Source organism: Epinephelus lanceolatus, chromosome 23 (genome assembly GCF_041903045.1).
Source record: "Epinephelus lanceolatus isolate andai-2023 chromosome 23, ASM4190304v1, whole genome shotgun sequence".
NCBI lineage: Eukaryota > Metazoa > Chordata > Actinopteri > Perciformes > Serranidae > Epinephelus > Epinephelus lanceolatus.
The window spans coordinates 6,558,304-6,846,661 of record NC_135756.1 but is presented as its reverse complement, the minus strand read 5'-3'; the positions used below and the strand labels follow the sequence as shown (position 1 = coordinate 6,846,661).

The following is a 288,358-nucleotide window of genomic DNA, read 5'->3' as shown; positions in this document are numbered from 1 at the left end:
TTGTTCACAGGAGGAAGCCTTTTACAGCGACGATGAGGACGACTCCTGCTGAGCAGAAAGAAGTGGCTGTTTTGAGACACAAGGAACAAAATCACACTCAGGAAACACTGTATTCTGCCACGCCAGTTTACACGCACGTCAAACCCAGACCTGACGACCGTTAACATATTTGCATGCTTTAGAAAAAAATACGAAAATATGTAATCATGTCAGTCTGGGTTTTTATCTTCATGAATAATGTTATTGTTCAAGTCTTTGTTTTGGAACAATTCTTTTAGAAGTCTTATGTCAGGTTCATACTACTAGATGTCAGCCTGATTGTAGCCTGGCGCGGTGTCGACATGGATCGTGAACGACGGCGAATGTCGTACAGGATAATCCATCGTTTCATCACGTGTAGTGTGTCATAGTAGACGACATCCGACACCATGATGTCCCGACAGAGACTCCAGCATGTTTCATTTTCTTTTTGTAAATGTAGCTTCTGCCATCTGGTGGCGCTTTTATGTTACTACAATAACAGTTCAGCTGACGCATTAACAGACAGTGATCACACCCGACATTAAAAACGACCAGGGACGACTGGTCTGTGACGTCTGTCGGTAAAGTCACGGCAATGACTTCACAGTCTCCTAATGTGACATAGTGACTGTCGGTAAATGTCGTGTAGTGTGAACCAGGCATTATGAGGACCGTGAACCGAAGAGGAAACTATCTTCATGTCACTGATAACTGTTAAATGTGATTTAATAATATGTAGTTTTCTTCTCAGGGACATGCAGGTGACCTGTAGCAATATTTAATCAGCATTAATATTTGTTCCTGGAGCTTGGTGGACAAAATCTGTATTGTATATTTTCGTAAGACAAATGTATTATCTTTCAGCACTCGCACTTTTTTATGAAAATGAATTTATATGTTTGCGAGGGATGCGCCAAGTTGCTTAGCTGTAATTGTTGCTGGTGTTTTCTGCATTTCAATTTTTTTTTTTACTTTTTTCAAAAGATGCCAAAGAAACCTTGTCTGTGCCGCCTGAATGTTTTAATTTAGCTACAAATGAATGCTAATGTGACTCAGAAATAAACTGTATTTGTTATTTAATCTCAGTTGATATCAAGTGGTCCTTGCTCAGTGATGTATTTAATTTTTTTCTAAATGTTTGTCGGTACAGCAATAAAATAATTAAAGGGCATTTTATATCACTATATATTACTGTATTTATGTCACAAGAAGTATATGACACATTTTAGTACAAGGTGGCCATGTATGTGGGGAAACTATGCAATACACTTACCTAAATTGTATGGTGCATGTATAAAATGACCTTAATAAAAGAACTTTACGTAATTTTAATGCACATGTCCCTCATTTTCCAGACCTAGTTGTGCTCAATAAAATATGTTTGTGTGACAACATCACCTCCCTGTGTTTAAATGAGGGAACTGCACTTTGTACTGCCAACAGATCCCAGGCAAATATTCTATCATTTATTTTCTTTATCGATTTTCTTTATTTTTTACCGAATTTCCCAGCGTTTCCCAAAGTGATAAATTCTTATATTAGATTTTGATTAATTCGGCATATTAATATAATTGGTAATAGCATTTTCTTTAATTTAAAATCAACTTTGAGCTTTGGTTTACCGTTTACAGGAAGTTAGTTCATGGGTATTCTGCGTAGAGACAACACCATAATAAAAGTTGAAAACTTAATTATATGATGGCTTATAACGGATGTTATTTATGCCGAATCAAAGAGGGGGATCTCCTTAATTCAGAGAGTTATTTAAATCAAGTTTGCTAACTGATCACGCGTCCTGAAATCCAATCATCTTTAAATTAGCATTTTTTTAAAACGGAGTTTGGCGCGCACTCTTTCTTAGCGCGTGCCGCTCAGCTTGCTCTGTTGTGTGATGTCTCGCGGTGAAATGAGATCCAACCCGTCCCCGTGCACACCTCGGACTGCCTCAACCTGCTTACCCACAACAAACCCGAGCGCCAGGAGGACTCGGCTCATCAGTCGGTGTCATCAATGACGTCTCACCTGTCGGTCACTCTTCAACAGGCTGCACCTCCACTTGTGCGTAATGTTTAACGCCGTTCACCAGGGTCGCAAATACGTCCCCACGCGCTCGTCGGTCACGGATGACTCTCCATTACCCGTGCGGACTGTTCTCATCAACAAATCCCCCGGGACGCTGAGCGAGGCAGCGGAGGCTACTTGGCCGTCGCCGGGCGCTAAGATGCGGATCTCTAAAGCCAGCAAGGGCGCGGTGGTGGTGCGGGCGGTCCGGAGGCACCCTCCGTCTCCTCAGCCGGCCAGACTGGAGAGCCTGGAGGCGGCGTGGAGTGAGAGAGCGCACCCGGAGGGGAAATCACCGGAGATTTCACCGAGCCATGACGGGAGAGACAGCGAGCCAGGAGCTGTCGGGAACGGGATGGAGGGTCACGGAGGAGGACCACCGCGGGCCAGGAGGAGGGGGTTCAGACCCCCCGATGTGAGGACCATCTTCTCCCCCGGAGAGAGGGACCCCAGGGTGAAACAGGAGTCCGGGGAGGGACACACCTTCGAGCCTGGAGGCGGGAACACCTGGTGTGATGTGTGCTGCAGCTACATCTTCCAGCATGGTCTCACCTGTGCAGGTGAGTCTGAGATGAGGAGCCCCTTCAGAGCATGACTCATCAAACTATCATTCATAACCATTAAAGGGTGTGTAGTTCAGCTTATATGGAAATTTAGTATTTACTTGACAAATTTAATACTGAAATCCAACCAAACATTATTTTTTCTCTTTCTAAAAAATCATTCAAAGACTTTTTATTTTTCTATTTCTTTTTTATGACTTGCAATTTTTAAATTTTATAATATTAAAATCAGTTGCAACACAAGGTCTACGTCGTGCTCCCCACCCATAACCAAGAGGGGTCACCCCACCTATAGAGTGGATCACACATCATGAACACACTATACACTTTATTAACCACAGACACATGACACAGCACAATACATACACTTCTGTAAATAAGCCAGAAGAGATATGTATCTGAAGAAAATTGGAAAAGAAGAAATAATAAATGAATAAATTAATTAATCAATAGATAAATAAATAAATAAAAGTTAAATAAATAAAAAAGGATAAATAAATAAATATATAAATAAATAAAAATAAATAAATAAAAATAAATAAAATAGATAGATAAATGGATAAATACACAAATAAATTAAAAATATAGATAAATAAATGAATGAAAATAAAATAAATAAAAATAAATGAAATACATAGATAAACAAATAAAAAATAAAATAAATAAAAAATGAAAATAAAATGAATAAAAATAAATAAATTAGATAGACAGATTAATAAATACACAAATAAATTGAAAATATCGATAAATAAATGAATGAAAATAAGATAAACAAATGAAATAAATAGATAGATAAACAAATAAATAAAACTAAATAAAGAAATGAAAACTAAATAAAAAAATAAAAATAAACAAAATAGATAGATAGAAAGATGATAGATAAAAATAAATAAATAAATGAAAAGTAAATAAATCAAAATAAATGATTTAGATAGAAAGATGGATAAATATACAAATAGATAAAAATGAACAATGTCGCTCACTGGGTATTTTCTCTTTTTGGGATCATCCTCTGTAAACCCTAGAGATGGTTGTGCTGAAAATCCCAGTAAATACTCAGACCAGCCCGTCTGGCACCAACAACCATGCCACGTTCAAAGTCACTTAATCACCTTTCTTCATCATTCTGATGTTCAGTTTGAACTTCAGCAGGTCGTCTCCACCACGTCTACATGACTAAGTGAATTTAGTTTTCTGCTGAAAATCTTTTTGATTTCGCACCTACACAAAGTATGTCCAGAAACAACTTCACGGTGTAGTGGTGAGCATTGTTTCCTCACAGCAAGAGGGTTCCTGGTTCAAATCCAGGAGGGAGTTTGCGCATTCTCCTTGTGTCAGTGTGGGTTTCCTCCTGGTACTCCGGCTTCCTCCCACAGTCCAAAGACATACAGGTTACTTGGTGACTCTAACTTGTCCATAGGCGTGAATGGTTGTCTGTCTCTATAGCCCCTTTTACACTGCCAGATTTTCCGTGATTGTTAGGCCGTTTTGCCGACAAGCTGTGAGCGTTTAGACACACAGAGCCGGATTGGCAAGTTGATCCGAGGCGCCCAATTTTCCGCCTCGTAGGGTAGACATATTGGCGGAACCTTTTTTGGTTTAAGAACGAGGCGCCCTTCCGCCACAGGGGGGGCTGTTGATGACTTGTGGGAGGAGCTGTTGATGACGCCACACGTGTGACCCACTGGTGGTGGACTAACAGGAACCAGCAGGAATGAGCAGCTAGTAGCAAGAGGGAAACACAAACCTGACAGACACTGTAAAGATGAGCAACTGGGGAGACAAGGAGTTGCGCGCCCTCCTTGTCCTCGCAAATGAAGAGGCCATTAACCTTCAAATAATGGGAAGGGTGAGGAACAGGCCAACTTACGAGAGAATCGCCGAGGGACTGACCAGCCGCGGCTTCCCTCCCACGTCACTGTTTTCATCACACGCTGAGCTACACATTTTATTACTTGCTCACGCCCCCCATTGCTAAAACTACTGCCAATGCTGAAAGAAGACTGATTGGGCTTTCCTGCAAATTTGCGCAATTCCCGTTTCAAAGGGGCTTACGTGTCAGCCCTGTGATAGTCTGGTGACCTGTCCAGGGTGAACCCCGCCTCTCGCCCAGTGTCAGCTGGGATAGGCTCCAGCCCGCCTGCGACCCCTAACAGGATAAGTGGTTACGGAAAATAAATAAATGAATGAACTCCAAAAAGCTGTAAAGTAAAGGGAGGAAAGATAGAACTAGAAACCACAGGACGAGGTTTACGCTGGATTATGACGTCCTGGAGGAGAAACAAAGTCATTAGTAGTTTGTTTAGGAACTCAGACCTGACCAGTGAATAACTCTGCTTGATATAACTGGAATTTTATTTTCAACATTCATTGATTGAGGATTCTAAAGAGGAAATGCAGCAGGTGTGGTTGAACAAACATTTAGAGATGTTATGTTTGACTAAACGGGATCTGTTTCGATGTAAGAATGGGAAAAGTGAAGGAAACAGTTCTTATCAAAGTGGCAACGTCACTTTTAGGTATTCCTCTGTGACATGCACTGAGAGCACACGTCTGAATGCTGTGGATGACATGAGTAGGCAGGGCTCTGAAACACAGCTCAGCAGCTGGAATGCAGTCGGTATGCAGACGGACTGGTTCAGATGTAAAAGGAAACGAGCCTCAGCGTCTCCTCGAGTACAAACTGGACCTCCCTCTGTGTCCACTTCTGTCTGACGAACAATAGAAAGAGGAAACGCAGAAAATGACTCTCCTTCCTCATGTGCCGAGGCTGCCGGGTGCGTTTGTTGGTGTTGTGATGGAAATGAGACTCAAAGGGTTTTGAATATTCAAAGAGCTGTTTGTGAACCTTCATTTACTGAATCTTTTTTTTAATTTCCTCCTTTTCTTTACACGCCCTGTCATGTAGCTTTAATCAGTGGTGTAGTGCACTTAAATCACACATCAGATCTTGATGAACAAATTATGCAAGTTGAAAGTCTTTACTGACGTACATCGTATAATTTGTGGAGAACAAAATGATGTAACAACAGTGAGTGGAAGCCAAAATCATCAACCCACTGAGGTGAGGGCTGGATTCAAAATCACACCAAATATCAAAGTAAGGAATTGAAATCACAGGCTGATCCAACTCCTGACGATGTCTGAGCATGTTTCTAATGAGTCGGCAGATGGTGTCCTGGGGGATCTCCTCCCAGACCTGGATCAGGGTATGAGTAAGCTCCTGGACCCAGGGCCAACTACACCAGGAGGAACCCAGGGCCAACTATACCAGGAGGAACCCAGGGCCCACTGCACCAGGAGGAACCCAGGGCCCACTGCACCAGGAGGAACCCAGGGCCCACTGCACCAGGAGGAACCCAGGGCCAACTACACCAGGAGGAACCCAGGGCCCACTGCACCAGGAGGAACCCAGGGCCAACTACACCAGGAGGAACCCAGGGCCCGCTGCACCAGGAGGAACCCAAGGCCAACTACACCAGGAGGAACCCAGGGCCCGCCGCACCTGGAGGAACCCAGGGCCAACTACACCAGGAGGAACCCAGGGCCAACTGCACCAGGAGGAACCCAGGGCCAACTACACCAGGAGGAACCCAGGGCCCGCCGCACCTGGAGGAACCCAGGGCCAACTGCACCAGGAGGAACCCAGGGCCAACTGCACCAGGAGGAACCCAGGGCCAACTACACCAGGAGGAACCCAGGGCCAACTGCACCAGGAGGAACCCAAGGCCAACTACACCAGGAGGAACCCAGGGCCAACTACACCAGGAGGAACCCAGGGCCAACTGCACCAGGAGGAACCCAAGGCCAACTACACCAGGAGGAACGCAGGGCCCGCTGCCCCAGGAGGAACCCGGGGCAAACTGCCCCAGGAGGAACCCGGGGCAAACTGCACCAGGAGGAACCCAGGGCCTGCTGCACCAGGAGGAACCCAGGGCCAACTACACCAGGAGGAACCCAGGGCCAACTGCACCAGGAGGAACCCAAGGCCAACTACACCAGGAGGAACGCAGGGCCTGCTGCCCCAGGAGGAACCCGGGGCAAACTGCCCCAGGAGGAACCCGGGGCAAACTGCACCAGGAGGAACCCAAGGCCAACTACACCAGGAGGAACGCAGGGCCAACTACACCAGGAGGAACCCAGGGCCAACTGCACCAGGAGGAACCCAGGGCCAACTGCACCAGGAGGAACCCAGGGCCCACTGCACCAGGAGGAACACAGGGCCCACTGCACCAGGAGGAACCTGGGGCAAACTGCACCAGGAGGAACCCAGGGCCTGCTGCACCAGGAGAAACCCAGGGCCAACTGCACCAGGAGGAACCCAAAGACTCTTCCTAGTTGTTTTGTGTCTCTTTATAGTCGTTTTTTGTCTCTTCATATTTGTTTTGCCTATTTTTGTAGATATTTGCAGTCTCTTTGTGTCGTTTATGGTCTTCATGTGTCTCTTTGTAGTCGTTATGCATCTTTTTTGTAATCATTTTGTGTCTCTGGGGTGATTTTTTTTGTTTGTTTTTTTTGGTCATTTTGTGTCTTATTCTGAACATTTAGTGTCTCTTTCTAGTTGTTTTGTGTCTCTTTATAGTCGTTTTTTGTCTCTTCATATTTGTTTTGCCTATTTCTGTAGATATTTGCAGTCTCTTTGCATCATCTATGGTCTTGTTGTTTCTCTTTGTAGTCATTGTGCATCTTTTTTGTAGTCATTTTGTGTCTCTTTGTGGTTGTTTTTCCCATTTTTGTAGTTATTTTTAGTCTCTTTGTTGTTCCTTTGCATTCTTTTTTGTCTTTTTTGTCTCACTGTGGTCATTTTGAGTCCCTTGGTTGCAACATAATTTGCGCCATAACAAACTGACTGAACCAGATTTGATTTTAAGAACAATATGAACTTTATTTGCTGTAAAATTTTAGCTTACAACACACAAAATCATGAAGCAACAACGCAACACAAGTCATACAGAAAATATGAAACAGTAAAACAAGGCTGACACAGACACTAAACAAAGTGTGCTTGCGCCCTTTTAGCCTTTTAACCTCGTTGTGTTTACAGACAATATTCCTGCACAATGAGCTCTGTGTTTCCCGTCAGTTTTACGAGCACAGCTGATGGACTTCATGTGTATATATATTAAGTGTGTGCAGCTGATCTTTCTGCTCATGTAAAATGTATTTGATTGCCACTCAGGAAGCCTGTTAAAGGCCCATTACTCCATTTGAATGTCCTTAACAAAAGGACAAAAATAATGTTTTAGATTAAAAACAAACTTGTAGAGTTAAGACAAGTCATCGCTAACGTCCTGTAGCTCTCTGCAGGGGACTGCTGCTGACTAGTTCAGCTATTAACACATAAAACAGTCACTTATAAGTCAGTGGAGGAACAGCTGTTCACTTATTTCTTTTAAACATTAATTGATGGTGCTGCAGGCAGGCTGAACTGACCCACTTCACATTATAAAGACTGTGTTCATGTTTCACTTTAAGTTTCATGATTTTGTTGAAATTCATTTATTTAAGTGAGTCAGTAGACAAAAAATAACAATGAAAAGCCAAACTGATCTTCAAGGCTGAATGATATAGACTTGGGAAAGTTAAAAATATCTGACAACAGTATATTAAAAAAAAAAACAAAACAAAAAAAAAACCTCAACCTAGACAAACATGAAGGAGGCAAACTTAAAGACCTTCTGTGCACTCACTATGAGAATCTGTGGGCAGATTATGGGACAATGGGCCCCTGGGTACAGATATGCAAAGGGCCCCATCACCTCTCCTACATAGACACACAGACTTAGTGGAGGTTTTGTGTCTTTTTGTAGCTGTTGTGCATGTCTTTGTGGTTGTTTTGTGTGTCTTTAATGTAATTTAATGCCTTTTTTGGTCATTTTGTGTCACTTTCTATTTGTTTGTGTCTCTTTGTTGTCATTTTGTAGTTGTTTTGTATCTCTTCATAATCATTTTGTGTCTTTTTTGAAACATTGTGTGTATCCTTGTCGTCATTTTGTCTCTATCTAGTTGTTTTTTGTCTCTTTGTAGTTGTTTGCCTATGTATGTAGATATTTTGATTTTCTTTGCAGTTTCCATGCAGCATTTATGGTCATTTTGTGTCTCCTTGTAGTCATGTCTCGTCTCTTTGTAGTCATTTTGCGTCTCTTTGTGGTAATTTTGTGTTTCCTGATAGTCATGTCTTTTTGTAGTCATTTTGTGTCTCCTTGTGGTCATGTCTTGTCTCTTTGTAGTCAGTTTGTGTCTCCTTGTAGTCATTTCTGGTCTCTTTGTAGTCAGTTTGTGTCTCCTTGTAGTCATGTCTTGTCTCTTTGTAGTCATTTTGTGTCTCCTTGTAGTCATGCTGTGTCCCTTTGTAGTCATTATGTGTCTCCTTGTGGTAATTTTGTGTCTCTTTGTAGTCATGTCTCGTCTCTTTGTAGTCATTTTGCGTCTCTTTGTGGTAATTTTGTGTTTCCTGATAGTCATGTCTTTTTGTAGTCATTTTGTGTCTCCTTGTAGTCATGTCTTGTCTCTTTGTAGTCAGTTTGTGTCTCCTTGTAGTCATTTCTTGTCTCTTTGTAGTCAGTTTGTGTCTCCTTATAGTCATTTCTTGTCTCTTTGTAGTCATTTTGTGTCTCCTTGTAGTCATGCTGTGTCCCTTTGTAGTCATTATGTGTCTCCTTGTGGTAATTTTGTGTCTCTTTGTAGTCATTTCTTGTCTCTTTGTAGTCATTTTGTGTCTCCTTGTAGTCACGTCCTGTCTCTTTGTGGTCATTTTGTGTTTCCTGGTAGTCATGTCTTGTGTCTTTGTAGTCATTTTGTGTCTCTTTGTAGTCATCATGTGTCTACTTGGGGTAATTTTGTGTCTCCTTGTAGTCATGTCTTGTGTCTTTGTAGTCATTTTGTGTCTCTTTGTAGTTATTTTGTGTCTCCTTGTGGTAATTTTGGTGTCTCCTTGTAGTCATGTCCTGTCTCTTTGTAGTCACTTTGTGTCTACTTGTGGTAATTTTGTGTCTCCCTCTAGTAATGTCTTGTCTCTTTGTAGTCATTTTGTGTCTCCTTTTGGTGTTTTCTGTCTCCTTGTAGTCATGTCTCATCTCTTTGTAGTCATTTTGCATCTCTTTGTGGTAATTTTGTGTTTCCTGGTAGTCATGTCTTGTCTTTTTGTAGCCATTTTGTGTCTCCTTGTAGTCATGCCTTGTCTCCTTGTAGTCATTTTGTGTCTCTTTGTAGTCATTATGTGTCTCCTTGTGGTAATTTTGTGTTTCCTTGTAGTCATGTCTTGTCTTTTTGTAGTCATTTTGTGTCTCCTTGTAGTCATGTCTTGTCTCTTTGTCGTCATTTTGTGTCTACTTGTAGTCATTTTGTGTCTCCTTGTAGTCATTTCTTGTCTCTTTGTAGTCATTTTGTGTCTCCTTGTAGTCATGTCTTGTCTCTTTGTAGTCATGTCTTGTCTTTTTGTAGTCATTTTGTGTCTCCTTGTAGTCACGTCCTGTCTCTTTGTAGTCATATTGTTCCTCTTTGTAGTCATTTTGTGTCTCTTTGTGGTAATGTTGTGTCTCCTTGTAGTCATTGTATATCTTTTTCTAAACATTTTGTGGCTCTTTGTGGTAATTTTTGTCTCATTGTAGTCATGTCTTGTCTCTTTGTAGTCATTTTGTGGCTCCTTGTAGTAACTTTGTGTGTTTTTTTTTTTTAAAAACGTTGTGTGTTTCCTTGTAGTCACTTTGTGTCTCTCTCTAGTCTTTTTTGTCTCTTTGTAGTTGTTGGCCTATTTTTGGAGATATTTTGAATTTCTTTGCAGTTTTTTTGCATCATTTTTGTGTCTCTCTGTAGTCGTCATGCATCTTTTTTTGTGGTCATTTTCTGTCTCTTTGTGGTTGTTTTGCCCATTTTTGTAGTTGTTTTAAGTCTCTTTGTAGCTCCTTTGCATCTTTTCTGTCTTTTTTTGTCTCTCTGTGGTCATTTTGAGTCTCTTGGTTGCTATCATATAGATTTAGGATTTTACAAGTGAAGGCCAGGGGGTACCTTGACATGCTGCCGAGTAGGGCCATTCAGTAATCCATCTATGCTTGTATTAAAGTCTTACTTAAATTTAGTTGTTACTTGAAGAACAAGACGACCAGGATATGTGCTTGTACTTGCATTGGGACATTTTACAGTTGTTTTCGGTGGTCTCTGGTGGACAAACCTGTGTAGTGGAGACACTCCTCAGACATAATATTTTATTACCTGCTGACTTATATGCCGATACCGACAGATCTCTTTGGCTAGCTAAAATCAGCTGATAATATTCGCTATGCTACTGATCGTCTTATTCTGTGAGTTTCTGTGTGTAATCACTTCACATGTTTAGATGCATTTGGTGAATAGGGATTTCTCCTCAGGATGGAAACACAATCACAGTGTATTATAGTGGTGGAGGAAGTATTCAGATCTTTTACTTCAGTGAAAGTACCAATACCACACTGTAAACATAGTCCATTACAGGTAAAAGTCCTGCTAGGATCTAAGTTTAAAAGTTAAAAAGTAAAAGACAAAAAAATAGAATAAAAGTAAAAGTATGCAAAGCAGAAAAACATCTCCTGTGACCATTATACTATTGTTTATTATATTAATATATTATTAGTACTTGTGCATTAATGTAAAGCAGAACTGGCAGATGGAGCTCTTTTTTTTATTTGGCCACATCTTTTGATTATTGAATTCAGGTGTTTCAATCAGACCAGTTGCCACAGGTGTATAAAATCAAGCACCTAGCCATGTAGTCTCAATCTGCAAACATTTGTGACACAAAATGGGTCGTTCTGAAGAATGTGAATCAGAAAGTGGCATTAGAAGAAAATGAGTACAAGTAAAAAGTATAAGTACATCCAGTTTTACAGAGGTACGGAACTTGAGTGAATATATTGACTTACATCCCGGCACTGATCTGGATACTGATACTGGAGAAAACCCAGCTGTTCCTCACAGTGAATTAATGCATGTGCGTCTCAAAGTGGGTCAGATGAGGCTGGATAAGGACACTTCCTGGACTCTGTCCCTGTCTTCCTGTGGGTCTGTCGCCCTCTCATCTCTTTGTGTCGTCCTTGTCCAGATGAAGTAACAGAAACCTGCCACAGAGATCAGGACGTCTTTGTCTGACAGGGTTTAATGTTGCAACAGATACACTCAGTGTGTGTGTGTTCATTAGTCATGGGTAGGTAGAGAGCGTTTAAGTGTGTCTAATAGCTCCGTGGTTCTGCTGGTTTCCATCTGTTCTCTGTTCCTGTCACATTATAGAGCAGAACAATAAGCACTTATCCATCTGCCTATGGATCTGTTCTTTAATATTAAATGACCCCACGACCTTTACTCAGCACAAATTTGGGTCTGCGCAGTGTGTATGATGCTATAATGTTCATTATGCAAAGGACTGCTATGAAGAGATGGATGATAGGTAGACACAAATATACACTCACCAGCCACTTTATTAGGTACACCTTACTAGTACCAGGTTGGAACCGCTTTTCCTAGTGCAAACCTAGGGTGGGAGAGCCCTTCTGTGTGGAGTTTGCATGTTCTCCCTGTGTTAACCTGCATGTCCAAAGACATGCAGGTTAACTGGTAACTCTACCCTGCCTCTCGCGACCCCTAACAGGATAAGCAGATAGGTAAAATGAAATGAACTGCCTCAGTTCTTTATAGAGCGTTGTTCCTGTGGGCTACAGCAACACTAAACCCCTGAGCTTGCCTGAGAAGGACTAAATGCACAAAGCTGCTATTTGTAAATATCCCATGGAGAGAGACTCTCACTGCAGCCTGTTCTATTTTGTTCTGAAAATGTCGGCGTGCAGCCTCGTTCTGTGGACGATAGACGAGGTGCAGACTGATAAAGGAGGAAATACAGTGAGTGCTGGACGGAGCAGTGAGTGACAACAACCCGCCCACATTTAAGAGGACTGTTTGTGGTGGAAACACTTGGGTCTACAGTACAGGCCAAAAGTTTGGACACACCTTCTCATTCAATGCGTTTTCTTTATTTTCATGACTATTTACATTGTAGATTCTCACTGAAGGCATCAAAACTATGAATGAACACATGTGGAGTTATGTACTTAACAAAAAAAGGTGAAATAACTGAAAACATGTTTTATATTCTAGTTTCTTCAAAATAGCCACCCTTTGCTCTGATTACTGCTTTGCACACTCTTGGCATTCTCTCCATGAGCTTCAAGAGGTAGTCACCTGAAATGGTTTTCCAACAGTCTTGAAGGAGTTCCCAGAGGTGTTTAGCACTTGTTGGCCCCTTTGCCTTCACTCTGCGGTCCAGCTCACCCCAAACCATCTCGATTGGGTTCAGGTCCGGTGACTGTGGAGGCCAGGTCATCTGCCGCAGCACTCCATCACTCTCCTTCTTGGTCAAATAGCCCTTACACAGCCTGGAGGTGTGTTTGGGGTCATTGTCCTGTTGAAAAATAAATGATCGTCCAACTAAACGCAAACCGGATGGGATGGCATGTCGCTGCAGGATGCTGTGGTAGCCATGCTGGTTCAGTGTGCCTTCAATTTTGAATAAATCCCCAACAGTGTCACCAGCAAAACACCCCCACACCATCACACCTCCTCCTCCATGCTTCACAGTGGGAACCAGGCATGTGGAATCCATCCGTTCACCTTTTCTGCGTCTCACAAAGACACGGCGGTTGGAACCAAAGATCTCAAATTTGGACTCATCAGACCAAAGCACAGATTTCCACTGGTCTAATGTCCATTCCTTGTGTTTCTTGGCCCAAACAAATCTCTTCTGCTTGTTGCCTCTCCTTAGCAGTGGTTTCCTAGCAGCTATTTGACCATGAAGGCCTGATTGGCGCAGTCTCCTCTTAACAGTTGTTCTAGAGATGGGTCTGCTGCTAGAACTCTGTGTGGCATTCATCTGGTCTCTGATCTGAGCTGCTGTTAACTTGCCATTTCTGAGGCTGGTGACTCGGATGAACTTATCCTCAGAAGCAGAGGTGACTCTTGGTCTTCCTTTCCTGGGTCGGTCCTCATGTGTGCCAGTTTCGTTGTAGCGCTTGATGGTTTTTGCGACTCCACTTGGGGACACATTTAAAGTTTTTGCAATTTTCCGGACTGACTGACCTTCATTTCTTAAAGTAATGACGGTCACTGGTTTTTCTTTAGTTAGCTGATTGGTTCTTGCCATAATATGAATTTTAACAGTTGTCCAATAGGGCTGTCGGCTGTGTATTAACCTGACTTCTGCACAACACAACTGATGGTCCCAACCCCATTGATAAAGCAAGAAATTCCACTAATTAACCCTGATAAGGCACACCTGTGAAGTGGAAACCATTTCAGGTGACTACCTCTTGAAGCTCATGGAGAGAATGCCAAGAGTGTGCAAAGCAGTAATCAGAGCAAAGGGTGGCTATTTTGAAGAAAGTAGAATATAAAACATGTTTTCAGTTATTTCACCTTTTTTTGTTAAGTACATAACTCCACATGTGTTCATTCATAGTTTTGATGCCTTCAGTGAGAATCTACAATGTAAATAGTCATGAAAATAAAGAAAACGCATTGAATGAGAAGGTGTGTCCAAACTTTTGGCCTGTACTGTAGGTACCATGTCCAGGTACCTAGGTCCTAGGTACCATGAAGGGTTACTGTTGGTTCCACATGTACCATACTGAAAGTGTTGGGTGGAAACAGTGCCTTATGGCCGGTATACACTGTGCGATTTTGTGCTGTCCCAGACGAAATATGACCATCGTGGGAGAAACGTGGCGATATCTTTGGTCATGGCTCTAAAATGGTGGTCTTGCGTCGCGCTGTGAGACAGGTTCAAGGACGGCCATTGTCAACGTCAATTTAGGATGACTATCACACAGTGTGACAGCTGCTACGACCTATGGCTACTAATCAACCAATAGGAATGCAGCACGAAATGACGCAATGGTCACCGCAACACAGGCGCTAAACCCAAACAAATGATCGCTTGCCATGGAGGTCAAACGAACAAAAAACTCCCAGAAAGAGGAAAGTTCAGTGGAGCTGTGGCAGCAGAAGCCGCCTCGTGACCGCGAGAAAAAAGATGCTGCATGGAAGGAAACTGCGGAGGAACTGCAACTTCCAGGTGAGCAAGCTACCTGTGGTGGCGGAGATGGAAGACGGACGCCGATGCGGTGCACGCTGATGACGTTGCATATTGACATATGTCGTAACCTGCGATTCAGTAGTGAACGGCCATAATACAATCTCCACACATCAAACTTGACATCATACCAAAGTTTATTAGATCCACATCTCACAGTGTGTCATGCAATGGTCTTATAAGATTGCTAAAATCGCACAGTGTATAGAGGGCGTAAGAGAATGGGTTGTTTTGACCCAGTGTTAGTGTATTTTTACATTATTTACCCAAAGCCTATCCCAGCTGACACTGGGTGAGAGGCAGGGTTCACCCTGGACAGGTCACCAGACTATCACAGGGCTGACACATAGAGACAGACAACCATTCACACTCACATTCACACCTACGGACAATTTAGAGTCACCAATTAACCTGCATGTCTTTGGACTGTGGGAGGAAGCTGGAGCACCTGGAGGAAACCCACGCTGACACAGGGAGAACATGCAAACTCTGCACAGAAGGGCTCCCTCACCCAGAGTTCAAACCAGGAACCCTCTTGCTGTGAGGCGACAATGCTAACCACTGCACCACTGTGCCGAATTTGTATTTGTCTTATTAATAATTTATATAATCGATACTTGAAACTGTGTGACGATACAATATTGCCACACAAAGAACAACCCAATGTGTACTCAGAAAATTTAACCTAAACCAGATCAATTTAAACCCAGCTGATGTTTAGTGTGTGCATATAAACAGAGAGTTTATTACGCTCCAATCTAGAAATCCATCGGTAAAAAAACCCCAAAAAAAAAACAGTTTTTTCTTCCTTTACCTCTGGAGGCACAGCCCAGAGTTTTTCGACTAACGGAAGTTCAGGGGCCTAGAAAACCAGCAGAGTTTAGCTATATATCACATTTTTCACGTCACTATATCACCGTGTAGACTAATCTGATGTTTGTTAAGTCTATAAACACAATGATTGAACAAACGTTACTATTTCTGTGTGCACGTTTTGTAAATAACAATAATAACATCGTAGATTAGCTGGGCTAACCGTTGCTGTTAACGCTGCTGTTAACGTTAGCCATTAGCAGTGTCTGTAATAACCACAGACTGTATAAAAATAAGGTAATAACTCAATAAACTTTGCATGACTAAAATATTTTTTCCAGCGGATATCTTAGTTACAACATGATTGAGCTAGCAAAGCAGTTTTGTGTTGCTATGTGTGGTATTTATTCAGTTATGGGAAATCACGATGTCTAGAAAGCATCAGTGGCTGCAGCTGACAGGGACAGTTAGCAAAGCTTTCCTTAATTTTTTAAAGTTGAACCAGTGGATTATTTTCTAGAGTGGACAGAGGACGGAGGCTCATTTTGAACCACTGTGTCAAATAATGAAGCAGCCTACAGTGTGTGTGTGTGTGTGTGTGTGTGTGTGTGTGTGTGTGTGTGTGTGTGTGTCATCAGCTGCCACAGATGATTATATCTTGTCTCTTTTGGAGCCAAACTGTGACAGCGACTGAACAAACAGGGGCCAGCAGGCAGACGGGGGTCAGAGTGTGTGTGAGGGGAGGGACCAGATCAGACCTGAGCACAGACAGAGACACATCATGGGGGACAGTCAAGGATGATTTGGGATTTACATGGACTTATCTCTGGATTTAAATCAAACATCTGGACCAGTGTGTATGTGTGTGTGTGTGTGTGTGTGTGTGTGTGTGTGAGCAGAATGGGCTTTGCCAAAAACTTTGGCAAAACTTTGAGGAGAGTGTCGGGATTTTTCTACCGCTTTCCAAAAGTGATGCGACGCTCCGGACGACTGGAAGTCAGTGTGTTGTGGAGGAGCTCCGGTGAGTCCTGAGAGTGTGGCAGATTAGAGCGAATTTTCCCTTTATTCGTTTCACTTTCTGTGCGTGGAAACTAAGAGACCAAGAGACGAGGCTGTGTAGCGTAAACTGAGCTGAACTCGAACAGAAAATATCACATGTAGAGACGGAATATTAAAACCACAAATGAAAAACAGGTTTAAAGCAGGGCTGTCAATCGATTCAAATATTTAACCGCGATTAATCTCAAATTAATCGCACGTTTTTTTTTGGTAACTCAAATCACATCAACAGTAAATGCAAATAACTTTGGTCCTGTTGAGAGAACCTTTTGGCTTTGACGCTGAACTTTACATCAGTAAGGTGCCTTTCTTTATCCATGTCTGCTCACGGAGGTTTGTCTCTGCTCGCCATCCACAGTGTTACTGCTGCATCGCTTCCTGATTTTCCAAACTACGGGGTGGGCCGAGGGTCATACTTTCACAACATATGTGGCGTTAACGAGAATTTGCTTTAACTTGTTATTAACATGTTCACTTTGACTTTAACCCTTGTTAAAACGGAACTTCTGCTTTAATAGATTTTATGAAAATGAGAATGCACACAAAACCTGCAGTTGTATTCAGGGTCTAAAGTGTCGCATGCATTGTGTCTGCAGCTATTTAGTAAGTGCGTTATATTGGCTGTGACGACTGTACCGTGTGTGTGTGTGTGTGTGTGTGTGTGTGTGTGTGTAATATGATAACTCTTTTTATTCTCACCAGCTTGAGTTCCATCACATGATAAAACACCTGAAGGCGTGTTTGAACGTGTAGAAACAAAACGACAAAAGAAAGAATAAAATAAAGAAACAGAAAAGAACAGATGGCGGCTGTATTCAGCAAACACCTGTCTACATACACACACACACACACACGCACACACACCTGTCAATGGCTCCTCACTACTGTACAGGCATTTGCAGCCAATAATCTCTGCTGTATTTACAAAAAAGCATGATAAATAATGGTAGCAACAACATATAAACGATATTGATAAAACATCGCATAATCTATCAGTTATTTTCTCAAATGATCGATTAGTTATCTGATCTATAAAATGTCAGAAAATGGTGCAAACTGTCAAGCAGTGTTTCCCAAAGCCCAAGATGTCACCTCAAATGTCTTGTTGTGTCCACAACCCAAAGGTAATCAGTTAACGGTCATAGAGGAGAAAAGAAACAGGAAAATATTCACATTTAAGAAGCTGGAATCTCCGAATTTTACTTTATTTTCTGATTAATCAGGGCGGCCTGCTGTGCAACATGGGCACAACCTGTTACTATTCCTTGCCTTTATTTTCTTATTCTTAATCTTCATCTTCCATATACATTTCGCCACAAAACTCGTCCTGCCGTGTTGCCAACACATTGGCAAAAAATACATGCTATGACTTTTCTGAGAGATTCACCAAGCAGTTTTTACGAAATTCGCAAACAAATGTTAAATTTCCCATTCAAAGTGATTGGAGATTGTCAAGAAATCAACGTATAATCACTCCTCAGGCCACACCAAATCGCCATACTTGGATGTAGAAAAATGATTCAAACTTTAAACATCTCACAAGACTCTGGACTTTACTGGACTAAGCCGGCATTTTGATATCTAGTGTGGTTTTTAAGTAATCACAGTTTACATTTTCTGATGTTTTTCAGACCTTTTTTCGTTGTCACTACCCAAGCGCCTGATTTTGACATGGATCTGTTACTCAAACTGGCACTTCCTGTCATCATAAGTCATTCATCTAGAACAACACATTTTCCTCATGTTGACAGACTGCACGGTTTTAAACTTTTTTACCTCAGATATCCTGCCCACTCTTTTTTCTTTGAGCCAAACTCTGAATCCCTGCTACCTTTCGTGGTCCTCGGCATTAGCTGATTTGACCTTTGACCTCTGGGCGGGATGGTGGGACGGAGTGTGTGTTTCAGCAGGTGATTGTGAGAGGAGCTGAAGGCTCATTGTGCTTCTCTGTGCACACACAGACCTGATGAGAGAGCCTGCGCTGAGAAAAAAAAAAAGTTTCACACACAGGGGAAAAAAGCTATTGAGTTCAGTTTGTGATTTCTGACCTTTGACCTCTGCTGAGTTTCACAATAAGAGCCTGGGACTGGGACTGGTGCTGTACCCCCTCTTGTACGGATAGTTTCATACACGAAACAAATTAGTTAAATGCAGAAAACTAGATATTATTGCAAGGTGATTCTTATGATTTAATCTTTATACACACTGCTGATAATTTACCTAAAGATCTGGTAACTTAAAGAGATTATGGATATTTTAAATAAAGATATTAATAAGATTTTTAAGAAATTTCTATATTTGATGACTGATTTATCGCTAATTTCATATCAATCGCTTTATTAAGTTTCATACATTTACCTGTGAATCACATCACTGACAATCAAAACACATAAAGTGGCCCCCTCCTCAAAACCTTGGAGACTCTTTCTACATTTATAGTCCAGCAGCTGTATGTACTGTGTTCCATGATTCTTGCCTCTACAGTGAAAGCATAGGAGGTTAAAGAGTTTGTGTGTCGGACTGATTGAGTCTGATCGATTGTTGGCGTCTGGAAAAAGCTTTTATCCCTGAGACAGCAGAGAGCGAGAGGGAGGGAGAGGACGGGGGAGACAGAGAGGAAGAACAGAGGGAAATGAAGGAGAGGAAAGCAGCAGAAAGAAGGGATGAAACAGAGCACTTATTTTATTGATGGAAACATTACTTATGTTATCAGAGCCATGACGCAGTGTTCATGTAACAGAAGAAAAACCTGCACGTTTGAGCATCAGATGGGTCCACTTTAATCTAAGTCAAAGTACTAATGCGGGATTTATACTTCTGTGTTGAATCGACGCTGTACCCTACGCTTTAGTCTGCTAGCACCTGCCCAGAAATGTAACTACACGTCACAGTGACGCAGACCTCCTGTCCATTTCTGTAAGCTGAAACCATTTCCCTCAGTGGAAACAAAGTTTTTATTTACTTTAATTTCACAGATAAGAAACAATAAATTATGTAGACAATAAAGCCTCCACAAAAATAGCATTTTAAGTCTTGGTCGTGATTTATCCTGGCTTCATATGAGCAGAGGAAATCTCTGCTTGTTGCTAGGCTAATTTATACAATGTAAAATGCCATAGGCTTGTGCTAATAATGTTAGCATGTTGTATTTGTTTGGAAAACATGTTTAGTATAAGACAGTTGTTTTGTCAGTGAATCTTGTGAACTGTAATGGAGCCGAATTTTGTAACGTTACCTTTGTTAAATGTTGCTGTTGTCCCTGGCTTCATATGAGTAGAGGAAAAGTCCACTAGCTGCTAGGCTAATTTATACAATGTAAAATGCCGTAGGCTTGTGCTAATAACGTTAGCATGTTGTATTTGTTTGGAAAACATATTTAGTATAAGACAGTTGTTTTGTCAGTGAACCTTGTGAGTTGTAATGGAGCCGAATTTTGTAACGTTACCTTTGTTAAATGTTGCTGTTGTCCCTGGCTTCATATGAGTAGAGGAAAAGTCTGCTAGCTGCTAGGCTAATTTATACAATGTAAAATGCCATAGGCTTGTGCTAATAACATTAGCATGTTGTATTTGTTTGGAAAACATGTTTAGTATAAGACAGCTGTTTTGTCAGTGAACCTTGTGAGCTGTAATGGAGCTGAATTTTGAAACGTTACCTTTGTTAAATGTTGCTGTTGTTCCTGGCTTCATATGAGTAGAGAAAAAGTCTGCTAGCTGCTAGGCTAATTTATACAATGTAAAATGCCATAGGCTTGTGCTAAAAACATTAGCGTGTTGTATTTGTGGGGAAAATGTGTCCAGATAAAGACAAGTGTTTGTCTGTGAATGCTGCGAGTTATAGTGAAGCTGATTTGTGTACTTGTGTTTGAAATTGTCTCTATTAAGCCATGTTTAATGTGTGTTTAATGTGTGTTTAATGTGTGTTTTGAATCAACTAAACTTTACAGCACTTCACAGAAACCTCCGCTGCCAACTAGTGTTTTGGAGGTGTAACTGCAGAGTGACACAGACACACCACCGCACAAGTATAAATGCTCACAACGACATAGGCCATGTGTGTAGGCTATGGCGTAGGGTCTGACACACAACATCATTATGCAGAATGGCTGCTGTCAGAGTTTCATATTATGATGATGCATTGAACAGCTACAACATTAAAATGGTGGCAGTGGAGTTTATTTTCTTTATGGAAATAGATGGATGGATAAATGGATGGATGGATGTTTACACTGATGGGCTGATGGATGGATAAGTCTCTTCCGCTCTTCCTCTGCGGATCAACCTTATAGTCAAAAGGATGATGTGGTGAATGGATGAATGGAGGCAGAGTCACAGCAGGAAAATGGGGAGACACAGCAGTCATAACAAGCTACGTAAGAGAGCAAAGAGAAACAGAGCGGAGAGGAGAAAGAGAGAGTGACTGTGGATGACTGAGTCAGCAGTCCTACATCCACCAGCAGCAGCAGCGCCACCACCACCACCACCACCACCACCCCCACCCCTCCTCTCTGCCTGTCTGTGTGTCCATCACACTGTGGCCTCCATTTGACTGTTAAATCACCAACTCAGCACAACAACACACAGACAGGGAAACAGAGAGAGCGGCAGCTCAACGCAAATCAGCATCTGAAGTGATAGGGTCTGAGCGTAGAGCAGAACACGACCGAGACACACTGAGAAAGACTGCAGGGAGAGAAGAGAGAGTGTATGTGTGATTTACTCCTGTGTGTGTGTGTTTGTGTGTGTGTGTGTGGAGGATGTATGTAAGATGAAGATGGGATATGGGAGCAGCCATGTGCAAACTGTCGGATAAAGTCGGACAGCACGTGAAAAAGAGGTCGCCAGGTAGGGAACACGCTCTCTTCATTGTTTCGGTTCTTCGTGGTTCTGCTGGATTCTGGCCGATCCTGAAGGTTCAGTGTGTGTGCATGTGTGTGTGTGGACGAGTAAGTATTACTCACATTGTGGGGACCTAAATTACATAGTGAACTTGTGGGGACTCGCCTTACTTTTAGGGACAAAGCACAAGTCACCATGACATAAATGATTACATTTTCGGCTGAAGACTTCAATTTTAGTTTTTAACCTAGTTCTTTGTTTCTGCTGATTCATGTATTTATTTATTTATCTCAAAATCTAACTTCTGATTTTATTATCGTTTTGTGTGAAGGGAGACTCGCAATTAGAAATTTCATTAAACCATTGACTTTTTAATGTGCATATGACAATAAAACTTCTTGAATCTTGACTCTAATGTAATGTCCTCTGAAGTGATAGAAACATGACTGTGTGTGTGTGTCTGGAGAAAAACTTAAGTGGAGTTATTTACTACTTTTTTTTACAGAGACAATGGTCACATTTGAAGTCTTACTTAGGTCAAATCCTGAGTGACCTTGTTCTGAAAAATTTCCCTCCTTCATATTTTGCTCATGTCAGATTTTGCATGTCGTTGGTTTTCATTTCCAAACGGGAACTCTGGCCACACCTGACGTTCAGTCGATATCAGAGGATTATTTGCATATACGTTACAGACACATTCATGTTTCCATGCACACCTGCACTTATCTTACAATTTTACTTCACACAGGTAACCTTAAGATAAACCTTTTCCTGCCTTTCCTTTACTTATTTTATAATCAGTGAATCAATTAATGACTCCATGAATTCATGTCATGTCTCTGCAGGTTGTAAGTACGCGTGTCACGCTGCCTGTCGGGACCGAGTGTCACTGGACTGTCATGCTGCAGCTTCACCTGTCAGTCAGGACCAGCTCAACAACAACACACCGCCACATGTGAGTACACACAATACACTGTGTGTGTGCGCGTGTGTGTGCGTGTTTGTTTCTTTTCTATGTTGTATGAAGAACCAGGGTTAGATGTTCAACTTTATTTAGATTAAGTGTTGTTTGCATCTGACTAGTGGGTCACAGGTCCTAAAGTGGTTTGCGTGTCCATTCTGAATGGACCACAAGTGACTCACAAACTTGTCAAGTTTGAAAAAACGCACTTTATTTATAAGGACAGTGAATTTCCGGCACAGAGTTTTTCACTTGAAGTGCCATTTCCTGCTTTGAAGCGAATAACAGACAGCGACTTGACAGAGACAGCAAACTAGCTCGACAACATCTCCAAACGCATGAATGACGCTGAATGTATTAAACTGTGTGGACCTTGAACTAATGACTAAGGAGAAATGTGGACCCTGGGGCTGGACTTCTTAATTAGTCTCTGAACACGACTATACAGTGAAGTCTGATGGAAGCTCCCAGTTTTCCAATCAAAATATTACATTGAATACTTGAATGTATACTTTTCATAACTCTCTGATATCATCATCGTGGCTTTGAGAGGAGACATTTAGTGTCTCATGGTGCTCTAAATCAGAGATGGGAGTAAATCAAGCACGTGCAAGTCCCAAGTTACTGTGGTGAGAATCACACAAGTGGAGTCCCTGCTATGACTCAAGCAAGTCACAAGTCAAATCGCATTAAATCCTGATGATCTACCTCAGATTCCACTTTTTTACAATCCACTCAATCCAAAACATATCATATTACCTACACCTATACATACATACAATGCCACCTTTGTGTACAAGTCAAACATAAGTCAAAATCTAACATAATTCACAGATATCAACATTTGTTGAATTCTGACTTCTTCAGATTCTACTTTTAAATCAGCTAAAAGCATTAACTGTTGCAGCCTGCTTACACCTCATACATCTTACTGTTTGACATTTAGTGGCAATAACAAGCCGTCGAAGTCACCGACTGTAGGCTATATAAAGATGGACGACACATCTCCACTTCCTCCCACTTTACAAAAATGAATCCTAAATATTCCAGATACAGCAGCTGTCATGTTGACATCATTTGGAGCCAGAGTCTGCACAGTCGTCATCTCCACGGGCTCGAGTTCCCTCCCAAACACCCATCTGACCAATTGGTAGCACATCGCTTGGCACAAGGAGCGGTCAATCATGACGCCACACCCCCTTTTTATAGCAGCAAAACATTTGAACAAACAGCAGTGTGATAAGAACTACCCAAAATGACAGAAACCATCTTTGGGAAAAAATTATTTGAAGTGTACTTTCAGTTCATGTCCCACCTGCTAACATGGAGGGGGCGAGGTTTTGACCTATACCAGCCACCAGGGGTCGATCTGATGTTTTGGTTTCATTTCTTGGGAGCTGTTATGTTGTTTGTATTTGTATCTTTATTATACAGTCTATGTTCTAAATTAAAACAAGCAGGGCTCTGAAATCATCGTCAAAACTAGACATTAGTTTAGTAGCTAATGTCTGACCAGCCAATAAGCTAATGTGTTAGCTAAAAGACATGCTTGTGTTCTTTTCTTTGTAGGTTTTGTAGTGACGGGTGAAGCTGGATGTTGTGTTTGTCTAGTCACTGATTTTTGAGCTGCAGACCTTACTTATCGCTCTCCTCTTACTATCGTCATTGACAACATAATCCTTGAATCTCAAATTTTATTATCTTTGGACTAGCCTCCTCCATGATAGCCGCCTCGTGCGTTAGCCTCTGCTGGTTTGCCGTGCCGTAGTAGGTTGCCAGGTTTGCAGGCATTGCACTGGAATCACTTAAATATGTTTCGAAAACAAAATGTAAATTCTCAGTAATCTGAAAAATGCAAATACTTAATAAAAACTGAAGTCATTTTCAGTTAACTGTCTCAAGTCATGAATACCAAGTCAAAGTCAAGTTGAAAAATTCATCAGTGTTAGTCAAGCAAGTACCAAGTCCACAAACTTGCGACTTGAGTGTGACTGGAGTCCCCCATCTCTGCTCAAAATACTGTCTTCGAGCCTTTTAAACCCCCATAAACATCTGAGTGATAGTCGTATTTAAACAGTATTTGACCATAGGGTCCATTTAGGAGTTGAGCTTTCAGTGATATCACATGATCTTCCTTGACAGATGGAGTCGATGCTCAAACTTCCACTTTAAGGACTTCTCATCCATGTTGGCTATGCATTGAGATTAACATTTAATTATAGAGCTTGGCATCTGATGTTGAAAAGATCAACTATACCTATATAGGCCTATATACATTAACAGTGAATAATTTTGCAAAATCACTTCTTTTGGGTCAGTATCAACCTTTGTATTTTGCTGTATTATGAGATGTGATATTTATGGTTGACCCAGGTTCAGGATCACTTTAAATCTCACACTCACCATTTATATTTTTGACAACTCAGGCAAGCTTTGTTGTAGTACAGTGCATCACCACAAGAGCACACTGTTGTCAAACGCTTTGCCTGCTGATGAAGTCTGTGGTTTTGCTTTTATCCCTCCTTGGCCAGCAGTTCAGGCTGTGTGCAGCCAAAATTATTAGAATAACTGTGAAGCATTCTCTGTGTCATCTTCACAATAATGTCCACCGCACATGAACTGGGCTTTTCCTGCAGCACATATATAAAACAGTGAGCAAAACACTTTTAACACACACACTTTTCTAAAACTCATTTTAAGCAAAAAGATTTGTTTCTTTCAGCTTTTCAGTTGCTGAAGTTTGTTGCTTTGACATGTGATAGTAAATGAATCATTTTTGGGTTTTAAACAGCTGATTCAAGGAAACCACAAACGATTAATCAAGAAAATAATCAGCAGATTAAATGATGATGAAATGTGTGATGAATGTGACATGATGAGATGACGATATGAGTCTGAACATATGTTTTAATGTGTTTTTAAATTCCATTGTGCTGCGTTCAAATGTTGGACCCCAAGTCGGTGCGCACGCCCATAATGCATCACTCACCAGGAATGGTAGTGTGTGTGTGATTCCTAGAAGACAGCTGGGTGTGTAGGAGGTCTGGTTCATGTTAGAGTGTTTGTACAATCCACACTAGACTGTATTATAATATTACACAACTTTATCTCTCTACCGTGTGTGTGTGAGCATTCTAGTGCAGCCATCCAGAGTAATTTCACTTACAGGAAACAGTCACATTATGTGTTACACACTTACACGCATTTTAATCATGATACTTGTGAGTTTTTTGTTTTAAAAAATGTATTACTTTTCACCTAAACACACACCTCCTGCTCTGATATCACTCTGCTAGCTACTTTGATCCATGCACCAACAGTCAGATGTGGTTTTATGTAGCGGACAGGGTTTGCTAGTTGCCCCAAATCACATTTGATTACATATGTTTATGTATACAAGTTTAAGATGATTCAACAAACATATAAACAGTTTCACGAGAAGAGAAAACAGAGGGAATTTGAATTTTACATGTAGGCCTAATAAATGAAGAGCTATGCTAACACAGGGACACAGGATTAAAACTTGGAAAATATATATTTTTTATTTCAGTCTTTACCTTATGACTGAAACCTTAAAAGAACAATTCGACATTTTGGGAAAAACACCTAAGAAACATATTTTTGTGTGTGTAAACACAGAGATATCATTGGTTCAGGTTGTGTTTAGCCTAGCTTAGCACAAAGACTGGAATCAGAGGGAAACTGCTAGCGGTCAAATTGAAACAATACTCCCTCCTTTAGCTCCGCAGATTACTTAATTACACAGTATCTCTAATATTGTCTCTGATTAGGAACGTTAATGTTACCACTATTCAGTTAGCATTTGCATTGTTAGCATTATTAACTGTGCTTTTTTAGCACAGGTAGCAGCATCAGCATGGCAAGAGGTGCTAACATCAATGCTAATGAGGGTTTGCAGCTCAATATTAAGCTGCTTACTCGCAGGGTTAGCCGAGGGGGAGAGCAGGGGGTCGGTGCACTGTTTCAGCAGCACCGCCATCCCGTCACCATGGCTTGAGATGGCATTTCTAGTGGTAGCGTCACTAGCTAGCTTCTGCCAGACCCGGCTGGTGCTCAGTGTAGAGCGGTTAGCTAAACAGTGTAGACCAGAGGGTGGGCACCATGTTTCCACATGTTAACACAGCTAGCCGACAGTCTGTCAGCAAAGCCAACAGACAATAAAATAAAAGGCAGATGTTTACATAACGCAACATTAAATTTAACTACTTCTAAATGGACAGCGCTTTGACATGGCTTACTGAGTCAATGGAGCGCTGGATTAAACGGGAAGAACATCTTGTATTTCACTTGATTTTGTGGGTTTGTTGTTTGTTAATTAAATTGTTAGTTAACGGTTAATGGTTGTTGGGCTAACTAAAGCAAATTAGCATTAGGCCTTGCTAGCATTAGCAAGCAATTAGGCCAAACTGACCTCCCTTTTTCTAATTTGTGGTTTTGGGGTCAAAGCCAGAGCAATGACACTTTGTTCAGTTTCTTTTAAGCTGTTGCTGATATTTTAAGGGTTGAAACTACCAAAATTGTGCCAATATTCATTCTCATTTTGAAAGAATTGCCACTTAAACTGCACTCACTTCATCTTGGGACATTACAACTTTCCACAGAAATGAACTTTGTATGATAACGCCTGCACCTCATAGATTTGGACACGTATTTGGCATGTTACTGACAATAAAGATAAGGTCCAGGGGTTATTAAATTATTTGGATTCATCCTTTGGTTTTGTGGAAATCTGGCCAGCTGTTTTTGAAATGCTTTGTCATTGAATCACCAAAATCACTGGGAATCACCCTTGGCAGATAAAAAAAATATCCAAACTATTTTATTTAGTTTCATGATTAGTTGTTGGAATATTCTGCTCAGGACCTTAATTTTTACACAGATGGAAAATTGACAGACCACAGATTTTGGTTTACCCCAATCAATATGAGTTTTTGTCATGTTAAGCAGTTGCTGTTTCACTTTGTGGGGATGTTTCTCTGGCCGTGCGTTACCATCTCACATTTCTTCAACCCAAACTGAAATACTACGACTGTGGCCCCCCTCACCATGCCAACTTTTACCCCCCAGTGTTTACATCTCATCTGCCAGTACGACCAGTTTTAATATTTCCAGTCGTCACTGAGTGCAGATGGGGTTTGTCTCCAGCGCTCGTCAACACTGGTGTGGTTTTGTAGCTCAGCACATTTCAAACCAGTGCTGATCACACACTCACACACACACACACACACTGACAGTGCTGAGTAGTGCTGAGTACAGTGCTGTGGGGTTTCAGGTCGTGTCAGTTATTTCAGAAAAAGACATTTTTGGTGTGTTTGCAGCTGGATGGGGTCAGAGTGTGTGTGTGTGTGTGTGCAGATGTTTCTGAAGGACATGTGGGCAGAGAACTGTCGAGTCTTCCCACGGACATGTCAGTATGTCTGTCTGTTTGCATATAGGCTACTGTATAGATGTTTGTAGACTATATATGTTCACAAAGGAAAAATGTCAACACCTTCACTTTTCAAATAAAATAAATTAAAAAGATTAACACAGACTGGCATGTTTTGGCACTTTAAAGACTTACGTAATACTCTTTGTACTGGCATTGGCACTCATGTAACAGATGCTGCAGAAGCCAAAAACTATTTTTCCCATGGGTATTATTTCAAAGTGTTTATGGTTTTGGTGAAATATTCCTGTTCTTTTCCATTTGGCTGGAATATTCATTTATTTATTGTTTCCCATCAGCTTCTTTCTGCAGACGTTTTTACACTGTTTCTGCCTCTGTGTCTCTGCTCAATGAGAAAGCGCTGACGCATCTGAAAGGGCGACTCTGTCTCTGTACAGTTCTCACTGTATTTGTGTCTGTCTGTGGTCTGTGGTGGAGAAGCCATCTCGAAACTGGATGTCAGAGATAATAACATGATCTGCAGCCTTAAGACAGTCATAAGCTCTCATGTGTTTCTGAGAAAGTGATGGATTTTTCCTGGAGTGTGTGTGTCTGTGTGATTGTGCATTTCTGTATGCGTTAAGGTCAGATTTGATCAATACTTTGGTGAACTAACGACGTTTCAATCAGCCTCATCTGTAGGCTACTTTGTGTTTGCCGCTATTTAGCAACTTGTAGCGTGCTAACAAGCTAAACCAAGACGGGAAGGATTGTAAACTTTATACATACTGAACATCAGCATGTTGTCATTGTGAGCATGTTAGCATGCTATTGTTAGCATTTAGCACAAAGCACTTATAGGGGAACACCACCCAAATTAGGAATTCCAATGTTATTTCCACAGACAAGGACAACACATGTCAACGTTTGGTCATGGGCTTCCCACGCTGAGAGTTGACGCACAAGGTACCCTGGGTGCGTTGGTTGTTTCATGAAGTCTTTGAAGTGTTTCTGTGAAATTGACTTTTAATACGTGTTCTTATAGTGGTTTGGATGTGAGTCAGTGAATCACTGAGTTGTTGGTTTTGCTGTGGATCCACTGTGTCTATAGACATGTTGGGTGGAGTTTAGTTCTTCATGCTTTAAGTAACTTCACAGAATCAGGAGTGCTCTCTTTGGTACATGGGTGCTAACTGATTTACACACACACACACACACACACACACGTGTGTCAGATATCATAGTGACAGTGATCTCACAGGGCAGTCAGCCAAAGCGTGGAGGTATTTACTCTGCTAGAATGTAATACTAGTGCAGGGAAGTCCTCCAGTGAGTGTGACTGTGTTTGTGTTGGCGACCAGGAGAAATAGGTTAGTAGGTACCAAGCATGGATGTATAAATGGAACTGGACACAGCGTTGGAGGCGGGGCCCCGTTCATTCCTATGAAATTAGTTCAGTGGCTCATGAAGCCAAATATAGCTGGATTTCCACGGGATGAAAGTACCCCGATCTTCCGCATCATTGAGCCCATAAAGCAAGTGCACTAGAGACTTCCGCCAGCCAAGTGGCTACCTGGTTTAGCCCTTCGCTTACTTGAATGGGGATCAAATTAATCGTGCAGCTTCTAGATTTTAGGAATGTTATCGGTACGAATGGATCAAACCCTGATAGTTAAATGAGTCATTTCATGGGGCTGTGACGCTCAAAAAATCCACTGATTCACAGAAATCTCTTTCCTAATGTAATTCGAGGGAAGTCTTTTGGGCCCAATGGCGTCACATAACGGAACCAAAAGTTGTAATTCCACTGTTTGGCTACTCTGTAAAATTGGCTGCAAAGCCCTGTGCTGGTACCAAGGGGTTATCTAAAGCCCCGTTTCTACGAAACACTTTAGGTATGGTACCTTTAGATCCAAAAGTAACCCTTCAGACATGGTACCTAGACCCTAGTAGGCCCGTTTCCACCGCAGGAACTTCGGAGTAATTTTACAGGGCTGGGGCCGTTGGTGCGTGTCTCCACCGCAGGAACCACCCCCGAGGGACAGAGTTCCGGAACTTTTACAGGGGCTAAACAAGTCCCCCACAGGTAATCAGAACGGCCCCGAAAGACTCCTGGCTGGGGCTTGGGGATTACCTAGTGCTGATTGGATATACTCAAGGAGGGATGTGACAACAACAGAAAGCAACAAAATAGCCGGCATTTTTAAAACTCAGCAGACGAGGGTTAGCTCGTTCATATAGCTTCCGCCGCCATGTAAAAAAACTCACTAAATGGCCCGTGAAAAAAATATTTTTTCCAGCGGATATCTTAGTTACAACATGATTGAGCTAGTAAAGCAGTTTTGTGTTGCTATGTGTGGTATTTATTCAGTTATGGGAAATGATGATGTCTAGAAAGCATCAGTGGCTGCTGCTGACAGGGACAGCTAACAGCAGCAAAGCTAACATCAGGATGTCATCTCTTAAAAGCCTCCCGTTGTCGGATACGACATGAAACTACTCCAGTTAGCTCAGTCATGTTGTAACTAAGACATCCGCTGGCAAAATTTTTTTTTTTCACGGGCCATTTAATGAGTTATTACAGACACCGCTAATGGCTAACAGCTAATGGCGTCCCTTCGTCTCCCCGGTAAATGGTCATGCAACGATTACGTCACATCCAGAGCCCATAACTTTACAGGAACCTTCCTCGTACTCCGCTCTCTCAGTGGAGACACGGCGGTTGAGAGGGCCGAGTGAGAGGACGTTCCTGTAGTAGTTCCTGCCCCCCAAATAGTACCAGGAACTTCTTCAGTGGAAACGGGCCTAGGGTTTCCACCACAAACAGTCCTCTTAAATGTGGGCGGGGTTGTTGTCACTCTCTGCTCCGTCCAGTTTATCGTCCACAGAACGAGGCTGCATGCCGACATTTTCAGATCAAAATAGAACAGGCTGCAGTGAGAATCTCTCTCCGTGGGATATTTAAAAATAGAGGGTTTGTGCAGTTAGTCCTTCTTAGGCAAGCTCAGGGGTTTAGTGTTGCTTTAGCCCACAGGAACGACGCTCCACGACAAGTTTTTTTCTCCAAATGAGGATTAAAATATATGCAGTTCACATAATCCGGTCAAAATTAATATATAAACACTTGAAGATCCACTCGTTACCAAAAGTGTATGTCATATAAAAACTAAAGTGATGGTCAAAGTTGTCACAGTGAAATTTAAGGTGTGTTGATTGATTCACATCATCAACTCACGCATTGAGTAACATTACAAGTTAACGTTCCACCTTAAAAGTTGCCGTTAGTCGGCCCAGTGAATGAAGTTATTTTTTCTCAGACTCCAGCTGCTGTGAGAGGCAGCAAAACATCCTTTCATTTTATAGTTACAGTTTACTAATAAAACTCTCCACAGTATGAACAGTGGTTACATGAGCCTCAAAACCAGACACAACTCAGCCCTGAGCAGAGTGACCGTCCTCTACTGACCAATCAGACTGCAGTGTTCACAGCTCCACCTTTTAGTACCAGATCTGTGTGCTAGGTACCCCAACAGAGGGGGGACCAAACATGGGGACGGTACGGAACGGTTCCATTGGTACCATCCACAACTTTTCACAGTGGAAATAGAAAAAAAGCGAACTGAACTGAACCGCACTGCTCGGTGGAAACGGGGCTTAAGGGGCTGAAAATTGAGCCAGTGTCTAAGTGCCTTGAACCTGCATTGCTTCTAATGGCCAGCAGGGGGCAACTCCATTGGTTGAAAGATGTCAGATTGTACAGAAGTCTTTAAGAAAATGTCCCTACTTCTCACTTGATTTATTACCTACAAGTCACTACCACGGTGACCTGTCAGTCAGGATAGAGGCATAGGCATGTGTATCCTCTGCAGCTCCACCTTCTTGTCCAAACTTATGGCTCCAAAGACCCAAGAAAGCGACGATGTAAATGTCAAACTCGAGGCCTCAAAACTTCACTCCACAAATCAATGGGTGACATCACAGTAGCTACGTCCACTTCTTTATACTGTCTATGTATGACACCAAGAAATAAACAATCACTTACCATCAGCCTCTCATTTACCCTAACTGTGTAACAGGCTGTATATTTTGTCTGTACCAAATGTATTGAATTAGCTGCATTATGAATCTTTTACTGGCCCTTAAATAAAGCACAATGCATAAGTTCCAGTACATAATTTTCTTAATGTCATACAATCATGCTTAGAACAGCTACAACATCCTTTCACTGAACACCAGAGACAGACACATTTGAAGTTTGACATGAATCTGGGCCGTCAGACCTTGTTAGTGTCAGTACAGAGACAAATCTCAGAGTCTTTATTTAACTACAGTACTGACTGACCAATATAATCAGCAGTTCAATCAGCTGGCCTGAAACATGGACACAAGAATGCTTGGACTCTGTCTTCTTTAATTTGTGTTCTGTAGATCAGATCATTCTTGTGTCAAGTATTATAGGTCATCATGAAACTTTAAAAAAAACATTGTTTTTTAATTAAGAACTAAATTCATCCCTACAGGTATAAGTCTAGTCGTGTTTTTATACCTTTGACATTTTCTTTGAACAGCAGAAGTCTTGATTTACATCAGTGATTTACATGCTCTCACTTTAGCATGTTATATTTGTTTGGCAAATGTGTTTAGTATAAGACAGTTGTTTTGTCAGTGAACCTTGTGAGTTGTAATAGAGCTGAATTTTGTAATGTTACTTTTATTAAATGTTGCTGTTGTCCCTGGCTTCATATGAGAAGAGGAAAAGTCCGCTAGCTGCTAGGCTAATTTATACAATGTAAAATGCCATAGGCTTGTGCTAATAACGTTAGCATGTTGTATTTGTTTGGAAAATGTGTTTAGTATAAGACAGTTGTTTTGTCAGTGAACCTTGTGAGTTGTAATGGAGCCAGATTTTGTAACGTTACTTTTGTTAAATGTTGCTGTTGTCCCTGGCTTCATATGGGAAGAGGAAAAGTCTGCTAGCTGCTAGGCTAATTTATACAATGTAAAATGCCATAGGCTTGTGCTAATAACTTTAGCATGTTGTATTTATGGGGAAAATGTGTCCAGATAAAGACAAGTGTTTGTGAATGCTGCGAGTTATAGTGAAGCTGATTTGTGTACTTGTGTTTGAAATTGTCTCTATTAAGCCATGTTTAATGTGTGTTTAATGTGTGTTTTGAATCAACTCAACTTTACAGCACTTCACAGAAACCCCACTGCCGCCAACTAGTGACTAGACTACATGCGTAGGCTACAGCGTGGGGTCTGCAGCACAAGTATAAATCCCCCTTAAGGCAGAATAGGGTGGGTCGTGCCGTCACTAACCTAAGAAACTCGTTTCCCTCTTGCTGTACGACGACTTTCTCGCTCTTTATACTATATCAGTTACTCTCAGCGTCAACTATTGCCATGGTTGGGTTTACACTGGATTTAGCTGAAAGCCCAGTGCATCTCATGAAGAAATCAAAGGATAACACACACTAAAAAGGTGTGATCAAATGTTGGTATTTGACGACCTGGGGATGAGAACGGACTGAGCCCTTTAAGAGACCCAAAGTGCTCAAAGTATACAGTATTTAGCAAGAAAAAAAGCAAAGAAATGTGCCTAATTATGTGCCATAGAAATGTTCTTTGTCTTTCCTTAGTCCTGTAATTACCCTGTGACGCCTCAAGGTTGATCTGGAAATGCTTTCGGGGTCATTTATGATGTTTTAGTTTTGAGATCAGATAAAAAAAAAAAGTCACTTTTGGTCACATAAACATTAAAGTGTTAAAGATTTTGACATTATTATCCCCATTACAGGGGATAATACACCTTTGATGTGATTTTTTAGTTTCCCCTACTTTGATTTTGTTCTATAAAACATTTGAAAATAACAGTTTTGTTACCTGATCAATCAGTTAATAAACGTTTTCTGAACTGTGACCTGAAGAGAGGAGGACGCTGCTCTGAGGGAATCTGACTCCAGGAAATAACAGTAGAAACACTACATTATGAATTACTACAGAGTAATGAGTTATTAATGAGCTGGACATTATGTCTATATAACTACGACCTGAGCCCCTGTACAGTCAGTACGAGTCAGAGTTCGTCCTCCTCTCCTCTCATGTGATTGGTGCGGCTCAAGGGAGCGGTGGTGAATGATTGACGGAGAATAACTGCTCATGGGGTCCACCACTTCCTGTCTGCTGGGAAAGACAAACACAGGCGGAGGGAGAGGAGAGAAAACAAAGAGGACAGAGGGAGGCAGAGTAAATATGGAGTCTGGATAGAGAGGAATGTTTTCTCTTCAGCTCTGATGGAGACTCATTAACACCAGCGGGTCAGATGACTCACATCAGTCAGTCAGAGTCAGTTGTGGATAGGAACTAAGCACATTTACTCAAGTACGGCACTTAGAGGGAACATAGTCTGCTCACCTTCAGGTTCATACCTATTATTCCTGTCTTCTACTAGAACATGTTTACATGCTGGAATTCATTCTTTCATTATCCGTAACAGCTTATCCTGGAGTCTATCCCAGCTGACATTAGGTTAAAGGCAGGGTACACCCTGGACAGGTCGCTAAAATATCACACGGCTAACACATAAGCTGTGCCTCAATTGAGGGGCTGCAGCCTTTGAAGGACACGGCCTTCTCGGTCGACGTCAGCCGCGTCCTTTTGAAGAACGCATCAGCCAAACCGAACGGTCTCCGAAATGGGACGTTCTGGTTTGTGGAGGATTTCCTGGTTGCGTCACCAGTTGTTCTCACCTCGAGTCGTTGGCGTTCCTTTCCGCTAGCAACCAGCTGTGCTTGACGAAAGAAGGAGTAAGCAAGTAAAGTTAGTTTGCCCAAAATCATGGACCCAGAGATTGTCATTATGTATGTATAAATATATTATTCATTTATTTAAATTTAATACTTGAGGAGCTGATTCACCGCTGGAGACGCCGCCATTTGATATATTTCATGGCTAATGCAGGACTATCCATTCATCCATCCATTTTCATCCGCTTATCCGAGGCCGGGTCACGGGGGCAGCACACCAAGCAAAGCACCCCAGACGTCCCTCTCCCCAGCAACACTTTCCAACTCCTTCTGGGGGACCCCAAGATGTTCCCAGGCCAGATGAGATATGTAATCCCTCCAGCGTGTTCTGGGTCTGCCCCGGGGCCTCCTACCAGTGGGACGTGCCCCGAACACCTCTTCTGGGACAGCCCAGAATCACACAGTGTACACCAGGATTTAGAGAGGCATTGTTTTAAGAAGGAAAGTAACAGAAGTCTGAATTAATGGCGATCGATAATTTGCAAATGTTGCTTTTAATGAGGGTTTTTACGATTTACTGAAACTCAGTAGGGAGAGCAGAGTGAGGTGTTTAAAAGTCAGAAAAGTAAATTTAAATAAAGAAGGAATGTTAATGTGTTTTCCCTCTGAGGTTTTATGGTCACTCATTAACAGCTATTGGCTTGGTTAGAGCCAGGGTGGGGTAGCACTATGGTAAATACACACTCACAAACACACTCATACAAGAACGCACAGCAGGAAGGAAAACTGTTGTAAAACTTGAGAAAACATATTCCAGTGTGGGAACATTTTTCTCTTCCTTGTTCATTCTCCTCTTCCATTCATGCCTGCTCTCTTTTCATTGCTTTGTCTTCTTTGTGTCTTGTCAACCTTCAAGAAATTCGGCTTTTCTTTATCGTGTGGCAACAATTTGAAGTCTCAGTTAATGGTTTCACTTTGTGCTCTGTGTTCATGATTCAGGTCTGTTATGTCACCTGTCACTAGGCAGAGGGTTGGGCTGATCGGGGTGTTTGAAGGCTGATTTATGGGTTATTTTAAAACGTCTCAAAAGCGGTGATCAGGGCTTATGTAAGTTTCAGACGTTTATATGAACGTTGAAACATGGGGGTATGAACTGGATCCATCAAACCACCCAACAAGACCAAATCAGGACCCCATTCTTTAAACGTGGCTTAACTAATTCAGACTAACATGCTGTTATCAGGCTAAAATAATCCTGTTAATGTGTTAAGGCCCTGACACAGGCCGTAGGTCAAAGTCAGGCCGTCCGTGAGCGTCTGTCGCCCTTGTTTTTGCTGTGTGTCCCGCACTGTTGGCACTTCGGCGTCGGCGGCTTTTTGACTGATTGAGCATGTTGAATCGGTGGCGGAGCTTGTCGGTGAGAGAGATCACTTTAATTGGCTGTTCAGGTTTTATTCCCTCGCCCCTGTAGCGAGTGAATCTGCCTGTAGTGAAACCGGGGCTAACCGGTGCTTCCTCCTCAGGCTCCACTTCACTCAGCTGCCCACAGATCCGCTGCTTCTTCCCACTTTAACCTGAATAACAAACCAGGTCTAGCTGTGAGGCTAGCGGAGCATTAGCCGCAGCATGACCGGAGGGAAGCACAGCCAGTTAGCCTCCGCTAGCTTCCCAGCTAGCCCCGGCTCTCCTGTTGGATCCAACCGGAGCACCGAGCCCTGGTTTGTTATTCAGGTTAAAGTGGGAAGTAGCAGCGGGTTTAGCGGGCAGCTGAGTGAAGTGGAGCCTGCGGAGGAAACACCGGAACCGTCTGGATGTAATAGTCCGTGGAGGTGCTGCGGTGCTCGGCTGCACAGATAGGAAACCCCTCGGCTGACAGGATGTACCACTTTGTCACTCCGCTACTTTGTTTATATCATGCATTCCTCGGACTTCCGGCTTCCCTTTTTGCGTTATTTCTTCTCACGCAGGCGCAGAACGTACGTGCTACTTGGCCATCGGATGTAGTCTTTGTAGTGTGTTCAATGCAACTGACACAGGACAACATGAGGCGACATGAGGCGACGTAGACGATGCAACAGTTGGCTTTCGTTGCCGCTAGTTCTTTGATGTCGGTTTGGTGTGTCAGCACCTTTACGCGAACGGTTACATCAGTCGGAGGCCTCCACGTAGGGGAGACAGACAGGACAGGAGAAAACTCCGACCAATCATTGCATTTGTCCGAATGCAATGATTGGTCTGAGTTTTCTTAGAACCATATGAGAATGAAGACATCAGCTTATTAATAGCATTTTAACCTAAACAAAGAAAAGTGTAAAATTTCCAGAAAGGTAGGTGTTGCTTTAACTGTCAGTAACCTGAAATGTTGCAGGTTTGGGTTTAAGGACTTGTCGCAATGATCACAGTTGTGGATGGATTTTAAACTGGTTTCAAGGAACAAAAAAAATCCAGACTGTTGCGGGACAAACTGACCGGCAGTGAACGTTTTGTGATAGATTGAAGAAATGTTGAGATTCTAGGGGCATGAATTCTATCTCCAAATGTAGTTCAGTGATGCAGAATAGCTGCATATGAACATGATGTTTGCACTGCTCAGATTTTTCTCTATCAGCTGATACATAGCTGTAAATGACTAGTTTTTCAGTTCTTAGAAAGTTTATTCTGGGGAGGTTTTCTCTGCACAGATTTACTAACAGTAATTCCTGGACAGAGAGAGTCAGTGTTAGCTCTCTGTCTCCTGGTGATAAACAGCAGTGAAGTGGTTTAACAGGAACTCCTCTCTTTAAGCATTTACCCTTCACTTGTTCATTTGTGTGTGTTACATAACATAAATAAACAGATGTTCTACATCAGTTTCTAAACACGTACACAAGTACGAGATGTTGTGGCACCAAAATGTACACACACAGATTTATTGCCACTACTCTAAATAAAAGTCATAGTTCATACAGAAGCTTAAGTCTTTGTTTCTTAAGAAAACTAATCTAATTTGTGGTTTTAGCGAGTTATAAACTAAAATATCAGTCAGCGCTAGGCTAGCTGTTTCCCCCATTATCCCAGTCTTTATGCTAAGCTAAGCTAACAATCTCCTGTCTGTATAATTTCATATTTAACAGACAATATATCTTGTTTGTTTAATCCCTACAAAAACTGAAGTGTAAAAGGGATCATTTGTCATTTTAGGGAGTTATAAACCACAGTATCAGAGCTAGGCTAGCTGTTTCCTCCATTGTCCCAGTCTTTATGCTAAGCTAAGCTAAGCTAAGCTAACAATCTCCTGACTGTAGGTTTCATGTTTAACAGACAACAACGAGAGTGGTATCAATCTTGTCATCGAACTCTTTGCAAAAAAGAAATATGCGTATTTTCCAACTAATGTTGAGCTAATATTCAGCCATTTAAAGGGCCAGTGTGTAAAATGGGTTGAAAACAGTGACATCAGTGGTCAAATTCTAGATTGCAGGGCTCACTCGCTCACCCCTCCCGTCGGGTAAATGACGGCGGCCTCATAGGGACAAAAAGCCTTGCGCACGAGTTTTTCAGGAGTAGGTCTATCTAGCGACGAGGTGAATATTTATTTAGAAATCTGAACCATGTTACCATATTGTAATGAATCCCTCACGAGCAGGAGACCAGAGGAGCGTTCGGGAAAAAGGCCAGTTTATTTGAGCACTCCACAAACTCCAGTAACACTCCAGGGGGTAAAAGACTCCGTCCCAAACTCTGACTCTTCTAGCGTAACACACACACTTCATACACACATACTCGTTTACAATACCAAGCGGGTAACCCCTCCCCTCTCTGCTCCACCAATCTCCAGCCCGCACACTGACTGACAGCGTAGCCGGTAAACAGAGCTCAGCTGTTTATTTAGCCTAGCAATATCTCCGGACTATAGTAGCTGCAATGGACGACTTTGAACACGATTTTGAAGAGTTTCTTGTAGCGGACACAGACCCAGAGACATACTTGTTTGAGCCGGAGCACACAGGTGAGGAACTGCATGTGTTTGATGCTGAGCGGTCGAGAAGAAAGGCTGAATGCACAGAATGGGATTCGGTGCTACAATCGTTGGGGAGATATATCATCAGGAGGAAAAGCGCAGCAGAGAGTGCATCACAAGGAGTGAAGTTGATTCTTCTTTTCCTCGCAGATGACGGTTCGGGTTCATTCTCTCCTGTTGCGTGGTAAGTGTGGTCCATTCGCAAACTTTATAACTAAAAAGCTTTTCACTACTCTCTATCGACGAACTACTAACACTCTGCTGTTTCCTCCTCCTTCTTCCTTCCTTCCGCTGTCTTCGTTGGTTTATTTATACACGCGAAACGCGTTCTCTGGCTGGCTGGATTGTCCGCTCGGGCTGCCGTACATACATGGCGGTGCAAGATGGCGACCTCTCTAAAGCAAGGCCCTTGCTATATATATATATATAAAAGCATAATTATAAGGCTATGAAAACCAAACAAATTTTATTTTATAGCGATTATACACTTATATAAACATATTAATGGGTAGAATATTCAGATTCAGATTCAGATTGACAATAAACCATGCCAAATATTACACACTGGCCCTTTAAGGGTTGGAAAATACTTAGAATGCTATAGAAATATTTTTTTTCACTGGTTTTGATTCAGTATTATTTAAATGCAAGAAAAATACTCATAATTTTGTTCTCAACTCTTTATTAAAGCTGTTAGAATAGCATTTAGACATAGACAAGAATCAGTTCATGTTTGGTTCAGTCTTTTGAGGCACTCTTGTTCAAAGCACGCAACCTCCAACGTCTCCCATGTTACTGCTCACTGACCATTAAAGACAATGTTGATACTTTATAAATAATCCTGCATTTGAGTTTCTCGATATCCCTCAACCGTCTCCTCACTATCAAACATCTCTTTTCTTACTGTCCTTCCTGTAAACAAACTCTATTTATCACCATCTGCTTATCGTCTGTCTCTTCCTCCTCCTCGTGCATCTTCCCTTTCCTCCAGTCTTCTAATCAGCAGCCTATTGTGTTAACGCAAACACAAACAGGGTGGTGGCTCACCTGCCAAACATGGAGGAGGAAAAAATAAAACTTGTTGAGATAAAACATGTTTACATAAAGACAAATGTCAGTTTAATGGCAGATGGAAAGACGCACGAACAAAGTCACTGAATCAGTCAAAATTTTGAATTACATTCACTTTGTATTTTAAGACACTTCAGTCCACTTACAACAGGTGCATTAAACCTGAGCTAGATACCATCAACAAATGTCCTTCAAGTGCATCCAACAGGTACTTTACACTTTGTTTAAATAAAATATTATGGGCTTTATTTAACTTTGTCTCATCTTCAGTTTCAAACAAACAACATTTTACTTTCTGTGATGTTAAATTTAAAGGATGAGGCAAATATTGGTCAAGTTCACAAAACTATTTTAAAGCTGCACCAATCATTCATTCATATATTCATTTATTTTCAACTGCTTTTCCGAGACACAGGGGCAGCAGGCCAAACAAAGCACCCCAGACGTCCCTCTCCCCAGCAACACTTTCCAGCTCCTCCTGGGGGACCCCAAGGTGTTCCCAGGCCAGATGAGATATGTAATCCCTGCAGTGTGTTCTGGGTCTGCCCCGGGGCCTCCTACCAGTGGGACGTGCCTGGGACACCTCTAACAGGAGGCGCCCAGGAGGATCCTGATCAGATGCCCGAACCACCTCAACTCACCCTTTCCGACATGAAGGAGCAGCGGCTCTACTCCGAGCTCCCTCCAGATGCTCCTCACCCTATCTCTAAGGCTGAGACCAGCCACCCCACAGAGGAAACTCATTTCGGCTGCTTGTATCTGCGATCTCATTCTTTCGGTCACCTCCCAGAGCTCATGACCGTAGGTGAGGATTGGGACGTAGATGAACCAGTAAATCAAAAGCTTTGCCCTCTGGCTCAGCTCCCTCTTCACCCTGACAGTCCCGCATGGCGCCTGCATCACTGCAGATGACCAGCAGGCAGAAGCTCCGGAGATGGATCCGCGGTTGGCTGTATCGGCTTGAATTCAGCCAGCGCAAACCCCCCCAGCGGCAGGTTTTACGACGAGTTGTTGGCCAGCGGTAGTGCCGGGTCTAACCTGTGTAACAGAAGGAACAGATGTTTGCTGATTTGGTGGGGAGTCGGGGCTGTTCAGTCCTCCAGAGCTGCTGCCTGCTGTCTTCGCGGTGAGGTTGTCTGTAGCATCGGGGAGTGAGGCAGAGGACAAATTGTTATACGAGGTTCTAGCTAGTGTTAGCTACATAACGTCACCTTAATGCTGCAGCTTTGAGCCTTTGGATTAGCAGAAGGCTAAACTATTAGCTACATTTGCACTCCACCTCTGAGACGCTTTGCTGATATTGACACCAGTTTTATTTTGTTGATTATCAGACTGTCTTTTATATAAGTGCTTCTGTTTCTGGGTTGCTTTGCAGTGTAGGCAGTTGCCAATGCAGGGATAGTAACTTTCTCTGTAGGATTTTCCACCACTGAATCAGGTTTTCAACATCTGAAGGGACGTGCTAGCACATCTGCATTTGTAAAGCAGCCAGTAGGACCGCCCTCTACCTAAAATGACCTGTGATTGGCCGAAGTCTCCTGACACGGACTAGATTTTCTAAAGCTAGCCAGAAGTCTAGTTTTCTCTCAGTCCACTTAAATTACAACAGGCTCAAAGTCTATAGCCCCGAGCCTCGGCGAATGTTGGGCTGTTTTGCCGGCAAGCTGCGAGCGTTTAGACACACAGAGGCGGATTGGCGAGTTGATCCGAGGTGCCCAACTTTCCGCCTCATAGGGTAGACATATTGGCGGAAGCCTTTAAGTTTAAACAGACCAAGGCGGCCTTCTGCAACGGGAGGGGCTGTTGAAGACTTGCGGGAGGAGCTGTTGATGACGCCACACGTGCGACCCACTCGCGGTGGATAAACAGGAAACAGCTGATAGCAGGAATTAGCGAGCAGCTAGTAGCAAGAGGGAAACACAAACCTGACAGACACTGTAAAGATGAGCAACTGGGGAGACAAGGAATTGCGCGCCCTCCTTGCCCTCGCAAACGAAGAGGCCATTAAGCGTCAGATGATGGGGACGGTGAAGAACGGACAGACTTACGAGAGAATCGCCGTCTGACTACCGCCGCCTGACTACCACCGCCTGACTAGCTGCGGCTTCCCTCCCATGTCACCGTTTACGTCACAAGCTGAGCTACACGTTTTGTTACTTGCTCACGCCCCCCATTGCCCCGAAAAGGTGCATTCTGTATAAACAAAAGTAGGTAGGCGGCAATTTTCCGCCCTTCCCGATTTTGTTTTTATACTGCCAATGCTGAAAGAACACTGATTGGGCTTTCCTGCAAATTTGCACAATTCCTAATCTAAAAAGGGCTTATGATGGGATTCTCGCTCAATGACACAAAAATAAAACTGCCTATCCCAGCTTTAATGCTGCTTTGACTTTCAGACAAGATCCCAGCACTCGCTAAATAAATGTGAATATGTTCGCAAAATAACGGTTACATTTTTTAGATTTCTTTTTTTACTTAAGTAGCACAGCTACAAAAACATGGTGTCTTTTTGTTTAAATTATTCATTATTAACAAAATACACACAGAATATGTTATGTTGTCAAACTGTGCAAAAACTTCAAAAGCACTAAGAAAGAAAATGGTGTTCAAGAGGAAAAATGTTCCAAAGTGGCGAGAAAATCACAAAAACACATGTCAAACTCAGACAGATTGCGAAGAGAAGCACAGTTTATAAGAACAAGGAGTAACATCAGACAACCACAAAGATTTATGACCTCAGAACCACACTGACATTAATCTGAAACATGAAAGTCTGGTGAGAGCTTCACATCATTGTATTTTTAGCCAAACTGTCATTTACAGCTGTTTTCCAAGACCAGCACTCACAATAGTGTCACAAAACCTGCAGCCTCCAGCTACAGAAACATTTAATGAGATCTTTTCGTAATTTCATCCCTCCCCTACGCTGTAAAAACAGACTCCAGGAGACAAAGAGATTGAAAAGCAGTAAGAGAGATGAATTATATCAGCCAGAATAACAGTGTAATCTTTGTGGATTGTGAAGGATTAACTCCTCGGTCAGATGCAGGTCTGACAGACAAAAGCTCCCCCATCATCAGCTGCTTGTTGCAGAAACAAGACACCAGCCGACAGCTTAGAGACCAAACCACAGACGAGCCCCATTGATTTCCTTCATTTTTTGGCTCCTAACATGTCCCGACATGGCCAGCAGTGGAGCTAACACATTTTATAGTGGAGTTACAGCCAGCTGAGCCCCGCGTCGTCTCTGAGGAGTCTTTGTGTTACATTTATGCTTGACTGGTTTATGACTCAGATCATTTTTGTCCTCTCACTTTAAAAAAAACATGATTAATTATGGAAAGTGACTGAAATAATTCAAACATAGTGGCCTCAAGAAAAACAAGCATATGTCTCTGTCACCGCATTCTTTATGATGCCCTTATATTCATCAGTGGATATAAGTGTCTCTGATTTTAGATCTTTTTGAAGATTCTTCCACGCCCATGGTGCAGAGTAGGAAAATGCAGTTTCCCCCAAATATGTTAAAACCTGGGGTACATTAAAACTACCAGAGCTGACACACAGAAGGGAGCAGAGGTTGAATGGAAGTTTGCCCAATATTGCTTTATAGATAAAAAATATACCAGTGCTGTTGTCTGCGAGTGGTCAGTGACGTCCAACCCACCAAATCATAAAGAATGCAGTGATGGGTAAGGGATTTAAGCAGACCTCCTGTCTATTTCTGTAAGCTGACACCATTTCCCTCAGTAGAAACAAAGCTTTTATTTACTTTAATTTCACAGATAAGAAACAATAAATTGTGAAGACAATAAAGCCTCCTCTAAAATAGCATTTTAAGTCTTGTGTGTGATTTATCCTGGCTTCATATGAGCAGAGGAAATCTCTGCTAGCTGCTAGGCTAATTTATACAATGTAAAATGCCATAGGCTTGTGCTAATAATGTTAGCATGTTGTGTTTGTTTGGAAAACATGTTTAGTATAAGACAGTTGTTTTGTCAGTGAACCTTGTGAGTTGTAACCGAGCCGAATGTTGTAACGTTACCTTTGTTAAATGTTGCTGTTGTCCCTGGCTTCATATGAGTAGAGGAAAAGTCTGCTAGCTGCTAGGCTAATTTATACAATGTAAAATGCCATAGGCTTGTGCTAATAATGTTAGCATGTTGTATTTGTTTGGAAAATGTGTCCAGATAAAGACAAGTGTTTGTCTGTGAATGCTGCGAGTTATAGTGAAGCTGATTTGTGTACTTGTGTTTGAAATTGTCTCTATTAAGCCATGTTTAATGTGTGTTTAATGTGTGTTTTGAATCAACTAAACTTTACAGCATTTCAAAGAAACCTCACCGCCAACTAGTGTTTTTGAGGTGTAACTGCAGAGTGAAACAGACACACCACCGCACAAGTATAAATGCTCACAGCAGCGTATATATGGAGCCAGTCTAAACACCAATGGCGTCATTCTATAGTCATTACATGGTGCAATCAACATTTACTTCACAACCCCTCAGGAATGACAGCAACAGGTGCTGGCGTCAATGAGCTGCTGTATTGGATTTAAAGTCAGGGCAGGTCTCTGACATCAGGCCGTGTTTCATGTTTCCTCTGAGATGATTCTGAGGGTAAAAGTTATCGACATGACCCTGTAAACCTGCTTCTAAGAGCTGACCTCTTGTATTCATGCTCCAATGGGAAAGTACCCAAGAATATCTGCCAGGGTTAACAGCTGTATGTGAGCATTTTTATAGCACAGATTTCTTTATTCACTCTACAACATGAGAGTGGTGTTTTTCACACTCACCCACTGGAGGTTGTTTTTCAAAATGTCAGCTCGGTGTGAATTAAACATGGGAAAGGATGTGTTTTCAAATGTGTCTGCAGGTCTGTGGCCACGTTTATGAAAGCTCATCACAAAATAGAACCTAGTTAAATTCTGTGCACATGTGCAGGAGTTAAACTGAACTCTGTAAAGCAAATTTGAGGTAATTTTTTTGCTTAGTTTGTGGGAGGTTCAAAGGAAACAGATCTGTATCAGGGTGGGACGCTACAGAGGACTGTGTGTGTGTGTGAGTGTGTGTGTGTGTGTGTGTGTGTGTGTACAGTCTATGTTTATTTGCTCTTATCTTGGATCCTGTCCTTATCCAGGCGGACAATCTCAGCCTCAGATACCGACCGGCCGGGCTGAAACCTCACTGTAAATGACACACATTCACCATTCATACGGAGCAGAGACACATTGACTTCACTGTCAGACATATGAAATATGCTGATATGCCGTCGGCTGAATGCACGCTGACAGACCTCACATTGAAACAACAGACAGAGCAGGTGTATAACGAAAACATAATCTTTTATTTCAATTATAAAACTACTAAAATCCTCCAGTTGAAAATCCTCGGTAACATTGAACAAAAACCTTGTAAGCTACTGCAGGGCTACAGAATTAGCTTGCTAACTAAGGAGGCTATGCTAACGTAAGCTTGCCAATAGGCTAAAATATTGTTCATTGACATTAAGAGTAAGGATAATGTCATTTTGCAGTTGCAGTTACCTGTAGAGGACAAATTTTCCTTCGTTTTTATTACCCTATTCAAAACTTTCATCTTTATCCTGCATAATTTTTGATTCAGGGACATGACTGCTACACTGATACAACCTAGCCTGAATTAAAAATTACCCAGAATCAGCATGATGATGGTGATAGTCCTGGATAAACCTCACCAAATCTATCCAGGATCAACATTTTGTGTGTGATTTATCCTGGCTTCATATGAGCAGAGGAAATCTCCGCTACTTGCCAGGCTAATTTATACAATGTAAAATGCCATAGGCTTGTGCTAATAACGTTAGCATGTTGTATTTGTTTGGAAAACGTGTTTAGTATAAGACAGTTGTTTTGTCAGTGAACCTTGTGAGCTGTAATGGAGCCGAATTTTGTAACATTACCTTTGTTAAATGTTGCTGTTGTCCGTGGCTTCATATGAGTAGAGGAAAAGTCTGCTAGCTGCTAGGCTAATTTATCAGAATCAGAAATACTTTGATTCCCGAGGGGAAATTATTTATGTTACAGGTGCTCCTTGCAAGAGAGGAAAGATACGTGAAAATATAAGAAATTTAAACAATAGTATTTACAAATATATAGTTAAATAAACAGGAATTATTAACAAACATAAACAGAAATAAATTGTAAGTTGAACAAGATTATTTATACAAACAGAATATATACAGTCAGGGTGAAATGGGGTTATTGCGCAAGTTACATCGGATTATTGCAGTGTGTGTGAAAAAGTCTCAGGGCCACTCAGAGGTAGGAGTTGTACAGTTTGATGGCCACAGGCAGGAATGATTTCCTGTGGCGCTCAGTGGTACATCTTCGTGGTATGAGTCTCCCACTGAAAGTACTCTTGTGCCTGACCAGCACATGGTGGGGTGGGTGTGAGACATTGTCCAAGATAGTTCGTAGCTTAGACAGCATCCTCCTCTCTGACACCACCATCAGAGAGTCACACTCCGTTCCCACAACGTCACTGGCCTTGCGGTTCAGTTTGTTGAGTCTGTTGGTGTCCGCCACCCTCAGCTTGCTGCCCCAGCACACAACAGCATAGAGGATAGCACTGGCCACCACAGACTCATAGAAGATCCTGAGCATAGTCCGGCAGATGTTGAAGGACCTCAGTCGCCTCAGAAAATAGAGACGGCTCTGGCCCTTCCTGTAGAGAGCGTTAGTGTTCTTAACCCAGTCCAGTTTATTGTCAATGTGTACCCCCAGGTACTTATAGTCCTCTACAATGTCCACACTGACCCCCTGGATGGAAACAGGGGTCACCGGTGTCTTGGTCCTCCTCAGATCCACAGCCAGTTCCTTTGTCTTTGCCACGTTGAGCTGCAGATGGTTCTGCTCACACCATGTGACAAAGTTATCCACAACAGCCCTGTACTCATCCTCATCACCCTTGGTGATACAGCCAACTATAGCAGAGTCATCAGAAAACTTCTGAAGATGGCAGGTCTCAGTGCAATAGCTGAAGTCCGTGGTGTAGAGGGTGAAGAGGAAGGGAGAGAGGACAGTCCCCTGCGGGGCCCCGGTATTGCTGACCACTCTGTCTGACACACAGCGTTGCAAGCGCACATACTGTGGTCTGCCAGTCAAGTAGTCTACAATCCAGGACACCAGGGGGGCATCCACCTGCATTGCTGTCAGCTTGTCACCCAGTAGAGCTGGACGTATGGTGTTGAACGCACTAGAGAAGTCAAAAAACATGACCCTCACATTGCTCGCCAGCTTATCCAAATGGGCGTAGACACAGTTGATGGCGTCCTCAACTCCAAGTCGGGGCTGATAGGCGAACTGGAGGAGGTCCAAAAGTGGCTTGACCATGGGCCGGAGCTGCTCCAAGGCGAGTCTCTCCAGGGTCTTCATGATGTGGGAGGTCAATGCCACGGGTCTGTAGTCCTTGGAGCCACTGGGACGCGACGTCTTTGGCACAGGAACGAGGCAGGATGTCTTCCACAGCAAGGGGACCCTCTGGAGACTCAGGCTCATGTTGAAGACATGCTGAAGTACTATACAATGTAAAATGCCATAGGCTTGTGCTTGTGAACCAGGAGCTCATGTGTCTATGCTCACTAAGTTTTTATATATTTTTTTTATTTTTTTTATATGAAGGTTATTATTCAAAACTGAGCTTAAGTCTGAATAGGGAGGAGAGGGGGCGAGAGAAAGAGATTGTGTTGGCAGGGTAAGAAAATCTTATCACGCCAATAAATCTCTTTGAATTGAATTAATGTGTGTGTGTGTGTGTGTGTGTGTGTGTGTGTTTGGCTAGTGACTCCATATCTCCCACAATTCTGTTATTGTGCTGCTGCTGCTGCTGCTGCAGAACTGTTCCTCTGAACTGCGTGGGTCCAGGCCAGCTGCTTCCCCTCATCCTGTTAGCTTCTGAGTAATTTAATTCAGCATTCACTGAAAATAATATTATTTTTTCTTATTAAAGGGCAATTTCCTCCACATGACGTGCTCATAAAACACCCATCAGTCCGAAAATGCTTGCTATAATGTGCACTTTGAGGGGGATGTAAACACGTCAGCATTAAAACAGCTGGTTTACTGAGGTGAGTTTAATTTCACTTGCAGCACGTCCCTGCCAGGGGTGGATTTAGCAATTTGTGGGCCCTGAATCGTGACCTTCACTCCATTCTTTCTACACATTTGCTGCAGATTTGGGCTGTTATGTGCATGCAGGGGCTTGATATGAGCACACAGTTGGTCTCTTTATTGTTTGGCTTAGACATCTTATCACAGTGGGCAGTATCAGCAGGGTCAAACACCGGGGTAGTTCCCTTCTCACAGTCTCTATTTATAGCCCGCTGCTCATTCAGCTATTTAAAAGGTTTTGTATATGACATTCAGAACATTAATATAACAGTAAACCACCATTTGCTGTGTTAAGATATCGGGTTGTAATGGTGTCCTGAGCAGAGAACGTCACGTGTTGTAATCTGAGCTTCTTTGTATGTTGTGTTTGACAGTCTGGCCACGTGTGCATGTTATCGCATATGAGTCCTTGTGTGTGTGTCCCACTGGCTAGTTAATCGCCCCGCCCTGCATGACACTCATACAACAGTTACTGCTGATATTGGAGCGGTGTTGTAGCGAAAAGCACAGTTAACACTGTTACCTCTGTCACCGCCATGTTGAGAGCCGTGTGACTCAGTCTCTGAATCATGAGCCCCTTTTACACTTCCTGTTTAAGGCCCGCGTGTCACACAGTTAAGGCTGGGACATAGTTACCACATTTAATTTCCTGTCACAGGAGCGCTGGGAGGTGAGCTAACCATCCCTCTACTGCTGACATCAGGTAGAACGACGCTGCTGAGTCTGGAGTGAACGTCTGTCAAATATCCAACTTAACACTAACTTCACTGTGTTGAGGCGGTTGTGGCTAGTTTAGCTGCAGTGTTTTGGACGTGATTGGAGTTGGGCATGTAGTCTATGTGGTCACAAAAAAATAAACTGCAAAGGGTCATCCAAATGGGGGTCAATGCAAACTCTTGAGGACATGGGTGGATGATGACATTTACGTAACGCAGACCAATTATTATTTTAGGGGTCAGAGTGGTCTTGCCTTTAAGATGGCAGCGCAAAACCAACATCTGCGCAAAAGGAAAAGTGGGCAGGACGGGACTGGTGTAACGTTTTGACGACATGTCGTGGGTATGACTCACTGCTGGGAGATTTAAAAAGCAGGTGATAGCAGTTAGCAGCTAGCTCAAGGAAGAATAGCAGCCAAAAATGTCAGGAAAATGGAAAAACATTGAGGTCGGGGAGCTTCTTATTCTGTCATATTGCTTTGGACTGTGGACTAAGTGTCCATTGAATGGACGAGTGCAACTGAAATTTTGTAACATGTAATAAAAAAACAAGAAACAAAAATGGGAAAATACAGTGACGGTAAATTATGTAGTGCCATGTTATGCCATTTTTATTGTTTAGAAAGTGAAAAGATATTTGGCAATAAATCTTTTTTCTGATTCTGAGCAAATAAATTATGATACTGTTATTATATGAATTAGACTATTACTAAATGATGATATGTAATTTTTTTTAAACTTTATTTTTTCAAGCCTGTTCTCATATATACAGTTTATTTGCATTTTACTTTACAATAAATTAAAGGGAAAAGGAAAATAAATAATAAAAATATAAACAACCAATAAATTAATATTTATATATAATGGGAAAAACAAAAGGATTTTTTTAAATTAATTATTATTTTTTTTGTTTGTTTGTTTGTTTGTTTTTTGGAAAATATTACATTCAGAGCCACCCAGCAGTAAATAAAGACAGTTAAGGGAAAAAATAAATTTAAAAATATATAAAAGATATAAACAACTAATTAATTTGCAGTATAATAACAATAGTGAAAAAATGGATAAAAGAGAAAAACAAGAAAAAAATAAAGAATTTAAAAAAAATATAATTATATGTAAAGCCACCCAGCAGTGTATAAAGTAATTTAAATTAGGCCCATATTTACCAGCTGAAATTATTCTGCAAAGTGAGTACTTTTAGTTTAGGTATTTTAAGGACATTTTGATGCTTATAATTTTGTGTTTTTATTTATGTAAAATTATAAATGCATGACTTTCATTTACTGTGGTATCAGTGCTTTTACTTAATTGAAACATCTTAGTCCTTCCGTCACTCCCACTGCTTTAAACCAAGTGTAGAGTGTGTTTCTTTGATAATGTCTGTGTTCTATCTTTTGTGGGAATTTATAAACTGGCTAATTAAACTTGTGATAAATATAGTGGGGAGTCCAAAACTCCTATCACGCTGCTCCTCCCTCCGTGCCACTCCCACATTAACCATCAATAGCCGTGTAATTCTGCTCCCCCAGCTGCAGCGTGACCCTGCGGGGCTGCAGTGTTTAAATCGAAGCCTGCATCGTGCTCTCGCTGTCTGTCTGCGATTATGTGATACACTGAGGCTGCGTGTGATCCTCAGAGGGCATTCCTCTGCTCTTTGATCACAACGCGCTCAGTGTTTTGTCTGTCAGGATGAAATACTGGGCCTCCCAGGGTGGGAGGGGGGAAACACACAGGATGCTGGGATGCACAAATACACACGAAATAATAATCGTCAGCATCTTGAATCCAAAAATACACCTGCAGACGGTAAAATCTCCACGAACGCGGCTGCTTTCATGCAACTGGATCAGTGTCAGAGTCCCTGAGGCAACACAGAGCTCAGGTTGGATATTTAACACCTGTAACACCAAAACAAAGGACACACACACTCATCCTCACAGGTGTTACAGGACCTGGGCCCCACAGTACACTGTGTGACTCCTGCTGTTTCTTGTCTCCTTAATTTGCCTCTGCTTAGCATTTCAAGGCGTGCGTTTGAGGTTTACACCTTCAGGCTTTGGCTTTGTATGTTATTAGTCTGAGTGTTCCCAGACCTCAGTCAGAGAGCTGATAAATCTTCCTAACATTACTTAATAGGGCCTTGATGCAACAAAGCACCCTTTGGCCATCATGAAGCATCCGTAGCAGACTGTAACTTGCATTTTTTTGCGGACTCTCTGGCCCTGTCGGTTCCAGCTGGCCCTTATCAGCAGCCGCTCGACTTGTTGAATGTGGTAGAATATGCTGTCTATAATTTAAGTTCAGATTTAAGGGAAAATTCCCCATCCAGAAAACCCCAACTGGGTATCTGCAAAACTTACACTCCCCCCAAAGACTCACACTCACTGTTGGTTCCCACATTTAAAGTAGTTTTAAAACACACCCATTGCTATCTCTGCTGCCTTTAAATTAGAGATCAAACACACACACCCACATCTGTTCACGTGCACAAACAGCACACCCACACACTTACCTGCACAAGGTAACAGAATCTTTGCTGAGTGAGGTCATGGGAGCCTGAGGGTGAAACTGTTAACACCCCTCCCTCCCTCTGTCTCTCTCTGTCTCTGTCATTCTTGGTTTTCTAAATATGACACATTCCTCAGAGTTTGACCTTTCACCTGACCTCTCAGATCATATGACTCCTCACCCTCCACACTTATCCACTCACTACCCTCCTAACACCACAACAGGTTTGCTCAAACTTAAGCGGGATTTATACTTGTGCGGCAGATCCTACGCAGGTGGCCTAGTTTAGTTGATTCAAAACACACATTAAACACACATTAAACATGGCTTAATAGAGACAGTTTCAAACACAAGTACACAAATCAGCTTCACTATAACTTGCAGCATTCACAGACAAACACTTGTCTTTATCTGGACACATTTTCCCCACAAATACAACATGCTAACGTTATTAGCACAAGCCTTTGGCATTTTACATTGTATAAGTGAGCCTGTCAGCTAGCGGACTTTTTCTCTACTCATATGAAGCCAGGGACAACAGCAACATTTAACAAAGGTAACATTACAAAATTCAGCTCCATTACAACTCACAAGGTTCACTGACAAAACAACTGTCTTATACTAAACATGTTTTCTAAACAAATCTAACATGCTAACGTTATTAGCACAAGCCTGTGGCATTTTACATTGTCTAAATTAGCCTAGCGATAACAGACTTTTCCTCTGCTCATATGAAGCCAGGATAAATCACACACAAGACTTAAAATGCTATTTTTGTGGAGGCTTTATTGTCTTCACAATTTATTGTTTCTTATCTGTGAAATTAAAGTAAATGAAATCTTTGTTTCCACTGAGGGAAATGGTTTCAGATTACAGAAATAGACAGGAGGTCTGCGTTACGTGTAGTTACATTTCTGAGCCTATGGTGGAGGTATGCCACCATCAATAAGAAAACATCTTTACTAACTAATAACTTCATTTCGATCTCCAGTGAATTCATAGATAAATAAGGCTGAAAACATAACAAAAGAACTTCATGGATGCATTTTTGATGTAATATGAAGCTTTTAATTCATCTTTACACCTGGAGTTTGCTTTGATGTTGTTTTATCCCATTACTGTCTCATCACCCAAGATGAAGGTAGACGTCAGGTGGAGCAGAGGTCTGTTAGATCCTGCTCCTGCTTTGAAACTGGATTAATGTCTAACCACACCTTCAGCTGCAGATAGACACCTGGACTAGAAACAGACTTCACAGGAGACTCAGACTTGTCCACGAAACTCATTAAGTACCATTAGGTGGTCATAATTTTATACATACAGTACAGAGGAACTAAATACAGTTCAGCCACCAGGTAGCTTTTGTGTTACTGTCTACTGACAGTGTGTCACACACTAATAATTCCTATGTGCAAATGGCAACAAATCGGTTCCCCATGTAGGTTTTTTAAATTGAATTCAATTAAATAATATTTTTAGATGGACACTCATACAGTCAATTAAAAGTTCACTCATAACTTTTTGTACAGGCCCAGCTGAATACTTTTTAGGGTTAGAGTATTAGGTATCTGGTAAAATTCTGAAATATACAAGATCAGAAGTGTTTCCAAGGAGCAAAAGCAAAACCACTGCCTCATAGAGTAACAATAGCAGTACGATAGGTACAATGAGTCACTAAAAATGAACCAAAATGGTGGAAAAAGCAGACTGCACTTGATAATTTTGACATTTAACCAACTAAATTCCTAATTTTCAAAGAAATAACTGAGTTTGCAGGGGGGGTGGACAATCCCAGTGTGAAGACGAACCTCAAGTCTGTGGGAGAATACCTAAAATAAGTCATATATTCCTGTTTGCTCTAGGCTTTATGTAGAGAAACCTTCAGACCTGCCCCTGCCCCTGCTCAGGAATGTACGTAATGTATAACTGCAGATCATCCATCTCACCAAAACCACCAGACCTCACTCCACTGCCACAACATCTGTCTCTCTCTACGTCTGTCTTACTCAGCATTTCACTGCTGTAACTCATAATCTAGCATATGTCTCATTCATGCCTCACCACTCCTCACTCACATTACTTTTCTTTACTACAGTTGCTGTTCAACGAGAGCAAAGCATCTACAAAATGTCAACTTTATATGACATTTATATCATTTATTGGCTTGATATTTATTGTGCATCCCTAGTGATAATATGTTAGTCATTTTTTTTATGTTAGCAGCCTTCTAATTAGTAAGTTTGACTGTCTAATAATAAGGTGTTTAAGGTCAGATTTTCTAACATTTTCATGTCTTGTCACGCAGATAATTTTGGTTTTATCTGCAGAAGTTTTAAGACATCTGTTTCTAAGATATCTGCTGCCACTCCTGATACAACAGAGGCAAATGGTGTATTTTATTTACCATTTAGTGGATAGCATTAGGTCCGTTCAGTCTCTAGATCTTTGGTTAGTCTGTAGTTTATAGATGATACTGTATATTATTTTCTTAAATCTAGACATCATGTTCATAAGCACATTTTAAAATACAATTTGCTTCATGTCTGGGCCCCTTTTCTCAAGCTTACGATAGCTTATCAGGGTGTCCCATTTCATGTCTCCATTGTTTGTTATGAATTGTACATGTATGTTTCTTTATCTGTTTTTATGAATAAATTTGTGAATCAAATTGAATATTTCTTTATATAATTTATGTGTGCTGAACGTAAAAATGTCAGCAGAGTGAAGTTTCTTAGGGTGCATTCACACCAGGATAGTCCGGGGGACTCGGTTCGATTGGACGGGGAATGCCTAAAAATTTCACACCTTCATTTGGTTCGGTTCACATTCACGCTGCACTTTTTAAAGTGGACCAAACCGCCTTGACAGCGTCACGCAGTTACAACGGGGGGGCGGTATTGCCCGAAACGACCACTGAACAGGAAGGAAAAAAGCACGAGGAAGAAGAAAACCCAGCTCATCGATTGGCCAGGACCGAAAACGGAAATCCACTGTGGGTAGCCACAAGCAGTTGAGATATATCGTCCTCTGGTCATATATTGTTAAAGCGCCTGCACCTCCTCACTACTCCACATCTGCCCGCGAGACATTTTCCAACTTTTTCTTTTTTTTTTTTTACCTTTGCTTCTTGCAGTTTGCGTTGTTGATTTAGTTTTTTTCTACCCAAAATGCACTGTGCTCTACGTCACTTTCTGTCTTTGGTCCACTTCCTCTCTTTGGTTCACTTCCTCCCTTTGGTTCACTGGATAGTCCATTTGCATTTCCCACTGTAAGCGAACCGCATCAGGGTTCACTTGCAAGTGATACCGCCCCCAAATAGGCAGCTATTGTAACAGCATGACACTGTCCAGGTGGTTTGGTCCACTTTAAAAACTGCAGTGTGAAAGGGAACCAAACCAAATGAAGGTGTGAAATTTTTCGGCATTGCCTATTTCCCACTGTAAGCGAACCGCACTAGGGTTCACTTGTAAGTGAACCGAGACCCCCGGTTTTTAAGCAGACCAGGGTTCGCTTATTTGGTTCACACGACACACCACTCCAAACAAACCGAACTGGACCAGGGTTTGTTTAAAGTGGACCAAATAGTGCCAGTGTGAATGCGTCCTTAAATCACTTAGTGTCTGTTGGAAAAGTTTTATTGTTTTTTTTAGAATAAAAGAAACATGTAATCCTTTAATTTATTTGAAAATTTTAAAGAAAATCACCACTCTCTCACTTTTCACTAGACGACATCATTATTCGCTGCTGCGCTTATTCAGCTTTACTTATAACATGAATCATGAGAGTTAAACGTGGTGTTATTTTTCACCTAGCTTAAAATGTTTGACGGATAAAACATGGTGTGTTGGAGAGAAAAGTTTTCATCTTGACGGCCTACAACCAGAGCGTAGATAGCAGGTGCATGCTGGTGCCATGGGAAAGTTTTAATCTTTTAATCTTCCCTGCTGTTCACTTTGTGCCTCCATGTGAACGGCTGCAGAGTTACAGTAGAGGGTCTGCATGTTAGTTAGGAGCTGCCCACACTGGAATGTTAGTAATGTTTAACCAGACTGGCTCCGGGCCAAAGTGACTGGACAGCAGATTAACACCAGTGACCACAGACTGTGAGTGTGTGTGTGCAGTGAGAGTGAGTGTATGTTACATGTTCCTTCCCAGTCAGCTCTATATGTATATATATGTTAACATGTGTAACACATAACTGGGATAACCCCAACAAACCCAAATATATCCAGGACACTTGAGCTCATGTTTATGTGCCTGTGAAATGGTTTGACAACTCTACGACTAACATTATGGATCACAATTACATGAATCGATTTGCAAATACGACCAAATAATTGATCGTGAACTGTGTTCTCAGAGTTGTTTTTGCACAATAATGACTGTTTTTAGAGCCTAAATATTCTGTTAAAGGCTTTTATAATCCTTATAATGTCAATTTCTCAGTAATATTTGCAGTTTCTGTGGAATTAGTGATGTACACATTTAAAAATGTATTCACTAATTACTAATTATTTATTAATTTATTTATCTAATACATTATAAAAATAATTTAATAACTCTGCCCTCCTTCTGTATCGCACTGGACAGTTAAGTAACAATATGGTGGCTGCTTATCTGTGTGTTTTGGATGGATCTCTACAGTATTTTAAAAGACATGACGGTGGTTTGGCTGCCCCAGATGTGCCATATTTATTTTTGGTCCCTTTTTTAACCCTGCTGGTTTTAAATTAGAGCCTGTCTTTCTAAAAATCTCCCAGCTTGTCCACTGGTTGTTCCCAGTGCTGCTGCGTTTGTGTGGGTTAGGCTTGATTTAGTGCAGATGTACCGTAGATTTCACCCTGCAGCTGAACCTGATTTGCTGATGTTTTTTGGGCCCTTTATTTGTAGGTGGGTGGGCTATTATATGGACATATAATGTTGGAACTCTTTAACCTTGCATGTAGTAGGAAGCACAGTCCTGGAAATAGCTGAAAACAGAAGGTGGACCACTTACACTTTTAATTGCCTCTGTGCTCAGTAATAGCTTTCAGTTGTTGGCCCATGAAGGGGGGATATAAGAGGCCTGCTGAAAACATGAGTAAAACTCTGATCCATTTTATGACCATATAAACTCAGCAGGTGGCCTCAGGTTGAACATACTGTGTTATAGGATTTCAGTATGTTTTTTATTTCTTATTTATGTTTTTATGATGCTGTGTGAAGGCAGCATGCAGGCGCTATAGGTGCATTTCTGCTGCAAGACATTTGGATCATATTAAACCTTATTAGAAACACATTAAAAAAAGCCTCTTGTACATCACTGAAAACTTTAAAAAAGTTCAGTTTTTAAAAAAAAGAAGCTTGAAATAAATAAAATGCTGTTGAATAATTCCTCTTTTTTCTCATTCCTGTAAAAAGGTCACTAGATTGAGTGCGGTCAAAGCTAAAGTTGGGGATAGTTTAACACTTGGCGGCCAGAGAATACCCGCAGCCAATCAGTTAACTTATGTGACGAAGAATCTCTTTCTGCCTGAGACACGTGAACACGCCTCCCAGCTGCAGAAAAATGTAATTTTGGCAGCAGGCCTTACTTGTGTTTTCTACGTGAAGATGCACTTTAGCTTATTTCAACATGCTAAGAATGCTAACACACTAATATTTAGCGGGCATAATGTTGTCCATGATCTTAGTGTAGCATGTTAGCATGCTAACATTAGCGCCAAAAATAAAGTACAGCTGAGGTTGATGATGGGGATGTCATTTGGTTACAAACCAAAGTATTGGACAAATTATATTTTTGACCTGATGATGGCACTAGTTTAGAAATCAGGGGGGGGTCACCAAAGTGATCACAATTCCTCCTGAGGGGAACTTGAATATCTGTTCCAAATGTCATGGCAACACAGCCAGTAGTTGTTGAAATATTTCAGTCTGGACCAAAGTGGTGGACCACATTTTAAGCCATGCAGGTTGCAAAGCTAAAACAAAAGAACTTCTAACGTAGTTCCATACAGCGCCCCACAAATGGCATTGTCATGTTAAGTGCTTAAATTATGTAGGTTTGGTTTAGAATAGTACAGTAGATTAGGTTTATGAAAAGAAACATGGTTGAGTGCCATCTCTAACGTAAAGTTACGTAGGTTAGGTTTAGAAAAGTTAACATTATGTAGGTTAGGTTAAGAAAATGTAAGGTTACATAGGTCAGGTTTAGGCCATTTAAGTTGCGTAGGTTCAGTTTATGAAAAGACACATTTGGGCATTATCAGGTTATGCACTTAACGTAAAGTTTCATACCTAACATAAAGTTACATAGGTTGGGTTTAGAAGAAGTAAAGCTACGTAGGTTAGGTTCAGAAAAAGTAAAGTTATGTGGTTAGGTTTAGAAAATGTAAGGTTACACAGGTTAGGTTTAGGAAAAATAAAGTCACATAGGTTAGGGTTAGGCAAGTAAAGTTACATGGGTTATGTTTAGAAAATGTAAAGTTACGTAGGTCAAGATGAGTGAAGTAAAGTTATGTAGGTTAGGTTTAGAAAAAGTAAATTTATGTAGGTTAAGTTTAGGAAAAGTAAAGTTACGTAGGTTAAGTTGAAAAAAGTTAAGTTATGTAGGTTAGGTTTAGAAAAAGTAAAGTTACGTAAGTTAGGTTTGGAAAAGTAAAGTTACGTAGGTTAGGAAAAGTAAAGTTACGTAGGTTACATTCAGGCAATTTAAGTTAGGTAGGTTAGGTTCAGGCAAGTTAAGCTACATAGGTTGGGCTTTGGAAAAGTAAAGCCTAACCTAACCTACATAACTTTATTTTTCTTAACCTATCTTGTGTAAAGTTAGGTTAAGAAAAATAAAGTTATATAGGTTAGGTTTAGAAAAAGTAAAGTTACATAAGTTAAGTTTAGAAAAAGTAAAGTAACATACGTTAGGTTAGGAAGTTAAGTTACATAGGTTAGATCTAAGAAAAGTAAAGTTACGTAGGTTAGGTTTAGAAAAAGTGAAGTTGTGTAAGTTAGGTTAAGAAAAAGTAAATTTATGTAGGTTAGGTCTGGGAAAAGTAAAGTTATGAAGGTTAGGTTTAGAAAAACTTAAGTTACGTAGGTTAGGTTTAGAAAAAGAAACTCAAAGTTCTCTTGGTTTTACGTGGGTCATGAACACTGGCCTCCTGGCGGAAAGTCCTGTGTTTGTTTGACCAACCTCAAACTGCCTTCTTATGAGGACTTTTGCTCTTTATATTATACTTCTTCCTTCTTTACTCCCGTCAGCACATTGATCCCGTGATCACAGCCTTCCTGATAACGCAGGTTATATATGAATTCTTGTGCATTACTTTTTGTAGGTAAACATATGAACAGTGCAGGAGAACATTGTGGAGTTTCAAGGGGAGAGTTGTTTGTGTTGTTTTATAATCTGCCTGCTCCACCCTGAGGAGCTCGATTTTTTTCAGGAGCTACTAAATTTGACATATTACTCAGTGTGTCTTGCTACAGAATTCTCATCTTCTTCTGCAAAAGGTTAACTGCACCAAAACCATGCCTTATGGTAAAACCAAACCGCACCTTATTGAGACTTCTCATTTGGGTTTGGCTGATTTTATCCTGAGCCTCCAATTGTCCACAGCACAAAAACATCCCAGATAAAGAGATTTATACCCTTGTTTTTTCCCGCCATATTGTACTTACATAAATAACATCATCCAAATATTGTTTTAAGAATGTTATTTGTTGGTTTCTATCATTTTAGTTGGCGTTGGGTGTAGCATGACTTGCTTCTTTTAGCCTGAGGCCCTATTTTCAGGTTCATGTAGTAAATTACAAGCGGAACGGACATTTGTAGAGCCTGAACGCAAAATTAACTAGCCATTACGAAGCACCCTCAGGGCTTCAGCTAATCCTCACAGAGTTATAACATTCAGAAAGAAAGGGGGAAAAGATAATTAGGCTCTTTCTAGGTGGTAGTGCTTTAGCTCTGTGTTCATTAAACATTCACTGCAGGTAAAGACCGGTAAAGAATGAAAATGTCAGATTATATTCATCAGTTAAAATAAAAGAGATGCATGCAATCAAACATTACCTCCCACCAACAGACCACCAGCATTAAGACCTTCTGGAAACATTAAAGTGTCTGAAAAGGCAGCCGAATCCTGTTCCACCCAGTGAAAAGGGTGCTTACATTGGCCTTTGCAATTAAACACACACACACACACACACACACACACACACACAAAATGCGTCAGTCCAGCAGTAGCTATTAAATGCCTTTGGTGTCTGTATTTTTAGTTTATTTGATGCAAGCAGTGGCAGGAGAGCATGTTGCACAGGAAAAAGCTCAGAAAGTTAGCGTTAGTCTGCTGCCTGTTGATCGAGGTAAGACATTTCACATTTTGTAAAGCTGACCTTTGACCTTTTATTTTTAGGAATGTGGGTAACTTATTGTCGGTGGTGTGTTTTTCAAGCTAAGCTTTGGATTTACTGAGGTTTCAGTGTGACCGGTGAGGAGAAAGAAACCTCTCATTTTGCCTCTGGGCACTTCAAATGTCAGCAAGAAGTTCAGACGGGTAAAAAAAACAACCTGCGAGCATCAGTCTGCTCTTTTAGCATCAATGGAAACATGCTGGGATCCAGATGAACTAGGTTATTTTATCATTCAAAGGTAAAAGTTGGACCTTGGAGCTTTCAGTTGTATCACACAGTCTTTTGTTTGTTGATGACATGCCAGCAATCATGGACTGATCTTAATCCATCTCCATGATCACTGAGCAAACTCCGTCTGCTCATAAAGACTGTGTTACACTGTTTAAATGTGCTGTGCTGGGATTGTTTTTCCAAACTTGTATTTCCAAGTTAACGAATAGACTTTAATTCTTTGTTCTGGTCTTTTTCCATTTGGTATTGTGTGTTTTTTCTACTGTTTATGAAACAACACAATAGAAGTGGGCTTGTAATGAAGGAGCTACTGTTATTTACAGGCTGGAAAGTGACCCAGTTTTTTTTATCATTACTGAGTGCAGTAGCCCACTAAAACAATACAATATGCTTGACTAGAAGAAACTTTGCTGAATGAGAGGAAAATTACTGATGTAAAAATCTAACTTATGTCCAGAAATGAATGTCACATATTAGAGTTGAGAAACTTTTAATTTATATAATTAAAAAATCACATAAAAACAACAAAAACCACCCATCCACCTTATTTTATTAAGATAATTTTGATGCGTTTTTGCCTTTATTTGATAGGACAGAAAGGCTATAGGGGGAGAAAGATGGGGGACGACATGCAGCAAAGGGCTGCGGGCTGGAACCCAGCCCACAGTCACCCGCAGTTTTTAGCTCTTTAAAACCTGGATCAGCATCAGTTTTCTTGAGCTGCATTCAGACACCTTTCACAAGCATTCTAAAAAGTTTGAAACCTGAGCACATTTGTTGGATTTCTTTTGGAAAATATAGGAAAAAATCTTGGCAAGCAACTGCAAGAAATTAGTGAAAGGTGGCAAGAAAATGACCTGAAAATGAGTTAAAAACAAAAAAAAGGAGAGAGAATCATTAGAATTATTTAAAAACAGGGAAAAATCAACTAAACTTAATTTATGATCATTGTAATTATATATGTTTTTTTTTATTATCAATCCATCCATTTTCATCCACTTATCCGGGGCCAGGTAGGGGGGCAGCAGGCCAAGCAAAGCACCCCAGACATCCCTCTCCCCAGCAACACTTTCCAGCTCCTCCTGGGGGACCCCGAGACGTTCCCAGGCCAGATGAGATATGTAATCCCTTCAGTGTGTTCTGGGTCTGCCCCGGGGCCTCCTACCAGTGGGACGTGCCCAGAACACCTCTAACAGGAGGCGTCCAGGAGGATCCTGATCAGATGCCTGAACCATCTCAACTGACCCCTTTTGACAGGAAGGAGCAGCGGCTCTACTCCGAGCTCCCTCCAGATGTCTGAGCTCCTCACCCTATCTCTAAGACTGAGCCCAGACACCCCAAAGAGGAAACTCATTTCCGCTGCTTGTATCCGCGATCTCATTCTCTCAGTCACAACCCAGAGCTCATGACCATAGGTGAGGGTTGGGACGTAGATGGACCAGTAAATCAAAAGCGTTGCCCTCTGGCTCAGCTCCCTCTTCAGAAGCCCTGGAGATGTATCTGCTTGAATTCAGCCAGCACAAACCCACCCCAGCGGCAGGTCTCACAACAGGTTGGTGGCCAGTAGTAGTGCCAGGTCTAACCTGTCTAACCTGTGTAACAGCAGGAACAGATGTTTGCCGATCCAGCGGGGACTCAGGGTTGTCCAGTCCTACAGAGCTGGTGTTTGTACTGACAGGGGGTTCGTGTCTGGAGCTGCTGCCTTATGTCTTCCCGGTGAGGTGGTCTGTAGCGGCAGGGAGTGAGGCGGAGGACAAATTGTGATGCGAGGCTCTAGCTAGCGTTAGCTACATAGCATTAACTTAATGCAGCAGCTGTCTTTTTGACTCTCCTTTTAATAAGTGCTTCTGTTTTTGGGTTGCTTTGCAGTGTAGGCAGTTGTTACCAATAGAAGAGTAGCAACTTTTGTATCCGTGATCTCATTCTTTCGGTCACTACCTAGAGCTCATGACCATAGGTAAGGGTTGGGACGTAGATGGACCAGTAAATCAAAAGTTTCACCTTGGCCCATATTTAATTTATCTTACAGAAAAAATATTTATCACTATCAGCCCTCTTTTTCAGGTCATTTCCTTTTTTTCTTACTTTGTTTTATGAATATGAATTTTGAGGTCATTTCTTGTTCAGTTGCTCATTGCCTTCTTTCTGTGCTTAACGGAAAAGTAAAGGTTTACAAAAAAGAGAAGAACAATTACGGTTGACAAAACAGGTACAAAATGTTTGCACACTGGAAAAAAGAACAGGAGCATAAATATATAGTTTGATAAATATTCAAGACAATTAGAACAATAAAAAAAATTCCACATGTTAGTGGTTTTTATGTTGTTGTTTTGTAGTGTTTCTGTGCCAGTCGCCATTATTTATTTAAGCCACAATTTTTGATCATCTTCCATATAAACCACTCAAATCTGCCATCACAGCGCTGATTGGCTGTCGGGCTGCATTGGGCGTGGCGTCATAAGGTGTCATACAGCTGATTGGTTAGCTGCTCGTAGTGGGCGGGGCTTTACTGTATCCTCGCTGTCAGGAGCCGCTGATAAGTTAGACCATACATTCAACAGTGTAACGGGAGAAGACGTCGCTTTACCGGAGTTTTTCGAGGGATTTTCTACGTTATCTCTTTTAAAATTGCGAGTTATTTAAAGCTGGTGGACCTCCTTCATTGTTACAAGTGACAGTTGCGTGTTTGTTTCTAAAATGGAAACGTTTAAATGAGTTTCGGGCCATGCCGGTGGAGTAAAGGGAGTGTGACGGGAGAAGAGGAAGGAGGATTGGGACACCGTTGAGAGGGTTTTCAAAGAGGAAACCATCCCATACTGAGCAAACACCCGTTAATGCGGACACAAACACCATCGAGTCCCGCTAATTAGCTTGTTTGGAGTTCGTTTCAAGCTAACAACTGTTCAGTTTTGGGGGTTTTGATGCGGTCGAGTTTGAGTCGAGGGGGTTTCTCTGCAAATGACGTGGAATAGCACGATGAGCAGTGGTTACAGTAGTCTGGAGGAGGACTCCGAAGAGTACTTTTTCACAGCCAGGACCTCTTTCTTCAAAAAACCCTCTGGAAAAATCACAGAAAGCAAGGTAAATATCACATACTGCCAGCTGCCTTCTCAAAATAACCTCCCTGTGAGCTGTTGATGAATTGTAGACAGGTAGACCAACTCTAGATGTCTGGATCTCACTCAGAGAGGGGCGTCGCTCAGATCCTCATTCAACAATCTGTCAAATCAATATTGTTCAGTTTACTAGCAAACGCCTGTATGTAAAATAAATCAACTAAAGCCTATTTCCAATTACTTGGTAGCCATACTTGAATTCGGCATACATCCAGTATTAAAAAAACGCACCCATTTAGGTTTAATGATAACTTTTAGAGTTGGTTCACCTGTTGTGTGCTGCAACAGAATGCACTGTGGAGGGAGGTTTAAAATTTGTGTTTTTTCTAATGAAGTTCGCTGTGCCGGTTTTTGCAGAGAATGTGGACTTTTTATTTTACCTTTGATATTGGCGTGTCTGTCAACTGTTTGGCGAGTCTTGGAGCTGTTGTTGGATTATTTGCATAACAACCAGTCTGTGGCTTAATCCCCTTTTGACAGTTGTCAGGTTTAGCCTACACTGCATTTCACTAAGTGTCAAATTTCCCCCCTGTTGCAGATTGTTGTATCAGTTATGGAGGTCTTACATTTAAATTTTAAAGCGGTTGCATATTAAAGCATGCTAAATATAGGACAAAATCAACAACGAAATGTCTTAAAATACAGAAGTAGGAGGCTTTTATCAGCAGGCCAGTGGTAATTACCTCCAGGGACTCACATGAGTCCATCACAGCTCCAACCTTGTGACCTAGTTTGGCCTCTATCCAGAGTTTAAACAACCCCAAATAAAAATTGTGCATTCCAGCCTGGATTTAAATTTGTTTATGAAGTCTTTCCTTGCTTGCAGACTTAGAGAATTAGATCTAGACTGGGTTAAAGCCAAACACATCCAGCATTATCATGTCTGGAACTCGAAAAATTAGGTCACTCTTCAGGTCTTTGACTAAATACTGGCCTGCTGCAGTCTTCAAGTGGCCCTCAGTCACACTGATCCTCTTGTACATGCACTCATACACTTGCTCACAGTATCTCAGACAGACTTGCAAACACAGCTGGTTTGTTCCACACTTTCCAAACTCAGCATACTGTAACAGAATCGAGCTATTCTTCTTCTCTGCCCACTTGATGTGTGTGTGTGACATAGATTTCATGCAGATTCTGCGGCAATGCATGACCCTTCACTTTTCCATAACAGACCCTTACACAGGTCCTCATTCCTCATGGCAGTGTGTGTTTGTGTGTGTGGAGTGGATGCACAATGTGTCCCATACAGTGCTGCAAGAGAGGTTGTGACCTGTGGTGTTTTAAACTGTGGCTCCAGACCTGAAATGGGACCCTGGCTCCTGTATGGTGGTTTCCCACATGCCAGCAGTAATTACAACTAGGGAAGAGACATGTCCTTTGGGAAAAATGTGTGGGACTGCTGTATGAAATTACTGGTTTTCTATCGGGAAAAATACAAGGTTATTGTGAGAGTGGATGTGTATTTATGTTTACCACTGACTTGTACTTATACTACAGTAATGGATTATATAAGATACTGGAGTTGGCTCAGGCTCGGAAATTCTGAGAATGTGGTGACTGTAGTAAAGTTGGCAGTAGAAATGAAACTGAAATTGTTGTGTCAGCGAATACCAGTAAACCCACTGTGACTCGGGGTCATTTAAAGATGTCTGAGATGGCAGAAAACACACTTTCAGACAAGATGTAAACATTTTGAAGTAAATCTAAGTTATGCACATTGCAGTCTACTACAAGATGTAACTAAATGGAGGCAACATTATGCTGAGATTAGGATTACAAGTAATGATGATTTCCATTATCTGTTGATTATTTGTTTAGTCTATATAGTCACAAAAAAGTAAGTTTAGAGACTTTAGAAATCTGTTTTGTCTTACTGACAGTCCAGCAACTCGTCCCCAGGTGGTGTCACACCCCTTAGAGTGTGTATTAGACACACTGGGCTTTCAACTCACCCATCTGCAGCAATACTTGAAGCTCAGACAAAAATACTCTATAGCAGTAAGATACCCCATTACACAGCTGCGCCAATGGTACGAAATGGTACACACTTTCTGTCACCGAAGTGGGTGTGGTCATCTCTTCCCCGCATCCCCTTGAAACCTCGTTTGGAAATGTAGTAAAAGTCGTGTGGATGGATGAAATCAGATTCTAAACAATACACTATAAACAGTACAGATTTATTGTTTGTTCCTTATTTTGACGCTCATTTTTATCTGTTAGCTTAATGTCTGACATCAGCTGAGTGTAAGATCACGTCAGTTCAGATCTCGCCAGAGTATGTTGTTCAAACAGCGACATGTCTTAAACAAACTTAATTATTTTTCCTGATTCCTGTGTCTGAAACAATGTCATATCCGTGTCCGAACGTCTAGAAGGTTTGGAGCTTGAGTCCAATATTTACTTAAGTGAAGAGGTGAAGGGAATGGTCATAATCTGTACTCACATTAACTTAGTCCAGACTCAGGACTGCCGCTAGTCTCCTAAAGAGGCGTGGCAGTGGCAAAACCCATGTAACACAGATACAGGAAATTAATCTAAAGTGGAGCGTCTTGGTTTATCAACAGTCTCTGACTCAAAGCAACTGACATAATATAAAAAGTGAGAAAGTTCACATAGGGCGGGAAGGAGGGGAGGTAGATGGGTCAAACAGAACGGGACTTTTACCCATGAGACGCCAGTTCATGTCCTGTGTGAAACCAAAAGTCAGTGTTTTTTTTAATGTGACACTAAGTAATTTACGTATGGTCACCGCGCACTGATGCCAGTCACGTAATATATTTATGTCCTGTTATATATGTCATAACAAACATATCTATTTCAGCCCAAAACATATTTGTTTTTCTGAGCAATCCAGGAAGTTTTGTTGCCTAAACCTAACTCTGACAGTGTGTTTCAGCCGCGTGTCGCAGAGTTACGCTAAAGGGTGTCCTGTGTATCGATATCAGATGCCAAAGGGTGTGACGAAGCGTCAGTATTTGACGACCTGGAAATGAGAACAAGTTGAAAACCCACAGATATCCAATTTATACTGATATAAAACAGAGACAAGCAGAGACATCTTCATATTTGAGAAGCTGGAGCAGTTTTGCTTGATAATAATTGATTTTAGTATCGATGAAGGAGGTGCACTAGTATTTCAGAAGTTTGCTGACCAGCGCACATCACAGTAACTAAAGCTGTAGCTCAACCAATACTGGATGTTGAAGTTCAGCTACAAACGTCTCATTGTACGATCACTGTACTGTACGTGCTAAACTTGTTTTTTGTTTAGAGTAAACTTTGTCTCTACGGTGTAACACCACGTGGCAACATTTAAAAATCACGTTGACATTATATTGACTAGAAAAAGGGATGACTGGATGTGATTGCAGTCGGACTACAGTGACAGTGTCTCCCAGGAGAGAGGAGACAGTTTTTAATGAAGGTACCAGGCTGCAGACTGTATTGTATCAGGAAGTGAAGTTTAATAAGCTCAAGTGTAAACAGAGACAGAGGACAGACAGAGGGAGACACAAAGGCAGACGGACAGACGGACGGGTGATAAACTGATTCTGGATGGTCAAACAGGGAAATTAGATGTACCAGTCTGGCCAGAAGAGGATTTATCTCTATATCCCACATGCACACACACACACACACACACACACACACACACACATGCAGTCTTTCAGTGGTGACTGAAGCAGGGTTCATACCCATTCCCTACCAACACACACACACACACACACACACACACACACACATTCTTGCCCCCGCTCGCCCACTCCTCCACCTTCTCAATGTGTGAATGGTGTTTCTGTCGGGAAATGTCACGCTGACCAGTGGGTCTGTGTGTCCCATGAAAAAAGGGTAATCCCACCCAAGCCCCAGGACGCGCACACACACACACACACACACACACACACACACACACACATGTTGCCAAGCTAAAGCAGCTCATCTTCAATTCAAATCATCCTCGCAGACTGTCGGCTTACTGTGGTCATATTCATCATCTTTCAGACGTGGTGTTTGGAGCTGCTGACACTGAAAACATCCTCTGAATCAGTCTTATTTTCAACAGCAACAATCAAATGTATTGATAAGTATCTTAATTTATAGTTCAAGCTGTGCAACTCCAACAAAAAAAATGTATTATGTCGATAATGTTCTCATGAGAACTGAGGCAGCTCCAACAAGGTCATATAGAAATTATGTTTATCCAGTGACCCCACAAAAAGAACAACTCTGCACTAAACGCTATTCTAATGAGCGGCTGAATTAAATCCATATGTCTTGGTTTTACAGCAGTACCACCAACAGTCCCAGCTGCAGTGTGTGTTGGCCGTGCACAGTTGTGGCTTTCTGTGCGTCACACAGCACCACAGTACAGAACATTTAATGTAGTTTGCTCTGACAGTGCTGGTGTTGTGTGCCTGTGTAATGGATGGATGTCAGCAGTTGGTTCTTCGCTTACCAGTGTCAGCTGATCATGAATAAGTTAATATGTAGTAGTGTAGGGTTTCTGGAGCCGACCATTCTCCAAAACCAGGGATACACTAAGAAATGTTATACATATAGGTGGAGAAGTATGGACTTCATCAGTTCTTATTCCCAGTTTGCATTTGTGAATTTTACTTATTTTAAGGATTATGTTGAGTATTTGTGAGTTTTTCATATATTTAATCTTTATTTAACCAGGAAGTCCCACTGAGATTTGAAATCCCTTTTTCAAGAGAGACCCAGCTGAGGTAGCAGCAAATGAAAACACATTTAAAATGCAACCAACATTCAGTACAGGAAGGACATAGCCTTTGTACCTGGGGCGCCTGATCTACTAGGTGACGTACTCGGCACCCTGTTTTTTTATCATATAGTTTCTGATTTAAAACATAATTTTGCTTATTTTTTACAGAATGTTTGTGTAAGGTTATGTATGTTTAGTCATTTAACATTTGAGAAGTTTGGCTTCTTTTAAAATGAAATTAAGGTTTTTATTTAAAATAAATTTCTTCATATTCCCAAGTTAGTGTTGTCAAAAAAATTGATTTATTGATTCATAACAATTCTGAATATTCAAAACATTTTAGCTGGGAGCGAAATCACTTTTCTTGTGCTGCTTTCAGACGCCTTTAGCAAGTATTTACACCTTTAAATTCTGAGCAGATTGGTGCGATTTCTTTCAGAAACATAGAGTAAAAAAGCAATCCGCAACTTGGTAAGAAATGTCCTACAAATGGTGAAAAAAATAATAGATTTTAGAAAATTATTTTAGAAAAAAAAGAGGGGAAAAAAAGACAAAATCAAGGGAAAAAATATATTTGTAATTATTATTACATTTTAAAATTATGTTACAGAATTATTAGATTTTTTTTTAAAATGGATTTTTAAATTAATATTAATTTCATTTCATTTTTTTTAAATTTAATTTTCTTGTTTTTAATTATCTCTCTTAATAATTTCTTGCTAATTTTCGGGATCATTTCTTCTTTCATTGCTCACTGCCCTCTTCCCATGTTTTTAAAAGAAATCAAGCCAATTTTCTCTGGCTTTAAAGGATTAAATACCCAAATTTTGCTCAAATATCGACAGTTTCAATGCGACACCAGCTGTGCTCCCTTGCTCTCTTTTATGTTAGATGTTTACTGTTGTCATTCTGCTCTTCTCTACTACTAACCAAGAAAAGAAGAGTTATCGCCGTCATATTATAGTCTCGTAATATTTATCTTTTCATATTTTTTTTCAATTGTATGCCCTCAATGTCAATATTCCCTGTGATATTGATTTAATACCGATATTTTTAAAGTTATAATAATATTAATACACAATATTTATGAAGTGCTTTTCAGAACAAAGTTACAAAGTGCCTTACGTGATTGATCCTGCATTTAAAACAATGTAGAATTCAAGCAAATGAAATGAGGCATTTTAATAAAAATACAAAGAACAAAAAATAAAGATAAAATACCATCATTAATATTGTTGGAAATACCAATATCATGACAACACTACTCAAGTTTACGAACCTCAGTCCAAATTATCATTTGCATAGAATATTCAATACACCATTTTAAAAAAAGATTACATTAAAACCTTCAGTTTGAGGGTATTTGGGCTCTGAGATGAACGTTATCATGAAGCATTAACCCTGTCACTCTGTCTGCGCTTTCCATTAACAGGGTGCGTCAGTCAAACCACTTATAAATGGTGGATTCCCCACATTTAAACCAGCTTATGATTTCAGTCACAGTATTACACCACAGCATTAATGTTGCATGTGTCAATCTGGAAAAGGAAGTGGTATTTCCTCATAAAGTAAACTGTGCTGTTCCACTTTAAAAAGAAATGACACCAGCGTTCCCAGTGAAACAAATAAGGCGCAGGCTGTGTTTACCTTTTAAAGAAAGCCAGCTGACATCATAGTGCACAGTAATAATGGGAGGTTGTTTGTCTGCTGACCGCTCACTCACTCCCAGAGCTGATACATTTATGGTGCAATATCTCGTACCTGACCGCGCCCTGCAGCCCTCTCCAGGTGTGTTTTCCATTATGTCACCTGTTTGTTTTTGGACACATTGAGTATTTTCTTTTCACCCAGTACGACCAGTTTTGCGTCTTGATAAGTTTTTATTTTAAATGGGAACTTCTCTGTAATCCCCGCACAGAGTAAAGTGAGGTCATTGTCTACTGTTGAGCTAAGATTTCAACTTCCTTATCTCCCGCCGTGGGAAAAGTACCTTATGATTTGTATCTTCAAGGGCAACTGATAGACTGACTGACTGCCACGGTGGTGGACTGATTCAGATCTTATCGCTATCTCTGTTTCTTTCCCTCTCTTTTTCTCTCACACTCAGTAAACTTCGTTGTTTTACCTGTAAATTGAAACTGTTTGTTGTACACCATTTCAGCTTTCAAAGTGTTTGTTGTTTCTTTTTCATCTGCTGTTGCACAAGATTTTTAGCTTGTGAACCCAAGGAAACTATATCTACTTTTGATCCAAGGCCAAGGAAAGACTGTCGATATTAATTTCAGAAAATAGGACATTTCTTGGACATAAATGTTGTGAACAACATACCTATTGCATGTACTTATGTCTAAGTTACTCAAACTAGTTGGTAGATTGAAGAATAGTTGTTAAATGAAAGTGCTGATCCTTAAATTTGATCAAATTATGCCAGATATGACAAGTATTTTTTTGGTCAGGATGGAAGAGCCACTAAAAAAGTATTCCTGCAGTGGACGAACAGTTGGCGTTGTTAAATCCTCTGCTGTCTTGCCCATCCACATGAACACGTGAATCCAAATTCGTCCTTTCTCACATTCCCCCTCTCTAGATTTCCTTCCTGCGTCTGTTCAGCCTCACCCCCTGTTCTGCTTCCTCACCCCTCCATTCCCCTCGCTCCTCCCTGCATCCTGGTTCCTCCTCCATTGTTATGTCACCTCGTGGCTTTTCTCAGCTCTCCATCCTGTTCTCTCAGCACCAACAAGGCCACCCAGGACTTGTTGTTGTTTAGTAACTATGGCCACACCGAGCCATACATGCTGATTTGAGGCATGGATTCAATCTGACTTGTATTCTTGTCCAACATCTTCTTAATTCACTTAGTTAGAATCGTTCTTGTTTCTGTAACTGAATTCTTTCTGAATATAACAGGCTAATTGTTGTTTTAAATAATAATGGCCCTTTTATGGTTTTATTTGTCCAGTTAAACCATTTTTTCTTAAGCTTTTATGAAATAAAACCACAAATATTAGATCATGTCCACATTTGACCACTTAAATTACTTTGACCCAGTTTGTCTCTTCAGGAAGTTTAGCAGAGGTCATAAGCCAGTCGGATTCTGACTGGCTTATGACACATCTACAACTCTGATCATGACACATATTGTGTCTAGTGTTGTCACGATACCAAAATCTTTATTTCGGTACCAATACCAATATGAATTTCAATACTTTTCGATACTCTTCGGTACTTTTCCTAAGGAAAAGTCCTTTTGGATACAAACCTTTAGAACAATAAATAGTAGGGGTGTAACGGTACCAAAAAAATCATGGTTCGGTAAGTACCTCGGTACGGACGTCATGGTTTGGTAACTCAAATGTTGCACCAAGTTTGTGTTGTCTTGTGTTGTCTCCCTCTGCGAGGCAGACTTTCTCATCTTTTTCACGTGCGCCAGCTGCGAATGTTGATACAGGTGTTGTCATACACACCACTTGCGCAATCTGTGCTCCAATAGGAACAAGAAAGGCGTTTGTGTGCATAAATGAGTAAAATAAATTAACTAAATTAATGAATTGAATCAATTTCAAAGTACCGGTATTTTCCAAATTCAGTATAGTACCGTTTGGAATACTCTAGTACCGCGGTACTATTTTAGTACCGGTATACCGTGCAACACTAATTGTGTCATGATCAGAGTTGTAGAAAACAACCCAAACATAAAATCTACCTTATAAAATCAGCTAAGCTACTCAACAGTCTCTACAGATATCTCCTGGAGTAAAAGTATCGTTGCTTAGGAGTCACCAAGGCTGCAACTAACGATTCATTCCATTTTATTGTTGAGGAATCTGGTACTTATCATAATCACTTGGTCCATAAAATGTCAAAAAAAGTTCTCCTGATTCCAAAGTGTAATCTACATATATCTTGTTTCATCTGTCCAACAGTCGAAAACCCAAAAATATTCAGTTTAAAACAGCAGACTGAGGAAACCGAAAAATACTCACATTGGAGTGACTAGAACCAGAGAATTTTGGCCCGAGATTTACTTTTCCATGTTTCTTACGTCCTGATTTCCAGTGGTTATTTCTGAGTTTCTTCTAAAAACCACCATCCTGGACCTTCTTACGATTCTGAGATAGCATCAGGTCAAGAAGTCTGTTTTTTTTAACGCTAGCCAGTGTGCTATGCAGTGAACTTCTGGGGTCTTATTTGTCCCTAGATATCAGATCCAGATTGGAACATGTTCTCACCACAAACAAACCACACCAGAGTTTGTTTGTCACCGGACTGAGACCACCTCTTCAAGAAGGTCTGGGTCCAGTTGTTTTGGTGCACAACTGAGTGTGATTGCTGTGTTCACACCTGCCCAAACAAACCGCACTTGGGGGGCAAACGAACTTGAGTTTGATTGAACCGAACCAAACAGGGCAGGTGTGACGGTGTCAACTTCCGTCCTCTCAGTTTGTCACGTCTTTCTTCTACTGCCACCACATCTGTTCTTGAAACCTGACCCTGACTGAAACGGTGTCACACTCCCTGCACCACAGTTTCCACACCTGTAGCTTTAGATGATAGAGTTATAATTTAGCAAACAGCAGGCACCAGTTTTATCTTGGCAGCAGCCTTCTGTCTGATACTGTATCTACAAGCCTGCAAGTTATAGTCGGCCGTCCTTGGCCGTCTTTGACCCTCACTAAAGACTATTAGGCCACATCCACTGATGCAGATTAAACTCACGATCCACTGAGTATCTCAACTCTTTTAAAAGCTGTAACTTAAGTCTCAGACATCTCCTTGTTTTCCTTAAACAGTACTAAATGTTGGTGGGTACAATAACACGAAGCAGCAGTGGCGCCCAGTCCATCTGTTTATTGAAAACAATCAGAGCAAAAGAGGATTTCACAAGAGTCCGTCTTTAGTCTGTGATTATAGCTTCCTCCTTAAGAGGCCGCAGGTTGGCTGTCTGGTGGATCGTGCATCATGTGACCATGTTGGTGTGTCTTCATGTGAATTGCAGTTGTGTTTAAAGTTCACTCAGTCAACCTTTACACTGTTTAGACTCACAACACTGCCATGCCAACCATAAACACAGGAGTTCGTGCTGGAGAGCTCTCGTCTTTCTCTTCATGCTTGGATGTGGTATCCATGAGGGCCTGACATGAAACTCGATCAACCAGTTGCTGAAAGTTGGTACTGGACTGAAAAATGTGTTTAGATTTGATTCAAGCAGAACATTAACTCTGCAGCTTCAGCCTCCTACAATGTTTTTTCCTGCAAAAACAAATTTAGCGATTGTGTTTCCGGTTTTATTCTTATTTTAGAAAACTATCCCTGCAGTGTATTGTGGAAACATTTCACTCAGAAACAATGGTGTCAGCTTGTAGGTGAACTTCGCCTCAACCCGCCCAGAAGATCATCATCGGTTTGACTCTCATTTTCATATTTTGTGTCTAAAAGCTGATTCAGGAATCTAATTAACATTTAATTTGCATAGTTTGCTACAGCGGTTTTCAGTGTGAGTTTTGCATCCCAGTTACAACATGAGAGGGTGTAGTGAAGCCTGGATATAGAAACTTTAGTACAAATTTCTGAATAGATTGTGAGTTTATATTCTGTTTGAGTGGATTTGAACAAAACTTTAAGAGATTCATGCTGTACTCATACTCTAACGCCATGCTAGTAGTTGACAATGTCGGTCAATTCACCACTTTGATCCAGACTGACATATCTTACCACTATGGGATAGATTTGCCATGAAACTGGGGCAGACATTTTATGTTTCCCAGAGGAGAACTCCCTCAGATTTTGGAGATCACCTGACTATTTCCTCTGGCGCCACCATGACATTTAAAAAAAAAAAAAGTGTGATTACTTTTCGGTAGATATTAGATTTGATCTAAAAAACTCAAAACAAAAAGAATTAATGTCAGGCATCAAACAAAAATATACTTCATTACTTTGCAAATACGATATCAGTAAATCTTGAGCCAACACAGTTGTGTGTGTGTGTGTGTGTGTGTGTGTGTGTGAGTGTGAGTGTTTTTGTTAAGAGAGCCATTACAGTGTGGTGTTTTTGAAGTCCAGTCTCTGTTGCCTGTCTGCAGGTTACATAAAGCTTTTTATGAGACTCTTTCTGGCTCTCCTCCTCTCTCCTGTGCTCTGCTTTTCCAAAGGAAACATAAGTGGAATTGTTCTTAACTGCACAGCCCTCGCTATCTCTTCAAACAGAACCGGAGTGCTTTTATGCCTGGAAACACACTCAAGCATGCACACACACACATTACAGCCATGGGCTGTGTTGTATAATAAGATAAATCTGCCTGTGAGAAGCACCTGCGTCATGGAGAGAATGAGGTGTTTGTCAGGACTGTGCATGTGTTGGAGAGGAAAAAGGGAAAGTTGGAAGGAGTGTATATCTATAAGGATTCACTCAAGATACAGTATGTTGGCCTCCACTGGCTTTGGACGGCCCAGTCACCAGAGGAAAATGTTAGCGTAATACATTTCTGCAAACCACTGATACATTACATTTGTACATTTTGATGAGCTGATTTTGTCATCGGCGAGTGGAGCGGGTGGTGGATTACGACTCTTGTAGGTGGGACACCTGCCAAGCTGCAGACACACTTCACACTGTTCGAGACCAACAAACAACAAAACTGGTTGTTTTGTAGCGAGATGTTAGCAGCATTTCCAGCGGCCATTGTGGCACCAAAAGCAGGTGTTTTTTAGCCAAAATGTGATCTTTTCCTAACCACAACCATGTGTTTTTGTGCCTGAACATTACCACAGCACTGTAGAAACATAAGAAAACATAAAGTTTCACCACATCTGCAAGATAATGTACAAATGTTACATATCTGTGGTTTGCATCTGCCAGCTGGGTGCTTAGGAATCAAAATATCATCCAATCTATCGTCTTTATTGTCACATTCTCACTCCTACCTTGTCACATATTGACATTTGGTCATGGTCTACGTCCACATAGGACGTCCAAGGTACCCTGGTTGCGTTGGTTTTGGACGTTCTGGGACGCCGTGTCAAGTTCTGCCTGTTACATGCATTGTCTTCTTTCAAAATACACTTCTGTTTTCATAGGAAATTTAACATTTACATACATTCTCTTTCAAAATAAAAGCACTACGTTGGTACAACACCGCAAATTGATGGTTTTATTTCCTTCAAAAACAAACACATGGTTGGATTTAGGCAACAAAAACTCATGGTTGGGTTTAGGAAAAAAGAACAGCGTTTGGCTTTAGAATCTTACAGGATGTGGACACTGCTCTGTCAGGTGAAAGTCAGTGTTTGTTGGATCTATTCCCCACCTTAACGTTCGTCCTTGTCCTGCCGCGTTTGCCCCTGACGAAGCCGGGCACATTTAAACTATTACGGCAACAGGCTGCGTATCATGCCTACGTAAAAGGACGCCTTTTTTTGTTGGTTTCTGACGCCGCAAGTCACTGCCCAACCACCGCATTTCGACGACTTCGGAGCGAGACCAGGCTACTCCCTCTTGTTTTTCTCCTTCTCTACTTGTAGTTACAACAGCCACTTTTTGAAGCAATTTCCACCTTGAGAAAGGTAATATTTTAATGGGAACTGATCACTCAAAATTTTACAAACGTATAATTCATCTTCTTTTTAATTGACATTAAAATGACAAATGTGGACTCCTTGCTCACAGTATGGTTACAATGATAACAGGCAATAAAAGTTGGCAGAACAGTCCCACAAAAATGTCTGTATGTAGTAACTTTCCTAGAGCTTTCAATCGTATCACTAGACCTTCCTCATCGGAGTTATAGATACTGAAATTGTCGTAAGCACTTGGCATGAAATTTAATGAATCGTTTAAGCCAATATGGACGAAGATATCTTTTGAGTGCCCAGATAGAAGCTCCAGAACAGCTTAAAAAAGACCTTGTTGCATGATTTTTTTCTTGTTTCTCAAGTGTTTCCAAGCTCAAAAATAAACTCTTGACCTCAAGATGTGATGATAATTCAGTGCTGAAACATTGTAACTGAAAACTTTTAATATCAAGTCACTTACCGAGCTCAAATACCAAACAGTCACCTCCTCCTGCTGCTTTAAATATCTTTGGACAAAGCCAGCAACTTGAAGACGTCACTTTGAATGTTCCCCTATTTTCAGACATTTTATAAACTAAACTAAACACTCAGACAGATTAATGAACGATGAAAATGACCATTTGTTCCAGCACTATAATGATTGTCTATATTTATCCAGTCCGTCTTGCCTTGTGCGCCTGGTTACAGCTGATGAAGCTTGTGGACAGTGATGAATCACGCAACCAGCTGCTCTAAACAGACTCTCTACTGTACGACTCTCGTCCAAACTCTCCGAACAGGTGGTCAAGTGGTTTCCAAACCCTTCCCCCGTCTCCCTCTTTCCCTCATCCCTCTTCATTTTACCACTTTGTGGAGAAGCTGACCACCTGTAGCATCATCTTACAAGGTCACAAGGCACCCGATGACAGGTGTTAATTTTTACTTTTCACCAACAATAGCAAACATTCTTTATGTTCATTACGCTAAGTGTTTTCTGTCCCTTTTCTTTTCCTCTTTATTTTGCTTGACAGCAACAGTTCAACAGTTTTTATTGCTACGTGTTTACTTGAAATTATCAGGACGTGTTTGCCTCCAAATGCAGGAATATGCTGGTACTGCAAATTACAGTATGTCAGATATAAATCAAGGATTGGTATCTGGGTATTTCCCCAGATCCAAAACCTGATACCAAAGTTTTCATCGGCTATTAAAGGTGATTAAAGAGATTCAGAGAAGCAGCTATCACGAATGTGTTGTTTTCTAGTTTTCTGTCCTGTTTCTTTTCCTCTCAATACCTGCTCAACAGAACGTTTTTATTGTAATTGCCTGAAAACATCAGGACTTCTTTGCATTGACACAGCCTCTGAATGCAGCAATATCCTGGCACTGATAATTACAGTATGTCAGGTATAAATCAAGCATCGGTATTTGGGTATTTCCCCAGATCTAAAACCTGATACCACAATGTTCATCAGCTATGAAAGATCATTGAGAGGAAGTAAAGTTAGAGATTCAGAAAAGCGTCCGTCAGATATGTGTGCTGTTTTCTAATTTTCTGTCCCTTTCCCTATTTATTTTGATGAACAGAATACTTTTATTTGAACGTTTTTGCACAAAAATATCAACCTCCAAATGCAGAAATATGTTGCTACCTCTAATTACAGTACATAAGATTTTATATCGCTAAAATCAAGGATCGGTACCTGGATACTTCTCCAGATCTTAAGCCTGATGCCAAGGATGTAAAGGAAGTTTTTATGCCACAGAACACAGTGTGCATTTTCTGATTAATGTCACCTTTGTTTAGTAAAAGCAGTAGATTATCGGTCATCCTTCTCTTAAAGTGAAGAAGTTTAGCTGCTGAAAAAATGTAATTTAAGTGTCCTTTCTGCCCTGCCTTCTCCGTGTTTATATGATCAGTAATGAAGCATGTGTAGGTTGGTCTCTGTAAGCTACCCCGTCACATACCAGTCTTCACTTAGAAGCTCATCTGGGAGCAGTTTAGACCGGCTGTGATCTCTGGGGCAGACCATTATCACTAAACCGCAGCGCACTTTGAGGCGGTTTGGTGCTCCGTTTGATGTGCAGAGGAGAAAGTGAGAGTGTAATAATGATAAATGACAAGGCGGGTTTACTGAATGTGTGTGTTGACGTGTTGGAGACTACCTTCTCAGGAGATGTTTGGGGGTTTTCACTGTCAGGTTTTTTGGTGTGAGAGTTGGGGTTGTGGTTAGTTTGGGCCAGAGGTCGCTGCTTTTGGAGACGCTGAAGGTTAAGGTGCAATTGTAACATGTCAGCAACAATTCATTCTCTGCTTAACTTAGTGTTAATTGGAGGGAGACCTTTAAATTGGCTGGACCGATATTGGCTGATTCTAGCTCATTGCAGATATCTTGTATTATCGTATATGTTGGCCGATTCGTAACAAGAAATTGCAGTACAGAAATTTCTAGAACTATTGTCTCAACTTTGTCCCCCAGAGATGACTTTTCAGCTGTGAAATGTCTTGCTCAGTACACATAAAGGAAAAAAGATCCAAAATGTTTGTTTTACAGCTCAAAAAAAAAAAAAAAAATTTACTCGAGAAAAAGTGACAAAAAATCGCTACCCTCTCTAAGGTGAAGATTTTTTTGCTCGTCTTGTACAGCAGCATTTTGGTGCAGCCATAACAAAGTAATCTGGTAACAACATACTAGGGCTGCAACGATTAGTCGACTCATCGATGACTAATCAACTATTAAAATAATCGGTGACTATTTTAGTAGTCGACTAATCGGTTTGAGTCATTGTTCATAGAAAAGTACTATAAAAGTACCCCAAAATACTCTTATTGCAGCTTCTTACGTTCAAATATTGGCAGCTTTACACACTCTCCCATGACGGTGAACTAAAACCCTTTGGCGTGAATACGAAACAAGACATTAGATGACATAATTTTGGGGTTTTGGAGAGACAGACTGACATTTTTCAACATTTTAACACATTTTTCGATAAAATGATTAGTCGACAATGAAAATAATCGTTAGTTGCAGCTCTACAACATACCAACTTACTATGTTTTAAATAAGAAAACCTTTTATCGAGATATTTCAGTTTTCTGGAATAACAAGAACGTTTTGTGATATAGCAAGATAAATCTACGTCCTTACAGAAGAACTAGAAAAGGTTCATTTAAGAATATGATAATTTTGTAGCAAGCAATAATAATAAACGTGGAAATATGCCATAATAACATGAAATATGACTTGTAAAAACGAAAAGAGTTCCTCTAACGTATTGCTGCTGTAGTTTTCTATTTGGTTACCAAGTATTTTGGGGTTCTGATCTGTTGGTCGTACAAAATAAGCAATTTGAATATGTCAATTTGTGTTTCATCTTTTGTCACTTTATTTAAAGGCCTAGTGTGTCGAATTTAGTGGCATTTATTGTTGAGGTTGCAGATTGCACCCAACTAAAACATATCGGAGAACTATGGTGGCCGATGCAAAAATGTGAATGGCCTTATCTAGAGCAAGTGTTTGTCCGTTCTGGGCTGCTGTAGGAAGCTGAATCTGAAGCTCCTTTTAAGGTGACGAAAACACAATGATTTTTATTTTCAGTTGATTATACACAGATGAAAACATAGTAATGAATATTATACACCGTTTCTGCCAATATATCCCCTTAAATCCTACAAACTGGACCTTTAAGCAATGTCATACAGTATAGGTGATTATCTTCAACTTGGTTACAGCCGTTCTACTCAGTTCTACACGCGCCATTTATTAGTTTACAGTAATAAATGACAACAGTTTGTTCCTTTAATTATTTATCTGCATCTGCAAACACAAATAGCTCCACAACTGCACTGGCTGGTTGCCAAGCAGCACATTAACATTCCTGCACATTTGCTTCATACTTTGAGTCAGTCTACATGTTACTGCAGGTCTGCCACTTGGTATCATGTACATTTACCTGTATGTTTGCATTTATTGTGCAACCAGTGGAATAGAGTGTGTTGACAGTCGCTTTGGTGTGATGCTGATGAGTTAACAGCTGATCAGACAGGATGTTGAGACACATGTTGATGTCATGTGAGCGTACCTCAAGGTTTGCAGGGAAGTATCCAGGCTTCTTCCCTTCCCTTCGTCCTCTTATGATGACCATTCATTGTTTATCTTAAATGTCATTCATGAAAATATGTTCGTTTTTTTGCACTGCAAAGTTTAATATGACGACCATCATTGAAGACTAATTAAAGGTTAATATAATAATGGTTTAGGACACATGTAAAGCAAAGTGATACATGCATAAATAAAAGACCCAGTGCTGTTGTACTCTGTCAGCACTCATGGATTGCCTCTTATCCAATCAAATTACTTGGACGGACGTTGTATAAGATTCTTTATCGATTTAAGATTAATTTATTGACTAAATAATCAACGGTCACATCCCTAGTGTGGTCATGTCATCAAGGTCTTAAGCGGGATTTATACTTGTGCGGCAGACCCTACAAATTTCCCCACAAATACAACATGCTAATATTTTTAGCACAAGCCTATGGCATTTTACATTGTATAAATTAGCCTAGCAGCTAGCAGATTTTTCCTCTACTCATATAAAACCAGGGACAACAGCAACATTTAACAAAGGTAACATTACAAAATTCAGCTCCATTACAACTCACAGGGTTCACTGACAAAACAACTGTCTTATACTAAACACGTTTTCCAAACAAATACAACATGCTAACGTTATTAGCACAAGCCTTTGGCATTTTACATTGTATAAATTAGCCTAGTGACAGGGCAAAGATTTCCTCTGCTCATATGAAGTCAGGATAAATCACACAAAGGACTGGAGATGTTTCTAACTTAATTTTATACACAAACCTTTAAAGTTACAACTTTGAGTCCATTTATTGTGACACAAAACTGGAGAAACTATGCAAATGTATCAATGTTGTCATCTGAAGGCGATGGATTCAGGCTCTGCCGCTCAATAAGTACAGTGGTTCGCAGTATTGGGTGTAATGTGTTCAAAAATAACACGAAACAGTGTTATTGCAGTTAATGGCAGTCCCCACACCCCGCTCATCACACCATAACATGCATAATGTTAGGCTTTAAACATAATGATGGTGTATAGACTGACAGACTTGCGTGCCAAATAACCCATCATCCATCCCCTGTGTCATTAGCTGTTTCATGTGACTCTTAAAATGGAGCAACAATCCCAACGCTCTCAATCCTCGAAGCTCTGTGGGTTGTGGACGTGCTGGCTGATCATTATGTTGATATGTGTGGTGGTTTTGAACATCGGGATTTTGCTCACGGTGTTTGGGTATCGCTCAGTCGGTGTTTTGGCTGGCTTGATGTGTGTGTTTTGTGTGTGTGTTGAGGCTGTTTTTAAAGGGGTTTTCCACTGTTACAGATGTGACTACAGAGACATTATAGTCATCATTACACACACAGTCAGCGCAGCACATCCCACAGGTATTGTTTCCATTATCAGGCCCTGTACAGACACACCTGCCTTTGACATCCTCATTGTGTCCATTGTATCACAGAAAAGCACTTATAGTACTCTGATGGCACTTTATGTAATTTAAGACCCATTTCTACATTTTCACATGAGCTATGAATACTCCTGAGCACCTGGCATAAAATATAGGATTAGTAAAAGCAAGGTGTTGACCTAGTTTGTGTAATTTCTTTCTTTTTTATTGAAAAGACTAAACTGGAATTATCACAGGAAAATATCCGTGGGGATTTAAGATGTGGAATTCAAATTGCTGCCATTAAGAGAAGGTGAAACTTTAGCTTTCTCCCTGTTTGGAGATTGTGTTGTTAGCATGTGGAGGCTCATACACACCTCTTATAACTTTTGAAAGGTGCATATTAGCAAAGAATCCATAGGTAGGAGAGGAGAATTCCTGCAAACTGTCCTATCACTTGCAATAAACTTTATTCAAATGTGCAACGTTTTGGTCCTTTGACCTTCTAAGAACTGAAATGTTGTATGTTTAAATAAAAGTTTATTGCGTATAATAAAACAATGTGCGAGATTGTGTTGGTAAAACAGCTAAATGATACGAGTTCATAGAAAAGAAAAGCCGTTTATAAAGCTCACAAAAATAATGATGAGAAAACATTGGTATTCTTATGTTCTTATACCACTGGGGTGTTTCTGGTGCCAGAGAAAAAAAAACATGTTGTTACCTTTTGTAAGAAATGATTACTATATCCTGTACGGCGGCCATTTTATAACGTTTAAATTGTTTTAAGGTTCAGCTCCACACTGTCAGGCATGGCACATTAGCTTTGAAGCCAAGCTGAACTTCTTCTTGAGGTGTGCTTTGAGCTGAATGCTAACATTAGCATGGTAGGCATGTTGAGAACTTTTGGATGTTGGCATGTCAGTATGTATGTGGCTAGCATGTTCACACGCACAGTAAGCATGATAATTCATAGGACTGCAACTAGCAATTACTTTCTTGATGAATCAATTTGTAGTTTGGTCGTAGCACATTTTCCTAAAGCCCAAAGTGATGTCTGACCAACAATCCTAAAGCCACAGATATTTAATTAGCTATAATTTGAGACAACTAAAAACTGTAAATCCACCTGTTTTAAGAAGATGGAACCAACAAATATTTGGCATTTTATCTTAAAAATGGACAAGAGTGAAAATTAAAGAGTAACCTAACACTAAATCCAGTTTTTTAAGTTGGTGTATGATATCAAATGTTACTGATCCCAGTAGATAATGTCCATTGCATCAACAGTTCCTTGGCTTGGAAAATTATGTATTTATATTTTATATTTGTAGAATAAATAACCACATCCATCGCTTAACATCCATCATATTAATACACAAATTAGTGTAAAAGCACGGCCACTCGTAAGATAGTAGTTTGCAGGTTTACAATGGTGATCTGTAGCCATTTTCTCATACGAACACTGAACGACGTCTGGACAATCAGGTTTGGTTACAGTCCCACGTTTCTCTTTCAAACATGTAGCACACAACAGGAGCGTTCTCACCTACTGGAAATAAATGTGTAGTTTAGGCGAGGGTTGGCGCCTGGATAGAGCATGCACAAGGCAGGATTGATGCAGATTACACTGTGCTCACATGGCTGCTTTATAATTTGGTCATAAACAACCAAGTCTCTTGCCTTTCCCTGAATTTATCTGGCGATTTCGGCTTTGGCCCTTATCGACAGAAGTTCTCGAATCTCGTCTTCTCTCTTGTTAGACATTTCCGTTGTCGTTCCCCTCTACCCTCGGATGTTTGTTTTCTTTGGGTTTTGGGTGAGCTGCATGCTAGAAATGTCACCGACACGGCTACTCGCTCAAGTTGAATTCCCCAGATAGTTACTGGCTCTATCCACACATGGGCTCAATCGCACATTGGTGGTGAGATGCATTCTCTGAGTTTGTGAAAGAGGCATGTTCAAGAAAACACATGGTGTCAAGTTGCTCTTTAAGCATCAGCATGTTAGCAAGTAAGGGTACGCCTAATGTTGTTTTACCAGACTTCATAACAATCCATTTAATATTCGTTGAGACATTTCACTAAGTTCACACTGTAGGACCAACATATTTCTAGAGTCACTCCACAAGTCTGGCAAAAACTATAACAGAAACACAATAAAAACGAAACCACAGTTGTGGTAATGTGAATGAAGCAATGTCACAAACTGCAGACTGTGGGAGTTTAAATGTGTATTATTATTATTATGTGCTATGTGTGTGGCATGATTGGCCATTGTCTTTACAGTCATCTGTTCAGTGGAAAAGGTGCTATAAATACATGTGTTAATGTCAGTTCACTGTGTTGGAGCAGCCTACAGAGGCTCTATATGATTCTCATGTAGGTGGAGTGTGAGACAGTCTGAGGGTCATTTAGTAATCAAGTTGTCAGATATGACTGATGGTGACTGGCTCAGTATTCTGTTGCTCCATATCTGAATCATATCACAGAGGCTGTTAAAGGGATCAACCTTGTTTTTCTTATCTTTATTACTGGAGTTTTGTTTGTTTACTTTTGCTTTCTTTGGCTCAGTTTCTTTAAATTGTTTTAAGTCTCTTTGTGGTCTCTTAAAAGTTGAACCATGTCATTAAATGACTCGTAACGAGGCTGTTTTTAATGTTAGAGTTGATGATGGAAGACTTTGCAGAATTGGTTTGGCGTAGCCTGTAGTGTTGCAATTTCTAACATAACATTAATCATATGTCATTGTAGACTCAGTGAGTTTTTTAATATTGAGTCATCTCCGAAGACATGATGTGACAACCTCAGTGTACTTTTCCGCTCATTATTACATCTGTAAATAAATGCATACTTACAACCGTGAGCCCAGAAATAAAATCAAATTTGACTGTAGAAAATGTCACCTTTCTCAGACTTCATCTTCCTGAACTATAATATTATATAGCTGACCATTAATTTATCAGAAAATTATAACACGATTTCAGTTTTTTCACAATGAACAAGAATAATATTCAGATGGTAATTCTGATAGTTAAGTTTAGAATATGATAATAACTGTGCTGTTATTTGATTAATCAGCCGACAGAAAAAAAAAATCAACATTTTAATCATATTTTAGCTAAAATGCCAAAAATTCTTTGGGTCTAGTATCTAAGATTGTTTATTTGCAGATTCTCTGAGCTGTCTGTGACAGTAAACTGACTGCTGGTCGGACAAAACGAGAAATTTAAACATGTCAACTTGGCCTGTAAGAAATTTTATTTTTTATTTTATCAGCCAAACAATTACCTGAGAGAATATGGCTACAGTCGATGAATATCTGCTGATTAACCCGTTGAAACATGACGTGACATCACAAAAAAGCTAGGCAATCTATAATAATATTAATAATAATTATTATTATTGTTATTACAATTCAAATTATGTTATAGAATCATAATTTTAATCACCTTTCCAGGTCATTACCTTGTCACTTTTTTTTTTTTTTTTGCAAAGTTTCTTGTTTGTAATTTTCTCTTTTTACTAATTTCTTGCCAAATTTTTGGGTCATTTCTTCTTTTGTCGCTCGCTGCCTTCTTCCCCAGTTTGTAAGAGAAATCAAGCCAATTTGCCCAAATTTCAAAGGGTTAATCAACAACAATTTTGATTGTCATACACCAGTTTTAGGCCATTTATTTTACAAAAAGTCCAAATAATTTCTGCCTCCAGCCTCTTAAATATTATTTTTTTTTCTATTTTTGTCTTTTATTCTGTTGTAAATTATACATGTTACTATTTATTACATATATATTATTACAATTCAAAATTATGTCATAGAATTATTATCATTTTAAGCACTCTTTCCAGGTCATTTCCTTGTTTGTTTGTTAACTTTTTTTTTTTTTTTTTTTTAATAAATTTTCTTTTTTATAATTCTCTGTTTTTACGAATTTCTTAACAAATTTTTGGGTCATTTCCTCTGTCATTCCTCACTGCTTTCTTCCTATGTTTTTAAAAGAAATCATAGCTAATTTTCTCAGGTTTCAAAGGGTTAATAAACAACAAATTTGACTGTCATGCACCCTCTTTCATGCTGTTGTAAATTAAATATCTTTGTGGTTTTATACTGTTGCTCAGACAAAACAAACAGTTTGAAGACATTTTTACGACTGTTTTGTAGCTTATTGAAACAATCAGTGTTTGATCCCTACTGGTGTTCAGCTTTCTGAGGAATGAACATCACCACAGGAAGTCTGGCTTATTGTTGGCTCACTGTCCTCAAACATAAACACATATACACACCTCTGTTCTCCCCTCCAAGGTCAAGGCCTTGATGTTTCATAATCTCAACCCACACATGCTTACTCACTCCATAACACACACACCCCCCCACACACACGCACCTCAGTGGGCCTGTTGCTCAATTCTCCTTGTGTTAACATGCGTGCAAAGACTCACTTTTATTGTTTGTTTTTTGCAATCTTTTGACTAGCTGATAATCAGACATGAACTCAGTGTGTGTGTGTGAGCCCTGGCTAAGCAGCGCTGCCTTATCCGTGTTTTAATGAAGCCATTTCTCAGTCTAATGAGAACATTTCTCAGCAGGCAGTTAGCAGTTTAGAAAGCGACTCCAATGTGAGCTGACCATCAACACGGCTGGACAGCATCATGTTTTTAATGTTATATTTATCTCCAAAGCAACGACATTAACTGCAGACTAGTAGCTGGAGTTTGAAAAGAGGCAGCTGGGGAAACTCATGATGTCAGAATATCATAACGACTAAAGATAGAACATTTAGTTATAAGAAAGAAGTTTTCTCTATTTCCTCCTTCTCTTGTTTGTCTCTTCTACTCGCTTCATCCTCTCCATTTTCACATCCTCATTCTTTACTGGTTATCAATCTTTTCTTTCTTATTGTTTTCTCTCTTCCTTCCTCGTCTCTCATCTCATTTTCCTCCCTCTTCCTCTTTCTTCTTACCCAGCGTATCCTCCCCTCCTGCCTCCTCGTGTCCTCTCCTCCTCCACACCTTTCCTTTCTTTTTTTAACCTCCTCTTTGTTGCTGTTGGTAAAGGTCATGATGGAGGACCACCCAGCCCTCCAAATAAACTCCTTGTGGTCTCCTCACAGACTCCTGTACAGGGAGTTGCACCGTAACTGTGTGTCCTGTACTCGGCTGTTCATGTTCCCATGTTGTACTTACTGAGCTGCTCTGCAAACACACAGACAGTCCTGCAGGGTGATGTCACATCATTGTGTCGAGCTTGGCCTCTTGTCTCTATGTGGTTAAGCTCGTTTAGTCTGCAGGTTTCACTTCTAGTTTGCAAAGACAATGGCATCATTTTCCTCCTCTCTTCCAAAGAAAATGCTGTTTTTCAAGTTCTGTACTCGAGTATAATTTTCAGATAGTTTCACTTTGACTTGAATGTTTCCAATTTCTGCTACTACTGATACTTGACTGCAATTCAGAGGTAAAAATGTACTTTTACTGCACTACATTTATTGGAAATCTTTAGTTACTTTGCATATTTACATTGATAAAACATAAAATAATCAACAAATAGCCTAAATGTATTATTATGGACAAAGATAAATCTTTATTGATCCCTTGGTGAAATTCACATTACGTTTATTGTAAAAAATAAGCCCCACTTTGATCTGCTGCAACATTAATCCGATGAAAACATTAATGCACAAATAATTAATGTAATTTTTGTTATTCTGAGATTGTACTTTTATTGTATTTTGATGTCAGTACTTCTGTACTTTTTCTTACGTGAAATCTTCCGTGAACAACGATGTGATGAGTAATTCTTAACTCTAAACATCACTGCAAATTTTGGTACATATTAGAATAACAAGAATAAAACACACTGTATTATTTTCACTTGTAAGGCAAACATTTTTGGCAAGGATACCTCAAATTAGATGATCTTGTTTGGTCAGGTCCAATTTTTTTTAAATACTTTTTATTTATGAACATTTTTTACGTTTAAGAACAACAGAAGAAAGAAAAGCAGTGCACAGGAAAACAAATATGAGGTCAAGAGGTGGTTACAAACACATGACAGATTTTCCTAATGTAAAGTAAGGTTTGATATACAGTACATATGATAATCATGTGACCATTCTCTAAACCGTTACAGGCTACATTTTCCACAGGTTTATTTGTGATTTGTGCAAAAAAAATTGGCGTGTGAAGACCTCCGCCTCAAATTTTGGTTAGTGAAAAGCTGACAACGAATCTTTTGATGCAGAGGGTTTTGTGGTTAAACTAAACAATAGCCCTTTTTAAACAGCAATTGTGCAAATTTGCAGGAAAGCCCAATCAGTCTTTTTTCAGCATTGGCAGTATAAAAGCAAAATCGTGGAGTGCAGCAAAATGCCACCTACCTACTTTTGTTTATACAGAATGCGCCTTTTTCGGGGCAATGGGGGGCGTGAGCAAGTAACAAAACATATAGCTCAGCATGTGACGTAAACAGTGACGTGGGAGGGAAGCCGCGGCTGGTCAGTCCTTCGGCGATTCTCTGCATACGCAATTCCTTGACTCCTCAGTTACTCATCTTTACAGTGTCTTTCAGGTTTGCGTTTCCCTCTTGCTACTAGCTGCTCGCTAATTCCTGCTATCAGCTGTTTCCTGTTTATCCACCGCCAGTGGGTCGCACGTGCAGCGTCATCAACAGCTCCTCACAAAGTCTTCAACAGCCCCTCCCGTTGCAGAAGGCCGCGTCGGCCTGTTTAAACTAAAAGGGTTCTGCCAATATGACTACCCTACGAGGTGGAAAATTGGGCACCTCAGATCAACTCGCCAATCTGGCTCTGTGTGTCTAAACTCTTGCAGCTTGCTGGCAAAACGGCCCAACATTCGCCGAAAATCTGGCAGTGTAAAAGGGGCTGATGTCATTGTCCAAGACTGTGGAGATAGGAAAGATAACAGTATGTTTTGAACTAGGGATGCAGTGCTGTGCCGTTTCGAGGTATACCATGATATAAAAGTTGACAGTTATCATACCGTAAACATCTGCTTATCTACAATATTTTTAAAAAAAGAATGCAACTAGACGAAGAATCTCCCCTCTGTTGAGTTCATTTTAAAACACTTTGAATACTGTTGGAGCCATAGTATAATTTTTGTTTGTTTATTTAATCCTTATCTAAACAAGGTAAATATAAATATGCACATGCAGTTATGAAAGGGAGCACAGGGTTGAGCATTTATGTGTGAAGTGCATATAGGTAATGAGAATCAGGTGTGGAATGGGAAGTAAACAGTTTTTGACTGTGTTGTCGACACATGTTGAACAGCATAAAGTATTGGCGTGTAAAACTTTTGTGTTATGTTGAGCATGTGTATATTGTTTTGAGAATAAATGGATCGCCAAATCCAAATAGATAATGTGGCTGGACATTGGTTTACTCTTAGCCCCGAGCATGCGTCTGGAACAAGTTCACCCATTCAATCCTCAGTGGCTTGTTTAGACATTTAGTTTTGTTAAAGGTCACCACAAATACAAGACAGCTTCAAACCAAAAACACAGGAATCGGTTTCAGCCTTGAAGCCCTGGAAATCTCTCAGGCACACACTAACTCTGGTTATATATTTCAGGTTATAGAAAATTGACAGCCGTGGTTACTGAACAGCTTATATATTAGTTGGCACTTCATACCACAGGTGGAGAGATCTATAAAAGGCCTAAACAAGGCTGCACTGTCTCCACTGTACAAGCGTCCATTAACTCTGGAATGTCCACTTAAGAAGATGAGTGTTTCTGTACATCATCCGAGGATTGTCCGTGGTGAGGAAAGGTGTGAACACTTCCACTTACACAGCACATTTATGTGGCGTTGTACGTGCATTTGTGTCTGCCCATTAGTGTAGGAATGCTGGGAGGAAAGGTGTGGCAGATCTCGACTTCCCCCCATGGACTCAACAGGAAGTAACATAGAGAGGGAGTGAGAGGGTGAGGAGGGTAGAAACATGAACACAGTATAGTTGCAGAGGAAGAAGAGGCCATTAATGAGCTAAACAGTGGAAAAAACAAAGAAAGTTGATCCTGTATGATTTAAAAGTGACACCAGAGATTTTATAGAAGGTGTTTATGTTTGAGGATTTTGCAGACAGGCTCTGAAAGAAAAGTTTTGGAGGTTTTACTGAAGGAAAGTGAGGTAACTACCAAGACATTGTCGCCAAAGGAACATGTAATTGTAGATAAAATCGAGACAGTTGGTGCATTTCCAGTGAAATTATTACAATTTAATGATAATCTAAAGAAATCATACAGTCTGCATAAATGTGCTATTTGTCTACAGGCAAGTACATGATTCAGCATATTTGGAAAATAAAAAATAAATGATTAATGTAGATCTGAAATGATCTCTCTCTCCAAAGTGAGTTTTTGCTGAATAATTTGGTGGTTTTGGATTGTTGATCAGAGTAGGGATGTCGGTTTCGGTTAATTTTGCTTTCGATAGCCTGACATCCATTAACTTGACACTGACAGGTTAATTTTTAAGAAGGAAGCGCAAAATTATGCAAAATACTAGAGGCCTTTTTCTATGAGTACGGTGCATTGACTCAGTGAGCTTTAGCGCCACATTTCAAAGCGCTGTCCATTTAGAGTTGGTGAAATTTTAATGTTTTGTGATGTAAATGTTTAGTCTTTTATTTTGCTTTCTGTTGGCTTTGCTGACAGACAGCCGGCTAGCTGCGTTAACATGCGGAAACATAGTGCCCACTGCCCGTCCTCTGGTCTCCACTGGTTAGCCAACGTTAGCCTTGGCTGCTCTGCATTGTGCACCACCTGGGTCCCGTTGGAGCTAGCTAGCGGCACCACTCATTCTGTGATTAGTGTTGGTGGCGCCTTCATGGTGGCGGGACGTATTGCTGTGGAAACATGGTGGCCACTCTCCTGTCTCCCCCAGGTAGCCCTGGTGAGTAAGCAGCTTCATTTTGAGCGGCAAAACCCCTTTAGCATTGTTAACTACGTTAGCACCATTAGTCGTGCTAACACTGCTAACTGTGCTAACAGGGATAACATTTAACATTGCTTAAGGGGGTGTACGACTAAAAATTGAGTCACTTACTCACCGCAGGAGACTGGAGGGTGGGCACAGTGTTTCCACGGCAACACAGCGTTAAACTAGCAGCAGTATAGCTAGCTCCCAAGTACAGAAAACTCAAAGAGAAGGAAAATTAACCTCCAGACAGACGTGCGTAACCAGTCAAAAATGTTGTCGACAGTTGACCAATAAACGGATAACCATTGACAGACAGAGTGAAACATTTTATGTTGTCACCTTGGGCTTTGGAAACTTATATTTGTAACTGTTAGATGAATAAAAAGTTACACATCCAGATAAATTAACTTTACTAACAGTTTCAGAAATATGTCTCTATCATCTGTATAACTGTTACCAAATTAAAGGAAAGGAAACCTTAAAGAACTTTTTAGGAAATGCCAGACCCGTAAAATTAACATTACCAGAGATTTTGATCGAAGGTGAAAAGGACAGTTGAAAAATTGGAGGAACTCGTCAGACTGGCAGAGGACCAGTATAATATAACCAGTATAAACTCCCTTGTTAATGTTTAAATGAAGGTGACCTTTACACTGGTCATTTTAAACATACGGTACATAGCTTAGAGGAAGTAAACCCAGGGACCGAAATAAAACATCTCTCTTGTCCTTTAAAATGTAGGTTACACTTAGTTAGCACAGCCAAACCACTGTGTGTGTGTTTAGTCTACTCATAACACACAAACACGCAATCCTCTGCTTTAGGGTCTGTTTAGCTGAGCTAGGCGTGTTTTGTCTGCATACACACAAACTCACAAGGTGATGTCATCTATTTACAGACAGTGGATGCAGGCAAGTGTGACGGTGTTTAGCAAAGGCAGGAATGCTGCAGGTGTGTTTGATAAAACTTCGAAGAAAGAAAATGCCGTTTCTGTCTCACAGACTAAACTTTAACTGCCGGGGTTATTCTCGAAGCAGCAGTCAGGGGACCGGGGAGGGCTGACATGCAGATGAAGATAAAACTTTACCTCTGTCTTTGTATTCCCTGCGCTCTTTTTTTTCTGTCGTCACTTTTTATTCCCTCTTTCACTTCTGCTTATTCCAGTGTTTCCTGGCAGCTCTGGTTTTAAATCCAAGTCTGTTCTGCTTTTTAATTCTCGTCTGCTCCATGCAACAAGTGCAGTATGGAGTTAAATTTGATTATTCTTTAAATGTTGAATCAAATGTTTTCATCTGTTTTCAAACTTGGAAAAGTAGTCCTGTTCTAAAGCTGGGCAATAAGAGGAATTAATCTGCTGTAACAACCGGGCATTTTGGCTCCATATATTTGTTCCTTGCCAGCTTTCAAACCATCAAACTTCACCAGTAAAAGCACATTTTTTAATCACTACCTGCAATGGAGCCTGTTATCTGGGGATTAATATCCACATTAAAATACACAGCATAAAACATCTTATGTGTGAATATATGTTACAGTTATATGCTTTGCATGCTGCAGTTTAATGCTGGCTTCAGAGTTTTACACATCCCACCTGCACTGTCTATTGAAATCACTAACATGCTGTAAATGAAAATTTACATTTACAACTTACGTTTTACTATCAACGTTTGGAATTTGCATTTTTTTTGGTAATAATTGGGAATGTACCAGTTGTTAAATTCTGGTTTGATAGTCGATACCAGTGTTTTTTTGTTGCTGTTTTTTGTTTTTTTGTCTTTTGTGTGAAGGAAACACAGAAATCTTTATTTAAAAAAAAAAAAAAAAATCAGAAATACAAAATAATTCAGCCCTTTATTACACTACCTTTGAATGAGCACAAATTCATCATGAAAAAACATATTCTGAAAAACAGTAAGCCTCTGAGTTCTGGGTATGTGGAAATTCATCCAGTCAGAGCTTTACAGTTGAGTCATATACATATTGTGCAAGTCACAAATTAAATGGCAGCTGCTTCCGTCGCAGGGGTTCCCACAGTGGAGGGATAGCATCTCACCTAAAATAAAAGAGCCCCTTGCTGACGTCAGGAGAATCAGGGGATTACTTCAGGTAGTAGTAACTCAATTCATTCAAAGACGTCAGGATTTTTCCCACCACCTCTGCAAACCAGTTTCCTGGTTTGATAGTAATAGGCCTAGCACAGAAAAATTAATAACTACATTTTAGTTTTGTAATTATTGTCGTATTTCTGTCCTGGTTCTGAAATAAATCTAGTGTTATATGATTCATCTTTATGCAGATGATGTTACTGTCTGATGCTCAGAATTCTGTTGCTTAAGAACTGCTCTACTCTTTTTTTAATAATATGACAGACATGCCTATATATATATATATATATATATATATATATATATATATATATATATATATATATATATGTGTGTGTGTGTGTGTGTGTGTATATAAATATGTATGTATGTATGTATATTCTTCATTCTTCTTCTTTGTTTAAACAAAGCTACTGTCTTTGTCTCCTCGCTCTGTCTTCCTTTCTCCCCCTCAGTCTGGTGTTGATCTTCCAGCTTCAGTGGGAGGATTCACTGTGCTCTTAAATAGGCCCATGACCTCATTGTGTTGTAGCTCCGCTGTGCTCTGCTTCTCTTGTTTGTTTGGATTTGGTCGCTCTCACCCTCCCAGTTCCTCTTAACCCTGTCCATGCAGGACGTTACGCAGCCTCAACTGGACACACTCGTGTACACACCCATTGAGGCCAGTAACATCACTGTGTGTCAGTGTTAGGAGTGTTTTTTCTGAGGAATTGTTGGAGTCAAGTGGGAGGATTTGGCTCTTATTAAAACTAGCAGTGAGTGTAGCCATGAAGACTTTATTAGTATCTTGGGTTTTAGTAGTAGTAGAAGAGAGTTTTCAAGTCCTATAATGGTCAAAAGTTGCTTCTTTCTCTAGTAAAATAAAATTCTCAAAGGAATACTGGAGCCAGAATTAGAGATAAAAAAAAAACATCAGCTCTTATAATCCAAAGATATTAATACTGGCCTGTATACACCTGTTCTAGTGTAAAATATCTTGACGACACACGTATGTAGAAACTCCACAGGAGCTCAGGGGGGTCTGCAGGTTGCAAAACCATCTTTTCATGGTGCAAATGTGATGGCAGGTAAACTGTTGAACAATTGTCCGATCCAAACACCGACCCTTTTCCATTAGTGCACCAAACTAGCAGTAAAGCAAGGGCTGAAACTATTTGTGAAATAACCGAGTATTCTTAAAATAAATAACTGCTTCAACTATCTTGATAATCAGATTATCATTTGAGTTCTCTTTTAAGCAAATTGCCAAACGTCTTTTTGTCTTTGGAATGTTAGGATTTGCTGTATTTCTCCACCATATGTGACAGTTTACGGAATATTTTTTGGGTTGTGTACTGCTGGTCAGACAAATAAGACATTTGAATTGGGCAGTGGTTAATTGCATGTAAGTATGTTTGAGTTGTCTTTGACATTGGTAGAGCAGGTCGTCCACTAATCGAAGGATAAGCAATCCCCGGTTCCTCCAGTCAGCATGTCGAAGTATCCTTGAGCAAGATACTGAACACCAAGTTGCTCCTGATGGCTGTTCCACTGGTGTGAGTGTGTTTAAAACTAAGTAGCAGGTGGCACCTTGCATGGTAGCCTCAGCCACCAGTGTGTGAATGTGACTCGTAGTGAAAAAAGCGCTTTGAGTGGTCAGATGACAAGAAAGGCACTATATAAGTGCAGTCCATTTACCATTTACCAAACAGTTAATAACTTAAGAAAATAATCAGCATCTTTTCACTCTGGTGCTGTGGTGGGCAAGTGAAAAATGTGGCTAGTTGATATGTAATTATGACATTCGGGAATCCTGACTGTGTGGACGATGTTGCTTTTATTGCATCTCGAAAGCTTAAATAAATGTATCAATGCACGTGTAGATGTTGCCATATGGTTGACTGAAGGTTGTCATGATTGATGATAATGGAGCTCTGTGAATCGTGGAATGATTGGAGTTGAATGTGGGGCGTCCATTTTTAAGACTAATAATACAAAAAACACAGATATACGAAATACAAGACAAACAAAAAAAACAAAAACAACCACACTGCCAGCTACAGAAACAAATGAAACAGTACAGTTACTACGCCGGTTTATAATGTGTCCACAGGAAGGTTGGCTATTTGGTAATCAGATTGGTCGATCTGTCACCTTTACTCTAATATGACCACAGTTAGGGTTAAATTTTTGTGTTGAAATAAAATTATTCTGAATACTTAATACTATGAGATAATAAATGCCAAATTCAGCTAATGTAGATTGGAAGTGACTTAATCTACAAGGTCGCCAGGTTTAGCCATTGACCTCACTGCACACACACGCACAGATCCAGCCCAGTCACGAGAGGAAGGATTCCCCTCAAGGAGTGTCATTCATCATGTCTCTGTTTTTCTTTTACCTCTTGTCTTCACTTCCTCTGTGTGCTCCTCTGTGTGTCTGTGTTTCTGTTGAAGGTAAGATGACCGATAATCCCCTTACCTGTCACTTCCTGGTAATAAGCTTTGACTCATCTGACCCGGCAGGTGCTTAAAGTGAAGGCTGAATGGGGTAAAGGTCAAAATGAACATCACAGTGCACAAAAGTAAAACAGAAGTTTTTTTAGGAATAAACCATGGAGTCTGATATCTTCAGATTCATGATGTTGTGATGTCATTTGTGTCTTTGTGCATGTGGTTGAGCAGATTTGTTGAGGTCCCTGTGTGTCCTCCCTTTAATCCTGATGAGTCAGTGTCTGTGTCTGTCAGATAGACAGACAGGTCACCGCCGCTAAGATCTTAAGGTATGCACGTTATAGAGTTAAGATAATAGAGATTCTTATAAAACGTTTTAATGAATGTGTCTGTAGTTGTTGCTCTGCACTAAATTAAACTGCTCTAGTATTGAGCGAGAATGTTGCAGCGTTAACCCCGAAACAGGCTGTGATGTCACCACTCGAGGCATGTTTACACTGTCAATTTACATCCGCTAAAAGTGTTTGTTTTTGCCACTGACAAGCTCATATTGTTAGGTGTCTGACAACATTGAAAGGGAAAGGATCCCTACAGAGATAGACCTTTTTGTTAAAGAGTCAGATCAGTTTGTTTAACCAGAAACAGCCCCGAAATCGCTATCACCAAACACACCAGACTCCATTTAAATAAATAATAATTTTAGCGTGTATAGAGGCAGCATATTTTCACATCTAACAGAATGAATTAAGGGTTCATTTCAACCAAACCAGAGCTGGTGATTGTTGTGGCGGTGGAAAGACAAACCAAGATGGTTTTTACGAGTTTTATTTTCTTTCTGTTGACTTTGAATGAAGTGTGTTTTATGATGATACAATTACTGTTTATTTAAATGGAGTCCGGTGGGTTTGACGATCGTGATTTTGGGGCCGTTTATAGTTAAACAAAAAGAATTTCACTCCTTAACAAAAAGGTCTATCTCTGTAGGGATCCTTTCCATAATGTTGTCAGATACTTACATTAACAATTTGAGCCTGTCAGTGGCAAAAACAAACACTTTTAGTGGACATAAATTGACAATGCACAATACCCTGAGTGGTGACCGTGCACATACCGAGGTTACTTTTCAAAGTTTCACTTTTTCTCAATAGAAGTTCTAACATGTTGAAAATAGTGGAAAATGTTATGAAAACCACAATTTCCCAGAGCACAAATATTTTACATCTTTCAAATGCTTATTTTGTCCAAACAAGTCCAAAACTGAAAATATGCCGTTCCCAGTTATGTAAAACCTTTTCCCACAATAAATTACTTAAATATGAATCAGTTTTGAAAAATGTGATTTTCCCCTCAATCATTGTCTCCTAACTGATGAATCGGCCAATTGTTTGAGCACTAATTTAGATAATTAGACATTGAAACTGTCCCAACTTCTAAATATCAACACATGCTCTGATACCTAATGATCCTATTCAAATCCTCCAATAGAATATGACAGAAAACAGGCCTAGAAAGAAGGTATTTTTCTCATAATCTTCATTAAACATCCAGTTTTGATGCCTCAAATTATCAGATCTGTAGCCTTTGTTTCCACCTGCTGTTTAAGGACACATCAAATTCTCTTCTAATGTAATGTAAACATGTGATGAAGGACATGTTTAATGTTGTGTGTAATTCCCTTTAGTTTGCACACAGACTGGCAGGACGACATTATAAACTCTCAGAGCTGCAGTGTGTGTTTGCACATGCTGTATTAGCAACTTGTCTTTCCCTTTGAGCAGTGTGTGTCTTCCATATAAGGGTGTATGTGCCTTCAAAGCCTCCCTGGATTCTGCACTATGTGTGTGTGGTGTGTGTGGTGTGTGTGTGTGTGTGGTTTTTAATAGACGTAGAGGAGGGCTGCACTATGCCCATGTAAGCACACCACTACAGTGGAGATTTAAAGTCAGTCTGAAGTCTCTGGGTTGGCACTCACACACTGACACGTACAGACAGACAGAAGATATTAAACATCAGGACAGACGTCAGAATTTTTACATCCTGTTTTAAACATCTGGAGTCAGTAGTTTGACAGCTTGAAAACCTATAACAGGATATAGCTTTTACCTTGATGAACTTTTTCGTGTTTTTTTTTTATTTATTTATTTTTAATACACAACAAAACCTTATACTCGTAATATTTCAACTTGCTGACATTGATGTCATAATATGTGGGGGGGATCAATGAGTGAACTTAAGAACTTACCATTCCCAGGAGTATACAGCATTTTACTGCAGCATTTTGTCATCTTTCTGACCGTTGCTTTCCTGAATGTTACGGTCTTCCTCTGCTGTGCTTTCCAGAACAAATTTAGGATCCAGGCTTATGCGCCCAACCCCGCTCTTGTTGTTCCCATCCTTAAAGGAGCAACATGTAAGAAATCTAAAGCAAATAGTCGTAAAATTCTTCTGATATGTCACAGCGACTAAGGAATAATGTTCATATAACATACTGATCTCTCCGACAACAATAGTACAGCCAGAATATTTGCATCTAAAAAATTTTTTTGCAATCTGCAAATCATGTTTATGTTTTGAATTTGTGTTTTGGCCTGTTGCGCCACCCACCGCCGTCTACCAGTCACGCAGTCAGTAGAGTCTCAGCATCAGTTACAGTTACGACTGAGCTACAGCAGCACGGCAAGCAGCATTAGCAGTGTCCTGGTACATAGCATTAGCAGCCGGCTCCTCCTCAGCTGTATCCTGGCAGCAGCGTTAGCAGCAGAGAAACTGGACTTGCTCGAACGGTCCGCTGGAAAACCGAAGATCAAGGACACGGCAACGCAACCCTGCCACGGCAGCTGCCCGTGGGCAAACAAATCAGTCTCCAGCGTGCCATTGTCCAGCAACCTCAAATCTGTAGGGGAGGGGGGGGGGCCGGACACGACTCGCGGCAGTATTTTGAATTTGAGTGCAGTAACCATTTTGGCCACATTCTTACATACAGCGACTTTAATTTGTTTGTACTTGGTTTGAGCTTTTTGATTTTCCGTTAGCACTGAAGCCACGTTCCACAAAACCCCTGCTCCTCATTCTGTGCGCTAATGTCCTGATATATGGTTTAATTTCTGTGTGTAGCTTCTATTTTTTTCTGAACTGACGAATCCCCCCAGATAGCTATCAGGCATTTTATCTCCTCGTCCGTCCACGGTTTGTTGTTTTCCTCCATGCTTTTAACCCGTGGCTTCTACTTGTAACTCCACAGGCATCACAAGGCAACAAGCGTCTCCCCAGATCTACGTCGTTGTTGTTGTTGTTGTTCGTGTCGCGCTGCTGGAACCGACGTGTCTGCTTTTTGTGCAGCAGTTACTTTAATCCAAGATAATTTATACATAAACACTGTGTCGACTGCCGACTCCAGGTCTCAGTAAAGCCTCTTGTGCGTTCAGATTGAAACAGATCTGTAAAAATCCGATAGGAATCACATTTGAAATCACCTCTGTATGTAGTTTGAATCAGATTTGGAAAATCGGATGTGTTTTTTCACTGTCCAGACTGTCGGAAAATCAAGCTAGATACAATCTGCATATGCTAAAAATCCGATTTGGAGTGGTAATCTGAACAAGGCCTTACCACTCAGAGGGAACTCAGTCAGCGGCTCCTCTGGCAGCAGCACAGCGTCTCTCCCTCTCCCTGTTTTGTTTTATCCAAGCAATAGTCCAAAAACTCAAAGATAATCAGTTTGCTTTCACGTATGACAATTAAACACAGCACCTATTCACATTTTAGATGCTGGATACTAGATACTTTTTTTAAAAAAGCTAATGGATGGAAAGGATGTACAGCATGTTTTAGGAAGTGTTTTTTGTTTTCCAGTCAGTTTTATTTGGTGTCTTTCTGTAACGTGTCTGCTTTTTGTGCAGCAATTACTTTAATCCAAGATAATTTTATCAACACAATAAAAGCAACCTTGAACCTAAAGATCACCGTCCTGATGGGCACATGGTCAACGTTAGTCTTCACTGGATCTCTCACTTTATGTAGAGTCACTTCATTCAGCCATTTCAACTTCACTCCAAAAATTTAATGGATTTAAAGTTGGTGAGAGTAATTTTAACTGATTTTTTTTTTTTTTTTTTTTTTTTGGTAGCAGGGCAGTCAGGGTGGGGACATGATGTGCCACTGTTTTCCTAAAAACCAAGCCTGCCTGAAAACATTTTAATTGGCTCTGAGGTCAGTGGACGGGCTCTTTACAACTCATTATGCAACATATTTGGCTGTGTCATGTGACCCAAATTATAGTTTTGCATGTGACGCAGCTTTGTGCTGTTGTAAAATAATAAATACAAGGAGGTAGGGCTGGGCGGTATGACCTAAAATTTATATCACGGTATAAATCGAATCCCTTCACGGTAACGGTATATATCGCGGTATAAATTTAAGTGTAAAAGTTATAATAGAAGTGTTTCTGAATGGGTTTTGTAGTCCCTTAGCAAAGCTAAATTGATAAAAAAAAAAACAAAAAAAAACAACAAAAGCAAAGATATAATGTATTTTTTAGAGCATTTATTGTGGAGAATGCAGATCTCAAAACTCAAAATTAAAACCCAGCACTCTATGGTGCAACATGTCCCCTGGGATCTATATCAAACGGTAATTTCCTTCTTTTAGCAAAATCCTAAATGACTGAGTTGTGTTTTTTCCACCTGGACCTTTATGCTCTGCCATTTCTCCTCTAATCATCACGCTGTAACCTGTGACAGGCTGCTATGATACCACAACTATCACACATTCACATATGGAGTTTTTTTGTGGAGCCCCTAGCGTCACATAGGTTTACATTACCAAAGCTTTATGACAAACTCTCTTGCCGAAAACCAACTCCCGTGTGCGCACGGCGAGAGAGGAGAGGGAGAGACGCTGTGCTGCTGCCAGGGGAGACACTGAATGAGTTCCCTCTGAGCGGTAAGTCGCTAAAAGAGTCTGAGAAGTCCGGGGCTGTTCATAAAACATTAACTCACTCACTCACAAGTTCTCCAGCAACACATGTTGCACGTGCTACGCTAAATCACGGACGTGAACCAGCTCCTCTTGCTCTGCTGTCTCTGTGCTCTCAGCCATTTTCACACTGAGGCAGGTGCGATGACGTCATCGACGATAGGACGGTAGAGCGCAAATCTCTACCGTGGGCCAAATTTATATCATTTCTACCGTCTACCGCATATACCGTGCAGCCCTACAAGGAGGGCTTGGCTGTTTCAGTTTGACCTGGTGTCATTAATGTTGCTCGGATTTCTGGTTATTAAAGCTCACGTGCAGATGTTTTGCTGTGCTGAACACGTGTGTCCATCTGTCATCTTTATCTAGAGCGTTCTCTATCAGCTGACCTCTGCTGTGACCTTCTCCGCCCTCTACGGTTATTTATTCACCAACACTGTGTCGACTGCCGACTCCAGGCCTCAGTAAAGCCTCTTGTGCTGCTGATATGACAAACACATGTGTGCATTCAGTACATGCCACATGCATCACAAGCTGTTTGGATCTGTTGTACAGATTATTAGAGTCCACGTGGCCTCCGGCGAAACTACGACTATTTTAGCCTCGTCTTTCTTGCACTGTTGAGTTTCCTGCAGGAGATTGTCTAATATTAGAAGTCAGTCACACAGCATGAGACCCGGACTGTTAGAAATATGTTGTTGTCATGTGCTGACCCTCCAGCAGTGAGTGTCTTTTTACTCTTTGAGTCCGAGCCTGAGATGATGAAGCGGGAAAGGAGATGATATACTGGGTGCTAATAGTCTCGCTGCAGTGTGTTGATAGAACGTATACTTTCCGAAATAGATGATGCCAGGATGTTGTGTTTCATTTTTCTCTTATTACGTTGTCCTCCCTCTTTATTTTCATATATGAATGATTGAATTTTTATTACTTTGTCATGCAGTCAGTTATGTCCAGCCTGCATGGTCTTACAAGACACCATAAAGTCCAGCAAATATGAATTCAGACGGCACTAAAAGTAAAGAAAATGAAACAAGGCAACAAAAGTATCATGTACAATCAGATCATCAATTTGGAAGATGGAGTTCGTGGATCACTCACAAAGGTATTTATCATGTAAAACTGAAAGACAGACATCAAAATAAATACTAACTGAACACAGTCTTGCCTGATTAAAATTGGCGAACTTTGACGCGTCAGAACTAAACAACCGTTCTAGCTTTTGGTCATCTGAGCACCAACAGATGTCAGGGTTTGGACAAGCCATTTCATGGAACATACGCTCTCTTAAGTCATCATAGTTTGTGCAGTGTAAGAGAAAACAGGACTCACTTTCCACTTCACCCAATCACATAGCTCACATATTCTGTTTTCCTCCTGAATATTGTTGAACCGTCTGATCTCAATGGCCAGAGGAAGAACGCCAGCTCTCAGCTGTGCAACTAAAGATCTTTGGCTTCTGGATAAATGGGATGTTACATAGGGTTCAGGGCCGAACTTCTGTTTTATATGAACATATGTCCTTAATTTGGGAATTAATTGACAGAATGTTTTCAAACCATTTCAACTCAACGGCTTTTCCTTAATTGAGTTAACGCTGCACCAGAAGGGCTGGTTCACATGAAAAATACCGCACTGCTCTATTTTACCCTAAAGCACTGTTCAGTGACAAAGTACATATGTATGAAAGAGGAAAAGCTCTCAAACTTTCCTGTTCTGCTTCCTGACGATGTACTGAAGAGTCAAATCCTCTTATGTGAGATTCTCTACTGACATCACTTATTTGTCCTGTTTATTTGTTCACTTGTCAACCAACTTGTCCTTTTAAAAGCAAAATTTAGTTTTAATGCCTTTTTTCAAATGTTTCCCTTATCTCTCCTAATCTTAAAATCAAGGCTCCTCTTCTTTAACAGTCCAGCTCTGATCACGTTTTCCTACCAACATGCAGCTCCTTTAACTGTGAAACCATGTCATGCATTTAACAACTCCATCACAGTGTGGAGAAATAAGTTGAACACATACCCAGAGGGTTTCATATCAAAAATTGAGACCCAACTAGATGGAGATCAGATTTCAGTTATCTTTAAAGTTCTATCTTTCATTAGTTTATTTTTTCACAATTTATGCAATGCAAAAATGCAGAGTCACTCGAGGATTTTGCAGAATTTTGCAGAATTGTTTCGGCTTAAAATGCCTGATTTGAGGGCAGCTTTTCAAAAAGAATTGCAATACATGTTGCACTGTTGTAAGATGTTTTCTTTTCACAATGAAGTTGCAAGTAAAAATTGCAAGAAATAGCTGTCATTTTATTTATATAATCATTAAAAATCAAAGGCAACTTGTTCCACAGAAAATATAAAACAGCACTGTGGTTTGTGATTTAATGTGACCACTAACTGTGCATATTTAATCTAACTCACTGTTGCTGTCCACACAACCATTCTTCAGGTGTGATTTGTGGTAGAAACATGTTTGTTCATGACGACTTTAATTTGTATTTCACCACAACAGTTTACCCCCACTGCAGAACATCAGGGAATTGCCTTGCATGACCTTTAGTTGTAATTTTGGTTGGTAAATATGAAACATTTGTGTCGCACATCCTCATAATCAGAAACAAGGAAGTGAGTTTAGTGACATTGTGCAGGTGACTGCTATGATCTGTGAAATTCAGGGGAAACTATATCGGTGAAGATTCTCAGTCATCCAGGACATGGTAATCGTAAGTGCTATATCGTAGGCCTGGACTTGCCTGAGTTTCTTGAAGATGTTTCAACTCTTAGATGAAGATGCCTCTTGGATGAGAGCCGTCTTTACGAAACTCAAACAAGTCCAGTTGCCTACGATATAGGACTTACGGGAAACTACGCTGATCCTTCAAATTTTCAAAAAGGACATTGGAAAAGACTTGGTTCCTCTTCCATAAATTTTCTTATACATATCTGTAACAACACTGTTGGAGCTCCAACTGTGGGATTGTTGTGCAGATGATAAGCAAGAAACTTGAACTGTACAATCTGTAGAAAACAAAACTTTCGGATAAGGAACTCGTCCACGTGTCCTGCTGCTGTTGTCCAAATAGAGACTGTATTGTTTTAACAATCTTAGTTGACGTGTGACTTACTGTGTCATGTTTCCTTTTATTCTCCCTCTGTCCCTGTCAGGATGTGGAGAAGGAGAGAGAGCTGCGGACAGAGCTCAGCCGGGAGGAAATCAGGCAGAAGATCGAGCAGTACAACACGCTGACCAATGACCACCTTAAAATGACTCTTGTGAGTGGAGCGCACACACAAACACAAACACACACTGATACACTGGCTGAGTCAGTGAGTTTCTTGTGTTTGGCTTGGAGCTTGTTTCTCCTTTAAACAGAAAAAATACTGTCTTTTATCTACACTGCATCCTGTAGATATTCTGTATGCTGCTGCCATCACTATGAAACTCAAGATTGTGACCTGTATGAGAAAGTCAGATGGTCATTAAGGTCATTCAAAGCTCAGTTATTGGCTGCGCACTAAGGCGATATGAACAAAATTTCATATCTCTGTACTTAGAGGCTGACTGGTGATACACGATATATATCTCAGTATTTTCTACGAAATGGGCTGCATGTTTGCAGTTGCAAGTCAAAGCCACATTTGAGTCACAAGCAGTTTTTAAAAAACAGACTGTGATCAAAATAAAATGCAAAGACAGGGATTTTTTTTCCCTATATGAAAATATACAGCTGCACAACAGTTATACCTCCAAAACACTAGTAGGCGGCGGGGTTTCTGTGAAGTGCTGTAAAGTTTAGTTGATTCAAAACACACATTAAACATGGCTTAATAGAGACAATTTCAAACACAAGTACACAAATCAGCTTCACTATAACTCACAGCATTCGCAGACAAACACTTGTCTATATCTGGACACATTTTGCCCACAAATACAACATGCTAACATTATTAGCACAAGCCTATGGAGTTTTACGTTGTATAAATTAGCCTAGCAGCTAGCAGAGTTTTTCTCCACTCATATGAAGCCAGGGACAACAGCAACATTTAACAAAGGTTACAAAATTCGTCTCCATTACAACTCGCAAGGTTCATTGACAAAACAACTGTCTTATACTAAACACGTTTTCCAAACAAATACAACATGCTAATGTTATTAGCACAAGCCTATGGCATTTTACATTGTGTAAATTAGCCTAGCAGCTAACGGAGATTTCCTCTGCTCATATGAAGCCAGGATAAATCACACACAAGACTTAAAATGCTATTTTTGTGGAGGCTTTATTGTCTTCACAATTTATTGTTTCTTATCTGTGAAATTAAAGTTTAAAAAAAAAGCTTTGTTTCCACTGAGGGAAATGGTTTCAGCTTACAGAAATAGACAGGAGGTCTGCGTCACTGTGACGTGTAGTTACATATCTAGCGAGGTGCACGTCAGGCTATGGCTGTGTTGCTGGAGAACTTGTGAGTGAATGAGTTGGGCGGAGCTGTGCGGAGAGTGTGAGAGAGGAGAGATGCACCCTGGTATGCGTCATGTAACGCAACTTGACCCTATATAGATATAAACGGTGTTGTCTAAACTCATGCCATGTGAAGTATAAAATCAGGTCCCAGGTTGCTCACAGAATGATGAGATTAAACCACATTTAGCACCACCAGTAACTACATGTGCTGCCAAATAGACCAGGACCGAAAGCTTTGAGGTTGCCATTTTGAATAAGTTCTCAGAATGTTTAGAAACCTGGAAATCTGCAAATTCCATCTGCTGCGGAAGATCCTGTGATACCATCAAAACCTACAGAACAGCTGTGTGTTAACCACTTTTTCCAAAGTCACGAATGAACTTTATGTCTTCAGTCTTTTCTGTAATCTTGTGTGTGTGTTCGTGAATCAATAAGCCTTAATTAACAAACTATTCTTCCTCTATTAAAGTAACAGAATATGTTAATATAAATAACAGCTGTGAGGGTTTTAATCTCAACAGTTAAAGGTGTGCTGATGCCCTTCCTCCAGCTTGCAGCATTCCTCAGCAGTCACATCAGAGTGATGTGATGTTATTCCTGCTATTGTTCTCCCCCACACTGTTTCCCTTGGCAGTGTGAAAGCTGTCTGAAGTTGTATTCAACACCATGACACACTATAACTCCTTGTTATATCCAGTAAAAATGAAGGGTTTTAGGCAAAGCTCAGTTTTGTTTTGTGGGATATCGACCAGTTAGGAATGTTTAGGTATCTCGAAATCAATAGTGCACTGTGAAAATTATGTATTTTTCTTAATTTAGGTACAGCAGGTAACTAAAGGCCTTTCTTGGGGCCAGTATACAATATTTGCATCAGCTGTGGAGTGTTTTGTAGTTTTCAGCATTTTCTAAACTGGTTCTACTGCAACTTCTATACTATTAAAGGCCCAGACACACCAAACCGACTTCAGAGAACTAGTGGCGACGAAAGCCCCTGCTGCATAGCCTCACTTTGCCTTTATCTTGACTAAAAAGTTGCACATGAACACACTGCAAAGACTACAGCAGATGGCCAACAAGCATACATGATCCTCACCTGTGTGAAAGGAAGTAACTCTCCACACCAGCAGACAGGGGGTAGTCTGTATTCATCATTCAAAACTAGAAACCAGAAGATCATCTTGATGCTAGTTAGCCTGTTAGCACATTAACAACTCGATCCAGTGTTGAAAGAACAGAGCATATTTACCATGCGCCAGTGAACAATAACACAAGCCATCATAAAAGGCTTCTACGAAAGAGCTCGTGGCTAAAGAAAAATAATCTGACTTCATGTAACAAGTTTGTTTTGTTCTAGTGTTGCATGGTATACCGGTACTAAAATAGTACCGTGGTACTAGAGTATTCCAAACGGTACTATACTGCATTTGGAAAATACCGGTACTTTTTAAATTGATTCAGTTCATTAATTTATTTAATTCATTTATGCACACAAACGCCTTCCTTGTTCCTATTGGAGCACATATTGCGCAAGTGGTGTGTATGACAGCACCTGTATCAACATTCGCAGCTGGCACACGTGAAAAAAGACAAGAGAAAGTCTGCCTCGACGTCCGTATCGAGGTACTTACCAAACCATGATTTTTTGGTACCGTTACACCTCTACTATTTATTGTTCTAAAGGTTTGTATCCAAAAGGACTTTTCCTTAGGAAAAGTATCGAAAAGTATCGAAATTCATATTGGTACCGAAACAAAGATTTTGGTATCGTGACAACACTATTTTGTTCTCACTCCTTCTTGACTTAGCTTTTTGTTTACTTTCCTCACTTCCGTTTCTCCTCTTGTGCGCCGAGCTGAACTGCCAATCAGAGAAATTTCATTCATTGAAGGGTGCCACTGTCTCCAGCGCTGATATAACGTGCCGAATCAGTAGAAAAAAGCCGACTCGTGCTAAATGAGCCCAGGTGTAGTGAACATAAATGATTCTAGTCAGCAGGAAGTTAGGTAACTGTACAGTCATAAGTCTGAAACCTGCTAGTCAACACCTGTTGGAGCTGATAGTATCACACTGTTAATCTTTACCCACACCCTTCTTTCTAACTCTGTCTATTGTTCTTTCTTATCACTTCATCTGTGATGAAGTTTCTCTTTGTCTCCCTGTCTAGTTTCAGCTCGTTTTCTTTTCTTTTCTTTTTTTTTTATACTTCTGTTCATACTGTTCTCATTCTTTGGATTATGACCGCCACACAGACACATACATTTGCACACACAGTCCTCCAAGCCCCGTATGGAGTAATGAGATTAAGATGCTTTTCCTCCGTCTGGGGCCATCTGTGCTGCAGGACACACGGGGCTTATTGGGTGAACTGGTCTCCTCTGGAAAGATCATATAGCACATACTGTGTGTACAATACACCCGGTGATCTCGTTGTATGCTGTGAATGATTCTGTGTCTGTAGTTCACTTCAGCTTGCCTGATTTTACAGTGATTGTTTTTACATGCAACTCTGATTTTAATGCATTTTACTTACAACTACTTTTATAACGGATTAATCAAGTCAATTAGTAATCTTCGATATTTGCTAGGCTAATTTATACAGTGTAAAATGCCATAGGCTTGTGCTAATAACGTTAGCATGTTGTATTTGTTTGTAAAACGTGTTTAGTATAAGACAGTTATTTTGTCAGTGAACCTTGTGAGTTGTAATGGAGCCGAATTTTGTAACCTTACCTTTGTTACATGTTGCTGTTGTGCCTAGCTTCATATGAGTAGAGGAAAAGTCTGCTACCTGCTAGGCTAATTTATACAATGTAAAATGCCATAGGCGTGTGCTAATAATGTTAGCATGTTGTATTTGTGGGGAAAATGTGTCCAGATAAAGACAAGTGTTTGTCTGTGAATGCTGCGAGTTATAGTGAAGCTGATTTGTGTACTTGTGTTTGAAATTGTCTCTATTAAGCCATGTTTAATGTGTGTTTTAAATCAACTAAACTTTACAGCACTTCACAGAAACCCCGCCACCCACTAGTGTTTTGGAGGTGTAACTGTTGTGCAGCTGTATATTTTCAAGGAGAGAATAAAAGACCTGTCTTTGCATTTTATTTTGATCAGTCTGTTTTTATAAAAGAGTTTGTGACATCTCAAATGTGGCTCTGACTTGCAACATTTTGTAGAAAATACCAAGATATATATCGTGCATTGCCAGTTCAAATATTAATGGTCAGTAGATGTGGCTGTAAAAGCATTAAACACAACATATTAAAAACATAAACAGAATAACAAATCACTAACAGAAATAAGTCAACAGAAATGTGCATTTTCAGTGTCAAAATTATACATAAATCTCTCAGGTTTTTTTTATTGGTCTGATCAGTGAGTGTGGTATTCTCTTTTATATGATGTACATTGTAAGTATAGTGTTTTAGAATGTTTAAAAAGAAATTAAATAGACAACAAGTGGTAAACACATTATGATATAGTACTCTAACTTTCTCTCTCTCTCTGCACTCTCTCCCGTAGGGTCCTACTGGTGTGTATACTGGTTTCATCAAGGTCCAGATGGATCTGAGGAGGCCGGTGACGGTGCGGGGGGGTCAGAGAGGAGCAGGAGGAGCCCTGGTGCAGGAGGCTTTCTATCTGCCCAGAGGAGTCACCAACACCCTCCACATCAGCTCCAATAACACAGTCAGACAGGTGGCTAACACACACACACACACACACACACACACGTCATCACAACTTAATTAAGATCTGATGACAAACGGGTTGAGGTCAGGATTCAGCAGGAGCCGGCTGATGTTAAAGTTTTATTAAAAACTCAATTAGCTTCAGTAAGTTTCTGTTTTCTGACAGCGAGCGGTAGCGAGGCAAAATGCTGAATGAGAGTGAATCTGGGGTTGGCGTTTACTGTCACTTAAGCTGGAGAGCGTCTTTACAAAAAGTAACTCACAATCCTGCCTTTAAATATGGTTTATTAAATGTCTTACACTAAAAAATAAAGAGGAGTGTGACCTTTTTCGAGGCCTGCCCACTTCAGACCAGTCAGAAAAGCACAAACAAAAACACAAATACAGAAACCTCTCAGGTGAGGTGACAAAAATGAAATTAAACTCACGCAGAAAGTAGCGTGTTCATGCCGGATCCCATCACTCGAAATTACGTTTTCAGGCACTTACATCAGTATTTGTTTAAGTTAACAGTAACATAACCCCTCAGCCTCCATCAGATCACAAAAGATAGGCAAAGAAACTCAAAATTTGTGCAGCTTGTTCAACCAGATTCAGGGTTTAACTGTCAATGAGCTCATTATTGACACAATAGCGTCATTAGTGTTTTCATATTTGAGTGTTTTATTCTTGTGTGTGTGTGTGTTCAGGTGATAGTCGCCCTGCTGACGAAGTTCACAGTCGCTGACAACCCGGCCAAATACGCCTTGTACAAACGCTACCGCAGGGAGGAGCAGGGTAAGACTGAAGCCTGCTGACTCTGTGCTAGTGTGTATGTGTGTGTGTGTGTGAGACAGTGAAAACGACAGCGCTGGAGACAGTGTTTCATGCCACTCATGCCAAGCTCAGTATCAGATGCTTTGGCACTGACATGGTGTCGACGATCTGTGTGTATTAGAGTGTGTGTGTATGAAGGGCGTGTGCGTGTGTGTGTATTTCTGAATGCCTCGCCCTTTTGTTGGGCTCTTCCCACTATCAACAGCTCCCCAGGAATACTCACACATGTATATATAAATACACACACACACACACACACACACACACACTTTATGAACCAGCAGCTGTTGCAGGGGAGCTGAGTTTCAGATATTATCTTTAGCGTCTCCAAGAAAGGAGAAAGACGGCGTTTATGGGGTTTATACTATAAAACACGGCCTTGTGATTTTATTAAATTTGTCTGTCTTGTTTTTACGTGTTGTTTGAAGCCTGTAAAAAATATTTTCCCCAAACTTTTATGGGGATTTTGTGTGTTTTCCCCCATCGAAGGGTTCGTGTCACTGCTGTCATATAAGCTTTCTTTACCTCATTACTGAGACCTACAGTGAGACTCAGGCAGCTAATAAAAGACAGTGTCTAGACAAACAGGGTGACAGCAGATGTGGACTTCATATGTACAGAATGTCATATATAAACTTCCAGACAATAGCTTTCATTCAAGTCATTAAAAGTGTGGTGGTAGAAACGTAGAAATGTCTGTGACCTTCAAGGATAAAACTGACTGACTCCAGTTGAGGTCGGACGTCTGCCTGAAGGAAGATAAACTCTCTGTTTGTTCTAAGACTGGTTTGAGATAACTGTTACCTGCAACTGTGGCTTTGGTCTCTTAAAGGAGTAGTTTAATTCATACAGAAAGGTGAGTTATATACTGGACTATTTCCTGGGTCAGGTGCATGGACATCCTGGAGCGTGACATGTCAATTACTGCGCTTTAAAGGTGCATAAAAGACAGATTTTTTCACCTTGAAAGAGAGCCAGGCTAGCTGTTTCCCTCTGTTTCCAGCGTTTATGCTAAGCTAAACTAGCCAGCTGTCGGCTGTAGCTTAATATTTAACAGTGTGGTATCGATCTCTGTATCTTAAAATGTGTTAGATGAGTTAGATAAGACACAAAAATTTAAAGCAGTGCAAAAATGCTATGTGCCAGACTATTGTTCAACGCTAGGCTAGATGTTTCCCTCTGTTTCCAGTGTTTATGCTAAGCTAAGCTAACTAGCTGCTGGCTGTAGCTTCATGTTTAACAGTGTTGTATAGATCTTCTTATCTTTAAATACATTTCTTTTGTTGCTTAGAGTTAGATGAGACGATTCTCTCTAATATCTGTCTGGTAAATATGAAGCTACAGCCAGCATCCGTTTAGCTTAGCTTATCTTAGCATAAAGACTGGAAACAGGGAAACGGCTAGCTGGCTCTGTCCAAATATAAAAGCACCTTTAAAGCTTGCTAATGAACACAATATATCCCGTTTGTTTTAATCTGTAGAAAAACCGAAGTGTCCAAACAACAACTTGTGATTTTGCGACTATTGTTTAAAGCTAGGATAGCTGTTTCCCCCCGTTTCCAAGGTTTATGCTAAGCTTAACTAACCAGCTGTCGGCTGTAGCTTAATATTTAACAGTGTGGTATTGATATTTGTATCTTAAAATATGTTAGATGAGTTAGATAAGACACAAAAATTTAAAGCAGTGCTAAAATGCTGTGTGCCAGATCATTCAGCGCTAGGCTAGATGTTTCCCTCTGTTTCCAGTCTTTATGCTAAGCTAAGCTAACCAGCTGGCTGTAGCTTCATATTTAAAAGATGGATATGAGAGTGCCAATCGTACTTTCTCTAAAAAAAAGAAAAAGGCAGATTATTTATGTAATATAATCATGTTTTTCCCCACAATGTCAAACTATCCCTCTAAATTTTAGTTTGTCCTGCTCTGCTCCCTCTCTGTGTCTCTCTTTTGTTTATTTATTTATTCAAAACTACTTTATATCAACATCTAAATTAGCTTGGTAGGCTGCATTTCTGTGTTTATTTATCAAATATTCTTAATTCAGGTTGAATATATTTGCTCAATGACTTCTTTTTTTTTTTTTTCATATCATCTTTAAAGAAGTGTTTAATTGCTGGAGGGATGGTCTTTTCAAATACTGGGCTGTCTGGGCTGTAGACAGAAGCAAGTACTTTTGAAATTGGTGCTACATGACCAGAGGAAACAGAGGAAATGGACTGTGGCATTTGCTTTTTTAATCAAGAGGTAGAAAACCTACAACTACCAGAATATACAGCCCCACACGGCCACACCAGACCAGTAAACGACACAGGAAACAATATGGCGGCTGGCTGGCAACAAAAGATCTTGAATTACAGTTAAACAGGAAGCTTAAATGTGTTTCTGAAAATATGTTAGGTGAGAATCTTTGTAATCTTTATCACAACTCTTAAAGTAACAAATTTCAAAGCTGCTCGCCAAAAATGATGATCCAAGAAAAGAATATTGGCCAATATTATGACTGCATCAGCCCTTAAAGTCCAGTGCTGTCTGTCTGTTTGCTGCAACATCAGTTCAGTCTAACAACAAGGATCTCCCTCTCTGTTTTTGTAAATTACTGTGGTCGTTAATATGCCGCGCCCATCCTTTCATCCTCTGCCATGCCTGTTTAAATGCACACATGCTGCAAAATGCAACTGCAGCGACCACAGTGGTGCCTGCATCCATGTGGCTTGAAGGACCGCACATTCTTTACTGCCTAAATTAATCCATGTGTGTGTGTGTGTGTGTGTGTTTTTCAGTGTATGTGTGTAAGCTGGCGGATGGCGAGCAGCCGCTGTTCCTTCGTCTGGTGGCAGGACCCGACACCGACACACTCAGCTTCGTACTGAGGGAACAACAGACTGGAGAAGTCATGGTAACACCACACCTCCATCCTCCACCTACTTCCACCTCTCCATCTTCTGAAATGATTTCCAGCTAAATATTTGTTCCTGTTAATCGCTCTTTCGTCTCCTCCTCGTCTGCGCTTGCTTCATCCTGCGTCCTTCTCCTCCTCCTCATCCCTCTCTTCTTTTCTTTCCATTACCTAAAGTCTCTCGTTCCTCCTCCTCTTTCCCACGTTCTTCATTCCTCCTTTTACTCCTTCTCTACTCCTTTTTATTGAAGCCCCTCTGCAGATAAACAGATGAAAGGTCAGGATGAAGTAGAAACACTCGTGATAAGTGAGATAAGATGGAAGATAAACTGTGTTAGATGAAAACTTATGAAACAAGAAGTCAAAATTGTACCTTGACGTGTTATAATTTTTATACAGTGGGTCACAATTTGACGTATTACCTCGTTATTGTGTCGTTGCATCATGAGACGATCAGTTGGAATTACCATGAGCATCGTAAATATCAATTTCAATATTAAAATTTGCTGTTTAAATAAAGTTTGTGTGTTTGCTCCTCTCCTCAGTGGGATGCGTTCTCCATCCCCGAGCTGCGCAACTTCCTGCGGATCCTCGACAAGGAAGAGGATGAGCAGAAGGAGGCGGTGATTCGCCGCTACGAGGCCTACCGCCAGAGACTGCAGGAGGCGCTGAGGGAGGTCAGAGGGCCCTCTTAGAGGATTAACCCCCAGTGAACAGGACTACTGCCCCCTAGAGGGACAGAGGAGGGATTTTTTTTCTTCCCTGCAGAGAAGAAGAGGACCCAGCGCCTGGAAGAAGGGATGAAACAGACAGAAAGAGGGAGGATATAAACAGAGAGACAGCAAGTGAAGGATGAACGGACAAAATCTGGATGCTGGAGTTTGATTCATTCCGGATTAAAGACTTCAAACTGCTGCCTGCTCACACCAAAGATTCACTTCATCGTGCCATATTCATTCATCTTCTCTCCCTCTCTTCATCCATCCCTCTCTTCTTACTCTTCTCTCTCTGTCCTGCTGTCACATAATTTATCTGATTTTTCCCTCTTTTCTCCTTTTAAACTTGTGAAAGACTCAAGGCCATATGTTGAGTTAGAGTTTTATTTAATTTTTGTTTGTTTTAAAGGTCTGTACATATTTTCTTTCTTAATTTATATGGGTGAAGCTTTTTATTGTTTTATTTTGTTTTCCTGAAATGACAAAAGTCTTATTTTAGTTTATTGTACAGAGGCGGAGCACCGATCTGGTTGTTGACACAGACACGGAGAATAGTTTATCCAGACTGCTACTAGAGGTAAACACACAACATGAGTGTCAGCTGTAGCTACAAAGACAAGACGGGAATATCAGATCATTTAGAGCAGTGGTTCCCAACTGGTCCAGATTTCTCCTGAGTCATTAGTTCAAGGTCCACACAGTTTAATATGTTCAGCATCATACTCACGTTTGGCCATGTTGTGCAGGAGTTTGCTGTCTCTGTTAAGTAGCTGTCAGTTAGTCTCTGTCATTTACAAATTTGACACGTTGGCGAATCACTTGCGTCCATTCAGAATGGACCCACAACCCGCTTTTGGAGTGTGACCCACCAGTTGGGAACCACTGACTTAGAGAATACTCTGGACGTACTGTAAAGACGTCGTCATCAATTTTGCATTTTGCTTGAATAAGTTGAGAAATATGTCTGAAGTGAGAAAGGGAACATGCAGGTACGGAGTCTCAAGTGTGCCAAAAGAAAAATGTAATGTTTCGTGTGTTTAATCATATTTTTTTTAATATTGTTTTACTTTACATTTATTGTGTTTAACAGAATATAAAGGTAGAAAAATAAACAATCAATTAAGGAGACAAGGTCACCAAGGGCAAGATGTTCTCATTAGATTTGTACCGTTTGCTTGGTGCACGTAAAACACATTTTTACATTAATGAGATAATTCAATGGGGTTTTTTTCTCTTTAAAATGAAGTAATACTTTTTTAATTGAATCACATTGACAAAATCCCCCTTAAAAAAAATTAATATTCCATTTACTAATGTGTCCACCTTTTTTCTCATGAATAATTCTTTTCCTCCTGTTACATTTATAATTTTAATTTAATGAGCCAACTCAATAGTAAACAAAAAACAACCAAAAAAATGCAATTTAAACAACTTTTAAAATTAATTTAGCAATTACGTTATAAATAAAAAAAATCAAGTTGATGAATCAATTTGATACAAATAGAGAGTAAAGGTAGAAAAAAATAAATATTAAATTAAGGAGACCACAAGAGGCAAAAAGTTCTCATTTAATTTGCATCATTTGCTTGGAGCAAGTAAAACAAATTTTTTTGCATTAATCAAATAATTAAATGTTTCCTTTTTTATCTTTAAAATGAATCAGTGACTTTTTTTAATTGGATAAAATTAAAATTAAAATAATTTGTCTACTATTGAAACATTTGAAATTTTAATTCATTGAGAAAGCTCATTTGTCAACAAAAAAACAATTTAAGCGACTGTTTTTAAAATTAATTTATCAATTACATTAAATCTTTTTTTAAAAAATCAAGTAGATTTATTAATTGGCAAATCTTCTTTTTTTTCCCCATTGACAATCTTTTCATTAATATTTTTCCCCGGGATACATAACTGCCCTCTCCTATTACATATTTAAAAAGCAAATAAGCAGCAAAATGTTAACTACTATTTTTATTATTTTTATTTCATAGCTTTTATCTCCTTTTATGTGTAAGATAGAAATAAAATTTAAAATAAGTTAAAAAAATCTTTTTATTTACATTGTACGTTTCTTGCAAATGTTATTAAACAATAATAGCTTTTTAAAATATTTTATTATTACCATTATTATTATTATTTTTGGCACACTTCAGACTCCATACAACGTTGCCCTGAAACTGAGCGATGTAGACGAATGTTTGGAGGAATAAAAGGAGATGAATTTCAGCTTTAATGTGACTGAAAACAGACACGAACTCTGCTGACACGTGATGGAAGAGTCAAATAGATGTTAGTGAGCACAGGAAGGATTTCAGTGTTGGTTGTTAAGTTTGTTTTGGCATGTGAACGGGTGGATTCAAAGTCTGACCTGACCTGAACACACTGATGTAGTTTGGATAGACCGCTGACCTTTGACCCCGTGCGGTCAGAGGAGGGCAGGAATGACTGATTTCTGGAAGTCGACTGAACAGTTTAGAGGAAGTAGACGAGAAACATTAGATGGAGGAAGAAAGAAAAAATACAGGAAGACACAGGGAAAGAGTGTCATGAAAGCAGCGTGACCAAATCCCTGAGGGACGAGGATGGAAAGTTTTTCTCAAACGAGTCACTGTGATTAGCTGCGAGTTTGTTTCATGTGTTAATGAAAGCTTCTCTGATCCACAGCTGAGAGAGAGGGAGGTCTGTGAGTGCTGATAGCTGCAGAGAGCAGGGGAAGGAGACATGGCTGCATTGTGCTGTTCTCCTGTCCGTCTGTCTGCAGTCTGTGTTTTTCTGCTCTTATCTCAAGTTGAAACCTGCAGCCTTGACCTCCCTGTCACCTGGGATTCAGCTTTGTTTTGTGGTGGATAAACGGGAAGAATTACTAAAGAAGGAAACAACGAAAGCATGATGGTATAAAGTGAGCATGGGAATATGAAATTAATGACGGAAGCATCAGCAAGTGAAAAAGAAGGTGCAAAAATTGAGGCGTTTTTGTGCAGTCAAGGTTCATGAAAGGTTTCGCAAGTAAATAGCTGCCTTGATTATATATGCAAAGGCATATTTAGCATATGCAACTTATCATTTATGGCTTAGAGACCAAAGAGGCTTGTTTTTGATATAGTTTTGTAGAGAAATGGCAATTTTTTTTTTTGCTTTTTGAATCAGCACCTGTTCAGATATTTGAGGAAACAACAGACAAGCAAGTCAAGTAAAACAAAGACAATCATGTGGACAAACAAAACTACACGTCAGATTATTAGAATTAACCACAAGTCATTAATAAAAAGGATGTTGAAGCTTCTTTGTTTGAGCTGCAGGTACTGAATGACTGTTGTACAATACCGCCACCTAGTGGATAGATACTATTCTCAGCTGTTCTCACCTTCCTGTGTCAAACTATCTTACAGATTTACTTTCTTTATTTTTTGTGTTATAACCAAAGATATTTTTGTGGTGTTGCCTGGAGCAAAATATATATTAGAGGCCTCTCCCTACCGGAGGGAAACATATATAGTTTAGAGTTTATTTAAAGGGGTTTCAACCCTCGTTTATTTACTATCAAACACTGGGTTAATGCTGTGGAAGTGAGACTTATAAAAAGGTCAGATGGATTTGAATCTTACAAGCAACTGAATATCTTATTTCATCCATCCATTTTTTTTTTTGTTTTTTTGCAATCTCATTCTTTTAGTCACTACCCAGAGCTCATGACCATAGGTGAGGGTTGGGACGTAGATGGACCAGTAAATCAAAAGTTGTGCTCCATCAACGTTGTAATTAAGTTCGGATTTACTCTGCGTGACAAGTAGTAGTCATAAATAAAATGGTTTGATGACGTATTCTGGGACTTCAAGGGAAGAATTTAGGTGCCAGGGAGGGTCTAATGGAAGGTATGTTGCATTATGGGAATTGTAGGATCCAGCATTTTTGGTTCTCCGGACTAAAAGTCAAGACATCCTGGCTCTTCTGTATCGATTACTTGTTAAATCAGTCTCTCGGAAGTACCCAAACTTTGTGGAAGAGCAATAATAAATAACTGGAGCACCTCTGGATACCTAATTTTGATATTAAAATACCATTGAATTAATTATGTAACACCTTTTTCGCTTATTGTGGTTTTAATTCCCCTCTTGGAAAGTTCCCAGTAAGTCATTGCAAGCTTAAAATTTAGGATTCACAATTTCAGATAGAAAATTAAAGTGTAAAAGAACAATTTAAAAAAAAATTACACTGGAGTTGCTCAACTGTATTTGGTCGATTTTTGGATATAAAAAAAAGTCAGGTCAAAAAATAAAGTTAGCTCAAACTGCTGAAATACAGACACCAAAATCCATGCTGAAAATTTAAAATTTAAAAATTTCAGCTTTCAAAAATTATCAAAACTTGAAATAAAATCAGTGAATATTTCAAATAATTCACAAATTCACATAGAAAATTGAAGTGTAAAAGACCAATTTAAAAAACATTATATTCGAGTTGCCCAACTTTAATTGCTCATTTTGTAGATAGAAAAATTAAAGTCATAAAATCAAGTTTGAAATTCAAACGCCAAAATTGATCCTGAAAATTTAAAATTTTAAAATTCAGGCTACCAAATATTTGCAAAACTTCACATACATTCAGGTATTCAGTTGTTTGTAAATCTCTATTTTGGCCTTTTTTAGCTTCCATATGTTATAATTTAAACTGATTCGAAAGTCTGCATGGAAATAGTTAAACAACCTTAAAGCCGTGTTGTTGTTGTTTGTGTATCTGATAAACAGCCTTAGCTGTTAAAACACATCATTAGCAGACTGGTCGTATCAATTAATTTCGGGCACTTTAACTTTGAATTCAGGGAAGACGGGTTTTTGATTTTCTTTTTTTTTTCTCTTGTTTAAACTCCCGCCATCACACTCTGTACTATAACATGTCATACAGTATACTCTTATTTTGAAAGATCTCATAAAGCTCCACTCATAATTATGTTTTTCTTTTCTTTTTTTTTTTTTTTAAAGCAAATGGAAGTACATTGTGACAGAAGTTATTTTAAGCTCTTTTTGTTTTGGTCTCAACGAGCTTCCGTATGATTAGCTGTAGACTGTGAAACGTTTGGTTGAATCTCGCATGTGTTCCTGTTTGTCTCTTTGTATACGTACGTGCTTACTGTACACACACACTACTGGGCTGGTCAACATTAAAGCATGCGTTACCGTAGATAACACAGACGGTCAGACGGCGTTTGGAAATTAATTTTTAGAGTGAAAATATAATGTTTTTCAAACGCTGTCAGATCTGCAGGTGATATAAACTAGGCTTGTTGATGAGTTCATCTATAATGAGAAGCTTCTGGGCCAGTAGTGTTCCTGAATGAAGAGTTGATATATGACGTATTTAGAGATCTTGTTTTAAAGCTGTTTAATCTCAACTAGAGTCACAGAGCGTGCAAACGAAACTTTAAGCTTCAAGGTTCATTTTTTGACCGTTAGAAGAAGCAGTTTGACAAATATTTCCAAGTATTCAGAGAGTTTATTGTGTCTAGTTTTTCTCCAGTCGTCATGTTGCACCATATAATGCTGATGGTTTGCTTGATAAACTGCCCGAGCAAAGTTTAACTGGTGATGAAGGCCGTGAGAGGCGGCTGAAAGCTCTGGAAAAAAAACATGTTTTAATGTTTTGTTGTCCTAGAAGTTATTTTATACGTTCAGTTTTGTCTCAACAGACAAATATCCTGCAAAAATTTTGATAATGTTTCAATCAAAAAATGCCAAACATGCTCCAATTATATTGCGTATCATGCCTACGATAAAGGACGCCTTTTTACGTTGGTTTCTGACACCCCAAGTCACTGCCCAAGCGCTGGATTTCAACAACTTTGGAGTGAGACCGGGCTCAAAAAACAAGTATTAGTATTTAGTTTTCCTAGAATTTCTTTTATACGTTCAGTTTTGCCTAGTGCTTAACGATAAATCACTTAATTGATCAACAGGCCGACATTCTGCAACAATTTTGATCATTTTTCAATCAAAAAAAGCCAAACATGCTCCAGCTTTAGCTTCTTAAATGAGAGGATTTGCTGCTTTTCTTTGTCTTATATGTTGATAAACTGGAAAGTGTTGAGTTTTGGACTGAGCAAGCAGTTTGAAGATGTTGTCGTCGGCTGTCAGGAGTCATTTATGGCATTTTTCGCTGTTTTCTGGCGTTTTAAAAGCAGAAATTTGCTCGTTCCAGCCTCCAAAATTTCCTGGTTTTCTTTGTTCTCTATAACATTGAATAATTAAAGTATTGAATCACAATTAATCGCAAATTACTTGCACATTTTTTTACCTTCACCACCTTAACTTTCGTCCATGTCCTGCTACATTTCCCCCGACGCCATTGGGCGCCGTTAAACTATAACGACAACCGGCTACGTATCATGCCAACGTTAATGGAAGCCTTTTTACGTTGGTTTCTGACGCCACAAGTCACTGCCCAAGCCCTGGATTTCGAAGACTTTGGAGTGAGACCGTGCTCCAACTACAGGATGTCCATGCGTTAATCGCGTTTCAAATAAATTAGTGGAATTAAAAGGAGTTTGCGTTAACTTGTTATCACCGCGTTAACTTTGATGGCCCTACTCCTTACTTAACTTTTCCAGAGCTTTCAGTGACTTTTGTGATAAGACTTCTTCAGCAAATTGACTGAACTGTATCACAGCAACACATCCTACAGTATCTATAAAATTTAGAAATACATACATAACAATATTTATTTATTTTATGGAGTCCCGGGGGTGCCCCCAAACTTTTAATTGAAAATATTTAACAACAAAACTACTTTCGTGCATCCCAAACTGTTGATAGATTTAAACAATTTAACATATCAACATTATGTGGTGTAAAATGACACTTTGAATTATACTTGATACAAAAATATTCATTTACTTTTTGTGGTTTTCAAAATTGAACAAAGTCTTAGCTACGAAATTGTCTGGGTTAATTATCGGCAGCTGTTCTGGAGCTTTTGATTATTTCACATGAACTTCATCGGCTTTGTCAGAACTTGAAGAAGTTTACTTTGCCATCTTGTCTGAGCACATTCACGGACTTTTCATCCACATCGTCTTAAAGGCTTCGGTTCAACGTTTATTCTTAATGTTGGAAATCAAAAACAAACAAACTCGTGTTGCGATCATTGATTTGATTGAAAGCTCCAGAACTGCTGCTAAATGGTCCTTGTTTTCTCCACAGCAGCTGAATTAGACGTCTGACCTTTTTCGGCTCTTATGATCTTCGCTTTCGTGCGATCTGTGTCTAGTTTGAACATCCAGGAACTGTTAAATGCCAAAGATCTATGTGTAGCTCTTCTGCCATTTTATTGATTTGTTTTCTTTCCAATGATGACTACAGAGAACGGATCAGGTTTATCTCACATGACGGGTTCATCTGAAGAATCTCGATTACACTTGAGGAAAATGAAGGTCGCGTGTTTTCAGATCTGAGCTGCTTGGCTCTTTAGAGCCAAAGAAAGGATGATAAACAGGTCATTTATGAAGATAAATCCTCTCATTTAAATTCACCAATCTGTCTACTCAAGATGGAAGTCAATAGAATAGTGCAAACTTCAATTAAATTTTGGCCTTTGAGCTCGATCTGAAAGCTCGGACCTCGCCAGTGCCTTTTGACAGTGTGACAGAAAAACAAAGCTGCAGGAGAAACTGAGGGTTTCATCACATGTTGCTTTTATTTGCAGCTTCTCTGCAGGCGAACACTTCACTGACGCAGGTTTATTCTTGTCGGTATCTTGTGGTTTCTCTTTGAATCGTTACCAAAAGTGGCCTTTCCTTCACACCAGGTGGGCTGCATCTATTAAAGCAGAAATTAAAACAAAAAGAGTGTTTTCGTCTTTGTTTCATTGAGATGTTGAAGCTGTTTCATTTTCTTACTTTGACTTGTGTCGTCACTGCCCCTCGGTTTTTTCATCCTGTAACACTTTATGTAGTTGAATTAAGATCTTGTAAACAGGCTTATTTAAATATATTTGACAAGAGCTGAGAGATTAGTCTATTAATATATCACGAGATTGAAACAAAAATTAATCCTCGTATGAGGACGTCACATTTTGGGTTTACTTGGCCTTATGCTTCATTCTACTTAACTCAGACCTGTTGTCCTCGTTTATGAACACTTCTTTTGTGCCATCTAGTGATAGTGAGAGCACAATACACTAACCCATGTAAAAACAAGATGGCAGCCATCTCTGCCAAGTCAGTCTGCAGCTGATCCTGACATAAACATGGACGCAGTCCAAAACCTGATCACATTTTATGGTTGAAACTTTTTTATTTATGATTAATTATGTTTGTAGTTTGATATGGCAACACATTTGACCAATGTTAGCAACAGTAACAAGCTGAGACTCAGTTGGGAATTAATTATCATTGACAATGTTTAGTTTTTTTATACTTATCAGGTCCTACTGATCCTAAATAGCCAGGAGAAATGATGCTATTGCTATTTTTTTAATTCTATATAATTTTAGATTAAATATCTTTGGGATTAAAATTATTGGTCAGAGACAAGATACAACCTTTCGCTCCAGGAATATTGTGATGGGCATTTTTACGATTTCTGACATTTTATAGACGTTTTCTAAACAATCAGCAGATTAATGGAGCTTTTTACTGAATTAACATCTTTTAAAAAAATACTAGATCTATGGATAAACATGACAAAAGCCAATTATTCAAATCAAATCAGATTTTTTTATTTTTTCAAATTGTATTTTTACGCTTTTAAAACATCGAACCAGCCTCTGTTAAGGACATTCACTTTTTCACTGTAGTTAGCATCCCCTTAGTGACGAGAGTGTCGGAAAAATACAGATTTTTTTTTTTTTACGTGTAACTGCTTTATTCAGTGTTTTTACTGGTTTGAATCACCAGTCTGTTTGTTTCAGAGAGGAAGAGACCTCTGTAATAATTCAGCGCCAGGTAAAAACCTCCCGAACAATAAACACTGACAGAATTTTAACCGGGAAAAGATTCAGCTGGTTGCAGTCTGCAGTCTTCACCACTAGATGCCACTAAATCCCTCAAAAATCTTAGACACTGAAAACTTAACAGTTCGCTATAAAGAAATGGTTCAATACACTAAAATCTGAAAACACTTCTTTGCTTCCCTTCAGAGATTTAAATGAGAAGATTGAAACCACTGTCGTATCTGAGTAAATATGAAGCTACAGTCAGGAAACAGTTAGCGTAGCTTAGCATAACTCAGCTGTTTCTCTTCTTTAAAACCCTGATATGTGTAAAATGAAACAGCACAGCAGTGGAGCCTCTTAGCTCTGCCAACAGACTCTTTATTTAGAGCTGATGGTGTTATTTGTTGTGTTGAAACAGTTCAGAGATGTTGCGTCGCAGCTCTGTAGCTGTCAGTGTTTTGGCAGCACTGCAGTCTGGTGCAGAGGCAGCACCTCCTCCTCTTGTCCTCTGCTTGACCCCAACTCAAATAACCTTACAGACTGAAGGAGTGGGAAGCCCCCTCCCCTGCTGTCTCACACACAAACACTAAATTCTGTCATGTGTGAAGCTACAGGAGGGAGCCTGTCACAGCGGCCTTCAAAATAAAAGCTCAAACTACCTGATATTTGGGTTACCCTTCAAGTTCAAGTTTGTGGAAATAAGTGAGAAAAGAAAATCTGAATTATGAACTGAAGTAGTCTCAGAAAACTGCCCTGGGGCCCCCAAAAATATTTACAAATTCTTGTTTCTTTTTATTAGGCCAATTAATTAATTGCACCTTTTTAGGGAATATGCACCAGTAAAGCACAATACCCAAAGAGTTCTGTATTATCACAAAGTATTGTTGTCCTGTCAAACAGTGGGGAGGGGGTTAAAAAATTATTTTACAACAGGGTTTCCTGCAGTGTTTTATAGTAAGTGATAATAAGATTAGAAATAAATATTTTAAAAATTACAATTTATAAAGACTAGAAAATAGCAGGGATAAAAAAAATAAATAAATAAAATAATAAATGAATAAATAACTAACATTTTTTAAAGTACAATAATAAAGACTAGAAAGTATCAGGGATAGAAATAAACAAAAAATACTACTAATAATAAAAGTTTCACACCAGGGTTTCCTGCAGTGTTTTATAGCACTAACACTGAAAAAATAAGTACATGATTCATTCTTTTTTTTTTCAATTCAGTATCTTTATTGGAGTGAGTGTAACAAAGACTATATTGCCAAAGCATCAATTAATAATAAAAATTTAAAAAGTACAATTGATAAAGACTAGAAAGTAGCAGTGATAAAAAAAAAAGAAATGAAATGAAAATAAATAAAGATTTTGAAAAGTACAATTAATAGAGACTAGAAAATAGCAGGAATTAAAAATTAAATAAATAAGATAAAGTATATAAATAAATATATTTAAGAATGTGCAACTGATAAAGACCCGGAAGTTGCAGGGATTTAAAAAAAAAAGTATACTATTAATTTTTTTTCAATTCACTATCTTTATCGACATGACAAACACTATACTGCCAAAGCAACAAGTAGTAATAAGATTGAATTTTTTTCTTTTAAAAAAAGGTACAATTAATAAAGACTAGAAAAAAGCAGGAATAAATAAAATAAAATAAATAATAAAAATGTAAAAAAAAAAAAAAAAAAGTGGAATTAATAAACACTTGAAAATTGAGGATTAAAAAATAAAAATAAAATAAAAAAAATAAAATAAAACAAAAATAAATAAATAAAGTACAGTAAAAAAAAAAAAGCACAATTAATAAAGACTAAAAAGTAGCAGGGACAAATGTAACAAAGACTATATTGCAAAAGCATCAAGTAATTCTAAGATTCAAAATAAAAATTAAAAATTAATTTAAAAAAAGTACAATTAATAAAGACTAGAAAATAGCAAGAATAAAAAAATAAAATAAAATAGACTCAAAGACTAAAAAGACTAGAGAGTAGCAGAAATATATATGTAATATATGTAATGTGTGTGTGTGTGTGTATATGTATGTAACTTATAGACGCACAGAAGGACCGGAAGCGTGTGCCTCACCGCTTTTATTTTGAAGGTCACCGGATGCTCTTGCACACACTGTGTCAGACCTGTTTGATCCAGCAGGTCAGGACGAAGAGACGCTGACTCAAAGCTCAACTATGTAAGTTTGACATTTTAATAACTTTAAACTCACAAACAACAAATGTTAGACTCCGGCAGTATGAAACCTCTTCCGGCGTCGCCAAACTGCGTTCAAAAATCTGCTAATTGTTGTTTTACCGCAGCGGCGTCGTACTAAAACTTAATTAGAGATGTTGTTCTGGGCCGTCAGGGGCCAGACTTCTTTTCGGCTTGAATCAAATGCATCAAGCGGCTTTTGTTTAAATAAATTCAACGTTTACAGCTGGTTCAGGTGTTAATGCAAGTCAGCTGTGAGCGGGAGGGGATTGAGTTTAATTTGACCAAAACTGATTCATGCTTCCTGATAAGTGACTTAAACCACCCAAAGAAATGTAAATTAAGAAAAGAAAAAAATCTAATGTATAATATATTGACAGTTCCCAAGAAAATAAACTTTGCTCAATGCAATGTGCCAGATCTCATCTTAAAAACGCTCATTTTTCCTTAATGATGGATCCACATGGGAAAGTGTTGATCTAATGTAGAGTTGTGTCAACTCCTCTTAACAACACAGTGGTTGCCTTTAATTCGGCGGATAAAGCAACAACAATTTAAAAAAAAAATCATCTGACATTTCATATTTATTATACTGTCTTCTGTCCTCCCTTCTTCTCCACCAGCAGTCAGCACATCAACTTTGACTTCTAGTCAACATCCCATAGTTTCCGATGACACCAGATGTGTCAGGGTGAATTATGCAACCAGCACAGTTGGTCACAGCACTTTTGCTGAGTGCTTGGCAACAAGTAGGGAAAACAATGGAGATGTAAACTAGTATGCAAACTGTTGCAGATGTTCCTCACCCAGTGCCTTGTGGGATTTCTCCTATTTCCTGGCCTCATTATTCTTTTAACGTCTGATAGGAGGGAACAGAGAAATGGAATGAAAAACACATGCAGTGATTGCACTCTGCAGTCTTATTGATTTATTGGAACATTGATCTGTAGTTTCAGATCAATGTCAGTCACACAACAGACTCTTGGACTGATGGGTTCGCCTTTTGTGTAACCAACATGTGTTACATGTTATAGATCCTGCATGAAACATGTACATGTCAAGGTTCACTCCACCATGTATGACACAACACTGTTGACTTATTAACTGCAGACAGTGAGTCTGAGGTGAAAAGTGCTCCTAAGGGGCTTCGCAATCTGTTCAAATGTAATCAATTGTTATATTAGTTCATTATTATTATTTGGCACACTATTTTCCCAGGTCAAGAAAGTTCATGAGCTCCCCTGTTCACCTAAACTAACCTTACCAGGTGACACATGCATCTGACTATTTCAGTTTGGTTATTTATGTTTTTCCTTGCCTGCATCAAGGTGGACGATTATTGAGCTCTGTCTTTTAACATTTCCTCGTTTGCGGCATCAGAAAAAGGAGCTACATGGGAAATATTTCACAGTCTGTTGTGGGTTAGATATGTTTCAGATGCGCACGTTCACATGTGTGCAGACATGTATAGGTGAATTTTATTAATATGTGATGCCATTGCTTTTATTACGGCCTCTGGTCTGGTGGTGGGGGCCTGATCTTGTTGGAGTATGACTTTTTTTTTTTTTTAAATGTTCAAGTCTGTTTTCTTTTGTAGACTGCTCTGAGTTTGAGAAAAAAAAATCAAGCTGATGGATCAAAACAGTCATGTTTTAAATGACAATTTCTACACTTTTAATTTGAAGGCCAAACCGTCTACTTTCCTGTTCTGTTAATTTCACGAAACCTTCAGGTTCAGACCGACGGTGACTGCCACGTGCTGTTGGTGCCAGAAAGTTCCTTTTGGTCCAAAAAAAAAGATCGTGTGAACAGGATGACTTACTCAGTCATGAAAAACTCTGCTCAGCAGTCAGCCAGACTGATCACTGACACACTCTAAGAAAAAATGAATTGATCTAATATTTTGAATTCTTGTATATAGTCTATTGTTTTTCTTTTGAAACACAACCTTGCTACAAAGGGTGATCTCAGAAAAACATAGTTCAAGTATCAAAAGCAAACTTTCATGCTAAAAAACTGCTTTTCACATTAAAAAGAAACAAAAGATCAGTCTTTCTCTGTATTTTCTACACAAAACCTTTAACCTGAGTGAAACTGAATCAACAGAAGTTCAGCCTGACTTGAATATTTACAGCTATGACAGATAATGACAGGAAACATAAGATCAATTTAGGTTTTTTTAATTGATATAATTGTTGTGATCGAATTGTAAAAACATGAAATCAGTTAGCTTTTGCTGCATGGCTTGAAGAAAACGGGCGAACCGGAGCACCTGGAGAAAACCCGTACTACCTAGGTAGACAACACACAAACTCACAAAGGCTCAGGACCGGGAATCGAACCCTCACCTGTGAGATCGTGCTGCTGACTACCAAGGTGGTCCTGAGAGCTCAAGTCCTGTCTCACATGTGTCCAAGGGTAACCTGGATGGGAGGCAGGACATGAGCTCTCTATTGCATTCATGTTGGAGGAAAAAGGCCTCACGCCAGTTTTTTCCTCCAACATGAATCCTGTCAGATGTCACCTAAATGGAAGTGACCCTGGTCGAAGTGAAGGGCTTAGAGATTGCTTGGCCCAGACTGGAAAAGAACCTGCAGATGGCACTTCGTTGCTTCGGTGGCGTCATCAGATGGTGTGTAAAGGTGCCGGCTATGCAATTGATTTCTTGTTCTCCTTGGTTCATTCTCAGCAGAACAAGCTCAGCACAGCCCCAGGATTTACACAAGTCCTTAAAAACTGCCTTGTCGAGGCCTTTAAAAGTTTCTGGGGAGATATAAAAATCTGCTCCCTCAACCTCAGCCCACATTTTACTGACAAGGCGGTCAGTGTAGACACAGAGGTCTTCACATCTGATGTCGACCTTAGCTTTTTTAAAGACTCTTGTGACGAACTTTTCAACAAGTACTCGGACAGAGAGTTTGTTTTTCTCTGTCTCTGAATCCTGGCCTGGTGTTAAATGGAGCACCGGTTCAGCACCTGTCTCAGTGGCATTTAAAGCCTTCATGACATTGTCACAATGGATGCCAGTCTGATACGTCATCCACCACTTCAGCAGTACCTGGAAACGCCACACTGCCCTGGAAGTAGACCACCTGATGTTGGCCATTGTATTTCTAAATGGTCCAAGCTCAGTCTGTGGAGTCATCCCCTCGATGGTGTAATCAGAAAGGAGACTCCTCAGTGCCTCTGTAAAGACTAGGTCTCTACCTTCTGCAATATGTGTGTTATAGCCCTTGGATTTTGAAACCAAGTTCTTTATAACCTTTTATTTTTATTTCTATTTTTTACACAAGAATGACAAAGACGAGCAGTGCGGAGAGGGACAGGAAATCCATTGGGCTTATTTGGAGCCTCCATCAAAATGATGCAAAAAATTAGGCTGTACAGAACACACCATACATACATTTATATAATTAGATTGCACATTTATAGTTTGTGATATTTGGGAATGTGTGTGAGTACAGAGGTCAAGCAAGCTATTTATGTAATTAGTTAATGAACAATCAGAATTATGTTTTAGTTTTTTGTTCTGTTAGCACTGACTTTGTTCTTGGCTCTTCTCTTTGTTACCACCGCCAAGGAGGTTATGTTTTCGCCGGCGTTGGTCTGTTTGTTTGTTTGTCTGTTTGTTTGTCTGCAAAATAACTCAAAAAGTTATGAATGGATTTTGATGAAATTTTCAGGAAAGGTGGATAATGGGACAAGGAACAGATGTTAAAATGTTGGTGGCGATCGGTTGAAGCAAAGTGGACAAAATAATAAATAAATTCTATGGTCTGACAGCCTTAGCAGCACTCATCAAAATCCGTTCATACCTTTTTGAGTTATTTTGCAGACAAACAAACAAACAGACCAACACCGGCAAAAACATAACCTCCTTGGCGGAGGTAATAAATGGACTGTTTATGTGTGCTGTCTGTCAGGTTGGTTAAGAGATCGTTGTTGGTGGCTCTGCTCGCCGTAGCTGTCGGAGTTTACCTGCTGCCTTCTCCCATCGACCCCAAACCACATGTGTAAGTACATACACGCGGGCAAACATAGACACACATAAAAACATCAGTGTGTAGTGTATATTCACCTGAAAAAAAGAATCATTGTGTTTTTGTTACCTCATAATGAGCTGTTTATGTCGACATAGAGAGCAGGTCCTCTTCCACAGAGTCCGCCATGTTGTTCTACAGTAGCCCAGAACGGACAAACCAAACATCGACTCTAGATGGGGCCATTCATGTTTCCGTCTCTATGCTTTGGCCACTGTAGTTTTCTTACCTGGAGAAGTTTCACTCGGTTGCAATCCTCAACTTTACCACTAGATGCCACTAAATCTGTCACACTAGACCTTTAACTGCTCTAGAGATGATAATCAATATTAAAAAGCCTTAAAACAATTGTAAAAGAAGCTAACATAAAGTTAACCAAAGGTGATTGGTTGAACATAAGCGGCTCTACTCCGAGCTCCCTCCAGATGTCCGAGCTCCTCACCCTATCTCTAAGGCTGAGCCCAGACACCTCACAAAGGAAACTCATTTCAGCCGCTTGTATCTGCAACCTCATTCTTTTGGTCACTACCCAGAGCTCATGACCATAGGTGAGGGTTGGGTCGTAGATGGAGTCAAACATTTACTGAAATATAAATTCAATATTTAATTTTATATAAGCACAGGAGTAAAAAAAACAAAACATAACACTGTGTCATTTTACTGCAGTTGTCTGTAACTATTTAATCCACATCTGTCCTCCAGACTGAAGGGGCCTCCCCCGGCTCTTGAGGGGCCACTTGCCGTCAACACCCGGCTGCAGAAGGGCTGCAGGCTGTTTACTGGGAAACTACACGGACCAGAATCCTTCACTGCTGATGAGGAGGGTGAGCATGCTGGATTTAATCTTTGTAGGCAAACTAGTTTTTGACTCAGAGATTATCTCATCACCTGGGTGGGTTTTGACCTCTGGCCTTTGCTACAAGATAAAACACGGCCTTTGCTTGTGTACTTTAGGAAGTATTTTGACCCTTGTGGCCCCCTGTACTTTATATCTCATGTGACATGTTGAATTTATCTGCTTGAATGGCTGCTTTTAAGACACATTTGCTTTTCAGTATTGCTTTGTAGTTTCCTTTTACAAAACTTCTATAGAGACAGAGTGCAACGCGTCATAATCTGAAAGCCACGCCCCCAAAGGGGAAACGAGGCCCGCTTTCCCCTCCGCTTCCTCGCTCGTTCGCTGTCATTCTGCCTCTGCAGCCGCGCCTTCAGGTCTCCACAACTGAATTGCTAGCTAGCTAGCTAAAATTATTAGCTAAAGCTAGCTAATAATTAGCTAATAATAAGATGGCAAAGGATTATTTTAGCATGCTATGCCTACCAGAGAGGCAACGGTATATTGATAAGCTTAATATTGCCAGTCTACCTCAGTGTCCCTTCTCCTTACCTTGCTCGTCTTGGAAAAAACATGATGTGGAGATTCTTTTTTAAGAAGATGAGCATTTCGACATGCTCAGCCGTCAGCCTGCTCCTACTACCAGCACACGTTGTTGTTTTGAGACATGCCTCTACATGCTGGTAGACTGATTAGTCTGAGTGGGCGGAAGTTTGCTGCATAGATCAGCCTCTCATTGGGTGGAACGAGCCACCCGCTGAAGTCCCGCCCTACCACCTTCGGTTGTGTAGCAGTTTTCAACCGTTTTGAACACATCCTTTACTAACTTTTGCGGTGTTTGATCTTGCGGGGATGTAGCCATTTTTCTACCATGGTTCGCGTCCTGTAGGCGATATTTTTGTGGGCATGTTACACCAAAACCTGTTTCCCCCCGGCAATATTTTTGCAAGCGCACCGTTGCTGTGGCACCGCCCAGAACGATTGTGATTGGTTGAAAGAAATACAAGCAGCCGGGGCGTTTTTTTTTTCCAATCTCACAGTGAGAGTCGACCCAGCCAGACCTTTCTTTTCTTGAGAAAGGTCTGGTGAGCGAGACTATAGACTGATAGAAGGGCTAGAGCGGACCGCTGGAATGGACTGCTTGATTCGCGGAGCGCTAGGCACAATTATAACAGAAGTTGCATTCATACTGTCAGTGCTTTAGCTTAACATACATAAATACAGTTAACTGTTCCTCTAAAAAATACATTTGGAAGGTTTGACAAAGTGTTTGCTGCACACATGGGCATACTGAGTGTCAGGATCCCACAATTTCTCCCTTGTTGAAGCCTCACGTTTTATTGCTTGTATCCACTTTTGTCTTCTACAAGGTTCTGTTTTTCTGCTCAGCAGCTGATAAAAGCTAAGCTCTGGGTTTTTATTGGCCGTGCAGCGAACCACACAGCAACTTTTCAGTATTTGGACTTAGGGAAAACTCAACAGGCTGGAAACGGAGGTGGAAAGTGTGAAGGGAAAGCAGTCCTCGTTTCCCCTTTGGGGGCATGGCTTTCAGATTATGACGCGTTGCGCTCTGTCTCGATTCACCTTATTTTTCATGGAGTGGGGCTCTTTTCACTCTGACTCATCAGTTTGTGTTGTTGTCTCAGGTAACGTGTACACAGGCACAGTGGACGGGAAGCTGTGGAGGATCGGCCCTGATGACAGTCTCACCCTCGTCACACAGATGGGACAGAATTTACCTGAATGTGGTTTGTGTTTTATTTCTGTTTCTTGTTTTCTTTGTTTTCCAGGGACGACTGCGTCCTTCCTCTCTTCCTCAGTCATTTATTTAACCTATTAAAAAACCACTTGTGTGTGTTGTGTGTGCGCAGGCAGCAGTACAGACTACGAGCCCGTGTGCGGCCGTCCTCACGGGGTCCGTCTGGATCGTCACGCTCAGCTGATAGTCGCTGATTCGTACTTTGGGCTGCACAGCGTCAACCCCAAAACTGGAGAGAAGACTCTGCTGCTGGCTAATTCACAAGGTGTTGTGTATGTGCTGGCGTGCGTGATAAATAAAGCCCTCTTGATGATGAAATTCTGTGTCTATGATCCCTCTTTCATTTGTTCCTCAGGTGCTGATGGCGTTCACTTTGCCTTCCTGAACGGGCTGGAGATTTCCTCCCAAACTGGGATCATTTATTTCACTGACTCCTCCAGTCGCTGGGGACGCAGACATGTCAAACTGGAGGTGAGATGAGGGGGAAAGATGGATCAGTTTAGAGTCAGTTAGCCTTAAAGAGATTTTCCAAACACCTCCTGTTTAGATTTTAGATTTTAAATCTAAAAGCACCATGACACGTCTAAAAGGGATGAGAAGAGGTTGAAGAAGTGATGTAGGCAGCAGGGTGTGTCTTCAAGCTAATAGATAACCAGCAAAAGAAATCTGATGCAAGCAGGGTCTTACAATTTTGTTTTCCAAGCGTTGCTCAGCAACTGCAGCCCTCCAAATAACACGAGGACATTCGCTTGTGCTTTTTAATGGGTCATTCATGGGCTGGCCACAAAACAGAGAACACTAAGAGTCCATTCAGTTCAGGGAAGTGCTGAGTGCTCCTGATGAGGCTCAAGGAGAGGCAGTGTGTACATGCACTTCAACAAAATCTGACTTCCTGTATCAAGACAAACCTGAACAACACAGGTAAATAATAATAATGATAATAATAATCTTTATTTATATAGCACCTTTCAAAACACAGTCACAAAGTGCTTTACAAATCCAAGTAAAAGAAAAAGCAATAAAATTAGAATACACAAAAGAAATCGTTAAACAAGTAGGTTTTCAGAAGTGATTGAAAAGATGAGACTGAGTTTGCAGCCCTGATCTCCTCAGGCAGGTCACTCCAAAGCCGAGGAGCTCTGACTGCAAAGGCTCTGTCACCTTTGTGAATTAATCTAGATCTCAGAACAACAGGAAAAGGTTAATCTGAGGATCATCAGGGTGCGAGGAGGAACATGTAGTCAACAAGTAGTCAATAAAATTTTAAAATCAATTCTAAAAGCAACAGGTAACCAGCGTAGGGAAGCTAGGATTGGTGTGATGTGGTCATGTTTTCTAGTCCGAGTCAAGACTCTGGCAGCAGAGGGAGCAAGGACTTGCAATAATCTAATCGACTGATTGTGATTGCGTGAATAACAGTTTCCAGATGTTTGTTGTAAAGGGAGGATCTGATTCTGGAGGTATTTCTGAGATGGTGGAAGCTGAATTGAACTACTAAATTTACATGTTTATCTGAACTGATCAAAAATGACACCAAGGTTTCTGCAGTGTGAAGTTATCAAGTGGGACAGAGAACCAAGACTGTGATATTTGAACGTTTGCACTAGCTTGTCCTGTGATTAATATCTCTGTCTTGTCAGCAGTAAGCTGCAGGAAGTTTTGTGACATCCACTTGTGAATGTCCTTAAGGCAGTGTAGCAGGCTAGTCATGTTTTGATAGTTGTATGTTGGATCACAGCTCAAATAGATCGGAGTATTATCTGCATATAAGATGGCCAAGAGGGAGCATGTAAACTGAAAAGAGAATCGGACCTAGCACTGACCCCTGAGGCACCCCACAGTGGACATCTGTTGCACCAGACCTGGCGTCTGCAATGCCCACACAAAAACTACTGTCTGTTAGGTATGATTTGAACCATCGTAGAGCCGTGCCATTTATGCTGACCCAGGTAGTAAGGTAGTACCTAAATCAGGTAGTGATTTTGCTCACTCCACTGCACTTTAAGTGCCCTAAACTAAACTATTCTAAGAAATTATAATTAGTCACATTTTGTCATCTAAATTTATCCAAATTCAAATAAACTAAATAAAAAAAGACAAATTAAGCTAAAAGCTAAACCGAACCAGAAGTCAGACTTAACTTTGAACTAAAAAGATAACCAAACTAAGCTAAACTAAACAAAATATTAAAAATATTAATTAAACTAAAAGATAAACAAAAGTATGCTAAGCTAAACTAAACAAAGTCAAGATAAACTAAAAACAGAAGCTAAGCCAGCTGGCCACTAATGTCGTTAGACATTGATATTTGGTTGAATTTAAGTTGTGATGTCATGTGTTTAAGCTGCTGAGCTAAATCAAACTAAAAAGATAAACTCAACAAATCTAAATTAAACAAAGCTAAAATAAACAAACTAAAAATTACACACTGAACTTGACCAAACTAGAAGTTAAACTAAACTCTGACAAATTAAAAAGTTAAAAAGGCCAGACTAGAAATGTAAAGTCAGCTAAAAGTTGAACTATGTTAAGGTAAATTAAACTAAAAAGAAAATCCAAACTAAACTAAATGAAGCTAAGATAAACTAAACATATACACTGAGCTGAAAACTAAACAAAGCTATGCTAAGCTAAATTAAACAAGAAAGCTAATCAGAAGTAAACCTGAACTGATTGTTGTTTCAGGTGATCGAGCTGAACACCCTCGGTCGTCTTCTCTCCTTCGATCCAGAGAAGGGAAGTGTGAAGGTCCTGCTGGACTCTCTGTACATGCCCAACGGCATTGTGCTGTCACCTGACGAACACTTCCTGTTGCTGGCTGAGACTAGCATCGGACGCATAATAAGGTACACACAGTCTTGCTTTTATCATTTGTGGGGTCTACCAGTTTTTTGGTCACTTCTGAGGACCACCCAGGTGATCAAACAAGCCTCTGCAGTTATACCTCCAAAACACTGGTCGGCGGAAGGGTTTCTGTGAAATGTTATAAAGATTAGTTGATTAAAAACACACATTAAACACACATTAAACATGGCTTAATAGAGACAGTTTCAAACACAAGTACACAAATCAGCTTCACTATAACTCGCAGCATTCACAGACAAACACTTGTCTTTATCTGGACACATTTTCCCCACAAATACAACATGCTAACGTTATTAGCACAAGCCTATGGCATTTTACATTGTATAAATTAGCCTAGCGACGAGCGGAGATTTCCTCTGCTCATATGAAGCCAGGATAAATCACTCACAAGACTTAAAATGCTTTTTTTGTGGAGGCTTTTTTTGTCTTCACAATTTATTGTTTCTTATCTTTGAAATTAAAGTAAATAAAAGTTTTGTTTCCACTGAGGGAAATGGTTTCAGCTTACAGAAATTTGCGTCGACGCAGAGTCGATTTGAAGCAGAAGTATATATCTTGCTTAAGAGTGACTGATAAAGACAAATATCACTCCAAACAAAGAACTGAAACAAATTTAATTCCAAACCAGTTTTTTGGCGACTTGTGGGGACACTCCCTGTTTGCGTCACTCATGTGGTAAATTTTTCACACACACACTGTAAAGATAAACATCAGCTGCTCAGTCGTCTCTCGTTCTACTCTCAGATATTGGCTGAAGGGCCCGAAGGCTGGCACCAAGGAGATCATCATGGACAACATGATCGGTTACCCCGACAACATCCGCCTTAGCGACCATGGAACATTCCTGGTCGGCATAACAACGACACGGTTTCGGAAGTTCATGCCTCCATTCCTGGACTTGATCGCCCCGTACCCAGCTGTCAAACGCTTCCTGGCAAAGGTCAGTGTGTTTTTACAGTTAATATATAATGGTCTTTAATAATCAATATGATCTCAGGAGGAATCAAGGGATTAGTATTGAAGAAAAGAGGAGCACACACACCTTGAGACCATGTAATTAGCTGCTAAAGGTGGACATCAGTAAAAACTGACTAAATATATTATAGATAAAAGCACATAAGACCGAGAAAGTTCAGATGGCAAGATAACACTGATACTTAGAGAAATAGTGCTCTAAAAATTGTCAAAATATGAAACCCTGTTAATGTAGAGGAGGGGCAAAAGTACAATAAAATACAGTTATCTAAAGCTGAGGTGTTCAATATTTAGGTTATGTTTTCAAGTTGTTGTTTTTTTAATTAATTTCCACAATAGATAAACAACATAATGCAACACAAGACAACACATTACAGTAAATGAATGAAGAACAAGTAACAAAACAAATCAAATCTGGGCACATACAGGAGTCGTCCTGAATAAAATAAGTCACACCAGCAGAATAAGGAAGAGAAAAAAAGAGGCCACACAATATAAATAAAATACAATGTAAATACAACATAAATGAAGTACATCCAAATATAAAAGTTCTGTCTGTCTTTATATACATTAAAAAAGGAAATCAGAATCTTGCTAGATGCGTTAACTCTGCTCTCAGCATTAGCTGTCACACCTCGTCATTTTCATCTTTTGACGAAGTGTGTCTCTCTGACACACTAAACTACATGATTAAGCACACCAGCTCCATGTTAAAATCAGTCATGCACAAAATGACATCTTTTTTGTGCCAACTGTCACCTTCATCTGAAGATCCCATAATTATCGATCTAGATGATGATTATTATGATGAAGATGATGATGTTGGTGACGCAGATGATGAGGACGACGATTATGACAGCGACCTCTCAATGGCTGTAAACATAGGAAGCATTGACAGTACCGCAAGTAAAATATCTGAAGTCCAGAGCATACTTTCAAAGGAGATGGGCAGCATCATTGACGTTTTTCTGGGTGACGCCTGTGATTCGGAGCTTGATGTGCTACTCAGTGACTCTAGCCACAGCTCTGACAGTGTTGCAAATGAAATCAGTGAGTTGACTGGGTCTGAAGAGGAGTACACTGAGAGCTTTCAATTGAAGAGCAAAATACGGACATGTCTGGTCAAACAGTACATGAAACAGGCAATTCATCGCACTGCAAGACAACTGCGTAAAAGTTTCTCCTCTAACTCTGATGGTGTAAGCAGGGAATCACTGCAGGCCTTTGCTGATAATGTTGACAGACTGCTTTGGCCACAGGGTGGTGAGAAGCAGCAAGTTGGAAAGCACCTTTCTGAATTGACAAGATTACAGAATATTTCCGACGGTAAAGACCCGGCTTTCAGGAAAGCACTCAGTGATCTCCTTTATCTTTACATCACAGAGGGGATTAGTCGTGAATCCCTGGGACCACAAACACGTGATAACATCCGTGATGTTATAGACAGGAAAGAGAAGCATTTTCAGGTACTGCTAAGGTGGTGGGCGGTCACTCAGGCTGACATCCATTGTGACAACATAATACGGGCTTTGAAGAACATGGAGCCAGCCTCACCGCCACCTGCAGCAACTGAGACAGGTCGTGAACCTGTGCCATGTGTAACACCAGAGCAGGACTTAGAGACAGAGAAAAAGAAACTATCTGTCTTAATACTTGTAGAGAGAGTGGTCATGAGAACCTTTAAGAAGGCTAAGGTGAACAGTAGCTTCCGCGACCCATGTACCATCATTCAATTCAATTCAATTCAATTCAATTTTATTTATAAAGCCCAATATCACAAATCACAATTTGCCTCACAGGGCTTTACAGCATATGACATCCCTCTGTCCTTAAGACCCTCACAGCGGATAAGGAAAAACTCCCCAAAAAAAAACCCTTTAACGGGGAAAAAAAAACGGTAGAAACCTCAGGAAGAGCAACTGAGGAGGGATCCCTCTTCCAGGACGGACAGACGTGCAATAGATGTCGTACAGAACAGATCAGCATAATAAATTAACAGTAATCCATATGACACAATGAGACAGAGAGAGAGAGAGAGAGAGAGAGAGAGAGAGATGCAGGTAATGACAGTAGCTTACAACAACATTAATGAAAGTAATAATATTATAGTTATAGTTCTGGCTACTGTGGTACAATATGTTGAAAGTATGTATTAATATCTGACAGTATACTTGTGTGACAATAGTCATATGTGTATAATAACAGTAGAAGTATGACTAATGACTAATGATGGCAGCAGCAGCAGGAGGCATCTGGCAGGACCACGGCAGCAGCACAACCACACACGTCACACTGTCCAGGCACCGCTGCGGTATGAGTTAATCTGAGAGACAGTGGAGCACAAAGGCTCCGGAGAAGAAGCCGAGTTAGTGACATCCAGAATGGCCGAGTTAGCAAGATGCAGTAATAGGATGAGAGTGAGAGAGAGAGAGAGAGAGAGAGAGAGAGAGAGAGAGAGAGAGAGAGAGAGAGAGAGAGAGAGGAGAGAGAGGGAGCCCGGTGTATTATAGGGGGTTCTCCGGCAGACTAGGCCTAAGTCAGCCTAACTAGGGGCTGGTACAGGGCAAGCCTGAGCCAGCCCTAACTATAAGCTTTATCAAAGAGGAAAGTCTTAAGTCTAGTCTTAAATGTGGAGACGGTGTCTGCCTCCCGGACCGTAACAGGAAGATGATTCCACAGGAGAGGAGCCTGATAGCTGAAGGCTCTGGCTCCTGATCTGCTTTTGGAGACTTTAGGGACCACGAGTAACCCTGCGTTCTCAGAGCGCAGCGTTCTGGTGGGATAATATGGCACTATGAGCTCTCTAAGATATGACGGAGCTTGACCATTTAGAGCTTTATAAGTTAACAGTAGGATTTTAAATTCAATTCTGGATTTTACAGGGAGCCAGTGCAGAGAAGCTAAAACAGGAGACATTGACAAGCTTTTCAAAAAGATATGGGCTGTAGTCGAGGGAGTTGGGGCTGCGCAGAGCTTGTGATGGTTTCAATGGTTCTTGGAGGACCAGAGGCTGACCAAATAGCTGGCACCTTTAAACAGCACCTGATGGCACCACCAAAGAAACCTAATGCCATATGCAGGTTCTTTATCAGTCTGGGCAAAAGCATCTCCAAGCCCTTTACTTGAGCCTTCAGATGCCAAAGACTGAGTCCTGTTTAGGTGACAGGTCACAGGATTCATGTTGAAGGGAAAAAATGGTATGAGGCAGGGCCGTGCAGAGACCTTTGGAGGGGCAGGTGCTGAAAGTTAAAAAGGGGCAATGGAACAAGACTTTATTAAGCCTGCCAATACAAGTCCACATTTTGTCTCCTAATTAACCAGACTATTCTTGGCAGTTTTGGTAGAAACTTTAAACTCTTTTCAATCATGTAACGTTAAGCAGTCCCATTAAAAAAATATTTTCAGAGTCAAAACATTGACGGGTCGAACCCCACAGATCCTGATACTCTAACTACACTTTGAGGCTCTGCAGTTTTTGGAAGAGCAGTTTTAACCAAGACAACTTTCCCATGATCCATTTGGAACGCTGTGTGATTCACAATTATCTTGTCTGTCAGTCAGGAGAGAATAACAGGCTTTGTTCCAGGCTGCACTGAGGCAAGACAGTGTGAAATCTGGCAGGACGGGGGCAGGACCACTCTTTAGTAACAGACACACACACACACACTTGGAAGGAAACAAACGTGAACTTGCAGTGAACTTTGGGAAATGTCAGTTGAGGTCACACTGATGTAAAAACTGTTTTTCAGCTCAGTTCAACTAAAACAAACCTTTTATTTAAAAAGTGTTTGATGTGCATGTGTCACCAGACTACTGAGTAGATTTAAGGATCCCACTAAAATTATGTATTTTGGGTAAAATTAAAAGAACCATATCAGTGTTTACGTGCTTATTCAGTTGCAGTGGTGTGTGTGCCCAGGATCGTTTACTGAAGTAAAATCAGTTCAATCAGGAGAAACTCATTCTGAGAGGAAAAAAATATTTATTTACATGTGCAGATTTGTTTCATATACTTCATCTTGTCTCGCATATTTTGGTTGACTTCACATACTGTATCTTGTCTCATATATATTTAATTTGTTTCATATACTTAATCTTCTCTCATATTTATTTGATTTGTTTTATGTACTTTATTTTCTGTTATATATTTGATTTGTTTCATATACTTTATCTTCTCATTTGATTTGTTTCATAGACTTTCTCTCCTCTCATATATTTGATTTGTTTCATATACTTCCTCTCCTCTCGAATATATTTAATTTGTTTCATATACTTTCTCTTCTCATATATATTTGGTTTGTCTCATATACTTTCTCTTCTCATATATATTTGATTTGTTTCATATACTTTCTCTTCTCATATATATTTGGTTTGTCTCATATACTTTCTCTTCTCTCATATATTTGATTTGTTTCATATACTTTCTCTCCTCTCGAATATATTTAATTTGTTTCATATACTTTAATTTCTCATATATATTTGATTTGTTTCATATACTTTATCTTCTCATTTGATTTGTTTCATATACTCAATCTTCTCTCATATTTATTTGATTTGTTTCATATACTTTCTCTTCTGTCATATATTTGTTTCATAGACTTTCTCTCCTCTCTCATATATTTGATTTGTTTCATATACTTTCTCTCCTCTCGAATATATTTAATTTGTTTCATATACTTTCTCTTCTCTCATATATTTGATTTGTTTCATATACTTTCTCTCCTCTCGAATATATTTAATTTGTTTCATGTACTTTATCTCCTCATATATTTCATTTGTTTCATATACTTTATTTCCATATATTTCATTTGTTTCATATACTTTATCTTCTCATATATATTTGATTTGTTTCATATACTTTCTCTCCTCTGGAATATATTTAATTTGTTTCATATATTTTAAAACTCTCTCATATATTTAATTTGTTTCATATACTTTATCTCCTCTCATATATTTAATTTGATTCATATACTTGATTAATTAAGACAAACCATAGATATATGACACCGAACATGTTAATGTCTTCAGGTGATTCCTCTGAGCTGGTACAACGTCCTGCTGCCACGCTACGCTCTGATCCTGGAGCTGGGATTGGATGGCGAGATTGTGGGAACGCTGCATGACCCTGAAGGGCGCCTAACATGGGCCATCAGCGACGTCTTCCAGCACCGAGGGAGGACCTACCTGGGCAGCACTGACCTGCCATTTCTACCTGTCCTTGAGGGATGGGAGAGCTGATGATCGACTGAACACAGGAAACTAAACGTAGGCTTATTCATTTTTATTTTTGGACAGTTTAAACGTCTGAGGACACTTGTGCCGCTTCTGGATTTTACATTTTTGAAGTTTTTAGTCGGTGTCCACCTCTGGAGCGACGTGTGGATGTTGCATAGATGAAACCACTTTTGTGGTTTCAGGTTGGTCTTTATAGCTAATCCACTAATGACCTGTGAGGTGAATGGAGCAACTGTGGTCGTCTAAACACACTTTTAGAAAGGTTAAACTTCATGTGGGAACTTTTGTCTGCTCAAACCAAATGAGGAAATTAACCAAGTGATGTTTGTCGGATAGAAACTGACAACTTTTTTAGCATTAAAGACATAAAGACCTCCAGAAACGATGAGCTCAAACCACATCATCTACTCAAAATACTGTACAACCTACTGTATTATTGCACTGGATGTCTGCAGACGAGCAGCAGCAGCAGAAGAAACACTGAAGAGTCTATTAATAATTCTGTTCTGTAAGAGACATGGAAGCTTAAACTGACTCTGAGTGATTTGTCTCTGTCAATTTGGACTAATTAAATCTCCTCCTGCGGCCTAGACCATCGAAATCGACTAATTTTCTCTTGGAGGAATTTTAAATTAACCTTGGAAATTTCAGACTGTGGGAATGTGTATTTGTATGTGTACTATTAATACCAAACTGTAAAGTTAGGTTTTAAATTAATTTTTTTCTATAAAAATGACATTTCAGTGAGACCCCTGAATCTTGATTGTGTTGCAAACGGAGCTGAAATGATTGATTTGTTGGTCCCAGCATCGCAGTGAGGATTTTCTGCTTTTCTCTGTTATATGAAATTATAAACTAAATCTCTCTGGAAAAAACAAGACATTTGAAGAGCTCACTGATGGGTATTTTAAAACAATTTTCTGACATTTAATAGACTAAATGATCTATTAGTTAATTTAGAAAACAATATCTGGTTGCAAAATACTGAAGGTGTTTTGTTTCCTAAAGTTTTTGTGTCAGAACTTAATCTTTGTGTTTAATTTGGCTCTCCACGGGAGATGTTTTGCTAATTCCTCATGTAGACAGCAAGAGTATGTACGACAACAGGTACGTACTAAACTACTGCATGTTAAATAAAAACAGGCCTTTTCTTTTAAAAGGTAATTGTAGTGATGTGTTGAAGATGTAAAGGTAAGGACATAAATATAGCTTTGAGTTTTACACGTTATTTCTTACGTTTTTTTTTTTTAAATTGAGTTGATAAAATCTCTTAATAACTGCTAATGTATTTAGAAAAAAAATAATAATATAAATGTCACACAGTTTTTCCCAGTTCTGTTCTACCCTCGTGTCTGTTACATTACCCTCAAAGTCACGTTTTACGTTACAGAAATCATTCGGGCAAAATTGTCCTTAACTTCCTGTAATTGAAGTCTGTTCATGTCTTATTTTCTCCTTCAGTTTTGGATAATATAATAATTTGTCTTAAATTTCATTCCAGGTGGCATTAAAGGGTCTTATTAAGTCTTAAATCTTACCAGCCCTAAGCTTTATGAACCCTGAGGAATGACGTTAACATTAGATATAAATTAAGACAGTGAGCAGGACCTTCTGTGATATTTTGAGAATCTCTTTATTTGGACAATAACACAAGCCAAAAATACATAATCATCAAAAACTACTCTAAAATTAAAAATAAAACTAAGGGTTGTTTCCAAATAAAAACAGTTCTGACAGATTGGAAAGTGCATCAGTGAATTGAAACAAGAGGAAATATAATCACATGTTGATTTCAGTGTTGTCACATTAATTCAGTCCAGATGTGAATCTGAAACCACAGAGGAAGAAAGAGCTGCGTGAATGAATTATTACAACGCCACAGTAGCAGTGGAACAAAATGGAGAGTCATTGATTCACAATTAAACAGCATGTCTGTCGGCTTCGCCTGTCAGTGAGAAAATAATTCACAATCAGAATTAACACACACACACACACACACACACACACAAGTACACAGATGTCATGCAGACGTGACGAGACTTTCTAAATGCTGTGTAACACATTCCCTCAAAAGTCCCCTGATCAGGTCTTTGGTTATATGTTAGTCTGCACAGATTTGATCTTAAATTATTTAAAATTAATCTATCGTCACAAAAATAGCGGCTATAGGCAGCTTTGATTTGAAATTTAAAATATTGAAATATATCGATCATTTAGAAATCTAAAATCCCAGCAGATTTCTGCGACAGAAGGACTCAAGAAAGTGTTTAGATTTTTTTGTCTAAATGTAGTTTATGGCAAAAATAAACCAAAACGTGATCCCTTAAAGTTTGAAGGAGGTCGCTTTAAAAAACACATCAAATATAGTTGTTTTTATTTTGATTTGGCCATCTGGAGTTCTCACATTTCATTTCTCACATTCCCAAATACAAAATGTGAATTCTTGTTAGAAACAGAAATAAAACTAAACAAAAAAAAAATAAAAAAAATAAAACTCTGACTGAAACCCTGAAGATGGAAATAATAATAATTTTGGCAAGATGTATCTTCTATCTTTCTAAAATTACTGCTCCCTTCTGTCCATTAGGAAGTTAATCTCTGTAGCCAACCACTGTTTTTTGTGACCATTTAACACAGTATGAAATGTCCAACACACGATAAAATAGAAAAGACAAAGTGCTGATTAATGTGAAACTTGTGGATGAAAGGTGCTTTAACACTGCTCACAGGAGAGATGAATCACTGAAATAACGTAGGTTTGATGTGTAGGAGACACTTAAACTGTCAGTAATAATGAGGCTTTAAATCTTTAATGTGTAATTTAAACTTAAATGGAGGCTTTCTCTGATGCTGCTGACAATTGTTAAACATTTCTTGACTTTATTTACAAAAGTTGCTTTTTACTATAATGTTCCCTCATCCATTTGAATGAGACCTGTTCTTGTCGCTGATTGCTGAGGATCTGATTACTTTTAATTCTATAATTCCTGTTTCTATTTGTTAAATATTAAGTTGTGTGATTCTTATGGAAGCACATTTGTGCCAAGATAATGAAAAACACAAAATCCTGTGACTCATTACAATGAAAGACTTTCTTGAATAACAACCAAGTATCTCAAAATAATAACTTAGTATTGCAAGGTAATTACTTAACATTGAAAAATAATAACTTGTCGCAAAATAATGACAAACTCTCATTATCTCTAAAAAGTTACATAGTATCTCAAATTAATGTGTCATTAGTCTTAGACTTTTTTCCCTTTTTTTTTTTTAAGGAATTCTCATTTTTAAGATACTAAGTCATCAATTCAGAATAAAGTGTCATTATTTTGAAAGAACACATTTTGAGAAAAATTCTAATTTTGAGATACTAATTTATTAATTTGAACTACTTAGTCATTATTTATAGATACTAAGTCATTAATTTTAGATACTAAGTCATTATTTTGAGATACTAAGTCATTAATTTTAGATACTAAGTCATTATTTTCAGATACTAAGTCATTATTTTCAGATACTAAGTCATTATTTTTGGACACTAAGTCATTTTGAGATACCATGCCATTATTTTCAGATACTAAGTCATTAATTTCAGATACTAAGTCATTAATGCCAGATACTAAGTCATGATTTTGAGATACTAAGTCATTATTTTCAGATACTAAGTCATTAATTTTAGATACTAAGTCATTCATTTTAGATACTAAGTCATTATTTTTGAGATACTAAGTCATTATTTTCAGATACTAAGTCATTTTGAGATACTATGTCATTATTTTCAGACACTAAGTCACTAATTTCAGATACTAAGTCATCAATTTCAGATACTAAGTCATTATTTCCAGACACTAAGTCATTAATTTCAGATACTAAGTCATTTTGAGATACTAAGTCATTAATTTCAGATACTACGTCATTTTGAGATACTAAGTCATTAATTTGAGATACTAAGTCATTATTTTCAGATACTAAGTCATTATTTTTGGATACTAAGTCATTAATTTCAGATACTAAGTCATGATTTTGAGATACTAACTCATTATTTTAAGATACTAAGTCATTTTGAGATACTATGTCATTATTTTCGGACACTAAGTCATTAATTTCAGATACCAAGTCATGATTTTGAGATACTGAGTCATTAATTTCAGATACTAAGTCGTTAATTTTAGATACTAAGTCATGATTTTGAGATACTAAGTCATTATTTTCAGATACTAAGTCATTATTTTTGGATACTAAGTCATTAATTTCAGATACTAAGTCATGATTTTGAGATACTAACTCATTATTTTAAGATACTAAGTCATTTTGAGATACTATGTCATTATTTTCGGACACTAAGTCATTAATTTCAGATACTAAGTCATTTTGAGATACTAAGTCATTAATTTCAGATACTACGTCATTTTGAGATACTAAGTCATTAATTTGAGATACTAAGTCATTATTTTCAGATACTAAGTCATTATTTTTGGATACTAAGTCATTAATTTCAGATACTAAGTCATGATTTTGAGATACTAACTCATTATTTTAAGATACTAAGTCATTTTGAGATACTATGTCATTATTTTCGGACACTAAGTCATTAATTTCAGATACCAAGTCATGATTTTGAGATACTGAGTCATTAATTTCAGATACTAAGTCGTTAATTTTAAGATACTAAATCATTAATTTGAGATACTAAGTCATTAATTTTAGATACTAAGTCATGATTTTGAGATACTAAGTCATTATTTTAAGATACTAAGTCATTAATTTGATACACTAATTTATTATTTTGAGATGTTAAGTAATTATTTTCAGAAAGTTTCTCATTATTTTGAAACACTAACTCATTTTAAGATACTAACTCAATTTTGAGAAAATATTTTTGAGATACTAAGTCACTATTTTATTATTTTGATACTAAGTCATTTACTTGAAATAAGTCATTATTTTGAGAAAGTTTCTGATCATTTTGAAGTACTAAGTCATTTGAGACATTAACTCATTATTTTGACACAAAGTCTCATTACTTTGCCAGACTTGGTCATTATTTGAGTTACTAAGTCGTTATTTCAATGAAAAAATTCATTATCATGACTTGCAGAACCTTTTTCTTTCATCAAATTGGTGTGAATGGGCTTCCATAGATTTCAACTCATTTGACTTATTGTGACAAAAACATTTTGTATCGTACACGCCGGGTCCAAATTGGCATTAAGTTTACCTTTTAAAACCACCATCAAACCACATGTTGGCTACTTTCAGTGTGTAAGAACTATTGAGTCATTCAGTCCATTAATATGAAGTTAACTGTGGAAGTAACAGTTAATTGGGGGGTGAATGTATGTCGGCCTTGATCTCCGTCTCTGTCAGTAGGCACTCATGTCTGTGAGATGTGTTTCCTGTTGGACTGCCTGTTTGTGAATTTACCTGTAGGTGGCACTCTTTTCTTGCTCTATAGCCCAGTTCTCTTTCTTATTCTCTAAGGTAGGATCACATCACACGTCTGTCCTACAAATATTCGCTCAATCATCCGCCCACGAGTCAGAGTTCACCTTTTGTTCAGCTTTGACCTTTTGATCTTGATGTTCGTGTCATTATCACACGACAAGAGTAACAGACATAACAAACATGAATGTATAAGAACTGGGTTTGATGTTTGTCACTAGTTTTCAGGACTTTAAATTAACTGTGCAAACACAAAATAACACTGTACAAGAAAACAGGAATTAATGGCTTGTGAGAGTAAAATCCACCCCCGCACACCTACTGACAAATTCACTAAACAGCAGCCCAGTGTGGCGTTTTAAATGTGGGTCCTGCACCCAGAGAGGCCTCTAGTCTCTATGGAAACCCACCCAAAATGTGATATGTTTCCCACACCCCCCACCCCACTCCCCACCTGATCCCTTCTCCATCCAGCTACACAGAGACTGGCTCAGGAGGCCTGACAACAAGGCAACAACAGCAGGAAAGGCTGAGTACAATTTCCATTACAGCCCTTCTTCCTCCATCTCATCCCTCCATCCTTCTTACTTCATCTTCTGTCTGAGTCTGCTGAGCCGCCAGCTGTGGTCCGTAAACATCTGTCGGGGGTCAAATTTATACCTGCGAAAAGACAAGACAGAGGAGTTGATGCTCATGTGTAAGAGAGGCTGTTTTTAGGTACTGTGGAAGTCCAACAAAGCAAAGTCAACATAAATTTGTGCCCCAGAATAGAGTGAAATTTTTGTTTGCTTGATACTGATTATAGGGATAATAGAGACAACATACACTCCCAAATAATTATTTTCTAGTGTAACCTTGAGAGCCCATCATTCAGTGCATAAATGTTGAGTGTGTCTAGCGTACAATTGAGTAGAGCAAGGTTTTCAATAATATTTTAATATGACATTATTATTTGGGTTTAAATGAAGCTATTTCTCTCTCAAGAACATTTTTTATTTTCCCAATAATTAGTTCAAATTGGGGATGTCGGCTTCAGTTAATTTTGCTGTCCAAAGCGTGACACCCACTAACCAGTAACTAACTGGTTAATTTTTATGAAAAGAAAAATAAATAAATAAAAAACAAGCAAATCACGTGAAATATGAAAAGTACTTTCTGAACTGACTCGCTGAACTTTAACGCAGCATTTCAAAGCGCTATACATTTAGAAGTGGTGAGAACACCTTGAGGAAATTTCTTTAACATGTGGCACTTATGTCCACTTGGACTCAACGATGAACTGGTTAATTTTTGGTGGTCATGGGTCAAAGGCCAAGGTCACTGTGACCTTGTCCGTCACATTCTAGTGAATACAGTATCTCAAAAACACCTTACGGAAATTTCTTCAAATTTGGCACAAACGTCCACTTGGACTCCACAATGAACTGGTTAATTTTTGGTGGTCAAAGGCCACCATGACCTTGCATCCATCTCATTTACGTGAACACGATATCTCAAGAGCTCCTTGAGGGGATGTTTCCAAATTTGGCACTGTGAAATTTTGAGTTTAAAATATCAGATTTGGATAAAACAAAAAAAATATTTATGTAAATTTGATTTAAAAAAAAAAACCCATCTGGTAATGGTCATGCTGTAGCTGAGCCGCTTGTTTGTTTTTCACTTATTTAACTTATTTTCAGTCCTATTTTCCTTATTTTTCACTGCTCATCACAAGTGTTTACTGTAAACTGCTGTCACTCAGTAGTAGAAATTCTCCACACAGTTGTATAATGTAGTCAAAAATTAGGAAACGTTTTGGTCTGAACCAACGTAAAACTTGTTTATATTTATTTAAGCATTTTCTGCATTTGAAGAGAAAGCAAGTCCTTCTAAAAAAAATAACAGTTTTCTTATTCTAAAAATATGCATGCACTGTTTTCAGACATGTATTTGTACTTTGTTTTTTTGATGTGCGACCCTTCTTCACTTGATTCATGAGTTAACCATCGCCTTGCAGCAGGAAACAAAACAGAAGAGTGAGGAAATAAAATCTGGGTGAAAATACAACAAAAATCTTTTTTACTTTTCAGTGAAACAATCAAACATAGCAAACAGACCTTGTATCGTACACGCCGGGAGTCCGACACGACTGTCCTGAGCAGGACTGCAGCATCATCAGCCGGTGGTTCATCTTCTCCAGGACTTCCTGGTCGATGGTCTTTGCGATGTTGGTCAGCTGGTAAGGGTCTGCTGTCACGTTGTAGACTTCAACAAACACCTACAGTTGACGCACATCCACAAACAATGCTACCGTCAAACCAAACACCTCAAGGAACAAAAGCACAGACGCATTCGACCACCAGGTGGCGCCACAGTAAAGAATTTAACACAAATAGCAGTTTGAAGTAAAAATGTAATTACAAGATAACATAAACTGAACACAGACAGAAGAAAGACAGACCTCATTATCATCAAACTCGCAGTACTGCAGGTTGGCAGAGGGGGCGACTGTGCGCACACACGCGTAAGTGTTGTTGTACGAGTCCTCACACACACAGTCTGGGAAACACTCCTGCAGAAAGAGGACAGATGGTAGACAGAGAATGATGAGGTTGTTTTTTTTTTTGCTTATATCCGCCAACAGATAATAATAAATTTCTATCACGTACCGACACTCCAGGTCCAAGCAGAGGACACGAGGGGTCGGTCACGTTGCTTCCTTCTCCTTCATACTCCACCAGGATGTCTGTTCTCCAGCTGCTGCTGTTCATCTTCCCCTCCTGGTGATGGAGACACAGGTACACAAATTAGATCTGTCCATGACCATCATATTTTTATAAACTCATTTATTAATGTCACTCATGTTCTAAACTTCAGCACTGCAACATTTAACCTATTCATTTAATTAGATACCAGCGTTCACACAAACATGTAGCCCAAAGCGCTTCACATAACAAAAACCTCAAAACAATTACAATAGAAAACAACAAGCAACAAAGAATAACAACAATAAAACAAAAAATAAATACAAATTAATAAATAAGTCAATAGAATGAAATAATATAAACAACAGTGATAAAATGAATGTAACAAATACGATTAAAACTTGAAAACTGATGCTATAACGTTACTCCAAATTAAAATAAATAACTCCAAATTAAAACACAGATTAAAACGACAGCATGACAACATTACTAATATTTAAAAATTATATTAAGGATTAAGTTAAAGTTAAAAAAAACTTTTTTTTTTTGTTTGATAAATAAGTATCTAATATTTATGTGAAAATCAATCCATGGTAATTTCAAATATTTAAACTGGAAGAGACAGATTTTTTTTCCTGCAAACACCAAGGTAAAAATTATTTTAAGTATATGGATATTTGTCTGGTTGTCAAACTCAACCACCATTTTGTTTTCACTTCATAACAAATATTTGAAATTTAGTTTTTTTTATGAATCGAAGCACTGAAAATTCTAAACAGAAAAATGTAAACCACGATTCCAAATTTTTTGGTAAAACGTTTGTAACAAAACGAAAAGGATGAGTCTTAAAACAGTAGTGTTTCGATAATAACATGAATCAATATTATCATGCAACTGCTTAAATCAGACATCACATCAAATGACTTATGATCAGCTTCTCAGCTCACGTTTACTCAAGAACTGATTTTGTTGGGAGAACAAATTTGGGACTGATATCATGTCATATCACAGGAATATGAAGGGTTCTTGTTTATAGACTACTGTACATAATATTAAGCTTTGACAGAAACTGCAGGTTGGCAGCGTCGTCCAACACGTATCAGTCGTTATGACGACATTAGGTCTGTTTAGCTTTAGTCACACATTGGAAAAATAAAAAACCATTAGCTGATTAATCTCACCATGATGGGCAGGACGGACATGCCGTCCATCTGCGTCTTGTTGACGTTGTAGCCGGCGATGTCGAGGATGGTCGGACCGAGGTCGACGTTTGCCACCAGCATCTGATAACAACATGAGTCAGTTCAGTTCAAACAAATTCAACAAAATTCAACACATGAGACAGGTGTGTGTTTGTACCTGGCTGGTCTGGTTGGGCTTGATATTTGGTCCTCTGACCATGAGAGGGACTTTGATATCGAACTCGTAGAGCTGCCTCTTATCCAGAGGAAGAGAGAACTGACCTGAGAGACAAGGAGACATAAAGAAACTAACACTTTGAGAACTTCATCAAGGCTCCACAGTCGTCTAAATGTGTGTCTTTGTGTTCAAACAAGCCCAAAAAGAAATCCTAGAAATGATCATTTGTGTATCAATTCCTCCTCCTGAGTTCTTCCTCTGCACATGAAAACGTGGAGATGTGTGCGCACGTGTGGTTACATACCTGTGTGATAGCCGTTGTCAGAGGTAAAGAAGATGTACGTGTTGTCCAGTTCAACTCTGACCTCCAACCTCTTCACTATTTTCTCCACCAGGTCGTCCACCGACAGCAAAGTTTGCCACCTAGAAGCCAGAGTGAGCAACAAGACACTCGCAGTGAGCCCACGCTGAATAAAAAAATAAAGAAGTACGGACAGAGAAAAAGACTTTAAGAAAGACTAAAAAGGAGGGGGAGTAGAAAGAAGGAGAGGAGAGCGACGGGAAGTAATGGATCTAATGTAAAGAGAAAGCAGAGATGAGGAAGATGACAGAAAGAGGAAGGTGACAAGCAGCAGAGACTGACCGTTTCCTGAAGGCATCATCCAGAAACTGAACAGAGGAGTTGGTCATGGGGGTTTTAGCCTGTCTGATCAGCCAGTGTTTGTCCTGAGGAGACAAAGGGATGCATTTAATCACTTTATTTTATAGTCTTTTGTCCAATCTTCACATGGGGTACTTGAATGAAAGGAGGAAAAGAAGTCGTACCTTCCCGTGTACGTTGAAGTTTGGGTCTCTGGGAGCCTTGGTGGTGTTGAAACTGTTCTGGTACTGAGGGGCTGCGGTCCACGGGGAGTGGGGGGCTGGGATGGACACCATCATGAAGAACGGCTGGTAGTTTGATTTATACTGGAGGAAGTCCAGAGACCTGTTGGCCTGAGAGACAGACAAAGAGAGTGGTACCAAAAACATTACTTCTTGTGATCTAAAAAGTTTATAAAGTAACTTGTTATATTAAAAGTTGCTTGAAAATATTTTCAGATAAGATTTCTTTTATATCAAATATTTGTGACACTCTGTGGAAGTTTTTCTTAAACTTTAACCCCCCCAAAAACAATTTTTTAACACGTTATTTTCTCTGTGATTAAGTGAATGAACGTGTTATTTTGACAGCCCTAAATTTAACATTTTTAGTCAACAGCCCAATCTCGAAACATCAACGAAAGCAAAAATTAATTTGTGTATCCGCCTCGTAATTTGGATCCCTTCTAAAATTTAATAGGTTCTACCTTGGCCTATTGCTGCCCATTGACATCATGCCATTAGTTTTTCTGTTATCCTACTGACAAACAAACCACTAAGTCTTCTTGGCAGAGATAATAATGTAAAATGTAAGGTTTAATATTTCACAGCTGTCTCACCAGGACGTCTGTCAGGTAGTCTTTGTTGTAGTCGGCTCCATGTGTCTCCGGCTTCCCGTTCACTGATAGAGTGTAGTTGTAGTATTTAGAGTTCTTCTCCTGGAAAACACAAACAACTTATATGAAACTTTCTTAGGCCCCGATTACACATGAAGCATTTTGCGGGTTGCAAAACACAAGGTGCACCACGCTGCCTTTTATTTTTTTTTTTTGTATATTATTTAATGCTACTGTGCCTTTTTATTGTTGCCAGGCTACCACCCCATCACGTCCTTACACTAACCTTCCTGTGTAATCAATCTACTGTCCATTTCCCCCCAGTAACTAGTATCTAGTTCCTGACATGTTGAGGGAGAGGGTGCTGTCTGTAGCTGTGGTTGAGGGTGAGAGGCTGTCAGCAGATAAACAGAGATCTGTGTGGGTACATGAGACCCTAAAAAAGAGGGTGGATCACGGGAAGCACCACCAGTTGGTCCAGGAGATTCTCCTCCATGATGGCTGTTTCCAGGCATATTTTAGGATGACTCAGGGGCAATTTGACAACCTACTGTCTATCGCTAGCTAGTAAGCAACCGCTACTGCTACCACCAGTTTCTCCTCAATAGAGTGTGCCAGTAAACCCAGAACTCCGTTAGCGCTTTTAGCACTTCCAGTTCTCTCGTCTAAAAGTTAATACGTTTTTTGAATGGGATTTTGGTAAAATGCCTCAAATGAGGTCTGTGGTTAACAAAAGCTTAAGCGAGTTTCAGGTTTTGTTCTACGACATAAAACACGTCAGTAAATAGTGTGCCTGGGCTGACGTCAAAACCCGGAAGTTTAGCATCACGCTGGTTCCCGGAAGAGAAAGAGAAAGTGAATGTGATTTTTGCATTGCGTTTTGGATTATGTCAGAAAATAAGCTCTGTGGCTAACACAAGTTTATGATACTTACAGGTTTTGTTCAGCGAGATAATCTTCACATATGAACACCTTTCATACCGCATTTGAAGCTTAAATGCGATCGCCAGAAATAAAAAGCTAACGTTAGGCTTTAACGGACTACATGACTACTCCACGGTCGCATGACTCTTGACGTCACCGTCACTAAGCTTTCAACTGATTTCGGCCGCTTTGTTTTAAAAACATTGTATAATGGGGAAATCGGACTGTTTAAGCTAAATAAGAAGCTGTAATGGTGGACTGCCAGCACTCTCGCCTGTTCGGGGGTGATGACGTTTAATGTCCCCGACGGGGTTTGTAGTCGTATTGAGCAACTTGTTAGCAACCGCCTTTTTTACGACACGTAAAAGCTTCAAAATTCACAAGTAGGGTATTTACTGACGTGTTTTATGTCGTAGAACAAAACCTGAAACTCGCTTAAGCTTTTGTTAACCACAGACCTCATTTGAGGCATTTTACCAAAATCCCATTCAAAAAACGTATTGACTTTTAGACGAGAGAACCGGAAGTGCTAAAAGCGCTAACGGAGTTCCGGGTTTACTGGCTCTATACCTACTGGCTCTATACCCTACTTGTGAATTTTGAAGCTTTTACGTGTCGTAAAAAGGCGGTTGCTAACAAGTTGTTCAATACGACTACAAACCCTGTCGGGGACATTAAACGTCATCACCCCCGAACAGGCGAGAGTGCTGGCAGTCCACCATTACAGCTTCTTATTTAGCTTAAACAGTCCGATTTCCCCATTATACAATGTTTTTAAACTAAAGCGGCCGAAATCAGTTGAAAGCTTAGTGGCAGTGATGTCAAGAGTCATGCGACCGTGGAGTAGTCATGTAGTCCGTTAAAGCCTAACGTTAGCTTTTTACTTCTGGCGATCGCATTTAAATTTCAAATGCGGTATGAAAGGTGATCATATGTGAAGATTATCTCGCTGAACAAAACCTGTAAGTATCATAAACTTGTGTTAGCCACAGAGCTTATTTTCTGACATAATCCAAAACGCAATGCAAAAATCACATTCACTTTCTCTTCCGGGAACCAGCGCGATGCTAAACTTCCGGGTTTTGACGTCAGCCCTGGCACACTCTATTTTTTACCAGCTGTAAACTTGTTGTCATGACTACCACAGAAGGCCTGCCTCTCAAGTCATCCAATTGGACAGTGTAAAAAGATGACATGGGGCGTTTCTCCACTCTGAGTTAAATTTTTTCAACTCGAGGAGTTCAGAGCACTCCGGCAAAAATGCCAGGCGCCTAGAACGCAGAAACGTGAGGCATGTCACAACACAAAAACAGCGAGCAAAAAGCTTCATTCTCATGAAAAAAAACGCCTCTAGCTGCTAAAACGCTTTCTGTATTATCAGGGCCTTCAGTCGTACAGACCACGATAAATTAGGATCATTTTTAACCTTATTAGTGAGACTATGTGCAGAAATCACTGGACTGAGTGAGTGTGCTTATAAAGTCTAACATAGATCACAAAAAGCCAATAATATGGTTGAATCAGAGGCAAACGGACAGATAATAGATGCAGAATAAGAACACCTAAAGACTTTAGGCGGTCAGCACTTACAGGCTTGCACCTCGCTATCTGTAGGCTCTTGTGATCTGTACATTTTCTAGAGCAAGTTAGCAGATTACATTTCAGATTCATCATGGTCACATGCACCGAAACGGGATCCGAGACCCTAAACTTCATGGTAGCTGTTTGACACGGTGTCCAACCCCTCAGTCAGAGACACTAAAGCTGAGAGCAGCAGTGGTGGAGCAAGTATTGACATCTTTTATTAAATAACAGTAGTGACACTACAGTGTAGAAGTGCTGCTACAAGCCAAAGTCTTGCATTCAGAATGTTACTTGAATTGAAATACTAAACGCAAATGTCCTCATAATGCAGAATGTCCCCGTAATGTTGTAGATGGTAAAGATGGAGCTCATTCTAACCTGAGGTAGGGGTAGACAGTAAGAAGCTGCATGTTTTGCCGTAGCAGCACGGGATTCTGTCTCATATAAACTTCACGACGCTGTGTTGTGATAAGCCGTCAGGTCACGAGACCCGCTCTTCTCACGTATCTGTGTTTGTTCAGTAACGGCGAAGATAAACTGGGCTGCAGTGCAGTCGTATTACATCCGTGACCTCTGTTCCGTGACTTCTGTGAACCAGTTAGAGATTTAAAAAAAACCTAATTTTAACCTATTTATCAGTCTGGCTCCGTCTGCAGAGAGCGTCCAGTCACATGACCACCTGAAGTGAACTCAGATTGCCGCTCTGATGCAGCGGCAGGAAAAAATAAACTTCCCATAGAGATGTTGGTGAGCTGAAACCTCCTCTGGAAACTTTTGTGTTTTATGAAATGATCATTTTCATCCCAGACTTTATTATTAGGGTGACAAAAAACCCTCGGACACAACCTGTAGTCCATCACGGGACACTAAAACTGTCCACTGGTGCTCAGGGTGATATTTAGAAGAGGAAAGGTTAAAGGTCCCTCTCTAATTTAATTCTACATTAACCTTTTGAAACCTGGATTGACATCAGTTTTCTTGTGCTGCATTCAGACGCCTTTCACAAGCATTTAAACCTTGGAAATCGGAGCAAATCGGTTTGATTTTTTTTCGGGGGGGGGGGGGACGACGACGACGACGACTAAAAATCAATTATTAAAAATAGAGAGACAGAAAATTGTTTATAAAAAATAGGTAAAAAAAAAAAAAATGCCCAGAAAACCGGGATAAATGGTTACAAAAAACTATATTTCTGATTATTATAATTATTTAGTCAAACTTATTTTATGGAATACATATATGTATGTATTTTTCAATTTTTAGCCCCTTTTTCAGGTCATTTCCTTTTTTTAATGTTTTTTTTTTTTCCACTTTTCTTTTCTTGCTAATTTTCCCGGTAATAACTTTTTACTATTTTTTTTGTGCTAATTTTGGGTCATTTCTAGTTAATCTGATCATGTTTTTGAAAGAAATCAAGCCAATTTTCTCAGGTGTCAAATGGATAAAGACCAATAAAAGTAAATATCTGGACGTAGTTTGTGCTTTATTGCCTCATCTCCTTGTAAACAATGTAGAAAGTGACAAAGCTTCATGTTATTGTGACTTGTTTCGGAGCGAGTTCGTAAAACAAGCTGAGCTGGAACTGAATCAGGATGAGGTTCAGGATTTTACTGACAGGACCAGTTTAAAGGCTTAAGAGCTTCATTCTGTCCAAAACTGGACCAAAGAAGTCAGACAGGAAGTAGCCTCGGAGTAAATATGTGGCTGAAAGGTTGAAAACGTAAAGAAGAAAAGTTCTAGTCTTACCAGTCCGACCCAGTAGTTCCAGCCTGGAGGAACATGCTCCACTCCACCAGCCTCTGAGTGCCCATACTGAAACACACACAGCAGAGTGTGTATTTAATGACACATACACACAAGCTAAGTGCCATTGAGACATAGTTTACGATTAGTTTTTACAGTGTTACAGCAGTACAAGAAAAACAAGACAGATAAATCACTCAAACTTTATTTGTGTAGCACCTTTCACGCAGGTTCGTGCAGCACACAGGACATAAAAACGAGAAAAAAGAACAAACACACAAGACAATAGAAATGATGACAATGCCACAGAACAGATAACAGTAACAGGAATATTGGTAAAACTGTGAAATAAAAACTAGTTAAAAGATAGGTTAATAGTTTATACTGTATCATGACTACAATATCATGATAATATCGTATTGTGGATTCCCCTAAGTTCCTTACGGCTGAAACCATCAGACGTACTTACAGACATAAAACATTGTGCGCCACTGTGTCGTGTTTATGTCTTAAGCTTGGCTACTTCTTGAGTTTTGGTGAGGATGGTTGAACGTGAGCAACCGCAGATGGATACAATGGACACTATGTTTTAAAAGTAGCAATGTAGTCATACAGTGATAAAAATAAATCAAGATGCAACATCATTTTAATCCACTTATCCGGGGCTGGGTCACAGGGGCAGCAAGCCAAGCAAAGCACCCCAGACGTCCCTCTCCTCAGCAACACTTTCCAGCTCCTCCTGGGGGACCCCAAGGTGTTCCCAGGCCAGATGAGATATGTAATCCCTCCAGTGTGTTCTGGGTCTGCCCCGGGGCCTCCTACCAGTGGGACGTGCCCAGAACACCTCCAGCAGGAGGCGCCCAGGAAGCATCCTGATGAGATGCCCAAACCACCTCAACTGACCCCTTTCGACGTGAAGGAGCAGCAGCTCTACTCCGAGCTCCCTCCGAATGTCCAGGCTCCTCACCCTATCTCTAAGGCTGAGCCCAGACACCTGACGGAGGAATCGGCCGCTTGTATCCACAATGTCATTCTTTCTGTCACTACCCAGACGTAGATGGACCAGTAAATCAAAACCTTCGCCTTCTGGGTCAGCTCCCTCTTCACCACGACTGTCTGATGCAGTGCCCACATCACTGCAGAAGCCGCACCAAACCACCAATCCATCTCTACCCTGACTCATGAACAAGACCCTGAGATATTTGAACTCTCTCACTTGAGGAAGTAACTTTCCCCCAAACCTGAGGGGGAAATCCACCGGTTTCCGGCAGAGAACCATGGCCTCGGATTTCGAAGTGCTGACTCTCATCCCGATCGCCTCACACTCAGCTGCAAACCGCCCCAGATGCAACAATAATAATCTGTAATCGAATCGTAGACCTCTGAATCAGAATCAAAATGAATCGTGAGGTGTCTAGAGATCCCTACCCCTGACAAACATTGCCATGCTGCTCACCACTCGTCCACAGTGAAGGACATGTGAGGTGACCTGTGATGAGGGGTCACAAGTTGACTTTAAAAGTGAAAAGAGTTAGGAAACCCTGAGACACAGGAAGAGAGGAGGGGAAGTGGGTAAACAAAGTTAAGTGTCATTTGCTGCTGTTTAGGCGAAGTGGACGTCTCGGTTCCCCATCTGACCATCTGTTTATCACAAGGGTAGATGCAACTTTGACAGTGGGACTTTATCACGACATTAAACCGTGTGACAGAAGATCCTGTGACTGTGTAACTGTTTCCACCTGATATGACCCACAATCAAAGGTGTGTAGACGGCTCTTTGAATATATCTTATTTTAGTTTGATGATTAATTGACAGCTATTCCACAGGGGCAGCAGCTGCTCCTTCAGTTCCCATATTCTCTGACGTCAGACTAAAAGCCTCTGTGCACGCTGATAAACAGATTTAAGGGTGGGTTCATGAACAACAGGAAGTCGAGCTCTGATGTGCAATTAGTTTATGTAAACATAACTAAATTAGTAAAGGAAATAAGTTTTCACTTCCTCATTCTTCAGATGAAGCACACTTAAAACACTCAAGAGAGCAGAGAAAGAGGCCTTGGTGCTTAAAGGGACAGTTCACCCCAAAATTAAAAAGACACGTTTAAAAGACACATCTTTCAACCGACAAATCAAAATGGTGCTGTTAAATCCCAAGTCTCCACCCACCTGCATCACTGTCACACCTGATTACACCACTCCCCCAAGATTACAAAACTCCACCCTTCAGGCCTGTGACTCTCCATTTCCCTCCAAACATGCCAGGCAGAACAAAGACAGGACTGATGTGAGTGCATGTGGACTTTTCACCTTTATAATGTTCAGTAGAAAGAAAATAGTCCCGACAAGAAACTGCTCACAACAAGGTCTGTGGATTATCTTGAGTAACCAGGTCATGATTTCTGGAAAGAGACACTGATGTTGAGTTTTTCAAATGTATTTTTGGCACTTTGAGCACCACAAGTGACATCTAGTTCCATCATATTGTAGAGAAGGCAGACATCTCTACAGCTGATATCTCCAACACTCTGCAACTCACACCAAAACTATCTAGACTGATAAACAGCACTACAGGTAAGAAGAAAAATATGTAGATTGATTTTGGGGTGAACTGTCCCTTTAATACCCAATGTGAATCCATGTATTATGAGGTGTACCCATCATTTTAATGTAGTTTTATCATCTGTTACCTGGTTGAGATATTTCCCAGCGAAGAAGGTCTGATAGCCGGCGTACGTCTTCAGCAGTGCGGGGAAGGTGTGGGCCTCCTCGCTCTTCTGCCAAGCTTTGCTGCTGCAGTTTCCCTCTAACGTGTTGTTGATGACGTGGTGGTTGTGGGGGTATTTCCCCGTCAGGATGCTGGCTCGGCTGGGGCAGCACAGCGGGCTGGCCACAAACTGAGAGGAGGGGAGGGTAAACAGCTGTTTTAATATCTCCAATATATAAATATCAGCCATTAAAATGATCTCTGATGAAACATGTTGTGGCAACAGTGATGTTGATGATACTCACTGCGTTTGTGAATGATATCCCTGCATCACCGATGAGTTTTTTTGTCTTGGTGAGTGGGCTCTGGAAGGAAAACAATCAGTGTGATAAGACAAATTAATTAACTGAATAATTTATTGGCTTCTTTTGCACTCAGATGTTCTCAAATCAGGCAACAAGCTCCTTTTTTTCTTACAGTCGTCATCAGATCAGGATGTAGTGATGAGGCTGCAGCTCTGTGCAAATGGCTACATGACTAAGCTTGTTCTCTATGAAGACATAACTAACATGGACTGTAACGCTCTGTCTCTATTCTTACATATTTGGCATACAGATAATCAAATGACATATGTAATGTAGATAAAATATTCTACACTGCTCATTAACTAGGGGTGTGCACGATTAAATCGACTAGTTGATCAAACGTTGCTTTCCTCACTAGTCGGCCTCAGAGATACTTGTCAGTTAAACTGAGTGTTTGTGTTTGTTTGGGTGCGTTTTTTGAATTGAAATAAGTTGGGATGTTAAATACACAGTCAAAAATTTATATTTTATTTAGTGATTTATCATGTTTTGTAGGATAACGTGCAATGTTCATGATGCACGGAGCAAAGTGCGACACATTTCAGTGGCATCTAAGACACAATTTGGTTATTAAAAAAAGGGGGTTAACTATTTCAAATAGTTTGCATCATATATGCAATATTTTTTCAGAAAATGTTCAACCTTACACATTAAACTGCTCAATTTTGACTGCTTTCTGAGTGTTTTCTAACATTTATACTAGTCGACTGGTTAAACATCAGGGAATCAGTCATTAGGAACATCATTATTAACAACCTTGGAGCTTCTTTAATAGATTCATGTTCAAAGTTCAAATAAACACAAGAAGTTTGTGCTAATTCTGTGTCAACTATGATTTTTACAGCAGACATATATTGGTTGTAAATATCGGCTATCGGTATCTCTGTTTCATGATAATCAGTATTGGCATCGGCTCTGAAAAAAACATATAGGTCGATCCCCACACACATATTGACACTGGGGCCTCCAGAGTTCCTCTCAGCACATGGGACAATCTCTCGCCTAGTTTTAGGGTGGCAGCAGTTTTAACCACAAGCACCAGGATCACATATCACGCCATTAAATTACCTGATTTTTTCAATGGGATCTGGTTACATGTCTGTGGCTGAGGCTTGTTAGAAGGAGGGAGGGTGGGAGCAGATTGGAGCAAGTGATAAAGCTGCTGACTCTGTGACATGCCTAAATGATGCGTCCATCCAGGAGGAATGTGAGCACTCAGCTTCATCACACTGGACTACAACTAAATGTCAAGTTTAATTAAATTGCACATTTACCCACTGACATGATGAGTTAAAACTGAGCTGCAAACACAAAGTCACGACTCTCTGGTAAACACCTATAAAAGCACAAAGACATTATAAATCCACCCACCAGACCCCCGATAGCGATGTCCAAGTCGTCGGTGAGGATCAGAACAATGTTGGGTCTCCGGGATGATTTGGCAACCACCCCGTTGCTCAGGTTGCTCCACAAAGTGACGCAGATAAGGAGACAGTTTAATAAGAGCAGCGGACACGAGCGCTTTAAAGCCATTTTCATAAATTAGTGATAAACTACTGCCGCTGTCCGTCTCTGTCCTCAGCTCCGTGTCCTACAAGAGCGTGAAATGTTGTTAGCGAGTCCTCTCCGGAGACGAGACAAGACTCGGCCCTGTTTCTGTTTGACACAACACTTCCTTGTTTCCCGGTCATGTGCTGCTCGGCTACGGAAGCCCGAGTCAGCTGATCTGAAGAGGCGAAGCCCCTCCAGCATGACTAATGACTAGGAATAACTGTCATTCTTCTGGCTTTTTTCTCCTTGCTGTTCCTTTTATGTTTTATTGCTGCGTTATTATCCCGTTTCTTATTAAATAAATAAATAATAAAGTCACAGCGAAGAGAGACTGGTTATTTGCAGTGGTGGAAGACATACTCATTTCCTAAATAAACATAGCAATACCACAGTGTAGAAATAGTGTGCTACAGGTAAAAGTCCTGCATGTAAGAATAAAATTATCAGCATCAAAATACACTCACTGGCCACTTGGGTACACCTTGCTAGTACTGGGTTCAAAACTGCCTTAATTCTTGGTGTCATAGATTCAACAAGATGCTGGAAACATTCCTCAGAGATTTTGGTCCATATTGGCACACATACTATCCGGGTGCAAAACAGCTCTAACCCAAGGACAGTTCACAAGTAGGTGGCGCCACGATAAAGTTCTTCTATCCCTCGCTGACACACTAGAGCGGGAGAGACGCAAGGAGAGGCCGGTCTGCACAACCTCAAAGAGGACAATCTCCTTCATCAAGGAGGGAGCCAAGCCCTTCTCAACCAAGAGAGCAAAATCCAATATGCTGCAGGCCGCCTGTTCCTGGGAGATGGCGGTGGACGTGGGAAGAAGGCTGCAGTTCCTGGAGGTGGTGCACACAACCCTCCAGCCAGACATCGTGCTGTGGTCAACCAAATACCAGAAGATAGCCTTTTTTAGATATGAGTTGTGCAAATTTGCAGGAAAGCCCAATCAGTCTTTTTTCAGCATTGGCAGTATAAAAATCAGGGAGTGCAGCAAAATGCCGCCTACCTACTTTTGTTTATACAGAATGCGCCTTTTTCAGGGCAATGGGGGCGTGAGCAAGTAACAAAACATGTAGCTCAGCGTGTGACGTACACAGTGACGTGGGAGGGAAGCCGCAGCTGGTCAGTCCTTCAGCAATTTTCTTGTGAGTTGGTCCGTTCTTCACCGTCCCCGTCATCTGACGGTTAATGGCGTCTTCATTTGCGAGGACAAGGAGGGCGCGCAATTCCTTGTCTCCCCAGTTGCTCATCTTTACAGTGTCTGTCAGGTTTGCGTTTCCCTCTTGCTACTAGCTGCTCGCTAATTCCTGCTATCAGCTGTTTCCTGTTTATCCACCGCCAGTGGCTCGCACGTGTGGCGTCATCAACAGCTCCTCCCACAAGTCATCAACAGCTCCTCCCGTTGCAGAAGGCCGCCTCGGTCTGTTTAAACTAAAAGGGTTCCAATATGTCTACCCTACGAGGCGGAAAATTGGGCACCTTGGATCAACTCGTCAATCCGGCTCTGTGTCTCTAAATGCTCGCAGCTGGCCGGCAAAACGGCCCAACATTCGCCGAAAATCTGGCAGTGTAAAAGGGGCTGATAATTCTGGTCGAGCTAACAGTGCCATGGGAGGAAGGCTGTGAAGTGGCCCACCAGAGGAAGGCCTTGAAGTACCAGTCCTTAGTCCAGGATTTTAAGGACAGGGGTTGGCAGGCGTGGCTCTTCCCAGTGGAGATCGGATGCAGAGGTTTCTGGTTTCCCAGAAGTCAGCATGGCTATTACTGTCAGCTCTGGGCCTTGACGAAAGGAGCAAAAAACAAGCTGCTCGCAAGATGGGGGAGGAGGCTGAACGAGCCTCCTGTTGGTAGTGGAGTAAGAGAGAGGAGGAAAGCTGGAGGCCAGGAGCAGATAGGCAGTGATTTGGCCAATCAATGACGGCCCTCCAACTAGAGTGTGTTGTGGTTGAGGGTCCAAACACACAGTGACAGCTGGGTACCACCTGGTGGTATCTGCTCCTGGCCAAAAGCTACAGTTACCTTAGATAGGAACACAATGCACCTACAAGTGTATGTCACAAAACATGATGACATCACACAGTTGCTGCAGATTTGTCGGTTGCACATCCATGATGTGAATCTCCCGTTCCAGCACATCCCAAAGGTGCTCTATTGGACTGAGATCTGGTGACTGTGGAGGCCATTGGAGTACAGTGAACTCATTGTCATGTTTGAGATGATGTGAGCTTTGTGACATGGTGCGTTATCCTGCTGGAAGTAGCCATCAGAAGATGGGGACACTGTGGTCATAAAGGGATGGACACGGTCAGCAACAATACTCAGGTAGGCTGTGGTGTTTAAACCATGCTCAGTTGATACTAAGAAAATCTCCCCCACACCATTACACCACCAGCAGCAGCCTGAACCGTTGATACAAGGCAGGATGGATCCATGACGCCAAATTCTGACCCTACCATCTGAATGTGGCAGCAGAAATCCAGACTCATCAGACCAGGCAATGTTTTTCCAATCTTCTATTGTCCAGTTTTGGTGAGCCTGTGTGAACTGTAGCCTCAGTTTCCTGTTGTTAGCTGACAGGAGTGGCACCTGGTGTGGTCTTCTGCTGCTGTAGCCCATCTGCTTCAAGGTTGGACAAGGTGTTGTTGCTTCAGAGATGGTCTTCTGCACACCTTGGTTGGAACCAGTGCTTATTTGACTTCCTGTTGCCTTTCTATCATCTTGAACCAGTCTGGCCATTCTCCTCTGACCTCTGGCATCAACAAGGCATTTTGGCTCACTGGATATTTTCTCTTTTTGGGACCATCCTCTGTAAACCCTAGAGATGGTTGTGCTGAAAATCCCAGTAAATACTCAGACCAGCCCGTCTGGCACCAACAACCATGCCACGTTCAAAGTCACTTAAATCACCTTTCTTCATCATTCTGATTCTTCGTTTGAACTTCAGCAGGTCGTCTTGACCATGTCTACATGACTAAATGAATTTCGTAGCTGGCACGTGATGGCTGAGCTATTTGTGGTAATCACTTCATCAAGGTCATCAGGTAGGCACCCTGCTTCATTGGTGTTTTCGATGATAGACCCATGACACCTCCAGAGGGCTCCACTACAACACCTGGTGTCCCAGGTGTGCCCCCCTCCACTTTTACCCCACATGTTGGACATGTTGCAGACCAGTTGGGGTTCTTTATCTTCTTCCAAAGCCAATTGCTCTTGGTTGATGGTGTCGCTACAAATCCTCTACACTCAACATCTACAGCCCACCAAAGCCTATGAGAAGGCACCACTTAGTTTCAGTGATATAGCCATTCAAAATTTTCAAACTCAATACCAAGGAAAGCCACCAGGGGGACCAAATTGTGCACAGAGGTGCACCAGGAAGAACTAGACACACCCTGCACGTTTTAAGACAAGGCACCATTTACTTTCTGAGATATTGCCATTTTTATTGATTTCAAAAAGTAGTTATCATCCCCTAACCCTTACACCCCTCACTACACATACCATTGTGCAAATTTTTTACTTCCTGCAATTATAGTCCAGTCAATCATATTTCCAAATGTATTTTTTTTTCTCCAAAAAAATGCCCTCCAATGAATGATTACAGTAAAGTAAAATCAAAAACTGACTGAAGAAATTACTGCAAGGTATGAAATCCTGATCTAACCCCTGCTGTCAGATGGGCCGCACCATTTCACAATACCTGCGGGGGTGGGAGTGTCAGATGGCATGTTGAAATGTGTTTTAATGATAAAAAAAGCATGAATTTATCATGTAAATACTTATAACTTTTGTCGTTGATACAAGTCAGTAAGTAAACTGTACATGATCCAATTTAAAGGTCAATCATAGACCTTTTCAAGGGCCTTCCCTTGGCCTTGGGCTGGGGTCATCTGTAGCCTTTGACCCCCTCTGAGGGCGGGCCTGACCAAGTGCTGAAGCTGTGATGAAGACATTTATACATCAGTACATGTACTTTGTTACATTCAACCACTGAAATGAATTATAATCCAACATTATAAATTATTCAGGGATGGGCAACTCTGCATAATAAGTAATTGAGTCATAATGAGTGCTAGCTTTTGATGCTTTAATTATAATATAATGCTAATACTTATGCGGCCTATTAACGTTCATACTCAAATAGACATGATACACTTACATACAACTGTGCATAAATTTAAAATGTAATAAAAATAACAATATACAACAGAAGAACCCCAAAAACTTCAGCTAGATATCTCTTAGAGTTGCTGCTTTTTTTTTTTTTTTTTTTTTTGCACTGCATGTGTGTAACGTTGTTGCTGCTCTGTAACTGTCTGTTTGTATTGTCAGCTCTGGTCTGTGGGAGCAAATCATGGAGTGGATGTTATATATGTGTCCTGCTCTGAAGAGATGGAGTTGCAGAGGGGTGCAGTATGTGGAAATGATCCTGAACTGATCACACTAGCTCCCTGTGCCTTTAAGAATTCATCTCATAATTATTTTACTTGTTTGTAAAGCTTTAAATGACCTCATGCCTCCACACATCAAAGATTTTCTATCATTTTATGCTCCAGCAAGATCACCACGGTCCTCCACTGCTTTACTTATAAAATGTTCCTCATGTGTCCCATGAAAGTAAATTAAAAATCTATATTTTAAATCTGGCCTTTTAATGTGGAGTAACATTACAGTCTTGATTTTTAGGATTTAACAATTTTTTTAAACCTTTTTTATCTCTCAATTTTATTTATTCATTTACTCTGTTTTTATTCTGTGAAGTTTTAATCATCTTGCGTCAGTTGGATTTTTAATATTTTATTGTCTTGTGTCTGTGTCACTCCAGTTTTGCCATGTGAAGGAATTTGGGCTGCATGTTTGTATGAAAGGTGCTATATAAATAAAGTTGAGAGCCCTTTTTTGTACCCTCTTCGGCAGTGCAGCCTGGCTTTTATTGCACTCTACCCTTACTTTTGTACTTTACTTTTACATAAGATATTGAATGCAGGACTTTTACTTGTAGCAGAGTATACCTACACTGTGGTATTTTTAATAAAAAGATCTAAATGCGACTACTGTCACCACTGCCATCTGATTTACATCCAGTGTATACCAATGTGCATTCAACAACCACCAAGAGAGAGATTTTTAAGATTATTATTATATTTTTTATTTATTTTTCTCGTTAAAACTTATTTTTCTGTCTCCTTTTCTCTTTGCTTAATCTATTTTCACCTGTGACTCTTGCTCTAACTCATTCCTCCTTTTTTTAACTACATCAACACACACACACACACACACACACAACACACTAACAAACACGCAAAATGCCACTCAACAGGGTCAACACACATCATACCAATATGCCTGTGTGTCTTTTGTGTTGTTATTTTACACGTCTGTGTGCAGAAATACATGAAGAAGAAAGTAAATAAATAAATAAAAATCATTTACAGTGCGATTTTATTGTCATTTTGTGTAATTTTCCGTTGTTTACTTCATTAAATATAGTTAAATACCGCTAATGTCAACGACTTCCTAGAGTACAACTACAACAAAGCACCGGATTGGTCGATATACTTTTGCCTCCTCCGTGATTGGTCAATTCTTCCAACACCTGTCGCGCGACCTGAGGAAAGTTTGGCAGCCGTTGAGAAATGTATCCAGAGAGTGGGCCGGCCCATTGTTCACTCCTGGAGGGGGGGCAGGAGAACGTTCAGGAAGGAAACTACAAGCTGTCAGACGGGAGTCCACCTTCTCTGAGGTGAGGAATGGAGTGCTCCAGGAACTCTATCCTCCTCGAGACGCTCAAAGAAAACTTTCCAACTTCTGACAAGATGTCTGGAAAAATGACAGCTCACTCATAGAGGAGCTACAACAGGGGCACAGAGGTAATTTAGCGTTAAAGAAAAAAAAATGGCGTCGGAGGTGAAATTAAACGGGAGCGAACTTTTGGAAGTTGACATATGCGACGTTGGCGGCGTGTGTTCCGAAGACGAGAGCGGCGTTTTTGTCAACTCCGTCGCCTCCCCCCAGGATGATTTCTCCGGCTTTCAGCGGTGGACGAGCACCGCCGAGTCACCTAGTGACACATCATCACCTCCGGGACAGCAGGTCCTCGGCTCCACCGTTACCGCCGCTCTCAGGACCAGCACAGCCGGTGACAGTGACTCAGAGTCCCAGGGAGATGGAGTTAAATCCCTGAGGACTTCCATAGTGGATTGTCTGCTGGTGGAGCTGTATGAGACGTACAGTGGAGGCAGCAGGAGGAATCTGGACAGCCTGGACAGCTCCACCGAGGCGTCCAGCTCTGATGCTTTCCTGGGCCGCAGTAACTCCGGGTCCAGCTTCCTCCAGGAGCTCCAAGAGAAGCACACCAGGAGGCATCAGATGAATTACCTGGCCCAGAAAGGTGAGGGGTGTGGGCGTGGGTGTTTGTGCCCAGGGGCGTGGACAGGTCCTGCTTCCTCCTTTGGCATCTGGCAAAGTCAGGTTTATTCATAATAAATCACAAAGTTGGCTCTTTACAGTCTGTACAAGACCCTCAGATAGAGCAGAAAAACCCAAACTGGTCAAATAAATGTAGCTGACCTGATTGCAATAAATAAAAAGTATTTAAATTACAAAGGACAGCTTCATTATCCATATTTTTAGGGCTTTTTTTTAATATGATGTTGGGTTTCAATGTATCTGTCAGCTCAAAGATGGCAGTAATTATATGTTATTTTTGATATTTAAACTTTACCTGTGAAGTTTATATTGGTCTAATACATGAGACATACTTTTGAAAGTTTGTTTAAAATACTTTCTGATTATGGAGGACCAAATCTGCCATAATAAAAAGGAAATAATTGAAAGTAGTAAAATTCTCAATCATCTCATGCAGGTTTATTTTGAAAATAATAAATATGCACAGGTAGAAAATATGTATTTATTTGACAGATTATTTATTTATTCATTTTTTTCATTTTATTATTTCCCAATTCAGTTTTACCTCTTTACATGTGAATAAACAAATTTACTGAATTTATTTAATTTTCATTTAACTTATTTAGTTTTCTATTTCTGCGCATATTAATTAAAAAATAAACCTGCATTTAATTGAAATAATGAAAAAAGAAATTGAGAATTAAAAGTCTCAGTTATTTATAAATATGCAGGTTTATTTTGAAAATAATAAATATGCACAGAGATAGATTTTTTTAATTATTTGACTGATTATTTATTTCTCTATTCATTTTTTTCCATATTTAATTATTTCCCAGTTCAGTTTTATCTCTTTACATTTGAATAAACAAATTTATTGAATTTATTTAATTTTCATTCAGTTTATTTAGTATTCTATTTTTGTGCATATTTATTTAATTTAATAATAAATACAGGAATAAACAAATGATGAAATAAATATGCACAGAAATAGAAAACTAAATACATTAAATGAAAATTAAATAAATTTGATTTAATTTATTTAGTTTTCTATTTCTGCACATATTTATTTATTTATTTTAATGATAAATAATAAATGGATAAATATGCACAGAAATAGAAAACTAAATAAATTTAATGCAAATTAAATAAATTCAGTAAATGTGTTATTCACATGTAAAGAGGTAACGCTGAATTGGGAAATAATTAAATATGAAAAGAAATAAAGAGAGATAAATAATCTGTCAAACAAATAAATACATTTTTTTATTGAGTCATTTATTTCTTTATTATTATTGCAGATTTGGTCCTCCATATATGACAATCTAATTTGTATTAAAGTGACTGGCTAATCCATAAAAAACCTGCAAATCATTAAGATTACAGCAATATATTTGCAATCGTTTATACAATTTAAATAATAACATCCCTCAGCACGGAGGTATATTTTTGCGCTGTTAGCTCAATATATTAATTGCACTTGGTACAAAGGAGCCATGACTGTAACATTGACCTTAATCACAAGGAAACTGTATTTAATGTGCATTGGTCACCTGATCCATTTAATTTAGGCTGTTGCATGTCTAGAAATATATTTAATAATTGTAAATAGCCTCCTGGTCGCCATTGTGGTAATAAATTATCCATCCATTTAATTTACTTCCACATATGAGCCAGCTGTAAATTAAAGCAGTGGTTTTTTAACCTTCGGGTCAGAGACAGACAGCAAACAGTGAATGCACTGTAGTTATTTTAATTCATTCAGTGACATGAGTCTGTAATGAATGGTGCATTTTTTAGTAACTGGTTTATCAAGATATGTACCTGGTACGTCAACAAGAGTTCACTTTAATCAGATAACAGAAGTCAAACTGGCTGCAGAGCAGACACACGTTTTACAGGTGTCCTCACAGTGTGCAGGCCTTCACATTCTCACACACACACACACACACACACACACACTCACACACAGAGAGGCTGACGAGTGTGTTGACATCTCTTTTACTACTTGTCAGTTTGTGCCCCACAGTGTTGCCTCAGAGTCTTGACAGGCATGTTGCTGTGAGTGCCACACTGCCATTGTGTCCTCTGTTAAAGTGGAATCCTATGGTAAACACAGCCGGGGCCTGTGAGCTCAGTGTTTGCCCTCTGCACATGTGAGGCTCGGTCAAGTTAAACAATGCGGAGGGCCGCCACTCAGGAAGAGGAAACGCTCTGATAATGCCTCAAAGAACAGCTACAGCATGTGAATACTTCTAATGGGTTTTAGTCAGGGATTAATGGCCCCATGGTGGGTGAAGTTTGGGTTGCCTTTGGTAAACGTTTGAATGTGGTGACTGGTCAGCAGTGTGGTTTAATTAGTTATTATGTTAACGTGTCTCCTTGCTTCCCTCACTCACGTCTCTTGCTTGCGTTTAAAGGGAAATTTTGGTCTAACGGCTAACATGCTAACTATTGTTTTTATGTCTCTAGTCACTTGAAACAAATTTAGGACGATAGGAGACAGGTTGAAATAAACCGAAATTTCCCTTTAAGCTCCTCCCAGTAAGGCTGTGAGTGAGATGCAAGAAAGAGATGCATAGGATATAGTACACCTGTGCCTCCTCTCTCCTCACTTGTCTCCTTAAGGTGCATTTAAGGGACTGGAAGATCCTCCATGATGGCGGAGGGCGTCACAGGAGGAGAGAGGAAGCATAAGTTTGCGTAATGACAAGCACCCTTTTAGTGGTCTGCTTAGTGTCCTTGAGGGAGATCCTGTCACCTCCTGGACCTCTGTGTCTGTAGGTGATCATGATCTTTGACCTCCTAGTCGAGGAGTGGTTATATGGAAAGTCATCCTCCAGGGAAGGTGGACATGTAGATGAAAAGATTAGCATTATTGATATTGATATAGAAATACAACTATGTCTATTTTCAGACGGTGTGCCGGTGGAGGAGCTCAGATAGTCAGGGGGGAGCCATGTTGTGGAGGGCTTTAGGGGTCATGATGAGGAGTTTGGAATGGATACGCTGGGGGATGGGGAGCCAGTGGAGGTTATGAGGGACGGGGTGATGTGGTCACGGGTGTGAGAGTGTGTGAGAAGACGAGCAGCTGAGTTCTGGATATACTGTTTCGTCAGTGTCTTGGATGATGAACCGTAGAGGAGACTGTCGTAGTAGTCAAGTGTGGAAGTGATAAATGTGTGAATGAGAGTTTCTGCAGCAGCAAAGGAGAGCGATGGACGGAGACGGAATATGTTTCTGAGATGGAAGAAGGCTGTTTTGGTGATGTGTTTGATATGTTGGGTTTGAACGAACAGGTGAATCAGAGGAAACCACAATTTAAATCCAGCACTGTGGCTTAGCTACAGTTAGAATATTCTTATTAATTTATAATGTTTTTGTCTATTAGACCCTCATCTTTGATTATTATTCAAATATACAGTAATATAAAATAAAGAAAAGCAGCACATCTTCAATTTCTTGAAGCTTAAATAAGAAAGTATTTGGTATTTTCACTTGAAACAACAACCACAGGATTAACATAAAATATAATTGATTCATTTTCTGTCCAGTGACTTTTGTGAGAGCAACAATAATGTGTCAAAATACAGAGATATAATATTTTATTTTCAGTTTAGTCCAGAGTGCCTCATTTGTTGTGGATCACAGTTTTGCTGCAAAGTGTATTTTTTATTCGTTATCTGAAGCTGCAACGATTAATCAGTTAGTTGTTAATATCTGTTTAATTGGCAACTAATTTAATGATTGATTGATCAGTTAAAGGAGAAAAAAAGTCAAAATTCTTTGATTCCAGCTTCTTAAATGTGAATGTTTTCTAGTTTGTTTTTACTCCTCTATGACAGTAAACTGAATATCTTTGGGTTGTGAACAAAACAAGACATTTGAGGACGTCACTTTGTGTTTTGGGAAATTTTGATTGACATGTTTCACCATTTTCTGACATTTTATAAACCAAATAACGAATTGATTAGTTTGGAAAAATTAATCAACAATGAAAATAATAATTGCAGCCCTGTTGTTGTTGCTGTTTCTGTTGTTAGTTTTCATGCTGTTCTGTTGTAAAGTTTGAATCATCTGCTCTTTGATTAAAGGGAAATTTCAGTTTATTTCAACCCGTCTCCTATCGTCCTAAATTTGTTTCAAGTGACTAGTGGCATAGAAATAATAGTTAGCATGTTAGCTGTTAGCCTAGATACAGCCGTAGGTTCAGACCTGTTAAAACGTAAGTGAACGGGCAACCTTCAAGTGCAAAGTTAGTCCACTAAACAAGCTTTTTTTTCCACAAAGTCCGCCTCATATCGTTAGGATAAATGTCAGAGAACATATAGAAAACGACATGTAAATGTGTTGTCTTACCTTACCAGTGTGCTGCCATGTTTGTTTACCATTTAGCTCTGCTTTCCAAAGTGCGGCCGAAATATATCTCGCGAGCTCTAGATAAAACCCAGCTGGATACTACTCCAGGTGGAGGTGTCTCGTCCTCGGTCACATCCAGACCTTGAAAATAAGGCTGCAACCGGTCCCATTCCTTGCAACAGAGGCATTCCTCTTCTGTGGGCACTGGGGCACAGCATTGACAGGTACACCACCAATCTCCAGAGCTACGCAGCCTTGCAGCAGCCATTCCTCCTCTCTCGTCCTCTACCTGTTGCGCCTCTCTCTCTCTCTCCTCCTCCGTTCTTCAATTTCACGAAGCTCTTTGTCAGTGTATTCTGGCTCAAATTGCGGCCATCAAACTCTGCAAAATCAAATTCCTCCTCCACAAAGTCGAAGTCTGGCAAAAAGTCAGCCATTATTCTATAAATCTTTCATAAAATAAATGAATGAACTTTTCAGGCTACTGTCCGGTTCTGCCTTCCAGCTGTTGCTGCTTGTTCAGGCACGCTATGAGATCGCTGCTTATTCTCGCGATATTTCGGCTGCGCTTTTGAAAGCAGAGCTAGAGGGATAAACAAACATGGCAGCACACCGGTGTTTAGTGGACTAACTTTGCACTTGAAGGTTGCCCGTTCACTTACGTTTTAACAGGTCTGACGCTACTATGGGCCCTGGCTGTATCTAGGCTAACGGCTAACATGCTAACTATTATTTCTATGTCACTAGTCACTTGAAACAAATTTATGATGATAGGAGACAGGTTGAAATAAACCAAAATTTCCCTTTTAAATTTATCCCAGAGAAAACAGATTGTTAACATCATTCACACCTTTTTAGTTAAAGCAAAATAACAAAAACAACAATGAGCTCTGTCCCACAGCTCTGTTTATGTCTCAGATCTGTGTCACCTTCAGCTGAAAATCAGATCATCTGCAGCCTAAAACATTTTGTCTCCATAAATGGGTGGAGGGTTTGTTTATGTGGGACAGTGTCTGGTTTTCATTTCATCTTAGCCTGCAGCATGGAAAACAGACAATTGACTGTGATATTCCGATCTGACAGAGTGCACAAATCACGTGATCTTATTTAGAATATATCACAGTTTAGACAGCCCCAAATTAATATTTGACTCTGAAACGGATGTATATTTCATCAAGGAACCTAATTTCCGAACAGATTCTTTCACAATACTTTTGCACAAATCTCCTGAGCTAATATGTGAATCACAAATATTTTTTTGACTTGCACCTTTTCATAGAGAGGAAAGTTGGCTGTCAAATGTCACTTGGCACATGTAATTAGTTACACTTATTTGTGGATTTTTGAGACAGTGTTCATTATAAGAAAATAATCCTGTGAGCCTATAAATGATTGATAGGTTTATCTGGTGGTTTAGTTGGTTAATGTGGGATTTCTGAGTGGAAAAATGGATTTCCAACTTGTTTTAGACACTTACTTTTGATTTAGTTTCATCCAAAAATGCAGGAAACTCCACTGTTTGCCCACCACACAACAGGAAAGCCTGATTTACATTAATGTTACAGCAGCCTTGATTAAACCTTGTTCCTTATGCTTTTTCAGCCCCAGAGGAGCTGCGTTCAATCATCCAGGAGGTCAAATATCGTACAGGCCTGCAGTCGGCCAAGCTGCTCCGCCAGCTGAAGAGACGAGACCGACTTTACCACAAACTGCAGAAGAACTACGACATCATCACAGCTTGCCTTCAGGCTGTCTCACAGAAACGACGTAAGGATACACATTTATTCCTTTCTTTTTAAAGGGTAGCTCGGATTCTTTGAAGTGGGGTTGTGTGAGCTACTTAGTCATTGTCAGTGTATGAATGTCAGTAGACTGCAGCTGGCATGCCCCCAGTTTGGAGAAGCAGACAGGAGTACCGCCACAGAAGCAATGTACTGCTGTGGACAGGGGCGGCAGCAAAACGTGTGTATATATATATATATATATATACCAGTTAAAGTGTACGCTACATTTAGAATATTGTCACTGCTTTACCTTGCTGTCAGACAGCCCCGTTTGATGGGAAACTGAAGCCTTTATCTAAAATAGGACAACTACAAGATCAATTCATGTTTACAGGAGCAAAATAGTCTCATAAACCAAAAGTTTGTTTCGTCTGATCAAATTAGTTTCCTGTGAAATCCAATTTTGGAGTTTAGTGCTGCGTAATATATAATAACATTTTTATGTTTGATGTGTTTCTACAAATCTTTGACACGATGAGGTGCTTTACAAACTATCACTTGCTCATAATCCAGAGTAAAAACATTTGGAAATAACTTCAATAACAAAGTACAGCATTTCAAGAAGGGTGAATGCTTATTCAAGGTACTGTAGATTTACAGGTTTATACACTACACAGGACCCTGTCCCAGCTGTCATATCACACGTAGTATGAAAATAGCCCTCGAATTTACATAATGGCATGTGACATACAGTGGACTCAAAGCACATGACTATGGGGAAATCATTTGGTCATTGTCATATCCCAGTCTGCTGGCCCTTCTACTCCAAAACAGCCTGTAAAATAATCTCAGTTGGACTCTTCTCTTATGTCAGAGACATTTGGAAACATAGTTTACAAAGGTAATTTTTTTCCAGGGAATAGATTATGGATTAAACCTGTGAATACTATACACCAGAGTAAATATGTGGATTATACCAATCAGGAACTTGGTTAGAATTTGGGAGAATAATGGGGCTGAATCTATGATGTCAATGTATTAGAGTGGATTATATAATGTTACTTAAACAGCCTGTTCTCATAATGAAAGCACAAAGGATTCTCTCTACAGGTGCTTGGAGTGGTTCAGTTTTTGTGGGTGATTGTTGCTGTATCTTTCTCGATAAGAAGAAAAAAGCAACCCAATCACCAGAAAATATGTTGGCGTGTATGTATCTGCAAACCACTGATACGTTACAGTGTTTCCCACAGAATTAGAATCAGATCAGATCAGGCAAAATTTTAGGCTGCTTTCAGACCTAGAGTCGTCTCCTTTGGTCCGAATCATGGACTAATTTTGTTCCAAAGTTGTATAATTGCCTAGAGTTGGTTCGTGTTTTCACGGCAGCATTTACAAGCGGACCAGATCAAATGCCTTGTGTGAGAAAGCTGCTCTTGATTGGTCAGAATTTCCATGCGGGAAAAATCCAGGAAGTAAAGCAAACGTTGAAGAAGAGTACACTTGCAAGATAAATGTGACACTTTCTAATGTCACAATGGAGGGACAACTACGCAGGTTGATTTTAGCGCTGCTCATCGTGGACTATATTGCTGTCATTGTTCATTTTAGTCAAACCATACAGTTTGAAAACGAGGCGCGGCTCCAACTAGAAAACAATGTTTTGATGCATTGGATGTGCTGAATGTGCATATTAAGGCAGTACAGGAGGAGGTGCACATTAATAATCCTCCAGGACTGTAACATGCTCATGTTTAACCCAAACAATGTGTCATGTGACTGCAGTTGGTTCACATCCAGGTCGGAACACCTTCTCACCACAAATGAACCGCACCAGAGTTCGTTTGTAACCGGACTGAGACCACCTCTTCAAGAAGGTCTTAGTGTTGTTGTTCTGGTGCACACCTGAGTGTGATTGCTGTGTTCACACCTGCCCAAACGAACCGCACTGAGGGGGCAAACGAACTTGAGTTAGATTGAAAAGAACCAAACAGGGCATGTGTGAAAGCACCGCTAGACTCAGCACAATGAATGGTCAAGTTTCACTTTCACTGAGCCTGGTGTTCTGCTGCTCCGTCTGTACCTAGAGTACGCTCTGCACTGCATAAGCACGGAGCAAATCATAACAGAGCAATATTTATATATATTCCAACAGCGTAGCCACTGAACGGTCAAACTCCAAAAATAGGAAATCAGAACGTGGTGGCAGATGTTTTATTTGTGGCGGGCTGCCACAAATAAAACCAGGTGTAGGGAAACCCTGTGTTACATTTGCATGTCATTATGTAGCGGATACGTTGAAAGTTTATGTTTCAACAGCACTGTAGTTAATGTGTGGTTTGGTTTAGAAACAAAAACACTTGGTTGTGGTTAGGAAAAGATCATGTTTCAGCTTAAAAGACCTGGTTTGGGGACACAATCCCGCCCGGGAAATGCAGCGATGTCTCAGTAAAAAACAAATGATTTTTGTGCCCAGGAAGCCACTGGAAAACACAGCAATGAGTTATTACAAAATGCCCATCTTTAGTGTCTAACAAGCTGCTGGAAACATGGTGATGACTCACTAAATCATAAGCGGTTTTGTTGTTTGTTGGTCTCAAACCACATCCACTATCCCCTCCAAAGCAGAATACATAACGACACTGTATAAACATTGATGCGCTACATATGAAACATGCAAATGTGACATATTTGTGGTTTGCAGTAACATACAATGCCAATGTTTGCTTCTGGCGATTGAGCTGAAAAAAGATAAATGATTTAACAAAGTGAATGAAGCATGATTGAAGGATGAAGGTCTACTGTGGTTATTTTGCTTTGATTGTTGACTGTTGTTTTCTTGTTAACACGCAGCGTGAATGCTCACAAGGAGGTAGAGTATACACTAATATGTGGGGTTTATTGTAATGAGGTGTTTACATGTGGGATTAAGGCCAGGCTGTGCAAATATCTCCAGTATAGGCAGCACACTGTGGATTCAACATGGCTACTGCAAACTACAAATGCTTCACCGTCTGACACTGTGATTTTTGCACATTGAAACACAGAAAATGCTAAACAATGAATACAGTCATTGATTGTATTATGATTAGCCAAGCAGCTGCGGGTGTCAGCATGTTCACATCATGATTATGACTTCCGAAGAAACAGGAAGTTATGATGTAATTGTCTCTAAGTTTGCTGAAAGAAACTGCCAGGCCATCTGTTAAATACCATTTTTGGAGAATACAGTGACATTAAAGCACTGAGTATATGGATTTTCATAATATGTGTCAGGGTTTTGTGTGCAGTGAACATTTATACAAATTAGTTTAACCATTTTTCGTATTGTTTGTTGTCTTGAAAGGGGTGTTACTGTGTCTCTATTATCGACCTCTATCAAAGGAATTGCAGCTACTCCACATTACAGCTCTGTGCATTTTACAGTAGCCTAAAGATGGAGTAAGTACCTCTTTATTTTCATGATGGAAACAAAATAGAGTTATTACAGCACTCGTCCAGTTGAAACATTAGAGACAAGATAATTTATCATGTCGGTTATGGAACATTATCATCAAGGCCTTTTTTATCGTCATCATCAAGGCTGTTTGCAGATATTGATTGAGAACATCATTAAAGCTGGATGTCTTTTCCGTTCAGGAAGCACTTACTGCACCTGTGAGGCTGAATCATAATGTCACGCACCATCGATTTTAGTTTGCAAACAACATTGCTTTAATTGCTCTCTATTTTTGGTGAAGTGGGTGACCAGGCAGAGTCAGTGGTACCTAAAATTTAAGGGCTAGTGCAGTCTGCTGATTTGTGTCCGGTGGCTTATAGGTAAAGTATATGTTTTTGAGGTCACATTTCTTGTGTGAGTTTTCCATCTAAAGACAGAGTAAGGAGAATTAAGCACCCATAGGTGCATCGCCATGGCTCTGGCTCCACTGGAAATGATTGAGCACTGTCTTTATTTTTCTTTTCTTGATACTAGATGACTCTTTTTCTATAAATATGATGTTCATCCCAAGATATGTTTTGGCATCTTGACTGAAGTCTTGAAATAATGGGCCCCAAATAATTATCAGCAAGTTTCATGTAAGTTCAGTTCAGATGTCATTACTGTATGCTGAAGTAATTGTTTGGTTTAAAAAAAAACACCCTTAACAAGTTTCCAGAGGCAAAGTTTCAGTATTCAAATTGCTTTTTTTATTCCAAACAACAGTCAAAAGCACCGTTTCCACCAAACACTTTCAGTCATGGTACCTAGACCCTAGAGTTTCCACCACAAACAGTCCTCTTAAATGTGGGCGGGTTGTTGTCACTCACTGCTCCGTCCAGCACTCATTGTATTTCCTCCTTTATCAGTCTGCACTTTCTTTATTGTCCACAGAACGAGGCTGCACACCGACATTTTCAGAACAAAATAGAACAGGCTGCAGTGAGAGTCTCTCTCCATCGGATATTTAAAAATAGCAGCTTTGTGCATTTAGTCCTTCTCAGGCAAGCTCAGGGGTTTAGTGTTGCTGTAGCCCACAGGAATGACACTTCACAATGTTTTTTTTTTTTTTTGAGTGAAGACTAGGTTCACATAATCCGGTTGAAAAAAGTGGAGTTATGGTCGAAGTTGTCACAGTGAAATTTAAGGTGTGCTGATGGATTCACATCGTCACCTCATACATTGAGTAACATTACAAGTTAACGTTCCACCTTAAAAGTCACCGGCGGTCAGCACAGTGAATGAAGTTATTTTTTCTCAGACTCCAGCTGCTGTGAGAGACAGCAAAACATCCTTTCATTTTATAGTTACAGTTTACTAATAAACTCGAGAGGAGCCAGTTGAGGTGGTTCGGGCATCTGGTAAGGATGCCTTCCGGACGCCTCCCTTGGGAGGTGTTTCGGGCATGTCCAACCGGGAGGAGACCTCGGGGCCGCCCCAGAACACGCTGGAGGGACTACATCGCCCGGCTGGCCTGGGAACGCCTCGGGGTTCCCGCGGAAGAGCTGACGGAAGTGGCGGGGGAGAGGACCGTCTGGGCTTCTTTGCTGAGGCTGCTGCCCCCGCGACCCGGACCCGGATAAGTGGAGGACAACGAGTACAAGTACGAGTTTACTAATAAAACTCTCCACAGTATGAACAGTGGTTACATGAGCCTCAAAACCAGACACAACTCAGCCCTGAGCAGAGTGACCGTCCTCTACTGACCAATCAGACTGCAGTGTTCACAGCTCCACCTTTCTGTGTGCTAGGTACCCCTTTGTACACTACAGTCCTTCTGCTCCTCTGTGATTTATACAGATTTATAGCTGGCCTTCACTGTTGCAGACAAATGTACACTGTCGGAATAAAATATTAAGTTTTACCTCAGTTGGTGTGCGCTCCTGTGATCTCCATCATTTGGTGTAAGGTGGTCATAAAACTGTGCTCCCTCCAGCACCAGACAGCAAGCAGTAAACCAGGCAGACAGTAAACAAGGAGGGGACTCCAGGGAGATGTTCATGCCATGAACAAGTCTCAGTCCGCTTGTGCTGTGGGAAAGGAGGAGAAACTGGTGGAGCTGTGTTTCACCAACCAGCATGTATTTTAGGGAGAAATCTTCCCCCACTGAAACAGTGCAGCTAACCAACAGAGGCTGGTAGCAAGCTGAGGCAACAAAATCCAAAATGTAAAGTTTGTACCCAAGTACAGTTTATCTTTATGGATTATATTGGTGTTGAATTGACAAGAATACTGTCGACATGTCACGCCTTTCATCTTGGATTTCTAGAGTTATGTGTTTTTGCGGACACATGAGGAAATGTTAATATGTCACATTTCTTAAAGGGGGTTTGGTGTAATATTTTCCACCAGGAGCAGGATGGGAAATAATCTCAGTCTCTCTTTTTAAAGTCTTTCGGAGTATGTGATAATGAATCTTACCTGGATCTACCTTACTAGTGAGAAGCAGCAGCTGCTTTTTTCCAACAGTATCTTTATTGATTTAAACAACAATAAACAGACATATACAAACATACACACATCCAGTATGTGTACATGTACATGCACAAACACACAAAAGAAAAGGACGCCAGAACAAAATCTGGGTACGACTGCTGAGTATTTAACACACATGTAATCCACCACCGCTCCACACACCAAGAGTATGATATTAAAGATAACTAAATAGATAAATAAAATAAAATAAAAATGATAAATTAGTAAATTAAAGAGGCAAATAAATAGATAAAAATAAGAGGGGAAAGAAAATCTTAAATTAGAAGTTGAGGATAATTTAATCATATAGATAAATAAAATAAAATGAAATAAAATAAAAATAATAAATTAATAAATTAGAGAGGCAAATGAATCATTAAATAGATAAAAATAAGAGGGGAAAGAAAATCATAAATTACAAGTTGAGGATAATTTAATCATATAAATAAAATAAAATAAAAATAATAAAATAATAAATTAATAAATGAGAGAGGAAAATAGCAGAAATAAATAGATAAATAAGTTTAAGTACACGTTATATTAATGTACAAATTTAACAAGAAACAAACAAAAAATGTCCATCTATACTTTACTTAAAAATTAACCACATGTTGCAGGAGATGTTTTGCAGACCTTTAATTTTATTTTGAGTGGATTATATTCTGCAGCTTGTTTGAAAATGATCCCTCTATGTTAATGCTATAAAGCTGATCACTCAGTGGGTGAAGGAAACAAAAACCCACTCCCTGCTCTCTTTTTCTCCCCTCTCCTCCACCATTACCTCATCCCTCTCTATCTCCTCCCCACGCGTCTCCCCATCCTACCGCATCCCTCCATCCGTGTTGCACCTCCTCCCGGTGACGCCAAACCGGAGGAGGCTGAGGATGAGGAGGTGTGCAGCATCAGCAGCACTGCCGAGCACCAGCAGCAGCAGGAACCGTTTGTCCTCATAAACCGACGGGCTATTTTTGACATCTGCTAAATCATATTTAATGCAGAGGCTTGAGTCGCTTGGATGAAGATCTCTGGGTGTTTCTGTTCCGCTGAGTGAGAAAGGGAAGGTTGACGTTTCTTAGGGGATGAGTCGCAAACACGGGCTGTCACCGGAAGAGCTCTCAAACACGGTAATCAGTGTAATCGATTAATTTGTAACGTGTCGGTGGGAACAGCTGCGGGTGTCGCCATCGGCATGATTTCTGGATCACCCAAGGAGAATGATTAAAGCCGGGACAAAGCGATGATTGGACGGGCTGAACGGTGTGATTCCCGATGAGGCAGGAGCGGCTCCCCGCCGCCGGCAGGAGGCCGAGGGCGAGCGTGAAGCAGCGGCAGCAGGCATCGGGAGGGGTCGGTAACATCATCAGTAACGTCCTGAAGAAGAGGAACGGGATCTCCAGGAGTGCACCCCGGCTGCTCTGCACCTTAGAGCCAGGTGACACCTCTTACTATGTCTGTGGGGAAAGGCTCTGCATTGGTCGAAAACAAAGTGGTAGCCTATACTCTTATACATGTCTAGATATTAACTCTGGGCAATATGGTAAATTATATATTAGCCCATGATTTTACAGTGGCACATTTTACCTACTATCTCCACACAGGTCGTTTCCTTTATACGCTTATTTTCCTTTTATTTACTGCTTTAACAGGCCTGCTCTTATTCACAGTTATGAACCCAGAATTGCCAAGTAATTGTCATATTTGAGTGCAATATTATATTAAGAGTGTCATGATTTCTGACCACACCAATAACAAGTAATTAAGCCATAACCTGATTGTATATTACACCTCTAGAAAGTGTAGGCTATAACTTCATTTTATCGGCTATTGAAATCGTCGGCTGGGAAATTACCTTATTTTGCTGTATTAAAAATATTTCCCTGAATGTTTCCTGTCGGCTGTAACAAATTTCAAAGACCCAGTTTTCCCCTTTAAAGTGTCAGATGAGGTCATTTTTAACAACCCATTTGAATAACGACTAATCTGGGCTCCAGTGAGTTCATAATCAAATCATGAGTGCATCACGAGGTTTGGTTTCATACATCTTATAATGCATCAAACAGGGAGGGCAGGGAGATGTCAGTTTTCATGTGCTACTTCATTACTTCTTACTTGTGGATGGACACCTCTGATGCATCAGATATCCAGCCAGTGAAATATGTCTTTATGCCAAGAAGCAAATGTTGGCATTGTACGTTTCTGCAAACCATGAATATGTTACATTAGCACGTTTCATACATTATCATATTAACCTTTCTAAAGGGACTGTGTGAGCTGACTTTGTCATCTTTACGTGGAGAGGAGAGCAGATGTCTTAAATTCAATGTAGCAAGAATAAGGCCTTAAATTTAAAAATTACAAACAGTTTATCTGATTTCTTTCATACATCTTTCTCTTTCTTGATTGTGACAGTGAGTGAAGCCTAAGTAGAACATGATTTGTCCAAAAATCTGTCCTAAATTTGGTTAAAAGGTGTCTTAAACAAGTCTTAAAAAGCATCAGATATACCTGTAGACACCCTGGGAGTGACATCTCAAGCTGTAGACCATTGACGGCTTCTTCAGCTGTGACTGTGGCACTCAAACTTGTTTTTTTAAGCCAAAACATGATCTCTTCTCAGCCATAACCAACTGCTTTTTGTGCCTATACCTAACCACATATTAACCACAGTGTTGCTGCAACGTAACAGAGCGTAAAGTTTCACCATGCTTGCTACATAAAAGCATCCAAATTCAATGGATTTATGGTTTGGAGAAATGTACAGTACAAACAGTTTTTCTATTGTTTGAGTCGCCTTATGCAGTTCTGCTGGAATGTGTCCTCTTTTGACAAGTGGTAGATGTCCCATAGTGTTGAAATCCCAGATTTTAGGGACCCATCAGGCAGACAACTTATGCCTTTTGTTTGTGTGGAGCACAATTTTATGCTCATGTTGTGGTTGGCAGATGTTTCGGTGTCTTGTTTTGTTCCCATGTTTGGTTACACTACAGTCTGATGACTGAAATAAGGTAATATAAACCTTTTTATTGATCCAACTGATGCAAAGTGCACAAGTACAAATAGGAGCCATAAATCTGGCACTTGAGAGCAGTGGGAATGTAGGGCAGGTTTTAGCATCTTTAATATTTTGTGATTTTTGGGTTAATGTGCTTAAAGGGACAGTTCATCCCACAATCAAAAATACACATTTCCCTCTTAAGGCCCATTTATGCTCAACATTAAATACGGATCCGGATACGGACGGAGCCTTCTGCTCATTGCGTCCGTATTTTTGCACGTTTCCATAAAGCTTACGGATATGGGCCAAACGGAGCAGTACCACCGGGAACCGTGGGGGCAGTGTTGCTGTCACTACCCGATACGTAGCTCTAGTGAGACACGAAGAAGAAATAACAATTCAATTTCTCTCATTGGCAGTACTAGAGAAAAGAATTCTCCGTCCTCCAGTCGCGATGTATTTAACGGCCTCACCGACCACCGCCTCCTACAGCGCTGTTTTTGTCTTTTATGCAAGAGGTACATTATCAACAGGGGTCGCGTTAACCGGATATTCTCGGTCATTGACCATTTTTTTACAACAATGACCGGAAAATCTGAAGGCCGTCCGTCATTTTGACCGGTTGCAATTACCACCCCTGCCCACTTGGCGGCAGAGTGCACAGTCAGTGGTTTAAGTGGCTGCCGTTTTCACACTGCAGAGAAAAAGTCATTCATCTGCTTCATGTAGCGTTGTTGACATAACGCCCTGGACACACCGGGCGCGGAACCGAAGCGCAGCGCCCAGCAGCGGAGGCAGTTTTCAGTCAGCGCCCATGTTAACCTATCTGACTGTCCACACAGGCCGCTGAGCAGAGCGGAGCACCCGCGGAGGCAGCGCTTCAGTTCAGCGTCTGGTCTATTTTTCACGGGAACCTAGAGCGCTTCTGTCAAGCTGGATCGAGCGGATCGTACCAAACAGGAAGTCGGACACAGAAAAGACGAGAGAATCCGGGCAATTTTCAAAATAAAATAACAACAGCACACACTGAGGAATGTGAGGAGAAAATACCGTGTTTATAATTTAAAATAACACAACAGTGCATAACCGACCACATTTTTCAATACCATAATCACTTCATTACAATTTTAATTTTGTGTCACTGAGCCTACAGGCATAACTACATAACGCCCTGGACACACCGGACGTGTTAGTGACGTGTTAGTGACGTGTTAGTGCCGTCCGGTGTGTCCAGGGCGAAGCCTAATGGCACGGGTGTGTGGATGTCTGTTCATCTTTTCGTTCATGTCCTTATTAATGCACACTTTATAACTTGCTTGTTGGATTTATTAAAAAGGAACAAATGAAAACTAAATGTCTTTGAATATCTTTATTATCATTTAAAAAAGAAAATTAAAATGACCGGTAAAAATAGATTATGACCGGATTTTTATGACCCTGTCGATCAAAATGACCAGCGACGAAAAAGTCTAGCGCAACATCTGATTTTCAATATCTCCTCCACAGTCCCCATGTTTGTTTTTGAGTTTGTTGTGGTCATAAACCTTTGACGCTGGGCTGCCCCCTGGTGGATATATTGGTTAACATCCATGCCAACGTAAAGGACGCATGGAAGTATGTGGGCAGTGACGGTAACATCGTTTGAAACGGACATATACATTTTCGTACGTAAAGGGAGCATAAATGAGCCTTTACCTGTAGTGCTGTTTATCAGTCTAGATAGTTTTGGTGTGAGTTGCAGAGTGTTGGAGATATCAGCCGTATAGACGTCTGCCCTCTCTCCAGTATAATGGAACTAGACATCCCTCGGCTTGTGGTGCTCAAAGTGCCAAAAAATACATTTAAAAACTCATCATCAATGTCTCTTTCCAGAAGTCATGACCTGGTTACTCAAGATAATCCACAGATCTTGTTGTGAGCAGTTTCATGTCGGAACTATTTTCTTTCTACTGAGCTACACTCAATAACTGTACCACTGTGCAGAAGGAAGTGTGCATCTACTGCTGCTATCTCTGGAAAGAGACATTACAATTGAGTTTTTCGAGTGAAATATTTCTGCACTTAAAGCGCCACAAGCCGAGTGCCATCCAGTTCCATCATATTGTAGAGAAGGCAGACATCTCTATGGCTGATATCTCCAACACTCTGCAACTCACACCTAAACTATCTAGACTGATAAACAGCACTACAGGTAAGAGGAGAAATATGTACTTTTGATTTTGAAGTGAACTGTCCCTTTAAAACACTGACAGCACAGCAAATATTCATCTTTTTTTCCGGGTATTTATCCAGTAAAGTTAAATTATTTGTACACTGTGTGTCTCATAGCAGCCAAACAAAAGCGTTAATGTTGTTTATTCATGATAAAATCATTTCTTTCCCTCCCTTTCTTTGTCCTCGTCCCTTTCTCCTGCCTCCCTCCTCTCTCCCTCTGCACATCTACCTGCTTTAATTTAAATTAATGTCACCTCTGGATGGTTTACTATCAGATGTAATGACGGAGCGTGGCCTCTGGACCTCACTAATGTCTCCAGCCTTTGTTAAATACTCGTTCAGTATCAGCTGTGTTGCTGTAATGATGTGTGACAGGGCAGTAGGAGGGTTTTCCGTGTTAATCCTCTCAAAGCTCCGACAGGAAAAAAGAAGCGGCGTTCATACAGGATGGCGCAGGGGATAACGACAGAGGCGGAGCATTCAGGTTAAACACTCATTTGTCTTTTATTTAGGGACTTTAATGCAGCTGATGTTGTATTAGTCGTACTTGTAGTGCGATCAGGTGCAGTTTGAGAGGCAGAGCAGTCCTCCAGAGGCTCAGCAGGACAGAGACAGGGGGAGAAATGGCGTGATGGAGCTGTTGGCCCGGAGCCGAAACATGTCAGGACCTTCCCTCTTAACTTGAGATCAAAGTTTCATTTCCGTTTGGTCTTCGGGGGGTTTAGCCTCCTGCGCTAAATGTTCCCTAAAGATGTGCGTGCGTGTGAAGAGGGTTTACACGGTCCAACAGTGAGGCGGAGATTGAAGCGGCGGATTCAGCACCAGGCGGAAAAGGACAGCGACTGTCCCTCAGCAAGCTCCATTCACACATCTCATGCTTTAAGATTGAAACTATAAGCTGAAATGCCTTGTTTTGTCTTATATTATAATCTAAAAAGAGGTTAAACATATAATTCTATAACAATCAGAGAGATAACAGTGTTTGGAGGTTGTGTTTCCGGTTTGATGACGCCATGCCAGAGACAGTTACCTAATGTTTACCGACCTTTTTATCAGTGGAAAAGTCTGCAGCCTGTCACTGTTCTGTTTAGCATCTATAGCAAATAAGTAGGTGGTCATTTTCTTGCAGAAATGATTTCACTTGGGGTCTGTGGCTGGCCTTTTGGTGATCATTACATTATTGTACTGATAATATTTTGTCAAAAAAAATTGGCTTGATGTCACTTTATGTAGAAACTAAGCCTCCTGGACTCTGGATATCCCCTCTGTGTGAGGTTATTTAAATATTTTGATTATTTTATGGGGTGTTTTCACATTTAGTCCTTTTTAAACAAATCAAACTCAGTCCTCTTATAGTGCAGCAAAAAGTGGACCATCAAAAAAAGGACTCTGTTCATACTATAGCCTAGAAGTTTATTTATTTATTTGTTTTTTCCTTTGACATGACACTGCAGTGCGGTTATGAATCCCCTCGCTTAAACTTAAAATTGGAAGAAAACTTTAGCGTTTCTGTGCTGTAAACTGTTGATGTTTGATGTATTCTGCATTCCACATCTGGAGACGTGGACCAAACTACTTCTCACCCTGTATCCTTGCAAGCCTTTTGCCTGTTTTTAAGCATCCCAGTGCAACAGCATGTGATCTAGACGGCTGAATACAATGACAAAGAGCAAAGTGAACCTGGAGCGCTTTGGACAGGTTAAGTGAACCGCACTGTGGACTTGAAGTGAACCGAACTAATGAGCGTAGATCCTTAGGTAGTGTGTCAAAGTTAAAGGGCCTTTTCGCACCTAGGTTGTTTGGTCTGGACTTTTGGACTTTCCAGTTGGTCCGGACCAAACGGCCGAAATTTGGTCCGGACAAAAGAGGTGGTCTCAGTCCGGACCAAATGAAACCATGGCCCAGTCTGTTACTAGTGTGAAAGCATTTTTTTGGATGGTTCAGACTTTCAGACCATTGACAGGAAATTCTGGTGCACCGGTTGTTCATTTCCGCCAGGAGAGAAGTCAGGTCCACCATCAAAAATGAGCCGTCACTCACCTTGACAATGGTCACTCCCGAGTTGGCAGGGCTCTCAGCATTGCTAACAATGCTAGCTGTCGCCTCCTCCGCCTTTCCTGCCGGCGACGATGACATCTTCGCACAAGGTGTAGATTTATATTTCGTTTTTGTACGAGCCGCGAGTATTGTGCTCTACGTTGGTGCTTGAGCTGATAGCAATGCCATAATAGTATGAGTAGCATGGCAATTATTAGAATCGGTTTGTCCATTTTTGTGAGGTAATGTTTGTAAACATTGAGGGGATTTCTACCCGCCTACTTGTCAACACGCTGATGACAGACCCCTGCCCATTTATAAACCAATCGATGTCGAATATGTGGCAACCCACGTAGATGAACGTCCGAAAACGCCCTAAGTCATAGGATGAATTTGATTTAAGTAAAATGAAAATCACTGCTTAGTTTTCATTTTATTTTGGTTAAAGATAGAGTTATCATTGACCTGGGGTCATACAGTTCCCTCTGATGTATTCAGCCGTCTTGCCATTGGCTGTTTCTTTGGTCATTCATGATAACTGGTCAGCTAAAAGCTGCTTTGTGCCATTTTATGTACAGACTGAGCCTGATTATCTCCTGACTATTCCCTTTTCCAAATTGAATGACAATATCACAATATATTGTGCATCAATGAAGCTGAATGTCAAATACGTGAAGTATTTGCAGGAACCAAGTCACACATATGACGCTTACATTGTATGTTCACTCTCCACATGTTGAGTTTTTTTTATGATTTCACAGTCGGAGACAGACATTTATTTGGGGTGGCTGTGGCTCAAGAGATAGAGCAGAGTGGTCTATCTCTTGGTGGTTTGTTCCCTGGTCCTTGCAGGCTACATGTTGAAGTGTCCTTGGGCAAAATATTGAGCCCCAAATTGCTCTCTGAGTGCACCTGTGATGTGTGTTTATCTGATGAGCAGGTGGCCCCCTGTATGATAGCCAGAAGTATATCAATGTGTGTGTGAATGATTGAACAATGTCTGTGTGTGTGTGTGCTTTGAGCCGTCACTAAGACGAGAAAACGCTATATAAATGCAGTCCATTCACCGTTTATTCACCCATTTTCTGTGTCAATGATGCTTAGTATACATAGTTGATATTATTTATACTAGTTTCTCATGCATTGTAAAACATGTCTTGGGTGTCATTTTACACACATTCCCCCAAATTTCAGTCTGACATTCTTTGTACAGAAACTTTGGAAACTTTAGGATGCTGACAAGCACAATAAAAAGTCACCCAGCTCTGGTCTCAGACTCATCTGACCAGGTGTCTCTGTTTGTTTGCAGGAGTTGACACGAGGCTGAAGTTTACCATCGAGCCATCGCTGGGAAAGAATGGATTCCAGCAGGTAGGAAACATAATAATGCTACAGCCAGTTTATATGATAGTGTTTTGTTGATGCTTTCTTTTAGCTGTTGATCTAATGTGTGTGTATGTGTGTTTATATGTGTTTATAGTGTGTGAATTAATGTGATAAACACTAAAGACCTTTGTCTCCTAACAACAGTGAATGATACAGGACTTTCTATGAAGTATTAATATTGTATTGCTGGCTTCAGTGGGAGTGTGCTGGTTAATTAAAAGGTTATAAAGCAGTGTGTGTTTTCTTCCCCACAGTGGTACGATGCCCTTAAAGCAGTGGCTCGGCTCCCTACTGGGATACCAAAAGAATGGAGGAAGAGGGTAAGTAATTTCGGTGTGAATCAGGACTCTCTTCAAGAAGCGGACGAATGAACTATGGCGTCTTCGCCCTGCTGTAATTTTCTATACCCACAGTCACATCAGTAGCAGCCTCGTAACTGTTGCATGTTGAGTAAACTCTGAGCCACAGCCCAGAAACATCTCCCATATAAAACAACATCTTTATGAATAAGACCTCATGTATTTCTCTTCTTTGTTTATGTCTGTTTTTGAACCCAGAGGGTCTCTAGTAAAAGAAAGTGATGACCCGGTTGTGTTTGCTTTCTTATTGCCAGCCTTCAAGCAAAGTTTTCCAGTCTTGAGAGAGGAAGCGTAGTCTGAAAGAACAATATGCAGAGGCACTTTGTTAACAGTGCTCCATTCATCCCACATCATAACTTCATCTCTGGAGAGAAGAGACCAGGGAAATTGAAGCGATTACTTTCATCTTGTCGGGGGAGATAAACAATGAAATCTCATGTTCTTCCCTGAATGTGCTGAACAAAATGAATCACTGTAAACAAGGGGGCTCTCACACAAGTGCTGGAGGAAAAAGAAAGCTGAGAATGTTATGGAAGATAAACTAGGAGTGTTTAAATATTTGTTCATATGACTCAGTGGAGGCAGCAACTGAAAATCTGTCCTGATATTTGAACCGTTTCTCCTCTAAGTTTATTTGCTGTTGATATTATTCTTGTATCAGTGTGGCTGTTGTCTTTCTGCAGGTGTGGCTAACGCTAGCAGACCAGTACCTTCACAGTATCTCTATTGACTGGGAGAAGACGCTTCGTTTCGCCTTTAACGAGCGCAGCAACCCTGACGACGACTCCCTCGGCATCCAAATTGTCAAGGTAACCGGATCGTATTGTTATGTTGGGATGAATATGTATGTACAGTGTGTGTATGCAGCATTTTTAAAGTCTGTGTCCTGAGTTAGCAGCACAGCGTTTGGAAGGTCGGAACACGTTCTCACTACAACGAACCGCACCAGAGTTAGTTTGTACTTGGTTCGTTCTTCAAGAAGGTCTTGGTCCGGTTGTTTTGGTGCACACCTGAGTGTGATTGCTGTGTTCACACCTGCCCAAACGTACTGCACTTAGGGGGCAAACAAACTTGAGTTTGATTGAACTGAACCAAACAGGGCAGTGTAAGCACCCTTAGTCGTGTGTGCGTGCATGTGTGTGTGTGTATCTGTTTGTCTGCAGCAAATCTCAAATACTACTGGACCAATCAGCCTAATATTTTGTGTGCACTTTTATAGCTGTATGCACAAGGACCTCTCATTGTTGCGGTGATTCACAGTTGCTGAAAAACCTGTTTTATTAACGGTTTCATACCATCACTGGCTGCTGATCTCTCACTCCTCTTAACCAGGGGCTGCAAGTCATCAGGCAAAAGCATAGCGTGAAAGGAATTTGCTGCAGAAAACAAGATGCCTTATGGTCCATAGAAAAGAACTGGACTATCTGCAGATTAATTCCATATCTGATATGTTATGATGACATTAAGTTAGGCATGAGGCAAGATGCAAAATATTTGATGATCGTAAGGGAGCTAGGAGGGACAAATCCACCAGGCGCAGCGGTGACTGTGCGTTTTCTAGAGTGGCCACGATCAGCTTCGGCAACCACAGCAGGAACGCAGCCACCTGGTGGAGATACACACTCTACTGAGTGCACTTCTCTAGTTTTCATGTCATCTAAAAGTTTCAAAGTTAACAGCCCAGAGTATGTCCGCAAAAGACTTAGAGCAACTGGTATTTCTCCTCATCATACTTAATATGTCCTTGGGCACAAGTGGGTTAATAAATTTGTACAAACAACTGGGCAATCTGTAACAGTAAGATTTGTACGGTAGCTCTAGGAAAGCCATGACATGGACTTCAAATTAAGTTTGAGTTCCCTTTTTGGTTTTGGTTTTGTGTGTTTTCAAGGTACAGGTTGTCTTATATGATCCTACAGTATTGGTGTAACTGCACTGGCACAGACTGCTGTGTGAGGTCTAAGAATAAGAGGGTTTCATTTCAACTTAAGACACACAGGCTGTTTCACTCAACAGTCTGAACCTTATGAGCCATGGTAAGTGATTTTATTGACAAGAGATCTTCAAGAAGTGCACAGTAATGATGGCTTATATCAAAGATGGACACAAAACAACTCAAGTAGCCATCATAGATGTTTTCCTACTGAGTATATGTAAACACATCCCACTAATTAAATACAGTTCATCCCTTAAAAGTTAATGTGACTGTGCACAGTGTCCGGTGGAGGATGTTTACTCATGACTGCATCAGAGAGCGAGATGACTGCATCACGGAAACACTGCAGCTCTTTAATGTTTCCCTGTGACTCATAGATTCAACAGTCTCTCTGTTAATGTCTGATCATCTTCTTCCTGGTGTTCATCGTCTCGTCACTGTCTTAAATACATGAAGTGATGATTCATGTATCCAGTAAATGCACTGATTTGTGTTAAATAATCCAAACTGTACATCCTTGTCCAGGACCTGCACAGGACGGGCTGCAGTTCTTACTGCGGCCAGGAGCGGGAGCAGGACAGGGTGGTGCTGAAGAGGGTGCTGCTGGCGTACGCCCGCTGGAATAAAACTGTGGGTTACTGCCAAGGATTCAACGTACTAGCTGCACTCATACTGGAAGTTACAGAGGGCCACGAGAGCGATGCACTCAAGGTACGCTAGAAATGGAATCAAACTTCCTGGTAGAGTTTTTATGTTGCTTTCTTCCCCTGGAATAATAATTAAACTTCACTGTGTTTTTCCACTCCTCTGTCCTCAGGTGATGATCTATCTGATTGACAAAGTGCTGCCTGAGAGTTATTTTGCCAACAACCTGCGAGCATTGTCAGGTAAACACGGCAGAACCCATACAGGCTGATTCATTTTGAAACTGACTGAGAAGCTAATCGACAAAATGTTTCTGCAGCAGTTAAAGAATGCAATAAAATTCACGTGTTCCAGCCTCTCAAATGGGACTGTTTATTGTATTTCTTGATAGTTAATTTAGGAAATTTGGATTTTGTACTGAAGATATGGCAAAACAAGCAGTTCAAATATGCCAAATTGGGCTCGTGGAAATTTTAATGGAGATTTTTCACTATTTTCCAACATTATGTAGTAAAAAAAACAAACAAATAATCACAGGAATAACGGGCAAATGAATACATAATTACAGTAATTGTTTTAGTTTGAGAATCAGGAGTTAAAAAGGTTAATGAAGGTTGTACCTGTGGTCTGAAGGATGTCAGTATCTGATGGGGAGAAAGCTCATTTATCAAAACAGACCTTTAAATGTTTGCAGCATCGATTACAATTACATCATGAAACATCTACAGCACCGTCTGATATGAGACATGATTGATACCATCAGGTTATTGTCGTGTTGAGCCTCAAACCAGCAGAGTTTTTTTAATCTGTAATGTCTTCCTCTACCAGTGGACATGGCGGTGTTCAGAGACCTGCTGCGCTTGAAGCTGCCCAGACTGTCCCAGCATCTCCACCACCTTCAGAAAGCTGCCAACAGAGAAGCTGGAGGTACACAGCTGTGTGTGTGTGTGTGTGTGTGTGTGTGTGTGTGTGTGTGTGTGTGTCAGGGTTTACAGAGATGCTACCTGGTATAAATGTTCAGTCTCAACAGCATGCAGAGCAACCAGTGCTTGGTGTCTTAATGTGGGGGTGTGTACGCACAAATAACTCCTCAAATATTTAAAAAAAAAAAAACAACTCTCGTCTGTGCCCTCTCAGGCAGCTACGAACCTCCGCTGACCAACGTGTTCACTATGCAGTGGTTCCTCACCATGTTCGCCACCTGCCTGCCGGCGCCCACCGTGCTGAAGATCTGGGACTCGGTGTTCTTCGAGGGCTCAGAGGTGCTGTTTCGGGTCGCCCTCGCCATCTGGGAGAGACTGGGAGAGTGAGTGGAACGTTGCTTACAGACACAAGGATTCAAATTGTGTGGGGACACTGGGAATCAACCTTTAGTTTTATAATATTCATGCTCAAACATGTAAAAAATATATTAAATATTACAACTATTATTACAATACTACATGCTAGAATGTAGAACTTACAGAAGCCCTAAACTAAATATATATATAGTGTCGAAAGGGGTCAGTTGAGGTGGTTTTGGCCTCCTGGGCGAAGTGTTTTGGGCACGTCCCACTGGTAGGAGGCCCCAGGGCAGACCCAGGACACGCTAGAGGGACTACATACCTCCTCTGGCATGGAAACAACTTGGGGTCCCCCAGGAGGAGCTGGAAAGTGTTGTTTGGGAGAGGGAGGTCTGGGATGCTTTGCTCAGCCTGCTGCCCTGTCCTCCTCTCACCTGGTTGTCTCCTTTCTTCCTCCCTCTGTCTCTGTCCAGGCGGATCGAGTACTGTCAGACGGCCGATGAGTTTTATAGCACGATGGGGTGTCTCACTCAGGAGATGCTGGAGCACAACCTCATTGATCCATCTGAACTCATGCAGGTACGGGATAAACCAAACTGCTCACACCTCTTTGAACTCTTAAGTGATGTTTTTAGGATTGGTATATGCGCTGTTCACCTGATTGACCTCTCTATCTATCAGGAGGTTTACTCCATGGCAGTGTTTCCTTTCCCTCAACTGGCTGAGCTGAGAGAGAAGTACACCTACAACATCACTCCGTTCCCTACCTCAGTCAAATCCAGTGGAAGGTTTGTTCTATACTTACAGATACTAATACATTTTAGATCAAGCAGATGGAGGCATTTGTAACTGATTGGTATTGGGTATATTGCGCTACATAGAGACCAAATCAATCTTTGTTTTACAACAGTGTCACACAGAGCAACACAGAGTGTAACGCTGTCAGCTCTCTTGGTGTGTGTACCAAAGTTTAGGAGCTACAACCTCAAAAGCACAGCCTCCTTTTGTCTCTTTATTTTACACGTGTATGTGTAAGAACGTGGTGATAGGAACGTGCTGTAGGGGCAGTGGTGATGAGGATGTTATAATCTTGTTCCAGTGGCGGTCTGGGCAGCTGGGAGAGCGATGATGACGCCGAAATGGATGATGAGGACGCTGTGGTGACGGCGCTCGGTTGCCTGGGTCCCCTGGGCGGCCTGCTGGCCCCCGAGCTGCAGAGATACCAGAAACATCTCAAAGGTCAGTGCAGCCACACGAACTGCCACACAGGATTTAAACGGCAGCCCAGCGGAGAGCGCACAGCCAAGTGGCTCAAAACAAACTGCTGCTCCAAATCCTCGTGTTTCTGCCCTCGTTTTGACTCTAAGTACAAACTGTGTCTGATCTGTTTCCTCCAGACAAATCCCCATTTCCTCCTCCCTCAGCGGCTCCACCAAAGATGGAAAAAAGGCAAACAGCTGGAGGGATTTAGTTAAAAATATTGGTTAAGATCTGAAGTAGTATTTGTACTCTCTCCGGAGAGATTTAAAAATGACTTCAGAGAGAGAAATGAGTGTTTTATTTAACCTCTAAGTAGATCTCAGTACAACCGAACTGACCTGGTTCAAAGAGCAACATGACTCATGCTTAATTGTGCCAACTGAATGTCAATAAATCATCACCAGTCATTCTGAGACAACAGTATAATTACAGTAAACAGTAAACTGAACCACCAGCTGCTACAAGCTTCAACAGAGCGTCTTACATTGTGTGCTGCAGTGTTAAATTTGTCAGCTATTAGTTTTCTACTGTGACAAATGTGTCAAATGTTCTTGTTATTTTTTTATCAGATTAGTTTAATTTGGTCACGTTTCATTTGACTAAAAGTTTGGACATTTTAGTCTCATCTCAGTCAAAGAAACTTTACATTTCTGTCTTTTTTTAGTCATCAGATTATATTGAACATTTCACTGAGTCCAGTCAAGTCAAAACCAATATTTTGTAGGGCTGCCCTGCAACTAAGAATTTTCCTAGTCGACCAGTAGATGTCATTTAGGGCCATTTATCGACTAGACTCATGTTTACGATGTTAATGTAATTATTAGCGTCCGGGCAGGCTAAGCTGCATCTTCTTCTTCTTCTTCTTCTTCTTCTTCTTCTTCTTCTTCCGAGGAAATCATACTTCCCATGCTCAAAAAATCACCAAACTTTGCACAAAGGTCCAGTCCCATGCCAGATTGCCTCAGCTGCAAAAACAGGCCAAGAGGCCTGATGGTGGCGCTACAGCAAGCGTCTAAAGTTCAAAATTTTGAAAATTCACAACAAATCAACCATATGTACTAGAGATTTGCAACTTTCACCAAAATGTAGCCCCAATACTGAAGACACTTTTGTACATTTAAACCTGTTGCAAATTATGAAGTCCATCACTCCGTTTATTTCAAAAACTGTAAAACTTCTTAAACCTATCTCCTCCCACAATTTTTGCTCAATTGACACCAAACTTGCTACAGAGCATCTTCAGACTGTCCTACACAAACGATCCACACAGATTGTTGATTTATCGAAAATTGAGCCTACAGTGCATCAAAATGTTTGACTGTAAACAGTATTGTAAACATATACTTGCAAATTCTTGCTAAATACATTTTCAATGTTCATTAAAAAAAAATGAAAAAATTCTAGAGTCATGGTAGATGATGTTTGGAAAATATCAGAATTTTGAATTTTGCTCTAATGTGAACAATTGGAGTCAATGCAAAAATGGCATTTTTAAACATCAGTTTTTCACTTATGGAGCAATTAAATCATTGTTAAAAACAAATTACCAACATCTCCATGCTGTCTAGATGCAATCTGTGTATTTTCGGATTTTTGTCTTAATAACTGCATTTTTGACAGCTGTTTGAAATCTGCCTTTACACACTAACAGCTGCTGTCTTGCATACAGGTGACTGGCTTAGTCAATTTGTGAAGCTACATGTGATGTTTCTGTTTGCCAATTAGATCAGTGAGATAGAGGATGGTTCTTGGTGTTGAAGATTGTGAGTTCAAGCCTCAGCTCGTGCAACATTTCCATATGAGAAATCTACCCAAACTTTTCATAAAGGTCCAGTCCCATGCCAGATGTCCTCAACTGGAAACACAAGACAACAGTCCTGACATTGTTAACACTGTGCTACATTACAGAGAAATACAAACCGTACTAATGAACCTTCATTAATATAGGCCTATATTTTATCTACAAGTGCACGTCACACACTGAGCGAGCCGCTTGTTAATGACGCTGTGGGCTAATGGGCATGTAGCTACTTCCATGTTTCAGATGATACGTTATGTTTCTAGTCGACCAATGAAGATGAGTTTACATATCACCTTGGGTTCGTCCTTCACCTTCTCAAAATGATCCCACACTTTGGATTTCCTGCCCGACATGTTATTAACTAGCCTGTGGAATAACCGCAGGTACCAGCCCTGGAAATTAGGGGCCGTACACATGCTGCGTCTTTAACCGCCTGGAAGATGCAAGGTCGGGCTCTGGGCGCTACTCTTGTGCCTTTTTTGTGCCAGCTTTCAAGAGCACAGTAGCAGGTCATGGAAGAGAAGGTCGTTGATGAACATATTTAGTCATAGTTTTCATAAAGGCAGTGAACTCTGGTGTGTTGCTGGGTATGATTTGGACTTAATAATAATAATAATAATAATACATTTTATTTATAAGGCGCCTTTCATGGCACTCAAGGTCGCCGTACAACAATTGAAAAAAATACAGGTAATACAATTGAAACAAATCTAAAATATAACAGAAAAACAGTGCAGAGTTTGCAGCAGAACATTAAAAGGCAGAGGAAACATTAACACTCATATGCCTGCCCAAACAGGTCGGTTTTGAGGTGGGACTTGAAAACTAAAATCAATGTTCCTGATGTCAGGGGACTTACAACCCAAGAGGAGGAAGAGCTGCTGAAAAGTGACCAAAAAAAAAATCAAACACGCTGACCTTTTTAAAACAAAGAAAATGTCAAACATCTCAACAAAAAAACACATTTACCTCACGTTAAAGGTCAGCTATGTCTAAAAGTGTAATGTTGATGCCATCAGAGGCAAACAAACAGGAAGGACTGACTCAGTCTGCTCCGATGGCTTCATCCAGACCCAAAGTCTGAGACAACTGTAACTTTAGACTGACTGCATTACTGTGGTCTGCAGATCTGTCTCAGTCATGTATAGTATGTAGTCCAAGAAACATTTGGCACTTAGTTTGTGTCTGGAGCGGTCAGCTGATCTTGATTAAAGAGGATATAAGTAAAACTGGGTGAGCAGTAAGTCAAAAAAGGAGCTTAAAAAGACTAAAAAAAGACACATCGGATTTTGTCTGATTTGTGTATTCTGCTGGAATATTTCCTTCCACTTTTAAACCAAAGCTTTTGACTCTAATCTTTGAATCTCCTCATTCCTTCTGTCCTAAAATCTTAAAACAAAATTAAATCCAACGAGTAGAAATAGTGTCAGACACTGCTGGGTAAATAGAAAAAGAGTTTGATATTGGGGATACACAACATGACAACAGTGTTTTTTTCTTCTTCTTTGTGTCTCCAGACCAGCGAGGGGAGCAGGGGAGCATCGCAGAGCTGAGCCCAGGAGCGGTGGGAGCTGGAGGGGGAGGAGGTGGAGGAGGAGGAGGAGGAGGTGGTGCCAAGGCGGAGCATCAAGCAGCAATCAACAGCATGATGATGGAGAGAATGAGCACCGACATCTACGCCCTGAAGAAGCAATACACTCGCATCAAAAGGCGGCAGCAGCAACAGGCTATGCAACTCTACATACGCACAGGTGGGAGGAAAGAGTCATAATAATCATAATAAAACTATAACTGCTTTTTCTGTTCATTAATTTTACATTAATGTCAACAGGGAAAAGCCTCAATTTCATTAGAAGCCTGTCGCATTAGGGGAATGGTTTGTACAGTAGGGTTACTTATGTTCATTTCCATTTTTTATCCTAATCCACCACATAAAAATGAGGCATAATTATATGAATTACGTTTCTGTCATACTTTTTTATCCATTAAAATACATAAACATTAACATAAACATTTAGTATGGCATAACTGCAACCTGCTATGATGGATGCCATGGTATGCTGCTTTAGGATTTAGGTTGTATCCCGGCTTCTTTATAGATGGTACAGTGATTTATTGTTCCCAATACACACTAATGTTTCATTTCAAAACAGAATATTTACTTTAATTTAGAGGCATTGTCCCTAAGAGGCTGTATTGTTAAAATCCTAGTCATAGGCTGATGGATTTTAAAACTAAAAAAGACTGCATAGACCAGGGGTCGGCTGCCTTAACTATCAGAGGAGCCATTTTTGACCGAATTTTAAACTTGTACAAACACAATATATAAAGCTATTTCACACTGAAAGAATGTGGCTGTTGTAAAAACTCAAATGACTCTATCTGGAGTAGTCAAGTTAGCCTTTTGAGCTAATGCATGCTAACTACGCTTAGTTGCTCTGAACTTTAAATTCGCCTCTTCTAAGCAGAAGGCAGAAGGTAACGTCATCTCAGAGCCTGACAGGGTGAAGTCTCCTCTCCTCCGGGCAGCTGCCTCCTTCTCACTCTGACTCACTCTGGGTCTGTGTCTGCAGCTGCCTGTAACGGAGAAAAGTGAGAAAGCGAGGGGCGCTCACATTGCAGCTACAGTAGGGACTTAAACGTCTCCAGAAATACACTGCACACTGCAAAAAACGACTGCTTGACTTGAAGATTCTCCGACTGATGATTTGAATCTTTGACTTCAGGTGGCAGCCGCAGCAAGTGCAAATAGCACAGGAGCACTGAGAGGCTGTTTGCTCGGGATCTCAGTTAGGAGAGCGTTTTACCCTGGCAGCATCAAGTTACATGTGTTTGATGATGATTTGTGACTCGTAGGACCTCAACATGACGTGGCCACAAGTCCAGGGGTTCTCCAGGAGCATCCCAACAAACACAGCGACAGTACCGACCATCACACTGACGGTACTGGTGTCTAACAAAATGATCATGTGAAACTGGGTCTTCTGGGGCTGATCTCAGGGTCTTTAATGGTTTATTCCTGCTGAATTTAACTAATTGAATAATGTAAGGTGGATGGTTGCTGTATGTCTAACATTGGTTCCCAAGACAGATTTCCAATTTAATTTTCTCATTTGATTTAGCATGAATGAAGAAAATAACCTCTGGAAATAAAACATTGTGCAGCTTAAAGAGTCGCTGCTGAGATCCAAACAAGTGTACAAATGCTTTCATGCTTATTTTAACCATTCAGAGTTTTCTCTTTATAAACTGAGGAGAATCCCTCTGGGAGAAAAAAGCGTCGGAAATCTGGTGAGGGAACTGCTGCCTCAAAAATACTGACTCCTGTCCAGGTTGTATAACTGTACACACAACCATAAGGTCTTGGTTGTTTTAGCTCGAGAACATGTTGTGCTCTCAAAATGCTGGAGGATGCAAACATGTATGATTCACTCTGTAAAACAGCAAATGTAGCTGCAGTGCTCAAAGCAAACAGAACATGAGGTAAATTTAACATATGAAAATGTTTCTCAGAGCAGTACTGTCGACTCTGACTGGCATGTTGAGAGCATTTTGAAACGGGTGCTAAATTCTGCTTTAATTAAATTGAATTTCTTTTTTCCTGACAGCTAGCTGGGACAGCTGGTGATGGTGTTGTTCTTTTTGCAGGTCAATAAACCAGCTGTATTCTGAATATTTATTTGGAGACATCTTTCACTACTGCACACAAGAAAAGTCCATCAGATGCATTTTAATTACCGAAATGTCAGTTTAAATGGCAGAAAATGACAGTTGTGTTGACAGTTGGGTTGTGGACAAAACAAGACATTTAAGGACGTCCTCTTGGACTTTGGGAAACACTGATCTACATTTTTCACCATTGTCTGACATTTTAATATCTAAATTACAAATCAGTTAACTGAAAAAACAATTAACATTTCCACCACATTGAAGAGGGAAATATTGTACTTTTTACTCCACTTTATTTATGTAAGAACTTAAATGACTTTCCAAATTTGGATTAATAAAATAAAGTTTAATCAACAAATAAATAATGATATTAGTATAGTATATTAATAAGGCTTTGTTGGTCCCCCCTGGGGGAAATTTACAAGCTACCCAACAGTATATAAACAGCGCTAAATTTACAAGCTGTTACATCTAAATATTGAGTGTACACATTAAGGCATCAATAATTACAATCCAATAATATTTTATATATCTCTCTATCTATCTCTCTCTATACAGCTCTTAACGTGCATTTTGATGGCATTACTTTTGTACTTTTACTTCAGAAAAGTTTTAAATGCAGGACTTTTACTTATAACAGAGTATTTAAGTTAAGTTAAGTTAAGGCAAGTTAAGATAAAATAACATAAATTAAGATATGACAAGATAAAATAAGATAAATTAAGATAAGATACATTTAGATAAGATAAGCTAAAATTAATTAAGATAAAATAAGAAAAGATAAGATAAATTTAGATAAAATAAGATTAAATAAGATAAGATACATTTAGATATAAGATAAATTTAAATAGAATAAGATAGGATACATTTAGATAAAATAACATAAGAAATTACGATAAGCTAAGATAAAATAAATTAAGATAAAATAAGATAAGATAAATTAAGATAAGATACATTTAGATAAGCTAAGCTAAAATGAATTAAGATAAAATAAGAAAAGATAAGATAAATTTAGATAAAATAAGATAATAAATTACGATAAGCTAAGATAAAATAAATTAAGATAAAATAAGATAAGATAGATTTAAACATAAATAGATAAGTTAAATTTAGATAAAATAAGATAAGATACATTTAGATGAAATAAGATAAGATAGATTTAGAGAAAATAAGATACATTTAAATAAAATAAGTTAAGATAAGCTAAAATAAATTAAGATAAGCTAAAATAGATTAAGATAAGATAATACTTTGTTTGTCCAACAAGAGGGGAATTAGTGCAAACAGGAAGCATCAGCAGAAAACAAACACAAAGGAATATATAAGTACATACTGCGCTGTCGTATTGCTTCTATCACTCAAGTGTAAGATCTGCTTACTTTTTCTTCCACTGCTGTACACTGTACCGTCCACCATCTACATTTTATCCCCTTCCACTCATGATAACAAAACTAATGTTCCTTTAATTCTGGAAAGCATCAGTTAATGTTTCATGTAACAAAACACTGAGGATGTCTTTGGCTGTGACAGATGTCTCCAAATGTCTGATGTTTTCTTTGGCTGCATGCTGCAGGTTCCTCTCACTCACATTTTGATGTCTGTTGCTCCTCTCGTCGCACACTAACATATGACTTGTGAAGCTTGTATAACAGAATTACAGCCAGATTTCTCTTTCAGATTCAAACGTGTGCACACACTCACCCCTCTCCCTCCATGTTAGTCATCACTCATATAAACATTCAGTAAGCTCAGTAATCGGCTATTTACATCAACAGAGTTTACCAACACTGGACAAACAGCTAATATATGGTGTATAACATGAGAGACATTCATGTGCTTGCGGCCAGTAGTCCAAAATACTGTAGGTCTCTTCCTGTGAGAGTCCTGATTATAAATGTTTGGACGCCCTCTGGTGTCTGATGGAGGTGCTGACTGTATTTCTAAACGTGACTCAGCTGTTACATCTCCTCAAACAGAAATGGCACATTTCTGTAATGTCGTATATATTTATTTCTCATGGATCATTTTTTAAGTAAAATAGTTATTTGTTTAAAACAACTTCTTAAATTTGATATGTTATATTTGGTTACATATCTAGAAATTAAACATGGTTGGACAAATTACTTCTGTAACTTAAAATGGACATATTATAGAGTAACTGATCCGTCCCAAGAAACACAAGAACAGTCTGATGTTCGCTGGCTAACATTGTTTCCAGTTAGGAATCTCTCGTCCACACTGGGCGTGATGCGAACAGGTGAATGAGCACACGAAAGCCAGACTGTTCTAGTGTTTCCCATTGACTATCTCCCAACTTGCTCAATGAGTCAGTGAACAGGCCAAGTGATGCGTCATTTGTTTGAAAAACTGCTCGCCCTTGTGCTATTTTGGCAAAGCTTCACACAAATCTAACCAATTTAATTCAATTTTATTTTATTTTATTTTATTTTATTTTATCTTGTTTTATTTTATTTTATCTTATTTTATCTTATTCTATTTTAGGTTGTTTTATTTTATTTTATTTTATTCTATTCTATTCTATTCTATTTTATCTTATTTTATTTTATTCTATTTTAGGTTGTTTTATTTTATTTTATCTTATTTTATTTTATTTTATTCTATTTTAGGTTGTTTTATTTTATTTTATTTTTTTGTTTCACATACATAATTAGCAAAACACCAGGGAATAAAAATATTAAAAAGTGTACAATACAATTGTCAAATATGTCAAATACATTTTCTCTCACAGCATGTTAGGAAGAGGTTTTACATGCGGCAGCACAGTGGTGCAGTGGTTAGCACTGACGCCTCACACCAAGAGGGTTCGAATCCACTGGCCAGCCAGAGCCTTTCTGTGTGGAGTTTGCATGTTCTCCCCGTGTCAGTGTGGGTTTCCTCCAGGTGCTCCAGCTTCCTCCCACAGTCCAAAGACATGCAGGTTAATTGGTGACTCTAAATTGTCCGTAGGTGTGAATGTGAGTGTGAATGGTTGTCTGTCTCTATGTGTCAGCCCTGTGATAGTCTGGTGACCTGTCCAGGGTGAACGACCCTATCACCCAATGTCAGCTGGGATAGGCTCCAGCCTCCCCTTGTCTGATCACTTTTGTACGGTAGTGTAATTAATTAATGTGAGAAAAAAATGTGCTCCGTTTTTCTAAATTATAGTGATTATCTTAAAATTAGATTATATTAACTTAAAGAGTTTTCACTGGGAAAAAATTGCTGTTTTTCTAAATTGCTAACATTAGTATCTCTTTAACTCAGATAGACAAGTAGAAGTCTTCCCATATTTCTTTTCCCCCAACTCTGATATAATAATCTTATTTCAGAAAAATGGATCAATTTTTCACCACAAATAAATATATTACACTTCAGGCTAGCTAACCTCATAGTAAGGTCTCCACTTCCTGGGCTCTGCATCTGGTATTAGCCTGTTTAAATGTGTCTTGTTCTGTCCCCTCACCTTTAATCTTCCCTCCAGACAAGTGTCCCGCCACCCGTGTCCTGCCCTCCCAGCTCAACCCTTCCAGCACAGTAATCAACCACCTCCTTCTGGGCCGGAGACCACGTGGGGATCCCCGAGGCTCCAGACCCACATCCACTAACACATCCACACTACCAGGGTCTCGACCTCCTTCTCTGTCCCAGAGTCAGGGCTCTCCGGCCAGGCAGCGTTGCGGCTCGCTGCTCTCCAGCAGCACTGGATCTCCAGGGAGCTCTGGAGGAGGCGCAGGGTCGCCCTGGCGTGCTCATGTGCGGGTACATCGGAGGAATATAGCCAGGGCTCGGGCACAGCTGGGCTTTGGAGATTCAGAGGAAAGGGAAGATGAGGAGGAGGAGGAGGAAGAAGGAGGATCTGAGGGCTTTGAGGGTGAAGAGGAGAAGATTAAGGAAAATGAGAGAGGTGATGAGGAGCAGAAAGAGGGGAGTGACTCCTGTGGGTCTCCATCTCCTGACCCCTCTGGTACAGGGTCAGTGTGTGAAGAGGCTCCACAGGATGTGGATGAGATAAAAGAGGCGGAAGTTTCAGAGGTGGTGGTGCAGCTGGACTCCCTGGATCTAGAGGAGGAATCAAACCCACTACCAGAGTCCAAATCTGCACCCCAGGTCCCTCTTCTCCCTCCTCCCCCGTCCTCAAACAGACACAAAGAGTCTGACTCCTCAGGTTCAGAGAGATGCACCGCCTCAGACAGACTCTTTCCCTCCATCGCTTTACCTCCACCTCACCACTCCCTCAGCTCCTCACCCTCCACTCTCAGTCCGTCCCCCTCTCCAGTCCCTACATCGACTTCTCTCGGTCCGTCCTGCTCGTCCTCTCCTACACCACCCTCCACCCCAACGCCAAGCTCCGCATCCTGCCTCCCCTCATCCCCATCAGCTAACGGCCTCTCCTCTCTAACTCTCCCCGCGTCCTCCACCTTTTACAAAACCTCCTCCCCCTCCACTCCTTCACTTTCCTCCATCTCGTCATCATCCAAATCTCATTTATCCTCTTCCCCTTCGACCCCTGCGCTCTCGTCCACCGTCGCTCCCAAACAGCAGGTCTTTTCCCCGTTTCCTAGCGTGAAGCAGCCGAGGAAATCGGCAGCAGCCAGAAATCTCGGCCTCTACGGTCCAACATCCAGAACACCCACAGTACACTTCCCTCAGCTCAGCCGCAACCTCAACCGCTGTAGTGCTGCTGGCGCCACCGGGAGCCAATGAAGACCTCTGCGCTCCTGAACTGCTAGAAACACACAATCATTACATGAAGAATCATTCTAGTATCTACACCATGTTGCCTCCTGGATATCAAGAAAATAACCCTAACATTTAAGAATGACGTAGCCGATTTGTGTGAAGGAAACCTCTTCATTTTTTTCAACCGCATTGTTACTGTACAGCTGAGGACCACAGGACTACAGGACTATAACAGTGTCAAGCCCTTTACAGTGGCCTATGCAGGTCTTTCTTGACTGTAATGATAAAAAAGTGATGTAGACTATGTTTGACGAACTCTCTAGAAAGTTACATTTCGTCTGTGCTGGACATCTGTGTCTCTTCAGTTGTGATTTTAGTTTCCCTGGACTGAAACATGAAGACGCTCAGCTTGGACGAATTCTTCTTTCTGGACCATATGTGGCAACATGATGAAGTACCTTTTTCCTATGAAATCACACAATAGCCATCCAGTTGTTTCTATGCCAAGTATTTAACAAAATAACCCAAGAAACAAGACATACCTAAGAATTGCTGTAAATGAGGAATAATAAAAAATGTTGTATGTGTGTGCCCCAACACAACTTCCCAATCTTCAAATGTTTGATGTCCTGAAGCTTCTCTTTTTTCTTTCTTTCCTCTCTGTCCTTAACTTAATTGTCTGACACGAGGCTTGTAATGTCTTGGACGGTAATGACGCAAGTGTAAATGGGGATTCTACTCTGAGACCAGCTTGGCCAAGGTTTGTTTTGACCATTGGGGTGTGAATACTGTGCAAATGAAATGTGGCAAATCTTAATATACAGCTAGAAAAACCACATCAAATCATATTAGTAGCTGTGTTCACATCAAAATAAACCTGCACAGCAGTTACAAGGAAACCTCAACATTTATTCACAGTATATCCAGTATCGTCCAACCACACCACATTCCTACTTCAAAACTAAACACTCAGCTGTTGCTTTAAATGAAATAAATACAAGGACAAAATCCCAGTGTGGTCAGTCATGTCATTCTGGAGAAACGTCTCACAACATCCTGCTTCCACTTTCATTTGACTCAATGGAAATAAATCTTGGGCATAAGTTTTTCAAAGGACATACAAGTCAAACTTTGACAGACATTGTGAGCTTTTGACAACATTTATTGCTGTTTTGAACATTTCCAGATTGCACAAAGATGCTGCTCACCAGACAAATAGTTTTAGCTCGCTGCGTAAAGAAAGACATTTTAACCTGTTTGTACAAATTGTTTAAACAAAGATTGTGGCAGGAAGTGACGTATTGTAGCGTATAATTGTTAGTAGTAGTTAAAACTTTTAATATTCAATTAATTTTGAATCCAAGTAAATCTATAATAATTATCTTAGTAACTATTTAAAGTTTCATTTTAATTCTCCCCTGCGTTGCTCAAGACAGGGAAGAAATATAACTACGCACTGTTGCGGCATGTCACTTCCGGTCGCCATCTTTGTTTACATTACCAAACCGCCGCATCCTGTGAAGCCAGTTAAATGTCTTTACTTGTGACACAGGTGGAATATTTTTCCTAAGAGTTGGCCAGAGGTGTTATTCACGAGTGTGGGAATGTTTTCAAAATGGCGGTAAGTGTTGCAAGTTGACCCGCCGTTTTTTTTTTTTTTTTTTAAACCTGTGACTGAGAGAAATAAGTAAATTAGCCGTTAGCTAACAGTTCGCATGGCGCTATTCCAAATGTGTCAAATGTAAAAACAATGAGGGAAGTTACACGAGAGGAACAAACTGGGACTGAGCTATACTGCCAGTTTCTAATTATACAAAAAATAAGATTTATAATAATGTTAGCAAGTGAAATGTGGTCTGTGAGAAGCTACATAGCCTTGATTTGGGTTAGGTTAGCATGGGCTGCAGCTAACGTTAGCATCGTTATTTTTAAACCAGTGCAGGTGGTTTAATGTTAATGGAAATAAATTGTTCACAGAGAGAGAGCTATTAACTACTGACATTTCTCTTGCTGCTGTTCTCCATTGTGATTGATTAGCCTATGTTAAAATGTTAGCATGTTGCTAGATAGAGGACACATGGATGGTTTTCCTCTAGGTTTCTTAGTGTCTTCACCTGTCTGCCTCCACATGTGTGTTATCTTCTTTCATATGTCATCAAGTATCTTCACAGTTGTACTCATAATTATTTCTATCTCTTTTTGCAACCTCCACAAAGAAATATTTTGCTACCATTTTATCTTCAGTCGCCAAATGTCTGTTCAAGAATTTTGAGTTAATTCTCATTTTGTATTTGGAAATGAACTGAAAGAGCATTTGCTGTGGTTTCCACTGCCATATCTAAGTACTGGTGTACTCATGGTTATACTACCTTTCTAGGGAAACCTGTTTATTTTACTGTATTTTATGAATTCTTATGCTGTGACTCACCAAACCACAGTAATGCTGTAATCTAATGACACAAACATAAGTCACTGCTGTTCACCAAATTTAGTTTCACATTAAATATAGCGCTGCTTTGTGTGAGTGAAGTCATATTAAAGGAAAATGATGCCACACACACTGTACACCACATTATCCTTGATTACTGGGAAGAGGTTTGATGTCAGCTGAGGGCACTACCGCACTCCAAATAAAGAAACACTTGGAAGAAAGATGTTGCTCAAGCTGCCTGGGTTTCTGTTTAAATGCTATAAGTAGCACTGTTAAATATGTGTAGTGTTACTGGTTATTAGCTGCTGCTGTAACCAACATGTCCTACAAACCTTGTGTTTTGTCTTGGTTAGGTGGTTATGCAGTTGATGGCGGCAATGGCTCAGCAGAAAACTCATTAAAATCGGTTAACAGTTGTACTAGGTTACTTAATGACTACAAGTGGTTCAAGTTTAAAGGTTTAATTTGTGTGAGTCTGACTTACTGTAAAATTTGTCACATTATCTTCCTCAGTCCAATTCTGCCTTTGCTTTTTATTTAAATTATTATCTAATCAGTGTAGCTGCTCTGTTTCCTGTGTTTGTGTGTGGTTGTAGCCTAAATATTAAGATAAGTGAATAATAATTAGAAATTTGTGAACAGATAGAGATTTTATTTCTGCTGTTTTATAATGTGTAGCTGTTGTTAGAGGGGATCATGCATTTTGGCATGTGTGCGCCTGTATGTTGGTCTGTGCACAACTAATCTCAATTACTACTGGACCAATCAGCCTAATAATTTGTGTGCATATTTATGACTGTATACTCAAGGACCTCTTGTGGTTTTGGTGATTTGCAGTAGTTGAAAAAACGGTTTTATTGACTGTTTTATACTGTCATTATCTGCTGCCTCCTCACTTGTCTTAACCGGCCAGTAGGTGCTACAGGTTTTCCGGAAAAACAACCAGCCTTGTTGTCTGTTGCAGGCCAAATTTTAGCCTTTTTTGTGGCTCAAAAACTGATATCCCTTTGAAAGTTTGGCCTCACTTTGAACCGTAGCATCTGCAGAATAATTCCGTAAAGTATATTTTATGATCCACTAAAGTTAGGTACGATGCCAGATGAAAAAAAGCCTCATTTTGTTATTCTCTCCTGTCATCTTGACTGTAAAGGAGCTGGGAAAAATTGAAGTGTGCGCAGTAGGCCATGTGGCTGTTTAGGGTGGCCACCTGGTAGAGACCTTGGGGTGTCATTTATAAGCATTGCATATGCACGAAACAAGGCCTGAAAGAGGCGCATGTCACTTCCCACGGAAAAATTGTTATCTATAAAAACAGACTTAATCAGAGAAGCTGTGACCCATGCTTATGAACATTTTGGAGAGGAGGAAACTGGCGACATAGATGGTGAAGGCCATTGTGGACAAAGTCGCAAATCACTAAGCAAAACTGCTCAATGACAATATTAGATTCACAGGATTTTTGCATTAATGTGAAGAAATAACTTGGATTTGCTTATTTAATTTAAAAGCACACATTCCCACTTGGCTTTTTTGTCTATAACCATCTTTGAATTATATTTCCAGATTGTTGATATCACAAAATTACATGTATGATCTTACGTATATAATTTCTGCCTGTGTGCCATGTAAAGGACTGACTGTTGTCAACAGTTCAGTGTTTTTTCTAATGATGCTATTTGAGATGTTTTCTGAATTTCTTAGTAAATCTCCTTTTACTTGGAAATATATATTTTACAGGGCAGAGTTAAGTGGAAAAACTGAGCTGGCTCTTCTTTCAGTCTCCACCTCCACTCTCTGTATATCCAGTGAGCGATACTACACATGAAGTTTTGATTTAGTCAGAAACAAGAGACAGCAGTCTAAAAAAAACCACACACACATTTTTATGGTACAGAATTCACAATGAAGAGAACAATAAAAACTGCGGTATGCAGCTGATCTAAGTACCTGATCAAATGACAGCATCAATAAAACTCCTAAGGTACAATAAGAAAACACACGTAAATAAAAACTACAGTACACATTAACAGATCTACATCCAGCTGACAGTTTAGTATATCAACAGAATTAGAATACATTTATTTACACAACACCTTTTAAAATATTTTTTAACATTCTGTACCCAACATGTAGGTAAAAGACTCTTAAAGCTATGGAATAGGACAGAAAATAGAACAATTACAGGACAATTTCGTGTGACCGAATTTCTCAGTTTTCTCAGCTTTAATTAAAGAAGTGAACTTCATAAAGTATTATGAGGCACCATACGTTTATTACATTACATTTTATATTGATAAACACACCCTGATGAGCACAAAGGCAAGTTAGGGGGTTAAATACTTTAGGGGGGAATTCTATAGGTGATTAACGATATGCCACTAAGTATTTAATAAATTCTATGTGAGGCAACGGACTTCAGGTAAAATTTTTAAGTAAAGACTTTAGGTGTATCTTCTTTGCCTCTTCGTCTCAGCCCAGACGTGTTTGTCGTTTGGCTGTTTTTAAGGGATATTTGTGGATATGTTTGTTTAATTTAGAAAATTTAAAATGGAGAGAGACAGTAAAGACATGCGATAAAGATCCCGTCACAGTTACATGTGCCTTACACCCAGGACACCCCCTTAGTGGTTATCATCGTGTCACAGATACAGCTGAGTTTTGTGACATTCACGGTCTAAAGTCTCTGCAGTTTGATTGAGTTACAGTAAGTGCTGGTTGTGGCTGAGTGAGCGGCCTGCTCGTAAGGTAGTAGGTTGTTGGTCAGGTGGTCAGCGTGGCGCCGCCGTGCGTGTCATCCCCGGGTTAACAAAGGAGAAGTTTCGGAACATCGTCTGGTCGACGCTGTTGATGAGCGTCCGGTCGGCACACGACAGGCGGGGCTTCTCGTTGATGAATTCTTTGTCAAAGTTGCTGCAGTCGCTGGGCGACGTCTGCGAGAGAGCAAAGGAAAACATGTCAAGGCACATAATGGCTACATGTTTAAAAGTGGATGTTTTTTCTTTCGATCAGAAATTTTGGGCATGCACAGAGCCAATCGTAAACAGACAAGAGGCCATGTGTCATAAACTGTGGTAAGACTCCAAGTGAAACCCAAAGAATGCTATGCTCCTAAAACCCGAATTATACAGACTAATATAATGTAATAAAACTCCGCTAATGCATTTCAAAACGTCAGAACGGCTCGTCCGTCGTAATCCAAGTGCCCTGAAGCCACGGCATGCAAAATTGACTTGAAAAGACGTAATTTACTCCACTTTTATAGCATAATTTCTCACCGTGGTCAGTTAGCCTGCTCTACAGTCGTGCTGTGTTTACATGGCAACTCGCACGAGACTCGAGAACTAGCACCACCACTAGCCATCAGTTAGGCTTCAGGGCACTTGGATTACGACGGACGATCCATTCTGACGTTTTTGAAATGCATTAGCGGAGTTATATTACATTTTCAAAATGTAGGTTCCATGCATTTCAAGTGTAGCTGTTATTCCGGCTAGCTGTTATCCACCGAACGAGTTTTGTGGATTAAAAAACTGCACTGGACTTCTTGTCGGCATGAGGGTCAGTAAGTACTGTCTGTATTTTAGTGGTCATTTCCTTTAATCCGAAAATGCTAAATTTGATAAAGACCTAATTCAGAAAATCCAAGTGGTGTGTGCTGTTTATGTGACCTGTATCAAATTCATAATATATATTTAATATAATATAATACTTGAACATTAGTGTGAATGTAAATGAAACCAATGAATGTGTGTGTGTGTGTGTGTGTGTGTGTGTGTGTGTGTGTGTGTTTGTGTGCACGTAATCTGTTATCTCAATTTAAGATAAGTAAAGTAGGCTCAAAAAATATCTGCAGCTAACTGTTGCTACTACTACTACTACTACTACTTCAACTATGAATGTACTTACTAAGGTTGGCTTGAAGGGCGGCGCCACCTTCCGTTGTTCCAGGGCACTCCAGTCGGTGCAACTGAAGAAACTGTGCTCTCTGATGTTTCCCTTCACTCCCAGGCGCTCCTCAGGCTCCCTGACAAACAGCTGTAGCACAGACACACCAGAGGTTACACACTGTGCATGTCTGATTGAGATACGCACATAGCAAATATCAGTCACAGATTTCCACAGATAAATTAGTTAAGTACCCCTAACACACACTGTCTGACCTGGATCAGGATGTCCTTGGCGTCTTTGGTGAGCCAGCGGGGATAACCAGGGTTGTCGGTTCGTATGGACTGAAACAGCTCCTCTTCGTCACGGCCGTGGAACGGAGACTGACCGATAAGCATCTCATACAGCAGCACGCCAAACGACCACCAGTCCACTGAGCTGTTGTACTTCTGACCCAGCAGGATCTGAAACACAAACACACACACTGTTAAAACACACTGTGTAGCCTTTCTAAATTTGCCTTGAATAATAACATGCAGCTGATACCTTACAGAGAAACACAAAACCGTACTAATGAACCTTCATTAATATAGGCCTATATTTTATCTACAAGTGCACGTCACACACTGAGCGAGCCGCCTGTTAATGACGCTGTGGGCTAATTGGCATGTAGCTACTTCCATGTTTCAGATGATACGTCATGTTTGTAGTCGACCAATGAAGATGAGTTTACATATCACCTTGGGTTCGTCCTTCACCTTCTCAAAATGATCCCACACTTTGGATTTCCTGCCCGACATGTTATTAACTAGCCTGTGGAATAACCGCAGGTACCAGCCCTGGAAATTAATGTGACAAATATGGCGCTTCGGTTGCTGTCCGTGGTGCTTGTGCTTGGGGCGCCTCAAGCGCCCAAGACACAATATCTCCACTGGGGCCAGTCAAAACTATGTTACGTTGCTGATAACATGATGTATGCGGTCACCTCAGGAGCGATGTAGTCAGGTGTCCCACAGAAAGTGGCGGTCCGCGACTCATCTTGCATGTTCTCCTTACACATGCCGAAGTCTGCTATCTTTATGTGACCCTCGGAGTCCAGCAGCACATTATCCAGCTTCAGATCCCTGCAGAGGATACGAGCAGCGAGACATTAAACCAACAGAAAGCATTGGGTCTCTTTTTAGTTTTAGTCATCATCAGTTTCAGTTCTGCTTCTGGCTTCTACTGAGACTCTACCTGTAAATGATTCCTTTAGAGTGCAGGAACTGGAGCCCACAGATGATCTCAGCTGCATAGAAGCTGAAAGAAGACACAAATGACATGGGGGGTGTTATTTTTGTCTTTCCTCTTGCTTGTTTCATTTGCATCACTACCTGCTGACTCCATCACAGAAGTAGAAGAAGGGAAGTGAATGAAAGAAACAGAGCCACCACATTAAGCACAGATGTTATAGAAGACAAATTGGCCCAATCACAAGCAGTTATGTTAAAACAAATGTAATAGTTTCTGCGTTTCAACAAAGGTTTCATAGCAAGAAAGAAGCATCCCTCAGTACACGGTACACAGATAAAGTAGTGTCTTAACAGCCGTACTGGATGTTGCGCATACATACGTGGCTCTGTGCACATCAAACTTGTGGCAGCTCTGGATGTGGAACATGAGATCTCCTCCATTCAGATACTCCATCACAAAGAACAGGTTTTCCTGGATACAACAAACACAGATAGGTCAGGGTTGTAGTTGTAGCCGAGGAGGGCATCGTCCATCCATCCCTTTCTCGTGAACGCAATATCTCAAGAACGCCTTGAGGCAATGTCTTCAAATTTTCTGTAGGCTTTGCGGGCTAGCTGCATTAACATGAGGAAATAGTGCCCACTACCCACCCTCCAGTCTCCACTGGCTAGCTAATGTTAGCCTTGGCAGCTCTGCATTGCATACCACCTGGGTCGGGTAGGAGTTAGCTAGCAGCGCAGCTCCTTTGGTGTTTACCACTGGTAACGCCCTTCGCCACTGGGACGTTGATGCGGAAACATGGTGACCACCCCTCTGTCCCACTGGTAGACCCAGTGAGTAAGCGGCTTCATTTTGAGCCACAAACCCCATTTAGCATTGTTAGCAATGTTAGCACCACTAGCTGTGCTGACACTGCTAATGTTGCTAACAGAGCTAACAGTCGTCAACAATGCTTAAGGGAGGATTGTGGCTCAAAGTTGAGCTACTTACTCACTGAAGTGACCTGCGAGGAGGCCAGAGGATGGCCGCAATGTCTCCACAGCAATGCTGTCAGGTCAGGATGGTGTTACTAGTGGTAATTGCTGAATGAGCAGTGTCGCTAGCTAGCTCCCACCAGACCCGGTTGGTGCACAGTACAGTAACCCTGAGAGTAGCAAAATTAGCTCATAGACTGACATGTGCAACCAGTCAAAAATATGCTCAGTGGTTAACTGATTAATGGTTGACTACCCTACTCTGAGGCAAACAAAAGTTTATGATACCAGCATGTTTCAGCAAGATAGTCTGAACAAATGAACACCATTGTCATGATTGTTGAAGCGTAAATACAATCACCAGAAGTAAAAAGCTAACGTTAGGGTATAAAGGAACTACACTACAGTTGCATGACTTCAGTGTTGCAACAGCCATGTTTGGTGTGTTGATGATGCCTTTTTCAAGACGCTTAAAAGCTTAAGAATTAATGAGTGGGGTATTTATTGAGGTATTTTTTGCCGTAGAGTCTCTTAAGCTTATGTTAATCACAGACCTTATTCAAGGCATCTAACCAAAAACCGATTCCATTGACTTCAAGACTAGGAAACCAGAAGTGCTAAAATGCTAACTAATTTCAGGGTGTGAGTCCGAGTCTACGTGATTGTTACCTTGGTCTGGAAGGTGCAGTAAAGGTGCGTGAGGAAAGGGTTTTCCCAGGCTAGAGAGAGAACCCTCCTCTCCACCATGGTGCACTCCACGTCATCGTCCATCAGCACCACGTCCTTTTTCAGAGCCTTCACCGCATAAAACAGCCCGCTTTTTTTCAGCTCAGCTAAAAACACCTGGAAACACAGCAAGAACATGTGAAAGCTGCCGGACAGTTCATATGTTATTTTTTTTGCAACCCACTTCTAACACCCCCCACTCTCATGCTGTTTGTGATGCACGGTGATAACTGCCATGACATCAGAGCAACAATAAGTCAGTGGTTTTCTGTGGAAACTGGCTGTGAGAAGAGAGAGAAGTGTTGACCACAAGAGTCATAACGGTCTGTGTGACCACCCTCTGTTGATGAGAATGACAAGAATATCACTGATGACAAACTCACGGAAAAAAGCCATCCTCTGAACGTGTTGCGTATGAGTTCTAATTACTTTATAGAGTCTTAGACCTACAAGTTTATATATGTCGCCCAGCCCTACTTTGAGCACCACAGGCCGAGTGCCCCCGAGTTCCATTATACTGATAAGACTGATAAACAGAAGTACAGTTAAGAGGCAAAATATGTATTTTTGATTTGGGGGTGAACTCTCTCTGTTCTCTCTCTCTGTCTGTCTTGTTTTGATCACATCATCTGCAGTACCTTTCCGAAGCTGCCCTTCCCGAGCATCTTGTGCAGGACGAAGTCATCGATGGTGAATTTAGGCTGGTGATCCTTCCTGGGAACGGCGTACAGAGGCTCTTCTTCTGTCGGCGACTCAGCAATAGACCTGCTGATGTCGGTCGGTCCGTCCCATGAAACACCCTGCAGCTCTGCAGGTCAGGACGCAGAATTAGGGGAAACAAATGCATGATATGAAAAATGACCAAGAGGAAATGTGCTGGATGAAAGTAGAGATTTTTTCAGAGGTCACGTACCTTTGTTTGCAGGTGCGGCTGTGCCTGCTGTGCTCGTTACCACCCCAGATGGAGCTCGGACCATTCCCGGCTGGTTGACACTTACTGGGCCTTCTCGACTAATGATGTCACTATCCTTGGTGCTTCTGGCCTGAAGACAGAAGGTAGGACCAGAATCAGACTGAGGTTTATTTCATATAAAATTTTAAAGCAAAAAATGTCAGGGGGAAAAGCCTTTACAAAATTCTTGAGACACTTACAAGATGTCTCTGGGAAACAGAAGACCTTAACTACACACCCTAAAATCCTTCTAAACCTTTTGTACATGGACCCATACTTACCATGCTCCAGTACATACTAATAACATTCTCAGGGGTGTCTTAACAACTTACTAAGGCAGAATTTGATGGGGAAAATTTTTCTCAATACCTCGACAATTCCTCAAAATGTACACATTCAAACATTTATAAAGAGGAGAACATTTGTTTGTCTGACCTGCTGTTTACTCTCGATGATAGCCAGAGCCTCAGCCATCAGTTTTTGGTTGACCCCACAGAGGTTGGCTACTTTCTTCTGGCATTTATGATGGACATTCATGCCACATTCTGCACAGAAAACACAGCACGACTGTGATGTAATATAGACATGCCGTCTGAGAACACAATTGTGTATCTATGACACCTCACCCTTTCTGCCTCCACATATTTTCACATGCACCGTGTGATCATCAGGGCTTTGAAAAGGGGGTATTAAGCTGTGTTCCTTCTTATCTTATATTCCTCTAAGGATAGAAGGTACTGTATGCTGTACAGATTGTTAAGCCCAACAGTGTGAGGCAAATTTGACTGTGATTTTTGCGATTTGTGGATTGTGATTTTGGGTAATACGAATAGAATTTACTTGACTGGACTCGACTGTAGTAGGGGTGCACCAATCCGATAACTAGATTGAATATCGGCCCTGATATCATCAAAATAGATGGATCGGGTATCGGAAAATGCAACCTATACTTGAGGCGATGCTTTCCGTTTAAATCTACTGCGACGTGAGCTACGTTATACATCATGGAGCAAAGGAGAGAATCTGCTGTGTGGAGGTATTTCACACTTTTTGTTAAAAATAAATAGTTCATCATTGCATTAATCTGTTTCATCTAGTTTCATTTTATCTCAGGAAAGAACTGTGTAGTCATCAATGCCTGATGCCTCTAGTCTTTTCTGTTCTACATGTAAAGGTATATAGCTTTTAAGGTCAACCATGGTATTGGATTAACCTGGAAATCCAGAGTTCTCGCGAGAGCACAGTTTGAATTTGCTCAGTGAGTCACTCTGGCAATCAGTAATGATGCTCATTACCTATGCCCATGAAACCGAGCTGCACCAATCACGTCGGTGTATCTGATATAGGCGGGCCAGAGGCTAGCTAAACAGATGATGACAGCGCTGCGATGATGAAGTCCGGAATCAGTCAGTAAACATTGCAAGATGGCTACGGATGAACACCAGTTGTTTGAAACGGCTTTGGCCGCTACAATGAACGAGCTAGACTTGGCTTTTTCTCTAAAAGAGGAACAGAAGACGGCGCTCAAATCTTTCCTTTGCGAGAAGGATGTTTTTGCTGTTTTGCCGACCGGATACGGCAAGAGTCTAATCTACCAGTTAGCTCCGCTGGTAGCTAAGCGTATACGTCACCCTGTGTATTGTTCTGATTGGTCGTAGTGTTATCCAATTGCGTGCAGTGATATTTACAAATGCATGCTTGGTGCCGCCCCTCGAGTTGGGCCATTTTCATTACTCATGGCCAGACCCTAAATCTTTGTAGATTTGGGTCTGGATTTCCAGGCTAATATCGGATCGGAATCAGTTATCGGGTATTGGCTAATAGTCAAAGCCACAGCATCGGTATCAAAACTGAAAAAGCTGGATCGGTGCATCTCTAGACTGTAGTAAACACTGGGTCAGTATTAGGGCTGGGTTAAAATAATTGATTCATCCTATTCAGTTGATCTTCACTTAAATGACCTGATATAGATTCATAAAATCCAAGATAGATCTTTTAATATATGCTTTGCTGTGTGAAGCTTTAACCCTGTTAATCTCACCGGTAGTTAACAAGCCGCAACGCTAAATTATTAACAACTGCGGCATTGAGAAGCTCCGACATTACCAGCTCTTTTATCTGTAACTGTTAGCTTACTGTTATTATGTTTTGGAGTGATTTATTATCATGCTGCAGCAGCCTCGATGTCACGGTGGAGACAAAGACGTGAAAATAACTTGAGCTGACTCTGCATTTTACTTTACATATTGTATAAGCATAAACAATACGTGTGACAAGTAAAACCTTTAAATCTGGAATTTTAATCTTGAGTCGGTCTGAAAAATGTGTTGCTGCAAAGCTGAAAAAAAGGGAGTTTGTCTCATGAAAAGTGGCTGTTTTGTGTTTCACAGGGCGGTGACATTGAAATAAAATATCTGTTAATATACCAGTAGTTTATGAATGTTTATCCACAGCCACCTGCAGCTACTTTATTAGATTATTAGTGTGCGAGGTGAGTTGTACTTCCATATAAGACATTAAAATCCAGAGACACTTGTGAACTTTTCCTTTTGGCAAAAGGGCAAAATTTTCTTTTAGACGCCTGCGTTCAAATAGTGTCATCAGCTGCGTTAACACAAGGCAAGTCAGTGTGTATAACATTGACACAACCACACATAAATGACAGAAATCATAAAACTCCCGCCTCTCACCCTCACATTTGAGCCCCTGCTTGGCGAGCCCCCACAGCAGAGTGCCGCAGTGTTCACAGAACGTGGGACTTTTGTAGTTGTAGACTTTAAACCTGTGGGGCATGTCGATCTTGAAGCGCTCCTTGTGGATCTGCAGAACACACATCACATCACACAGCTCATCACGGACGCCCTAATACACGTCGTTAAGCCTTGCAAACAGGTTTTGGCAGTTGTAACAGAAGCAAACAAAGCTAAAGGCAGTAGTAGGAAGCACTTCCTGTATCCAGACAGTGGGTGGCAGCTCTGTCCTTTTTTTATGACAACGTGAGGTTTTGCATTCTCACGAGCTCAGTGGGCCTGTGGCTGAGGAGGAAGTGAAACAAGAGCGAGAAGATAAAAGCAGCGAATGAGCCGAGACAAGAATGTCTGGTGTAACGATACCTCTGTGCGAGGTGACTTCTTGATTAGTAAGCATTATAACCACAAGTTTACAAATCTCTTACACACACTGTATCAGCAGATTGAAGTGTGACTGCGTAGAAACAGTGACACACTCATGGAGAGCATTTATGTGGAACAATGAGTGTGTGAGAATCGGCATGATGCGGATACTCACCATTGTTTCTTTGCTGTTAATGGCTGAACCAGTGCATTTGGCGATTACTTTGTCTATGCATTTTTTGTGAATAGCTGCGTTGCACTCTGAAAGACACAAAGGTGGCAGTTAGGCACGAGGGGGGACAAAGACGCCACCTCCATAACGTGTGTGGAAACTAATGTGATACTCACGTCTGCACTGGTAACCCTGCTTGTTAAGACCCCTGTGAGGATAAAAACAGGTTGAAATGACTCATGATAATGAAGTAAATGATAATTTGGTGGTCTATATTTCAGTTTGTTGCGCACCAGACAAACTCTTTGCACACGGAACAGAAGGTCGGTTGAGGGAAGAACGTGGCGCTGAACTCATGACATTTGACAATGTGAACTTTCGCCTGTTTGATGGCACCTCGCCGCTGATGGAGGGCGAACAGACCCTCTCTCTCTCGTTCGGACTCCTGGTCCTCTTCAGTCTGACCTGCAGCGTCTGAAACACATCATACAACCTTTTATTTGAAGAGGAAAAATACATACTGTTGTAGAACTCAGCCTTCCCTGGACAGAGTGATCGATCATCGTGAAAGGTTTCACAGCTAGATTTCAATTTACCACCTTTCAGTGCATCGAGAAGTGTTTCTTGCCAACATCTGAGTTTCATTTTGTCGATACCAGTCGTTTGTGTTGCAGCCTCACTTTGTGATCTAATTTTTGCTGTTTTACATAAAAACATTGCCTTGTGTATTGTGAAATGATGAGACCTTTAAAACATAAATCATCTGCACGCCCTGAGTAAATTGTTTACCAGAGTATTTTGTACCAATACTATTGTGGCAGTACTTGAAGTTTGATAAAATGCAACCCAAATTATTTTTGTAAAGTACATACCTAACTTTCTTATTTTTAAATGACAAATTGGTAAAATCTGCATTAATCTGCCGGAGTTTTAATGGACTGATTCAAGAGAGAGACGAGGTTGGCAGTGTGATTTCTAGGGGTGACCCCGAATAGTCGATGATTCGGTGATTCGATTCGGAGAAGTCTGATTCGACTGCCAGTCTCGCCGTCGAAACGTTGCAAAATGTGATTATGAAACAAGACCGTACCATTCTGACTATATGGGGGTGCTCACTGCTGCTGAACATCTTGATTTGACATAGACTGTATTTGTTTTTCAGTAATTCATAATATATAGCCTATTTTCATACAAACATCAGCCTAATTTCTGTTAATTAAAAATTGAAAATGATGCATGCTTTTAATCAGTAGGCATAATCATTACTACGCATGAATAAATCACCCAGTTGCTTGATCCAAATAAGCTGAGGTGAGTGAGTGCGCTGCAGGACCATCAGAGCAGCATCGAGGCCTACGGTGATTTACGGTGGCGGAGCGCATAAACAAACACTTTGGAGGAGGTATGTGCTCTCAAATCAAACTTTTTTGAAGGATTATTCATTTACCTTAAGTGTCTTGAAACAAATTTCACCGCTGATTGTTTTCTTGATAGACTCTGATTTTTATTTGGCTACGTTTTGTCCGACGTGGCCAAACAATTGACTGTGACGCACGGTCCATGTGGATGAACTTGTATGAACCTGAGTTGATTAATGAAGTAACTTGAAGTCAGAAAGAAGGAAAACTGTTTCTAAACCTTTTGATGATGTTTTTGGATGTTTATTTGTGAATGACATGGCAAGTTCTGACGAGTCAGAAACGACTCCTGTTAAAGACATGGATGAGGCTGCAGTGCGTCTGCGCTCATCTAGAGCATCATACCTTGATGAAGTGAAAGGAATAAAGATAAAGATAAAATGATAACCCTTTTACTTTTATTATTATTATTATTTTATTAGGCCAACTGAAGAATTAAATTTGTTTATTTGGGTGTTTTAGCTCTTTTTGTCTGGAGCGGAAACTGACGCAAATGAGCTCATTGATCAATGAGGGGGAAACAACATGATTCGACGATTGGTCGGCTAAAGGAAAAATCTGTCAAATCAGATTCGACTATGAAAATTCTTAGTCAGGGACACCCCTGGTGATTTCCTTCTTTCAGTAAAATTCTAAATGACCGAGTTGTTGTTTTTCCCCACCTGGACCTTTATGCTCTGCCATTTCTCCTCTAATCATCACGCTGTAACCTGTGACAGGCTGTTATGATACCACAACTATCACACAGTCACATATATTCAGTTTTTTGTTGAGCCGTGAGCATCATGTAGGTTTACACGTAGACAAAATCACTTGACGACACCGACTCCTGTGTGTGTTCCCTCTGAGCACTAAAAAAGTCTGAGAAGTCCGGGGCTGTTCATAAAACATTAACAGTTTATTCCACACTACCACCGCAGAGTTGGTAATAATTTCACTTTCAGCCATGCTTGTTGTTGCCACGGGTAACAGTATGAAGTCATTTGTTGAGAAGTCGACTAATGTAAGGGCTCTTTTTATTTCCCAAAATGTTGAGCCATCCTTTTTAAAAGTGTGATATCTATTTAGAAAGTCTGTGTGCTGCTGAATCATCACTCAGTGGGTGAATATTTGGCCGCTCACATATATATATAATTATGAGTCAGTTTGAAAACTGTAAGGCAATTTATTATCTGTCAGTGTGTAGTTCAGGAGGAAGTGCCACGGACCAAATTGTCACAGTGCACCAGCCGCTGTGCCACCTGTTGTTCTGAGCAGCAATTTCCTATTTGCGGGGTCTATATATAGAAACATGAGATGGCTTCTTCCTTTTAGTTCTCAGTGACTTCTCAGTGCCTTGGCATGGTGTTAATGTCAGGACAGCACCAGTGAAAGGGCTCTAACACAAAACACACACAGCCACCAGGATCTGCAGCGGGCAGAGACTCAAATGGTCTTATTTTTAGTTTGAGAAAATGAAATTAGGCTGGCACGATTAAGGCTCATTAAAGCACATGAGGGTGCATGTGATGCGGACGTTTGAAGGACTGTTCAGACAGTTTGGATGATGGGCTGTATTTTTTGATCACAGTACACAGTATTTTTCCAGTATATGAGTATTTTCAACCCTAAGAAATCCTAAATAGTCTCTCAAATATCCTATAACTGTTACATGGATGCATTCAAAGGGATAGATAGGACATTTTGAAGTGGGGTTGTATGAGGTAATTATCCATATTCAGTGTATTACCTGCAGTAGATGTCAGTCAGCACACCCCCAGTTTGGAGAAATACGCAGGAGTACAGACACAGATAGTAATCAGTGAACTACTGTGGATGAGTTGCAGCAGCTAAATGTATTTTAGCAACCTAAAAAATCAACATCAGTTTAAATGTACACTCTATTTAGAATATTTTCAACACTTTACCTTTCCATCAGTCAGCCATTAACAGCTTCAGTCTACCATCTATCATCAAAGCCAGACTCCCGAACACAGGAGCTGCTGGTCTACTACTGCCTCTGTTTGTTTGTTTGTTTGTGTTATTGTGTGACTCTTTTTAATCTGAACTACCTCACAATAACACAAGCAAACCAACTGATCGAGGCAGTGGTAGACCAACAACTTATGTAGTCAGCTAGGTTACATTAATGGAGTTTGGTGGCTTTGAAGAGAGTGATTTATTGGTTTCAGTTTCCCATCAGAAATCACCATCTGTTGGTGAGGTGACGCATTGAAAATATTCTAAATGTAGCATACACCAAACTTATATTAACTTTTTATTTTAAGTGGCTAAAAATAGGTTTTGCTGCTGCCCCAGTCCACAGCAATACATTACTCAGCTTCAGTGGTGGTACGAACTGTCCCTTTAAAGTTTCCATGACATCAAAATAGATTTTTAAGTTTATTTTAATGTCATGTTTCCTGCACTGATCATCATCAATATGCAAGTATCTGGCCCAACAGTGACAAGACTAGTTTTAGTCATTTCCTGGAAAACAGTATAAACAAGTTGATGATTCATCCTGCACTTGGGGGCATTTACTAATTTTATGTCCAATGAAACGCTCTCTCAAATTGTTAGGTCCTTCCGTGACTATGAATTCTGCCAGTTACCGACCAACGTTCAGAATGCAAGTTTTTTTCCCCAGGATGGTGAAGGCATGACCTGCTCTACTCCATTACATTACCGCTGATCTCCTCATGCCTAAACCTAACCAATCCAACCAAGGAATCCAACGAGTACTAGCCAAATAGAGGTAGAGTAGGACAGACCATGCCTTCACTACCCTAGGAAAAAATTTTGGCATACAGGACCTACAAGCTAGCTAACAGTTACGCAGCAGTGTCACTCATAACGTAGCATCAGGCCGGCTCAGACCAGGGTCCGACAACAACACAGCTGTGCTCCATCGATTCAGATTTCCTTCATTTTCAGGCTGGTTTTGTGGATTTGGAGCTAAATGTTGTGCCTGGGGCACGTCGTGTATTAATGATACTCGTTACCTGGAGAGGTTGGAAAAAGATATACGTTTCTTCCCTGTTCCAAAACCAAAATCAAACCCTGAAAAGTGTAGGGTTAGCTAGCTAGCTACTGAAGATATAGCCTACTGAATGTATACACATGCTGCTTTTGCTTTGTAATGACTATAACAGTGAAACAAAGACTGACCCTGCTGTACAGGAACCAGTGAAGGGAAGCAGGGAAACTTTGCTGATATTCAACCAGCTGTGTGTCATTGCAGTGTGTGCAGATGAATGTTGTTTGACTTCCCCCAGAGATCCCTCCCTAGCAGCAGCACGGGGCTGAAGCCAAACACGGTTCATCTGCACACACTGTGATGCCACACAGCTGGTTCAATATCAGCAAAGTTTCCCTTTATATTCATCGTCTTGTGTGGCGATCAGCAGTGATGTGGTGGTTCACTTTTACACTGTGATCTGTAGCCTATAGTTCGGCTTTAGCTTCTAACTATCTTTGTCTTTTTAACCTGTTGTTGCTGCTGAGTCAGTTTGACATCCTGGATATATCCTTCAAACACAGACTGTAGACCCCTCTGTCTGCTTCTCTCTGGAGTCACTCTTTCATTTCTCCAAAAATATGATAATATTCCTTCAGGGAGTGCAGTTAGTTACAGTGTGGACTCCATGCTTACTGCGACAGCTTGTCGGACTATCACAAAGCGGCGGGGCTTAGCAAAGGGCAATTGAGGGATGTTGTCGCCACGGAAGCGTAGTGACCACCCTCTGGTTCCCCCTCAGGTTGTCCTTATTAACAGCTCCATCAGCATTGTAGCTGTTGTTAGCGCTGTTAGCACCGTTACCCCTTTTGGATCAGCCACCTCTATGTTTGTCTTACAGCTGTAAGTGCCAATTGAAATCAGTGGCAAATCGCTCTGTAGCTCTTTTTTTTTTTTTTTTTACAGGTAGCATGTAAATATTCTGAATCAGACGGCGCTCTGCTAGCTTTTATTTGGCATCTCAAAAATTACCATAAAAGGAATCTGAATTGGAATAAAACCATTAAACTGGCAGTGGACTCGTCACAAAGATGCAGATATTCTCTAATAGACAAGACATGATATAATTTCTTGTTTCTAGCAGCAGGAAGAACTTGTAGTTGACTTGTAAGAATGTAGTAGACAAGTAAGTTCTGGGAGGAATGCTGATCATTAAAGAAAAAATGTTTCATTTTTGAGTCGACCTTACTACCTTGTACCTTTTAAGATTATTGAGATGACCATCTGTTATTTTCACTTTCAGTTTTACAGATTTTGTTTGAGCAGTTGATTTAATTTGGCAGTAGTTTCAGCTTTCTTGCAGTTGATAGCAAAACCCTGTGTGCTGCAGTATATTACAGTTTTTATAAGTGTTGTTGGGGCAGCAGGTGGAGTTAGATTTGTTTGAACCACTCACCACTTTTCTCCAGATAATATCTGGCCTCCATCAGCAGGCGGCCCTGCGGCTTCAGCTCCAGCTGAGACAAAAAGAAACGGAAAGAAAAAAGAAAACTGAAACAAAAGCAACATTTTTAGACAGAAATTCATAAGAAAAACAGAGTGAAAAAGGGAAGGATGTGAATTCAAGAAGATGACGCATGAACTGTTTGGCGTCACTGAGACAGACTGACAGTCTGGCACATACAGACACACACAGACAACCAGACTATGGAGCAAACTCCAAATGTATTTGATTTGATTAATTTGTTTTACTTTATTTGTTTAATTCTTAGTTTTGTATAAGAGACAGTTGGCATGAAGCCTCTGGTGTCACCCAAAGCAAAAGAGTCTTTCCAAGGAAGAAATTATCTGGCGCACAGGAAGAGATCTGTGTCTAATTTCTGACAAGTTAAAAATAACTTTAGGAAGAACTGGGTAATTAGCGGCACTGATGGCCTCTGTAACCTGGATATTTTTGAGAAGCAATTCAAGCTAAAGTGGGATAAAAAGGATGTGAAGCTGAACCCCTGTTCGTGGTCTGGGGCCCTCCTCCACGGGATAGATTCTTACAAATTTGTGAGAAGTATTTTCGGGGTGTTTTGGCCGTAATTAAATGGCATACAATAGCGAGATGACAAGAAATGAGGGTAGAGAAGGAGAGAGGGTGACACTGAACAATGGTCCCCAGCTGGACTCAAACTGGGAACACTGCAATTACACAGTCTTAAACCCCCTAGGACACCAGTACACCCCAATTCTTTATTTTAGCATGTAAATTGAACATTCTGCTGGATGAAAATAGAGAGAGAAAATACAAGGGCTGGATGATATGTTAAAATATTCCAACTGGTCACCTCCAGTATGCCAGATTCTTCTAACCAGTCCTTTTATTTTCCTGCTGCATCTCAGCAAGTAAAGCTTCCATGACTTTAATTCGACTCTTAAGGTCTGCATCTTATAACATAACAGGCTTTCTTTTCTAATGATTACAGTAACAACATAATACACACTGGTTTATGGTGTGTTCGCTGCCTCCTCTAGGCAGGAATTTTTACGCTGTTATGCCACTAGGCTGCTTTGTATAAAAAGTATATTACTGGAATTAAGGGACAGAGTTGCCTCGTCTATGAGCCGTCATTGGAGGCAGTTACACTGCCGGAACATTGTCTGTATAAAAATGACAGCTAGCAGGATGGGATAATGGCTGGCATGGGTGTGATTTTTTGAAGACACGCTATGTATGCGACCCATTGCAGGAGATATAGCTGGTAGCAGTCAGCAGCTAACTTAAAGAAGAAGAACAGTGGCCCAAAATGTCCACAAATTTGGAAAACGTGAGGTCCAGGAGCTCCTTACCCCCTGAGCAGATGGCAAGATCAGCCACCATTGCCATGTTAATGTCATTGTTATTGTTTATAAAACGCTGCCGACATGCATGTTACATGTTACACTAGAGGCTGACGCATCACTCTCCCTCTTATGCTTCTTCGATGCCGGGATGCTGTCTATAATCACACACTGGAGTGGCATGATGCTGCCGTTGTTTGATTCTGTGTAAAAATGCAAAGGTGGTGTAAAGACGGGACTTCGTAGTGGCCATGTAGCGTGATCTTTGTGTAAAAAGGGCTACTGTGATTAGAAGATTAAAACACAAAATTCTGGTATACAGTGATGTGAACTAATTGTTGATGAGAAGATTTGTTGAGATTACATACAAGTTATGTTCATGAGAAAACAAAGCTTGTTGTGTAATTCATTAAAAAAGCATTGAAATAAAAACACAATAAAATGCCTTCAGAGATGCAGTGAAAAGATTTTTCACTGCAGATATTTCGACATGTCGTAGCAGAAAACGCACAGATGCAGCTAATCAGTAAGGTCATTAATTAAACCTGTGCTTTTCCTGCCATTACAAGTTGAAATGCCACCTGGGAAAAGAAGTCTGTTGGTTAATTTTGAAATGACTAAGAGGAGGATTACCACTTTAAACATTTGGTCTTTTGACCTTAATATGAGTCAGCCCATCTGGATTTTTTACCAGAGTAGCCAAACAGCTGGTCTGGGAATACAAACACACACACACACACACACACACACACACACACACACATCCCACTGCACTTACCCAGATCTCCAGCTTCCCGTTCTCCTTCTTGCATCGCGTTGCCAGCGTGTCCAGAGCCACCGTGGCCTCAGACTTCAGCTCCGCCGTCCGGTCCTTCACCATGACGTGCATGATGCGACCCCGATGGACGTGGGCGTCAAACGTAGAGCTCCACGGTGGGTACATGGTGGGCTTCTTCTGCTTGTACACTTGGCCCTTTTCTGGAAAAACAAACAGCAATAAAGAAAGAAAGACTCTTTGACTTTTTCCCAGCAACACACAGGAGATAAGATGAAACGAAAACTGCACTGGCTGGTTTTCTCTTTGGCTTTCAGTTCAATACCTAGAAATCCTGTGCGTCAGCAAATTATACGTCTTCGTCTTACTGGAACTGGCAGGGTGGAAGTAAGATGCGACATCACTGTCTGCTCTTTGCAAACACTTTAAGAATGAGTGTGTATGTTCTATATTTCTTTAAAAATCGTTCTTTAGAAATCTGCATGGAAAAACTGACACTCATCTTGAGACTACAAGAAGCACAACAGGAAGTAAAATGGACATTATAAAACTCAAAACGATGGCAACAGGGCTGCATAAAGGATGGAAAATATGTGAATGTATTTCCCTAACAGTTTTTATTCTTATATTATTGTCATTGTTAAACCTTGCAGATCTTTTGCACCTAAAGATCTAAGTGCAAAAACACCACTTTGTGGCCAGAAAAACTTACTAAAGCACCAAATGTTTATAAATCCATCACTGAAAATAGTTTCCAACAAATGCACACTTTACTTCTTTTAAGGGTAACTTTGATATTTTTCAACCTGGACCCTTTTCTCTTGTTTTTGCAATGCAATGTATAATTGCCTAGAGTTGGTTCGTGTTCTCACAGCAGCATTTACAAGAGGACCAGATCAAATGCCTTGTGTGAGAAAGCTGCTCTTGATTGGTCAGAATTTCCATGTGGGAAAAATCCAGGAAGTAAAGCAAACGTTGAAGAAGAGTTCACTTGCAAGATAAATATGACACTTTCTAATGTCACAATGGAGGGACAACTACGCAGGTTGATTTTAGCGCTGCTCATCGTGGACTATATTGCTGTCATTGTTCATTTTAGTCAAACCATGCAGTTTGAAAACGAGGCGCGGCTCCAACTAGAAAACAATGTTTTGATGCATTGGATGTGCTGAATGTGCATATTAAGGCAGTACAGGAGGTTAATAAACCTTCAGGACTGTAACATGCTCATGTTTAACCCAAACAGTGTGTCATGTGACTGCAGTTGGTTCAGATCCAGGTCGGAACACGTTCTCACCACAAACGAACCACACCAGAGTTCGTTTGTAACCAGACCGAGACCACCTCTTCAAGAAGGTCTTGGTCCGGTTGTTTTGGTGCACACCTGAGTGTGATTGCTGTGTTCATTGCTGGGGCAAACGAACTTGAGTTGAGTTTAACCGAACCAACCAGGGCAGGTGTGAAAGCACCCCAAGTGTTTGACAATATTATAAAGGATCCCTACAGAGATAGCATTTTTTAAAGGTTAAGATCCTTTTTGTCTGACCAGAAACAGCCCCGATATCGCCATTGTCAAACCCACCAAATTCCACTTAAAAAACAGTAATTTTGTCATCTTAAAAAACACTTAAAACTCATTAAAACATCTTGGTTAGTCTTTCTACTGTTCCAACAATCACCGACTCTGGTTTGGTTGAAATAAACTGGTGGAGAAACGACAGCAGCAGGCAGCGGAGATCCTCCAATACAGACTCTTATTAACACATAACAAAAGCCGAGTTAGTCTGCAAAGTGACTAAAGAACTGTCTCAGAAAGGCAGGTTCTTATATAGAGTTATAGGCACTGAATTTACAGTAGCCCCAGAATCACTATTGTCAAACCCACCAAATTCCACTTTAAAAACCAGAAATTTTGTCACCATAAAACACATGCCATCCAAAGTCGACAGAAACTAAGTAAAACTCATAAGAACCTTCTTGGTTTGTCTTTCCACTGTTACAACAATCAACAACTGATGTGGTTGAAATAAACCCTTAATTCACCCAGTCGGAAATAAAGATATACTGGCTGTACACACGCCTAAATTGCTATTTATTTAAATGGAGTCTGGTGGGTTTGATGATAGTGATTTCGGGGCTGTTTCTGGTTAAACAAAATGGATCTTTCTTCTCAACAAAAAACTCTATCTCTGTAGGGATCCTTTCCCTTTCAATGTTGTCGGACACTTAACAATCTGAGCCTGTCAGTGGCAAAAACAAACACTTTTAGCGGATGTAAATTAACAGTGCTCAGTTGCCCATAGGGATTACATTTCAGTGGATCTTGCAGCTGCAGCAGTCTCCCTAAATACTGGACCAATTATTAAAAAACTGGTGTTCACATTAGTCACTGAGACACAAAAACATAGGAAAATATGGTCCAGGTTGGAAAATACCAAAGATTGAGGAAATTACTGAGCATTTTTACAATATAAGTGTTTTAAAAGATTTATGTCTTCACAATGAACAAACAAGTCACAGGGTAAGAAAGCTTGTAAAGCATTGATGGACTCGCAGTGTTGGATTTTTCCCAGGGATTTGTTGACAATAACAAAAGTATAGAATATCACCAGCTGTATACTCGTGGAAGTTAACTCGCAAATTTGGTTTAATAACACCCGGAAGAATGAGAAGATTTCCTGCCAGGGATGAAAACCGACACCAGGAATTAATCTGGGGGGCAAAACCGGATGAATGTATGGAGTGTCACTCTCAGAGGATTAGATGCTCTTTTACAGTCCCAAGCCGTCATTTAATGCTCAAATCCATGACTTATTTACATTAACATACGGTAATCTTACATGCAAGTGTTAGATGTTTTACCTCTATTCTCCTCTGCTGCCATAGGTAGTACATTTAGTTTGCAGGTTGTGTGATAAACCATCTCAACACTTCACCACCTGGGTGGCAGACCTTTACGATTATTGCCTCACAGTGTGGAGAGATTTTTGATTGAATCACATGGCCACAAAAAACCACACACTCCTGGCCTTCATAATTGACATCTGCTGATTTTCCTCCGCAATAACATCCCATATATCCACTTACATAACAGCCACATGCCATCCTGCTGCCTCAACAATAAAGCCTGCTAAGCTTTTTACTCCCAAAGTGATCTGCGGCCTTCTCTATCATCCGCTCATCGCCTGTCTGTCCACCAGCTCTGCCAGCTGCCGTCTCTGCCGATTAAAGCACCCAGAGAGTATATGTCTGTTTTCTCCCCAGACACACAGGCAACACCAGACTCTGCGTGTGCTTCTCAAACTGAGTTTCCTTGCGGCGCTCTGCAGAGTGAGAGGTAACATGTTTTGGTGTCAGGCAGTGCTCTGTCAGTTCCTGTGTTATTCTTTGAAAATCTACCAAGGTGGCATTTAGACATAAGTGTGCTCTCACGCCTCAGCTGCTTTGAAGGAGTTTATACTTCCCTCCTTTTTACGCACTGTAGATGTTCCAAAGAGGTTTTTTAAGAATATATTTATCACATTTTTTACATACATCACAGAACACAGCAGCTCGGACATGACGTGACAAATAAAATAAGTAGTTAGAAATAAGAAAATGAAAGAAAAATAAAGGATAGTGGACATTACCTCCTCCAACCAGACAAAGGCAGCAACAAATAAACAAACAAATGGCAAGGTTACAAGAAAACTGATTTACAGGCAATGTACAGAGACTGGCTGATTTACGTGCACCTCCCCAAAAATGTAACTACATGTCACAGTGACGCAGACCTCCTGTCTATTTCTCTAAGCTGAAACCATTTCCCTCAGTGGAAACAAAGCTTTTATTTACTTTAATTTCACAGATAAGAAACAATAAATTGTGAAAACAAGAAAGCCTCCACAAAAAATTCATCTTAAGACTTGTGTGTGATTTATCCTGGCTTCATATGAGCAGAGGAAATCTCTGCTAGCTGCTAGGCTAATTTATACAATGTAAAATGCCATAGGCTTGTGCTAATAACATTAGCATGTTGTGTTTGTTTGGAAAACGTGTTTAGTATAAGACAGTTGTTTTGTCAGTGAACCTTGTGAGTTGTAATGGAGCTGAATTTTGTAACGTTACCTTTGTTAAATGTTGCTGTTGTCCCTGGCTTCATATGAGCAGAGGAAAAGTCCGCTAGCTGCTAGGCTAATTTATACAATGTAAAATACCACAGGCTTATGCTAATAAGGTTAGCATGTTGTATTTGTTTGGAAAACGTGTTTAATGTAAGACAGTTGTTTTGTCAGTGAACCTTGTGAGTTGTAATGGAGCCGAATTATTTACCGTTACATTTGTTAAATGTTGCTGTTATCATTGGATTTATATGAGAAGAAAAGACCGCTAGCTGCTAGGCTAATTTATACAATGTAAAATGCCATAGGCTTGTGCTAAAAACATTAGCATGTTTTATTTGTGGGGAAAATGTGTCCAGATAAAGACAAGTGTTTGTCTGTGAATGCTGCGAGTTATAGTGAAGCTGATTTGTTTAAGTTTAATTACTTTATTAATCCCCCTGAGGGGAAATTCAATGTTTTCACTCTTGCTTGTCAATTACACACAGGTCCGAAAGACACACACAGGACCTATACATGCACAAAGTGGAGAGATGTCAGAGTGAGGGGGCTGCTCTTGGTGAGGCGCCCCGAGCGGTTGGGGGGTTTGGTGCCTTGCTCAGGGGCACCTCGGCAGTGCCCAGGGAACTGGCACCTCTCCAGCCACCAGTCCACGCTCCATATTTTGGTCCGGACGGGGACTCGAACAGGCGACCCTCTGGTTCCCAACTGCCGCCCCCTGTGTACTTGTGTTTGAAATTGTCTCTATTAAGCCATGTTTAATGTGTGTTTAATATGTTTTTAATGTGTGTTTAATGTGTGTTTTGAATCAACTAAACTTTACAGCACTTCACAGAAACCTCCGCCGCCGACTAGTGTTTTGGAGGTGTAACTGCAGAGTGACACAGACACACCATGGCACAAGTATAAATGCTCACAACGGCCTAGGCTAAGGCGTAGGGTCTGCTGCACAACTATAAATCCTGCTTACGGGTCCCAGACTTTATAAAAAGTCTCTACTGAGTCATCGGGAACACACAGCATTATAAGATTGTGCCACAAGTTTTTTTGTTGGAGCAGCATCCTTGGTCCAAAAGAGCAGAATATTTTTCCTGACGGCAAAAGTCAAAAGATTGAAGAGTCTCTTTTGTTTGGTTTTTGTAATATGACCATCCGGAAGACCCAGTACTTCTATTTAAATTCCAAATATAACACACAGTTCATCCACAATACTAGATTAACAGCTTTGTAGCCTCACACACAGCCAATACGAGTGAATATAGCTTCCAGACTCAGAGTTACACTCACAGCAGAGAGAAGAAATATTAGCATCCATTTTGTTTTTGAGAGCAGGTCTTATATATCAGGGATTAACACCTGCTCCTGATAACTAAATCCACACTAAACAAAATTTGAAATCCCCTCACTGTTAGCACTATTTGAGCCCAAAAGCATTGACTCAGCATGCAGGTTCCCCTCATTTGAATCTAAAAGTGGAAGTTAACCAAGAATGGTCCACTGTTACATTACTGCCATGAACTGTCAAACAAGTTTTTCATCAACCCAGGGGGATGTAGCTCATGTTACCGAAACTAACAAAGGAAACAGACACAAATCAGTTACATGAACAATTACAGAAGAACAGTGCTCATTTACAAGTTACTATAACTGCAGCTACAGCCATACACTCACATAAAGAGGCCTGGCATGCTTTTCTTATGGTCACATATTCTGTTAATCCAAAGCCTTCTTCCTCTGTGCCATAGAGCTCCATTATTGCCTCAAAACTATTGAGAACACATCAATGAACCACACTGCTGCATGGCGTGACGGGTTCCTTCAATACCATGAACACACACACTTAGGTTTTTCTTTTTAACTCAATCCCACATACACTGTCCTGCTGACACAAACACTCACCAGTGCACTAAATGTGTAGTCACCAGAAGGAAATGTTGGCATTGTATGTTTCTGCAAACCCCAAACACGCTACACTTGTACATGCAATATGTATTATATTAATATTTCTAAGTGATGTAGTGTATATGAGCTCATTTTGTCATTGGAAGGTGGAGGGGATGTTGGATGGCGTGGCACTTAGAGACAACAGACAACAAATACCCGCTGTGTCTTCCAGCTGTTTTTCAGGCACTAAACTTGAATATTCTTTAGCAACCCTTTGCTGTTTCGCCAACAGGGATACTGCCCCAAAAACGCGGGTGTTTTTCACGAAAACATGATATTTTTCAACCATAACCAAGTGGTTTTTGTACCTAAGCCTAACAACATATTAAGCACAGGGTCGTTGAAGCATAAAGAAGCGTGCAATTTCATTGTATCCTCTACATAATGCATAAATGTAATGAATCAGTGGTTCACAGAAATGTACAATGCGAGCATTTACTCAGGTGATTGGTTCCAGTGTGAATTTATTAACTGCTGAAAATAGTCCCCAACAAATGCACAGTGTCCTCTTGTTTGAGTGACGTTAGCTAAAAACTACAGTCACCAGGGGTCTCATTTATAAACAATGCCTGGGATCCATATTAAAAATGTACGTGCGGACAAAAAAAATGGCATGTGCCAAAAAATATTTGACAATTTCTACAATCAGGCTTCCATTTCATAATCTGCGTTGCCAGTTTCCTGTCTCCAAAACGTTCGTTAGCGTTTAAAAAACAGCCTCTAAAGTAAAAGTTTTTAAAAAATATCCCCAACAGGATAGACAGAGATTTTGGAACAATAGCGGATATATGCCGGGTTGTTCATGTTTTGTTAGCACTTTTGGGACTACTTACGAGCTTACAAATTAACTTAGCACTGCTGCATCAACATCACTGCTACATCAGCAAACAAAGACGCCTACTGTGCCCAATGGTAGTAAGTGCATAGCAGCTAACTATGCTACATAAGGTTAAAATGTAGTTTATCATTATTTTTATCACTAGTGCCAAGACGAAAACAAATCACTGTGCATGGGCAGAACGTTCTTCTATGGCGTATTGCCACCTACTGGCCTGGCATGCTAATTGCAGCAAAAAGCTGCCGTTTCTGCGTTTTCGTGTAAACAGGGATATCGTTTTCACAACTGATCGTGTAAAGCTGGATTTTTTTTATACGGGATAAATAAAAATCTGTTTTTATTTGTATCGGTATCCATGTAAACAAGGTGTTTTAGAATTTCACAGACCATTTACAAAAATGAAACTATATATTTGTCGACGTCTTCTTTTAAGTTGTACGTCTTCAGTAGGAACCAAAGAGCTTCGGGATGGAAGTCAGAACGTATTGAGAAGCAAACTAACACATCGTTGCTTTTTGGTCTTTTCATGGGACTTTTTGACAAAAAAGGCATTTGGAGCCTTATTCTAAGATAACAGAGTTTATGAACCAGCTTATAAGTGTAGCTACAAAGGTTCATTTTGCATAAAAAGGTGTCCCTTAATAAAAACATGAACTAAGGCTTGTTGTAGTGAAACACTTAGCACCGTGTTCACTTGATACCTACAGTAAACCAGCCATTTAATTCATTACATTTATTATATTTATTACGTGTGATTACTTTTTTAAATACATGTATCTGCCTCTTATTGCTATTTCCTTTTAATGTGTCTCATCTGTTACAAATGTTGTCGTGGAGAATAATATTTCGCGTCCATATATGCCGAGTGTTTACTATGGGAGTCACAATAAAGAATCTTGAATCTTGTAATGTATAAATAGGGTTTTATAGTTCTATTATTTTGTCAACTAAACATTTTATTGGCTAATAAAAACATACTTTCTATGAGCCAAAAATAAAAAAAATAGTCTTCATTTAAAGCCATGGCAATCTTCACTGTACTGGAACAGACAAAAGCAGACAGGTGCAGAGACTCAGACTCGGCTTCCTAAGAGTTGAGCTGGTGCTTCTGGCTAATCATGACACTTACTTTATATTGGAAAACAAAACCATGGGGGAAAAAGACTCTGAAGGCCTTTATTGCTGCAGCTCTGTTACACCACTAGAAGAGTCTGAACACTCCCAACTTTGTAGAGGACTTCAAAGAAAAAGCTGTTTATTGAAGCTTTCCATCACTTTTATTTGAAGATGAAATCAGCCGCAGTGAGCCAGAGTACCTGATGGGAGCTATCTGCTCCTTTATTTTTATTTTTTGGCCAGACTGGGAGTTTCTCATCATCAGCCCTTAATTTCACAAACTCAGCATGGGGCCACTGAGCAAACTGCCAAAAACAGTTCACAGGGGTGAACTGTAATTTAGTACTTAAATATAATCATTACTGCAGTGTTTCCATTTCATGCTACTTATTACATTTGGAGGCATATATTGTATTTTTTTCTCCACTGAGTGTTTTAGTTAATTTGCAGATTCAGATAATGAAACCAAAATACATATCAACTAATATACAATTATGTATCATTGTAGATTAAGCTACTCAGCAGTATATAAAGTAGTTAACTTATCCCCACCTTTACCAGCTGCAAAATTAAAGTGACCACACATTAATGCATCAGTAATTATAATCCAGCAATATAATATTAATAGATCTGAAATGGACCAGTCTGCATAATGAGTACTTTTACTTTAAGTAATTTTGATGCTAAAACTTTTGTGCTTTTCAGATTTACACCGTGCCAAAGAAAAAATTAATGCTAAAGAGTGTTAATCAGTATGTATATCTGACCATATTCGTATGATACTGCACATCGTAGAGAATACAGTATTAAACTATATGGTCAAAGTGCTTGAGCCCTGCTACAGAGTGCCAGTCTGTTGTCTCTGCCCTGTTTAAAGAAGCATAAGCTGCAATTCAGGAGTGATCAACAGTTCAAAGTAGGCCCCGGGAAAGCTGCTCAGCCTTGCAGCAAATTTTTCCCTGTGGCCACTTGTGGTATTGCAGCGAAAAAAAAATCCCCTGCTGGCAAGAAATTGTTTTCTCCATAGGCCATTGTAAAAGAGACGTCTGTAAAACTGTTGAAAGGACACTTGCGAATGCAGACCAGGTCAATTATGACTCCTGATCTGAATTTTTTAACCATGGTGGTTTTATATTTGTAAAACTTTCCTCAGTTGGAGAAGAGCGGTTTAGAAATCTGGGACGTCATCACAATGTAAAGTCTGTGAGCCGAGCGGGAACTTGTGGGCGGGGCCAGCGGGAGAAACACTACTGCGCATTATCAGCGGGCCGCATACTGCATAAGTAAACCCAGAAACTAGATAACTTTTTTGTCATATGCGCCTGTTGAGCAACTACACCGGAATGAATAGGTGCCATTTTGGGGTCCAGTATCTAGTTATTATAAAATCTACAGTTCAGAGTCTTATGATAGAGAGTTACATTACATGACACTGGTGTTATTTCATTTTTCTTACTGACAATATGTGGGTATTTAAATGCCTTCAATGTCCACTGTATAAAATTTCAGTGGCATTTAACGGTGAGGTTGCAGAACAGAATTGCAGATGACCCTATAGCCAGTGTTTGGTTTGTCCATTCTGGGCTACTGTAGGAACAACATGGTGGACTCCATGGAAGAGGACCCGCTCCGTATGCAGATATAAATGGCTCATTCTAAGGTAACGAAAACATAACGATTCTACCAATAAATGCCTCTAAATCCTACACCCTGGACCTTTAAATGTCACAGTATGAATTATGGCCAATGAGTCACCTACAGTTGAATTAGATCTAAAGGTCAAGAATGTCCACAGTTCCATAAATGTGTGATTGTTTCCAAAGTCAATGAGTAATCATGCTAAATGATCGTGATCTCAGCATTGACCAAAATAATTGGGAGTATGATTTTTGCCATAATCAAGCAGCTATACTGAGCTCTTCTTCCATCACGAAGTGAAACCACTTAAGCTTATTTTATGTGATGTACAATATATGCTAATACTAAGGTAAAATCTGGTATTGTTTGTAATTTTACGTTTAAATATTGTTTTTGTTTAATAGGTATAATTGTAGTTTCATTGTAAAAACATCATGAGTTGTATCAGTTAAGGTTGCAGCGGTATACCATGATATTAAAATTGACCGTTGTCGTACCATGTTCATTTACTTATCTACGATATTGGAAAAAAATGCAACTAGATGGAGAATCTGAACTTAATTATAGTTCTTTTTAAAAACTATTCACACAGACTTCCATTAAAAAAATGTTTTTAAGTTTCACTTATAGTAATAATGTTGTTCAACCAACAATAACCCTTCATTTCCTGTCATTTTGACCTATAGTAATTATATTTTTTTGATACCATGACACTGTGAAACGACATTATTTTCTGAGACCGTTATCGTACCTTGAAATCTTCAAACTGTTGCAACCCGAGTATCGATATAATAGTGACAATAATAATTATTGTCTAATAACGATAATAATAATAGTATTGTTTCCTGTGTTTTCTAGCTTAAGTCTGTGTCATTCAGACATGAAAACAGATTTTTATCTGAGTTGAAGTGAAATGAAACCAAGAGCCATCGTCCCTCCACTGAGTCAGAACAGTGTAAATGAAACACACTGCAGGGCCTCTCCGTGCAGCCTCGTATAGGATCAGTCTTGTGGTTTCACAGAGGAAAAGAAACATCAGAGCCCTCCTCTTTCCTCTCAGTGTCACTCTGTTTTTAGCTCTAATCCTGCACTCATATTCACCAGCGGTTAAAGATAGCCAGATGCAGAACAAAGATATCTGCTCTTGGTCTGTTATCACGCTGGGAAGTTTCCCAAAGTTGTGACAATGACCATGAATCAACAGCTGCAGTGAAGATCTTAAAAAATGAGGGATATTGTGTAAAATAAATGGTCTTGCTCGCATTGACAGTGCTATCTTTATCTGTTGTTGAATTCTCACACACGCCCAACTATATGGAGCCTGGCATCCTATGCCTCAGACCTCCTACTGTTACAGTACATACAGCACATACACACAGTCTTAGTCATCCTATAAGCTGCAGTCACTACGACTATATGATGAACAGTGTTGAACTCTTTAAAACTGAAAGTGAAAATAGCTGATTCTCTAAAAAAACAACCTGTGAGTTCTTTTATAACTTTACTTATTGCTACATTTTGCTCCGTATTCTGTCAGACGTCTAAAAATAATGACAATACTTCTGCATTTCTATTTATTCCAAACACCCACAGTTGTTGCATTACTGAACATAAAATGCATCACTTCCTGAGTGGCAGAGGAATTAATATTTTTCTGAGAAAGACCCAGTGAGCATGTGGGGCTTAAAGGAGTTAAAGCTGTCATGAGCTGGAATAAATGTCTAAATGCTATTCTGTGTTATCAAACGTTTAAAGGCACAAAATACTATGTAGGTTGTCACCTGAAGCAGTTTTCTTTGTAAGGATGGAAAAGCTAGGGCTGCAGCTAATATGTACTTTCATTGCTACTTATTTTCCTCAATTAATGATTAAACATTTTGACCATAAAGTGTCAGAAACTTGTAATTACAGTTTCCCAGAGCACAAGGTGACAGATTCACATTTCTTGTTTGCACATCATCACATTTAAAAAGCTGAAATGAAGCTAAACTTTTGAACAATGAATCAGTTATCGATAGACTTACTGATAAATTTTCTGTTGATGGCCTAACTGGTTTACGGACTAAACTCTAGTTTTAACTATGAAAAGAAACCCTTGATGATGGTATAACCACAACTAAAACGTATACATTTTTGGTTGAAGTCTTCCCACAGATAGTATTGGGATTATCTTAAACATATAAACTGGGCGACACAGCCTCCACAGTACCAGTACACATGTATGTAATCAGTAGCAGAGTCAGGGTGTGCAGAGATCATGGTTCAGTGCGAGTTTGGCACAGTGGAAAAAATGAATAATGATACGTTTCTTTTCATTTACTGTGAATAGACAGAAGTGTCAAAGACAAACAGAATCCTCTTGCAGGGGTCTGAGGTAACTCTTTTCCCACTGACAACTTTGTTAAACCATTTTCATGGTAAAAAATAAGATAGGATGCATTGGGAGGGGTGTTTTAATTGGTGCCACCTTGGCTGTATTTAAACCTTCAAAGCACCCAAACATTTATCATCCTGACAGAGGACGCCAGTGAATGAGCGTTAGCTTGTTGGATGTGTTTCTGTTCACAGACCCTACAACTGTGAAGCAACGGCGACACACCGTCCTCGTCTTCCACACAACTCCATTGCTGTTGTTACCATCTAGGTACTCAGACAGCTCTTCCAGCTCCACTGTTTCATTTGAGTTCATCATACTGTGTGTGAACGATTCATGGCAAACAGCAAATGGCTAAAAGTTTCCTGGCAAAACTCACTCTTGTGAATGTTGGTTCCACAATAGATGCATCAATCTACATACCGAGTGTTCAGCGTGCACCAACCTGTGCCCCTTATACCATGAAGGTTCAGTACGAATACACAAACCATTACAGCCTTAGTAATCGATTATCAGCACATTCTAATTGGACGATGATGGCTAAGCTACAGCTGATTCCTCAAGGTCAACAAATGCTGAGACATTGGTCCGATATCCGAACCTATTGGCTATCGGTCTGATGATGATAAAGCCTCTGGGGGCGAGGGCCAATGTAACGGGCTGATCCAGTGTAGCCAGCAGATATCTGAGCAAAGTCTTCCTCTTCCATGCCCCAGTCATTTATGCTTGTCTTTAAACATATATCTGCAGATACATTTTTGAGAAAGCTAGAGTTAACTCGTCAACAGACGATAGTCATTGAGTATGAGGTTCCATTTCGGCCAAAGCATTCTGCCTCTCCACACAGACCGTTTACCTGCCACTTAAACATGATTAGTCAATACTAATCAAACTGCAAACAGAAACCACAACACTTCCAATGCCAAAATCTTGGCCTGTTGCCTACAGATTAATATTGGTCTAACTCTGGTTGGATCACTTGTGCTTGAACAATCAGTCGATTACCAATTAGTTAATGGACAGAAAATTAGTTACAGAGGATTCTGATAATTGCTTCACTGTTTGATTCAGTTGTCAAGCAAAAAACAAATATTCTCTGGTTCGAGCTTCACAGTGTGAGGATATGATACTTCCTTTCTGTTTCATGTCATTGTAAACTGAGTATCGTTGGTTTTGGACATTTGAAGATGACACTTTGGTGAACCGCCACTGATTTAACCTACCTTTTCTTGTTTATAAGTCATACACATTAGGTATATTTCACAAACACAAATGAACCCAAGCGGTCACTAACCTGTGTCGATGGCCTCTTTCATGTAAACCGCACAGTACGGGTTCAGCACCTCCTCGTGATAGGCCAGACCGGGATCGATCTCAAAGTTGGAGAACCCAATCCGCAGGAAAGGAGACATGGCTGCTGGCTTTTATTCTCTGACCTCCTCGCAAATATCCAAACAACCTTAAGGAAAAATTTGGACGACACCGTCTTTGCAAAGCAGTTTCAAGAGACAGATTTTGGAGAGATGGCTCTGGCGTTGCTGTCAACCACCTTTCCTCCGCTGCAGCACACGCCAACTGCCCCTTTTCCTCCAGAGGCAAGATGAGTCTGGCAGGGGGAGGAGGAGGCAGAGGAGGAGGATCTGCTGTTTTCCGCCCTTGACGCTTTAAAGAACCTGTGAGAGGAAGAGACGGAGACAAAGAAGGAGATATTTCATCACCCGCCGCACTGTAACCACAAGCTGTGAGTGAGTTTTCCTGCAGAACTTTGCTCCAGCTGGCTGTTGAAGCGGGGTTTTAAACTAAATCTGCAAAGTAAACAAAACAAAAAACTAAGAAAATGTTTGAGGAGCCTTGTTCACTCCCAAGAGCCCAAAGCAAGATAACAAACCAGCGCTCTATACCTGGAGCAAAAATAAAGCCACCCCTACCTTCAGGACTTGTAAACACCAGCTGTCAGACATGGCAGACCTTTTTAGCACATTGTAAAAATAAAATGATCTCTAAAACATTTTCTTTGTGTGATCAACCACAGATATAACTACGGTAACACCCCTGGTGCTGCCTCTAATGCAGCACTTTTGATAGCAAAGTCTTTGAGTTGGTGACGGTCGATGTGATATTTGAGGCTTGGCAGAGAGTCGTGTGTGTGTGTGTGTGTGTGTGTGTGTGTGTGTGTCAGTCCCAGTGGTGGAGAGGAGGCCGGCAGGTGACTATTAATAGAGCTGAAATACTAAACGCAGATCAGAAATATGCAACTGCATGTGCCTGAGTCCGCAATACTTGTTGTCATGTCGTCATCGTCAGAAGCAGCGAGTCATCTTCTTCACAGTAAACCCTCACTGACCCTGAGTCAGTGTGTCATGTGAATAGTGTGTCATAACCCAGCCCCTGGGCATACATAGAAACATTAAGTTCAGTAGGTGGATTCTGAGCCAACATTAAACATCTTAACGTTTTTTATGCACCCCCTTAATTAAAATATTCTGTTTCTTGGGAGGTTGAAGGCTGCACTGATCAATATTTTCATATTGATAATGGATCAAATGAATATGTGTAATATAAGAAGGGTCGCTCACAGAGACGTAACCACAGGAAGTCTTTCACAGTGGAAATCAATCCAGTAGAGCACAATAAAATGTAAATAAATATACTTATTTGAAGAGAAAAAAAAGCTCTCGAGATAATCTGTAAATATTTGAGAGTTCCTAATGTGAACAGTTCATTTTGGATATGTTTATAGTCTTATTTTTAGTTTTCTTTTGTTTCTTTCCTTTTCCTTCTTCATGTTTTTGTGTATGCAAGACCAGGAGATGTATGAAAAAAAGGTGTCTTGTAATCCCATGTGGGATGGGCCAGATGTTTGGTATTCCATCAAATTGAAAAATATCTAACCAATAGGCTTGGACAATTTTTTTTCAACCTGGTCTCATTCCCAGTCGTCAAATACTGCCGGTTGGTCATTGATTTTTGTGTCAGACCCCAACGAATAACAGACATCCTTTTGCGGTGGTATAACACAGCATTGGCGTAAGTTTGAAACACCACCAGACAACAACGTAATTTATAGAGCTGGAAAGTCGGTATAGAATGGGCAGGAGTGGTAGCGGATGGGTCCAACAACACCGGACTTTCACCCAGGAGGTTCATGTTTGCTTCTCGTGTGAACGTAGAGCCAACCCATGATGTTTTTTCCAAAACCTAAGTCCATGCTTTTGTTGCACAATGAAATGGAAATATCCAGTGTTTTACCTAAGTTGTTGGTCAGTGTTTAGCCTGCAGTGCTATGTTTCTAATATGCAGTTAACCTTCTTAAAGGTGGATTTATACTTGTGCGTCAATTCTATGCAGAGCCAACACTATGCTGTTGTAAGCATTTATACTTGTGCTATGGTGTGTCTGTCATTCTGCAGTTACACCACCAAACCACTAGTTAGCGGTGGGTTTCCTGTGAAGTGTTGTAAAAGGAGTTCGTCCAAAAGCACACATTAACAGGGATCACTAGCAACAAATTCAAATGCGAGTACACGAATCAGCTTCACTATAACAAGCAGCATTCACAGACAAACACTTGTCTTTATCTGGACACATTTTCCCCACAAATACAACATGCTAATGATTTTAGCACAAGCCTATGACATTTTACATTGTATAAATTAGCCTAGCGGCTAGCAGACTTTTCCTTTACATGTATAAAACCAGGGACAACAGCAACATTTAACAAAGGTAATATTACAAAATTTGGCTCCATTACAACTCACAAGGTTCACTGACAAAACAACTGTCTTATACTAAATACGTTTTCCAAACAAATACAACATGCTAACGTTATTAGTGCATTTTAGTATAAATTAGCCTAGCAGCTAGCAGAGATTTCCTCTGCTCATATGAAGCCAGGATAAGTCACACACAAGACTTAAAATGCTATTTTAGTGGAGGCTTTATTATCTACACAATTTACTGTTTCTTAACTGTGAAATTAAAATAAATAAAAGCTTTGATTCCACTGAGGGAAATGGTTTCAGCTTACAGAAATAGACAGGAGGTGTGTGTTGCAGAGGAGCTGTGTCATAGTTTTGTTTTGTTTTTTCACTTTTCCAGTTGTGAGAATCTGTTAAATTTCGTGGGGGGGATATTTTATTTACTGGCGAGGCAAAGTTTGTATCACTATGTACTGTGTAATAATGTAGTATTATGGTAAAAATGTCAGTATCAGTCAGGACATTTTATTACATTATTGGTCAAATTATTAGATTATTGGGTTTTATTACATTTTCGATCAAGTTAAATGCAAATTTTATTATTTTTTTCAGGAACTGATTACGTTATTTGGTGCTACAGGCCTCAGTTTTGTTCTATTTGTCCTCACATGTAATTTGGACCAGTTCTTTCAATTATATCTTATTTTTACCCCATTAAATCCACCTTACATAAATGTCTTCATCTGCATATAATTATGCACATTTAATCACAGACTGATATTGATCCTGATATTGAGATTCTCACCCACACCCACGCACTCCCCCCTACATGTGCAGCGCTGCAGACTCCCACACTTTGAACCTTGTCGTATAGCGCTGCGTTCACTGCAGGAGGAGTACAACTTCCGGTGCCTGAGTTACAACGAGGTAACCACACTTCCTGTGTGTCAAGGCAGTTTTTATTTTTCATTTTGAAGCTTCACAGGTGGGGCTGTTGCAAACACTAGATAGAAAAACAACAAAAAACCCGGCTGCTCTAAATTTTGAGAAGGTGGGCAGAGAACAGCGAGACACTGAGGGTTTCTGTAGGTTGATGCATTGTGATGAACTAAATACAAGTTAGAAGCTAAAAAATACATACTCAATGGTAAAAAGAATTCTACATTAGCGTCATCCCTTCTCAATTATCCTGATATATTAAAGATTACTTGACTTAAAGTCCCAATATGTTTTTTGACACTTAACAATCCACATATGTGATTGAAAAGATATATTTTTAAAGTATAGTTCCTATTTAACTGCTGTGTTTACAGTGTCACTGATGTAAACAAACCTTATCAGCATCATAAAGCATTAACAACCGCTGCTTCCTGTATTATAAGTCCTCTAACTTCAATTGGCTGGTGGTTGCAGATTGTACCTTCAGCTTCTGACATTTATGTGAAGATTTAATGTTTTAATGAAGAGTTGGGAACTCTTATTAGACTTTAATCTTCCTCGAGTTACTTCTTTTCCCCCAAAACCTTAACTTGTATGTGCCTGTATATTAGAAAACCACAGACTGAGATTGAGACATGATTAGGTAAACTCAGCTTTGACCATCAACCGAATCTTTTTTGTAACATTTTCACATGTTTTCATGTCTGGCTAATGTGCAAAAAATAACTTGCCTCCAGTATAATTGTGAAACTGGTTACATTAAGAGGCCGTTTACACGTACACGGTGATTTTGATAAACGGAGACATCTTCCTTCGTTTGTGCCCTTCGTTTACATGCAAACGGAGATTTCTCCTTTGAAAACGAGTCTTTCTAAAAACTCCGGCCAGAGTGGAGATTTTGGAAAACTCTGGTTGCGCGTTTGCATGTAAACTGAGATAAACTGAGATAAACGGAGATAAACGAAGTTATAGGCAGCCGACGTCACAGTATGCGCCGGAACTTGCGCCTGTGTCAAAAGTGCGACCTATGTTGCTATGGTGACAATGGATACATGGAAGGCTTGAGCTTCTCGTTACACTGCCACCTACAGGTTTGGCATGCTCTCGTGTATATATACATGGGTAAGTGTAAACGAAGATCTTTTTGAAAACGGAGACCGTGAAATGTCCGTTTATGAAAATAGCCGGCCACGTGTAAACGGCCTCTAAAGCATGATTCTGTGTACTTTAATGTACATTTCGTGTTGTAAGATGCTGCCCAACTGTGAATTTATTGAGGTTGAAACTGAGTTTATCCTAGTACAAATAATATTTCATTTTTTCCACATGTACATGGAGATAAATGACCCTTTTATGAGGCTTATCCAGGTCATTATCATAATTGGGATATGGAGATTACACGAGTACAGAGAAATCATGTTGTGGTCATGTTCCCAGTATACAATACTAGTAACTGGGTTACTGATTGCTGCAGTCTGTTTGCCCAGATGCCTGTGATGTTGACAAAAAAAAAAGGGTGACATTAACGACACTGTACATTTGCTGTTGTCACTATCATTTGACAGCTTATGCCTGTCTTACAGCGAACGACATTACAAGCAATTTAATTGTCATAGACAAACGTCGGAGTAAATGATGAGAGTTTTACTTAAGTTGTTGTTGTTCTCTCCTGTGATCTTGATCATTTGGTATTAGGTGGTCATAAAACTCAGTCCGAGCTGTGTGTGCCCACGGAGCGTTTTTTGTTGTTGTTGTTGTTGTTCTCAGCGCCGGCAACTTTTTTTAGTTGTTCCCAATCAAGCTTTTATGTGCGGGGCTGCTCTGAGCGCTTCTAGTTGAAAATCTCTGAGCTTTTCAAAATGGCGCTTGTGTCGTTACTGCGGCTCCTTTAGCTACTATGTATCCTGAGCTGTATGATACGTCAGAGATTTTACAACAAAGACAGAAAGGCCCATTTGCGTGAGAAGGTCAGCCGAACACTGAATGTTACGGCTAAGGGGGCGATCACACAGAAATGAGAAGCTAGAGATGTGAACGCTTCAAAGACGCTTGAAGCGCTGGAAGCGCTTATTCAATGTGCGCTAGACAAAAAAAAAACAGCAAGGAGCGCCTGTGGAGCTGGGGTGCGTGCGCAACACACACACAATTAGTCTCCCCTTGAATATAGTGTTTCCCTCAAAGACAGTAGAGACAGTACTAGCTTACATGAAACTATCACGAGCTATCAAATCAAATCCAACTTTGTTTATCTAGCACTTTTCATACATAAACATGCAGCACAAAAACTGTGAACTACGAAATAAGGTCACCAGCCCTCTCACATATCCCACTGTCTGTAAGTTAACTAGCTGCTACAACGATATCGTAGTCCTCAATTACATTGCACTCACCAGACAAATTTGTTGCACTGCTCGCACAGCTCCATGCGTGTCTCCTCCTGTGTTTGTTCAAGTACTGAGGTGTGCGTGTGTTGTATAATTCTTAAAAATCAAATATTGTCAGGATAAATTTCTCGTCTTCGGATTGCATTGTGTTGTCTGTCGCTCGTAACTGCCGTAACTGACTAAACTGCCGTAACTGCAACAACAAAACAGGAAGGAGGATTTGATTGGCTGCCTGGGCCAATGACGACAATGATGAATGGTGCTACTGGCATCTGACGCTCAAAAAGTTTAAAATATTTTAACTTCTCAGCATCTACGCGCATCTAAAAAGAAGCGTCTACAAAAACACGCGTCTAAAAAGACGCCGGAAAAACGCCCGTCTAAAAAGATGCTTGAACGCCGGTCAGATGCGCCGTGTCATAGGAAAACAATTGTTTTAACTGGCATCTAGCGCTTCTAGCGTTTCATCTCTGTGTGATCGCCCCCTTAGTGTTGTGTTTTAATCTCGTATCATTGTGAGGTTGTTGTTAGCGTGTTGTCAATCCTCTTTTAACGTAGCGTTGTGTTAGCTACCTAGCTAACGTCATTGTCAAGCTATTATTATCATAGAAACAAAACCCTAGTGCAGTGTGTCATTAAAAAAGGGCTGGGATGAGGCGTTACCCAGCACCCTACCACTGCCTACCAAATGCCAAGTCGACGAATACCCCAAGTCACCCCAAACCTTTCCCAACTTGACATTCTGACAGAATCAAACGTGTTTATTATAGCAGTAAGTTTTTAATCTTGGCGTATGTGTATATCGAAGTTCAATACTGTGAACATTGTCAACAGCCAATCGGTACGCTCTCTCCAGCATCGAGCAGGAAATAAGCAGGAACATGAACAAGTCTTGGTTCTCTTGTACCGTGGCAAAGAAGGAGAAACTGGTGGAGTTGAGGAGTGAACAAGAGACGGTGTTTAGTTGGTGTGTATCTGATCCACCAACCAGCACTTATTTTAGTTAGAAATCAGTTTGTGAAATGATTCTCTCATTGCCATGGTGTCCTCACAATAAAATAGCTCAGCTAACCAACAGAGGCTGGTGGCGAGTTGAAATAATCTCAAAAGGAATCTTGCTGGAGAAACTGCACTAGCTAGGAAACCACTAGTAACTTCCATCAGTGGTTCTCAACTGGTGGGTCGTGGTCTGACAGTGGGTCGCAGGTCTATTCTGAATGTACCGTAAGTGATTTGCTTACGAATCAACTTTGTAAAAAACATACTTTATTTTTAAGTACAGTGAATTTCCAGCACGGAGCTTTTATTCTGAAGTGTCATTTCCTGCTGTAGAGTGAGTGACTAATGGACAGATACTTGACAGAGACAGCAAACTACCTCGATGACGGCCAGACGAAATCTGGACCCTGTGGCTGGACCAGTTTGGAACCACTTACTTAAATGACTTTCATTTAGCTGACTTAACTAGCGGGGAAAGGTTAATAAATAAACAAGATGGATGTGTTTGTTGAATTTAATTTATCAGTTTTCCTGATAAAAGTCTGTACACATACTGTTACAGAACTGACAGATCTAAGGGAAGGTTTTACCGAATATTTTGTATAGATTGCTTTTTCTCAATGGCTTATCTACTTAATAAAAAAGTAGATCTATAAATACGTTCTTGTCAGGCTTTTCCCCTTAAAGCTCTGATGAAGGCTTACTGTTGCAGAAGCATCAACAGCATACCCATCATTCTTACGTGCTACTACTTTCTTTGTAAGTTAATGTACTTGTTTTCTACTTGTTTGGGTCGTTACTGTTTCATATAGATATGCTACAGGTCTGACGCAGAGGGCTGATGTGATACTCAATAAAAGTTCACATAATTTTATGTAATACGCAACATAAAGTGAAGTAAAACAGTTGTATGGCAGCTTTTGAGCTAAAGTGATGTAGAGTATGAAGCCTGTGGTGACATCCTAATGAGATTACACCATCTATGGCCTCTTTCTTCCTCATGAAGTAACTGTACTCCAACTATAAGAGGATTTAGACAGTACACACACAGGGGTCATTGTTAAAACCAAAACAGCAGCTCAAACGTTGTAAATCAGCTGCTGATGAAATCTGATGTGCTTTCCCACACATGAGGACGTAAACATGGGCTTTATTATCCCTCTTCAGGTTTCACTCCTGTGAGCCGGTCTCGGTTATTTAATATCGAGGCGTACGAACAGGAGCTGTCGAATCTCTGTGGTCGGCTCTGTGGTTGATGTTTATCTCTTTCAGTACAGCCAACAGAGAGAATAAACATTTTTTTTATGTCGTGTTTTCTCTGAGCACACACTTTTATGTGTGCAGGCATCAGGGTGCCATCTGAGGCAGTGCGTTGGCTTCACGGCAAACCACCCATGGGTGCTCAAATGCCACCCCCGCCCGTCCTCAAACACACAGATGGAGATGCAGGGAAGGTCAAGTACCAGTGAGACCTTTGCTCAAAGCTTTCATGAGGGAGGGCAAAGTCAAACGGGCTTCCACCTGACCCCTCTGTACCGAGAGCCATCAAAGCACAGTGTGTGTCTGTCACAGCTCTTTGAAGTAGCCAAGAGAAGAGGAGGAAGAGGAGGGGAGATGATTGTTATTGACAGGAGGTCCATGTGTGTGACAGAAGCCTTTGAGTATAGCTGCCACTTTGAGAGGAGCCCAGATGCTCAGAGTGTCCCTGAAGTGGTCACAAATACAAAGGTAGAAGATAGACTTTCAACAGCCGTCTTTAATTAACTACCTTGCTAGTTGCTAGTCTTTCTTTGGGAAAAGAGGCCATTTGATGAGAAATTTTAATACTGTAACTGCAGTGCCTAAATGCTTTTCACCCTCAACGATGCTTGCCTCTCCCGAAAACGACGAACATATTGATTTACTGATTGATGCGGGGCCACGTTGAACAACACTAGGGCTGTACCCGACTCAGAATTATGTCAGCTGAATCAGATTTAGCTGGTCAATATGAATATAATAAGCTAACGGTGCTAACAATGGATCAGAAACAACATTTTTGCCAACATTAGATATCAAACAAAAGCCAGAGACTGTGTTGTATTAAGTTGCAGTGAGCCTTGAATTCACCGCTCCTAAGCATGAGGCAGAAGATAACGTTATCTCGGAGAATGACCGGACAAAGCCTCTCTTCCTCAGGGCAGCTGCCTCTGTGTCCGCAGCTGCCTCTGTGTCTGCAGCTGCCTGCTTTCAGCTGAAGAGCAGAAAGGAAGGAGCGCTCACTCCGCTGCTAAATCTGGGGATTTAGGTCCTGTTTATCCAACAACAACTTCAACCAAAAACGGTAAACTTTAGTTGTCTTTTGGCTGATCGTTTACGCCACAGCGGCGAGAAAGTCGACCATCACAACAACAATGGCGGACTCTCGAGCTCTGTTTGTGCTGCTTACCCTGTCGAATTTATCAACGCAAAGTGTAGATTGATTGTAGCAACTACACCTCATCGTCCGTCCAGACAAATGTGCAGTTTGTGCAGTTGCCGTTTTGTTAGTTTATACATCAACGATCTGTACAAAGAAGCACATGTGTGCAGGTGTGTGTTGTTTCATTATGAAGTCACACTACCAACTACTCGCCTGGAGGTATACTACAGCGTTTTTGGTCAACAACAAACAAAAAACCTTGACAGCTCAACTTGGAGGAATCTCAGTCGACCGAGGTGTCTCCAACTGGTGATTCGAGTCTCTAACTTTCAGGGGGCAGCCCTTAACAACAGCAAAACTGTATCAAAACATCCCTCTACAAGCTTTCAGACATTTTGCACAGTATAATCCAAGTCTCATTTCTCTAGTTGTACCCTTAGTACATTCCACACTCATTTTTTCCAAATGATTTAAAACTGAACTGAGCTCTTGTCAAATGCTGAAAAAGTTTAGTGATAATATGTGTGTTTGGGAAGTAAACAGATGCTTTGATATAGCTTTGCTGCTGTTAAAATCAAACAATAAATCAATATGTTTGCTGTTTACCATCCATGTGAGAAAAACAAAATTCTCTTCATGAATTCAAGGTAACACAGCGTGACTAACTGATACACAAATGATCATTTTGTGAGTAAAGCATTCCTTTAATTCACAGTGTGAGAGTGTAACCAACATTCCCTCGTTTCCTCACGTACTGTACTTTCACCACAACTCTGAGGTACTTGTATTTTACATCATCCTTTTAATTCTTCAGTGTTTAAGAGGGAAATATGGTCTATAGTTACTTGTTTCTTTGCAGACAGAAGAGTTTAGACACAAAATACATGATTAGTTTTTAAGATATAAAACAACATTTCAGTGACAGACATGTTCACTCATGTCATTTACAGTATTCTACAGTTACAGTTACTTTGCAGAGTCAGATTTCACAACATATCACTCCCTTTCCACCTTCATATTCAGGTCTGATTTAATGGTGACACACATATTGAGACTTGCACTGATGATGATTTATTAAAGATGATGTATACCTAATATTTAGGATTCTGATTTGTGTCTGGTCATTTTATTAACTTATATTGTATATTATGGAAATGTTTGATTTTATGAATGCTTTTTTTTTTTTTTTTTTTTTTTACTTTGTCTTGTAAGGTGTCCTGAGTGCTTTGAAAGGCACCTATAAATAAAATGCATTATTATTATGATTAGTATTATAGTATTACTATAAAACACAATGCATGCCTATTGATGTAACGACTAAACTCCATATAAAATAGTTAAATTCAACCAGCTATAACATCAAAATGCTGCTAATGTACTAATGTATTGTTCCTTTGCAAGGCTGGAATGTAACTAACTATATTTACTCAATACCGTTATACAATTCAGGTGTCCTGCACCTGTATTTCCAACATGTATTACTGTATTTAAGAGAAAATATTGCACTTTGTACTCATCGCATATTTGACAGCTGTAGTTAACAAGATACCTCACCATAGATTAAATTATGGTATATTATGCCATTGACAGAGGTCACTGTGCTGCATGATGAGTAATTTTAATTTGATATTTAAAGTTACAGGTTGCTGCTAATACCTGTATACTTCAGGGCAGATTTTGAATTCAGGACATTTACATGCAATGTGATTTACATGTGTTTTATGTAGCCAAATTAACCAACAAGCTCACAGTGCATGTTTCAAAACAAAAGGGAGAACTAAAATAGAAACCACTAGAAATGTCACAGACACATGCAGCCGTTTATGCTTTTATGCTCTTGCTGCAGTGTGAAAGTTATTAATGCATGTTGTTACTGAACAAAAGTGAAACACAGCGGGTTATTAATGCGGTTAAATATCAGGAATAGTTCAGTTAAAATTAGTTTGTGAGAATATTAAAAAGAGTCGCACTAACCTGTGACAGACCGGTGAAGATCTCAGAGGCTGCTCTCCATCCGAGCATTTCTCACACAGACCGGAGGGAGCACACACGGCGCATTAACCCTGATACTATGAGGCGTTCAATGACTGTGGGAATATTAGCACTTCTTACAACTAATGCTTAAACTTAGTGCAGAATAAAGAAAAATAACAAAGGAAGAGGATTTTTCCCCCCTTGTTTGCTTATTTGTTTTACCATGTTGTTGCTATATAGGGCACATTTATTTGTATGTCTGTTTATATTGCATCAACTTTTTTTAATCCCTCTTTTTCCTCTTTTTGTTTCTTTGTGCTTTGTTTCATTTCCAGGTAGCCTTGTGTAACATCTCGGACAAGGCGGGTAAAAAATCATTTTTATACCCTGTGTATTTATTAATTTGCACAGCCCCTTCTTAAATAAACCAAACTAAGCTAAAGGAGGCGCAGGACATTAACATTATCTTGCTTATTAATTGAAGTTGATGATAAACAGGCTGTGTTTTTAAGCCTGATCCCTCCTTTTACTAGAGCTCCATGCCATTTGATTTCTAGCCCCACTCAACATGTAAATATTTCATGTGCAGTTGAAAAACTTGAATTTCCGAGATGACTTTGAACGCAATAGTGATGTATCCACCCACATTAGAAGTGAAACTTCTTTGTGAAACAACAAAACAAAGAAGTAAGACTTAAAGAGCACATTCACTGAGCTTAGATGAGGGAAAATCATTGTTTCATATTTTTAATGCTGTTTTAATTCAGAACATATGTTTAAAAAGGGTGGAACTCATTTAAATACATTTTAACTTTTAGAGTTGGTTTGCCTGCTTTTCTTTTTCCAGTAAGGTGAGGGCGGTAGTGAGCGATGGGGAAAAACTCTAGTGCAGTATTAGTATTTTTATTTATTTATTTGTAGAGCTGTATGACGCATAACAGGTGTATAGACAAGGGAGAAAACTATTATTATTTATTAATTAACATTTATTAATTAATTAATTATTATCATCATTTTTATCATTAATAATTGTAGTAATAATAATAATAATAATAACTACAGGGCAGTGACATCTGACTACCTGGTGAAGTAGGTCATTTCATTACAGCCATCACAACAACCATCCAGCGAGCAGCAGTTAGAAAATTAATCTGTTCTGCTTTTGAATGTTGAGTCATCATCAGATAGTTTTGGTATCTGTGACCGTCACATTTTAACATGAATTTCAGTGGAAATTTCAGTTATTGTTTCTGTCTGTATCATACATGACATACTATGACTATAACTCTAAAAACAATTTTCAGGGGAAATGTGCCTTTTTCCCAAGAAAACACATTTTTTGAATCTTCAAATTACAAAATAAACATGTAGTGAAATGACACAAAAATATTAATATTACAATAAGATGTTAGAAATGAGTTAAATCTTCACTTCACTCAACAGAAATATAACATTATGAGCTTCAGCGTGCTATTTTCATTGCAGTGTTACGTTACAATGCAAAATGTTGTGCTGCTATAGTCTCTTTAATTTAGTAATCCAAATTATGGGCAACATAAATGTCTTTTCCTTTCTGTAGAACCAGTTTAACTTAATTTTTTTGTTTCTTATATACACATAAACCATCAGCATGCCAGGGACTGCAGATGAAAATTAGCCTGTGTGGCTACATCTGGCACATTTACGTGACTTAAAAGATCATGTTAATTAATGTGCACTGTCCCTTTCTCAATAAAATAGACATACAGCCTACCTCCTTTCCTTTATCTACCTTCTATAATATTTTGAGCTGACATGTAGGAATACATGTGGCAAACAGTACTAAAAAATATGTTGTATTCGCTCTTTAAAGCTAATTTTCATTTTAAAAAATCCAATGTTTGTACTGGGAATTGAGAGAAATGAGTTTTAGCATCTTAGAACAAGACAAACGACATATTTCTGCACTTGTGTCAAGGAAATTACATTTAAATGCTTTTAAAAAGTTGATTTGAATTGAAATAAACAGTTAAATAATCTCTTTTTTTTAATTAAATAAAAGATTTAAGACTGGCATGACTGACTAACATAAAGATTTCTGCTGTGAAAAGACAGTTAAATACATAATAGATGTAATTATTTTGCATTTCCTCCACCAGGAGGTGCCAGTGTTCATGTAATGACCTTTGTGTGCCGCATGCAGGCAGATACTTTTAGGTGGATGAATTTATCAGAAAGCGATGCCAGAGATACCTGAGGAAAAGTACTGATAAAGATTAAACGTCCCAGATTGAAATATAGTCCAGAATAAAAGCAGTATATGTTTAATTTTTGTTTACAGGATGACTTGAAAGCAATCTGCGACCGTTTACGTCGAGCATGATTAAAGGCCCATCCATGCATATATCCCTCCATCTATCCATTTATTCATCCATCCATCCTGTTCAGGGGCAGAAAAGAGCCGTCTGCCTGCGCAGCCAATCACAAATCAGGAGATTAGATTCTCTAAGTGCAGATAACGCAGCAGCAGATGCCCGCCTGCCGACCACCATCACCCGTACTCCTTTTAATGTGAGCCTGGACGTCACATCCGTCATGTTTGTCAGTCACTAAGTTAATGGAGCTTGATTTACATTTTTTATTTGAAATTCACAGCAGGACAAAAAAAGAAAGTGTGTGTGTGTGTGTGTGAGTGTGTGAGAGGTTCCACTTCCTCTTCCTATAATTGCTGCAGGGTTTTTCAGTGAGTCTAAGTGTTTAGTCCTGCTCTTTAACACACAGAGGGAACAGTCATAATAACTATTTACAGTTTGAACACAGAGAGAAATGAAGATACACTCAGAATAACGCGTCAGTAAAACCCCCTGTTAGTCCTGTTAATGTGTGTAACATTATATTTACTGTACACACACACTGACAGTGGTGAACTGTGCTGTCTTCTGCTGTCATGTCTCATTTACTGCACTTCACTGTCTTCACTTACTATCATGTTGTGTTCTGTACTTTCCTATTCTGTCATTTACTGTACTGTGTTCTGTTGGCATGTGCTGGTATTCACTGTAATGTACTGTCTTTTACTTTACTGCACTTTCCTCTACTGCCCGTTTACTGCACTTAACTGTCTTCTACTGTCCCGTATTTTCATTTACTGTCTTCTTAATTGTTTTCTACTGTCCCGTATTGTCATTTACTGTCTTTAACTTCACTTAACTGTCTTCTACTGTCCCGTATTTTCATTTACTGTCTTTAGCTTCACTTGACTGTCTTCTACTGTCCCATATTTTCATTTACTGTCTTCTTAACTGTCTTCTACTGTCCTGTATTTTCATTTACTGTCTTAAACTTCACCCAACTGTCTTCTACTGTCCCGTATTTTCATTTACTGTCTTCTTAACTGTCTTTTACTGTCCTGTATTTTCATTTACTGTCTTCTTAACTGTCCTCTACTGTCCCGTATTTTCATTTACTGTCTTTAGCTTCACTTAACTGTCTTCTACTGTCCTGTATTTTCATTTACTGTCTTTAGCTTCACTTAACTGTCTTCTACTGTCCTGTCATTTACTGTCTTTAACTTCACTTAACTGTCTTATACTTTAACTTCACTTAACTGTCTTCTACTGTCCCGTATTTTCATTTACTGTCTTCTTAACTGTCTTCTACTGTCCTGTCATTTACTGTCTTTAACTTCACTTAACTGTCTTCTACTGTCCCGTATTTTCAATTTCTGTCTTCTTAACTGTCTTCTACTGTCCTGTCATATACTGTCTTTAACTTCACTTAACTGTCTTATACTTTAACTTCACTTAACTGTCTTCTACTGTCCCATATTTTCATTTACTGTCTTCTTAACTGTCTTCTACTGTCCCGTATTTTCTTTTTCTGTCTTCTTAATTGTCTTCTACTGTCCCATATTTTCATTTACTGTCTTCTTAACTGTCTTCTACTGTCCCGTATTTTCATTTACTGTCTTCTTAACTGTCTTCTACTGTCCTGTATTTTCATTTACTGTCTTTAGCTTCACTTAACTGTCTTCTACTGTCCTGTATTTTCATTTTCTGGCTTCTTAATTGTCTTCTATTGTCCTGTATTTTCATTTACTGTCTTCTTAACTGTCTTCTACTGTCCTGTATTTTCATTTACTGTCTTTAGCTTCACTTAACTGTCTTCTACTGTCCTGTATTTTCATTTTCTGGCTTCTTAACTGTCTTCTACTGTCCTGTATTTTCATTTACTGTCTTCTTAACTGTCTTCTACTGTCCTGTATTTTCATTTACTGTCTTCTTAACTGTCTTCTACTGTCCTGTATTTTCATTTACTGTCTTTAGCTTCACTTAACTGTCTTCTACTGTCCTGTATTTTCATTTTCTGGCTTCTTAACTGTCTTCTACTGTCCTGTATTTTCATTTACTGTCTTCTTAACTGTCTTCTACTGTCCTGTATTTTCAATTTCTGTCTTCTTAACTGTCTTCTACTGTCCTGTCATATACTGTCTTTAACTTCACTTAACTGTCTTATACTTTAACTTCACTTAACTGTCTTCTACTGTCCCATATTTTCATTTACTGTCTTCTTAACTGTCTTCTACTGTCCCGTATTTTCTTTTTCTGTCTTCTTAACTGTCTTCTACTGTCCCGTATTTTCTTTTTCTGTCTTCTTAACTGTCTTCTACTGTCCCATATTTTCATTTACTGTCTTCTTAACTGTCTTCTATTGTCCTGTATTGTCATTTACTGTCCTATACTGTCATTTACTGTCTTTTACTGCACTTAACTGTCTCCTACTGTCCTGTACTGCCATTTACTGTCTTTTACTTTACTGCACTTTCCTCTACTGCCCTTTCACTGCACTTAACTGTCTTCTATTGTCCTATACTGTCATTTACTGTACTGAACTGTGTTTACTGTGCTGTCTTCTACTTCACTTAACTGTCTTCTACAGTCCTGTACTGTCATTTACTGTACTGACCTGTCCTTTATTGTCTTGTACTAGTATTCACTGTCTTTTACCTTACTGAACTGTCCTCTAATGCCCTATTAATATCATGTTCTGTATTATACTGTCATTGACTGTCTTTCACTGCACTTGACTGTCTTCTACTGTCATTTACCATCATGTACTGTTCTGTACTTTCCTATGCTGTCATTTACTGTACTGTACTGTGTTCTGTTCATGTAGTGTTATTGACTGTCTTTTACTGTACTTAAAGGAGAAGTCTGGTATTTTGCACTTTGAGCTCCATTTCTGGGTTGTTTATGATGAAATAGAGTGGTTGAGACCAAAATAGTAACGATTGCTCATTTTCGGAGAATTTGACTTTCCCCTGCCTGGCTTAACACTGCTGCCTATGGCCAATCGTCACTGTTTTGTTCTTAACCACTCTATTTCATCATGAACAACCCAGAAATCGGGCTCAAAGAGCAAAATACCGCACTTCTTCTTTTACTGTCCTCTTATTATCTGTTATCATGTTCTATCATGTCTTTTACTTTACTCTACTGTACTTTACTGCACTGTACTCTCTGCTGTTGTCTGCTCTCCTGTACTGGTATTCACTGTTTGTTACTGTCCTTTACTAAATTGTCTTCTACTGTCCTGTAGTGTCCTCTAATGCACTGCACCAACCTGCACTGTCTTTTATTGTATTGCAGTATTCTTTATTGTCTTCCAATGAGCTGAATGTCCTCTCTGTACTCCACTGAATTGTCTTTAAATGTCCTCCACTGCTTTCTAATGTCTTACACTTTACATTTAAGCCCTATACTGTCCTGAATCAGTGGAATTACAGCAGTGTTTCATGGGAGTTATATTTCCCTGTGCAGAAGTGAACAGTAGCCCCTTTAACAGCCAAATATTATTCTTGGTTGGCAGCCTAGATGTACTAGATGTTTTGAAACTGCTTTGAATTTCAAAACCTAAACTGTTAGCTGAGAGAAAACTTCTTTGGGATTTAAATAATTTTGAATATACATTAAATATTATTTTTGTTAGTGATTTTAGCCATATGCGGGATTATAGAAATAACCATCTGAATGATGTTGGCAGTGAAGCTGCAATATAAAGGCTGAAATGTTGAAGAAAAGTCTGTGTGCTGGCAGTGTGACATTCTCTTTAAACTATGTTGCTAATGCAAATTAGTTAAGGAACAAACCATATTATAAGTCTTTGTTTTGTGCCACATTTCCAGTGAATCCAGTCAGTTTTTCCTCCTCATTTTTTGTCATTTATTCAAGCAAGACAATCTGTTAACAGTAATGTTTCCACAGCCTTTAAAGGTTTCCAACTTTGAAAAAAAATCTGCAGGTGTGAGCTCTGTTTTGCAAAGATCAGCGCCCCCTTTTTCTCTCTTCTGCCATGTGAAGCAATCCATCAGATTTCCTGCCAAAACCAACTTGCTGCATGCAGTGCAGAGGTAGCTCAAGGCTGACAGTGTTCACAAGACTGTTCTCATTCATTTAACGGTTCAACCTTTAAACCTTTTTTCTATTTAGTACGTCTTTTTTAAAAAGTGTTTGCACTCAGTCTGCTACCAGGTAATCATACAGAATGGCAACTGTCATCCAACAGATATGATGATGACCTCAAAATACATTTTAACCCCAAGGTCCTTGGATTTATTTTAACCCTAATCTTTACAGTGTCTGCTTCCATTTTTCCACACTGTTCTTTAAGAGCGTCCTCCACCACTTCACACTCATGATTTAATTTAACTTCAGACATCTTTTGCATCATTTTATCAGCCCAGACGCCAAAAGAAAATGTTGGATGGTGTGTCAAAGAAGCAAGACGCCTGTTCAAGACCATTAAACAACAAAACCAGTTATGATTTAGCAAGTCATTCCAGTTTTACCAGCAGCTTTTTAGGCATGCAAATCATTTTTTTTTTTTTTTTTTACCAAGACATTTCTGCTTCCCAGTTGGAATTGCGCTCCTCAAACCAGGTATTTTAAGCCAAAACTTTCTTTTCCTAACCGTAACAAAGTGCCAAACCTAACTGCGTGTTAACCACAGCATTGTTGAAATGTAAAGCTTCAATGTATGTCTGCTAATAATAACGTACAAATGTAACGTATCCACGGTTTACAGAAATGTATAATGCCAACATTTTTTCTCCCAACTGGTCAAATACAGATGCTTTGTCAGTGGCCCTTTGCGTCAGTCACCAATGCACAGAAGCACCTGTCAAGGTGGTATGAGACACAGCAGGTAGCAGCAGTCTCTGACACTTCGGGCAACTACCAGAGTATAAAAAGCGACAAACTCCACATAGTACAGGCCAGAGTGGAGGTGGATGGGTCAAACGAACTACGGACTTTCATCCTGGAGCCTGCTGTTGTGGAGTTATTTTAATTACAACATAGTGTGGTCGTATGTGAAGTATACTATGTTAGTGATGGATGTCAAGTGACGTTACATGATGTTAGTAACAAATGCAGTTATTTTAAGCCATGCCATGATGTCTTTTTCTTCACCTAACCACGTGCTTTTGTTGCCTAAACCTTAAGACAAAGTGTTTTACCTATGTTGTAAATTTATTTTAAATGGTAAATGGACCTGCACTTGTACAGCACCTTTCTAGTCCTCTGACCGCCCAAAGCGCTTTTTACACAATGAGTCACATTCACTCATTCACACGCACATTCATACACTGGTGGCCGAGGCTACCACACAAGATGCCACCTGCTGCTCAGTGTATTATGACACACTCACACACCGATAGAAGCATCATCTGGAGCAATTTGGGGTTCAGTATCTTGTTCAAGGATACTTCAACATGCAGACTGGGGGAGCGGGCATCCAACCGCTGATCTTACAATTGGTGGAAAATGTGTTTCATACCTCCCATTTAAGAACTGGGACAAATCATGTCCTACCAAAAATAAAATAAAATAAAATAAAATTGTAACTTATGAACAGGCTAATTTTGTTTCTGGGGTGAAACATTGCTCTTAAAATATTTATTGATATGAAATTAATATGATTCACATAAAATAAATTGATCTGCTTTCGTGTTTGTAACTTTTATATGTGCCCTGTGCCAAAAAAACCTCTTAAGTTCATTAAAAAAATGTGTTAAAAGCCCTCAAAATCTAAAACTAACCGTCTGTCAAAATGTTCTGCTATAATCATTCTTATTTTGAAATGTATATTTTCCTGGAAATGTTTGCCCTTTAATGATTATTTCTACAAAAACACAATTTAATCAGGCATAAAAAAGGTTAGATATAAGAACTCTTGTCTCACTTCCTGGTTCCAAAAAATGCAGGAATGCAGCTCAAGTACTGGTCAGTTTTATATTCTTTAATAAAATCATTAAATAGTATTGCCATCAGGTGTGTCTCAACCATAACAGGTCACCTATGTAGCTCCTCTAAATCATGTGCAATACTACTTCTCATTGTTTTATCACATTCAATACAACATGGATTTTCAGACGCAGTCGGTTTTTTCTGCCATTTTAGTTAATCTTTAGTCACTCTTGTACTTATCTAACTCCTATTGCTACTCTATTAAACACTGGTTTTTGCTTTTGCTCCTTTAAAACACTTCTTATCTTGTATATTTTTGTATTTTGGCAGATATTTAAACCTCTATTGTTCTAAAACTGGGCCCAGTTAGTAACCCTGACCCAAGGAACCCACTGATTGTCTGGTTCAAACTGGTTGTGAATCGTTAAAATGGATACTGTTCTTAGTGTTACTGTAATTTGAAGCATTCTCTGACACAAGAATTTCCTTCAGGATAAATAAATTTCTATTGAATTGAAAAATAAATGAGAGATATGGTTCAAAAATTAGTGGTTTAAATTAGCAGTTACAGAACTCTTGGCAGCTTAAAATAAAATGGCCTCTCACTACAACTGAGCTTTATAGTGAATGAATAAATAAATTTTTGTCAAGTGTGTAAGATGTCAGCTCTGTCAGGTCTTACAAGATAAGAAATAAATCTCTAGATCTTTTAAAATATATTTTCCCAGACTAATTGAAAAGAAAAAAAATCCAAGTATCAAGAATAAGTGATGCACATTCTTTGACTTTCATAGCATCTTGATAAGATTCTCTGCTGGAATTTAAATTCAAATTCTGTGTTTCTGACCGAAGCTCGTCTGTGCAGCAGAGTTTTTAAGCAGACCTGTCAAACAGTCTGAATAATAAAATCAATTACTTCAACACAAACCATCAAACTGTGTCTTTGCAGGCAGAGATAACATCACTGTGGCTGCAGGGCTGAGGGCGACTCTATATCACCTCCTTGTAGAGTCCCTCTGTAAGTGGACTGTTTCACACCTACTGAACTATTTTTGTGAGGAAGAACCGCAAGAGTCCTTCGGTGGGTTTCCCCCATGCGTTGCACTAAATTAATCCCCCTGCTGAATATGAGCAGCAGCAAATCCAACAAAAAAAAAATCGAATCAGTTACTGTTTCTGTGGAGAAAATGAATTTGGATGAGATGAGTGGGAAAAAAATCATCTCACCCACAGATTCAGACTGATGAGGAGAGTCTGCATATTGTCTATTAATTAAACCCATATTTTAATATCGGCCATGTTTTTTTTTTTTTTTTTTTTTTTAAAGAAATGACTGTCAGTTTGAGTGTTTGAGTTAAGAGAAGGATTAATGACAGACCGACGGAGAGAGTGGAGGGCATGTAATTGTAAAACGTTATTCTTTTGTACAGAGCATCAATACGGGACTGAGGGACGGAGCCTGTACTCTTTTTTACACACGTTGCCATGGAAACCAGCCCAGCAGCCAACCAGCTGCTGCAACAATCCAGAGACCCCCCCCACACCCCCCCACCATACACACACACATTCACACACACACATACGCACACACTCCTCCTCCACCCAGCCATCTTTTACACACACGACCCCCCGTCTTCTCTGCACATTCATATTGCATACCAGCACATGGATTATTATAAGCCGACCACTCTGAGTGTTTTTACAGTAAAAAACAAAGACAAAACTAGAAACACACACACCTTCTACCTGATTTCAACACACACACACACACACACACACACACACACACACCTTTGCATACGCTCGCGGTGCACAGCGCTGATGCATAACCGAACTGTGACATGATTTTGCAGAAGTTTATGATATAGAAACGAGACACACACACACACACACACAACAGGAAGTGAGTCAGCTATTTGACAGCAAGAAGATAACCACAACCTTTCAAAGTGTCAAATTTCATTTACCAGCCAGGAGCAGGAGAAGTTTTTAATGTAAATATTTGTTAGGTGAAGAAGAGGACGCCAGTTTGCGACCGCTGAAATACACATTATGTGCACACAAATAGAGCATGATAATTGCAGCGCCTTGCGTTAAACATCTGGGCGGTCATGACTGTGTGGAATACAGCACAGTGCAATGTAACTCAGGAGAACAACTGGTGGTATGAGGAGGAATGAGGATGTGTGAGCAACAGAAAGGAATGATTTGAGGGGGAAAAAAGGAAACGAGGGAGGAGATCATGAGGAAGAAAGAAGAATTTGAGAAATAACTTTTTATCACAAGTAACATACACGTGTAGCAGTCAGATCCTTTACTGAAGTAAAAAATGATGATACCACAATGTAAAAATACTTAATTACCAATAAAAGCTCTGCATTCAAAAGCATTTTCACCAAATATCAAAAGGAAATGTGCTCATCTAGAATACATCATACATCGAATATTAAATATTATACTTCTATATGGATTCATGTTATAATGGATGGACATGTAAGCAGTATTTAATGTTGCTTGTTTAAGAAGAGCTAAGGTTAACTTGAGATTGCAGTTTCTTAAGAAATTGTGGGTGTGAATGCTCATTGCTAAGTAGCTGATGCTACACTACATTGCTTGCTTTGAATTTTGAATAATACTATTAACTAGTCCATACCCATTGGTAGCTTTGTCACCTTCTACCTATGCCAGTCCTCAATGCCTATGTGCAATTTCACATAGATTGACCACGTCAGGGAGTAGAAAAACATGGGACAGACAGAATGACACACTGACAGTTTCCGTGATTATGTACAGCATACCATACCATGACTTAGTCATACCAAAAATTAGAAAAACCCCAAAACATTGGTCCACAGGGGGAGCCACAGCGATCCGTTGCATTTTAGCCATTTTTAAGCATTTTTCTGTTGTTATAGCGCCACCCAGTTGCCAATTAGAGTTAAATTTCTCCAGTCACCTTGAGGCGTCCTGTTCTACATATCTACCAAGTTTAGTAAAAATCCATATGGCGGTTAGGCCTAGATAAGAAATGAGCTCTCTAGCGCCCCCATTTTGTTTGATGGGGTCAATAATGGAGGGGTCCCCTCAGATTATGTGTGGTCATATGCCTACAAAGTTGCGTGGTGATGGGTGAAACCCTTGAGATGTTATACACCTTTATGTGATGAGCCACGCCCTCCGCAATATTCATTGCCTTATAGAAGCTCAGTTTTAGTAAGTTTTCCAACTTTTGCCAAGAGGGAACTTTAGATATTGGTCCCTAGATTATGTTCACCCAGTTTCATGCAGATCGCTCAAACTTCCTAGGAAAAGATTTGAAGTGTTTTTCAAAAGATTCAAAATGGCGGAAAATCTATATAAGCGGAAGTTATGGGTTCTTGAGGCAAATGTGTTCCTCATGAGGAGAGGCATCTCTGTGCAAAGTTTCATGTCTCTACGACATACGGGCCATGAGATATGCCCATTCAAAGTTTGACATTTCAATCGGTTGCTATAGCGCCCCCCTTTGGCCAATTGATGTAATATTGCTTCATTGGCATCCTCCCATGACCCTCTACCACTGTGCCAAATTTCACATGGATTGACCAAGTCAGTGAGGAGAAAAACGTGGAACAGACACACACGCAGAGTTTTCGTCGTTATATAGTAAGATGTATGAATGATGAGAAATATTGTAGATTCTTTGAAAGGTTGACGCTTCACTGCAACATTGACTGAAATGTGTGAGAAGAAGGTGAAGTAGTAGGAACAGTTCGAAAAGTGTAAATAGGTATGATTAGTATGAATGTAATTAAAAAGTTAAATGATACCCATAATGAGTAATCCTTGATTTAAATTTGTCTCTCCCTGCGCTTGCAAACTCACTGAGCCAAATGTGTAAGTGTGAGTGATTCCATAAGGACAGGAAGGAATTTTCCTACATTTTGTGTATGAATTGTGTATGTAGAATGAAAATTGTGGCCATGGCAGCAAGTTAAAGGGAAATTTTTTAGACAATTTTAGAGCCCCTCTTCACTCTCGCTTTGTCCCATGGAGACCCATTATAAAACCTGAGGAGGGCATTTTTTCTGAACATTTCAAAATGTATGAGTGGGATATGAATGTTGAATACAAGTAAGAATGTAGAGAAGATGAGGAACATTCAGCAAAGATGGAAAATACAATCAAATAGTTTATTTGAACCAGCAAGAACACAACAATTATGGGTTATGGTACAACACTTGTTTCACGGCACCCGAGGATAACACCCCTTTATCCTGTTACAATAATACTCATACCTTGGATTGTTTTTTATGAAAAACACCTTTGATTCAGGCCCTGGCACTCGCCTTAAGACACGACGTCCTCAAGCTTTTGCAGCCATAGCACCTGAAATTTTGGAATGTTCCGCCTCCTCCTTTTCAAATTTTGTAGTAGTTGTTATGTAGTTTGAATTCTTCTTTGTTTTCTTGTGTGTGCAAATACTTTTGCTAGTTGTGCACTAGAAACACTGAGACAACATGAACGGTTAAAACACAAAGCAGAAAAGTGACTCTGTTAGTTAGTTCACAGACGACTTCTCTGCAGTTTTGTTCAGCAAGAAACTTACATCATGTCAGAGGTTGATATCTAATATTGAATAAAAGTCCAGGATCAGCCAGATATATCGGTCGTCTGCGACTCCAGTGGGGGTTTGAATTTCCCTGACGCAGTGAGGAAGAGGAGAGCTGCGTTTCATTAACCTTCCAGAGACAGACCCCCCGACCATCAACACGGGCCACGTCTCACGTTACTGACAGCCCTGCCCCTAAGGGCTGAACACACACACATCCACACACACACACACAGAGCTCTAAAAACCCTCTATGGTGCAGTTTACTGTGACAGAACATGAGATTACCTCCTCTGATAATCCTCTCATGGTCGTCACAAAGCAGTGAGGTGGCTGATGGGTGAAGTTTGGGTCAAACTGTGACTTTGTGTTGGTTCGGTGAATTACTCTGAACCATTTTAGGTACTTGACATAAGTATGAAGGGAAATACTGTACCAGTTCTTTTTACTCCTCTAAGGTGATGTGACTGCTGTAGTTACTTATTACTTTGCCTTAAAGATTTTACTGATCATGTGAGATAGGGTCATAAAATATATTGTCAGGTTAAAATCGAAATCTCCATTATAGCCCCTTTCCCACTGGACACAAACCCAAAAACACCCACTAACGTCTAACTGTTGTCTGTAGTGGGTTTTTAGTGGGATAGTCCGATTAGAGCTGGAGTGGACGCGCTAAGGGGATGTACTAATTTTTTTCTGGTGCGTTGCAATAACCCACTGCCACAACTTCCATCCATCTCAATCCAAACTGTGCTCAGACATCATCTGACATTAGTCGTCACTGCATTTGAATTTGTGACGTTGAACATGACACACCTGGAAAAGCATACTTGTCTGCTGGCAGTAGAAAAGATCTAAGTCTATTTTCTATTAGCAGGTTTTTCCTGTGTCTAAAAAAATCACATATATGCACTGATTTGGGTGGGAAAGGGTATATGTATGTTTTTAGCTTGAGAGCAATGCATTTGAAACATTATCTGAAGAGTTTTATAGGATTTCTTTCAAGCTTGAGATGAATATGTGACCCTTCGACCAATTAAAATGCATGAAAATCCCTAAACTCATAAAAGAGTAAAGGGAAAACCCTAGAATTTCCAGTTTTATAGATTTTAATTTAATTATGTACCTGCGATTTTGACGAGATTCTTTAAGGTCATTTTTTTCTCATTCTAATTCTCAGTTTCCTGATTGATGCCGTAACATGTACCAGATGACTTTCTGACATTCTTCTGTATGATTTTATTTGCTAAATTATTTTTATTATTTTTTTTTTTTACTTAAGTACATTTTTATGCCTCTGTGCCAGCAATAGCTATGCCTAGAGGCATTTTGTTTTTTGGGTTTCCGTTTGTCGGTCCCATACTTGCGAAGGTGATATCTCAAGGCAGTTTCTTAAAATTTGGCACAAACGTTCACCTAGACTCAGTGATGAACTGATTATATTTTTGTGGTTAAAGGTCACTGTGACCTTGCGTTCGTCTTATTTTTGTGAACACGATATCTCTAGAACACCTTGAGGGAGTTTGCTCAAATCTGGCACAAACATCCACCTGGACTCAAGAATGAACTGATTAGAATTAGGTAGTTGAAGGTCAAAGGTCACTGTGACCTTACAAAGCATGTTTTTGGCTGGAACTCAAGAATTCATACAAAAAATATGTAACAGGATAAAATGATGAAATGATGACATTTACATCTAAAAGGTCAACTTCACTGTGACATCATAATGAACAAGAACACTTTACTGGCTATTACTCAGCGTCATAACTCAGGAACAGAAGGAGAGACATTTGGTCAGATACTGAATGGGTGACACTAATCTTGGGTGTCCACCTTGAAACTGTGCTGATTGTATAGATCATCTGTGCTGCCGGGGGGAAGATGTGTGAAGCTTTTACATTTTATGTATATGATTCATTTTCAGTTTTAACTGAGTATTTTACTTTTGTGTTAATTTTACGACTTACTGTATGGAAAAAGAATGAGGTCACAGTCAGATGAGGGTAACAACAATATCAATCAATTTTGTTTTTGATTTAAAAAAAACAAAACGGTATTGGTCAGTCAATGTCATCCGCCTCTGATATGATCGATATGAGACAGTTTGATTGATTACATACTGTATGTGTCATACAAATCAGTATTACACTAGAGGGCAAAGGAAAAACCTTAACCTGCAGTCAGTTCCTGTTAGAAATGTCAGTGCAGTTTCACCCATGTGTGCAGAGAATACAGTTACAGTATAAGCAGCTGACTGACAGAGCAGCCTCTGGTTGAAATTTTACATTTCTAAATTTTCATAAGCCAATATTTTCTCACCCTTTACAAAACCACTGATTCTGTATTTTTAGAGAGAAAGCTGGTTAGCACTAACTTCAGCACATTTACAAATATGTTTTATGAAAAGTCAAAGTTGGTTAGATTTGTTGTAGAATTCACACTCACGTCCTGATCATTTTTATGCACTTATTGCCTGTGATAAACTAAGTCAGTCCAAAATGGTTTATGTTGATCATGTCCCCACCAACTTCCTCTCCTCAGACATGAATATTATTGAATTTGCAGGTGTGTTACCACAGCAAAGGGCTGGACAACAAGCCACCCCATGTTATTCTTATTTCTTAATATCTTTCAAGATCGACCCAATTTCCAGAATAAATGTTGGCATTGTATGTTTCCACAAACCATAGATATGTTACATTTGTACATTATTATGAAGTGGACACATTACATTTTCACATTTCTTTGCGGTTCAACAACATTGTCGTTAACGTGTAGGCATAAAAACCACTTGGTTACTGTTAGGAAAAGATCATGCTTTGGCTTAAAACACACAGCTTTCCATGGCACTATCCCGACATGAAATGCAGGATGATGGGTGAAAAGGGTGACCTCAAGCTCACCTGGTAGAGTGAGCATCCTTTAAAGGCTGAGTCCTTTGCAGCAGCTCAGGTTCAACTCTAACCCACAGCCCATAGCTGTGTGTCTTCCCTTTTTCTTTCTCCCGCCTTTCCTGTCTATCTATAGCTGTCCTGTCAGTGAAGGAAAAAACGCCCAAAAATAATCTTTAAAAAAATGGCTTTTTGTGGCACCATCTCAACAGGAAATGTAGAGATGTCTTGGTAAAACACAACCGCTTTTAATGGCACTTATCACTCTCCAAAAAACAACCTGCCTATTGTGGCAATATCTCAGCTGGAAACGCCGTAATGTCACAGTAAAAAAAAAAATCAAACAAACAAAACTTTTGCAGGAAATGCAGCAGTGTCATGGTAACAAAACAAACAAGAAAATTATTTTCGTGGTAGGATCCCTGCAGGAAACTTAGCAATGTCCCTGTAAGAAAACATTAAAATATAAAAGTGACACACACCAAGAATTATATTGAGGTGCTGATCGCTGGCAATAGACTTGATTGTAGAGAACATGTGTCTCTGCAATCAATAATTTGGCCTTTGGGCCTTCTTCAAGATCAACTTCTTAAAGATCAACAAATGTTTGATCTTTAAGAAGTTGATCTTGAAGAAGGCCCAAAGGCCAAAACGTCATCAAATTAAAAGAAATGCATATGGAGCTGGAGTGTGTGACACTTGCTCTCTACAATCGGTCAAAAAAACCAAACACTTTCGTGGCGTTTTCCTTGATGGAAAACCAGTGACGGATCGCTACAAAAGAACCACGTTTCTTAACTAGCGTCAGGTCACTAAAACACAGCTGGTTTTGTTGTTTGTTGGTCTCAAACAGTGGTCTGTATCTTGGCAGGTGTCACGTCATCCACCATCCCCTTCCCTTGCAGATGACAAAGTCAGCTTATATTCTACATCACTTTAGAAACACTGATATAATACTTACAAATGGTATGTACAACGGCAACATTTTCTGGCAACTGGAAGGTTTTTGTGGTCTTCAGTGTCTCAGGTTCTAAGTCAGCATTTAATACACATTTTTCTACCCTGTTTTGATGTCTCATGTTCCTAAAAGAAAAACAACAAGCTGAGCTTTCAGGAAGCTGTCAAGTTGTCATGTGAATCTGAGAATTTTACTTTTACTTTTCATTTCACAGAACACGAAGGGAGAATATTAAATCTATTTTCTATCACAAATTATATCAAACACTGGAGTCACAGCTCTGTCTACAAGCAGCTGCTCCACGTTGAGAAGCTCTGGTGTAAATTTAGTTAATTTAGCAGAAGTATCAAACTCTGCTGGAACACTGAAACTCAATTACTGGTTTTCTATGTCTTGCACGATTATATTGAATATTACAGTCCTCTAAAAAAGGCACAAAGTAGCTCCATTGTTCCATTTTATGCCTTATTACCTTCATTTAGTTTCGAGCTGAGATAAAGGTGTTAAACCAACGCTGAAATTGAAAAATGAGAAAACTTCTGTGAATCTTTTTTTAGCATTTCCTGTGTCAGATCATTCAATGTGAATTTTCCATGTAGGCAGCCTGCTCGGCCAACTCCTAATTATACATTTCTTCTTCTCTTCTTTTTAAATTCCCTCCCCTGCCGCCCACCCACAGCACTCAAACACACTTCTTTCTTCCCACACCAGTCCTGTTGTGTCCCAGTCCTCTGCCGTCTCCGTTCAAAGCAGCAATTTATTTCCAGTTTTATCATTTCATCAATTCCCCCAATGATAACATCAATGAATGCATTACCTTTTGAAAGAGAGATGAAGGGAGTAAAAAGAGATGAATTTATACCCTCCCTCTGCTGCCTCCCTCCCTCCTCTCTCTGTCTCTCTCCACGTATCAGATGTATGCCTCGCTTGGTTGAGCCAGGCATATGGAAATGGAGCCGTAGCAGATGGGAGGGAGTCCCACAGGCAGTCCAGATGACTAATGAATAATGAACAATAGAGAAGAAAGTGCTCTGTCGTATAAACAGAGGTGTGATGTTCAAGATAGGCCACCGTTCAGCCGCTGCTAAACATTAATCAATAGTGAATCGTGTCTCTCCGTCTGAATCGCATGAGCGCGGCATCAATTTGCCTCCACTCAGACGTCTATTAGCTTATCAAAAGCTCAGGGAGCGCATAATTTATGAGACATGGCTTGCTGGATTCAGATTGCGATCTGTTGATGCAGGGGATACATGCATCTCAGTGCAATTCATTAGAAATAAAGACAGATTATTCCCAGAGGGCAGGAATGTGCAGAAGTTTGGATTCTTGTCTGCACGAGTGGAAATTAGCCGAGTGTTTAAAAATCCTGCTGCTGCTGCTGCTGCTGGTGATGCACTTTGAATTTCTGGGACCATTTTTCTACAAAACCTGTGCGTGTGTGTTTTTTATATTCCTGTGGATACTGGCCAAATGGAGAGGATCACATGGAGAGATTTCCATTGCAGCTACTGAATAATGCAGCTTGTTCACAATCTACTGTGAAACAGCAGCAAATTTGAGGTTTTACGGTCTGTCTCTCGGCAGAAAACAGCGAGGGATTCCTATCTCTGCTGCCATTTTAAACTCTGATTTTCAACACATGTACATGTTTCACATTTGCAGAGATACTGGTTTGGATTTCTGGTTGTGTGTGGAGAGAAAACAAGGACAAATTTGAGAATGGACTTATGATAAACACATCACAGGAGCATGAACTGACCATGATCCTCCACTAGAAAGTTAGAATGGAGCACAAAAAGTAGGAGTAAGAAATAGATAAGTAGTATCCAAAATTAAAACTGACATTTGACCAAGGCTTGGTTAAATGACCGTGATGTAACACTGACTGGCCACTTCAGGTGGCCTAAACTCCACATTTATTTATTTATTTTTAGTTAATTTTTAGTCTTTTTTAGTTTTTTTGTTGTTTGTTTTATTCATATTTTTTTCTAAATTCTAAATCTCAGTTTGTTTCGTCCTCTCTTGTTTTGCCATGCTGTCCATATTGGTTTAGTTTGTCTGTAGGGTTGGGTACTGAAACTCAGTACTTTTTGTACTTGGTACCGTTTCACGTCGGTACTACCGAGTACCGATTCACTTAAAATGAATCGTGCCAAATGTCGTTACCTGAGGTGGAGGCGGAGCGAGAGCACATGACTCACACCTCAGACTCAGCAACAATGATGACAAAAGAAATGTGCAGACAAAAGTTAACGTGCAGCACTGTTCTTAAATGTTCTCAATAAAATGTTGAAACTGAGAAGTTTAGACTTTAAAAAGTACCGAAAGAAGGTACTGTTTGGTACCGGTACCGAATTCCAGATACCGGTATTGGTTCAATTATGAATGGTAGCCAACCCTATTTGTCTGGGTTTCATCATTTCTGTTTTCCTTTTTGTTTTTCTTTCATGCTTTTCAAAAGTTAAATGGTAAATGGACCTGCATTTGTATAGCACCTTTCTAGTCATCTGACCACTCGAAGCGGTTTTTACACTTTGTCACATTCACCGATTCACACAAACATTCACACACTGGTGGTCGAGGCTACTGTACAAGGTGCCACCTACTACTCTGTTTTTTTTTTTTTAACATTTACTCATTCCTTTACCCCGTACTTTCCCCACCCATCATATGTACATATTCAACATTCTCTCTGTCCTACAAACATCATTTCATTATAATCTTAATTCACATACAAAAATATATTCTCTCATAACCTGCATACACACAAGAAATATCCATAAATTAATCTAAAGCAATATCTGCCCTTCTATCTTTTTTATATTATTAACAAGTTTGCCCCATATTTTGTCAAATTTCATTGATTGACCTTTAACATTATACATGATTTTTTCTGGAGTGCAGTATGAGAGTAGTCCTCTCCACCATTGTGTTATTGGAGGTGCATATTTGGATTTCCAATTAACTAATATGCATTTTTTTGCTGCTGTCATTATTAATAATGTTAATTTTTTTCATCATTATTAACTTCTTTACACATTTCTACATCACCCAAAATTGATATTCTGGGGTCCAGGATAATTCTTTTCTGTAAATTTCAGATGTATATTTATAAACTTTATTCCAAAATCCTTCCAAGTGTGTGCACCTCCAAAACGTGTATCATATCACCTTTATCTGCATTACATCTTGGGCATTTAGATGGTGTATTAGGGCTAAACTGCTGTAGCCTGTGGGGGGTATAATACGCATAGTGAAATATAGGGATGCACCAAATATTCGGTAACCGAATATATTCGGCCGAATATTGCAAAAAAACACACATTCGGTATTCGGTGGAATAAGTTAAAAGCAAGGCCGAATCATAGCGGCGTGTTTTGATAACGCAATCAAACAGCGTGCCGTGACACGTGGAGTAAAATGTTGGCAGTGTGGCGATCCATCCCTCACTCGCATTTGCGACTAAAAATAGTTTTGAGTGAGCAAAATAGGCTTAAATCATTCAGCACGCTGTGCGAGCAGCCTACAGATTTCAACCAGCAGCAGAAACGAAAGGCGAATCCCACCGATTGTGGGTTGAACGGGGGTCACAGACACAGACAGGAATGTATTCCTGTCAAATACAGCGGCCATCGGCTTACCAGCGACGGAGAAGTCGGCTCCAATAATATCCTCTTCTTGGCGTGTGGACTGCCCAGAAGTACCTGAACAGCCGAGCCAGCCGAACACAGGTATGTGACGTGTCAGAGGAGAAACGAGCCGTTCATGGCCCACAAACCTCACCACACTTTAGGGACTGTTCTTTACTTATGAAGGGACTTGTCAGGGGAGGAGGGTGGCTGGTTGATTCTTATTTTATTTATTTATTTTATTTTGATCCCCCCCATGTTAATCACTTATTGATGCTGTTTTTGAAGTATGAATAAGTCAATAAGTAATTTATTCCATTGAAATATCATTGATGTATTATAGAAAAGTGATTTATCTTTTTATAAATGACAAAAGGCACATCTGCCTCATTTTTGTTGTTGTATCCTGATACTACTCAGAACCATGATATTTTCATTGGTATCGTACAGTGGGATCCAATTTTGGTACCGTGACAACACTAATCTGGAGGGGGTTCATCTGCAAAAACTAATGAAAAACTAAACAACAATATTTGGTATTCGGTACTCGGTATTCGGCCAAGTGTTTAATATTATTCGGCTTCGGCCACAAATTTTCATTTCGGTGCATCCCTAGTGAAATATGTTAAACTGCATAAGTCTATGTTTGGTGTTAATCAAACATTTTGTGACTTCTCCAATAGATCTTCCCATTCCTTCAGCATGTATTCGTGTCCCACATCTTTTTCCCACTTGTATTTATGTCGTGCTGAATTATGGTTCATTCCATTGTTTATAGTATTATACAATCTTGATATTAATCCCTTTTGTAGCTTTGCTTTCAACATAGTTTCTTGTATTGGAGTATCTGAAATACTGGGAAAGTCCATTATGATGTTTGATTTGACCCAACTCCTTATTTGCAGAAATTTAAAAAAGTGTGTCCCTGGAAGTTGATATCGATCTTTCAAAAAAGTGAAATCGGCAAATATATCATTATCACAGAGATCGCCTAGCACTTTGACTCCCTTTTCTTTCCACCTAAGCGTGATACCATCTGTAATATTGTCTGGGACTAATGGATTATTCCATAATGGAGTATGTTTAAATAAAATATTCCGTAGTCCCAATAATTTGTGGCTTTCCTGCCAACATTCAAATGTATGGCACACAATCTGGTTTTTAGTAAGCTTGTGCGGGTTCTTTAATGAGCCTATGAACGGGATTGTACTCAAAGGGATAGGGTCAACCATCTGTTACTCCATTTTTAGCACACTCACACATTGATGGAACAGCCATCAGGAGCAAATTGGGGTTCAGTATCTTGCTCAAGGATACTTTGACATGCAGACTGGAGGAGCCAGGGATTGAACAGGCAGTCTTCCAATTGGTGGACGACCCGCTGTACCTTTGAGCCACAGCTGCCCCAATGTTGGATAAAAGTTGGATAAAAATGCCGTAAAACAAACCTGCTATTTTTTTTACGTTCAACCAACAAAATTTAGTCAGTTTATTGTTAAGTTCAAGTGGACGTTTGTGCCAAATTTGAAAAAAAAAATTCCCTCAAATTGTTCTTGAGATATGACGAGAATGAGATGCACGGACAGACAGACAACCCGAAAATATAATGCCCCCAGCCACCACGATTGCCGGCACAGAGGCATAAAAACAGGGAGTCTTGGGTTTAAATATTTTACTCAGTGTGACATCACATAACTTTAATGAGTAGATGGAACAAGCTGCTAAAATATGTGATTGTTTCTGACATTGATACGGTGATTTACTAAAAGGTAAAAATAAAAGGAGACCAGATGTTAAGGGTGCAGGTGTAGGACTTCATTTGTCAACCTTATTTTATCTGCGTTGAGCTAAAATGGCCGTAATATTGATTTATTAAATTTCCCTGCTTTCTGTCATGTGTACCACATCTGTACTTTATGTAAACTAATAAATGGCTGTTTAATTTTGGATGAACATCAATTCATGTTTCAGCAACAACTGTGGGGACTTTAGCAATAGTTTTTTCCCCCCCAAATATACCGTAAAACTTCAGTTAAATGCCCAGTCCTTTTTACTAGCCTGATGCGGCTACACATTTTGACAGATAACGGCCTGTCTCAATTAGAGGCCTGGGCGGGTTGCCAAGCAGTTCATTTGTTTATAGAAGTTTTTCGGATGTAAAAAAACAGGTTGTTGTGTACCTCAAATTACGTGTCCATTCCTCAGTTACCCTGTAAGTTATTCATATTCATTTAGTCCATAAGGGTCCTCAGATCAAAAGAATCCAAAGGGTTTTTCAAAAAAATCAATCCAAGTTGTGAGTGTTCTTTTAACAGCATAAAGTGGTGTTGTGTCAGTATGCTGGGTACCGTAATCCTAAAGTGCTCTGAGCTGGAGCAAATGAATGATTTATTATCCGTATATTATCTGAAGCCTATTTTTTTAATATTTATACAGGTTTAAATAAACAATTTGGCTGTACTTCTGATCTTTGCTGAGCAACAGTTTTGTGTGAAAGGAATTAAAGGCCTGTCCCAAATATAGGCCTGTTGACTTAAATGATTTAAGCAAATAATAGCCTGTCATTCTTGTTCGACGGGCACATTTTGCTGTGGAATGAGTGTCACACCACTATTTGGTACAGACAGCTGTGGACATGAACCAGCAGCCACAGAGTAAGAGAGGCTTTGCACTGTAGGGCTCCGAAATAACATTGTCCGTACTCTTCTGCTGAGAAGTGGTGAATTTGGAGCTCACAGCAACTTAATATGATATATTCTCTGGCTCTTTCGACTGGAGTTGGCAAAAACTTGATTTATAAACGGGCACTATTGGTGATGAAGTTGTTCCCTGGTGTTTTGTGAAGCTGATTGGCAGAACAGGCAAGTACTCCTGCCCAGTGTAAGTGTTCGGGTGGCACCAAGACCAGACTGATGCAGAGGGTGAAACAGAATGTTGAGCTCATGTCATCAGGATGGTCTTTCCAGGCTGGTAAAGTGAACACCTGTTACAAGTTGTATAAGAAATTAGGTTTTATGAGCCATCATTGCATTTTCTCAGCATTAAAATCTTTTTTGTTGGAATATTTGGGCCGTTTTTTGGTCAAATATCATGTTTTCTCTCAGGTTTTTAAATGCTCAAATTGAAAATACACTTGAAAGCAAGTGGAAGGAAATGTACTTCACACACTACATTGAGTTTCCTTTGTTATTTGCTCACCAGCAGGCCCCAGGCATGTGTAAACTGAGGACCTGTTGCCACTAGGTGGCCCCTACACAAGCAAATTAGAAGTTCCTTATATTTTAGGTAAATATTCATGTTGTATCATCCTATATTTACACTGTTCGTACTTTTTGCAAGAAGCAAGCAGCTCTGTTTCCATGACAGTTATCTCAGCAGCATATATTTGTGACTCTGACTCTCCAGGTTTCAATGAAAATATCAAACATGTTTAAAGTATTCTTGTTAGAGTCAAGATGTCACTTCCACTTGTTCGGGTTAGTTGTAATTTATAAATGACAGAGACAATACTGCATCATCAGCATAATGATTATTACCTTTGCCCTAAACATGAGCGTCTTTTCCTCAGCTAGAGAAACTCACTGTGCTGTCGCTGTCTCCTTGCCTGCTCACACTTCTAACCCACAACTGACTGCAACAAGTTCACACGTTTTACTGTCTTGTGCTAAAAGGCATCAAGTCGCAGCGTAGACAAACAAGGCAGGTTGAGAGAAACTGGCTACTACAGAAAAGAACATTGCAACACCTCATCAAAGAACAACTTGTGCGAGGCTGCGAATGCCGAAACGCTGATGAAATCTAACAGTGTTTTTAGAGGCGGTGGGTTTCTGCTGTGAGGGCTTTACTGAGCAGTCTGAAGTAGTTCAGTGGTGAGCTGACAGACCGAGCCTCGTCTTCATCACATCTGATTGTTCTCTCTCTTACTGTTGAGCCTTTAAACACTGTGTGTGTGTGTGTGTGTGTATTTGTGTGAGTGTGTGTGAGAGTGTGTGTCTGTGTGTGTGAGTGTGTTACTGTGACCTAGATTTCAAGCCTGCAGTGCAATGCAAGTGATGGTTTGTGTGCGAGTGTGTGTGTGTGTGTGTGTGTGTGTGCGCGCAAGTGTGTGTGAGAGAGAGACAGAGAGCTCAGTCTATGGTTAACCATACACCTCGCCTTCCCCCACATCCACTCATACCCACACACACACACACACACACACACACACACACACACACACAGATATTACCTTCATCCAGCTGTGTCCTGTCTCACACATTTTATGGTTTTCAGTGTAGAGTTTGTTTTATCTGTCGGTTGATACGTTTTTCATTGTAAATTCTGAAGTGTGTGAATTAGTTTTGACCTTGTTGTGTTGTTGTTTTCATGATTTACAAACCTTTTTTTTTATCTCTGTTGTCATCATGGTCGAGCTGATCGTTAACTTCCTGATTGGACTGATGAGCTGATCCAATGATGCTTGATTACTGTGGATCTGACTGATAGGAAAATATTTTGATTTGATTAGTTGCATGCAAAAAATGTGGACAGTTGGTCCTTCTCTTCTTGGTCATCCAGAAATTCATATTCATATTGTCTTTTTCTAGCCCCTTTTAGGGCCGACGTCACAGTGACGTCAGGTCATTAGCTGGAGGCAAAACCTGCCTCTCCCCCACAGGGCTGTAGGCTACATAGGAGTCTTAAAATGTGTTTGTCTTGTTGTGTTATTGGGAGCCAGAATAGAAGGAGTCATGGCTCAAAACCAGCCGCCACTGCCCGTCAACAAAAACAAAGATGGTTAAATGTGATAAGACCAAAGGACTGGACGGAGGCCATCATCAAAAATGCTCACATGTGCAGCGCACACTTCATATCAGGTTAGGGAAAAAGTATTTCCTGTTGTAGGGATGAACAACGTTATGTGTATTAAGGGTTATCATGTCCACCTCATCAGACACTGGGGAGGGATTAAGAGGAATATTGGATTTCTTCGTAACGCTAACTTTTTAGCGCATTAGCTAACATTAGCTTCCATAGCCAGCGCTCGACAGTGCGAGCGTTTCACTCGCATTTGCGACTAAAAATAGGTGTGTGCGAACTGTAAAAAATATTTAGGGGCACATGTGCGCATAAAAAAATCAGCCGAAGCAGCCTATATTTTTGTCAATAAAAAAATATGATAATCTAACCGCAAATGTTGGAGGAACTCCAGCCGCCTTCCCTCTTCCCTCTTCCCCGTGTGGCACGGTAATGGGTGGTTTTCCAAGCCACTGTCGGCACAATAAATATAAGTCCCACTGTCGGCAGCGTGGAAATAAGTCACAGTGTAGAGGAGACGGACCGGGTTAAGCGGCGAACCTCCGGGGAAGCCTGCTCCGTTCTCCCCACAGTTAGGGGCCGTTCTCCACGGTACTGCTGCTGGGCAGGGTGGAAATAAGTCCTGCAGAGTTTCAGAGGACCTGGAGAATGTTTTAAGATAGTGATAACATTATATAAGATAATCATATTGCAAAGATAATATATATAAGATAATAACTTTAAAGACAAAATTAAATTGCAATACTTTTTCAAAACTTGATGATTTTGCCTTTCTGTACATTTTGTATACAAATTCATTAAATAATTTTTCTTGTAAATGTCTATTTGCATCACGTTTATTACGGAAAACACATTATTTGATCAATTTACATTGTGCCCCCAAAGTTCTTTGTGTCTCCTTACTTTTTCAACTTAGAAGCACATGTGCTCCTTGGGAAAAAAGTTAGCGTCAAGCCCTGATAGCAAAACAAAGTGGAGGAAGCCGTTGAAGTGTCGTCCTCCTTTGTGAGATTGGCTTCCTGTGACATCATCCATTCACTGAGTGAGAGCATACGGTCGGCCAGTCTGGTCCCGTTGGTCAGTGTTACGTAAGTAACACTGGCGGTCCGGAGAGTGAGTGACCTGACATGGTGCGTTGGTAAATTCAGTCTGATACTCTACACTAAAACGAGAGCCCTGTTGGTCGAAGAAATGGAGCGTTATATTTCTGCATGAATTAATGAACGGTTAAGGCCGTGCCCAGAGTGTGCTTCGACACTCAGAATGAGTATTTCTGAACGCACCACTCACATCATCTTCCTCTGTTGTCTAAAACAAACCAACACAACTTGCTAGCTAGCGCTTTTAAATGTCTGTGGAGAATTGTTTTGCCTCCAGCTAAGCCCTGTCCAACAAAAAACGGCATATTGTTTCCTAACAGTTAAAAGGTTTACGGGTTAATTGTACCAAATTTTGTCGTGATTCACTCAGGTGTTTACGATTTGACTCCTCATATCAGTATATTTTTGGGCAATTAAGAATTCCCCATAACATGCACCAAAGGTCTGGATTCCAAAAGACCTTTGTCACGGCAGACATTTTGATTTGTTCAGTAGGAAAAACACAATTGAAACTAATTTTGTTAACGATGACTCACTTCTATAAAGTGACCCAGTTGGTCGTGACATTGAGCCAGGATGCACGACACCAACTCCCTGGAATCAGCTCACTTTAAGCGAGTGTGGTTGTTTTTAATGTTATCAATTGAACCTGCTTTTCCTTCTACAAGAGGCTAAAATGTCTGCTGTGAAAAAGGCTTTTACAAACAGGGTTTTTTTTTCATGCAGTTAATTCACACATCAATATATTTTTCCGCGCTGTTGTTTTTGTCACGAGTAATTTCACACAGGATGTAGCGCGTTAAAAAGCAACCTGTACATTTTTTCTTCTCAACGAGTTTTTCTTTCAGCTTTCACACTGCAAATAAAGGCATTAGCCAATCATTTTATGCCTGCACAGTCCGAACCAAACTTTTGTTACTTATTTTAACTTTGACAAAGGCCGGTCCACTCCTTCAGTTCTAACCTTTCACAATAAAAGCCCTAGACATACACTGTGTTACTGTTTACCTGAAGGGGACTCAAATTTACTCAGAGGATTTCACTTAAAGGAAATTTAACTGAATTGCATACAACAGGCTATATAACAACTTACCTCAGACAGACTGTCAGGCTCAATGGCATCCCAGTAGTTGCTGCAAATTTGCATCACTGCCAGCGAATCTCTTTGCATTTAAACCTCTTTTTTTTCGTCAGTGTTGTAACTGTCACAAATATGCATCACTGCCAGTATGAATAGCATTTTTCAAAGATATTTTTGAGGGCTGTTTTCATTTATTTGGTAGGACAGATATAGCGTGAAAGAGGCAGAGAGAGAGGGAGGATGGCACGCAGCACAGGGCTGTGGGTTGGAATCGAGCCTGTGGCCTCTGCGGCAAGGATACAGCCTCTGTACATGGGGCACCTGCTCCACCAGGTGAGTTAGTGGGCACCCTGGTATGAATAGCTTTGATGCAAAAAATTCACAAGTAAATACTTTCATATTTTTGTGCTGTTTATCCATCACAACCCCAATGCGTAACGACCTAAGGCCTTTGGTGTAGGAGTTGGTTCATGGAGCTAAACTAATGGTAGCATTAGTCTCTAGCTGAGTGCCATTAAACCACTGTAGAGGAAGAGGCCGCAATTGGATGATGTAATTTAAAGCTATAGTGCTAACTTCTGTCGCCCCCCAGCGGATAATGCGTTATTACAACAAATAAGCCGGCACTTCCATATACACAGAGTAACACTCGCTTCACACCGTGTACACAACGCTACACAACGCTACACAACGTGGCGAACACCAGGCTGCTAACATTAGATTACCTTCATAGCACCATTTCCAAGAAAATAATAAAGTACTAGGTCCAGTACATGTAACAGCAACTCATACTACTCATAATATAATTATAAACCAAGTCACTTACTTATCCAACAGCAGCAAGCCAATACAAATCCTTGTTTGCCTTCTCCGTCGGTCACTTTCCTTCTTTGCTAATAGACCTTCAGCCGAACGTCTAGGCTTTTTCTTTGTGGTAGGATCCACTTCTGAACCGTGTCTCGGCCGCTTCTTTGGGTTCTACGCCATGTTGCTTTCTCTTTCTACCTGCGCTCTACCTCTTGCTATGACACTCTCCGCTCTTCCTTCCCTTTCTCATTTCCTGTGCGCCAGGCCAGCGCGGGAATGTCGCCGGTCGACACGCAAACTAAAATTGATATATTGAAAAATACCGTGAGATGTTAGAGGAGCCGATCGGCTTAATCAGCATTGTGTCATCTCCTCTAGTAGTGGCTTGGGTGAAACGGACATTTACGGACACGTAGAAGTTACGCACTATAGCTTTAAGAATGACATTTGAAACTTAGACGGTTAGCTTCAAGGAAGGTATTCGCACATCCAACTGTCTCGATTGCTGGTACGTTGGAAAATATTACTTGAATCGTTGAACAGAAAATCCTGCACATTTCTCCTGCTCAGCTTCACAATTTATCGATAGCACTAATGTTTCGGTCCTCCTCGACCTTCATCAAGAGTGTTCACATAACATAACATAACATAACATAACATTAGTGTTATTAATAAATTGTGAAGCTGAGCAAGAGCAGTGTGCAGAAACTTAATCAATAAAAAAAGCTGGAAAACGTGATGAAAATATTGTATTTCTGTATATTTTAAATATTCATTTCAAGAACATTATTTTCCTCATTGTTTCACACAGATCCGACATTTTTGTCTGCTGCTATTTTTTTTATCATTTCACATCACAAGTAACGTTTAAGTCACACACTTCATGTGCACGATCATTAATTTGCTTCAGCCATTTCCATTACACTTGTAGCGATACATCAACTTGTCTGTGACTTAATATTTAAAAATGCACATAAAATAGTGAGAATGGGCATGAAACCGGTGGATAGAGTTCATTGTTTTAAGTCACTAGTGTGTTGACTCTGGAGTGCAGTTTAGATTATAATGAGCGTGAACAGGTTTGAGCAGGTAGAGCAGGTTTTAATATCTTATGAAAGGCTCTGGCAGGTTTTAACAGGAAAAATAGCTCAAACATCCAGAAACACTTATAATATAAAGAGACCAATGCATTTCAGCTAACGTCCTTTATCAGTGTCATCTGGCTGAAATGTGTCGGGAATATCAGGTCACTTACTGTCAGCATGAGTGCTCACATCCCATGGCCTCATACCAAAGATAAAAAGTAGGTCCTTGTTTGTCTAACTGGCCAGTTTCTCTGTTTTAATAGAGTATGTGTAGTCATTTTTTAATACATGCTTTGGTGAGTTTGACCACTGAGATAAATAGTAATGATGTGTGAAGTGTAAAAGTGTTGTTGCTATGGTTACCCACAGTTTAATATACCATGCAAACTGATTTGGAAGAGAGGTTAGACTGTTTGTGGTGTCCTGGTAAACCTGTGTGATGTTCAGGGGCTGCAGTTCAATAGCTTTTAGCAGGTTTTTAACACATGTTAATGAAGTCAATGATGAGTTTTAGCAGATCAGTGGTGACATAATGTGATATTAATAGGTTATAGTGGCATTTTAATATTCTGGAAAGGGCTGGATGTGGCACATTCACATATTTAGTTTAGCTGGACTCTGATGGCCTCTGTACGTATAGATTATTGTACAACAGACAGTGACATAATGTCCTGAGTACTGTTGTAGACGTTTTCTAAGAGGTTGTGAAATTTACCAGAACACACACAGGACACTAAGACTGAAACCTCAGCTGGTGACGGTAACACAGAGTCATAATCACATGTCTGGCGTCTGACCAACGTGTCCCACTATGAGTGTAGTATTGATCTTTTTTCACTTTTTAAAATATAAACGGCACGAGCTCGACTCAAGGTTCACCTCCTCGCCCACTCAGGAGTTCTGTACTGTGAGGCCTTTTCAGACGTGGAGTACTTCATCTATCTGTTGCAGTGATGGTTTTCTGCAATTTAGATGTAAGTGACTTTTACGTTAATGTTCCTTACAGCTTGATTCAGACATGAAAAGATGATATTTGGCACCTGATATGAGAGAGGCGCCTGTTTGCTCTCATGCTATATGTAGAACATTATGTTGGGTTTTCTTTTATTCCTCCACACAGTTGGCATAAATGACAATAAAGCACGTAAGGAGAGGATGTTGGCCACCTTGACAATGTGGTTGTACAAGAGTTTTACTAACCTCCTTTGCCTTGATGATACAGTGATGAAGGTTTTTACACACAACCCCAAAAAATCTTTTAACAATGTCCAGAGAATCAGGTGCAGAATCTGTCCAGAGTTTCCCTTTCACACATGTAGCACAAGAGACTGTCTGCGTCAGAAGAGTTCTCAGCTTCTGGAAATACTGTTTGGTTTCGGTGAGGGGTAGGGGTGTAACTCACCAGCTTCATCACGATACAATATTATATACTTTGGACAACAATGTGATATTTGCTGATATTACACAGTCTGCCGCAATACGGTTCTGTCGTCTGTTCTTGGCTGCTGCTGTTTGACAGTGACACAGACTTTCAAAATAAAGACGAATCCTAAAGATGATGATATAGATTGATGTTTTCACTTTGCATCGATGATAAGGTTCGTTGATTACTGAATGGATATACCGATCCAGATCGATAGATTGTTACACCCCTAGCGAGGGATGGTGCCTGGGTAGAGCGTGCAGGAGGCAGGACATTCGTCTGACAATTTCGGCTTGAAGCTTTACCAACAGAAGATTCAGTGTCTCTGCATTTGATTTCCGTTGCAGTCTTTGTGCAAATGACTCTTCTTTTTCACCCTGGAATGTTTGTTTCCTTTCACTTTGGCGCAAGCCTCATGATAGAAACGTCATCAATACACCCATTTGCTCGCTGTGAATCCTCCAGACAGTGACCTGCTCTATTAACACATGGACTCAATCGGACATTAAACGGACTTTGTATCAGGGAGCTTGCAGGGTGAATTCCATTCAAGGTGCTTTCACACCTGCCCTGTTTGGTTTGGTTCAATCAAGCTCTTATCGTGTCCCTTCATTGTGACATTAGAAAGTGTCACATTTATCTTGCAAGTGTACTCTTCTTTTTTTTCCCCACATGGAAATTCTGACCAATCAAGAGCAGTTTTCTCACACAAGGCATTTGATCTGGTCCTCCGGTCCTGCTGCCGTGAGAACACGAACCAACTCTAGGCAGTTAATAATAACAATAATAATAATAATACATTTTATTTATAAGAGCCTTTCAGAACACTCAAGGACACTGTACAGCAATAAAACAAAACAGTAAAATCACAGATAAAAGCTACACATGCAGTTTTGTAACAAAATTAGTCCCTGATTCGGACCAAAGCAAGACAACTCTAGGTCTGAAAGCATGTCCAGTCCAACTGATTCAGACATTTGCATTCTCACATACAGCTCCTCCGGTTATTGTCTCGATAATTTCAGGTTTGCAGTGCATGTGCGAAGGGGCCTTGATTTTATTTTCTTTGCGCCTCAGAGATGAAGAATGATTAACTCTGGCGCTTATTTAACATGATAATTAGCTATCAGATTAACCTAAAGTGATGCATGTCTCTAGGGGAGGTTAAAGACCATGTGATACTGATGAAAACTCCACAACAAGCAGGCGAGTAAGCAAACTCTTGAGTTGAGATTGTTCTTTAAAAACTAACAAAGACTCGGGCTTTGGGTTTGGCAGTTCAGTCCTGGCCTTGGGGTCCATGTGCTCGCTCGCTCAGCAGATTTCAGGCCTATCACAAGGTCTTCAGCACACGTGTGATGCAGTCAGGGGCTCCGGGGTGAGCAAGTGGGAGGACATTGAGTTGAGATTGTTCTGTCAGCTACTGCATAAATACGATTATTGACTTTCAGAGCTTTCCGTCTTACAGAAAAGAAAACACAGTTGCATGCGTGCGAGTCAGCAGCCGTCAAGGATGGGCGGCTCGATAGCTCTATATTGATACTATGTTTTTGTTTTGAAGATCAATTCTAGCGTCAGTAGGATTGATACCAAAAAAGGGATCGGTTTCTCTCCTCTACGTTGTAGCCATCTATATTTCAAGAGTAAAACTGTGTAAACAACATTCTGTTGTAGTGAACACGGTGCATGTGCTCTTTGTGTTTCCACAGCTGCTGTGTTATGTGCACTGAAATGCACCACGCACCCTGACTCTGACACATGTAAACTTGGTGCTGCAACAGAAAAAACAGGAGGTGGAGGGGAATACCTCAGAGACAGAGGCAAGGAGTATCCAAGTACATAGTAGTGAAATGAATATTTTAGTCAAATCCAATCTTTAGCACTGGTTAATATTACATTTACTGCTCTTGGTCAAACACACACAAACACATTGTACAACACTTTTCTTTACAGGTATTTTGTTAATACTTGAGACTTTCTCAGGACTCAAACACAGCAGTAATCATTCACGTATTGTGCAGCAATTTTGAGTTTCCTTCGGTTGAAGTGTTCTCTGTTTTCCAAAGCACAAATTAGGTTTTTCTCATTACACTGTACTTAGTCTTTGAGCACATGGGACTACTTTTTTAATTTGTATATGTCATTTTATTGTAGGAAAAGAACAGTAATCCTATGTACCTAAATACTAAACAAAGCATGATAGTAAAATGGCTGTATCTCAGAAACTAAAAGGAGGACCATCATGTATTTTGTAACAAGTTGAATATCAAAGATATGAAACAGAAGACATTTAATAAGCACAGTGTTAGTGTTTCTCCTCATTTTTCACAACCCAACTGCCAGAAGTTAGCATTGTATGCTTCTGCACATTTTGATCTAGCGGATACACTGAAAGTCTCAACAACGCTGTGGTTAACATGAGGTTAGGCTTAGGCACAAAAACCACTTGGTTATGGCAAGAAGTAGAAAATGTTTTGGCTTAAATTACCCAGTTTTGAGGGCACAATCTACACTTGAAAAGCAGCTATGTCTTATAAAAGACAAATGCTTTTTGTGTCACAGTCTTGGCAGGAAACACAGCATGTTTCGGTAAAAACAACTGCTCTTTGTGCCACTATCCACGCTGCAACAACAGCTATGGGTTACTTACAACACCCATGTTTGGTGCCTGAAAAGCTGCCAGTGAAACAGCAATGACTCACTAACTCACAACTGACTTTGTTGTTTGTTGGTCTCAAACTGTGGTCTGTAGCTCAGCAGACATGCCATCCACCATCCCCTCCATCTCCTGATGACAAAGTCAACTCAAGTACTTGATCAAACGTTGATATGATATACGTGAAATTTGAAAATTTAACATATTGTGGTTTGCAGAGATGTACAATGCTGATATTTCCTTCTGGTGACTGGGCTGGTTTTCGAAAATACAAAAATACTAAGTCTGACTCTTGTCGTCATCGGGCACAAGTGGGTTGAATTTTACCACCTGATACTCCAGAAAATGTTCCTGTTGTTAAGACTTTCAGACAAATCAGTTGTGAACATACAAAGACATGTTGTTGGTAGTGCGTACAGCTCTTGTTGGGGTTGTAATGAGTGCAGGAGGGTGGATGTGGCGATGGTGAAGCCACAGGAGATATTTATTTGGACACTATTTTGACACTTATCTTTTATGGACAGTGAGTGGACATTTAAAAGTAGTATAGTTGGAATCTGACAAGTTGAGTGAATCCTCACCTCCTCTGGTGTTGAGGGAGCTTGTTTTTCTCCCGTTTGAGGTGGTTTGGTGTTGTTGAAAAATTTAAAATTCAGTAAACTTAAGTCATGAAAATAAGAACATCAGATGAGTCAAAAAGTCTAGTGAAACATGTTCTATCTACTCACATGTCATTTGTATTAAAAGGCCATGAAGCTCCCGTTCGGCATCTACAAACTGACGTATCATATTTTCTGTATCGCTCTCCTTTCCAACCACCAGACCTCAGCTCGCTTGCTCTCCCTCCCCCTCACTCGTCCTCCGGTGCACTCCTCCTCTCCTTCTTGAACCTCCGCCTCCCACCTTTTTCCTCTCAGACTCACCCACAGCACAGTCCTTGAAGCTTTTCACTGAGCCGCTCCAGGATAATGACCCGATGGCAGCTCTGCTATGCTGAACTGAGGCGGTGAAAGAAACAGTGCTGTGTGTGAATACACTCTTACTACGAGTGATTTTAAAACTGCGAGAGATTATTGATTATTACACAAAAGTAGTTTGAAGGCATGAAATAAGTGTATTTAAATAGGCTGTTATTCGAGTTTGAACAGTGGAATCAGTTGTACTTTTTTGGTACAACCACTCAGTATTTAATATTCAGTCTGTGATTTCCTACATTACCCAGAGTGACTGTGACAGCCCACAGACAGAGAGAAAGAGAGGGGGCACAGGCTTGTTCCATTCAGCTGTGGGTTCAGTATGTAGGAGGAGGGAGAGATTTTTTCCAGTCAAGACAAAAACAACAACAGTGTCATCAGCTTCTCTGACTGCATGCCTGGTCTTTTAAATACAGGTCTGGTATTAACAACACGACCTACCATTTGGCTTAACAATTTAGTAGTTTGTAATTGCCTATAAGCAAGAGAGATTTTGTTATTTTAGATTTAATAAAAGTTTATAGAAATCTCTTTTAGGAAGCAGTAACTATCAGCCAGAATTACATATCCATCAAATAAGCATGCAAGAACGCAAGTGAGACTTTCCTTCTGAGGAGTTCAAAATCAACAGAATACATACACTCACTAGCCACTTTATTAGGTACACCTGTTTAACTGCTAATCAGCCAATCACGTGGCAGCAACTCAATACATTTAGACATGTAGACATGGTGAAGACGAGCTGCTGAAGTTCAAACGAAGCATCAGAATGATGAAGAAAGGTGATTTAAGTGACTTTGAACATGGCATGGTTGTTGGTGCCAGATGGGCTGGTCTGAGTATTTACTGGGATTTTCAGCACAACCATCTCTAGGGTTTACAGAGGATGGTCCCAAAAAGAGAAAATATCCAGTGAGCCAAAATGCCTTGTTGATGCCAGAGGTCAGAGGAGAATGGCCAGACTGGTTCAAGATGATAGAAAGGCAACAGGAAGTCAAATAAACACTGGTTCCAACCAAGGTGTGCAGAAGACCATCTCTGAAGCAACAACACCTTGTCCAACCTTGAAGCAGATGGGCTACAGCAGCAGAAGACCACACCAGGTGCCACTCCTGTCAGCTAACAACAGGAAACTGAGGCTACAGTTCACACAGGCTCACCAAAACTGGACAATAGAAGATTGGAAAAACCACATTCAGATGGAAGCATGGATCCATCCTGCCTTGTATCAACGCTTCAGGCTGCTGCTGGTGGTGTAATGGTGTGGAGGAGATTTTCTTAGTACCAACTGAGCATGGTTTAAACACCACAGCCTACCTGAGTATTGTTGTTGAGCGTGTCCATCCCTTTATGACCACAGTGTACCCATCTTCTGATGGCTACTTCCAGCAGGATAACGCACCATGTCACAAAGCTCACATCATCTCAAACATGACAATGAGTTCACTGTACTCCAATGGCCTCCACAGTCACCAGATCTCAGTCCAATAGAGCACCTTTGGGATGTGGTGGAACGGGAGATTCTCATCATGGATGTGCAGCCGACACATCTGCAGCAACTGTGTGATGTCATCATGTCAATATGGACCAAAATCTCTGAGGAATGTTTCCAGCACCTTGTTGAATCTGTGACACCAAGGATTAAAAAGGGGGTCCAACCTGGTACCAGCAAGGTGTACCTGATAAAGTGGATGGTGAGTACAAACAATAGCTTAGTTGTCATTTTTTAACAGATATTCCCCCTATGCTACCATCAACCCTGACAAAACATAGCAAAAATGTTTATTTAAAAAGAAACAGTGGTGCGTTGAGCACCCTGTTGTGATATGCTGGCACACAGCCTGTTAATACAGTTTAATTCAAATTAATTCAAAGGGGCTTTATTGGCATGGGAAGCAGGCGTTTACACTGCCAAAGCAAGTTTAGAAAAAAACAAAACATACTTACAATCAGTCAAGATCTACTAGACATTTATTTATATACACACATGTCCCTGCTGATTGGGTAACACCTCTGACACAGCCCACCAAACGAGAGAAAATGTACCTCAAAGCCTGCTACACACTGTTTCCTACCATTTTAAGAAAATGTGTCGTTATACCTGGAAACCATAGAAAAAACGCAAAACATTTGAGACTGAACATGTCCCATGTGTTATCAAGTGACTGAACATCCATACTTTGATCATGTGACAACTGAATTCACTAATAAAGGCTATAAGATGTGGGTGAAAGCTCTGGAAGCCAATTTGTCAAAAAGGGCTTTTGTTTGTGATTCTGGTTGTCATAATGTAGATGAATATGGACACTCTTGCTTGTTCTAGTGCACATGTTTATTTAATGGATCTTTTTATAAACTGCTGTTTCCAAGGTGAAGAATGATCATGCTCATTACTATATTTATATTTATATACTTTCCTTCTTACTTGCAGTGCTGTTTATCAGTCTAGATTGTTTTGGTGTGAGTTACCATAGAGATATCTGCCTTCTCTCCAGTATAATGGAACTAGATGGCACTTGACTTGTGGTGCTCATAATGTAAAAAAAAAAAAAAAAAAGAAAAAAGATTTGAAAAAGTCAACATCAATGCAATCTGGAAATCCATCGGTAAATTTTTTTAAAAAATTTTTTTCTTCCTTTACCTCTGGAGGCACAGCCCGGAGTTTTTCGACTAATGCAAGTGCAGGAGCCTCGGCGATCGCTCACGCCCTTCACTTCCAGTGGTGCCCCCAGGGAATCGCCGTGTTGTTTACAAATACTTCGGGTAGAAAACCAGCAGAGTTTAGCTATATATCACATTTTTCACATCACTATATCACCGTGTAGACTAATCTGACGTTTGTTAAGTCTATAAACACAATGATTGAACAAACGTTACTATTTCTGTGTGTTTTGTAATTACCATGGTTATCGTAGATTAGCTGGGCTAACCGTTAGCTGTTAATGTTAGCCATTAGCAGTGTCTGTCATAACCATAGACTGTATAAAAATAAGGTAATAACTCAATAAACAGTCCGTGAATAAAATATTTTTTCCAGCGGATATCTTAGTTACAACATGATTGAGCTAGCAAAGCAGTTTTGTGTTGCTATGTGTGGTATTTATTCAGTTTTGGGAAATCACGATGTCTAGAAAGCATCAGTGGCTGCAGCTGACAGGGACAGTTAGCAAAGCTAACATCAGGACGTCATCTGTTAAAAGCCTCCCGTTGTCGGATACGACATGAAACTACTCCAGTTAGCTCAATCATGTTGTAACTAAGACATCCGCTGGAAAAAAAAAAAATTTTCACGTTGATGAGACGGCGTTTTGGGTGGAGTGGTCGCTATGGATGCGGAGCTTGCTGTTTCTGTAGGTACACATTTCCTGGGGACACCTGCAAGTCTCGGCCACGCCCCCTCCATTGTGCTTGGCTAAAGCGCAGCATCGTTCAAACTCAAATTCTACAATGTAAATTGCAGAATCTGTCTTGAGAGATTAACATCAATGTCTCTTTCCCGAAATCATGATCTGGTTACCCAAGATAATCCACAGACCTTGTTGTGAGCAGTTTCATGTAGGAACTATTTTCTTTGTACCGAACTACACCTGCCAACCGTATCACCACACGGAAGGAAGCGTGCATCTACTCAACTCAACTGCAACTCTGAGCAAGGAAGGGACAGAAACTTTTACCTTAGTGAGGAGGTGTAGTTGACCCTGTTGCTAGGTGTGATGCAGTCTATTATCAGGTGTGATCGGTTGTCAGAAACATGCCCTTCTGTGAGACACCCAGTGGAAATGAAATGAACTGCTGACTGTGAAAGTGTTGACATATCCCAAATGGATCCCTTACCAATTCCATTTCTTCCCCTTAGCCCTTGTCTTGGCCTTTCCCCTTGGTTTTGCACGTTCACGTGAGGGGAAGTGGTGTCCCAGTTCTCCATCAGGTTAACCTGATAAGGGCTAAGGGGAAGAAATGGAATTGGTCCTGGGTCTGTAAGGGCTTAGGGCTTGAGTCAGCGAGTCTGTAAGGGATCCATTTAGGATTGGGGGAGTGTTAGTGTGATTACTCTGCTGATGGAAGGTGGAGACAGACTCAAGTCATCTCCATTGCACTGTTGCATTTTTCTGGTTTTACAAATATCTTAGTGTTGTGATCATTTTATTTCTGGCATTATAACGTTACTGCGTTGGGTGGGAAATGTTTGTGTATCCCTGATTAGCTTGACCACACATATTATCCCTGCATGATCAAATTTGTAGCAGTTTATTAACTCACTGTCATCCAGAGTTTGGATAATATTTCTCTGACCTCTTTATCTTTCCACCATTTTCTCCTCTGATTAAGAAACTCTTAAGACTCTTAAAAGTTCTCCTCCTTTTCACCTTAGGAGCTTTTTGAAGGTCTAAGGTGCTCTGTGAATAGGATAGAATATAGAATATCGTTTATTTGTCATTGTCACATGTACAACATAATTAAAGTGCCACCTTGTCAGAATAACTTTTATCTTTACAAGGACCTAATCTTAACTTTAAGGGAAAGCATCACAATTCTAAGAATTTTCTTAGAATTTCGTCACTAGAAGCAACTTTGAACAAACTTTGTGACTTGGTGATTTTGTTTGTTTATTCCATTCCATCACTGCTAGAAATTCAGCTGTACCAAGAATCTCACTACCACAGTCGTTATTCATATTTTAAGAAGGTAGAAATTCTATTCAGCTATAGAATAAGCCTGAAAAACTGGGAATTAGAACAAAAGTATGGAAAGTTGTGGCTATGGAGACGATACACCATCTCGTCGAGCCACACAGGTGTAAAGTAGCAGGTTTTCAGAACATTGCAGACCAACATATTGCAAGTAGTTGCAAGTTTCAGCTGTTTTTCAAGAGTGAACTGCCACTGTAAAGTGTGTGTCCTTTCTCAAAATTTCGGACTTTATGTTTGTTTGTAAAGTGTAGTTTCAGAAACTCAACTTTCTAGCGTTTCTCTTTACATATCTGTTGACACATATGTACAAAAATACTGAAAAACTAGAAATATTTGGACATTATGGACGTTGTTTTAAGATGTTTGATTGGCTAGTTTCCCCCAGGAATAAGGCAAATTGATCCAAAAAATCAGCTGAACTGTTTAATTGAGGAATTTTTTCTTTGATGAAGACAAAGACGAGCTTCGATCAGTCAGTCTGACAACATGACTGACAAGATACCTGATCTCCTGTCAGTATTGCTGAACCGTTACATCTGTCGCCACCTTTAACTGAAACTACCGAAACCACAGCAGCTGAATATGACACATAAGTCCCCATCTGCTCTCATTCAGGGCTTCCCTTTAAATCAAACGTCTGTTTACTCCTCCGCTGTCATGACTTAGTCTGAATTCACATACTACAGGGTGGAAAATCATGCAAAGCGGACGTTTGATACGAGGTTGCCAGGCAACAGTATAAGGTACCAGCTTTGCGGAGTGACTCAATACAAAGTGTCAAAGTTGTGTGTGCAAGAGAAAGCTATTAAATTAATTCAGCTGCACCCGTACAGAGAGCTTGTGAGGCACGACACATCTCAATGCTGAATACACTCTGAATGTGAATCACCGCCTTTATGAATTTCCATTGGCTAATGTTACACAGGGAGCAGTGCAAATGAATCAGCATATCAGGCCATGTGCTGCATGCATGACTAACACAGCATTACCTCCAATTATGTTGCTACATGAAACAGCCATCACCAGCACACAGAGGGGGTAATTTATTTTATTTTGCCACCAGGAGCTGTTCTGCCAATACAACACCTTCCTAATGGCTCCGTCATTTCACACATAGAGTTTTAATGTTGCTGCTGACAGTGTTTTCCATTTCACTTTGTTTGATAAACTGGAGCCTGTCGAACCGGAGTCAAATTCACTGGCATAATGTAATTTTCTTTTATCACTTTTGCCACCAGATCGCTCCTAAAAAGATTAGCGTGATGTCGGGGAGGTGTTTAAATCAGATCTTAGGAATCTCATTGTTATAACTGAAAATTGGTGTTCATTTATTAGGCTGTTTTCTCTCCAGTAGTCATCCATGATCCGACACCACAGCTTTCTCTTCCCCAAAATATAGTATCTGTGTCTCCTTGCAGAGAACTCATTGAGATAAATCTAAAGTATATGATGACAAAACTTAGTCAGCAGCCCTTTGTTATTGAATGAAAACACAATAAACACATCAACAAATACATTGTATTAATTATGTGCTATGGTCAGTATGCATATACCTATATATAACTTGGATCGGTGCTTCTCTACTAATGGTTTAAGAAAGGGGTTCCCAATATGGGGGTTGGCACCCTCTCAAGGGGTCTAGAGATAAATCCGATGGGTCACAAGATGACAAGAAAAGAAAATTAAATATGCTTCAGGAAATTTATTTTGGACTTTGGACTGTTTTGCCCTCTCCCAACTTCAAAGCAGTGAATTGATTTAAATACAGTATACATCCTGTCTCTTTACAATCACATTCAGCAATGTACAATAGAGTTACAATGCCAGGCTACATGTAAGTATCAGTAATCAACTGTCGTAAGTGCTGAAGAACTGAAGAAGCTTCTTATGAGAGGCGAAACGTCTTCAAGAAACGCAAGCAAGTCCAGTTGCCTACGGTATTAGCACTTATGATTACCATGACTTGGATGACTGAGAATCTTCACCGACAAGTACTCAACTGTATACTTTTAAGGTATCAACCCAAATAACCCGGTATCAAGTTGTTCCAGACCTCTCCAGTCAAATGAAATCTGCATCTGCATCTGCATTGATCCTTTTTGTACCCAGATCTAGAAAAAACAATTTTGAAGGGTTTTGCTGGCAACAATCACTGCAAGCATTCTTTGATTTAATGCAACGTGTGATTGGCTCCCTACAATACGACCTATACAGGTCGTGGTTTGGTGAAGTTGACCATGGCGCATTTTATGGAGATGGCAGTTCAGTGTACGTAGATGCCACCAAAGCATTCAAAAGTATCGACATGTTTGTGACGTCTCGTAGCATTTTACGCAACCGAATGCTTCCATTGACATGATGGGTATAGAATGAATTAGAAATAAAAGTATTCGTACTGGTATCAAATGTTTTAAACGGTACCCAGTCCTAGCCATGTATCTAGTCTTTGCTGCTTCTGAACTGTGCTTTGTGCATACTGAACTGGTTCCAATGATTAGCTGATGTTTAAGTGTTAATATCAAGCCTCAATGCTATTTTGATACCAACCAAAATGTGTCTGAAGCAGAGTATCCAGAAGAAGAAAAAAAGGGACTGAAAGCAGGCATAAAATGTTTGGTCATATTCATAATCTTGATTATGTTGGGTGAGAGTCAGGGTTCTTTGAAACTGATCAAATAGTTACTAAT

At 40.1% G+C, this 288,358-nt stretch overlaps 6 protein-coding genes across 11 annotated transcripts in view; 4 read left to right on the top strand and 2 right to left on the bottom strand.

The window, feature by feature from the left end:
* Nucleotides 1-1,347, top strand: part of LOC117249023 (uncharacterized) — a 6,307-nt gene extending 4,960 nt beyond the window's left edge. The window contains exon 7 of the mRNA XM_033614338.2: nt 11-1,347. Within this exon, the coding sequence (XP_033470229.2) occupies nt 11-52 (42 nt within the window). The 3' untranslated portion in view covers nt 53-1,347. The remainder of the gene's footprint in view (nt 1-10) is intronic.
* A 660-nt stretch (nt 1,348-2,007) lies between these two features.
* Nucleotides 2,008-119,356, top strand: rassf3 (Ras association domain family member 3). Of its 2 annotated transcripts, XM_078165249.1 has the most exons (7): nt 2,008-2,642; nt 22,313-22,422; nt 102,115-102,222; nt 106,929-107,102; nt 107,785-107,872; nt 110,690-110,805; nt 111,351-119,356. In XM_078165249.1, the coding sequence occupies exons 1-7, from the start codon at nt 2,087-2,089 to the stop codon at nt 111,498-111,500; spliced, it is 1,302 nt and encodes a 433-aa protein (XP_078021375.1). In that variant the 5' UTR covers nt 2,008-2,086; the 3' UTR covers nt 111,501-119,356. The 2 variants fall into 2 exon arrangements, with proteins under 2 accessions (XP_078021375.1, XP_033470280.1); XM_033614389.2 differs by lacking the exons at nt 2,008-2,642; nt 22,313-22,422 and adding an exon at nt 62,163-62,707.
* A 3,236-nt stretch (nt 119,357-122,592) lies between these two features.
* LOC117249451 (adipocyte plasma membrane-associated protein) lies at nt 122,593-139,250 on the top strand. Its single transcript, XM_033615118.2, has 9 exons — nt 122,593-122,646; nt 126,587-126,676; nt 127,406-127,527; nt 129,185-129,286; nt 129,410-129,562; nt 129,653-129,768; nt 131,983-132,143; nt 132,907-133,102; nt 138,166-139,250. Coding segments are annotated over exons 1-9 (1,152 nt in total). The 5' UTR covers nt 122,593-122,644; the 3' UTR covers nt 138,376-139,250.
* Nucleotides 139,251-139,981: 731 nt separating this feature from the next.
* gnsa (glucosamine (N-acetyl)-6-sulfatase a) lies at nt 139,982-158,338 on the bottom strand. The gene is made up of 14 exons (XM_033614203.2): nt 158,024-158,338; nt 156,593-156,652; nt 156,271-156,477; nt 153,587-153,652; nt 149,336-149,434; nt 148,683-148,850; nt 148,501-148,583; nt 148,162-148,280; nt 147,858-147,961; nt 147,680-147,781; nt 146,463-146,573; nt 146,255-146,365; nt 145,911-146,071; nt 139,982-144,474 (listed from the first exon to the last, which is right to left on the bottom strand). Exons 1-14 carry the CDS (start codon nt 158,189-158,191, stop codon nt 144,399-144,401), a joined length of 1,635 nt encoding a protein of 544 aa, XP_033470094.2. The 5' UTR covers nt 158,192-158,338; the 3' UTR covers nt 139,982-144,398.
* Nucleotides 158,339-163,734: 5,396 nt separating this feature from the next.
* Nucleotides 163,735-203,564, top strand: tbc1d30 (TBC1 domain family, member 30). Of its 4 annotated transcripts, XM_033614194.2 has the most exons (15): nt 163,735-164,600; nt 170,576-170,740; nt 185,203-185,264; nt 185,534-185,599; nt 186,322-186,447; nt 188,100-188,285; nt 188,392-188,461; nt 189,048-189,146; nt 189,357-189,525; nt 189,976-190,081; nt 190,184-190,290; nt 190,602-190,741; nt 194,081-194,314; nt 195,420-195,506; nt 199,714-203,564. In XM_033614194.2, exons 1-15 carry the CDS (start codon nt 164,105-164,107, stop codon nt 200,934-200,936), a joined length of 3,336 nt encoding a protein of 1,111 aa, XP_033470085.1. In that variant the 5' UTR covers nt 163,735-164,104; the 3' UTR covers nt 200,937-203,564. The 4 variants fall into 4 exon arrangements, with proteins under 4 accessions (XP_033470085.1, XP_033470086.1, XP_033470089.1 ...); XM_033614195.2 differs by lacking the exon at nt 195,420-195,506 and having other exon boundaries at nt 163,742-164,600; XM_033614198.2 differs by lacking the exons at nt 163,735-164,600; nt 170,576-170,740 and adding an exon at nt 177,487-178,079.
* Nucleotides 203,565-205,203: 1,639 nt separating this feature from the next.
* On the bottom strand, nt 205,204-246,813 carry prkcq (protein kinase C, theta). Of its 2 annotated transcripts, none has more exons than XM_033614201.2 (18): nt 246,761-246,813; nt 235,660-236,038; nt 222,359-222,558; nt 220,211-220,271; nt 214,692-214,872; nt 214,575-214,606; nt 214,402-214,487; nt 213,804-213,933; nt 211,549-211,658; nt 211,075-211,204; nt 210,800-210,969; nt 210,105-210,278; nt 208,841-208,932; nt 208,465-208,527; nt 208,214-208,352; nt 207,504-207,692; nt 207,250-207,378; nt 205,204-206,273 (listed from the first exon to the last, which is right to left on the bottom strand). In XM_033614201.2, the coding sequence occupies exons 2-18, from the start codon at nt 235,775-235,777 to the stop codon at nt 206,112-206,114; spliced, it is 2,166 nt and encodes a 721-aa protein (XP_033470092.1). In that variant the 5' UTR covers nt 235,778-236,038; nt 246,761-246,813; the 3' UTR covers nt 205,204-206,111. The 2 variants fall into 2 exon arrangements, with proteins under 2 accessions (XP_033470092.1, XP_033470093.1); XM_033614202.2 differs by lacking the exon at nt 246,761-246,813 and adding an exon at nt 236,294-236,448.
* Nucleotides 246,814-288,358: the final 41,545 nt, after the last annotated feature.

Excerpts from the sequence above, each read along its gene's own strand:
- rassf3 (XM_078165249.1), top strand. The coding sequence starts at position 2,087 with ATGTTTAACGCCGTTCACCAGGGTCGCAAATACGTCCCCACGCGCTCG. Across the intron at positions 2,643-22,312 it reads GCATGGTCTCACCTGTGCAG|GTTGTAAGTACGCGTGTCAC; the intron begins GTGAGTCTGAGA and ends ATGTCTCTGCAG. Across the intron at positions 22,423-102,114 it reads ACAACAACACACCGCCACAT|GATGTGGAGAAGGAGAGAGA; the intron begins GTGAGTACACAC and ends TGTCCCTGTCAG.
- LOC117249451 (XM_033615118.2), top strand. Across the intron at positions 129,769-131,982 it reads GCAGACATGTCAAACTGGAG|GTGATCGAGCTGAACACCCT; the intron begins GTGAGATGAGGG and ends TTGTTGTTTCAG. Across the intron at positions 132,144-132,906 it reads AGCATCGGACGCATAATAAG|ATATTGGCTGAAGGGCCCGA; the intron begins GTACACACAGTC and ends TTCTACTCTCAG.
- gnsa (XM_033614203.2), bottom strand. The coding sequence starts at position 158,191 with ATGAAAATGGCTTTAAAGCGCTCGTGTCCGCTGCTCTTATTAAACTGT. Across the intron at positions 156,478-156,592 it reads GGATATCATTCACAAACGCA|TTTGTGGCCAGCCCGCTGTG; the intron begins GTGAGTATCATC and ends CCCTCCTCTCAG. Across the intron at positions 146,574-147,679 it reads TGTCCGTCCTGCCCATCATG|GAGGGGAAGATGAACAGCAG; the intron begins GTGAGATTAATC and ends CTCCATCACCAG.
- tbc1d30 (XM_033614194.2), top strand. The coding sequence starts at position 164,105 with ATGGCGTCGGAGGTGAAATTAAACGGGAGCGAACTTTTGGAAGTTGAC. Across the intron at positions 189,526-189,975 it reads ATCTGGGAGAGACTGGGAGA|GCGGATCGAGTACTGTCAGA; the intron begins GTGAGTGGAACG and ends GTCTCTGTCCAG. Across the intron at positions 190,291-190,601 it reads TCAGTCAAATCCAGTGGAAG|TGGCGGTCTGGGCAGCTGGG; the intron begins GTTTGTTCTATA and ends ATCTTGTTCCAG.
- prkcq (XM_033614201.2), bottom strand. The coding sequence starts at position 235,777 with ATGTCTCCTTTCCTGCGGATTGGGTTCTCCAACTTTGAGATCGATCCC. Across the intron at positions 207,693-208,213 it reads CTGACTACATCGCTCCTGAG|ATCCTGCTGGGTCAGAAGTA; the intron begins GTGACCGCATAC and ends TTTGTGTTTCAG. Across the intron at positions 206,274-207,249 it reads CGCCCTTCAAGCCAACCTTA|ACGTCGCCCAGCGACTGCAG; the intron begins GTAAGTACATTC and ends GCTCTCTCGCAG.